Source organism: Bemisia tabaci, chromosome 1 (genome assembly GCF_918797505.1).
Source record: "Bemisia tabaci chromosome 1, PGI_BMITA_v3".
NCBI classification, from domain to species: Eukaryota; Metazoa; Arthropoda; class Insecta; order Hemiptera; family Aleyrodidae; genus Bemisia; species Bemisia tabaci.
This window is the reverse complement of record NC_092793.1, coordinates 71,400,761-71,689,118: the sequence shown is the minus strand read 5'-3', so window position 1 is coordinate 71,689,118 and position 288,358 is coordinate 71,400,761. Positions and strand designations below refer to the sequence as shown.

The 288,358-nt window shown below is 39.9% G+C and overlaps 2 protein-coding genes across 2 annotated transcripts; one reads left to right on the top strand and one right to left on the bottom strand.

Annotated features, from left to right (window-relative positions):
• Positions 1-166,672: 166,672 nt before the first annotated feature.
• On the top strand, positions 166,673-279,284 carry LOC109033099 (uncharacterized; the record flags this gene model as incomplete). Its single annotated transcript, XM_019045534.2, has 6 exons — positions 166,673-166,736; positions 206,105-206,316; positions 239,536-239,671; positions 265,757-265,890; positions 269,234-269,438; positions 276,917-279,284. Coding segments are annotated over 6 exons (840 nt in total), but the record flags the coding sequence as incomplete, so codon positions are not given.
• A 137-nt stretch (positions 279,285-279,421) lies between these two features.
• LOC109033096 (cytochrome P450 4V2-like) lies at positions 279,422-288,060 on the bottom strand. Its single transcript, XM_019045531.2, has 6 exons — positions 287,150-288,060; positions 286,499-286,724; positions 283,915-284,130; positions 282,826-283,353; positions 281,998-282,184; positions 279,422-281,373 (listed from the first exon to the last, which is right to left on the bottom strand). The coding sequence occupies exons 1-6, from the start codon at positions 287,407-287,409 to the stop codon at positions 281,039-281,041; spliced, it is 1,752 nt and encodes a 583-aa protein (XP_018901076.2). The 5' UTR covers positions 287,410-288,060; the 3' UTR covers positions 279,422-281,038.
• Positions 288,061-288,358: the final 298 nt, after the last annotated feature.

Sequence of the window (288,358 nt, the reverse complement as noted above, 5' to 3'; positions counted from 1 at the left end):
CATAGTGCCTCCCACGGGCCGACGTCCGACGATCGGGTGGACACCCGCTGGACGCTCCGTCGACTGCTCTACCGTGATGACAGCGCCTCCGTATCAGCTTCACTTTCAGGCTGAGGCCTTTAGCCTCGGTCTGAAAGTGAAGTTGAGTTGGAGGCTCTGTCGTCCGACCGAGCACTCGTCGGAGCGCCCGGCGCGCGGTCGTCCATCCGGTCGGCGGATGCGGTTACGGTCCGACGTCCGACGATCGGGTGGACACCCGCTGGACGCTCCGTCGACTGCTCTACCGTGATGACAGCGCCTCCGTATCAGCTTCACTTTCAGGCTGAGGCCTTTAGCCTCGGTCTGAAAGTGAAGTTGAGTTGGAGGCTCTGTCGTCCGACCGAGCACTCGTCGGAGCGCCCGGCGCGCGGTCGTCCATCCGGTCGGCGGATGCGGTCCGACGTCCGACGAGCGGGTGGACACCCGCTGGACGCTCCGTCGACTGCTCTACCGTGATGACAGCGCCTCCATATCGACTTCACTCTCAGGCTGAGGCCTTTAGCCTCGGTCCGAAAGTGAAGTTGAGTTGGAGGCTCTGTCGTCCGACCGAGCACTCGTCGGAGCGCCCGGCGCGCGGTCGTCCATCCGGTCGGCGGACGTCTTACCGTCTGGAGGCACTAGAGGAGCGATCTGCAGACACCGCCCCGGCCGCACGTCTGCCCCGGTGGATGGTAGCGGGCACCGTAGGGTGCCCTTTGTACCCTTGGTCAGTGACCTTGGGATTGGCTCCCGAGTTACAGCTGCGGTAAAAAACGAGTTTTTTTTACCGTGGCTCATTTGGTTGTGTTGTGTTGTGTTATGGTGTGGTGTAGTGTGATGCACGGAGAAAGAAACTTCGTGCGTGATACCCGAAGTTGAGGTCATATGGATCTCTGAAGTTTTCGGATCACGCATCCGAAAACCGATGCCGAAGGGTTCGAGTCACACATCTGAAGTAGTCCGGTACATACCGAAGTACTTCAGATGTCTGACCCGAACTTTGGCAGCTGGACCCCAAGTTTTCGGATGCGTGATCCGAAAACTTCAGAGATGTATATGACCTCAACTTCGGGTCCCACGCTCGAAATTGTTTTCTCCGTGTGTGGTGTGCTGTGCTATGTGAGGTAAGGTCAGGTTAGCTATGCGGGATTGATATGCTTAGGGCAGGCTAGGGCGGGCGGGGGTTAGGGGTATGGTGTGGGGGGTTTGAGTTGGGATTAAGGGATGGGTTAGAGGGGAAAGGGGGGGATTGGTGTGGGCACAGTTTATTTTAGAAGTTAGGTCTAGTTTTAATGTGTGATTGTGTGTTGGGTTGGGTATGGCCGCGGTAAACGAATCGTAGGTATGCTCTTCCTGACTCTCAGTCAGAAGTATGCTTTCTACTCCCACGACTAGAGCTGAGCCGTGAAATTTGAATGTCAATAACCTTAAAAAGTTGTTGAAATTCTAATTTCGCGCCACAGCTCTAGCGGCGGGAGCCGAAAGCCCACTTCTGACTGAGAGAGTCAGGAAGAGCATACCTACGTTTCATTTACCTCGGGGTTAGCCGAAGCGGGCTAGGCGTCAGTTGACTGACTTGGTAAGGCGGGCTTTATGAGTTTAGTTGCGGGCCAAGACTAGGAGGGGGGAGAGGGTTTCGGTTGGGACGAGGGGTTAGGTTAGGACTAGGGTTTGGGTTAAGGTGATTCCACCCAGGAAGCATACAGACATCGATCTGTCGAACAAACTTTGATGTAATAGGAGTCTTGCTTTTCACTGTAAGCAAAAAAAGTGCTGAAACAGTGTAGAGGTATACATCAGCAGTCCTTTGGTGAAAAATCTCTTCCCGGAACCCCTAAATTAAAGCCAAATGAGACTGACCGCGAAATATCGCATTTTATTGGTTAAAAAGAATGCGATATTTCGCGTTTAGTCTCATTTGGCAATTTAGGGGTTTTGGGAAGAGACTTTTCACCAACAGACTGCTCAAGTATGCTCCTACACTGTGTTAGCACTTTTTTTTGTCAAGAGTAAAAGGAAAACTCGTATTACAGCAACATTTGTTCGACAGATCGATGCTTGTTCATTTCCTGGGAGGAATCAACTTACGGGATAATTTGAGATTAGGAAGTTCAAGGTAGAAGTAGGACGAATGATGGTTTTATCCCTCGCATTACCTCACTCTTGATCTCAAGGTGATTTGATGGAGGTTATATTTTGTGTCAGAACGACATGCGATTTATCGTATGTCGTTCTGACACAAGATATGGCGTCCATCGAATCACCTTAATGAAGTCAGCTTAAATAATATAATATAGTTTAAAAATTAAAGTCTTCTTAAGAAAGTCGATAATAAATTTAATCAGCGTATTCTTCGGGAGTTTCTACATTTCGATATATCGCATCAATTCGTTCCATAATTTCAGCGACTTGTCATTTTTTTCGAATTTTAAGCTCGCACTTCTGTTGGCACGAGACTGAAGAATTCATGTACCAAATTTGACAAAGAAATTCAACGTAATGATGGCAGGGTTTCTTAGAGGAAAAATATCGCATTCGATACCGATCACGAAACTGCACTCGAATGCGATATTTTTCCTTTGAAAAAACCCTGCCTTTAATACGTTGAATTTCTTTGTCAAATTTGGAACATGGACTATTCAGTCACATGAACAACAGAAGTGCGACCTTAAAATTCGGAAAAAATCGATGCGATATATCGCATGTCGCTCTGACACAAAAATGGCGTCCATCGAATCACCTTAAATCGCAAATTGCTATCACATGCAAGAATTTAATTTAATTAATTATGTAATTCAAAAATAATTTTTTTTTAAATAGTTACAACACTTAAGCTAAGATAAGAAAAGAACATATTTTTAGTTAATGCAGCTCGCCACCTTTCTAGCCGTGTCGTCGAATTTCAGCCATAGCCGTGGGACTACAGCTACGCAACATGCTCTATTCTGCGAATGACCTCCTTGCCAGTTTCGCTTGATTGATGTGTCTGTGTTTTCACCGGCACAAATCTATCTGCACATCAAACTCACATTTTTTACGGAAAGGCAGGCCCATAATAATGAATGGAAATACATGCGAAGATAACATGCAGTAAGGCCAGACAACGCTATCACCCTGCTTCTCCGAAGATCGCAGATAAGGCGAAGAAAGTGTGGGGCTTGAATATTTGCACCCCTCCCCCCAAATCATATCCTCTTTACACTAGTCTTAGTAAAATCCTCATGTTATTTAATACTCATACTCGAAAAAAGGAGTAGAAGAAAAAGAATCAGAGGAAAAAAGGAGTCCAAAGGACCAATAAAAGAAGCACAAGAAGGAGCAGAAACAGCAGAAACAATAGCAGTTAAAGCAGCGATAGTAGTTAAAGCAGCAAGAGCAGTCGAAGCAGCAATAGCAGTCAAAGCAGCAATACCATTTAAAGCAGCAATAGCAGTTACAGCAGCTGTAAAATTCCCTTGATTTGGGAAATCAAGCCAATCAAAAATAAAAACAACGACAGTAATACTAGGAGAGGAAGAAGTTTTAGCAGTCAGTAGCAGACGAAGGAAAATCAGCAGCAGAATTTTTAAGAGTAGGAATATTTGTTCCTTAACACAACAATTATTTTTCTCTGCGTAACGACTAATTGTCAAGGAAACTGTCGTTTTTGTTGTGAGTTATGAATATCCAATTCTTCTTAGTTAGTAAACAAATCAGGGCTGCCAACTCTTGCGTAATTTAAGCATCGGTGAGTAAAATGGGTGTCATTTTAGTAGTGTGTGAGAATTCCCTTGAGCTGTGAATAAATCAAAGAGTGATGCTCCATCATAGTGTCCCGCGGTGTGATTAGCGATCGATGAAGTGATGATCGATCCTAAAATAATACATTTCTTGTGTGATTTGTGAGTAACGAGTGAGTAAAATGGAGAAATTGTGAGTGAAATGTGAGTAAAATTGAGGAACGGCGAGGAAAGAGTGAGTAAAATCAAGTGGGAGTAAAATCGAGAACAGAGATAACAAAGGTAGTAAAATCGAGACACAATGAGTAAAAAGAGTCGTGAAATCGGGACATAAGGAGTAAAAAGAGTTGTAAAATCGAGACATAATGAGTAAAATGAGTAGTGAAATCGAGACGCAATGAGTGAAAATAGAGTAAAACCAAGAAACGCGGTGAGCGATAAGTGAATTAGATCGAGAACATTGAATAGTGAGAAAAATGGAGAACGGTGAGTAGCAAGTGAGCAAAATTTATAACGGTGCGTAGCGGATGAGTGAGAAATTCGCAAAACGTGAGTGTAGGCAGCCCTGAAAAAGATGTAGATCTCAGGGTGAATAGTTCTTGATAAGTCGTTGAAAACCTGGGAAAGTCAGGGTAATTCGCCCAACATTGTAAATTCAGTGATTTTCGCTGCGGAACTTGGAAATTATTTTTTCCGGTCGAAATGTGTACAAATTGCTGTCCACTGAACTAACACACTCTGTGGACGAAGATCAACTTCCGCCTTTAAGTCCTTGAATTTTAGATTTAAGAAATTATGCCTCAGTGAAGGCATTTTTCATCGTGTCCCGATGAAACCGGGTTCCCTCTCAACTCTTTTTCTTCTTCCCCCGAAGAAAAAGTATAGCTTTTTGTAGTATTCCTTGAAATAATTGTCGAATTCTCAGTATTCGTTGACCCAGTAAATTTGAAGTCCAAACAACGGACTTGGCAGCCAATATTGTCGGTAGGTTTTCCCTTGTGTACTCACAGATTTTCGCCTCGTGATCAAACTCTCACGAGTTTGTTACTGAAGTAAAATCGTAAAACTCAACTCTATTATGTTCCCCAGCCGAACGATGAATTATAAGCGCTGACGCAACTAATTGCTTGCATACACGCTACTGGTTTAACGTTTTTAGTCAATTTATGTTTTATCAGGTATACAAAAACGAAGCATGCGTTAATTTTTTGAGACTTCTAAAGCAAATAAATCCATAAGAACCAAAATAATAATTGGAAATTATTGCACCAGCTTCTGGACTTCAATGTATTGGAGTTTGAAGAACATGCATTAAGTATGCCTGGTTTCTTCCCCTTTTTCGGTTTTTGATTATCCACAAGCAAATTATCCCTTTTTTGTATCAATTCTGGTTTCAAGACACGCCTTTTATTATCATTATCATCATTTTATTTTCATATCTTGTTTTTATGTCATGTATTATTGTAAACGCCTTATTTGAGCAGAATTGAAGTAAGTTTAAGCACACATGATTCATCTCCTGGTGAATCTGTAATTTTTTTAAACTATTTCTATCCTAACGACCTTTTCGTGGTCAATTATGTTAGTGCGCAGTGCGATTCCAGTGACTGTGTGGTGTCGTGAGTGCTTACAGCTTGGCGTCGGGCAATTGGATAACTCTCCTCTGGTACGTATCTAACAGTTCATCCTTTCTTGTCATTAAATTTATCCACTATCCCTCGGCAGTTAACAATTGTTGCAGGATACATGGGTCAGTTGCGCTGGACAGAATCGTATTTTGATGGTGTAAGCTCTTTTTTCATTAATCAAATGGACAAAGTGTGTCCAATCGCCAATTTTTTACGTTCAGTATTGACAGATCATAACATCATCCACCGCGGAAGTGCATACAGTCTTAAAAGTAACGCGGTGTATGACGTCATACATCGTATTTTACCATGGGCAATATCTCCGTTAATTAATAATGGACGTAGAGACATGATGTTTGAAAAGATCAACAATAAAAACACACTAAAATACAAAAAACCAATGGGTATACAAGGCTAGAAGACACATAAACAACCAGGACGTTTCGGGCCAATTACATGCCCATTCTCAACTGGAATAGAAGCTAAAAAATGTAAAAATTTAAACAAGAAAATGAGCATGCAACTGACCGAGGTCGGAATCAGTGCAAACTGAAAAACAGAGCAAAGATGGACAGAGGGGCACTATCAGCTCCTTGATAATAGGCCAACCTCTATACTATACCCACCAAAGAGTGTTTATAGAGGCTCTTCTCTACCACAGAAAAACTGATGATAGGATGCGCTCAATCCATCTATGTCAGCCCTAAAGTTGCATAGTTCACCTCTATTCTTGACGATGTTTATCATCTCCAACACACCTCTGGCAAAGTCCCGGGACTCGACAGCTAAAATTTTGGGCGAATCAAAATCAAAATGGTGCCCCAATTCATCCTCATGTTGGTGTAGAGCTGTCTTTTCCTGTCGGTTGTACATATGACCGTACAGCCGTTTCCTCGAGAGTTGGGAAGTTTGCCCAACGTAACTCAAATTACAATCTTTACAGTTGATTTTGTAAACAACACCAGCTTGTTGTTCAACAGGGCGGTTGGCTTTCAGCTGAGATGTTAAAAATTTGAGCTTGTTGTAGTAATTGGAGTGTACAACCCTAAAATTGAAACTCATGAGGATCGAGGCTAGATTTTCCGATAAAAGTGGGACGTACGGTAGAGAAATTATTTTTGACACATCAACATTTTTTTCTTTACTCAAAGTTGGATTTTGAGATGCAGTTAAGCTTTGTGTAAAACTAAGCGAAAAATGCTGTCAATGAGATGGAGAGGATAACAGTTTTGAACTAATAAACTTTTTCCAAAAATTTCCAAAACAATGAAAATGTGTCCTTCTTCAATTTGATCACTTTTTGTCAGGATTTTTTTAGTCATAACTTTATGTTGCTGATAAATTTCTTCGCATCAACTGTAAGAAAAGTTGAGACTTCTTTTCTTCTCCTCCTAATGTGTGTCTCTTCCCCATTTTCCAATCGAAATTTCAGGTGACGCGCGGTTGAGAGACAGCTGAAGTAGGTAGTCGTCATTTAAGGTCTCAAAATTCATTAGGTAATATCATGTAAATGTGACAATATTTTGGAGTACTTTCTTGCCCTAGGTACTTTTGCGCAATCCATTGACTTATCATACTTGGTGTGAGGATAATTTCACGAGAAATTTTTGAATAATTTTCCTAGTTCAAAAATTTCCAAGTTTTTCCTGAAGTTACTACTAAGTTAGCTTTTTCGAGGTACAAATGGACCGCGTTTAATAGAAAGGAACCAAGCCACATCAGCTATTGCCAATTTTAACTGGGAAATTTAATTTTTTACGAGAAAACGTTTGTGCGGATCCCTTTGAAAATGTTAAGGAATTTGCTTCGTACTATGGCGAAAATTCACTGAAATTTGCACGAAAATCCGCACAACTGTTTTCATGTTAAAAATTTAATTAGCCGATTAAATTTGGCAATAGCTGATGTGGCTTGGTTCCTTTCTGTTTAACGCGGTACAAATGTTGTTTTCCAAGAAAATAGGTTTCTTTCAAACGTTCGGGTGAAATTCTAAAATTAAGTTCGTTCGACATTTCCAGTGGCAAAAAGTGTTGCATGAAAACTATTTCAAATTCAATGTCTTCTCAACCGTTTCTGAAATCGTCCTTTGCCAGAAAATTTCAGGGAAGTACGAGTACATTTGCCAAATTCTGTGGCAATCCTGTTCTCAGAAACTAAGACGTAAGCATTTTGGTTGGTTTTCTTGTAGGTATTCCAAAAAACCTGAGTCGAATATTTTTGAGCATGGCAAACACTCTTTTCGTTATGCTGAAAGTTAGATTCCCGCCAGATTCGAATGGAAGGGTCAGCGGCATCGAAATGTTTTCGGTTGGTTTTACTAGGAATCCGAACGAATTGGCGACGACACGGCGGGCGAGACACCCCACCGGATGTCTGGCAGTCTGCTGGCGGTCTAGCAGGTAGATAAGGAACCCTTTTCTCGGGATTCGGAGCCCGAGCGAGCGATTTCAGCTCGTTTCATTCTGATTCTCTCACTCTGATTTTTCGACACTTCGGTTTTCCCCTTTGATATGCTACCGAATCGCTTCATTATCAATCCATTTCTTAGGTGCTCCCTCACCCTTTCTTCTCCAATTTTGTTTTCTCGGAATGAGTCGAGGAACTTCTCGCTTTACTCTGGTTTAGGCACGTTCTGTCTTCGCCCTCCGCTCCCGCCACCCCCCACTCCCCTCTCTTTCCAATCTTTCTGTTACGTACGAAATTCATGATCCTCAGGATCGGTGCAAGTCCCCTCCCCCTTCCCTCTTCCTCGCGTCAGCGGATGATAGACAGGTGGCTTCGAGTACAACAGCTCTCCGGCTGTATGGAAAAGGACTATCTACCCACCTATTGTGTGTCCTTGTTTTAATTATGAATTTTCGCGATGTCAAGAGGAAACTCTTCCATGCTGTACCTATTTGTTAGTAACTTTTATAGCTGTTCAGGGGCCGTCTATTGCTTAAATGCATAATTTAATGAAAAATGGTGTTGAAACAAATCGGTATTGTTTTAAGTACTATTAATCACTGGTAGATCAGAAATTATAACGGTTGTATTGAAAAAATAACCAGTTTTTAAAGTTATAAAGTTCAGAAAAAATTACATTTTTAAAAAAAAAAAAAAAAAACGTTAATACCTACGTCAACAAAAATCGAAATTTGGAAGGAAGAAAAACTTAGCATTTGGCTTGCGTTAGGCAGCGCTTGGACGGCCGATCGCTTTGGGGGGGGGGGGGGGGCTGTCTGGCTCAGAGTTTCTTAATTTTTGATGCGAGGATCGCATATAAAAGTATCTCATGCCGTTTCTGGTGACAGTGTCAAGAAATCGCAGTTCTAGCGTGCGGAGTCAAAAATTTTCATTGGTTTTCATTCAGCTAAATGTCAACGTTGCCCTTTAACACTATGATGCGGAACAACAGTCACCTTTAGATGCCGATAGTGTGATTGCAGGGATGCTGAATCCTCTAAGCTTTCACGTTTTCGAGATCCCACAGACTTTCCACATTCTTCTTTTTTGCTTTCCACAGAATTTCCTGCCAATTTCAAAAGCGGAGGGTCTTTTCCTTCTCGTTTGCCTTGATTTTAGCCTTTTGATTTTGATTAGGCCCTCAAAAATCGTCTCCTTTCTCCATATTTTTATGCTTCCCTATGGATTAAATCCAGGTCAGGGATTGTAGGGATATAGGTCGTTAATAAAACTGCATCTCAAAATCCAATTTTGAGTAAAGAAAAAAATGTTGATGTGTCAAAAATAATTTCTCTACCGTACGTCCCACTTTTATCGGAAAATCTAGCCTCGATCCTCATGAGTTTCAATTTTAGGGTTGTACACTCCAATTACAACAAGCTCAAATTTTTAACATCTCAGCTGAAAGCCAAACGCCCTGTTGAACAACAAGCTGGTGTTGTTTACAAAATCAACTGTAAAGATTGTAATTTGAGTTACGTTGGGCAAACTTCCCAACTCTCGAGGAAACGGCTGTACGGTCATATGTACAACCGACAGGAAAAGACAGCTCTACACCAACATGAGGATGAATTGGGGCACCATTTTGATTTTGATTCGCCCAAAATTTTAGCTGTCGAGTCCCGGGACTTTGCCAGAGGTGTGTTGGAGATGATAAACATCGTCAAGAATAGAGGTGAACTATGCAACTTTAGGGCTGACATAGATGGATTGAGCGCATCCTATTATCAGTTTTTCTGTGGTAGAGAAGAGCCTCTATAAACACTCTTTGGTGGGTATAGTATAGAGGTTGGCCTATTATCAAGGAGGTGATAGTGCCCCTCTGTCCATCTTTGCTCTGTTTTTCAGTTGGCACTGATTCCTACCTCGGTCAGTTGCATGCTCATTTTCTTGTTTAAATTTTTACATTTTTACTTTCTCGCTCCCTAGTTTAGCTGATGATAAACATCGTCAAGAATAGAGGTGAACTATGCAACTTTAGGGCTGACATAGATGGATTGAGCGCATCCTATCATTAGTTTTTCTGTGGTAGAGAAGAGCCTCTATAAACACTCCTTGGTGGGTATAGTATAGAGGTTGGCCTATTATCAAGGAGGTGATAGTGCCCCTCTGTCCATCTTTGCTCTGTTTTTCAGTTGGCACTGATTCCGACCTCGGTCAGTTGCATGCTCATTTTCTTGTTTAAATTTTTACATTTTTTAGCTTCTATTCCAGTTGAGAATGGGCATGTAATTGGCCCGAAACGTCCTGGTTGTTTATGTGTCTTCTAGCCTTGTATACCCATTGTTTTTTTTGTATTTTAGTGTGTTTTTATTGTTGTCTACATGCGGGCTATTGTGTCTCTCGCTATCTTATCACTTTGAAAAGATCTTACCGTGGTTTTTGCTTATGTAGGTATAAGCTTTAACGATCAATATGCGATTCTGTGACTATACTCCGCATGATACGATAGGCGCGGAGGGACGTCACTGATGAAACAAAAATGCATAAGCATTGTCACGACGGTCGTCGATAAAGTAAAGTTCAAGATGCAACAATTTCTTGCATGCCGACGGTCGGTTGAAAGCACAATTTTCCTTAAAATTATTGTCACTCCTCTTCTCGGACTCCGCAGTAGGTACATGATGTGGTATCACGCGAAAATGAAGGAAAATGTCAGCGCTCCACCTGTCACACATTACTAACATTTATTTTATGAATGTATGCACAATGCTCACAACGTTAAATTCTGGAATCAAGTGCGTAAATATTGGAATAGCAGCGTTTGTATGTGATGTGGTATCACACGGCTTTGAAGGAGAATCTTAGCTTTTCACCTGCCTCCAATAACTGAAGTTATGAATGTAGGTACACATAACGCTCACATCGTTAAATTCTGAAATCAAGTCAAGCGCGCAACTATTGGAATTGGAACCACGCCGTTGGTATGTCATGTGGTATCACGCCGCTTTGAAGGAAAATCTTGGCATTTCACCTGCATGTCTCAAATAAATAACTAACAAAGAACGAATGCAGGCAATATGCGCACTACCGTAAAGGGGCCACTAGATAATGTACAAAGTTGAGTAATCTGATACATGTTTGTTGACTAAAATTTAACGTAAAAAATAATGAAGGGTAATGCAAATGAAGCTGCAAAAAATGGCAGCATATCGGTTGTAAGAAATCTTCTTTTTTATTTTTAAACTGGAAACTAGATACGGCACTCGATGCGAGAAATAGATTGCGGAAAATTTCACATCTATCGCCGATTAAGGATGCACATCCACTAATAAAATTCACTTATGTATGAACGTCAGTAATTCGAGACAGGTGAAAATGTAAGATTTTCCTTCAAAGCGGCGTGATACCACATCACATGAGCACCATCGCCCCAGTTCGAATATTCACGCGCTTGATCTCAAAATTTAACGTTGTGAGCATTATGCATACATTTATTTACGTCACAAATGTGAGACAGGTGGAATACCAACATTTTCCTTCATTTTTGCGTGATACCACATCACGTACCTACTTTGGAGTCCGAAAAATTGCTCGCTCGATTTCCGCATTTAATGGTGCAATTATGATACATACATGAATGTCAGTAACTCGAGACAGGTAAAAAGCCAAGATTTTCCTGCAAAGCGGCGTGATACCATATATCATACCAACGGCGTAGTTCCAATAGTGCCAAATGGATCAGAATGAATGGAAATGAAATGAAATGAATGGAATGAATGAATGATGTGATGGAATGGTGTGGTGGTCCAATGGTACGTATCTAATAGTTCATACTGTCTTGTCATTAAATGTTATCCATTATTGCTCTGTAGTTGAAAATTGGTGCAGGACACATGGGTCAGTTGCGCCCGACAGAATCGTATTTTGATGGTGCATGTAAGCTAATTTATCAGCAAAATGGACAAGTGTGCCCAATCGCCAATTTTTTACTTTCAGTACCAACAGAAATATCGCCCATCAAATAACATAGCGTATAACATCATCCACCGTGCAACTGCATACAGTCTTATAAAACATTATAGAAGTTAAATAGATGGCGAGGAAAAAAAAACAGTAACCAGTCAAAGTTAATATAAATATCACTGCTTGATGAAATTAAGAGGAAAGAAACCATGATATGCAGCAACACGGCATCAGACGCCGTACACCTTTTTCCGATGGGCAATATCTCCGTTAATATGAACGTATTAATAATGTGTTCGAAAAGATCTGAACGTAGTTTACTTTTTGCTAAAAAGCTTAAACTATCAACATACGAATCTGTGACTAAGGCAACTGACTCATTTGTATCATACGGTAGGCGCGGAAAGGCGTTACTGATGAAACAAAAATGCATAATCAATGTTACGACGGTCGTCGATGAAGTAGGTAAAGTTTCAGATTTAATATCATCCAAACGATTATTTGCACGGAGATAGTCGGTGAAAAACCCGATTATCCCTAAAATTATCATCATTCGTAACTTTCATCCTCCGCGAACACTCCTCCCCTCCACTCGAACTGCGGAGTAAGTACGTGATGTGGTATCGTGCGAAAATGAAGGAAATTTTTGGCGTTCCATTTCTCACAATTTTCTGACTTTTTATAATTTAGGGGGAGGGGGGAGGTGAACGTATGCACAATGCCACTACAACGTTAAATTGGTCTGTTGCAAGCAAGAGATACAGCCAATTAAACGCACTTTTTAAGAGAAAATTCGCTCGAAAATCACCCTGGGCACATCAAAAAAGTCTGAAACCCACTTTTTAGCTCGTAATTTGCGTGGTTTGTAACACGTTTTTTCAAATTTATTGCGTATGCGGGCAGTTTTTCTTGGTGGCTGGCAGTCAGGTTTGCCCGAGGAGAGACCTCCTTGCGGAAGATTTTGATTGATTCAAAGCTTCTCTTTTGCAAAATAAAGAAGAAAAAAGTAAACAAACGCTTGAAAACAAAAAATAGAGAAAGTTAGTTCATCGTTTGTGTACTTTGAGTCGTTCTTTCTTATTTCTCTGCCTGTGCCAACTTGGTCGACGGCGACTGAGAAAAACTGTCCGCAGACGCGGGAAACTTGAAAAAGCGTGTTACAAACTACGTACACGCAGATTTCAGACTTTTTTGATGTGCCCAACTTGATTTTCGAGTGACTTTACTTTTACAACGAGTATTCAGTTGGCTGTATCTCTTGCGTGCAAGCGACCCATTCTGAAATTAAGCGCGGAATTACTGGTACAGCGGCGTTGGTATGTGATGTGGTATCACGCCGCTTTGAAGGAAACTCCTCCTTTCGGACTCCGCGGAGTAGGTACGTGATGTGGTATCACGCGGAAATGAGGGGAAATATTGGCGCTCCACTTGTGTTGTAAAAACACAGTGTTCATTCTGTTAAAGTTTTCATCATGGAGACCTCCAAATCCGTCCGAATAGGGTTGACATTTCAATTATTTTCTTGATGTGTTGAATGCGACGGTTCGAAAGTACCGCATGCCAAAAGTAAAAGATAAACGTAATTTTTTGGCAGAAATTGATGGATAAGCCCCGAAACCCGTTCGAACAGTTAAAATTTCAAAAAATTGCCGAGAGAGACCTCTCGGTAGTAGGAGGGCCCTCGCCCCCCTTCAAGCAAAATGACGCAGGTACGCATCTGAAATCTGGCATCAGTGCATGGTTTGATCATGTGGCAGTGAAGGTGCGAATCCTCTATGTGGAAATCCCGAATGTGGTATCACGCGGAAATGAGGGGAAATATTGGCGTTCCACTTGTGTTGTAAAAACACCGTGTTCATTCTGTTAAAGTTTTCATCATGGAGACCTCCAAATCCGTCCGAATAGGGTTGACATTTCAATTATTTTCTTGGTGTGTTGAATGCGACAGTTTGGAAGTACCGTATGCTAAAAGTAAAAAAATAAACCTAATTTCTCCGCATATATTCTGCGTCACGGAAGCCCCGAAACCTGTTCCAATAGATTTAAAACTTCAACAAATTTCCGAGAGAGACTTCCCGGTAGTAAGGGGGCCCTCGCCCCCACCCCGCTCCAAGCAAAATGACGCAGGTACGCATCTGAAACAGATTCGTATGTTGATAGTTTAAGCTTTTTAGCTAAAAGTAAACTACGTTCAGATCTTTTCGAACACATTATTAATACGTTCATATTAACGGAGATATTGCCCATCGGAAAAAGGTGTACGGCGTCTGATGCCGTGTTGCTGCATATCATGGTTTCTTTCCTCTTAATTTCATCAAGCAGTGATATTTATATTAACTTTGACTGGTTACTGTTTTTTTTTTCCTCGCCATCTATTTAGATTCTTTAATATTTTAAGACTGTGTGCGGTTCCACGGTGCAATGAGAAAAAAACCTTGTGCGTGGGACCCGAAGTTTAGGTCATATGGATCTCTGAAGTTTTCGGATTGAGCATCTGAACACTTTAGGTCTAGCTGTCGAGGTTCGGCTCACATATCTGAAACTTCAGTTCTTACATCTGAAGTACTTCAGATTTGAGAACCGAAGTTTTTCGGATGTGAGAACCAAAGTTTTTCGGATGTGAAAACCGAAGTACTTCAGATGTAAGAACTGAAGTTTCAGGTGTGTGATCCAAACCTCAGCAGCTGGACCTGAAAAGTTCAGATGCTCAATCTGAAAACTTCAGAGATCCATATCACCTAAACTTCGGCTCCCACGCACGAAGTTTTTTTCTCCGTGTGGCTGATGTTATACACCATGTTATTTGATGGGCGATATTTCTGTTAACACTAAAAATAAAAAAAATTGGCGATTGGGCACACTTGTCCATTATACTGATAAATGAGCTTACGCCATCAAAATACGATTCTATCTAGCGCAACTGGGCGTACTTCTGTCAAACGGAACTAAGCGCCAATTTGAGTTCTTTTTGAGGAAATTAGAATGCCGGATAGCGCATTCTGTCAAACGGAACTAAGCGCCATGGAAAAGCATTCGAGTGTAGTTTCGATATCAGTATGGAATGCGATATTCTTCCTCAAAAAAACCACGCCTTTATTGCGTTGAATTTCTTCGTCAAAGGTACATGAATTCTTTTGTTTCATAACAACTGGAGTGCGAAGCAAGTTCAATGTCGCGACTCTGAGCTCCCATTTCAACGCGCATCGCCGAGAATGGCAAGATGGCAACCGAAAATATCCGTTACCTCTGACATCTCTTTTTCACAAGCCACTTATCGTTGAAATCGATTCACTTTGAGCTTCCATTTTGATGCCATTTTGACGAGTGGAGACAGCGCTTATGAGTATGCGATCTCAAAATTCGAAAGAAATGACAAGTAGCCGAAATTATGGAATGAATCGATGCGATACATCGCACGTCGCTCTGACCAAAAAAATGGCGTCTGTCGAATCACCCTAAGATATTGCACCATATACCTCGAAGAGAGAGGAGGCAGCAAAAACTTAAATCCGGTTCTGTTTTTGCTGTTTTTGAAAAATACTGGAGGCACCAATTTTACAAGAATTTTTCTGGAGCAATATTGATCCTCATAAAACAAGTTCAATGTCGCGCACTTTGAGCTCCCATTTCAACGCGCATCGCCGAGAATGGCAAGATGGCAACCGAAAATATCCGTTACCTCTGCGATCTCTTTTCCACGAGGCGATTCCTCTCTCGCACGCAATCCCCGGTTCGTGTAGCCGTGCAATGATGACGGCTGCACCGACTGCAATCGCGGCAGAAGGGTTGCACAGTCGTGAAAGAAATCGCGGCGGCAAAGATGTTTTGGATGCCACCGGCCACCTTAGCTTGTGCGGCAAAGTTCAGTGGAAGCTCATAATAGGCAACTTTGAACTCGCTTTTCAAGGTTTGACGTAATTTTCAAGAATACCTGCGACGGATTATTACTGCGCAAGCGTTTTTAGTGTCTGTGTCACTTAACTCACTTCAATCGTTCTCTCCTCCATTTCATTGCAAAGCATAATAATAATTCTCGTTCCATCTTCTGTTTCAGGATTGATAGCTGCGAGCTTCTCATAAGGTACGTTATTTTGATTTTCTGGATTGACATAATTACTGATCCTCCACTAGTGCGCAATATTTTCTAATTCAAATTTTTAATGGAATAATTTCAGTAGGAAAAAATGAATTTTCCAATTGGACGTGTTTATGCCAAATGGAACTCTCTGCAAGTGGAAAAATGGGGTTTGCTCCTTAGTGGTCGGGCCATATAAATGAATGGGGATTTTAAAGCGCCAGTGACGTCAGTGGCAACGATGAGAGAAACGACGATCGGGGAGGCTGTCTTTAACTCATGAGCCCTGTCCACAAGACTCTTATGACATGCCCACGGCTCACGAGTTAGCGCTCATTTCCTTTTCATTCAATTGAAAATCCAGCTTCTCCATTTTCTCAAAAGGAACTGTATCCACTGACCATATTGTTTCTTATCCAGCTTCCACGAGCACACCCCATCTTTCCACTTGCACATAGTTCCTTTTAGGATAGATAAGTCCAATGATGGGTCAGTTCGTTGCGCTAGTCACGGAATAGTGTTTCGATGGTTTAAGCTTATGAAGTAGCATAATATTACCAGGAGGCTTTGCCTCCTGGTCGCTAAGCGGCCCAACCCCCAGAGGGCGCTTCGCGTTCTCTAGGCGCTTTGACAACAGAACGACAAAAAAATTGAAAAGATTTTAATACCCGACTCTCATTGGTCCAATCTCTCTCTCTGGCCGGGAACAATTGTACCAATAAGAATCGAATTTTAAAATCGGCATTTATCTCAAACTTCACGCCAAGACTGGAACGAATCGGAACAAACGGAACGGAGCGTTTCGTCGCTTTTGGATACTGTGTAGCAAAGTAGCATATCTCCGATTCACTTACCTCACCCTATCAACAGACCAAGATTCAAATTGTTCTGCTCCGTTTAATTTTCCTCCAAATTTGAAATTCCCGCCATTTTTGATTGGCCGGAATTTCAAATTTTGCCCCCCTTTCGAAGCACTTTGGTCTGCTCTTATCTAAAAAAAACCTGGGTCCGATTTCCAAAATTTGATTATAGGTGGCTCATCTATATAGGGACTGTCACCTGTCGATTGTCGCAAAAATCATGGAAATCGGCCCAGTAGAATGCTCGAACGAATTGTGACAAAAATTAAAAATTTACATTGTTTAAATGGAAGAATTCGCAACGTTACCTCGTAATGTAAAAAACCTGGGTCATATTTTCAAGATCTGATTAGAGCGGGCTCATGTAGGGACAATTGCCTGTCGATAGCCGCAAAAATCATGAAAATTGGTCCTGTGGAACTCTGGAACTATGCGTTACTATACAGGGTGTACCAAAAGTCCGTCCCACCCCTGCTAACTTTTAAACGAATTGAGCTAGGGTAATGAAACTTTGGGAATGTTCCTATCTCAATGGGGACCATCTTTTGGGGGGGGGGGGTCAAAATTTTGGTCCCCCCTCAGGGGGGGCGCGGGGGGCCCCCAACTTTTTTTTTTCAAATGGCAACCCCTATCTTGTGATACATCATTCGAAAGAGCATAAAAAATTAAGAATTTTGGCGCAAACCGAAGATCAATATCTTAATTTTTGACCGAGATATGATAGGTCAAAGGTCAAATTTGACCTATTTTCAAAAAATCATAACTCCGGTTCAAATTATCGTAAAGAAAAAAATAAAACGGGAAAATCTACCAAATTGTGTCCGCTTTTAAGTAAAAATTGCAGAAATCACTTCGCTGTAATTTTAAGGGGGGGCTCGGACCCCCAAATACGTCAATTCAAAGGTCATTCAATTTTTCCGCGAAAAAAGGCAATTTCCCCTAGATTTGCCTCCACATTATCTCAATAAGGTCAAAATTAGTCCAACATTACGTTGGCAAGTCCCCAAATTTCGGGAAAAGTTTAAAAAAAAAACGAAATTTAAGGTGATTAAATTTGACCGTTTAAATTTCGTTTTTTTTTAAACTTTTCCCGAAATTTGGGGACTTGCCAACGTAATGTTGAACTAATTTTGACCTTACTGAGATAATGTGGAGGCAAATCTAGGGGAAATTGCCTTTTTTCGCGGGAAAATTGAATGACCTTTGAATTGACGTATTTGGGGGTCCGAGCCCCCCCCTTAAAATTACAGCGAAGTGATTTCTGCAATTTTTACTTAAAAGCGGACACAATTTGGTAGATTTTCCCGTTTTATTTTTTTCTTTACGATAATTTGAACCGGAGTTATGATTTTTTGAAAATAGGTCAAATTTGACCTTTGACCTATCATAACTCGGTCAAAAATTAAGATATTGATCTGCGGTTTGCGCCAAAATTCTTAGTTTTTTATGCTCTTTCGAATGATGTATCACAAGATAGGGGTTGCCATTTGAAAAAAAAAAGTTGGGGGCCCCCCGCGCCCCCCTGAGGGGGGACCAAAATTTTGACCCCCCCAAAAGATGGTCCCCATTGAGATAGGAACATTCCCAAAGTTTCATTACCTTAGCTCAATTCGTTTAAAAGTTAGCAGCGGTGGGACGGACTTTTGGTACACCCTGTATATGCAATTTCAGCAGGTCTCAGAGCTTATACCATAGATTAGATCCTTTAAACGCCAAGTTTTTTTGTCCACTCCTAACGGAAATATCGCTTATCGATAAACAAGATGTATGACGTCATTTACCGCGGTAGTGCATACCATGGTGTCTTCCACCCTGGGTTCATCGGTGTTTTACGGCGAGCAACCGTTGAAAAATGTGTGTATCACAAATTGATGACTCTAAGGTGAGAGGACCATGGTGTGCACCACCGAACCGCCGCACAGTGGATCGAGTCGATCAGAGAGGTCGGACATGAAATTTTTAACTATAATTTTGCAAATTTTGATGTCTAATTCGTCGCATTTTAAATTTTAAGGGGTGCTTCTGGAAGAGTATTTCACGAGGAAACCAATGGAACCACTTTTAACACCTCAAATTTTTGGAGGAACGGAGTTATGAGCTTTTAAAGTTTTCAAATTTTGTCCGACCTCACCCGCATTGACTCGATCCACTGTGCGCCGCAATGGATGACGACAAACGCCGTGTTTTTCGATGAGCGGTATCTCCGTCAGTATTGGACGCAGAAGATTTGCGTTCGGACGAATTTAATTATTTTTACTAATCTTCAAGCTTAAATCATGAAACCAAGATTTTGTTACTAGCACAACTCCCAACAACTACAACTGACCAATTATCGTTTAGAATCTTCTCTCTTTATCATACACTGGAAAAAAAACACATTGGATCTAGAGTCCAGACTCTTGAAAAATCTACAAGAAAAAATACTCTTGATTCAATAAGATTAAAGCTTGAATCAAGAACCAAGCCTCTTAATTTGAGCGGATTTCCTTTTGATTTATGCTTTAATCTGCTTGAATCAAGAGTCCTTTTTCTTTTCAATGTTTTCAAGAGTCTGGACTGATCCAATGTGTTTTTTTACTCCAGTGTAACCACAACAGATTGTGCTCTTTAAGGTTTCTATTAATCAAATTCTCGAATATTAGTTGCGTATATTTGTCAACACCAAGACGATGACGCTCCCTGGTACTCAATAGGATACCTTGGCGTCATCATTCTCCATTCAATTGTGAATCTCTGCGGAACTCGGAATTGAGGAGCTTTGGTGGCTGGAAGATTAAGAGTCTGAGTGACTTGCGCTTCCGTGCATCAGATGGATTAGCTTCTGATTTTATTGAGATCGCATCCGTGTTAACGACACACGAAAAAAATTGTTTACAAATCAATTTTAGAAAATTCAGAGTAGTTCGGTTCATTTCAAATAATAACATCGTATTCTACTAGTTATTGATGCATCGAATCGAAAAGCTTCGAATCGTCCAGCCTCAAGTTCAATGTTCGTTTGGTAGGGAAAATTTGCTACGAATAAAAATACTTTAAGAATTAAACTTGGTCAATGGCGAATGAGAAAAACTGCCCGTAGACGCGGGAAACTTGAAATAGCGTGTTACAAACTACGTACACGCAGATTTCAGACTTTTTTGATGTGCCTAACTTGATTTTCGACTGAGTTTACTCTTACAAAGAGTTGGCTGTATCTCTTGCGTGCAAGCGACCCATTCTGAAATTAAGCGCAGAATTACTGGTACAGCGGCGTTAGTATGTGATGTGGTATCACGCCGCTTTGAAGGAAACTCCTCCTTTCGGACTCCGCGGAGTAGGTACGTGATGTGGTATCACGCGGAAATGAGGGGAAATATTGGCGTTCCACTTGTGTTGTAAAAACACCGTGTTCATTCTGTTGAAGTTTTTATCATGGAGACCTCAAAACCAGTTCGAATAGAGTTGAAAATTCAAATATTTTTAGATGTGTTGAATGCGACAGTTCAGAAGTACCGTATGCTAAAAGGAAAAAAATAAACGTAATTTTTCCGCATATATTCTGCGTCACGGAAGCCCCGAAACCCGTTCCAATAGATTTAAAACTTTAACAAATTTCCGAGAGAGACCTCCCGGTAGTAAGGGGGCCCTCGCCCCCTCCCCGCTTTAAGCAAAATGACGCAGGTACGCATCTGAAATCTGGCATCAGTGTGTGGTGTGATCATGTGGCAGTGAAGGTGCGAATCCTCACAACCCTCCGATCACCTCTATGGAAGGGGAGGCCTGAATCGAAATTCGCCACTTTTGATCGTCTACCATGCTATTCAACACTGAAACAGATTTTTTTTGGGTGGAACACCCAAAAAAAATCACATCTGATAGAGTAAAAATCTAATAGGAGATAGAATAACGTCCTTCTAATGGACGGAATTAACATCAAAATATTCGAGATTTCAGTCTATGTCCAACTTTTCCTAATGGCTCGTTCGATTAAGCGAGTTCTTCCTAATCGCGTTGGTCGTAAGATTCCCGCAAATTCGGCCAGAGGAAACATAGCACCATTTCAGGGCTATCGCCCAGTGAGCAGGCGGGTGTGTCCATTGGTCCGGATTTTTTAAGGGCGTTCCGGAAGTACTGAAGAAGTGAGGAAATTCCGCAAGAATAGGTCCGGAACTTTTCCCTTCATGCCACGTGTGTTTTTTATTAAAAACTTGGAAAGTATGCAATACCCTGCGCGTTGATTCTTAGAGTAGTATCTGCCTGCAAGATTTTAGACTGCACAGTTCCTCAAGCCATCACTGACCAAAAACTCCGGCCGTGGAAGCCGTGCTTACGGGCTATGTAGACATACCGTTCGCGTCCCGGGCTCAGAGACCGAAAGTTCCAGGGTTAGCACCAGGAGCTATTGAAGCTACGGCTCCAGCACCCGGAACTTTCGGTCTATGAGCCCAGAACGCGGACGGTATGTCCACATATCCCGCAAGTTTTTTCCAGTGTGCATTAACGAAGTTTTATGTGTCATTTTGGCGCAATTCGAGCAAGGCTTTCGTCAAATGGAGGTGCCAACTGAAAAAATACTGAATACTTTTTCAGGAGGTACTGGATTTCTTGGGAATGCACTGGAAGTACAGTAACTGCTTTTGACAAGCCTGTTTACTTAGACACCCTGGAAGTGAGCAACTATTTAAACTCCGGAGTAGGTATGCGGTATCAGCCGAAATTGAAGGAGAATCTTAGGCTTTCTCCGAGTTTAGATTACCGACGTCTATGATTATCATGCTCACGTCGATGTAAAAATCGCATTTTTTTCGCAACAATGATGTAGAAATTGTGTGTACTTAAATGTGATTTAGGAATCGCAAGAAATTCGCGGGGGAAATTTTTTTGAATGAATATATTGAGGATACTTTATGAAGTGGAGGGAGGAGCCTTGAATGATTGCGATGATCGGCGGCTGAGTAATTGAAGTAAGGGCGCCTCATAGCTTGTCCCTTTGACCTTGGTCGGAAGTCTGCTATAATCTCGATACATTTATTTTAACTATTTGATGACGAGATTGCATACCCGACCTAATGAAGGAACTTTTAGAGATTGTGGTGATATGCAGCTGATCTATATGTCAAATTGAAGTGCATCAAATTAAGTGTAACAAGGTGGAAAAATGGTGCTGGGTCCACACCATTACTCGGGGAAATCAAAGCCAAGGAGTTCCACAAATTATAATTAGAGTCAAAAGTAATTTTTTATAACTCTAATGAGTACCAGTAGGAAACTGAGTAAAATAAAATTATTTTCGAATCTAATCATAATTTTTGGATTTTCTTGGCTTTGATTTCCCCACGAAATGGTGTGGACCCAGCAACATTTCTCCACCTTGTTACGTACAGTTCGGGCCACTTCTTATTAGTGTTTTTTTCTTTCAAATTAAGTGCTGAGTGTATCATGCTAAGTTGAAAGGTAACACACAAGTCCAATTTTCAGGCGTTAGCTTCACTTCTTTAGAAGCTACAAAGATTTTGGTAACAACATTCGTAGATCCAGGAGCACGCAACTATGCGCAAATCGGCATAATCGTTCAGCACTAACGCTTTTTCGAACGTGTATATCGTCGCTCCTCTGACTTACCCCTCTCAATTTCCACATGAGTTCTGTTTGACGTATAAATCTATTCTATCCGGGCTCAAGGCCAATTGGACGTATTTATGCTAAAAGGAACAATGTTGCACGTAAACCCTATGCACATAGTTCTTTTTAGCATAAATACGTCCAATTGAGGTGCGCCCCCGCGGCAAAGGAGCGACGGTGCGTTTGGAGACTTAATCGCTGAGTAAGAAAAGTAGACAACTGCGTAAAAACATCGTTGGCAATATTTACAAGGCACAAATGGTATATAGCACTTCACTTCGGGCGAATCCCGGAATATCGACGGTGAAACTACCAAACCACGTATCTCGTTTGCGGTGTTTAAAAATCTACGCTCACATTTTATTTTTTTGAAGTAGACCAAATCAATATCATTCCTTGAAATTTTCACGGAATTTTCTCCGCACAAAGAGGAAAAATCACAGAAACTTTCAAGACTGGATGTTAAGTAGTTTTTCATTTAAAAAATAAAGTATGACAGGAAGTCTGCGACGTCGCAAACCGAGATACGTGGTTTGGTAGTTTCACCGTCGATATGTTATCGTATCAGGACAATACCTTCGTACTTTTAAGGGTCAATGACTTTTCAATCCATGCCTGTGGCGATCAGTCATAGGGTCAGAAGGTGAAAGCATTCAGTTGTAGAAAAGTTGTGGAGACTTGTAAAGTCGCAACTGGCCGTACGCGTTTTTCGACTTCAGCCATTAAAATATTATTTGTCATTCTATGTGTCGCCTCGAAAGTTAGGACAATGACTTACAATAGGACAGAGGAAATACGATAAAGTTAAAGAATTTCATTTCTAAATTTTCTCGACACAGTGGTGCCGTGTTAATGAAGAAGGTCGTCTATAAAGATTAATGTTGCGCCATGATACTTTGGTGCTCTCATTCCCCCAGGACAAGTATTTGTTTTCGAGAAAATGTAATGCAATCAACTTTCACGTTCAAAAAATATTTTTCCTTGAAATTTTCTGGTACGATTCTTCAAGTGCAAGGAAGGTCCCTGGAAATTTCACAGAAAAATATTCACAATTTTTCTAGAAAATTCACGTTTTATCAGCTGCAATTCGGAAAATTACACATTTAGATAAGTCCATTTACTGAGCACGGAAGAGTTGAGTCTCTATCATGCGCACTGATTCAGATCAGAGGTAAAGCACGGCTTTTCTACGTAGGATATACCGACGTGAAAACGTATTTTTTCAGGACGCATGTTTGGTCAGTAGGTCGGGAGATCAAACCTCATGAGGCTTTGTCTCCACGGGCCGTTTCACAGAATTTGTCTCAGGGAAAAATCTCTCTTGCGCAGTCGGGAAAAATAATGAATTTATGAATATTTTTTCCAGTACCAAGTATGGTCCTTGTACTGTACCCATAAGATCAACTGATAGAGGGAGAAGAAGTGAAAGTGGATTATCATTATTACAAGTGGACCTCTATCAGTTGATCTTATGGGTACAGTACAAGGGCCATACTTGGTACTGGAAAAATATTCATTAAAATATTCATTAATTCATTATTTTTCCCGACTGCGCAAGAGAGATTTTTCCCTGAGACAAATTCTGTGAAACGGCCCGTGGAGACAAAGCCTCATGAGGTTTGATCTCCCGACCTATTGACCAAACATGCGTCCTGAAAAAATACGTTTTCACGTCGGTATATCCTACGTAGAAAAGCCGTGCTTTACCTCTGATCTGAATCAGTGCGCATGATAGAGACTCAACTCTTCCGTGCTCAATAAATGGACTTATCTAAATGTGTAATTTTCCGAATTGCAGCTGATAAAACGTGAATTTTCTAGAAAAATTGTGAATATTTTTCTGTGGAATTTCCAGATTTTCAATTTTTTTTTTATTACGTTAAATTTCTTTCTTAAAATTGTTAAGTGAGTGCTTTAGTCTCCTGACAACAGATTTGCGATCACAAAATTGGAGAAAAATGACGAATAGCTGAAAAAATGGAACCAATGGATGCGAACCAATGGCAACCGAAAGTATCCGTTACCTCTGCGATCTCTTTTTCACGAGGCGATTCCTCTCTCGCAATCCATGGTTCGTGGTAGCCGTGCGATGATGACGGCTGCATCGACTGCAATCGCGGCAGAAGGGTTGCACAGTCGAGAAAGAAATCGCGGCAGAAGGGTTGCACAGTCGAGCAAGAAATCGCGGCGGCAAGGATGTTTAGGATGCCACCTTAGCTACCTTAGCTAGTTCGGCGAAGTTCAGTGGAAGCTCATAATAGGCAACTTTGAACTCGCTTTTCAAGGTTTGACGTAATTTTCAAGAATACCTGCGACGGATTATTACTGCGCAAGCGTTTTTAGTGTCTGTGTCACTTAACTCACTTCAATCGTTCTCCTCCTCCATTTCATTGCAAAGCATAATAATAATTCTCGTTCCATCTTCTGTTTCAGGATTGATAGCTGCGAGCTTCTCATAAGGTACGTTATTTTGATTTTCTGGATTGACACAATTACTGATCATTTACCAGTACGCAATATTTTCTAATTTAAATTTTTAATGGAATAATTTCAGTAGGAGAAAACGAAGTTCCCAATTGGACGAGTTTATGTTATATGGAACTCTGTGCAAGTGGAAACATGGGGAGTTCTCGTTAGTGGTCGGGCCATAAAAATGAATGGGGATTTTAAAGCGCCAGTGACGTCAGCGGCAACGATGAGAGAAACGATGATCGGGGAGGCGGTCTTTAACTCATGAGCCCTGTCCACAAGGCTCTTGTCACATGCCCACAGCTCACGAGTTAGCGCTCAGTTCCTTTTCATTCAACTGAAAATCCACCTGTTCCATTTTCTCAAAAGGAACTGTATCCACCTAACATATTGTTTCTTATCCAGCTTCCACGAGCACATGCACCCCATCTTTCCACTTGCACAAAGTTCCTTTTAGGATAGATACGTCCAATTATGGGTCAGTTCGTTGCGCTAGTCACGGAATCGTGTTTCGATGGTTTAAGCTTATGATGTAGCATAATATTACCAGGAGGCTATGCCCCCTGGTCGCTAAGCGGCCCAACCCCCAGAGAGCGCTTTGACAAAAGAACGACAAAAAAAAATGAAAAGATTTTAATACCCGACTCTCATTGGTCCAATCTCTCTCTCTGGCTGGGAACGATTGTACCAATAAGAATCGAATTTTAAAATCGGCATTTATCTCAAACTTCACGCCAAAACTGGAACGAATCGGAACAAACGGAACGGAGCGTTTCGTCGCTTTTGGATATTGTGTAGCAAAGGAGCATATCTCTGATTCACTTACCTTACCCTATTAACAGACCAAGATTCAAATTGTTCCGCTCCGTTTAATTTTCCTCTAAATTTGAAATTCCCGCCATTTTTCGGTGGCCGAAATTTCAAAATTTTGCCCCCCTTTCTGAACACTTTGGTCCCTACTCTTATTTAAAAAACCTGGGTCCTATTTCCAAAATATGTTTATAGCTGGCTCATCGAGGGACTGTCACTTGTCGATTGTCGCAAAAATCACGAAAATCGGCCCAGTAGAATGCTCGAACGAACTGTGACAAAAAATAAAAATTTACATTGTTTAAATGGAAGAATTCGCAACTTTACCTCGCAATGCAAGAAACCTGGGTCCTAATTTCAAGATCTGAATGGAGCGGGCTCATGTAGGGACAATTTCCTGTCGACAGCCGCAAAAATAATGAAAATTGGCCCCGTAGAACGAACTATGCGTTACCATTAAGCAATTTTAGGAAGTGTCGGAGCTTATACCATAGTAATAGATCCTTTTAAACGCCAACTTTTTTTGTCCTCTCTTAACGGAAATATCGCTTACGATAAACAAGATGTATGACGTCATTTACCGCGGTAGTGCATACCATGGTCTCTTCCGCCCTGGGTTCATCGGTGTTGAAAGGCGAGCAACTGTTGAAAAATGTGCGTATTGCAAATTGATGACTCTAAGGTGAGAGGACCATGGTGTGCACCACCGAACCGCCGCACGACTGTGCATAAACATAGCATAAACATAGCATAAACATAGATTTACTATAAATTTTGGGCTGACTAATCTTATTAAAAATTAAAATAAACATATTTTAAATTGATAAATCAAAAGTTCAAAATGATAATTCGTCACCCCACATGAAATATCCGATCTTACTTACTTCCTGTTTTTGCAAATTTAAATTAAATAATAGGACAATTAACGAGTAACTAAATATCCACTGATCGAGTCAATCAGAGAGGTCGGACATGAAATTTTTAACCATTACTGCAAATTTTGATGTTTAATTCGTCACATTTTAAATTTTAAGGGGTGCTTCTGGAAGAGTATTTCACGAGGAAACCAATGGAACAAATGTTCACTTTTAACACCTCAAAGTTTTGTAGGAACGGAGTTAGAAGCTTTTAAAGTTTTCAAATTTTGTCCGACCTCACCCGCATTGACTCGATCCACTGTGCGCCGCGATGGACGACAACAAACGCCGTGTTTTTCGATGAGCGATATCTCCGTTAGTGTTGGACGCAGAAGATTGGCGTTCCGACGAATTTAAGTATTTTTTCACTAATCTTCAAGCTTAAATCATGAAACCAAGATATTGTTACTAGCGCAACTGACCAATTATCGTTTAGAATCTTCTCTCTTTATCATAACCACAACAGATTATGCACTTTAAAGTAACTAATAATAAAATTCTCGAATAATAGTTACGTATTTTTGTCAACACCAAGACAGTTATACAAACAATCATATTTGTTGCTTTATGACGCCCCCTGGTACTGAATAGGATACCTTGCCGCCGTCATTCTCCTTTCAACCGTGAATTTCTGCGGAACTCGGAATTGAGAAGCTTTGATGGCTGAGGGATTAAGAGTCTGAGTGACTTGCGCTTCCGTGCGTCAGATGGATTAGCTTCTGGTTATATTGAGATCGCATCTGTGTTAACGACATACGAAAAAAAAATGTTTACAAATCAATTTTAGAAAATTCAGAGTAGTTCGGTTCATTTCAAATAATAACATCGTGTTCTCCTAGTATTTGATCACTGGAAAAAAAACACATTGTGTCTAGAGTCCTGACTCTTAAAAACATCGACAAGAAATAATACTCTTGATTCAATCAGATTTAAGCTTAAATCGAGAACCGAGCCTCTTAATTTGAGCGGATTTCCTTTTGATTTAAGCTTAAATCTGCTTGAATCAAGAGTCCTTTTCTTGTCAATGTTTTCAAGAGTCTGGACTCTAAATCCAATGTGTTTTTTTCCAGGGATGCATGAATAAAGGAAGAGTTTCGAATCGTCCAGCCTCAAGTTCAATGTTCGTTTGGTAGAGAAAATTTGCTAAGAATAAAAATACTTAAAGGTCGTTGGAGCTGTAGGGAACTCAAGAAAAGGTATGGGTCAAAAAATCAGGGTTAAAAACTTCTAAAAACCGCACCCCAAACGATCCTCTCTTTAAAAAGCACTCACGTAGAGGGAAAACATTAGCCGAGACTGGCGGCCTGTTGAAGCCCCAGGGACTGAGGACTGTACGTACACAACACAAGTTGGAGCGAGGGGGAGGGATGGACTTGCGGGTCATCTCAACATGAGTACAGGGTTCCAAATATGTAGGGTCGGATTGATGTGGTTCTTAACGGAATTCCGGTCAATTTTAGTGAAGGCAGTGAATGAATTCTCATACACTCCTTCCTTCTGCTCCTCTTCTGCTCTTTTACAAGCTTAACCGTGGTTTTACTGAAACATTCTAAATCTTTGGCAATTCCTCTTCACGTAGTTTAAACTCATCTTCTCTCCGGAAAGACAAAACTGACCTACTTCAGTCGGATGTGAGACCCCCTCCCCTCCCCCTAACTCATCACCGGTAAATCCCGTAGCTTTCGAAGGGTGAAATACGAGGGTCGTCCAGGAAGTAAGTTTACGTATTCAATACCTGCTAAATCCACACGGGGGAAAAAAAAAAACACATTGGATGTAGAGTCCAGACTCTTGAAAAAATTGACAAGAAAAAATACTCTTGATTCAGTCGGATTTTTGCTTGAATCAAAACGAAATCCGCTTAAATTAAGAGGCTTTGTTCTTGATTTAAGCTAGATTCTGATTGAATCAAGAGTACTTTTTCTTGTCGATGTTTTTAAGAGCCTGGACTCTAGATCCAATGTGTTTTTTTTCCAGTGCAGATAGATAGGGACAATCTGTAACAAGCGTTCAAAAATCGCAACTTTCAGCTTTCTGACGAGCTGTAGTAACAATTTAAAAGAAATTCAAAACACAATGCGAAATAAGCGAATTCTCTTAAAGTCACCTCCTCGCCGGCCGTGGGGGGGTCGTCACTTTCACGGAGAGTCATCAGCATCAATTTTATAGCTTGAAATTTATACCGAATATTTCTACTAACAGGAAAGAAAAATCAAGGAAGTGTCCAAGAAATTACGTGGAAAAACAAGAGGGGAAAAACAAGGCTACAAGGCTGAAATACACAATCCCGGCCACTACCACGTAGGGCTCAGGTTCTCATCGTTTTTTTTTAAATTTTTGTTGTATTTCCGACTGAAAATGACTAAGTTTTGAGTCGGATCTTCTCGATTTTCCTAAATTGTGTACTTTAGCCTTGTTTCCCGTTTTTCTTCCTTGTTTTTCCGCTGTAATCATTGTCTCAGGCCGCTCTTAAAAATTTGTATCCAAGAAATTACGTCGATTAGTTTCCGAACGACAAAATAAAGTATGACGGGAAGTTGAGAACGTAACAAACGGAGATACGCGGTCTCGTATACTTTAGCCATCGATATACTTGCTTTTTTTTATCGTATTTTATTAAGTATGTATCAGATACGTATTATACTAGCGTAAATTACTACGTAATATGTATCTGTATAAGGACACATAAATATGTGTCGATCGTCGTTAAATAAAATTAAATAACTAACTAACTATATATTTGTACCAAAATTCTGAAACTCTTCACCTCTCTTAATTTAAAAATCTAAATTTTCGTATATACCCCTATTTTCAAAATTCTCTGTAAAGACGTTAATAGCCTGTGACGCTGAATGTCTCAAAATATACTAACTATGTTAGTTTCTTAGTATATTTTAAGACGTTCAGCGTCACAGGCTATTAACGTCTTTATAGAGAAATTTGAAAATGGGAGTACATACGAAAATTTAGATTTTTAAATTAAGAGAGGTGAAGAGTTTCAGAATTTTTATATATTTACTGTCGTACGAATTTGAATCCGTACATTATTAACAAATTTTCTCGTATCAATGTATATTAGTGACCTTTCGCTATCATCATGCCCAATTTCCGAATATTGACTAACGATGTATAGGTATTATTTGCAATAGGGAAGGAGAGGTAGAATAATATATATATCAATCATTAGCAATAGAGAAGGAGAGGTAGAATAATATATTTATATTAATCATTAGCAATAGAGAAGAAGAGGTAGAATAATATATATATTAATCATTAGCAATAGAGAAGGAGAGGTAGAAAAAGTATGTATATGTATGAAGTTAACACCATCAGATCCACCATGAGTTTTCCCAGGTTCACTCTCCTTAAATAAGCGTATCAGAATCAGATTTACTGCGATTTAACACCAAGCTATGGAATTTGCCCCGTGAAATGAGTCCTCGCGGATGGCAATAAAAAACCGAATATTTTTTTCTACTCATTTAAAATTACTACCGGAGAAACCTTCCACTGTAAAAAAAAAAAAAAACCCGCTCGGATCTATAGTCCACACTCTTAATAACATTGACAAGAAAAAATACTCTTGGTTCTATCGGATTTTTCCTCGAATCGAAGAGTCAAGTTTCTTGATGTAAGCGGATTTCCTTTTGATTCAAGCAAAAATCCGATTAAATCAAGAGTATTTTTTCTTGTCAATGTTTTTAAGAAACTGGAATCTAGATCCAAGCGAACTTTCTTTCTGGTGTCTGTTCCGAAGCCTCGGTCCTTTTTCAAGGATCTCGCGGTACAAGCTGACTTAGATCACCCGAAAATTCGAGATCTGAAAGATAATGCGCCAATTTCTGGGCGCTAAATCGCTGTACAATGTTGGATGTTGGGGATGAAACGGGCCAGGGTAGGAGGGGATGCCATGCGCGATCATAGGGCCAGCGCTCGACTGAGGGCGCCCTCGTGCTATTCGGGGTTGGAACAGCCCCACGTGGTGACGTGGTTTCTGAGCTTTAACGTTTCCTTTTGCATTTTCGGCGAGATTTCGTCGCGATTTCCTTTCGCTGTACTAACGTGTGGATAAGTTGCTCGCGGAATGCCTGCTCAAATTTTTTTTCGTGGTTTATCATGTTTGTGCGATCTTAAAGTTTTCGTTGGCATTTCGGCTAGTATCTAGAGGACGACTGTTTTCTTTTAATAACGTTCTAAAAAATAAGTTAGCATCTATTTTGAAACCATGGACGGTTTTTCTCCTTTGTCGATAATTTCATTTTAATTTCTGAGTGGGACTTGAAGGTGTTGGGCCTTTTTAATCAACAAAGTTTGTCACAATTTTCGACACCATAATTTTTTTGAGGATGAATGAGAAATATTTTTTAGTTTCTTTCAGTAGTCTCTAAATAAATTATTTTAATGTTTGTGTCCTAAAAGTTTGGGGTAAAATTTCGTTGAAAGGCCAAAATACTGAAGCGCTGAAAATTGAGTTTTGGGGTTTTCTACGAGTTCCTCCTGATCTTATGAAAGGATCAAGGTCTGTGTACATTTTATCATGATAGGAAAATTAATTTTTTCCTGACGGGTTTTTCTTTCTGCAGAAGAAGTACCTTCTAAATAGTGTGTATCTATCATGAATCAAAAATAATTTTCATTGTTATATTTTTCTCGTTAAAAGCAAACCAATTTTTCAAATTGAAAGTAACTTGAAAAGAAATAAATAATCAAAGGAAGGAAGAAAGAAAGAAAGAAAGAAAGAAAGAAAGAAAAAAGAGAGAGAGAAAGAAGAAATAAAAAAATTAATGATTTTTCATTGTGCTTGATATCTCTCCTAATTATCGTAAAACTTTAAATTGGACGAAGTATTGTTCTAAGATTTTTAGAGTCAGCTTTATGTTGCCAATATTTTTTCGTTTCCTACTTGGCTTGTTTTTTTATTATTCATGGTTACAAAGTTGTTAGTCTTTGATTTAAATAAAGAATTTAATGCAACCCTCACTCTCTCTCGTTGCAGATGGAACTGAAAAATATTTCTCTTTTCTCCTCGGCCATACTCCTTGAAAAATTCATTTTTATCTTAAGTAGGTTTCCGTGTCCGTGTCAACAGAAATTATGACTCTTCTGAATCTTGACAGTTTAATCTTTGACCTTCTTATTTCTGCGCAGCCAATAGCTGTTAATGTTGCTAGTTATTCCACCGTTTGAATTTGAAAAGTAGTTAAAAATTAAGTATACTAATCGTGCATGAATGCTTCGCAGGTGAAATAATTTAGGAACTTTAACACAGACACCACAAAAATATCGTGGTACGAAAAGAAAATCGTTTCGCCATTTGAGTTTCAGATGCACTATTTGTGGGTAAAATCGAATAGACACCAATAAAAATAAATTACCACCTGACAGTGTTTTCTAGTAAATTAGTGAACTTTCTCTCTCCACCGGAATTTTGCATTCAATGCAACGATGCATTCAACTGTGCGTTTCGCATCTTCTCTCCTCTGCTGCTTATCTATTTTGCAAGGTGATGTACTATTTAATTTGATTTTCAACACATTATTCAATTTAAATTGGATCTCTTAGAATGTTTATTTCAATCGATGAATCCGAAAATTTCGGAGTCACGGAAGACAGACTGCAAGCATTATAGATACGCAACATCGTATAGGTATCGGAGTTTAAGTCAGTACGTATAGTAATCGCGTAAATCAGAAACTTTCAAAATATTTTTCCAGCTTTCCTTTTTTCTCTCGTCAACGAGTTGATGCCATCATTAAAATATCTTAGATTATATTTACCATGACCTGAGGTAAACAAAAATTGCAGCCTCTGTTAAAAAGCACCGGTTTGCTAGATTGCCCGGGAAGCAACGCACGAATGATCGAATGCTTTGGAAAAACTTACGAAGTAGCACATAAATTCATGTTGAGATCTCCGGAAGCGCTGAAATGCGTATGAACTCCGCAAAACTGGCTTTTGAAGATATACTGCAGATAGAATTAAGAGTTTTGAAAACAGATTTTAATCAAATTTATATTTTTTTATCTCACGTCATTCTCTTATTTCACCCACGAGCAAATATTTTATTTATTCCATTAACTATTACACTCGCTAAAGGTATGAAACGTCTTCCGTTAAAAAAAGATTTGCGGTTACGATGTATAGTCTGAATAGTAACTGACAAATTTTTTGCTAAGGACAGAGCGTTATCCGATAGGAATATGCGTTTGATTTAGGACGACCATTTGAAAGGTGGTGATAGGTAGTTAACACGAAATGAGGAAGTGTCATCTCCTTAAGGGGTTCTAGGATGATACAAGGCTGTAGCAATGTAGCGGTAAGGCGTTGCAGAGCTTTAGAAAGTGCCACCGCGAGAGTGGCTTATATGTTCGTAAGAGGGAACCGTCTTATTTTCACCATTTTTTCGTTACAGGAAAAAAAAGTTTGAAATCGATTTCGACAAATTTTGGAAGGACCTTCGGATAACAGTTAGGTCGCATTTAACAAAAGGAAGTAGCGCAATCACAGTATTGTAAAAATGTTGTCACTTCATACTTATGTAACCAATCTCCCAGAAAGGCAATTAGGCTTTGCTCCCACCAAAAAAATTTCAATTTTAAAGGAAATTAAGAGAGTAAATTTTAAGGTTTAAAGTTTTTTTAAAAAAAGGAGAAGACTTTGCACGATTTTGAAAACATTACCTAATCATGCTGGTTCGTTTTCCTTTTTGCGATCCAGTTGTTATTGGTTATAGTTATTCATTCCCTGAGATGGTTAGAAGCCCCCCCTCCCTCCTCCGTGCCTGATGTGAAAATAATGTGTAAATTCCTCACAAGCATTACCCATATTTTTCATGTTCTTATTTTTTCGCCTCTAAAACAAGAATTGCAGAGGCAAGTTAACAGATGTAAGTTCACCAAACACCGTGTGGCTCGGGGAAAAACCAATCGACTTTGGAGCATTCATCATACTAGTAGTAATATAAAATGCCAAAGCTGTCTACCACGAAATGTAGGACTTGCATTCTCTTTTTGGATTCCGATCTTGGCGCCTGCTGTAGTAAGGATTAGGAATAAATCGAACGTCGGTGATAACCCGTGCCAGAGAGGAGAGAAAAAAAGGAACAGAGGGACCAGGAAAGAGTCCGGAGAGAGAAAGAAAAGCAACAAAACAAGAATTGGATTTGGAAACCACATGATTAAAAATATCTTTATAAAATCATCAAAAATTGTAAGGCACGTAATATTTCTTCTTGGTAGTTCCCTCTCACTCTCATTTTTTCCCTCTTCCTCTTAGCCTATTCTCTTTTAACGACCCTCCGCCTTTGGTTTTCTTCCTTTCACGCCTTCTAAGGAGCGAATGACTCAATTACACCCGCCAACTTGGGAATGAAAAAATAGGCGTGAGACAGGTTTTCTCCTTGCCAAGATCTCCGCTCTCTCCTTTACATTACACATCACGAACAGTGGCAGCCGGGAAGGGTTGAACATTGACATTGAACCGCAATACTCGGGCTTGAGAGTGAGCGAGAACCTATGTATATGCATAAGGAAATTCCTCTTTCCCTCTTATTTTTATTCCCATTCCTTGTCGTAATACACTCGCTGCAAAGTTAGTTTCTTAGCTGTAGGGTGAAAAAACATCGCGAGGTTATCATAACACGCGCCTCGAGAGAATCACTCGAAAAGACCAACACAAATATGGTTGCTCCGTTGTCAACATGTGTGCGTTCACTCGTCCAATACCAACTCTCCATATACCTGCAGCCTGATTGTTGAAAATTGTCTGTCGGGACGACATAGATGACATAGGTTAAAAGGCGGAGCGTGATTGGTCGGTTATGTCTTATCGCTGCTTTGTAGTGCTTTTGTCAGGTGGAATGGACGACATACTGTCGGAAACTTAAGAGGTGCCGTTAGCTTGTCGTGAGTTCCACCTGACGTACCTAGACACGACAAAGCAGCGATAAGACATAGCCGACCAATGATGCTCCGCCTTTTTACCCATGTCCAGGCCCGCCACAAGGGGGGGGATACTGAGTCCTCGGTACCGGGGCCCCGGCCCTGGAGGGGCCCGTGACGCAGGTGACAAACCACTACGAATTCATTTGTAACCCTTGTCTCGCAAGGAAAAGTGAAAAAATTACCCTAAAAATTCCGCAAAAGGTGAATAAAGTTTCAAAAACACGCTAGGGCACTATACAATTTTTCTTACTTTTTTTAGAGATTTTCAAGATTTTGAGTATATGTAGAATGATATTTTTAGTAACTGTGTTTCATTTTCTTTCGTTGTCGGATGCTAAGAGGCTCCTTTCTGGGCATCCTCGACTTCAATGGCTTAACTCCCTTGCCATAGACGTACGAAAGGGGAGTCCAGGGGGGCCCAGCTCCCCATAGAATTGAAAATTATCATCTGCCCCCTCAAAAAATATTTTATAGATGTTTTGAATGCAAAAATTCGAAAGTTTTTGGTGCTGAAAGTAAACAAAAAGGCGTAATTATTCTGCAGAAATTGATGGAAAATCTCCATCATAAGAAGAGCTTCATGATGCGTCCAAATAGATTTAAAATTTCAAAAATTTCCCGGGGGAGGCCCCCCGGATCCCCCCCTGTGCTAGGGGCCCGGGCCAGAAAATTGGTACCAGGGTCCGAGATGGGATGTGGCGGGCCTGCCCATGTCATCTGTGTCCACCCGACAAACGCAAAATTTCAACTTTCAGGCTGCAGGTTATTTGAAAAACCTATTAATGTGTAAGTACGTCCTCCCGAGCCCCTCTTCACCCCTCTCCCATGTATGCGTAAGGCGGGTTGCATTCTTCCTCCCGTGTGTGGCTCCATTTTCACTGTTTTTTTCTCGATCGAATACGTGATTCAGCCGCATATATGGCTAATGCGGTCAATCATGACTAAGGATACGGTTTAAAAGTACTTAGCTTAACTTAGCGGTTAACTTAGGTTCTTAATGTTAAGAAAACACCTTTTTTACGTCATCTCCATAAGAGTCCATACGTTTTTGGAAAGATGGGACATAACCTAAAGGCTATAACCAGGAATGGGTAGAATCCGTTCTGATTTCATGCAGAAGTGGTAAATTAGGATCGACTTCTTTTTAGTGCTTACGTCACGACCAGGACTGACTGCTTCGACTAAAGTCCGTGTCAGACGATCAAACTAGAGGCTTCAAAGAGGTTCATCGATGCCTTTCCTGGCCCTCTCATTGGCCAGCGGTTTAAGTCGGGGCAATCGATGAGTCTCTTTGAAGCCTCTGGGCTCAAGCGTTACGATTCCGAACAACTAGATCCATCGTTCATGCTCTTGTCGTCCGTTTATAGAGAATGAAGTCCTAAAATTTGGTTTCTTCGGTTTTAAATAGGAAAGGAACCAAAAAATAATCAAATTAATGGCTTCGGGAGCGATCGAAGCCTAAGATCAGCCCAAAATTGTTTTTCAAAAGCCTTGTTTTCTTACTTTAATCTCCGGTGAAAACCATGTAAAGCATCTTTTTGTACTTGTTGCCTATTAGTATGTTATCATCTCAGAGGCGGAGAGCGATTTTAATGTATTTGTTTCCTCCTTCGTTGCTTTTCAAAGGTAGTTCATTTTCTTGAATTACTTGACTAGTGCCGGAGAGTTATGTTCAGGGCCAAGGAGGTGTTTTATCTATTTTTAGGATTTATTTAAATAATAGAAGCACCCGGTTGTATAGGTCTGTTGAAATTTTTTGAATGATCTGAGCCTTATACTTGAATCATGGGATCGAGGGTGATGATATTTTCAAAGTAAAAATCATTTCTTGCAAATTGCATGTAGGGCTCAATAGTGAAGGGATAGAGAACTACTCGGTTTTTTAAGTGCCTAGCGTTCAAAATTCCTTGGACTCCTCAATTAGTTTTACTATATTTTTCAGGAGGTTTCCTCGTCTTTCTACTATCAGTATTGCGTACATGAAATCCTACGGAATAGTAGCGAAACGTTATTGTGGAAAAGTGAGTTGACAGTCCGGTATGCTGTTATCCTCTACAAACTTCCGTCTTTTCGTCTTAATCATAGTGTTACTGATCACTATAGGCCGTTATTCCGTTCGTTTTAGCCGATAACGGACCCGCGAATCGCATCATTTGGCAAAGCTGCAACCCACGGAAAATAATAAATAATTAATAGGATACGATTTTTACATATACTCCCAAGTAAATTCGATGAGAGTATTCAGAAGAAGGTTCAGTGTGCAATTGCTGAAAATAAGTCAAGATATTAACTGCTGCATGAATAGTACGTACTCATTATCAATTTACTTATTCCTGTTTTTTTAATTATACTAAATGCTCAAACTGCATGCAACGCGGACGTGCAAATGCAATGGAAGTAACATTTTGTTCTTAGAAGCGGAAAAAATTGAAGGCGCTCGGGTTTTTTCAATGGCTAGGTCTGAATGCAACTATTCGTGTTCTCGGGATTTCCGTGTTGCATACACAAACAATTGAAGGCGCTCGGGCTTTTTCAATGGCTGGGTCTGGATGCAACTATTCGTGTTCTCGGGATTTCCGTGTTGCATACACAAAAAATTGAGGGCGCTCGGGCTTTTTCAATGGCTGGGTCTGGATGCAACTATTCGTGTTCTCGCAATGTCCGTGTTGCATACACATAACGTTGCAGGCGCTCTGGTTTTCTCGGGCACAACGTATTGCTGCGGTTGTTAGTTCTGAAGGGTTTTCTATCTTGTATTTACAATCGTGTTTACCATTAAATCCTCGGAGTTTGAACGAGCCGTTTTGCATCAGGGCAACGTTGCCAGATGGTGCAAATAGTGGCAATATTATCGGTAATAAATTGCGGTATGAATATCCGTGATGCCTTTGTGGAATTTTTCTGTGGAAAATTTGGCATGGAACTTGACTTCAGGCGGTTATACTCTTCTTCAAATAAAACGTTCAATTGCTCCTGGCGGTCTTTCACCCATGATCTCGGATCAGTTGATAGTGGCCTCAGATGAGATTTTCTACGTGTGTTGATATTGATGTTACCATTGCCACGGAGAAAATCATGCTTTGAAGTGCTTTACTTGTAAGAGAAGCACGCTAAATTTCTTGACTACCTATGTCTGGAATCCGTTTTTGAAGACATATCTTTAACCAGTAACCGAAATCGATATGGAAAATAGGCAATCGTTAGTGTGTGCTCCCCGAAAAATATAAATTTCCTTGTTCGAACGCGGCGACTTTTTACGGAGCGACTTTCATTCAAAGAGCCGGAAGGAAGTTGTTGAAACAGTGGGCCGGAATACGAAAATCAAAAGATGATAACGCGTTCCGCTTCGAGCGTAGACAAGAACACCCCCTCTCCCCGGAAACAATTCCGCAGTCTGCAGATCGTGCAAAATACTCGCCGAGCGCTTGATACCTTCATCTCGATAGCTTAATTTGAACAATGAATAGCTTTATTGTACTGTCTAAAAATCTCCGAGCATGTTTAAGAAAATAACACTTTTATATTTGCAAAAACGCAACAATCAGAGGTTTTTTTGTGGGGGGGGGGGGGGAGGGGCACTGGAATAAAAACCACATTGGATCTAGAGTCCAGACTCTTGAAAACATTGACAAGAAAAAATACTCTTGATTCAATCGGATTTTTGCTTGAAGCAAAAGGAAATCGCAAAATCCGTTTAAATTAAGAGGCTTGGTTCTTGATTTAAGCTAGATTCTGATTGAATCAAGAGTACTTTTTCTTGCCGATGTTTTTGAGAGTCTGGACTCTAGATCCAATGTGTTTTTTTTCCAGTGGGGAGGAGGGCTTCGAGGGAAACGTTACCTAAATATTTTGAGGATTTTGAACCAACGTCAGGATTACGTTAGAATTGGTGGGCGTCAAAAATCGCGTTACGTAATTTATGGACAGCCCCCACACAGTTGAAAATGTCCGTGCTTATTGTTACTTTACGTTACTTTTTTCTCGGTCAGATCAACCAAAAGGACTTGGTTAATCAACGCAATTTTTAAATCGACCGAAACCGTAGATTAGTCTGAGCAGTGGCGAAGCGTGGATGATCGATTATCGACAGATCTCCATTTGAAGCTACGGTAAAAAATCGATTATTAAGTTGTTCGTTCCGAACTCCCTGTCTATTGATCCTCTACTATAGGTTAGAGTACCTATATTAAGAGAGTATGGCCACTGGGTCCCATGGAGAGGCTTAGGACCAAAAATGGCGGTGCTTTGTTTTGGTTTTTGAGGATGGAGGGGGGTCATTGCCAACTTTTGACGGTTATCACCAACCGCACTTGCTGCCAATCTTACTACATCTAAGATCATTTTTCTCAAAAATTGCACACGATTAGCCTTAAAAATATGTAAAAAGTCGCAATAGTGCATTTGGGTAAAGTTCTCGTTACGATAAGCAAAGACAACTACATTTTGAATCATTTTGCATTACATTAACTTTATGGCGTCCGCCATTTTTGGGTCCTAAGGGCTCCATTCAGCCTAAGATGGCTGAGCCAATCAGAGGTGGTAACTCCAGTGGCCATACTCTCTTAATATAGGTACTCTACTATAGGTTTAAATGACATATCAATCGATATACCCCAAAGCATGCCACGGTACTGACTCGTGAGACTTCTGGGGATTAAGAAAGCGTCCCACTGAACTAATGTCCTCTCGGTTTCTTCGATACCACTCTGAGGTTGCGCCTCGCAAAGGGCTAGCACATTGAACTAGCGCGATGTTCGATCCTGGGGGCTGCAGTTGTCTAGTTTTTAACGAAGTTGCAAATTTTCAACCCGAAAATTTGATTAATATAACTAAGTAACTAACAAGTCGCTCTTATAGCGCGTCTGTGCGCTCTGCGACACCAAACCACCACTGATAGCGATCCTGCCAGAGCTCCTCCGGCAGATCGCATCTCCTCGTTTCCTGCCTTATTCCCTCAATCCACGATTTGACGGGGCGTCCTCCACGCTTTCTGCCAGAGGGGACCCAATCCAGAACCTTCCTAGGCAACCTATCATCAATTGGTATTCAATTTGGTTGATATAATCCAAAGAAAATCTAAGGAAATACATTAACCGCACTAGCTTAGGTTACTTTGTGACTATTAACACAAAATGCCGATTGATTTTTTTTACTGTGTAGTGATGTTCGTTTTTGACCCTGTTTTGTGCATCGCGACCATGATCAGGACATAGTAGGTATACATCTTGAGAAATTATACTACACCAGAGCGCATAATTTCGGAAGATTCTAATGAAAAATTCCGACAATGTTTTCAAAAAGGTTTCAAGTTCCGTAATTTATTTCGGGCTGAATTTAGCTCGCACGGTATTTAGAGCTCGCTTCCACCGAGTAAGTGTCGAATACCTGCGGTTGCCTCGCTCCGAACTCTCGGCTGAAGAATGTACGGGTTTCGTCACCACTTCCGCTCTCGCGCATCGTCGGATCTCCTCGGAACTTAAATTCAATTGATTATTATTGAATCAACTTTTTAATAGCTAGTTCAGCTCCAATGACGAGGTACAGTGGGGTCGTGCTCTCACACTCTTTTTTTCGCCTTTCTCTCATTTTCCCTCCTCATCCTACTTTCCTTGCTAACTTTCACCGTCGTTTTTTCAAAACTGCTTTCAACTCAAAGCGTTGCGCTTGTTGACACTTCTTCTGACAATTGCCACCAATCCTCTTTCACTGTCTCAGTATTATTTCATTTTCATCAAGCGCGCCATTTTTTGATTTCTCAAGTTTTATCTTCTCTTTATAGTTGATTCCATTAGCAGCTTTTAGATTTTTTCCCTCCAAGATACTTATCTGAAATTCCAATTTTTTTTTGTTTACTGGGCCCATGAATTCTCTACTGATTTCCATGATTTTTGCGGTTATCGGTAAGCGATAGTCACCAGATGAGCTCGCTGTGATCAAAATTTGAAAATATGACCAAGGTTTTTTTCTGTAAGAGTAGCGAGAGAGCTTAGGAAGGGGGTAAAATTTGAACTAAGCGGGAAATGTTGAATCTTGGTCTGTTAGTAGAGTAAGTGAATCGAAGGTATGCTCCTTTGCCAACGACTATCCAAAAGCGAAGAAACGCTATGTTCCATTTCGTTTCAGTCTTGGCGTGAAGTTTGAAATTAAATGACGATTTTTTCATTTGATTCTTATTGGTCCAATAATTGCTCCCGGCCAGAGGGAGGTTGGAAAAATGAGAGTCGGGGATGAAAATCTGTTTCATGTTTTTTGGTCGTTCTTTTGTCGAGGCGGGCCAAAGAGAACGCGAAGCGTCCTCTGGGGGTTGGGCCGTGTAGCGGCCAGGGGGCACAGCCCCCTAGTTTCCTAAACTCTTCCACCAATTTCCGCATCGCGTAATCCGCATTCTGCGTCCTCCTCGTCTTGAGCTATTACGAATTACGACCTGATCAGTAGCAAGTCTTAAAGTGCAAAAAGCTCGTCCATCAGGGAGTAGAATTTGTCCATCAGCTGTTCAGCCTCGTCTTGGTAAATTAGACTGGCGTCAATTTTAAGGCCATCTTCCACTGGCTCATAAACTACTCAATGATTTCGTGGCAACGTTTTATTATATTATTGTTAAGCATTTCATTCCTGAGTCAGAGCAAGACATAAAGAAAACAGTTAGATGAGTCAGAGTGGGTATTAGAAGCTGTTGCGCCTTCATTTTTTCGGCTATACTCAGCCCGCTCCCGGACGTTCGTATAGTTGCATATGCCATAGTGTGTGCATAGTCGCCTTCGCGAATCATCAAGTTCATAACTCATCACTCGTTCCAATACCGTTTTAATCAGTCCATGTACTTTAAAACTTACCATGTTTAGATAATCGTAAAAGGATTTGCCATGTTCAGATAATCGAAAAAGGAGTTTTATGCCCGAGAATTTTCATAGTTTTCAAGATTTTTTGGTTAAATTAAAAGTAAAAAGACATTGTCTCAGTGGTTTTCGTTCACATTTCACTATTTAAAATCAAATGCAAAATTAGTCATGCCCTCTCAGTTATATTACAATGAGAATAAATGACCAAACATATAAAGTCCTCCTTTGATTTGTCTCGGCTTATAATCAGTTTGTAATGTAATAGAGATAGTATCGGTTGCAGTCTAAACAAATCAAAAGAAATCATTGTCAGCGCCCATAACATTCAAATAAAACTTGCCACATCGTTTGTTATTTGAAACTCTATATGAATTGGAGCATCTCTCAAAATCATACGATGCATGTCCAAGAGCTCGCTCCAGAAACAAAATTCGAAGGAAGTGAACCATGAAGAACCGACGAGGCTCTCTTGAACTCTTTTACTGAAACAATCTCCCCCATGTTCGGTTTCAGAAAATATTTAACATGTATTTTTATCGATTTTTCTCAAATTCCTATTTACGCAATTAGGTCCTCTCATCTACATAGTTATTAACTCGGGCTCAGGTTTGACAACGTTGTTATAACGAAGTAAAGCTCAAATTATAAACGCTTTGATTCTGTTTCATCGTTTCACATCGCAGCAGCTCCCCAGGGTCTGCATCGACAAAATTCCTCAGATTTTTTAAGTGCTCTTCATGCATCAAAATAAAATAAAAAAAAAAACAAACAAATATTACGAATAAAGAGAGGGAGAAAATGAGGACGATAGAAATATTCTCTGAAAGCAGACCTCAGAATCCCATTCTCTATCTTCGCAACCAGCGAGAACGTTCGTTTCGATACGAGGTTCTTAATAGAGGAGAAATGGCCCTCAAATGTTTTCTTGATGAAAGATTACAACCAACTTGCATTTCCTCTCTTATTTCCGCTACTTTCCGTGTCATGTGCGCGTTCAATATTTTTATCCTGGAATAAGAACGAAGAAATTAGACTTTATCTTCCTATGGGTGATGTCACCTTAAGGATTCTCCATTATATCAAGTAATGTAAAATGTTTGTTTAAAAAAACTTACATTTCATTAATAAGCTTCGGTCAAAGTTAATTAATAAAATGTAAGTTTTTTTAAACAAACATTTTACATTATTTGTAGCACTTGGCTACACTCCACTCCCAATATATTCTGTGCTACTACTTTTTAGACATTGTGTATTACAATGTTCGCTGAACTTGATTATATCAAGAGAAATTTGTGTAATCGAGGGAAGTACAAAGGAACCTCATAGAAAAAGTGTAACTTTCTGAAAAAATGTCATCCAAATTTTTCCAGAACTTATTTCAGAGATTGACAAATGTGCAGTCCTTATCGTGCACGGCACGCATCGCGTCTTGAACTCTGTCACTATTTTGTCTGATTAACTTGGTCAAAAACTAGGATTACAGGGGCTACCATACCATTGTAGTATGAAAAACCCCACATGAACTTTCGGTTGTTGCCAAATTTTTCCCAAATAAGGATTCTTCAATAAGAAAGTTACGAGGGGTATTCGTAAAGTAAGTTAATATTTGTCATATCTTCTAAACGAATTAAGATAATTTTAATCTGTAAAAAGTTTGTGAATTGTCATACTCTCAGCTTCCTAAAAAGCTTCAGTTTTTTAAATTTGGTCTTTTGAGTGTCAAGTGACATCAGTATTCCCACACCCGTCTCTCACCACCGCGTGTCCAAAATTTACGCGCGTCTTTAGGGGTGCTTGATGAGTGTTACTCATTTATTTCTTAAAAGAAGCACGAATATTGATGCAAACAGAAACTGTGATGTTATGAAAAGGCCCAAAGCAGCATTCAAAAGAAAATACCTTGGCCTTTTGTCTCGTCAAGTGATGCTGCTTCATAACAATGCTAGGCCCCATACAGCTCATGTAAGCAATCAGTTGTTGACCTCCTTAAAATGAGACCTTTTCCACATCCTCCTTATTTTCAGGATCTCACCCCACGTGATTTATCACTTATTACCTGAGCTAGAGAAGAGTTTTGGCGAAAAAAGTTCCGTGGACGACGATGAGGTGAAAGAAGCTGTACTAAAGTGGTTGCAAAAACAGAATCGCCAGTTTTACGCTGATTGTACTAAAGTGGTTGCAAAAACAGAATCGCCAGTTTTACGCTGATGGAATAAAAAAGCTCTTGTCGTGGTATGTAAAATGTGTCCAACGAGATGGGGATTACGTGGAAAAGTAAAGCCAGATCTTCACAAACATGGAAATTTTAAATTTTAAACAAAAAATTCCAATTTGTCAATTTGCAGGATGAAGCCGCATGCTACCGTCCTGTGACCTCCCCAGCGCGCGTCAATTTTGGACACGCGGTGGTGAGAGACGGGCGTGGGAAAACTGATGTCACTCGGCACTCAAAAGACCAACTTTAAAAAAACTGAAATTTTTTAGAAAGCTGAGAGTATGACAATTCACAAACTTTTTACAGATTTAAATTATCTTTATTAGTTTAGAAGATATATGACAAATATTAACTTACTTTACGAATACCCCTCGTATGATTATTTTTCCTTGAAATTTTCAGATACTTCAGAATAAGTTACGAATGAAATTCTCTAGAAAATTGGAAGATTATCTTACGCAAGTTTTTCTGAAACTTCGTATTTTATCACAGGAAATTTGTCAACGTCCAAAGGCTCATACGGCATCCTACTTTAGCACGGCAGCTTTAAAGTTCCGATCAATCAGAGTTCTGACTTTTTCTGTAATACAAGGGGCTGCCCATACATTACGTTACGCTCAAAGGAGAAGGGGGTCGAAGGAAAGCGTTACGCCATTTTGTTTTTACGTGTTTCAAGGCTTGGAACCTCCAACTTAAAAGCACTACAAGGGGGGAGGGGGTAAAATGCCGTGCGTTACGCAATTTACGAACGCTTAAGGATTAACGTGGCAATTCTTTCTCGTTGCACTTTATTCTCATCGAAAGATAAAAATCATACTTTCACGCCTCGACATTGCATCGCCGCTCCGACGCTTTTTAGCTCCACGCGGGAACGAAACCGCTGGAGGCGGGTCTGGCTGAAAGCTTCAGAACGAAACTCTGAGCAAGTTGTAGCTTCCGAAACCGACTCGGAATTTTTCGAAACGTCGGTTGATCTAAATATGCATTTGTTCCTCGATCTCGCAGGTCGTGAGCCATTTCGATAATTAATGACGCTGCAAACTTCTTCGATGGCCAATCGGTCGGATTAGTTAATTTCGAGCGGAGGTGTCGGATCGCCGCGTAAATCGTTTTAAATAATGCCATAATTCCATTCTCGATGTTTCCAACTGTTTCGGGTACATTTTTTTACCATCGAAAAATGAATAATCATTCATCCTGTAAGGTTCAATACAAATTTTGGCATGCCACTGAGAATTCGAACTGACGAAATGAAGCAAAGTGGTGATCGGGTTTTCTCGAAATATAACATTACGTGTATGAGAAAAATGCAAAATTATGTTACAGCATATTTGCTGTGGACGGGGAAATTCGTCTCAAGACTAGACTTCGCACTCAATTATCGCCAGCGGGCTGATTGTTGAACTCGATAGACAAAGCGATAGACAAAGAAGACATCAGGTGTATGGAGCGATCCTAATTGTTGAAACTGGTGGTTCCTCTAGACCAAGGGATAAAATGTTGGACTGACAATCGAGTGTCCCGTGGTTTGCCTTTAGCTAGTCTATTAACTTCCTACTTTGTCCATTGCATCCACCTGCTTCCACCACCAGGTTCCCTCCATACCCAATTTGTCTTCTTTGTCTATAGCTTTGTCTATCAATTTCAATTACCCCTACCCCTAAAATAAAACCCCTAAATAGATAAACCCCTACTAAAAAGGGTTGAGCACTAAACAGCACAACACTTACGTCTGTTTTGAAATTTTTAATAGAACTCAGCGAATGCAGTGAACCCTATAATTAGTCCATCATTTTCCGTCACAGTCTGTAATAACCACCCGTTTCAACCAAGAGGATTTGTCTATTTGTCAAGTCCTCTTTGTCTATTGCTTGATCTATAAATTTCACCTGCCCGCTAGATGCATATTGCTGTAATTTGATTTATTTATAAATAACAGCAATCAAGCTACTTTTGTCGCAGCTTGCAACACTATCGAAGGGAATAGACTATAAAGAAAAAGTAAAGCACAAGATCATATTGTACGTACACTTAAACAATTTTTATTCGAAATGAATGGAATCGCAGATTACACAAGAAACGGAATTGAATTTCTTAGAGCAGTGTCACAACAGTGTTTGCGAACGTGCCGTGGATTTCAATGAACACTCAAATGCACTCTCTCGCTCTCATCAAACACCCTGCGGTCACTCCTTCTGAAGCTAAATCCTGAAACTTCGAGGAAAGTAGAATTTTTCCAACCTGGACTTTCAACCTGGACTGGGGCTTCACTTATAGAAACGAGACCACATGTACCCATTCCGAACCATCGAAGGCAAAAAAATCGTATCCTTTTCCGGTATGCCTTTGGTCACGTATAGTGACGGAAGAGACGTTTCTTGAACCTTATCTGAGTCATATCGAATTTCCGTTGTCTCGTTTTGCGCCGCTTTGGAAAAAAGTAAACTTCACCCGAAAATAGTTTTTATTCTTTTCTTTGGCCCAATAACTGATGAACATTTTGAATGAATTTGAATGAGTTTTGAATTTTGAATTTTGAATTTTGAATTTTTGCCCTCGAAATGATCAACACAAATTTTATCGAGCAAATCATACGAGACGTGATTCTATCATAATATTGTAAATTCTCCTACTTATATTCGTTCTTACGCGGATCTACTGTCACCGTTACGTGGCTTAAAGTGGCTTCAACTTAATGATCGACGCTGAAGAATGAATGTCGCGCCCACAAGTTCTAACAATAACGAAAAAATGACAGCATAACCGTAGTAAGAGCAGAAAAGACCACCAGGGGTAGGACCGCGTAGTATGGTCAGGACGCAGACCTTGGCATTGAAATCGGGTTGAAGTATTTTTTGTCAAGTCTATTAGTGGCAGAAGATTTTTCTTTTTTTTCTTTTGGTTCCGAACTAAATCTTCCACGAAAAATTCACAAGGTTAACCATTTCAAGTAGCTCAGATCTGAAAAACCTACATACGTGAGGATGAGGAATTATCACCGCACAAACTTTTTAACGGAAATTTAAGGCCATATTCATAGTCGTTCCTTAAAAAGCCCCTTTCCTCAGGAGGTCACATGATATGGGTAACATTGTGATTAAGGAGAATTGAAGGAGATCCTTCATATAATAATATCATAAAAAGGGAAATGTTGATATTATATTAAGGATCTCCCTAAAAAGGGAAATTTTAGAACAATTTTGAGAACAATTAAATGGTGAAACTCGGGAAATGGATTCTTAAGAGGGAGTTCAATGCTTTGACAACGCAAAAAGTACAAAATACAAAACAAAATTTCCATGATTTTGACGAACCTTAAGGAAGGTACCTACGATCTCACCTTTAAAACAAAGTTCGCAATATATTTTCTTATGTGTTTTGTACTATTTGTTACGGAAAATCATTGTAATTCCTTGTACGGATCCATTTCCCGAATTTCAATATTGAATTTTTTTCGAGGTTTGTGAAAATTGTCCATTTTATGATACTGTGCTAAAGATTACTTTTATCACAATCTAAATCACATGGAGCCGCCTGCGCCGTAGGAAAGGAGCTGTTTAAAGGACGACTGTATGGATACGACCCATAGTCTGATAGCACCAGAAAGCGAGTATCAGTTGGCATCGAATAAAGTCAAATGTTAATTTTAGCCAGTGGGCAAGGAAATAGGAGTAGAGGCGCTGTAGAACTACGGAAAGTCATTCAAGAATGCGGCTCAAACTTGAGAGCTAGGACGGAAGCGATGAAAATGCGGTTGCTAGCGCTCCAGGGCGAATCGATCTGTTGTTACAATCATGAACACGCATAATCGTATTATAATCGAGCGTAGTGATTGTAAACCGAACTTGTCGAAAGCTGGTGAGCTTTCGACAAACCAACCGCCGGCGGCCATGACGCCCCCTTGATCCTCTCTTTGCCACCCGACGCTATCCCTTCCTAATTGCTTGGAGAACAAACAGCTTGAGACCTAATTCCGTCTCACCGCGCGAGACAAATGTTTAATTCTCACCCGAAACCTTGAGATCTGCGGAACATCAAAGCAAGCTCAGCTCCTGTTCGCCGAAAGGAGCAGGGGCAACCGCCGTTTAATTCCGTCGGGAACGGTATAATGAGGTAAATAAGAGGTCCCCCGGGATAGGAAAGTAAATTAGGCTTCGTGGAAGACCCTCAAGAAGGGGGAATGAGAGATGATTTAGCGTAGATTGCATTTTGATTTGGGCCGCTTTCGGCAAAAACATTTTACCTCATGCCGAGTTGGTTTGATTTAAAAGAATATTATAAATTAAATAAAATACGACAAAATCAAGTGTAACGGCCCTAAAGGAGTAAAGAAATTAAACCGGAAATAAAACTCCGGCCATGTAGCCGCATTTATAGGCTGTGTGTACAGATATACCATCAGTGGCGTGGCGTGCTTTGCGATGTATAGATTAATCTGCCATGTAAACCTACGGAAAAGAATCGATCAATGGTGTGCCCGCGACGAACACCCTAATATCGATTTTTTATGATAGCTTCAAATGGAGAAATATCGATAATCGATCATTCACGCCTCGCCACTGTATACCATCCGCTCCCGGCTCACAATCAGTGGCCGAATGTCCCAGGTGTTGGGCTCGTTGCCCTGGCCTCTGAACCTTGAGTGGTCGAAGCTACCGCTTCAGCACCCGAAACCTCGGGTCTCCGAGTTCAGAACGGACGATATGTCTACATAACCCGTGACTTTTCTTCAGTTTAGATATGAACAAACTATGAAATCGAGAAGAGTGAACTCACTATCATTTGACGAAGAAATACCCAAAAACTCTTAAAATTGATATTTTGCGAAAATCTCAAAGTCAGAGAAATTGAGAACAACGCAGTTAAAGTTTACCAGCGGTGTCGTTGTCTTGAGAAACCATCTATTTTAAAAGTTCATGAAATTCGTATTGATGAAAATCAGCCCAAGAATCTAGTCTGGTATGGTCATGTCAACAGGAGGACGGAAGATGAGCTGCCAAAAAAGAGGCTTGATTAGGTTCCACCTGAGAGGAGACGAAGCGGGTGTCCAGGATAGCGACTGGGTTTTCTTTTATGGAATCAGGAAGTGCTGATTGGACGTATTTCTGCCGAACGAAACTATGTGCGCATTAAGACGTGAGCTCTGAGACCCATAAGAATATATGCATAACAGGGCTCACGTCATGATTCACACAGTTTACGTTTGGCAGAAATAGTCAAATTCCTAGAAGAGCTTTAAGAGGATCGGCGTTATGGCGGTTAGGTGTCGCAGAGCGCCAGACAGCGCTATGAAAGCGGCCCTGATGTATGTTTGTATGTATAATTAACATTCTTATGCATGTTTGAAATGACCCAGAGTGTTCTTGAAACTGTTATCAATGCGTATTGTTAATGATATACTTCCGTTTTTTTCGTGTAATGTGTCAGTTGTGCTCATTTCAGTTTTCATTTTGTTTCAGGTGAGTGCTGTTACATGGATGATAAGTTAGTCTGCCAAGTGCCAGTCGTAAGTGTGTCAACTGTGAAGTTTGTTAATCATTTATTTGGAAGATGTCAAGCAAAACAGTTTCATTTTTATCGTGGTGTTTCTTAATCAAATCTCCTATTCTATTTTATTAAAGGAAACCAATCAAAATTTTTGCTTAAAATATTGTGGAAATATAACCTTCATACTGGCAAAAAAAAAAAATCGCAACGATTTTTGAGGGGAATATTGGTTGGTTTCCTTCCAAAAAATCAAAATAGGTGCTGAAACTTTAAAACATTGCAGCGTAGGTGTTTAATTTTTTCTCCAAAGAACTTGAATTGTAAGCAACGTAATGACTTAAAAGCATGCAAATATGCTATTCAAATCGCACAAATTTTAAGGTGGTATCTTGTTTAAATGTCTGTTAAGAAAAATAATCGCACGAGGGAATAATCCAACGTGAAATGCAATTAAGCTACCTATCCGTCCGTTTGTAATACTTATGACCTTCAAAGGGAATCTCACTTTTCTCATGAATGGGAAAAGGAAGACAAACATGTATTTAAACAATTAGCAAATGGATTCGGACGAAATAATCAACGTTGCTTCATTTTCACTTACCCACGCATTTGACAAGTTAGGCTGTAGGGAACGTTCATAAGTTACGTATTGTTCTAGGGGAGACGATATGAGTCGGCGTTACACTGCGCGTATCATTGAAAATACCTCAAATTTTATCCAGCTATATATTAACAGTTACCCGCAATTTTTTTTTATTTTAAGGGGTCGGTCCGTGAAGCGTTACGTAATGAGGGGGGATCTGGGTTCGCGTCACAAAGCGTTACGAAGGGGGAAAGGGAGTTGAAAATGCCGAAGAAGTTCCTTAAGATATATGACTTTCATCTTCAACGTCATAATGGACCTATTTTTGTATTTTCATCTTCATTCAATTTTTTTTTTGCTGTAATCAGGATCATTGATCGTGTAAGATACTTGCATGCTTACAACGCCCCTTCGTACAGCACTTTACGTATACTATTCCCTATCTTTCTTTAAAGTTTGAGATAGGAAGAAAATCAAACCAGTTGAGAGATCTGTTGATAAGCTACATATAACTTTCTAGGAAAACTATCAACTTTGTTTTCAAATTCGAAGTCCGTCATGAATTATTCACATCACTGAAAGCAGTTTTAATAGATTTTCCGAGCCTGAAACTTCTCCTTTTCTCTTCCACTCTCCTCGTCCGATGCATTCTAATTTAAAACAGACTAGTGATCATTCTCAAATCCTATGGAATCTATTCCTTTTACCTCAACTCATCGCAGCCGTCCCTTTCTCCGATTCTTCAGCATTTTTCAATGCGCGCAGTAACAACCAACGCTCTGCCGTTGTAGCGAAGAGAGTAGTAAGGGTCAAAGAGCCTCCCTAAAAATGGCCCCTTTTCGGGAACCCGGGGATTTCATTCGTATGTGGCTTAAATGAAACCTTATGATGAGACAAGCCTCCAGTAAAAATTTTAGCTTGAGTATATGTCTTGTTTCCGAGATACAGCGTTGCAAAGTTGGCATATTTGAGCTTTAAAATTCTCATATTTTTATGGATTTTCTTCCAAAAACCAACTTCAAAAATGACTTTACAATACTTACACGAGGTGCACACGATAAATTATAATATGAAAAGTCTCCAGTAAGAATTTTGACTCATGCGTAAGCCTTGTTTTGGCAGTACAACGTTGCTAAGTTTACATTTTTCAGCTTTAAAAAGCTCATTTTTTAAAGTTTCTCATTCACAAACCGCTATTACTGAAGATCGAACTGTATTTTGGGGCATAGAATCAACAATTAGTGATACTCGTAGATGCATAGTTTAATTTATAAAAGGATACGATAATACAGTGTTGCAAAGTTTTCAACTTGTATCTGGGAAAATGTCTATTTTGTGTTATTTTATTGAAGACAAGATTGAACAATGTTGATAAGTGATATTGTGAAACAAAGAAATGTGGAGGACTTTTGTCAATCCTAGGTGAAAATTGGAATTAAAATGGCACTGTTGCCAATTTTATTTAAGTTTCTATTAACATTCCATTATAAAATAAGTTTAAAATAAGGATACTTCCAATAATTGTCTGATTTTAAAACGTAATCCAAGTGAATTTATGGCATACAATGAATGGCTCAGCATCAGTGTTGCTTTCAAAATCTAAAAAATTCTACCTTGCCTTGGTTGTCAATTTTACTTTTTTTTAGGCAGAATGCAAAAACGAACATAAACTATGGAAACGCTCCAGTTTTTTGAGTACAAATAAATCTTGATACAGACAATACATTCATTGTTCCTTAAAGAATAGAATATCTTCGACTTAAGAATTACAAATGATGAGAAAATTAAAAAAAAATAAAAATAAATAAATAAATCTATAGAAAAAGAAATTAAAAGAATAAAATACTTAAAATTATTAAAATATTGTTGCATGGATTTGTCAAAAATTATTATTTCGGCATAGCTACTAACTATTTTTTCATTAATAAGTTGTTAAAGTTCCATTTTTGTTGAGGGTTGTCCTCATAGTATTAAGACCTCTGTGTCACAGTGACAGCATTCCGAAGAGAATAGGACCAGGCTATTGTCATGTTTCATACTTGTATTTCAAAATGGATTTAAGCATTCACATTATGATCTCGGCACTGGATGTAAATTCTTGGTAGCATTCGCTGACCCCTCCATTCTGATAAAAAATACATCCATCTCCCAGTGAAATATATCTGGAAAAAAGTTGCATTTTCTCAATACGCAACGGTGCAGTGTCTTGGCAGTGCCAATCATAACAAGCTCATATATGTATAGAGCATGTTGAAAACATATCTTTGATCTAGATGCCTCAAAATAATTGAGATACTTGGTAAAAGTAAAAAATCGGCAACATGTTGAGGTACTTGCTATATATTTGAAGGCAAGACTATACTCACGTATCAATCGAAAAAAATATTTTCACGGATATTCATAAATAAATATAAAAAAATCACAAAAGTCTAAACAAATTACCAAAAAAAATTAAACAAAATAAAAAAAAGTAAAAAAATTAAATTAGAAGCATCTTTATTTTAAAATCATTTTATTATTTTTTGTTTGAAAAGAATTATGAATAAACTTGGCAGCAGTATTTTTTCCAAAACCAATCGTTACCTGGGACTGACATCAGCCCTTGATATTTTGCCTTGATACGAGTTAAGATACCCATTGAAGTCATGTTCAACAAGAAAAAATCATAATCCATACAGAGTTCAAAGTTTTAAGCATGGCAACGCTGTATCACCACCGGTCAAAGAATTCTTCTTCAAATACAAACATTCATCTACAGATGACATAAATGGTTGATTTCCTGCCTCAAATCGTGATTAAATTCTACAAAAGTAGCTTCTTAAACACAGAACTCAAAAATATAGACATTTTTAAAGCTCAAATATATAAACTTTGCAACCCTGTATCATTAAAACTATACTTGCATTTTGAGTTAAATTTTAACAAAAGCCTTAATCTATCATAAAATTGCATCTAAACCCCAAAAGCATATCTTTTAGCCGTCACTAAGTTCGTTTTTAAGTTAAGAAACTTGATAAAATGAACATTTTTTATAGGTTTTTATGTCAACTTTGCAACGTTGTTTTAACAGAATTAGTAGTATTAATGTTTCAATTGAAATATGCATTCGATAATAATACTAACATTTGATAAAATGTCACAAAATATCATAAAACATCCAATTGAATCGTTCTGAGAAAATAAGATACCTGAGAATATGAGAATTTTAAAGCTCAAATATGCCAACTTTGCAACGCTGTATCTCGGAAACTAGACGTATACTCAAGCTAAAATTTTTACTGGAGGCTTACCTCATCATAAGGTTTCATTTAAGCCACAAACGAAGGAAATCCCCGGGTTCCCGAAAAGGGGCCAAAAAAGGCCCTTTTTTAGGGAGGCTCTTTTCGAAATTGAGTTTATTCCTTCAAAATTCGTCTATTCTCTTTTAGATGAAATCTTTGAAATAGCTAGAACAGCAAAATTCATCTTATTTTCATGAAAACGAGACATTAGAGAAAGCCTTAAGTGCGCAAAAAATGACATAGTTTCAGGCAAGACAGCAGTAAGTGACAATTTTCCTCCAGACAGTCAATGAAATTTGCTTTCAAGTAAAGTGCCGCCCTCTTCTGCCAATTTCTTTTTTTTTTTTTAGATTTTTATTTTGTAAACTTCCAAAAGAATTATATACAAGCCAATTTCTAACATGAAAATGTGTTTGTTGTGTGTCCAAAACGTAACCACGAGAAAGTGCAGTAGATAGCACTTACAGCTGTCTTGCATAACAATAACCTAGCATGATAATGAAAAATACCCTTTTTGTGTAATTGAAATAAAATCAGTCGATTTTTAATAATCCAAACGATTTCTAGGAGTCTTTTGGACGATTAGTGATAATTTGAGAAAGAACGGAGGCTTAGTTTAAAAATACAACAACAAGAAAGTCATCCATTTTTGTGGAAGCACTTTTTCGGCTCGTGCGAAACTGTAGAAAGAAAGAAACCTCATCGACCCATAATTGGATTACATTTTGCAAAAAGGAATCTTTATCTCTGACTCTTCCACAAAAGCACCTTTTTGCATACTGAATCCAATGGCATGTACAGGGTGTCCCAGTATTAAGCACGGATATTGAAGGAGTCTATTCTCTAGGTCAAAATAAGGCGTTTTTGTGGTATACAGTTAATTCCAAAAACGCTTTCCCTGGGGGCCCCATTATCCCCCTATTATCCCCTATCAGTCTTTATTACTTCGAACGGTGAGTCATAGCGAAAAAACGCTAGACACATTTTCTCAATACTTTTCAACGTTAAATCTAGTGGTGCCGTCAAAAATCAATTCTTGTCGCTGGATAAATTAATTTTAGCCACTTCTAGGTTCGAAACCCCTTAAACCCCCCCCCCCCCCGACCCCACCCTTAAATTGTGTTTTCCCTTTTTTGGAGGTCAAAAATGAAAATAGAGCGCTAAAAACTACCCCCAGTTACCAATGTTTATTAATATTGGTTGATAAAAATTGTCATGGTGTTAAAAAGACGATTTTCCCCTCAACTTTGGTGGACCGCGGTCCCCGGGGAAAGCGTTTTTGGAAAAAATTTATACTACTGAAACGTCTTTTTTTTACCCAAAGAATCAACTTCTTCAATATTCGTACTTAATTCTGGGGCACCCTGAATGTTGTTTCTAAAATAGGCTAGCTATAGCGGTTCCTTATTCCAAAATGTGGTCCAGTCGATTCTTTCCTATTCATCTGTATCATGAATCAATTTTCATGTGAGGAGGAGAAGAAATTGGGGGGGGGGGGGGATAAATAGTCAAGTGTGGGATTGAGCGTTGAAAATGAGAGAGAGAGAGGGATGAAACCGCTGAGTCGTAAAACTTTAGTCTGGGCGCTGTGCAAAAAATAGGAGCCTTTATCTGAGACGGAGACGATAGAAAGCTTAGGATAGAGGGGAACGTATGAAAGATGTGTAACGGTGAAACTGTTGTCGGTGGTGAGTTAAAAAATAAGGTAACACATTAGTTTAGCTTTCTCCACTCGGAGCGACGAGAGGCCAAAAGCGGCAAAGCACATTGATAAAGTGGGAGAAGCGGATAACAAATCTCAGAATTCACGGGCGCTCATCATGAAATATCCTCGCAGAGTGTTTGTCGAACAGCGAAAATAAACCGGATCTCGAAGGAGTATGTGTTTTAAGAAAAATGAACGCAATTTTGAACGCTTTACAGGAGTATTTGTAGCGTGTGATGAGAGAAATCCCTCAATTTTTTTTTCTCCTTTTTTCTATTCACCGGCTTTCCCTTTCTTTTTCTCGTTTCCTTCTGAGCATTGACGAGATTAACTTTTTTTTCTCATCGTTGGTTTCTTTAATAACTTTACTCCTCTCGTTTAATTAAACTGAGAAAACAACCTCAAATTTTTAGCCAAATAATGAGATGAAGTAAGAACGGCAGACAGGAATGGGAAACGGCAATTTTGAAACATCCTCCCGGAAATCTACCTGAAGAGACCGGATGGTTTAATACGACCAACCGAAAGCATTCCTCCTTCCGTTGCGAGACCTTTGCTTGCTTTACCGGAAACAACTTTATTTCCAGGCTAGTAGAGGGAATGAAAAGCGCCGATTTGTCTCACTCTCACCTGGTTCCCTCACAAGGGTCCTCGATTTTTTTTGTTTAACCCCTAGTACCCCCCCCCCCCCCGCGCGCGCGCTTCGCACAAAAAGAAGGGAAAAACTCTTAGAGGCATCCCTTCCGCATTTCATTTAAAATTAGCACAGTGCTCCAGGAAAAGTTTTCAATTTTGTTTTCGCAAAATTCGGGGATATAGCTGTAGGCTAAATATTGAGACCATGATATTCTTTCTTTTGTTCGAGAGGATCTTTGAAGAAGGGTCGCAAATAGAAATCGACAACCTCAAGTAGGTGGCGAACCGACAAGCTGAAAATTGTACAAAAAAGGAATGCCATGGGCGCTGAAACTCCTGCACCTCCAGTTGAAGTAGCCACGTCTTCCTATTTGACAAAATGATCGTATTCTCGCCGGGATTTTACCAAGTCTCTTGAATTAATTTTGACCCATTTACCCACCAAAATAAAATGTATACGTGATACGCTCTCTGATTGTTTCATCAGTTTTTAGGCTATCATGGAGCTCCGAAGTTGGGCCAATGTAAAAAAACCCTACTTATAGAGGAATACGTATTTTCGGTTGAGAAATGAATGATAATCCCACTCGAAGGTTAATTTTTGGCATAAGTATCCATCAAAGTTGGAGTCCAAGCAATTCAGAAGTTGGATATTAAAAAATTTCCATCACATCCAAAATCACGTCTAGAACTTTGTAGAACTTTGTCGCCATTTTGTTTGTTTACATTAGGCCAAACTAGGAGCGGAGGGGCTGGGGTTAGTTTACATTAGGCCAACTTTGGGGCTCCATGATAGCCGACCAATCAGAGAGCGGCACACTTTTCCTGTAGTAAAATAATTGACACGGCAGTACTCCCCCGAATACAGGTACTCTAGTAAGAACTGTTATGCTCAGGCCTCAAGATTCCCGAGAAATGAAAGAGGCAGTTGCAAAATCTTAGCAACACCTTATGACGCTTATCAGGTTTTAAATACCTACTCTTCAACCGTCGCGAGCGATGGCAATAATGAGAGGCTTTCATCTCCGACTTTACAAGCTGTGTGTTCGGCGACGAGTCAACAGCTGGTACATGAACTTGAAAAACCTACTCTTTATTAACTTGTTCCGTTCTCAGCTTGCAAATGAGGAGATGGGAGTAAATAACAATCTAAGCGGCAGATCCTGATGAAACCTAGACTGCAGAGCGGCCCAGCTGTCCCTCAACTCACGAGTTCAAGGGATTCTGAGAGTAATTTACTTTCACCCCTCAAATATCTTCACAGTCATGAATTATTAATACTGTCCTTGGGTTCGACACTCCTGCAGAGACGAGACGCTGTCCCTTTCTTTTCCACTTTCGCCGCAGTTTCACGCGTTTGTGTGTGACAAGTTTTAATTACCTTGGCGAGGCTGCTTCTGTTAGATGTTCACTTCACTCCTTTTCTTGAGTAAGGTAGCTTGTTTTTCACGGGCGTATGTTAAATAAAAAGCAAACTTGTGGTTCCAATCGAAAAGGTAGGAAAATTATTGTCCAGTAGTAAAAAAGAACGAGGAAATTTGATCGTATTTAATGACTCTCTTTAAAATCCCGTACGGTAAATGGCGCGACATACCAATTCTAATTAGCCGTGCCCCAATTTTTCCCCGTCAGTAGGTGTCACATGATCATCTTCACGAATGGGAGTTTAAAATGCAGAAAGTTTTGTAAAGAGGGACGTGTCGTAAACTTTTGCTAGAGCACAAATAAGAGTTGTTACTCATAGATAGTGTCTCAAAAATCACGATGAGCGCATCGACAATCTCTGACATACACTCCTAATTTCAAAATCTGCGTGAGGTAGCGTTTTTTTAAGCTTCCCGCTTCAAAAAGGATTTTATGGCATTGGTGAACATTTCGTTAGAGGAGTCGTTCCATTCAATCCCTGCTCAACATGACAAATCGATACTTCTGAAAACCTTTTATACAGGGTGTTTACAAGTACGGAATTTTCGGGAAGTCTAGAAATAGTACTGATTTTTTAAGGGTGGTCCCGAAGCACTGAAAAAGTGCGGAAATTCCACAAGAAGGTCCGGAATTTTTTAAGTTTTTTTGTCATTTTTGTCGCAATTTGAGCGAGAAATTCAAATTTTTGAAATTTTTCGAATTTCGTCAAATGGAGGTACTGAAAAAGTACTGAATTTTTCTGTTAAGTAGGTACTGAAATTCCTTGGAATGTACTGAAAGAGTACTGTATAAGTACTGATTTTTGGCCAGCCTGTTTTAGTAGACATCCTGATGTTTAAGAACACCCCCCTCCACCCGATTTATGGGCCACGTGTGCCTCTGCCATTGCTATCCATGTGTTGCCTTTTTGCTGCGCACGTTAGAGTGAACATGTGAGCATGCCACAAAGCATTGACTCTCATCAAACTATCGTAACTAATGATAAAATGCTCATTCAGTGGATCGGAACGTGGTAAAATTGTGCGGCTTAAACGTGGCAACTTATACTGTAGATTATTATTTCCGCATTTCCAAGCCCCCGCGGAGCGCCATGGCAGTGCTGGATGTCAGGAAGCACTTAGAGAGACCATAATTAGGTTTAAAACGCCAGAGATCGCATCGGCAGTGGTGATGGCGACACTGGCGTGCCTTTTACCATTTCAGCTCTGAGCCCCGAGCCCCGACTAAAGCCATTCAGCGGCTAATAGTGGATTAATTAAGAGCTCTCGTTTGGCAATTATTCTGTCTTTACAAGCCTCCGACTTTTGGCCCCTGTACCCCTCTCCAGCCACGCTTAATTGTACGCGTGAATGGATCTTAGGTTGTTAATTTGGATATATACCGTGTTCTCCTCGTCGGTAGGGAGGGGAAAAGTCGTTAGAGGTGCATTCAAACATTTAGGACGCTCATTGAGTCCGCGCGTCTACATTAGCGAAAAATCTAGCCGGACAATGAACGTAAAGAGCTTAAGCATGAAGTCTGTCTGAAGTCAGCTCATATATCTTGAGAAGATTATTAATTATTTTGAGTGATCCATGTTTCTACAGGTGAAAGGTCTGGCCGTAATCAACGGCCGTAAAATCTTCCCAACTTGCAATCTGTATCTTTTTTCTCTCTACAAGAGCAGTCGGCTCTCTCGGCACCGCCTGACTGTCCTTGACATGGAAAACTGACGCGTGGCGTGCCTTGCGATGTATCGATTGATGTACCATTTAAGTATAAGGAAAAGGATCGATCATCAGAATGCTCGCAACGGGCACTTTAAAAATCGATTTTTAGCCATAGCTTCTAATAGGACAATATCCGTAGTCGATGATTTATTTGGCAAAGCAATTTACTGGAGTTAGGTTCCAACCTAAGAATACAACTATTTAAACTTTGGTGTGTTGCACAGTATCACTCACAATTGAAGGCGTTTTATATTGGCCCGACCGCGATCTACGGAGAGCGGAGTCTTGATGTGTTGTCCTCGCCGTTGGAAAAGGAGCCTCTTAGCATGAAAAATTCAGACTTTCAACTTTCGGTTTATATAAGGTCTAACTTTATTTTAACCCGAAACGTCATTTTAGGCGCTCCGTGACACTACAAATGAAAATCAATTAAACATTTTGCATTCGAAGTGTCTAAGCAGATATTACTCCCCAGTAAACACATCAAGACTCCGCTCTCCGTAGGTCGCGGTCGGGCCAATATAAAACGCCTTCAATTGTGGGTGATACTGTGCGACACACCTATGTTTAAATAGTTGTATTCTTAGGCTAGAACCTAACTCCAGTAAATTGCATTGCCAATTGGTAAATTTTGATTTCAGGAGGTTATCTTTTCTGGAAACTCGGCTTTCCAATCGAATGTTCAGAATTCGAAAATCCATGATGGCGGAAAATTCTTGCTAAATGTTAAAATGCTGCTCCTGTTCAATCGATTTTTGTGAAACTTGGTAAGACGGAGCATATTTCGACTGGAAACTTGAATTTTTCGTTAATTTTTCAAACTTTAAGAAACGATGATGGATGTGGCTTAAAATGCTGGATTGGCTTCTCCAAAAGTATCCAACCCATGCAATCGAGATGTACATTCATTTTCTGTTCATTCCCATGATCAATTTACGCTTAGCGGATATGAACCTGGATTTCTGTCCGCTCTTCAACACTTTCGTGTTGAAATTGCTAATTCTCTCTTACTCTCATTTTGTTCTCCGCCAAAGTCAACTTCCATGACAAAATCACTCGAGGAGTGTCGTTCAAATGAGGCTGAAAGAGAGTAAAAAATTTAAATGATCTTTAGAGGTGAAACTCTCTTAGCGAGACATTCTGCTGTTCCGTAATTATTATTTTTTTTTTTTTTTGCCGGTAGAATGCATCGATAATTTTTCAGCTCTTAGTAATAAAAAACTGCATAGAAATGAAGGAACGAACTGTTTTTTACAAGCCTAAAGTACACGGAGAAAAAAACCTCGTAAGTAAGACCCGAAGTTTAGGTCATATGGATCTCTGAAGTTTTCGGATTGAGCATCTGAACACTTTAGGTCTAGCTGTCGAGGTTCGGATCACACATCTGAAACTTCCGTTCTTACATCTGAAGTACTTCAGACGTGAGAACCGAAGTTTTCAGATGTGAGAACCGAAGTTTTCAGATGTGAGAACCGAAGTTTTCAGATGTGAGAACCGAAATTTTTCGGATGTGAAAACCGAAGTACTTCAGATATAAAAACTGAAGTTTCAGATGTGTGATCCAAACCTCAGCAGCTGGACCTAAAGTGTTCAGATGCTCAATCTGAAAACTTCAGAGATCCATATGACCTAAGCTTCGGGTCCCACGCTCGAAGTTTTTTTCTCTGTGTACTATTTGGTAAAGGTAAATATATTTGTGTGATATTTCAAATGTTAAGATCCAAAGGGTGTACGCCAACATGCAACTGATTTCATTAAAAAGTAGAACCTTGATCCGTCTAACTCTGTTGGAGTTTCTACCACCCGAAGAAGACGCCTAAACCCCGCAGTTCTTTCGGAAGTAGCCACGGTGTGTTTTTGAGTGACACATTGTTCGCTGTTCCAGTTTATAGATGTCAGTCTCGTAATCTAGGTTAGGGGACGGGAGGGGCAAGTCCGAGAGGCACCTTATTTGGAGAGCAATATCCCGAAAATGCGTTGCCATATTCTGCGAAAGGTGCCAAATTCTATATTCTGACGGCCGAAAAGGGAGCGCATTTTTGCACTGTCTGCCGGAGATTTTATCAGAGCGCGCGGGAGTATTTGCATTCGATCGGGTTACCCTGTATTTCTTCGCGCCGAGTCCTGTGTCAAGAATAATAAATACAGCGCAGATGTGGATGTGGACATTTTCTCGTATTTCATTCTTTGATCCATCCCTTTTTTTCGTGCGAATGAAACGGGGCCCCCTTTGTATTCTTGAAACGTGCCTCAGACTTTGGGAACCCGAGTCCTCATTCGTCCAACGACTTACCGGCAAAAACTCGGAAATTGAACGGATCTAAATCAAAAGAACCATATCCATCGTGACGTGGACTCTGTTACGCATATATTCTTATGGGTGTCAAGGCACAGGTCACTGTGAAGATAAGTAGTTCCCTTTGATTTAAATACGTCCAATTTTGAATCACCTACTGAGATGCGACCTTGTCCGTATACAGGAAATGGGAACTTCCTCATTGGACATTAATATTTTTATGACGTAGCCATGCGGAAAAGTATCCTCACTTATGGTAAATCCATGCAATAGTCTTACATCCATAAATTACTGTGCATGGGTATCCAATTTCCTTCATATTTTGGACACGTTTTTCTCTCGAAGTGCGATGCGCATTTAACCTCCAGAATACAGAAGTACCAAATGCAACTTCACTCGGATAATGATGCACTTCGATGGAAAACCTTGTGATATCATCAAACGTGTACAATTGCATTTATCTCTGCTGCAGGGATGTTAATTTTGGAACCAGGGGATTTCGTTCATACATCTTTATTTGTTATCAAATGTCCGCCTCTTTGTGTAACTTTGTTATCACGCAATAGCTTGAGAACGGGTCTCTAATTCTTGCCCAAATAAAGCCTATAAACCATCATTAACCGAAACAATACAAAGACATATTCCCGAGTTTATCTCAGGTCATTTAAACAAATCAGACAACGTGTTCCTTTAAAAATAAGCATCTAAACTCAGAAATATGTGATGCGACTATTCGTGCATGTAGGAGCGCGTGGAAGTATCATCCGTAAATGAAGGCACTCAATGGTTCGGCGCTCAAGACTAGCACTCAGATCAGAGCATTTTTTCGAGTGCTCTATTCAAGTAAAACAATATGGTGCGCTGCTAATTTTAAATTTTTAAACGTCACACACATGTCATTCGAAGGTTATTTAAAGTAAAAATTGAAGGAAATAAATGCGGATGAAATAATGTATACGTTTTAAAATCGATTGCGCGATAACTACAAATGGGATTCGTGCAGCATCGTGTAGGAACGTTGAAGTTAGATAATAAATAATGCGACTCGGTACAGCCATTTGTAATCGCAGTAATGACATAGCTTGTTAGGTAATGCGATATATTCTTTCCGTTTCCGTTGACTTGTCTAACGCAATTGGCCGTTTCCTTTATTGCTCGTTCAGAGTCAAGCACGAAGTCATGCTGCCTCTCCGATACAGAAAACTCATGCTTATGTAAACTTCCATCGGTGAGCCTGTTTTAAACTCACGACGAATTCGTACGCTTCGTATTTTGGCTCGAAAAAAGTAACGCAGCATTAGGAACTCATTGCAACGATTACCATCAACGGCTCATAGTTAAACCGCCTTTACTCTAATAAAAGGAGGTATTCAATATAGAAAGAGGCCATGATAGGGTGTTTTCAACGTAATTTTAGGGTTGGTTTTTAACGGGGTAAACTTTAGAGTTTGTCTGAGCTACCTACTCAGAACCGAATTTTTCCAACAAATTAATCCATCATGCAGATCGGCATTCGAAAGTAAATTGAGCTAGAGTCATTTTCCAAATTAGCTATTTTTATATGTATAAGTACTTTATTTTCAAAACACCTAGTGAACATGGTATTTTGACAAAGTTAACTTGTAGCAACTATCCAGATGTACAGAGGATATAAAACGAATGTTGCTCAGTAAAAATGTTACTACAATAAAGTTTTAGACTTAGCCGCCAGGGACCCGTAACAACATGTGTTACATTTTTACTCACTGGGGCCAAAAATTAACATAAACCTCAAACTGATAATGAATTATTCTTGGTTCAGGAAAAATATCACAAGTGAGGAGATAGTGTGATCAAAACCTAATAAGTTAGTGCAGATTACAGGAAAAAGCTGATGTTCGATGAAAACCTGAGAATTGGCTACTAAAATTTGGTTTTTTATGTGTGCGAAAGAACAGATTCATTGTTTTTCGTAATCTAGTAGCGTTGATTAAGTTACGACTAAAACTACACGAGCGGTCATGTGAAAGAAAGTAGAATTGTATAGTTTATATGTCGAGAAAGTTACATTGGTTTCCTTTTCACTCAATTACCTGTTCAGCCAGATTAAAGAGCGCTATAGAGTAAGGCGCGATTTGAATAATCGAGAATCTAAAGCACACACTAAAGCCATTGCTCAATTTTTACGTTTGCTCGGCAATGGCTCGGTCGTGTTACAGGCAGTGGCCAGAAAAATCTTTTGATAGTGATTCTAAACCCCGGTTGTCAAATTGTTCTTAAAAACTAGGTTCTCCCCATATTTTATCAACTCAAAGTATGCAGGCTTTTAACGAAATCTGACAACTTCAATAGAGTGTCTGAATGCCTTGATATGAAACAATGTGGCGGCGAAAATATTCAAGAGCAAAAAACGCCCCCTCTCAAAATCCAGCTGCTCGCATTAATCTCCAAACGTGCGTTTTTGTCGGGCGAGCAGAGGGGATTTTAAGCAGTGGCGTACAGTGGGATTAGAAATAAAGTCTGCGAGAATGAGGACTTATGAAAAGCTGAGAACAGCGGAGTGCGAAACAATAGGTACTGTTTCACGAGAGGTCGATACTAAAGGAGAGCCTAACTTGAAGAAGAGAAACACTGCAACACTTGGGACCAAAGCGAAGATTTAGGGTAAATAAGATTTTTCCAGTTTAATTAATGTGACGCCTCCTTGCAGCTTTTATTAATTTATTTTTCTTTAAAATACGTTACTTTTCGGCTCCGAAGGAACCGAGCAACTAATTTATAGAAACCTCCATAGGTAACCATTCAGTCCCTTGTAAGATTGGTTTATGCTTTATCTCTCGGCGGAACAATTATTTTACTTGGTGTAATACCCCCTAAGAAAAGTTAAGGATGTTCCAGAAAGTGAACCTCTGAAAATTTAAAAGACGATACTGTTTCCTACTTTCAGTCCTTTGCGTTTGAATCGTGTACCAAGAATGAGACTATATTTACACAGTAAATTAATGAGGTACATAAAAATCCTCGACGCCGACTTTGTGCATGACGTGATGCCCAGACAGTTAATATGGTATGTGCCAAGAAGGCTGGTGGGTGATTTCTCAAACAAATTTTGGATCGGGTACCACCTGGAGAAAGACGACAGGGACGTTCCACGAAGGAAAGGTGGCAGGGTATTGACGGAAAGTATTGTGTTGTCAGTCGCCCGATAACCTTTGAGAAGATAGGCGCAAATGACGCCTGGGTGTCGCAAAGCGTCTGAGTGCGTTGTAGGAGCGGCTCTCATGTACGTAAATAAAAATACCTCTTCTGTAAGAGACATCAAAGTTCTTCGATCAGTGATTAATTAATAAATTCATCAAATTTCTTTCGTTTCAACTAATGAATCCATTATTAAATTCCGATTAAGTGTATTATTTATCATTCTAAACCGATAAATGGAAAATTGTAATCTTTCGAGGCGGATCAAATTTCTAATACTCAGCACTAAACTTACCTCTGAATAAATTTCAGTTCAAAGCTGAAAAAGTTGATATTTTATGGAAAAACAGGATTTCATGAGAAAGTTTGGCAATAATCTTTCCAAATCTTCTAAAGTATGCTGAAAAATGTTGAAAATCCTTGATTTTTTATTCTCAGATTCAGCACGATAACACCTGGAAATCCTGGCGGGCATCCCAGGGCACAGGTTGTTATTTTAAAAACATATTGTCTCCAAGTATGCATATTAATCGCGAATAAATAATCCATTAATTGATTTATTTTGATTCGATTCGATTATCAATCGATTACTGAATTTTCAATGATTCAAAAATTCGATCAGTAATCGATTAAGCAACTAAGCGAAAACCCTTGAGAGACATCTCAGCACAGAAATGCACCCCAATACCCGGATTAACCGGAAGTTCCAGGGGATGATCGGGGGTCTGAGTTTTGTTCGAGCCGAATAAATATAATAAACGGCGCAATTTGGGCGAAAGGCTTCGCAGCGTTACTGCAAATTGGGAGTGAGGAAAGACAAAGAGGGAACTAGAGGGATCGTGGAAAAGAGAAGACGTTTGATCTGATGAGATTTCTTCACGCGCTGACTGGATCGGGGCCTGAGTTTCGGCAAGACGTAAGTTTCGGGTCAGAGCTAGGACAGGTGAGCAAACAGGAGAATATGTTGGGGCGACGAAAAAAGTACGAGGGAGGGGGGGGGAGGGAGAGAGAGAATACAAAAACAAATAAGGTGTGTTATCAATCTATAAATTTGAACCTAGTTACAGAATATCGGAGGACGGAGCGATGGGGTGCGTCGCGTCGTCGCTCTCTTCGTTTTCATACAACAATTTCTTATCCTCTCAATCTTAACTCGGATTCCACTCAGAGGGAAGGGAGAAAATTTTATGGTGAACTGTTCAGGATACGTGACTATTGCCCCCTCTTATTCTTGTAGAGTTCACACTGCAACGCTTCCCCCCTCCCCCCTCCCCTTGTCCCTCAAGTTGAGCCCCTCGTCCCAACTTTACACGCCTTGACATACTTGACTAGTCCCAACATTTATTTTGTAACAGCGTGTACCTCCGGTCGCTCGTTCCCTCCGATGCGTTTCTTTTCCAATTTTCCCGCCTCACTTTTTGGATCCCCCGCCCCCTCCCTGCTGCCCCCCGCACTCGAGATTGTGCTCTCTCATATCTATCGCTCCATACTTTTCAATCAAGTTGGTAGTCAACTTTTGACTGTTTCCAATCGCTCCGCCAGTTTTCGGACCTCCATAGCCCCGTCTTCGTTTTCCCACCCTCTCTCTCCCCCCCCCTCTCTCCCTCTCTTTCTTTGCCGCGAGTCTCAACTCTGCTCGTTTCACGTCGCGTGTGATAAAGATCTTAAATACAATCGCCAGATTAGCATCGTGGACGCATTGAGGCTTTGGGAATAGGACGTGAAGTTCGCTATCGAAACCCGACTGCAGGGGCCCTAGATTGAATGTTACACCATTCAAGATCGTATTCGATAGTAGTTCCATGTATTGTTTGGTTCAAAATAATAGAGCATAGCCTCAAACAAAAATTTTAGGATTTAATTCGGAAAACTGGAAATGAGAAAATTCCTAACAATTTCACTTTTCATTGCCATTTGATACTCGGAAGAATAAAAAATTCGATCACAAAAAACCCGTTACCTTAGATTTCTAGATTGACTTTTGAGGCCATGTCTACATATTGAACCAATCGATATCGATACAATCTCACCTCTTTGATTGATCGAACACGATCTATGACGTCACTCGAGCGCCATTTCAAGAACCCGCCCGTGTATAACATTTCCCATTTCCAGTCGCGTCGAGCGTACCCGACATTTGTGTGACCTCGCGCTGTGAAGGGATATGTTAAACGTGCTATTTATTAAAATCTCCCGCGACTCTGGCCCATTTTTCGCGTTTCCACCGGGATTTTCGACCCCGCGGCCTGCAACTTTTATTTCCGCTCGCGTTTTAAGCGTGCATTTTTTAACGACCCCCCCGTCCCCCGCCCGCGTGATTCATGTGCCCGGTCCTGGTTCACCTCCGTATCAATTTCCGTGTTCCCTGTCGTTTGCGTCCGATTCCCTGAAACGCTTTCCGAGCCCTTCCGAAATGTACCTCTGCACAATCCCATTTCTACAGTTTTAAGGCGCGTGGGACAAGTATTTATACAGTTTTCGTTTTCTCTTCTCCCGTCGCTCCGAAAATCCGTGATGAAGGGTGTATAGGCATCATATATTGATGAGGCTATCATGCTGCCAAGTGCTAACAAGCACGCACCTGACAACCCTGCTTGAAACGACCGTCAAGTATGGTGCCATGTTGACAACAATATGGTACCATATTGTTCAGATTGACAAGCAGTGATCGACTTGGCAATCAGAAGCGGATCCAGCAATTTGGCAACTCCGGATTTCCTCCATTTAAACCTATGCTAAATAATGGATTCTTGTCGGAGCACCTGGCCCCCTCCAAGAATCGATACGTTTCTATAGGTTTAAATGGAGAAAAGACAATGTTGGCAATTTGCTGGATCCGCCAATGGTTACAATGTGTTGTCACGGAGGGAAAAATTTTAAGTGTTATTCCCTAAAATCGTAGAACTACCCATTTTTGTCAGATGATATGGACATTTCCAATTAATTTTGGTAGCTACTGAGTTGGGGAAGTACCGCAATATTTGGGTTTATATTCTAATTCATTAGGGTGTAACACAATTGATTGGGGGTACCACCACAATTGATTTTGGGATACTACCACAATTAATTGGAAACGCCAATCATTCAACAACTCCCACTTTTTATTTCCGTGACTATACCAACGACTGCTCTCCAACGTGTTATTTTCTCTGCGGACTTGAGGACTTTCATTCGTGATTAAATTCAAGCTTTTGATATGTTTTGATTTGGTCAGCCGAAGTGTTGAGAAAAGTAACTATGTAAACGTTATTCAGTAAAAGGAAACACTTTATCTATGCACCTTACGCATTTCGACATTTTGCCATCATCAAAGGAATATTTCTATGAAATATCGAAACCTTTTGTTTTTTGTTCAAGCTTTTGTTTCGATGGCGTGTCACTGTACCTATATATTCCCCTCTAAGACATTAAATACCACTTCACCTAATGTGAATTTGTTTTTTACTATTTTTAATTTCAAATCCTTTTTCGCAAATACCGGTCACCAATCTGCCTCGTTTACTTTTTTTATTCATCAAGGTGGCGGCTTAAAGAAACTTAATAATAGCAGCATTTTCCACTGGTAAAAAATGGAACATTTGCAACGCTGTACCACTAAAACGAGCTTTGAACTCAACCTAGGACTTTCATTGGAGGTATTTCTCATCATAAATAGTTTCCTTTAGGCCACATTTGAAAAAAATCCCCGAGATCTCTCAAAAAGAGGCTCTAATAGGCCCTTTTTTTGACAGGTCCTTTTCTGGTCACCCTGATCGGAGGCATCGGTTGCACAAAAATAATAATTAGGTATGGCGCAGTAACGGGCCAAAAGCCCGTGAAGCTTTTTTTCTAGTGTACCTACAGTGGGGTTAGAGACGGATCGTACTCTGCCTTAGCTTGAGAAATCTGTTGAATTTTTCAGTGGAGGCGGTGTAAGTTATTGTTTGGTGCACTCGACAGCGCGAATACAGAATGATCACATTTATTAAGGAGGAAGAGGATTAAGAAACGAAAAATAATTCGCAAGGCTGCTGCGCGATGACACCTTTGTATTGTTTTCTGGCCTGGATTAAGAGAGACCGCGACTTGGTCATTGTGCCATTTCCGTCCCTATTCTTATTCCGCGAGAGATTTTGTCATTTATCTTCGCTAATTCTATTTCACACTGCAGAAGTGCAGTCACCGGACGCTGGTCACCGGGGTATAAACTTGGATATAATGGATTGCCCAGGGAGAGTGAAAAAATGCTCGTGAAATAGTGAGTGTCCGGCTTTAAAGGAACTTTCCGGCTTCGTAATTATTAGGAGCCAGTGTTGCCTCTTTTCGGGAGAATAAGGGTCAATTCTCATTCTTGCATGATAGAGGATCGGGGAACATTTCGCGAGGGCGGCAACTCTGTCCGAGGCTGTCGCATAATGCTGGCCTCGGCCTCGTCTTCCTGGTGTTGGGCACGGCCGGAATCAACCGGAAGCAGTGCCAGCTCTCGGCTTTTCATTTTATACAGTTTGAAATTTTTAGCGAGATTATGAATTGTAAGACGAGGAATAAGATGAATAAATGAAGTTGAACGACACTCCAAACTAAAGATTGAAATTCCAAGGTAATACAGGCTGTCTATAAGTCCAGAAATAGTACTGATTTTTTTAAAGAGCGGTCCGGAAGTACTCGAAGTGCGGAAATTCCGCAAGAGGGTCCGGAATTTTTTTTCATCTTTTTTCATTTTTGTCGCAATTTGAGCGAGAAATTCAAATTTTTGAAATTTTTCGAATTTCGTCAAATGGAGGTACTGAAAAAGTACTGAATTTCTCTGTTGAGGAGCTACTGAATTTCTTGGGAATGTGCTGAAAAAGGACTGATTTTGGCCAGCCTGTTTTAATAGATATTCTGGAGTAGGAATCCGCGTTTAGCATTTAATTTATTGACCGAGTAGGCATAAACAGATCCTAAACTATAGCATCCTCACAAATTGGCCCAGATGCACAGGGGAGCGCATGGGAGGCTTAGAATCTGAAACCATGTGTTTCATTTATTAACGAGGCAATCTACTCGTGGGCATTGGATCGGAGGAGAGACGTTCTTTATGCTGTACGTGTACATGGCTCAAGACCATTTTTTTAAATTTCTAAATTTCTTGATTATTGGAAGGAAACAGAAATGACTATAGACCGCGCTTAAAGTGCGCATCCTACAGAACTGAAAGTTCTGTACGGATGCAAAGGAACCGGAAAAATTGCTTTGAAACGAGTGAAAAAAAAGTTCCGCTTTGGACTATTGTTGGTTGTGTTCGCGGGCTAATTTAATGGAAGGGGTCTTGTTTTTCTTGTCCTAAAGGTTCAGTAAAGTGAGGCAACTCAACATTTTTAGGGCAACCCTTCTTTTGTGTTACATGCATCGTGGGGAAGGGTTTAACAAAGTGAAATAGACGCATTTGCGAGATTCCGGGCGGATCCAATAAAACCAGTTTGTTTAAATTAATAATCAAACGAATTTCTTCTAAAAGAAAAACTGTAAAAGCGGTCTAAATCACTCTGAGCATTGTCGTCGCCTCCATCAAGTAAAGAGAAACTGCATAAGCCTGAATGCTTTTAAGTTTTAATATTAATGATGTTTCATGAGAGGGGCAGCAAAAAAATCGAAGTAAACACGGCAAATTTAATGGGGCCCTCAGGCAGAGGTCATAGTTTTTCGCAGTTTAAAGGGACGTATTCGATGTCTGAAGCAAGGTGGTTTTATTTAGATCCAATAGAGCTTGATTTTTTACCTTTTCAAAGCGTAGCGATGTCGAACGTTGGACGGGAAACATTAAATTGAGCGGTATGATTTAGCCCCGTCAAAATCGAACATCATTTCATTTTTGCATTGACTTTCAGAACCGAACACGTGTCGAAAATAATGAGTGTAATTGGAAGCGCGGAAGTTCATCACGTCAAAGAGCGACCAAAAGTTGAGATCAAAAAGATATTTTTGAAAATATGCTGATCCATCCCAGCGGCCATGAATAATGCATAGGTATTTTAATTGCAGTTTCATTGTGTATAAAAAATGCAGCTTCGTCCATCCCTCCCTGTGGGTTTATAGCCCGTTGCGACAAGGCTTTGCAATTTTTTTTTCACCCATTCCCCGCTCATGGCCGCCATGCCTCGTAAAATGCTCATTTGATGAAATCAAAACTTACCAAGGTAACGCATTCTGGATTTCCAGCATGAATATAACTTGCCGATTGTTAATAAGAATTCGTGGAATAAAACCGGGCGAGTTTTGTGTAATTGAGAAATGGGGATTCAAATCATGAATGTATCTACATGAAGACTTTTTTTTTTATTGTGAGCAAGTTAGACATTCAAAACGTGTTGTGAAAAACACAGTATGTACATAAATACTTTATGTTCCTCAACTGAAATATAAGCCATAAAACTCTTAACATGTAGAATGAGAGGAAGAATTAGAAACTAGTTTTTGCTAATTCACGGAAAAAATAGTGTCAGGGGTTATCCCCTAAAATTGTGGTACGACCAGAAACTTTTGGATGATATGGACATCTCCAAATAATTGTGGTAATACCGGAACCCAAGTTGGAGTAGTACCGGTTTGTCATCGGAAATCCAAACACCCCGTGCTCTTTTTTGCCGTGTTTGAACCACAAAATATCGATTTATCGATTAATGCAAGCATGTCGTACTCCCGCTGAATCGGTCTTTTGATCGTCAGTTTCAAATGGTGGAGGCAGTTGAGAAAATAGCTTCAGGGATTTTAATGGCTGCCTTAAGTTGATGGTCCCGTAGTTTGGCTTGAACATCAGCGGGTTAAATCAGAGGATCGCGTGACGTGATTCGTCGTTACGTGATGTTTGAAGTGTAGACTGTAGATCAATCTTCACCAAAGACCGCGGCCTGTACTGTCGTGCTAAGGAAGAACGCCGTATGAGCCTTTAGACGTTGCCAAATTTCCTTTGATAAAAAACAAATGTTTAAGGAAAACTGTGAGTATAATTCCTTCAATTTTTCAAAGAATTTCATTCGCTATCAGATCTAAATTATCCAAGCATGTCAAGAGAAAATATTCATAAATATCCTTCAAATAGACTTTTAATTTGAGGAAATTTGGCAACTCTCGAATGTATCATACGGCGTTCTTCCTTAGCTCGGCAGTGTAAGAAGGAGGGGCGGAGTGGAGAGGGCGCGAAAGAAATACAAGCTGAAGAGACCAAGATGAAAAATGTCCCGAATCGGAAGTATAACAATATCGTTCGGAGTCTGGATCGGAAGCCAACAGTTTCGTTTTGCTCGTGGACCACTGGAAATGCTAGTGTGGCAACGTTGTCGGATTAAAATTAATTATGCGGGTGAAATATGAAACCGTAACCAGTGACTAAATCTACGAGGTTTTAAGGAAAGAAGTACCGACTGTGAAACTACCAGACCACGTATGCGGTGTTTAAAAATCTCCTCTCTCATTTCATTTTTTTCATGAGAGAACAAATAAATATCATTCCGTCAAATTTTCACTTAGTTTTCTTCGCATAGAGAGGAAAAATCATGGAAGTTTTCAAGAATTACAGTTGAGTAGTTTTCCATTCATAAAATAAAGTACGAGAGGCAGTCTGCAACGTCGCAAACCGAGATGCGTGGTCTGGTAGCTTCACCGTCGATACATTATTTTCTGCTCTGTTGAGACAATGTATCCAGAAGGTGTATGATTGTGACAAAGTTGTCCCTAGGATTCATAGGCGTTGCTGGAGATTTTTGTTATGGGGGTTTGTGTGTGTTGCGCGCACCGCACGGCCACGTGTTGTCATAACCTCACAACATTTTTGGGAGACCACATGCATTTGGAGAATGGGTAGCGGGACAATCCTAACTATGGTTAGGAAGTTTTTTTAAATTAATGAAGGTGTCTAATGAAGATGATAAACGTTTAAGCGAGAAAAATTAAGTAAATGTGACCGTCTACGGAAAAGGAACCCTTGTCCAAAGAGACAAGTTTTCTGGAGAGCTGCAAGCTGGATTTTGAGATTTTTCGACGGAAAACTCGTCTCCTCAAATGCCCTGAAGAATGAGTGGCGAATGTTACAGTTCATTTTTGTGCCAGTGGAGATCACGAAATGGCGTTACAATCTGACAGTTTCGGACTCGGAACAACAAATAATATTGAGGCACTGGATGCGAATAGGGCACTTCTCGATTGCAGTGTTTCAGAATCTCTGTTGCTAATTAATCCCTTGGAGAAGAATTTAATGGGTGATTTTTCCAGAATTCTCTTCTTATAAAATTGTAAAATCATGAGGAATATTCAGTAAAATTCTTAGTGAAATGGATGCATTCACTTTCCTTATAACGAATGAAATATTAGCGGAGGCTCTGAAACACTGCAACCGAGAAGTGCCCTGTTTGCATCCAGTGCCTCAATTTTAAGTATAGCTTCTTCTCAACAACACTTTTTAACTGTAAATTTAAACCAACATAACTCCAGTGGTGTCATTTGGGGGCTGGGGCACCTCTCCGCATTTAAGGAGGCCTAAAAAACGAGGAAAACTGATAAAGGGAGAGGAACGGGAGTGAGTGACGAAAAAAAAACTTCTACTCTCTGAAACCATGTATCTGCTATTGATATATTCTCATTTTATCAGGAATGTATGCATGTAATTTCTTTTGGATAAGCTCTCCCCAGTTGAATAATAGGCAAGCGAAAACAGCCTGGTTTCAAGTCAACGGGACTGTCGGTAAATACTGTAAACTTATTTCGACCAAGAATCCATGTCGAAACAGAAGTAGACTTCTTTACTTTAAACTCTTCAAATTAAGTCCCAGCTGATCTCTGTTAAACCACTCGTCCTCACGGTACCATTTAGCAGAGATTGTAAGCATTTTGTGGCACGTTGAAAAGTATTTTTTCAGGACGATTATTTTTCTAGCCCCTATCACCCTTTGATTTTCATAATTTCCGTATGATAAACTATCATGCCGAAATTATGAAAATCATAACGCGCTCGTCTCGGAAAGTATCCTTTTAGTTAAGCTTAACTAGAGGAAATGACGAACATTCATGTCATGAAAATGCCTAACCGCTTAATTGAAGGAACTCTTAATATTTGAAAAGCTTTGGAGCCTTAATTATTCTCAGTCATTCAGCCGTGCTAAGGAGGAATGCCGTATGAGCCCTCAGACGTTGCCAACTTTCCTTTGATAAAATGCAAATTTTCAGGGAAATCTATGAATACCTTTCCTCCAATTTTCCAGAGAATTTTACCCACAACTACATCTGAACTACTATCTGAAAATTTCAAGGGAAACATTAATAACTCTATTTAAAAATACACATTTTATCGGAGATAAATGACAAATCCTGCATGTTCATACGGTGTTTTTCCTCGAGCTAGGTTGTATTGATGTTGTTATTTCACGCTCTCTACTCGGACACTCAGTACTTTCTCTGTACTTGGATAGTTTATTGAAACGTCGATACGTGAAATCGGGTGGTCCTAGAGATTACACAGAGTGTCCTTGATGTTTCTTCACCTGGCTTCTCCGATTCATTTACTTGGGAAGTGTGGCAACGAGGTGAGACGCGGCTATTTTTCTAGCAGCCCTTCGATAAAAGTTTCTCTTGGACCGAGCGTGATTTGTTTTCTTTGGCTGTCAATTTGTTTATGCACAAACATCAGTTTGATTTGGTGCTTATCGAGCCGGATAGGCAGAACGGGCACGAATTTTGAATGGATCTGCGCGAGAGGAGGGGGCGGGGGGAGTCGGGCCCTCCAGCGGTGCCCGCGTCTCGGCGGACGGATCTGACTCAACCGCAGACCTCATACCTGCTTTCCGCCTTGCAAGCTTTCCACTTGGATGGGGAAAAAAATCCCTTCGAATGAGTTTTCCCTCACCTATTCGGGAAAAGGGAGGAAAAGGAATAAAATGCCTACGTGCGACGATAAAGAATCTGCCTTTGAATGGACGTTTAAGGCCGACGGATGATGAATTCGGTGGACTTGGATTCACATATCGTCGTTTCTCAAACGAATGAACGTAACTCCATTCCATTGTTGCATGATTGACTCAAATGATTCGATTTTTTACAAGAATATACACGTGGAATTTTCCGTCGAAAATTTTTCTGATCTTTGCATGAGATCAAAAGAATAATCAGTGAAATTTTCAGTTAGAAATGCCGTAGATTTCCTGGGTAAAAATGCATTTTGATAGGAGAAATTTGGCAACATTGAAATGCAGTTACGTTCTTTCGTGAGAGGAACTACGATATATCATTGACCGAAATTTGAAAAGAGGGACTTCATCAGTGTTAACTGAAAATTTAGTCTCCAGTAAGAATGAAGGAACCGAGTTTAAATTGGACGTATTCTTGCTCTTAGGAACTGTACAGTGTACACAAACGAATTACGCAAAAACAGACATATCCATGTGTAATTCGCGTGTTTCGTAGTTCCATTTGACTTAAGCATTTGTTTACTCTTAGTTCATTTTAGCATTAATACGTACAATTGCCGGGGATGTTTTGCTGTGATTTCGAAGAGCTGAAAGACCTCTAATTTGACAAAGTATGTGTTTAGGAATTGTAAAGGTCTCTCGTTGGATTGCTGTCATCTGTTCGGAAGTGAGTTTCTAGCAGACTGTAGTGATAGAGACGAAAAATTAGTCATTATCAAAGATGAGGCTTTCGACACACATCGTTAACTTCACAATGAGTGCAATGAATTTGTTTGTATCAAGAATAAACGATTGTTGTGAACCATTTATAATCTCTAATCGGCCAACAGTGTTTTCAACAAATCTTCTTTAGATAAGGCATATTAATACACATTTGGACTGCATTTTGCACTTTGGAACTATACATTCTAGCCCGGTTTAAAGACAACGTATGTGCCATTAGTTTCCCAATGCACATAAGTGTTTTTCCAAAAGAGCCAGAATTCATAGTTCCAAATTGCAAAATGCAGTCCATTTACCTAAAGGAAAAGGTTACCTATGGTATTACTAATTTCAAGTCACCTACGATTCGGTTTGTCCATTATTAAATGAAATCTACAGGCACATAAGTGCATTAGATCCATCCGTCCTCTTATTTGAGCTATTTTACGCTCTAAAAATGCTACACGTACAGAACAAACAACGGATGAAAGAGCACTTAAGCCAAAAAAAAAGCGCAATGGTTAAATAGAGGAAATGATGGTGAGGCTCAAGCTTACGACTCCTGTAATTTTGCGAACTACTCACCGCACAACATTGTTTACGCCACCCCTGTTTGAATATCCCTCTCCTTTCCCTTGCGGCTTATACGTGCACTTAATTAACATGGCATAAAATGTCACCAACAGTTCGTTCGGTGTTCACCACTGGGCTTTACATCAAGCTCAGGCTCCAACCCTGTTGCCCAAATAATTGCCAAGTTGTCATCGTAAATCGAAATTATCTCGAATTGAGATCAAAAGTTTACTGAGTAATAATATTTGTCAAGGTCATTATATTTGTTGCATGGTTAAGAATGTCCACTATTTTGTGACGCACTTGAAACAGATAGTTTAAGGAACGTCATCCGTCCAATGATCTTCCAATCAAATTTAACAAGTGAAAGTGCGCTTATTGTATGATCATAGAATGTTTGGAGGACCACGAGAGAAGAGAACACCTTGCTGATTACCTAATGAGGTGAGCGCCCAAGAGATGGTAAATTTTGGGGACCCCGCACTAAAAATCTAAGCAATATAATCGAGTGAAACAAAAATTAATTTCGGAGGTCACCCTTATTTCTTCCTTTCCTATCTTCTTGATGATTGATGAATGTCGGGCATAGAGAGTCGAGATGTATCGAACGTCGATGAAGTTAATCCATGAACAGGCCCTTTTTTGCGAATAGTGTGAACCAAACGGCATTTTTTAACATGGCATGGCGCACAGTGGATCGAGTCAATGGGAAAGATCGGACATGAAGTTTTTGACTAAAATTGCAAATCTTGATGTTTATTTTGAGGAATTTTAAAGTTTAAGGGGTGCTATTTGAAGTTAATTATACGAGAAACCCAATTTGACCACCTCCAAGACCTCCATGTTTTGTAATAATGTAGTTATGTGCGTTTAAAGTTTCCGAATTTGGTCCGACCTCTCCCATCGACTCGATCCACTGTGGCGGTTCATGGGAGAATCGCTGGCTGTGAGTGGATTTCGGGATTCACTGATCTATATGGGTAATTATTTCCACGAATTTTGGCAATTTATATTGATCAAAGTCATAACAAATTATGAAACAATTATAAAATACGAAACTCCCGGTTTTTTTAAATATAAATTCATACCTGTGTTTTCTGAGGCGAAGCCGGGAGCTTTGAACCCGCGACCGCGCATACGGCATCGCCAGTCGCCGCACACTAGTCTCAGGAGTCCTGGACAAAACAGCTTTTAAAAGTGACTTCATCGGTGCTCCAGGGCGATTTTTTGAAAATTAGGTCTGTCTCTAGATGGTTGTAGGCTCCTCTACTGGAGTAGAAGCCACTAAAATAACAAGAAGTAAGAAGAAAATTAGGTTAAGTTTTTTGAACCAGGTGTTCCACTCTTTGGCCCTGAGTCATCATTAGGCAAATCTGAGCGTTGACTTCCGAAAGTAACTTCTGCACTGCATAAGAAGGATAGCAGTGGAGGGCTTCTTGATGTCATAGTATCTGGTGCTATAGCATTGCCAATTCGATAGCGGCAAATTCCTGTTAGATCTTGCAACGTGACCCGCTCCGATTCAGAGTAATTGAAGCTCGCGGTGGGGGCGATTCGAGCATCAAGCAGCGCGCCCTGCCAAACGCGTCAATGCTCAGAGCTGCGGTGTGATGCCTTCCAACACGCGAGTATCCGCGTCCGGCAAAAATGTCTGGCGGGTTGCTTGCTGCGCCGTGGCCGTGATGCGCCGGGTCATTAGCACGGGTGCTAATTCACCCGCCGCCGCTCCGCACAGTGGATCGAGTCCATACGAGAGGCTGGACAAAATTTGGTAACTTTACAACTCCGGTAATACAAACTTTCAAGGTTCTTAAAGTGGCTCCATTGGTCTCCTCGTAAAATTTTCTTCTATAAGCTCTCCTTGAAATTTAAAATGTGACGAAATAAACATTCAAAATTGCACGCTTAGTAAAAAATTTCATGTTCGACCTCTCTAATTGACTCGATCCACTGTGCGCCGTCAGGCCGTCACACGAGTTTCGATTACAGTCGTCCTGCTGAAAATAAAACGATACACAACAATGCTTCTCCCAACCTGTAATTATTCGCCGACCCGAGAGACCCAACGACCAACTTCCCCGCCACGCTTCTAGCTAGCTCTTGATTTGTCAGCCCCTCCTCCCCCTCCACTATTAAGGCTTGATTTTTGCCCGTATGAAAGTTTCGCGCGCCTCACTCCAGTGGGGATTATTAGAGGCTAAAGAGCGCAAAATCTGACGTATTCTGGCTGAAGGGAGCTATGCTTAGACGAATCAAATTAAAAGAAAGTATGAAAAATTAACCCAATCAGAAGGAATTGCGCACAGAATAACCAAATCGAAAGAACTATGTGCAGATTAACCAAATCCAAGGGAGCTATGTGCATCTATGTAATCCATGTAAAGGAACTACGAATACTACGATATCAAACATCCGCCATTTTTAGGGATAACGCTTTTTAGAATTCACTACCTTTCAAGTGTTTCAGATTCCTGGCTTAATTTTTTATTAAGATATGGATAAAAAAACCGCATTATATCTAAAGACACCGAATGTCAGAATTCCTTGAAATAATAATGAGTATTGAGCTAAATAATTGGCTAAGGCTCATTAATCTCCTCAAGGATCGTGTATATGAGCACATTACAATAGTTATAAAAGTTATTAAGACCTATTGTGACCTATTGGGTCTCTGGGAGATGGCACCATTTTTAATTGTTTCCTTATTTTAATAGACTGATAATATAGTTCGCTCCTCATTTTTTTTTGGAAGGTATCAAATATTTATTATTTTTCGAAAAATAATTAAAAAAACTCAAAAGTAATGATAATCCGATGAATATCAATCGTTCTACCTATCTTACATTAGCTAGGTAGTTCATTTTATGCCTGAAAAAGTTCTCCGTATAAAAACAGCGGTTGTGGTATTTTAAAATCAGCTTGTTGACGTTTGCCTCAAATTTTAATTTCTAAAGTTCATTTTTTACAGGGGATTTCGTTCTATAATAAACTCCTCGACCGGATTCTTTTTGCAGCACGGACACCAAAACGCACAGCTTGAACACGATTTTCTCGCAACTTGAGAAGACGACGTCCGCTATCGTTACATATAAGGCTTTACATTCAACTATTTTTCGCGATGCCGTGGGTATTATATCGTCTCGGGCTAAAATTCTTTGAAGGTCAAAACAAAGTTAGAAAAATCACTGGAGTCATGTGGTGGAGCGAGAAGTTGGAGCGTAGCTAGCGAGGGAGAACAAACTCGATGAAAGCGGTCTGCGAGTGAGTGTCAACGTCTTCTTAACTGCTCGAGAGGAAGCGAACCAAGATGAAGGGTGAAGGGGTTGGAAGTAGGGGTTGGGGTGGGTGGGCTCGAATCGGGTCTCAAGCGCTGGCGACAACTTGAATAATGATCATAAAACTCGCCAAACCAAAAATAATCGATTTTTCCGTCTAATTGAGTCCCCAACAAGATTTAAAACACCGATCCTCATCGTTTTACGACGCTGCTGCCGGATTAACAAAGTTTTTCGTATTGCGTGTCCACACTTGGCCGCAGAACTTGCGTCGCGTAAATTTTGAGAATAAGTCAATTTATTTTTATTAACATTTTGTATTATAACAATTTGAATTTTCTCGGAATCATTATTTATTTTAACTGCTTTTCATGCACACGTTTTACACATAATAATAAGATTTATTATTATTCATTATGGTAAGATTTATACGCATATCAACATGTCACATGGTGTGTGCTTTGTTATTTTGAGGATAAACAGTAGTCTGATACACACAGTACAGTTCTGATATCGACAGCTACTACATATACAGGGTGATCCAAAAGTCCCTTCCACCCCCTCTAACTTTTTACCTAATTGAGGTAAAGATTTGAAACTTGGGGGATGTTCCTAGGTCAAAGGGAGCTACTTTTTGGCCCCCCTAAAATTTTCAGGGGGCCCCCCTTGGGGGGGCAACGGCCCCCAACTTTTAATTTTCAAATGGGAAGACCCCCTTTGTGATAGCTCGTTCAAAGAGCATAAAAAAAGAAAACTTTTCGCGCAAACCCGAAGTCAATATCTCAAACCGTTTCAAAATGGCGGCCGGTTAAAGTTCAAAATGGCCGAAAATTCACACCGGTTATTTGTCGATGGATTTGCGCGAAAATCGGTATGTAGGGGTATTTTGACACGAGAAAAACGAATTTGACGTTAGATTTTCAAAAAAACCGAAATTTCCAAAATGGCCGCCGGTTAAAGTTTAAAATGGCCGAAAATTGTCACCTCGGTTTTTTGCTGATGGATTTGCCTAAAACTTGGAATTTGAGAGTATTTTGGCATAAGATAAACAAATTTGAACTTAGATTTCTAAAAAAATCAATTTTTGGTCATTTTGAACTTTAACCGGCGGCCATTTTGGAAATTTCGGTTTTTTTGAAAATCTAACGTCAAATTCGTTTTTCTCGTGTCAAAATACCCCTACATACCGATTTTCGCGCAAATCCATCGACAAATAACCGGTGTGAATTTTCGGCCATTTTGAACTTTAACCGGCCGCCATTTTGAAACGGTTTGAGATATTGACTTCGGGTTTGCGCGAAAAGTTTTCTTTTTTTATGCTCTTTTGAACGAGCTATCACAAAGGGGGTCTTCCCATTTGAAAATTAAAAGTTGGGGGCCGTTGCCCCCCAAGGGGGCCCCCTGAAAATTTTAGGGGGGCCAAAAAGTAGCTCCCTTTGACCTAGGAACATCCCCCAAGTTTCAAATCTTTACCTCAATTAGGTAAAAAGTTAGAGGGGGTGGAAGGGACTTTTGGATCACCCTGTATGCACATAAACGTACAGTTGATTTTGCTTTTGTCCATTGAATCCGGTATGGTGCCGTTATTCTCCATCTCCATGCACAGATAAAAACATAATTTGAGCATAGTTATTCCTAGGAGCTATACTTTTTCATTCGACCAAAATTGAAAACCAAAGTTGATCAGCGAAGGGAAGATGCGAATATTTGTAGGACTTGTCCGATACGGTGAAAGCGGCTAGCGGCCGGCTTTGCAATGCGAACCACAAGGCGCGGCATACAACTTTTCGAACGTCAAGGAGCTCGTGGCGCATAACCGCTAATTTGAAGGCGCTGTGGCTTTCAGTCATCGAACTATTATCTTCATGATCCCGGTCTCTTCTCTGATTCTAAACTGAACCACGAGGAGGGCAACTGCAGACGTGTTTTGGGACTAATATAATTAGCCCCACTTTAAGCACAGGGCAGACACCTGGTTTCCTATGTCCAGGCTTGAAGAGGTCATTAGGACCGGACGCAACAGTTGGGTCCCTTAACCCAAGGAAAAATTGCCCCTTGCTTACAATGAAGTCAACACTCTCATTACTCAGTGTGCCCGAATTTCAGCGGTATGGTTTGGAAAATCCTATTTTCATCGAATTTTACCTACGTTCATTTTCTATGTACTTTGAGCTATTTTCGTTTTTTATCCCGTACATTATTTGAAAACGAAGACAGGTAAAATGTATCCCTCGGAACTCCAATTGTTCAATAAAGCCAAAAACAGCTCTAAGCTCAAATCGGTTTGTCTATTTTCGGTGTTGACGCTAAGAAATTTCTAATATTTTCTAATATATGGGCTTAAAATTTCAAGTCCTAGTTTTATTGTTGATAATTTTGCAGGCGTTTAAAATGAATAGTACTTAAAACTAGCTTGCAGCAACAGAAAATTTTAACGAAGATTCCTTCGAATTTTTTTGTTTTCCCTCTTACATTGCATCAAAAAATTGCTCCTAAAGGTTTAAATTGCTCCAAAAAATGCTACTAAATGATCCGTTGTGGAATTTTTGTGTGTGTTTTTTGCGCCAAACGATGCATACAGACTTTTCCAACCTTAGATATGTTCATCCCCTCCCTCCGGCGTATTCTCTCCGTCACAATTTTATGCACCATCGAGCTTTATTTTCAACCTCGTGAAGCTCTTAAAAATCTCAATGAAATCTACACGGATAAAAAAGTGTTATCCCCAAAATTGTTCTGCTACCCAAAGTTGGATGATATGGACATTTCATATTAGTTTCGGTAGCACCGCGACTCAAGTTGGGGTAGTACCGCAACATTTGGGTTAGTAACCTAATTTATCGGGATACTACCACAAATAATCGGGATATCACCACAATTAATTGAGAATGTCCATATCATCCAACAGTTGGGGCTTAGCCCCTACCTCTTTTTTCCCCGTGAAGGATGCACTAACTCATTACGTATACCTTTTATGATGCATCGGCAATCAGACCAGCGAGTCCATTAAAACATCGTTATCGATTATCGAATGATTCTGATGAATATAACTATACCTTAGCGATTTTATAGATGGAGCAAGATAATTTCGATAACGTTTCAACAATCCAGGTTCAGGGCGGGAAATGAGTGGAGTTGGGGTCAAATATCAGAGAGAACTCAACCCTGCCGGTCAACAGTCAAGTGTTCCTGACTTGCAGAGGGCTGGCTCATGGCTGCAAAGTAGTTGGGTCCGATCCTTTGAGTATTCCGTTGGGGAACAACTCGAGTGAAAACTGCTCGCCTTGCGTCTCCCTCCCGGACCAGTCCGCCGCTGTGCTTTACAAAAACCACCGATGTATATGTGGTTCCCGTTTGAGGTTACGTGCTTCTGAGCACCGCCGTTCCGCTTTTCCATCCCGATAACCAATCCACCTGTGCAACGGCCGTGGCACGGCACGGCGCGACGGAGCTGGAGCTGAGCTTGGAGCCTTGCCGTCCCGAGCCTCGGTTCCTTCGTTTTCAAATTCCTCGGGTCAAATTTCATTCATAGTAATTGATGGTTTGTTCGCCGCCCAGCAATGTGTATCTACAGCCCTTCAGGGCCCTAATAAAGTTAATACATTCGCCGCTTTTTTCCCCCTTTCCCTCTTCATTTCATGCCTGTTTCCGCTAAGTCGTTGCCAAGTCGGTTCCCTTTGATCTGTCAGCAGCACAGAGGTCGAAAGGAAAGGTCCTTTGTGCCAAAAAACTAACTTGGATATCCAGTTTCTATCGCACGGTTTCGAACTTAGCAGAATTGCCGAAAGTACTCAGAGTTTAGACAGTTAAAAGTTTGAAAAAAAAGAGGTCGATTTGAGGAAAATCTATTTAAAATTTTTAATATACGATTTTCGAGGCATAAAAAAGTTGGAATTAAAATGCAATTTTTCAGCCTCTTTTGAAACAATGATCAACCAAAAAAATTTAAAACTGACTTTTCCGTTCTACGTCAAAAACTATAAAATTCCAATTTTTTTCGATCCGATTCGAAAAAAATTTCCCTCATTGCGCTGAAAGCATTTTACCGAATACTACAATATTATTTTTTTTTGTGGCATTATTCGCATATTAACGCATAAGAACACTTCATCACTTCATCGTGTAAAAAACTTCTTGTGATATAGCATGTTATTTCTGCTTGATATTTCCTACATAAAATAATGGTATTGAAGCAACCAGAGAGTGGCATAAACAGCATTAAGGGTTTTTAATTCACTATTTTTTTCCTTTTTTTTGAATCGAAAATAAAAATTCAGCTTGTTCTGAGGATTCGGCACCTCGCAATGAGCTGAGCTCGAAATAATGAGGCCGCAATTCGAATGAAAACCTGCACACCTGTCACCAGATCCTTTCATGCCTTCATTTTTATCAAGGAAATCTTTACCTCTCGTTTTTTTAAGCTGGACGCGGTTTGCTTTTCGCGGAAGTTTATCATTCGAACCTTATAGTAGAAAAATGAATTTGCAGGTTTTTTCCATTGCACCGTTTCTAAATTTAAAAATATTTTCAAGAATTGTACCGCGCCCTCTGCTTTCATTAAATCCATTTCCTTTTTTTATTGAGAGAAAGTGTAAAATTTAGTCATCTGCCAGAGACCAACGAATCATTTAAAGTACATAATCGTATAAACAGTTTTAACCGTTGCGTTATCAGTAGATTTTTTAGCACACTATCACCTTTTAGAATGACAAAACAACTGAAAATGCTGTTTTGGGGATCTTATGGCTTTGATAAATGGACCATCAGGCAAAGTGCAAATTTAAGTCATCTGTTTCACGGGATCTAATCAAAGTTTCACGTGGAATGCGCTTAGCGCTACAGAAACTATTCGAACTGAGGTCTAACCAAAAATGTTAACGTTTTTTTATGCGAAAAACTCATACTTCTTGCTCTTGAAAGAAACAAAAATCTTTACGTATGCGAGTCAAATCGTCCCCTAAACGTTGCCATAATAGTCTCCGAGAAAAAAAAAATTAAAAAAAACGGGACCGCTCTCTGGAATGAATGTCTGATAAGAGACTTCGCGACTAGTTGCGAATTCGGCAGTTCCAGCAGTGAGGCAATGCAACAAGTATTCTACGTATATATCTAGCAAGTTTTTGACACTTGCGTTGCTAAATCCTCGTTTTCCAAATGCTCCTTTTTTATTTTCTTTTTTTTTTCTTTCCGACTCAATGTGTATTTGTGTTTCCTCTTGTTTCTAGTCATAGCCCACCAGGGTGCGCCCGACACTGTGGATTACAGAGTTTTTACAATAACTAATTTATACTTTTTCTGTTCTAGGTGAGTGTATCTGACAGACTGCAGCCTATGTTCCGTAAGTTGCACCATGATTCAATATTAATAAGGTGAAGTCGTATATCGACGGTGTGAGTCGGCAATCACATAACTCGTTTGCGGTGTCTGAAAATCTCCGCCTCTATGTTATTTTTTTAGAGGAGAACAAATTGACATGATTCCTTGAAGTTTTTGCAGAATTTTCTTCGCATAGAGAAGAAAAATCACCGGAGTTTTAAGTAGCCGTTGAGTAGTTTTCCGTTAAAAAAATAAAGTATGATAGGAAGTCTGCGACGTCGCAAATCGAGTTATGTGATTGTCGACTTACACCGTCGATATATTCCATAATGACGTTAATGTTTGCGTGGCTTTGAACCTAATTTTTTTTCCCTAGGTTTGGGGACTGTCTCCAATCACCGGTTTCGGAAACAAACAGCAACATTTCGCGAAAACTGTTTACGAATACTGACAGTTCTAAACATAATATTCATTGATGTCACCTGCAGATCGATGTAATACACTCAAACAACTCAAAGTATAGATCACTATTCTGCCGTGCTAAGGAAGAACGCCGTATGAACATTCGAGAGTTGTCAAATTTCCTCCGGAAAAATGATTGTTTTTGAGGAAAGTTGTGAACATTTGTCCTTTACATTTTCAGGAAATATGTGCAAAATCGCGAAAAATAAATTATCTGAAAACCCAGACGAGAAACGTCCATAAATCCATTAGGAAATTCGAGTTTTATCTACAAAAATTTTGCAACGCCTGAAGGTTCATACGCGTTCTTCCTTATCTTGGCAGTATTAAAGATCACGTTTCATTTGGCAACGAAACAAGAGAATAACATCAGCAAACCGGCAACCACCGTAATTTCCCTGCAAATACGTAGGTCGTCTAAAGTTGTCATTTGCCCGTTTCCGGTGACTGAAGAGCTTTTCCCAGATGTGAGAAATTCGAAAAAGAGTGTTACCTAGTACGTAAATTTTGCACGAAGTAGCGGATTTGAAACTTTTATAATGTGACCATTGAGATTTTTGTGCCATTTTACGCCCAATTCAATCGGTCGTATCCGCGGCCTAGATAACCCACTCTTATTAGATTGGCTCACGAGGGGAGGGATCTGCGAGGCGCCCTCGGGGGGGTTGGCCGCGCAGCGGTCAGGGGGCATAGCCCCCTAGTCTGTTAAAATGATGGCGTCACCAGGTGGCACACTTTCTCACTTTCAAAAATATGTTCCCAGAGTACCTATCCCATTTCAGAGAAAAATTATGAAAAATACTGTGACCTTAGCCTACGAAGCACTCTCATATGAAGCAATAAGATTTTTGTGTGCTCATTCTTCATTAGTCAAATTATTGGGTCTATTGCACGCAAAAGATATAACTGATTGATGATGTTAGTTGTATCTCCTTCAATGAGTGTTCAATTTATGGACTACTCGTATCCTCGTATTCAGCTCACTTATTGTCAGTAGTCTGCGGTCTCCCTTAAACGCCAAAATCAAATTTCAGACACCTTCGAAGTCTCCATTTGAAAGGGACATCGATTTGGAAAATTAAGAGCTACGTCGTACAGTGGATCGAGTCAATGGGACAGACGGACAAAATTTGGAAACTTTAAACACTTATAATTCCGTTCGCACACAACTTTGAGGTTTTAAAAGTGGTTCTATTGGTTTCCTCGTGAAATTTTCTTTTAGAGGCTCTCGTTAAACCTTGAAATTTGACGAATTAAACATCAAAATTTATGAAATATGTTATATATTTCACGTAAGTCTCCATTTTGAAAGGGACATAGATTTCAAAAATTAAGAGCTACGTCGCACAGTGAATCGAGTCAATGGGACAGACGGACAAAATTAAGAAACTTTAAACACTTATAACTCCGTTCATATACAACTTTGAGGTTTTAAAAGTGGTTCTATTTGTTTCCTCGTGAAATTTTCTGTTAGAGGCTCTCATTAAACCTTGAAATTTGACGAATTAAACATCAAAATTTATGAAATATGTTATATATTTCACGTAAGTCTCCATTTTGAAAGGGACATAGATTTCAAAAATTAAGAGCTACGTCGCACAGTGAATCGAGTCAATGGGACAGACGGACAAAATTAAGAAACTTTAAACACTTATAACTCCGCTCATATACAACTTTGAGGTTTTAAAAGTGGTTCTATTTGTTTCCTCGTGAAATTGTCTGTTAGAGGCTCTCATTAAACTTTGAAATTTGACGAATTAAACATCTAAATGTATGAAATATGTTATATATTTCATGTCCGACCTCTCTAATTGACTCGATCCACTGTGCGTTGCCATGAGGGATGAAGCCGAGACGAGACGGACGGCAACGCGGGTTCCGCGAGGGGAGTTTTTATGAGGTTGAGTCAAGCTGAGTCGCTGTCGAGTCGTCTGCGGGAAGATAATGAGTCACGATATGGACTGGAATTAGTGAGCAACGATTCGACGTGACAGAAATCTTGTCGCTAATCAACAGGTCCCCGACTTAAGTCGAGTTGATGAGCTCGTCGCAGGGAGCAGTCTCAGCGCCGCCGGTGCCGCACGGTGGATCGAGTCAATCAGGGAGGTCGGACACGATTTAAAAACCTTAAAAGCGTATATCTTCATTAATATGAAATTTTGATGTTTTGAAAGTAGTCTCATTGGTTTTCTCGTAAAATTTTCCATTAAAAACACCCCTTATAATCAAAATTGTGATGTGATACACGTAAAATTTTACAATTTTTGTCAAAAATTTCTTGTCTGACTTTTAAAAGCGTATATTTTCATTAATATGACATTTTGATGTTTTAAAAGTAGTTTCAAATGGTTTTCTTGAAAATTTTCCATAAAAATCGCCCCTTATAATCAAAATTGTGATGAGATACACGTAACATTTTACAATTTGTGTCAAAAATTTCTTTTCTGACCTTTAAAAGCGTATATCTTCATTAATATGAAATTTTGATGTTTTGAAAGTAGTCTCATTGGTTTGCTCGTAAAATTTTCCACTATAAGCATCCCTTATAATTAAAATTGTGATGAGATACACGTAACATTTTACAATTTGTGTCAAAAATTTCTTCTCTGGCCTTTAAAAGCATATATCTTCATTAATATGAAATTTTGATGTTTTGAAAGTAGTTTCATTGGTTTTCTTGTAAAATTTTCCATTAAACGCACCCCTTATAATCAAAATTGTGATGAGATATACGTAAAATTTTATAATTTTTGTCAAAAATTTCTTGTCTGACTTCTTCCATTGACTCGATCCACTGTGTGCCGTGTCAAGAGACGAGTCGTCCTGCGGAAAATGCCTTGCTTTTGGTGTGCGTGCTCTTTTCGGCGTCTTGCGTTTCCCGCTGATTTTGGTTTTTCCCGAGGAATCCGAGTGGCGCTCATCATTTACACATCTCGATATGATGATGTAAGCATCTACACCGATAACAAGGCTGTGTGAGCCACCGAGTTGCACGATAATCGAGCTTACATCCAGAAAGAGTGCATTCTGGTAGTGACGCAGCGCTTATTGAGAATCGCGAAAAGCCACGTGAGCGTAGTGGGTCTGTTGTGCTGCTGCTGGTGTGAGGAGAAAAATGTCACTTATTGAACGTGGCTGAAAAAAGACGATGAGGTGATTCGCAGGGTTGGGTGCACCGGCGCACAGTGGATTGAGTCAATAGGATAGGTCGGACAAAATTTGGAAACTTTAAGTGCTCATAACTCCGTTTATACAAAACTTTGAGGTTCTAAAAGTGGTTCAATCGGATTTCTCGAGAAATTATCTCTCAGAAACACACTTTACAAATTGAAATATGACGAACTAAACATCAAAATTTGCAGTTTTAGTCAAAAATTTTATGTCCGACCTCTCTAATTGACTCGATCCACTGTGTTGCGGCGCACAGTAGAAGGAGCTAATAGAAGAGGTCGGGCATTAGTTTTTATGCTAAAATTTCAAATTTGGACGTTTATTTCGTTGCAAATTCAATTTCAAGGTATGTCTTCGAAAGGAAATTCTACAAAAAACCCAATTAACGACGTTTGAACTTCTTTGTTTCATATTTTTGTAAGTATAAGCTTTCAAAGTTTCCAGTTTTAGTCCGACCTTTCCAATTGAGCCGGTCCGCTGTACGACGGCCTGGAAAACCGGAAAAGTTAGGAAATTTGTGACGGCCGGGAAAAGTCATGGAATACGTGGGAATAGTCAAGGAATTTCTGATAAATCTACTTATCACTAAAATATATCACTGATTTACCGACTATTCACCCATTTCTTAAAGGCTTGACATATTTTATCCAGTTACTAAATGCCTTTTTACATAATTTGATCTTTTAACAAGGAAATTTTAAGTTGAGCAAAAGTCAGCGCATTTTTTTAAAAAAGGTAGACATTTTGTTCAAAGGTCAGGGAAAGTCGGTGAATTAGAAAATTTCGCTGTCAGGGAACAGCAAAAATAGTTAGGGAATTTGAAGATGAAGAAATCATGGCAAATCTGGTACACATTTTTAGCGCCCCAGGCTTAGCTTTGCGAACATATTGACGCTGGAAAAAACTGGATTTGGAGAGTAAAAAGTAAATGAAAGACACGAAAATTGCATTTTAAACCCACAGATACGAGCGTTTTGGAATGAAGTCTCAAAAAAGTTCTTTTACGAAACTTGTGAAGTTTGGAGCTGATTTTAGAATCCCAAAGCTTAATATTGTCCTCAATCCTCTAATAGCTGATAGACGGTCAAATTTTGGGATTTTCACCTAATGATGCAGATGCTGACGTAAAATCAATAAGCAACGTAATAGTTATAAATTTTTCTCCTGACTCAATGAAAGTTACTGAAACGGCACAAAGTGATTCTGAAAATAAAGGGTTGATCGTGTGGTACTCAAGGAGATTGGACCATCGTGCGGGTGCTAGAGGAAACGAAGCGAATTAAATTAAATGCTAAATAATCGACTCCAGATGCCACATGCCACTTCTCACCACCGCAATTGGTGCATCTTTGTCGGTGATGTGCCAGCTGCAGCCATAGGCGCCGCGCGCCGCGCTGAAGGCAAGCTCCGAACTCCCTTTCGCATCGGTGTGATCTTCCTTACGGACGAAACTCAGAGCTTGAGCTCGATTAGATTTGCACCTCTAAACGCCAGTCATTCGGATAAAATAAAATTTTGCCCAGCTCTTTCTTTGAAAAAGTCTCAATGAGATATTTTGAATTGGTAAGTTGCAGGGAAGCGTTTAAGTTGGTTCAATGGACGCCATATTTTGTGTCAGAACGGCATGCGATATATCGCATCGATTGGTTCCATTTTTTTCAGCTACTCGTCATTTTTCTCGAATTTTGAGATCGCAATTCTGTCGTCAGGAGACTAAAGCACTCACTTGCCAATTTTAACAAAGAAATTCAACGTAATAAAGGCGTAGTTTTTTCAGAGAGAAAACATCGCATTCGATACTGATATCGAAACTGTACTCAAATGCGATATTTTCTCTCTGAAAAAACCACGCCTTTATTGCGTTGAATTTTTTTGTTAAAATTGGTAAGTGAGTGCTTTAGTCTCCTGACAACAGAATTGCGATCTCAAAATTTGAGAAAAATGACGAGTAGCTGAAAAAATGGAACCAATTGATGCGATATATCGCATGCCGTTCTGACACAAAATATGGCGTCCATCGAATCACCTTAAATTCGATTTATTCGTCAGGGAAAAATCCTAGAGGATGGGGGAAAAACGTGATGACTGTACCATGGTTTAGAGAGATTAATTCTTTATAATTTGGTCCAAAGAGTAACTGAAGAATTAAAAATCTGAAAACACCTCAATACTTGAAGAACTGAACATACTTGAGTCACATTATTTTTAATACGCAGAATTTTTCTCGACGACCGCTGCTAGGGCCGGATTAGCGCTCAGGGGCCTGCGGTGCTGGCGGGTATGAAGGTCCGCACATTGGAGGTTGTGTACTTCGTAAACTGAGTGCGATTCACGTTTCCAAGTAAACAAAGGGTCCCAGATGCTTTTACTCTGGAGCCCAGGGCCCCAATAGGCCCCATGACCCCTGAAATCCTAGTTCAGGTCCACTCCACTTCCGGACCACCGCCTTAAAAAATCAGTACTATTTCCGGATTTCCTAGAAATTCCGAACTTGTAGACACCGTGGACTTCCGATCATAAGCTGCCGGTGGGCTGATTGTTGAAATTGATAGACAAACCAAAAGATTCCATTTTTTTAGTATTTCTGACCGTTCAAAATTGGGAGCTCAGTAAACGAAACTCAAAACTGTCATATTGATACCTGAGCATAGATTTGCATTCTGCGAAAATTTTTGGGAAGAGCCCACCCAAAAATTTCAAACCAAACCGGAATTATAGTGTGTTGAATTTTCCAAGATAAAATTTTAATGCCGATTCTTTTTGTTTAAAAATTCCCAAACGGACTTGGAATAAGACCAGCATGTCGACTGAAATCCGCGAAAAGGCATGAAGATGGTCAGAAACGGTAAAAACCTCTTCTGAGTTTTTATCGGACGGTATCTTTGACACAAGTACTGCCCGTAAAAGAGGATACATCCACTGGCGAAAGGAAGAATGAGATAGAAATAGGTTTCTTGGGGTGCAAGTCAAACGACATCACTTTGTGAGGATCAAAGCCAGATTATCTCGCTCTCTAGAAATCCCTCCAACGATAGGCAAGATGCGAAAGGCCAAAGTAAACGTGGGTCAAACCGAATTCGCCGTTGAGTAAATTTGGTTTGGAGACTCGTGCTTAAGGGGGAGGGAGAGACAGAGAAAGAGCCGAGGAAGAGAAACAAAATTTATTTAAAAAGCAATTTAAACGTTTGCCCTCCGATGGGTAATGGATATTCATCTCTTTTCCGACCACTGCGTTTGCTTTACATCACATTTCACTTCCCCTAATTACTCTCCCTGATTTCTGGTCTCTCTCAAGATAATTTCATTTCCGCAAGTGCTTTTCCAGGAAGCCTCTTTTTTTTGTTTCACATCTTGAGTGCATCATCCAAGCATTGTTGCTCCTAGTACTTTTTAAGTGTGGAAATCGTATTTGAGCGTTTATAGACATCTGTGACGTAATCTTGGCAATCTCACACCTTACGGCGAAATTAATCCGAATGGCTAGCCATTTGAAACAAAAAATAATATTAGCTGCACACTTTGATACCGCAATAATTCTTATTTTCGACAGGTTGTTTACTACTATCCCCCGTGCCAATTGAAAAAATGTGTTATCCGATGCATGGATAAAGAGAAAATGTGTCGCAGTCAATGTAAGCTTCCATAATCAGTCGGGCAAAGAAAATAAAAATAAAATAAGTACCAACTGTAAAATATACTCTTTAGCAAAATAAACTCATAGATGCACAGGTCCTAACATCTTTTTTTCACAGAGAGTACTCATTCTAGGCTCATATCCACGCTCATTACACTAGAAAAAAGTTAATATACTGGAGTATATGATATTATTAAAAAGTGTGACTTATACTTACTAACTGCCACATTCATAATCCTTCGTACTGAGTTAGGAACGAGATCAAACTTCAAACACAGTTATTTTTACACCAAAGTGGCTCAAACTGCATAACAACCGGCAAGAATAAGTCATCGGTACCGCAAATTTTATTGATACGATTTTTTTTTTCTTTTTTTAAGCTTTAGACTATATATTTTGCAAATATTCAATATGTTTATTTTTAATTTTTGGAGCGTAAACGCAATTTGCAAGAATAAACACCAAAAACTTTGTAGGCGCCTCTGATAAAAGAACAAAGTTTTTACACAATGTGCAGTTCGTAAAAGATGAATCAGCGTCAACAATATTTTTATGTTACATTGTGGAACATGGAAATCCACTAATGGATTTTATCTCAGAATTGGATCAACGAACATAAAAATGTTCTCTCGCTTTGAAGTTTAGCTCCATGCATTTAGCACAAACCTTGTAGGTATCTTGCGTAGACTTTTGTATACAGAAATGCTGATATAATCTTGAAAAAATTTAGAGACTCAATCCATTGTCATATCATTTCTGGCACCTTATTTGTGCCACAAAGTTCCATCGTATACTTGCCTTGCCAGACTTCTTTGCTACACGCACTTTCTCCATGTGCAAGACCTACAGAGTTCACCCAGTTACACCTCTTATCATACCCACATAAATTGAAATTCTCAGGAAACAGAGGCGACAGTTTCTTGCAACCTGGGTTGCTGCGTTCACGGCGAGAGACCAAAATTTGTTTTTGAAAACTGAGTTACAATTTTTTAACGTTCGAGACAAATGAACGATTAGATGGTCATATATCGGCGGGGTGGAGTCATAGAATCATTCCCCATTCCAGAGGTCAACTAAGCGTTTGAAAAATAAAATGAATAAGATATCGAGGAATTACTGGGAAAGAGAGAGGCTTAGACTTGAAACTTTCAGAGGGCGTAATAGACGTTGAGAGAGTCAAGCCGGGTCGCTCTAGTTGGATGATTTAAAAACAAAGTTGTTTGTGGATTGAGGAGGAGCAGAGGGCAAAGAGCAAAGGGGAAGAGGTAATATGTTTTTCAAAGGGAATAAATTAAAGAGAGGAGGAAAAGAGGAATATGTAAAATACGTGAACGTCCGCACTCATATTCGTTGGTTTATCCGTCGGATCGCGTAGCGAAGCACTGTGCTTGCACAACCACAACCACGCGTTGGCAGTGAGACTGCAAAAAAGCGTATCTCGTTTATCATGTTTCGATATCTTCACTCAAATTTTATTTTTCAAAATAAGAACCAATAAATACTATTGCCTTGAATTTTCACAGGATATTCTTCACACAACGAAAAAAAAAAAAATTCAAGGAAAATTTCAAGAAATGAAGCTGAGTTTTTCCTACTTCAAAATAAATTATTGTGAGTATGGCGGGAAATCTGCTGCAACACGAACCGAGATACGTGTTTTTTCAGTTTCACCGTGGATATGAACCTAGGTGAGTGCAGAGTGAAAGTTAACGGAGCAGTCGAGCAATTTATGGAAAACAGCGATTGGGTGGATGGATCACTAGGGCAGTTTAGCTTTTCCGCCCAATTCGAGTGGTTTTCTCTTTTCCGCCCAGTTTCGGCGATTATCGTTTCCGCCCACTTTCATTTACAATCACTTGTTTTCCCGAGTATGCGGCAACGTCGCACAAAAATCAAGAAATGAAATAAAGTAATTAAATTAGGAAGAGAAGAGACCAATAAAATCACAAAATCACTCATCATTTGAAGATTATAATACCAACAGTACCGGTTCTGGATCGTCTGGGTCGCAGTTTTCTAATTCCGAGTCTTCACTCATCGTCAACTTTGAGGGTAGCTTCTTAAATTCGGCAATCTCGGCTAAAAATTGTATCGTCGTAATGTACTTATATTTGTAGTATGCATCTGTCGTGCAGAGAATCCATTCATCCTGCTCCACCTGGCGTGGCCTTTTTTTGAAAATTTCATTTTTTTAATCGAATTCATCTTTAATAAAATAATGCTTTGTGAAGTTTTCAGTTTTGATAGTATACCTTCTGAATATCTAGATGGCTGTGGTAAAAATCAAACTGTAGTTTTGAATTAAAACTTTCGACAGCGTTTGTGGTCGTAACGCAATCAAATGAAAATTCAGAAGCCCACAAGATAGGGGGGTAGCGTGCTGTAGGCTCAATGTAATACTTTTAATGTACTCGTGGAATTTAACGCAGGCGGGATTATGTGTGTATGTATGAGCCGCTTTTACGGCGCGCTAGGGCGCTCTGCGACGCCTATTTTCCACAGGAATCTGTCATGGTAGAGATCCTCCGGAAGGTGGCATCTCTCCATCTCTTCATGGATGCCCTCTACCCACCGTTTGGCTGGACGCCCTCTCCGTCGCCTACCTGGGGGGACCCACTCCAACACCTTCTTCGGCAACCTGGTATCAGCCATTCTCTGCACATGCCCATACCATACCAATTGCTTGGTCATGATATCGTGCACAATCGTCCCCTCAACGCCCATTATCTCTCGGACACGTTCATTCCTGACACGTTCTCTCCTCGAGATTCCAGCCGATCTTCGCCAGAAATCCATCTCGGTCGCCTTGAGCATTTCTTGGGTCCGCTTCTTCAACTGCCACACTTCACTGCCATAGGTGATAATAGGCTTGACAACCGAGTTATAAATCCTCTTCTTGTTGTCTTTGGAAATCCTTTGGTCCCAAAGGATCCCATTAAGCATGGCGATGGCTTTCCTTCCTAGAAGATTACGGTCCCGAATGGCCTGATCCAGCTTCCCATCCGAAGTCAGGTTCACCCCCAGGTACTTGTATTGTTCGCAACTTTCTATATGTTGACCATCCTCCAGGACTATGCTTTGCTGAGCACCTCCGACTGACATCTTTTTTGTCTTACGGACACTAACCTCGAGGCCCCATTTGCGGTACTCCTCCACCAACTTCCGGGTCATATACTCCGCGTCATCGTGATCTTGACTTATGACTACCTGGTCGTCAGCAAAGCATAGCGTGAACAGTGTTTCTTGGTCATTTAGAGGGACGCCCATGCCGGCACACTTTCTTTTCCATTCCTTCAGAACGTGCTCTAGATATATCTTAAACAGCGTCGGTGACAGACAACATCCCTGCTTAAGCCCCTTGGTGACAAAAAAACCGTCTGAAAGCCTTCCTTGGCACTTAATTCTAGCAAAAGCCCCCCGATAAAACTGCTTGACTGCCCCAATAAGTCCTTTACTAAAACCAGTTTCTTCTAGGACTTCCCAGAGTTTCACAAGAGGAATACTATCATAAGCCTTTTCAATATCCAAAAACACTAAATGAAGCTCCTGGCCAACAATTCTCTTCTTTTCGGTTAACTGGGTAACACAGAACAGATGATCAGCGGTAGACCGACCAGCCCTAAAACCTGCTTGCTCCTCCGCCTCGAACGGGGTCCACTCCTCTTCGATCTTCGCTTTCAACACTTTTCCATAAATTTTACTTATCGTTCCTGTCACCGCTAACCCTCTGTAGTTCCCACAGTCATCCTTCCTTCCTTTTTTATGCGACGCTGTTATCCAGGCCTCTTTCCATTCTTTCGGGATGTCATCACCGTCAATGCACTTCTGCAGCAAATCCCTGAGATGGTTAACCAACTTGCCAGTCCCACATTTAATTAACTCGGCTGGAATGTTTCCTGGCCCAGGAGCTCTTCCATTCATCAATTCCCTGATTGCTTTGACCACCTCCTCAACTCGAATTTCCATTGAGTGATCCTCGACTATATTTTCAGCATTCCCCGTTTGAAACTCTGGTCGTCCTTCCGTCAATAATTTATTAAAATGTTCGTCAAGCTGTGAGATTGTTATCGGAGATATAATGTCCCGTTTCATGTCCCTTCTTAGGCCTTTGATCAGCTTCCAGCTCTCAGCACTCTTCCTTCCCCCCAGGTATGTGTCAATCCTTGAGCAGTTGGTCTCCCAAGACTCGTTTTTCTTCCTGGTGATTAAAAGACGAACCCTCGCCTGGGCTTTCCTATACGCGCCGCGGGTGTCTGCAGTCCTAGAAGCCAGATAGTCATGGTACTTCCTACGCTTTTCTTCAATTACCTCCTCTACCTCTTTGTCCCACCAGTAGGGTTTCTGTACATCCTTGCTCTCATTACACATACCCAGGGCTTCCTTCGCAGCTGAATGTATGCAACTTTTGATGAACTGGTACAACTCTTCTGCAGTATCGAAAGTTTCTACTCCCAGTTTCTCATCCAGCCGCTTCCTGTAGAGCGCTTTCACGCTTTCATGCTGTAAGCTATCGATGTTGTAGTGCACTTGTTCGATCTTCGTTCCTTGTGGCTGGCACTTCTGATGTTGCAAGGTATTCCTCTGCAGCCCATACTTAACCGGAAATGCAATCTCCGCCTTGAGAAAATGGTGATCACTACCACAGGAGAACCCCCGGCAAACTCTTACTTGTTGAACCTTCATGGTACTCGTTTGCCTGGTGACCGCGTAGTCGATGATTGACTTCAGCCCCCGAGTTTGCTGAACCCACGTGTACTTATGGATATCTCGATGTTGGTAGAATCCGTTCAGTATTTTCAACTCGTTTTGTTCACACATATCAATGATGCGTGCACCGTTGTCATTCATCGCCTCTTCACCGAAAGGTCCAACAACTTTAGAACCATTCCTTCGTCCGGTTCTACCATTCAAATCTCCCATGATAATGACCTCCCTTGTCCTTCCAACCCTCAGAACCTCGTCGTTGAGTTGCTCAAAGAACTGATCCTTTAGATTGACGGGAGCATCATCATTCACACCATATACTCCTAACAGGGCCACCTTGTGACCATGCAGTGTAAGATGCATTCTGATGATCCGCTGGTCTACTGCTTCCCAAGTAGTTATAGACGGACGCAAACTTTTCCGGATAAGTATGGCGACTCCTTGCTGTGCGCGTTGATCTTTACTGACACCACTATAGAACAGATCATAACATCCTAAGTTTTCTGATCCTGTGCCTTTCTTTTTCGTTTCTGTTAACACGGCGACATCTACATTATACTTTTTTACCTCCGATACAACCTCTGTCAATTTATTAGAAATGCCCTGTACATTCCATGTCCCAAAAACCATTGTCCTTTTCCGTAGTTTGTGTCGCAAAATCCGTTTTTTTCCATTATCACCGAGGCTATCTTTATTAGGCTTTTTAACATTAAGTTTTTTCCGGGTATCGGGGAGTTAGCCCGATGCCCCAACCCCCAACCTGGAGGACCAGGGTTTGATTTTGGAGTACCGTCTCCTAGACAGGCTGCTTTCACCACAGCTATGAGCCCTGTCTGCCCCTCTGATGAGTGGTTCATACGCCATGAAGCCGGTGACCATCTCCACCCCCCTTTAAGGCAGGGGCTACCAGCTGGGGTCCGCAGGCTTGCTAAACCTGTGACAGTACTGAGTACAGTCCCCCATACGGGTCCCCCAGGCGGGATTATTCGGAGCAATTGATTTCAAGGTTGAAAATGCGGCGGGAACATCTTCGGGTCTTAAATACGACAAAGCAAACAAAAATCGAAGCCACTGTTTTATTTGTAGAAGGGTGAAGTTTTCATCTGATGAGTAGTAGTACGCGTAACGCAATGTGTGACACGGAGTAAGTTCCCAAAATACCTTTGCATCTGATCGTATCAAGAATGAAAGCAGACGATCTTAGATAGATCAGTGGGAAATCTTATCAGCGGCAGTGCTATTCCTCCTCATTGCGTGCCCGCACAGTTGCCAAATTGACCAACAAATCATGTCTGCGGAAATGAAGTGGGCGGAATTGATACTTTGAAAAGGGGCTGAAAAAGAGAAAGTGGGCGGAAAAGAAGTGCAGCCATCACTAGACAAGGAAATATTTATGCTAAAATTTAACTACAAACGTAGGGTTTGCATGCGCAGCATAATTCCTTTGAGCATAAAAGCGTCCATTTAGAGCATCGCAAGATCTATTTCTATCACATTTTCACAAAAAAAGTGTTGAACAGGTTTTGATAGTGCTAAACAATCTGATAAATGAGAAATTAGTATTGATATCTTACTCTATTACGTAAAATCATAAGGGTAACGCGTAGCGCATGATGCCTGAGGCACGAAGCGTTTTGAGATTTTGACCATGAGGCGGTCAAGGACCGTATCCCTAATTTTACATGAATATTAGTAAATTCAAACTTCCCGCTCGCGTAACAACAAAAAACAACGAAAGTCAAAGCAGCCATTGCAAACGAGTTGACGCGTTTAGCCAATAACTACATAAATAATCCTACTTACACGCGATTCAACTGCGGTCAAGACCGGTTTAGGCGGGGCACTGCAGCACCCCCGCACAGTGGATCGAGTCAATGGGATAGGTCTGACAGAATTTGGAAACTTTAAACGCTTATTAAAACTACGTTTATACAAAAAATTGAGGTTCTAAAAGTGGTTTCATTGGTTTCCTCATAATATTGTCTTTCAATAGCGCCCCATGTAATTTAAAATGAGACGAGATAAACATCAAAATTTGCAATTTTAGTCAACAATTTCTTGTCCGACCTCTCGAATTGACTCGATCCACTGTGCCCCGGCCCTTAAAAACCACGAATCCCGTGGAACGGGTTATTTCCATTATTTATTTCAATTCTTTTTTTTCTGCGAGTGGTCCGATCAAATTTTTTGGGGGCCCTTGAAAACTTGAGGATTTTGGAGCATTACTGAAAAAATGCGGAAATCCTGCAAGAAGGCTCGAATTTTTTTCATTTTTGTCGCAATTTGAGCGAGAAATTCAAATTTTTGAATTTTTTCGAATTTCGTCAATTGGAGGTACTGAAAAAGAACTGCATTTTTCTGTTCAGGAGGTACTGAATTTCGTGGGAATGTAACCATACTCCGATTATCATTTTCATTTTTTTCAATTCGATCTTTCATCGACAGGTATCTCGTATCAAGAGGCCCCTCACAAAATTTGTAACGCTGTAGGGGAAAGGAATCTGAGTCCAGAGTGTCTACAAGTCTGGAATTTCCGGAAAATCCGGAAGTAGGGCTGTTTTTTAAGGGTGGAAGCACTGAAAAAGTGCGGAAATTCCGCATGACATCCGGGTTTTTGTCATTTTTGTCGCAATTTGAGCGAGAAATTCAAATTTTTTAATTATTTCGAATTTCGTCTGGTACTGAAAAAGAACTGAATTTTTCTCTTCAGGAGGTACTGAATTTCGTGAGAATGTACTGAAAGAGCACTGTAAAAGTACTAATTTTCGGCCAGTACGTTTTAGGAGACACCCTGAAGTCTTTTTTTTTTGTGCTGAAAACAAGCCGTCAAACCATTACTAATCACATTTTGTTTACTTATCCATTTCACTCGGGATTTTTTGCGACGCCGCTAACTGCGGGAGCCAAGAAATACACCTGGAGTAATCCGATAAGTCGCACTACTTCATCAAAGATCTTTGACATGAGGGACGGGATTCGGGAGGGATCATTACACGGCGCATTTTTTGTTCACAAATAAGATTGCGGTCTCCGATAATCAAACAGACTCTTCTCCTTGGGTTGTTATGAATTCCGTTCAGCTCGCTGATTCCATTTCCGATGGAGTGCACGTTCCCGGCTCACGTCCGGGTCCGGGGCGCGTAACGCTGAGCCCGCCGCGGCCGCGCCGTTGCCCGTCGCCGCCCGCCCGCGTTAGGCGTTACTCCCGGGAGAAACACCCGCGGATTTCCAGCGCCGACCGTCGGCGACACGCTGGTTTTGGCGGCGGTGCGTCCTTCCACCAAGTGACTTTCTTCTGCTCTCAGCTCGGCCGACTCCACCGTAAGCCCTAATTAACGGGTCCTCACCGCACGCAACTAGAACTGAAACAAGGCGCCTCGTCGCACGGTAGATCGAGTCAACTAGAGAGGTCGGACATGAAATTTTTGACTTACACTGGTAAAGAAAACCTCTTGGTTCAAGAGTGCAGTTTCTTGTCGCCGGATTTAAGAGTCTGGACTCTTGTTTCAAGCGGATTTTGAATTGAATCAATGCAAAATCCACTTGAAACAAGAGTTCAAGACTCTTAAATCCGGCGACAAGAAACTGCACTCTTGAACCAAGAGGTTTTTTTTACCAGTGTAAACTGACAGTTTGGACGTTTATTTCATCACATTTTCAATTTCAAAGGGTGCACTGGGGGAAGAAAAAAAAAAAAAAAAATACATTGGATCTAGAGTCCAGACTCTTGAAAACACTGACAAGAAAAAATACTCTTGATTTAATCGGATTTTTGCTTGAATCAAAACGAAATACGCTTAAATTAAGAGGCTTGGTTCTTGATTTAAGCTAGATTCTGATTGAATCAAGAGTACTTTTTCTTGTCGATGTTTTTAAGAGTCTGGACTCTAGATTCAATGTGTTTTTTTTCCAGTGTGCTGACTGTAGAACATTTCACTAGAAAACAGTAGAACCACCTCTAGACCGTCAAAGTTGTGTTTAAACGGAGTTAGAAGCGTTTAAATTTGTCAAAATGTGTCCGACCTTGCCTATCGACTTGATCCACCGTGCGCCGTGACTGAAAACATCGAGAGATGAGCAATACTGCTCAAAGCTTTGTATAAATGGAGTTATAAACGTTTACATTTTCCAAAATGTGTCCGGCCTCGCCTATTGACTTGATCCATTGTGCGCCGTGACTGAAAACATCGAGAGCTATGGGTACTACTGCTGTATTGCCGGAGAGAATCAAGAACAACTTAATCAACCAAAAAACATGGAATAGTAACAAATTAATGCTAAGTAGGCAGTTTCAGAAAATAGAGGATCCCAAACAAAAAACAAAACAAAAATTAAATGGAACAAAATAGCCGAAAATACCTGAACGACGAACAGACTGATGTAGAAGGTAAAATAAATCAACTTCATTATTTAACGAATGAAGACAGTCTCATGAAATAAAGATTTCCCTTTTTTTGCGACGACGAGGAGATGCTTAAACAGTTACGACAATTATGAATATTCCTGAGTTGCACAATGCCAGTTTTCCCGCTATGTCAATAATTTTTTTAAAGGATAATCTTCCATTTAGCACAAATTCACGAAACTGTAAGACAGTATTCTCTTTAAAAATTTGCTGCAGTTTATGTAGCAAATATTCCTCCTGGCGCTAAGTATTTGTTGATTATTATAGAGTGCAGGATTATTATCTTTATCCCTTATACAAGTTTTCGAATGCGTCAAAAACAGTCAATAGGAAAGAGGCATTTTTCCAGCTTTTTGTCCTGCATAAAGTATAATTAAGATTGTAAATGAATAATTTTCGAGAAATTACAATGATATAAGTTAACATTTTGAAGATCCCTGCCAGTATGACTTCTCTCGTCTAGCGGTATTACAAGCCGTTAAATACTGACGAGATTTTTCATCAGATGAAAATATAACACCTATAAATATTACTTAACAGATCAGTGGCGTGGCGTGGATTGCGATGTATTGATCGTTATGCCATTTAAACCTATGGTAAAGAATAAATTATTAAGGCGTTCGCTGCGAACACACTGTTTATCGATCCTTTTCCATGGGTTTAAATGGCATAACAATCGATACATCGCGATTCACGCCACGCCACTGTTACAGACAAAGATCGGTATGTTAATCCTCTCGTATCGCCTTTCAGAGCAGCCCATTTTGTGGACTCCCTTATGTTTCCTATTTTTACAGTTTCTTTGAGAGTTTTCTTATTTGTTTTTCTGATCATGAAACAATGTATACCTATGATAAAAAAACAACATGAGGCAATGTACGTATGAATGTTCATTTGTGATCGTTACTGGGAAGAGAAAGGCCTCAGTGAACCTTATCTCAAAATTTGTTACTTGATACCAGAGCATTAAATAAATGTTCAACACACATATTTGGACAAGTAATTCTCGAAAGTTTCGAATCAAACCAGAGTTAAAGTGGCTCAAAGTTTACATTCAGAGAAACATGATTTCAAAAAAAGCCATCTAAAATTTCAACCTGCCACGTGCAGAGATTGTTGAAGTCTAGAAAGAAAAATACTTTTTAATAATTTGATAAAATTCGCCCACCTGTAACATATGCTTCTATGGACAACCTTTTTCCCGGTAGACGGACTTATTTAAAATATTAATTCTTATTCGCGTGGTTTTGTAAGGCAAATGGAGGTAATAAAGCTCAAAAGCGTGAAAACTGTCGGGACAAAAGCGGTGTCAGTAGAGCTCGAATAAAAAGAGATCTTTGAATAAGATGTCTGCACTGCATTCCTGGAAAATGGCCGGGGTACAATGTAAGTGGAATGGATGAATTAGCTTATAGTTTAAGCGCCAGAGAGAGGCGGCGACCCTCTCCCCCGGGATGCCCCGACTTTGTGCTCCCCCCCCCCCCCCCCACTCCCACCACCGCTTGGCAACGATATTAATTAACTCGTAATGCAGTTAAAAACTCGACTTTTTAATGAAAGTGTTTTAATTAAACCGGATTGGTTACTGGGCGCCTTTCGTTATAGACTTGCTTTAGAGCTACGATTTATTTGATGTTATCGGAAGCAGCGCTGCCACAATCTGAAGAACGGAGCAGATCGCGATTATTTTAGTACGAAACGTCGTAAGTACAAAGTTTTGTGCTGGCTGATGCCGTGACGCCGCGTGCCGTTAACGTTATTTTATATTTGCCTACCTGCCGCGTACGCAGCCATAATGCGTTCCGCTGTCCAATTTGCTCGCCTTCAAACGCTCCATTAGGCAATTTGAGCGGCTGAGGATTACTAAACGTGGCTCATCGGATCATCTCATTCATCCCTGTATTACCTATGCCTTTTCTTAGTGAGCCTTCTCGTCCCAAGATGCCCAAAGTTCATAATTTTTTTATCCCAATTTCCTTATGGCTTTTTTTTGTAAAAACGTGTTACTTAGTCGTTTAATCGCCGGTCTTTCGTAATGATATATCATTATATTTCGTGGAAACTTCAACTGGATGAAAAACACAATGATATTTCTTCAAAGTCATAACTCTGTTTTTTTTTTTTTTTTTTTTTTTTTTTTTCTTTCTTTTTTTTCTTCAATTTATGGAATACAGAGCCAATAAGTCGAACTTATTTGGAAATTTTCAACTTATAACTTTGGAAGCCGTTCTCTCAATAGTGAATTCCCCTCTTGCATCAATCCTCTCAATCCTTTCAATATTTGAACTTACCAGTCACAAATGGGCGCATTTATGCTAAAAGGAATTATAAGTATAGGGTTTGCATGTCACATAGTTCTTTTTAGCATAAATACGTCCAAATATGAAAAAGTGGTTTTTTGTTCTTAAAAGAAGAAGAAGATAAATAAAACCTTTCTCTTAAAACTCAAAGGTATTTATTACAGACAGGGAGATTACTAAAATGGATGGAACAGGAGCTGAGATAGTATTATAGGCCTTATTTGCCATTTTGGATTTTCAAAGTTTGAAAATATGCTTTAAAATTCGAGTTTCCCGTCTACAGATACCCCTTTATATACCAAGTTTCACTAAAATGGGTCGGACAGGAGTCGAGATTGCATGCATCAACCAAACCTGCAAAATAATAAAATTTCATGGAGAACTTGAAGAAAAACCATTTAATGAATTTTCTCGTAAAAAATAACATCTATAAAGTAATGCCGGAACATTGGAACAAATTTTATCTCTGCTGTAATTGAATATGCCATAGTTTTATTACTCTGATCGGTCACGAAGCTCGGGAATCGATCACAACAGAGTCAAGTTGGGTTAAGTTAGGTCACGCAACTAAACTAACTTAACGGTAAGGCGGGAAGTATCACTCGAATCGAAGGCGCTCCAATCCTGGACGTGTACACGATATTTCTGCAATTTCGATCAACTGACCTTTTTCAGTACACTACGATACAGTGTATCATTCTAGAGTCATCAATAAGGCTTTATTATTTTAATGTGAGAGACAAAAGCAAGCCGTGGAGCACATGCACATTCTTTTCCTTCAAATTTTCCATCACACTCACGCTCTTACCATTTTAGTTATATATCAACTAATCAGGTAGCTTTCTCTCTGCGACCGGAAAATACACTAGAGGCTTTGTATCAAGTGACGGAAGTGAATTATAATATCTCTCTGCATCCAGACTTCTTCAGTAACTCATAAGGGAGGCCTGTGTGACTTGAAGGTGAGATAAAAGAGTACACAATGTGAAGGAAGCTGGAGAAGAGGAGGAAGGGATAGGAAAGGGGAGGAGAGAGGTCGACGGATAGAAAGTTAATCAGTTTGATAAGTTCTTCAAAGCTGGGGAAGGGAGTAGGACCGGATGGTGGAATAAGAGTAAGAGTATTAGTGCGTGAGGAATGTTGTTATAAAGTGAATAATGCATCGTGAATTCAGTGAAAATGAGCCTTCATCCCACCGATATTTACCTCTTGGTTGTCGTCTGAGAACCTCGCATTCCGTCGCTTTGTTCTCCATCATGTTATGTCAAGGAGCAAGACGTTTATCCGCCCTTCATCTAACTCTTCTCTTCATCTTGGAGTTCTTTTCCGTCAAGTCAACTTTATGTGACAGTCATTATGAGAAATAGCTGAAAATTACTAGTTTTCTCTATGAAATTAATTTTCCAACGATATAATACCTGCTCGTGGAAAAATAAAGAAAGATACGGTCACCACTTCTCTTTCCATTTAAGTTGGTGTATGGTAGGTGTATTTTAAAGTCACTAACTTTCTATTGAGTTTTCTTATCTTTAGAGGAGAGATGTAGGATGATATTCGTAGGAAAAAGAAGCTTATCTATGCAAAATCAATAATGTTTTTCGAGAAACAAAAGAGGGTTCTGCCCCGGAATAAAATTGGTCGGCAGCATCATTTGGAGGAATGAATCCGAATCAATGAAAATTTCGTACCATTCTCTAAATTTAAATTAATACTTTTGAAATCTTAAAGAAAAAAATGGCATATTGTTTCCTCCTAGGATTGTCTCGAAGAAAGTGGGATCTTGACAAAATTTCCTTAATGGATCATGATTTCTACAGCAAATTTATTTCTTTTAGTTAATTACATGTCACAGGCAACTAACACTGATTGGTAAAAGGAGACTTGTAAATTGCCTAGGCAAATTGCAAATAGTGCTCGCAGGAACAATGCAGGTTCGTTGGAAAAATATTTCGAAACAATCATAAGGTCCAGTTACACGATCAAATTGAGCCATCAAATTGGGCCTCTCATTGGTCGCATTCTGAATGCGGCCAATGAGAGGCCCAATTTGATGGCTCAATTTGATCGTGTAACTGGACCTGTACCGGTTTGGAGGGCCCTCATTTTCTAGTGATACTATGCGCTTTGTCACGCTGTTTGTTTAGTTGCTTATTCAACCTTTACCCAACTGAGGAGACTGATATCATCACACGCACTCTCAAATGTAGCACACGCAGTTTTTCTGCACTCCAAGGGAATAGACGTTATTATTAAAATTTAAGGCGTGTAATCCATGCCCCCCCTTTTTTTTAAAAAAAAAAAAGTTAATCTTAATCCAATTCCCAACAATCGCTAATTCCCTGCGATTTTGTGCGCCAACAAAGTATTGAGTACAGTAAAACATGTTTTGAACAAATAAATTTATTTTAGTAGTCAATGTGCCACCCATGCGAAGGAAGACAATGGGCACACTTCTCTTCTCAGTAGAAAACAAAATAGTTCTCTCTGAACTAATTTGATCCTCTAGGTCGTATTTCGAGAACTGTGCTGGCCAATCTTCTTGTCAGTTTCAAGACTATGATTATCGACCTGTCATAAATTATGCTATTTTTTTCTCTGTTCCAGGTACGTTCCAGGCACAACCAAAAAAATATCTTCTCACGTCATTAGCAGTTTTGGTGAGAGTTGATACGTATATTTATAGCTTTTCTTTCTCCTAAAGTCTTAAAATTATAATAACTAACTAACTTGAATGATTTCTTTTTACATGTACATTTTTTATCGCACCATTGTTGTCTCAAAAATTTTTTTGAACCTTTTTGAACTGGATTATCCACAACTAGAAAACTCCTCGGCTGTACCTTGCTTTGACTATTAATGGGAAAAATGCTACTTGCTCCCCAAAGCTATCAAGCGTTATGTGTGTATGTTATTTATTTATTTATTTTTTGGCGGAGTTGCACGATTTGACAGTCTTTTTTGCATCGGAAAGTTCATTATTGTCAACTTATTTCATAAACTCCCTCTGCCTCCTATCTTCTCTACTTATCCGCAGCTTGTGCAGAGCGCGCCTCCAGAGGTCTGCAAGCTCCCTTTTCCACCCCCACAACCCCCCCCCCCCCCATTTCTATCTCGAGGAAACTCGGAACAAAGCGGCGTCGGATTTTCCCGCTCATACAAAATATTATTCTCTGAATAGGGGATAAACAAAAACTTCTCAGTAATAACTGAAATTACTTGAGCTATGGATTCGGAGTTGGAGGACTTTCCATGAGATCGATCGTATTAGTCGAAGTTTGAATCCCTGGTGGCGACGCAGCCAACGCAGAGTTGCTAATGCCGCTGAAAATCTTGCACGAATTAATTCTCATCGGAACCATGCCTAGCTTCTGATTAAGAGCTCCACTCGTTAATTTTGCAACCGTTCCATTTTGCATCAAGCGAGGATCGATGAAGGGTCAGAGGCTATTAATTGGGAAGGTAACTCTTGAAAAAGGATATTACGGGTGTAGCGTAACGTTAATGAATGAAACCAGCCTTATCTTAAATTTCTGTAACTTCTACTGGCATTTTTTAACGATGGAAGGTCTCTACTGTAGTAGATGATGTTTTTCCATTAATAAGAGAGAAGAGGAGGTAGAAGAATATATATAATAACCATTAGTAAGAGAGAAGAAGTGATAGAAGAATAAATATTAAATTCTTCAAGAAAACTATAGCTGACATTTTCTCTTACAATTTTCATTCGAATGCTAGGGTTATTTTGTGTTGAAATTCCTCTCTATGTATTATTTAATGTAATATACAGGGTTTTTCAAAAGTCACGCACCACTGGCCATTAGGAGGGTGGCCATTTGAAAATTTTGAGTTGCACCCCGCCCCCCTCCCCCTGAGGGTGTCAAAAACTGGGAAGTACCTAAACAAGTTTCGCTCTCATTATGAGGAAAAACGTCACAAACCACAAATCGATATCTTAATTAGAACTAAAGTTATGGCCAGTGGTGCATGACTTTTGAATAACCCTGTAGGTCCATATTATAGTTTTTGCTTTATAGCACTACCTTGCGCTCTACAACACCTAACCGTCACTGTTTGGCAACAAATTATATCTCACTAAGGAGATTTGATGGCCGGCTAAAAGTAATAATTATTATTTTTAAGTTTAGACTCTTCACTGTTAAGAAAAAGCCGTATTTATTGAAATTTAAAGGGGGGGGCGATTTTGGGTCTCAACGACACTTTATTTTTGAGCGAAATCGATATTTTTCGCGTCATGTATTATGCTCCTGTCTCGAGCTAGACCTTGAAATTGATATCAAGTCAGTGCAATTTCTAAATTCAGATGGAAGCATTTGGAAAGCATTTGGAAGCTTTGATCAAAAGGAAATCCGCTCAAATTAAGAGGCTTGGTTCTTGATTTAAGCTTAAATCTGATTGAATCAAGAGTATTTTTTCTTGTCGATGTTTTTAAGAGTCTGGACTCTAGATCCAATGTGTTTTTTTCCAGTGTAGAGAAGTAAGCCACAGAACTAAATTATGAAGGATTTAAAGGGGAGAGGGATAAAATTTCAGTTTGAATACTACCTCATGCACGGTACCCATGTGTTTATTCTTTTGAATTCGTTTTAAACGAAACCAATGTATAATAATGGGGAGAAGATTTAGCAGGCAGAAAAGTTTGATGGCTTAGAGAAAATGCTGGCAAAGGAGTCCGGGAAAAAGCAAGGAGGAAGAGTTCTCTAAATTTCGAGGAGATGAGGGCCTCTCGGGGGAGAGGGAGTCATTGCTGAAAGAAATGAGAATTTGCGTGCGACAACCATCGCCGCAAGCAAGACGTCTGATTTGATTTTACAGTTGGCTTATTTTTGCCAACGTTTATAGTGCGCGGCGGTTTGCTCCTTTGTTCAGCCACGTTTGCCTTTATTGCGCGTTTTTAAATCGTTTCAATGTAACGTCTTTAATTTTTAGTTTGCCTTAAGCGCCTTTAATATATGAAAAGTACAATTTTTTACGTCCAGGAGCTCACACTCACCGTCGACATACGATCCACAATCTACGAGGTTTACGTGTGTATCACTTTTCACTTGGAAAATCTACATAAAAAATGACCTCATTCTTTTGCTTACCAAAAGAAAATAGTCCGATAAGAAAAAATGCAGCTTCACTTATCTACGGAGTTTTTTGTCAAATCTCCTGATACTTCTTTTTGCGCGTGAGCAAACAGTCAACAGTGAGGTGCAGTCTCGAATTGGATTTTTGGTTGTTGAAAAATGAAATCTCTATAAAACGAAAACTACCGTAAGATGTCTCACAACTCAAACTTCTGAGGATGAGACCTAGAATGATCGTGAAAAGCACGCACGGAAAAATTAGTGTTCGGGGTCACCCCCTTAAATTGTTGTACTACCAAAATTTGTTGGATGATGCGGGCATTTCCAATTGGACTGCATTTTGCAATGTGGACCTATAAATTCTGGCTCTTCTGGAAAAACACTTATGTGCACAGGGAAACTAATGACACACACGTTGTTCTTAAACCGGGCTTGAATTTATTTTTCCAAATTGCAAAATGTAGTCCCATTAATTGTAGTAGTGCCGCAACATTTGGGTTAATAACCTAATTTATTCGGGTATTACTTAAATTAATTGAGGTATTCCCCCACAATTAATTGGAAATTCCCGTACCAACCAACAATCCCGTGCTCTTTTTTTCCGTGTTTTTTTTTTTAAATAAAAAAAATAATTTGCCAAATCAAGCGTTTTCCGAGCCGAACCTTCCGCGAACAGTGCAATCCGTGCCCCACAGTTTTGTCGGCCGTCGCCGTGTGGCGAGGAAGGATGCAAGATGATACTGATACTATCCGAGAACTTACGAAGTAGAAACGATAGGCCATCGGATCAGGGAGTAATTGCGAATGGCGCTATCAAAGAATGAGTGGTTGGTGGGAATGCTCAGTGTTACAAGGGCACAGGACCATTGGAATTATGAGGGGCGCCTCCTAAAACAGAAAATAACGTCCCTACCCGTTGTATTTATAAACTCCTCGGTTTTCGAGCCAGTTTCAGCTCCTTTCTCCCCCCCCCCCCCCCCCCCCGTTCACTTGGTCGCCCTATACGGGGAGCAAGGATCTCCTCTCTATTTAAACGTGAGCGCGCTAATGGCTGACACGGCACGCCATCACTTTACACTTTACCTACACTTTCCACATTACTCCCCGAGAGACAACGGATAGTTCCCCTTTTTTTAATTTGTCTGATGGATTTTGCGGGTCGTTTTTCAAGCGACAAAACCCATCTTGGTTTCGGTGTAAACTAGATGAGTATATACGCGCTTAGAGGTTTAGAAGTTTGCAAGACCTTTGAAAGTTGTTTCGATCCCTCTCCTTTCACGTAAACCCGGGAGGAAAAAAAAATTCAAATTTGCGCTCGGTGCAGCAAACGGTGGGTTCGCACTCGGTCGTTGCGCTCTCTGTGCATCTAAGTCCTTATTCGCTGTTTGGTTACTTGGAAAACGCGTCAAGTGCTAAGCTTGTGCACCTACAAGGAAATGGATCTAGTTTCGCAAAAAGGAACCAAGTCACATCAGCTATTGCCAATAACTGGACAATTTCATTTCTTACAAGAAAAGGTTTGTGAGGATTCCTTTTAGAATTTTAAGGAATTTGCTTCGCATTATGCAGAAAATTCATTGTTTGTGCAAAAATTCGCACAAAAATTGCCAAATTACATCTGGCAATAACAGACGTGGTAGTAGTACACGAAAAGAGACCCAAGAAACCGGAATTTCGTTGTAACTTGGCACTGGTTGAAAATTACCGGGTTTGCCGCTAGGGGGTGAAATGAAGGGAATGAAGAGTCCTAGGGCCAAACTGCAACTTCGTAGCACGTTTTTTTCGTTTTTGGTAAGCCTTCGCGTAAGCGGTGTTTGGCGAGTTCATCGTTTTTTTAAGATAGTTGATTTTCTCGAGTAATATTTAGCACTCGATTTTTTTTCTTACCCGGTGCGTTGAAAACACGGCTCTCTCTGTCAACCTTTAAAATGTTGTTGTTGAAGGATGCCTTTTGAAAAATTTAAGAGTAAATATGAATACCTCGCTCTATAAGTAATGTTCTATCGCCTGAAACGTCTTCCTGGCTCTAAAACAAAGCAAATATTGAAATAAATCCGCATTTACCTTGGTGAGAATCGTTGAAGACCTGTTAATCAGTTAACAGATATCCCTGGGTTGTCATACAAAAGTATTCAAAACATAGCTGTGAAAAATTGGACCTGAAATGCGTCGTCGCCGAATTTATCCCCGATATACTTACCGTTTTTGCCCTTGACGGCCGCGTGGAGCCCGGTCTACGTTAAACAATACATATAAATCAAAATTTAAAACGAAACCAAAAAAAACTTTTGCCCACGTTCCACTGAATCCATTGATGGAGAATGTTTCTTGCAAGATTCGCTCAAAGGCAGAATTAGCCACTTATTGCCCGAGAATATCATCTATCCTAAAAAACGACGAGCTCGCCAAACACCGCTCACGGGAACGCAAAGGCTGACCAAAACGAAAGAAAACGTGCTACAACGTTGCAATTTGGCTCAAAATTATTCATAGCTCCTATTTTACCTCTAACGGTAGCAACCGGGAAATTGTAAACCTATGCCGAGTTATTGCAAAATTCCGGGGTTTTCTTTGGTCCGCCCTTGTGTATGCTTAGTTAGAGGGGCTATCGGCATAAGGTTTGCGTGCAACGTAGAGTTCCTTTTAGCATAAAATGCTAGTCACAATTCCCTTTGCAAACCAGGCCGCTTCAAAGTCGAAGAAAATCTCAGATCTATTGGAGTAATCAGTAGTTTAAAGTGAGGCGACCTAACGAACTACTATAGATGTGAATCTTTTGATGATACTCCTCGGCCTCGTTTCGTCATCAAATCTGCTCTTCGTGTATTTCCCACCAATTCATCATCTTAAACAGGCGAAGAATGACTCATCAAACGCTCGGCGATGGAGATGGTTGAGCACATCAACGGATTGTCCAATACTATTTGTACTGGCAAGCCAAAGGAAAAAGAATGGAGATCTCGCAAATTGCTTGAAAGCCCTCTTTGAAATGTTTTGCTTGCACAGTACATTTTAATGTTTTTCATATTCCCTTTTGAACATCACTCCCAGCAATCCTCGCTGCGGACGAGGCGTTAAATCAAAAGCCGTGTCTTTATCATCTCAGGGATTGTCTTTGATTCTGAAACCACTTTCTTAGAGCCAAGAAATTTTGTGTATTGACTTCGAATTTCTGGCCCTGTTAATTGCGAACCCTCATTAGTTTGTCTAGTTGGAATCTGCCTTGCGATGTATCGATTGATCTACCATTTAAATATAAGGAAAAGGATCGATCATCAGAATGCTCGCAACGGGCACTTTAAAAATCGATTTTTAGCCATAGCTTTTAATAGGATAATATCCATAGTCGATGATTTATTTGGCAATGCAATTTACTGGAGTTAGGTTCCAACCTAAGAATACGACTATTTAAACTTTGGTGTGTTGCACAGTATCACTCACAATTGAAGGCGTTTTATATTGGCCCGACCGCGACCTACGGAGAGCGGAGTCTTGATGTGTTGTCCTCGCCATTGGAGAGGAGCCTCTTGGCATGAAAAATTCAGACTTTCAATTTTTGTTTGATATAAGGTCTAACTTTATTTTAACCCGAAACGTCATTTTAGGCGCTCCGTGACACTACAAATGAAAATCAATTAAACATTTTGCATTCGACGTGTTCAAAGCAAATATTACCCCCCAAGTAAACACATCAAGACTCCGCTCTCCGTAGGTCGCGGTCGGGCCAATATAAAACGCCTTCAATTGTGAGTGATACTGTGCAACACACCAAAGTTTAAATAGTTGTATTCTTAGGTTGGAACCTAACTCCAGTAAATTGCATTGCCAAATAAGGCCTGCGCACAACAAAAATTACGAAAATCAACTTCTTCTAAAGATATTTAATGATTCTTTATGCGTGAATTCAAACCACCCGCTTATGAAAACTCAATGCTCTGCGTGATTCACATCGTGCGCTAAACGTTATCATAACAGTCTGTGCGATATAAAAATCTGGCAACCTCAATTTTGACGCTTTGGTTCAGCTGTAGCAAATTGCTTATAGTTTGAACAACACATGGTGGGAAATGAACATTACTCGATTGAGAAGCTTGTTGAAATCGTTGTAGTGCGCGATTTGACTCACGTAGAGCTTTGAATTTCTTGTCAGCGGGCAGTTCAAATTCCTCGTAACCAATGCGAAATAAAAAGGGCAATATCTTCGTTTGGAGTTTGTTTCATTAGTTTTCGTTGCGCAAATCGTGTTCTTCGTGAAATTCTGGTTAAGAAACATGTAGCAGAATGCTTAAATCCGCACCCTGTCTAGTAGTCCATTTGTGAGGAAAAAGGGTATTTCGCGATATTGACGATTGAACGCACGAGGCCTATTTTTTGTGAGCGCACGGAGTAAGGAAAAATTGGACTACTTTTTTCAATTGGGTACTTAAATGTATCAACTTAATCATATGTATTTAGCTCAGTTTAGAAACCAAGTAAGTACCATTAGTTCATCCATGCAAATGAGTGTTTTTATAGATGAGCCAGATTGCAAAGGGTAGTCCTATTTAATGGTCACCTTTCGCCCTAAGTATCATAAGCGCCATTTGCGCCTGTACGCTATGTTTCCGGAAATCTCAATACTGCTTTACCCTTTCATTTAAAACTTTTGTATATGCTCTCATGAAAAATTCAGGGATTAATTTTAACAACAGAAGAAATAAAAGGCGAACTTTTCAAGTGATTATGCTCATTAGTTTTGGCGGAAAAATTGGACGAATTTGAGAAGTTTGGCAACGCAGTGCCTAAGTGGAAATGACGCGTGTTATACTTTGACCGAAAGGTGACGAAATGAAGAAATCGAGAGGCACAGCACTCGTGAGCGTCGTGGTAAGGTGATTTCTCCCAGGATGTAAACTAACATGGATATATCGAAAAAAATTTGCTGAATTACGATTTTTGCTTTTCAATCTTCGTAAAAAAAAACTGAAACAGTGTATGCATGCATACTTAAACAGTCTATTGGTGAAAAAGAAAGAAAGAAGGTTCCTCGTAAAGAAAGAGCTGAAACAATATAGAAACGTACTTTAGCAGTCAGCTACTGATGGAAAATCTCTTCCGGAAACCCTAAATTAAAGCAAAATGAAACAACGCAAAATTCCCAGTTTGATTACGATATATTGGCGCTTAGTCTCATGTAGATTTAATTTAGGGTTTTCGGAAGAGATTTTCCATCAGTAGACTGCTGAAGTATGCTTCTACACTGTTTCAGCTCTCTCTTTACGAGGAGTGAAAAGCATAACTCGTATTTTAGCAAAATTTGCTCGATATATTGATATTTGTTTATTTCCTGGGCGGGATTGCCACAATGAGTTCCCCTCTCCTTTAATAATAAGAAAACAATTCTTGCGATACACTGGAAAAAAAAAACACATTGGATCTAGAGTCCAAACTCGGAAAAACATTGACAAGAAAAAATACTCTTGATTCAATCGGATTTTTGCTTGAATCAAGAACCCAACTCTTAATTTGAGCGGATTTCCTTTTAATTTAAGCTTAAATCTGATTGAATCAAGAGTCATTTTTTCTTGTCAATGTTTTCAAGAGTCTGGACTCTAGATCCAATGTGGTTTTTTTTCCCGTGTATTATCCAGCCGAAAAATCCCGAGTTGTCAATCGCTTGAGTTGCACTGGAAAAAAACCCATTGGATCTAGAGTCCAGACTCTTAAAAACATCGACAAGAAAAAATACTCTTGATTCAATCGGATTTTTGCTTAAATCAAGAACCAAGACTCTTAATTTGAGCGGATTTCCTTTTGATTTAAGCTTAAATCTAATTGAATCAAGAGTCCATTTTCTTGTCAATGTTTTCAAGAGTCTGGACTCTAGATACTATGTGTTTTTTTCCAGTGTGTGTTAAATACGTGGCGAAAACATTTCCCGAAGTAACCGCGGAGACAAGTCTTAAAACGCGAGTCATCAATATTTCAGCGGTTCCTCCATTTTTATGTATCATAAATTCGGGCGCATTCGAGCACATGCCACCGACTTCTGAAGAGCCATCCAGAGATCGGCAAATATTTCCTGCTGCAGGTCGATTGTTGAATCGTTATCGAATGATTCTGATCGATAACTCCCTATCTTCAGAATGCTATATATCGATCAAGGTCATTCGATAACGATTCAACAATTGACCCGCTGATGAGCTCCGGCGAATGTGATTTCTCACGACGTAGTCCCTCCGACGTAAAGGCCTACCTCGATTTCCACGTGAGCCCTGCTGTTCGTATAAACCCATCCTTCCCGCGGCTCATTAGGAGAAAGAGATACGCCCTTACGTCAGAGGAGCGACGACAAGCTGACGCGGGGCAACAAAGTTATTTCACCGCTTGTGTTTATGCGTCACTTCGCATGTGAGCTCAGCTCAGGTATCCCATTTTATTTAACTTCGTCTCATTATTTCGCTTCGCTAAAAATACGATGCGTCTTAAGGCAACTATATCTCATTTTGTTCATCCACACGGTGCACTAGAAAAAGAACACATTGGATCTAGAGTCCAGACTCTTGAAAACATTGACAAGAAAAAATACTCTTGATTCAACCAGATTTTTGCTTTAATCAAAAGGAAATCCGCTCAAATTAAGAAGCTTGGTTCTTGATTTAAGCTTAAATCTGATTTGGTTCAAGAGTATTTTTTCTTGTCGATGTTTTTTAGAGTCTGGACTCTAGAATTCTAGATCCAATGTGTGTTTTTCCCAGTGTGTACAATTATTGCAATCGAAATTACATCCTTATTTTTGTCGTTTTTGTAATGAAACGATGGATATTTCGAGAACCACAAGATTTCTGTGGTATCCCAAAATAATTTAAATGGAGAATTTGCACACAAAATGCTATTGCTTCATCAGAGAGTGCTTAGTGAGCTGAATTCGCAGTATTTTTAATATTTTTTTTCCCGATTCGAGAAATTGGAGAAAAATAGATTTAAAAGTGAGAAAATATGCCGCCTCATGATGTCATCTGGCGGTATCTTTCATTTGAACACATGCATTTTAGCAGCTTAGGTTATTTTGTCATAATTCCTTCAATAATTGTCCTCTTTAGAAACCAAGGATATCGTCGTACTCGCAGTTTTCCTAGCAGTATCATTTTAAAGATGAAATTTACAAAATTTCAGACACCTGCAAATTCTCTATTCTGCCTGTCGATCATATGGTCCAAAATCTATGAACAGTTTTAAAATAGGAGCTCACAAAAAAATGCATAGAAATCAGCCAAAATGCGAGAAGTAAAAACAAGTAAAATTTAAAAAATAGCAAATAACATACACACAGTTAAAATGACTATTGATGGAATCCTTTATCAGAAATTGAGTCGATAGACTTCACTCGCACGATCTTTATTCAGTGGCGTGGTGTTCTTCGCAATGAACCGTTTGGTCTGCCATTACGCTATGGAAAGGGGATCGGTTATCAAGATGATTGGAACAAACTCCCAAATAGTCGATTCTTCACGATAGCTTCAAATGGGGAAAAATCTATGGTCGATTATTCACACCTCGACACTGGTAATATCGATGATGAAACTGGAAGAACACTGGGAAAAAAAAACACATTGGATCTAAAGTCCAGACTCTTAAAAACATCGACAAGAAAAAATACTCTTGATTTAATCGGATTTTTGCTTAAATCAAGAACCAAGCCTCTTAATTTGAGCGGATTTCCTTTTGATTTAAGCAAAAATCTGATTGAATCAAGATTATTTTTCTTGTCAATGTGTTTTTTTCCCCCATGAATACGTATCTCGGTCTGCGGCGTCTCAGACAACCCGTCATACTTTATTTTCAACGAGGGAAACTACTGAACGTCATTTTTTGAAAATTGTAGTGATTTTTCTTCTCTTTTTAAAGAATATTCTGTTAAAACTTCAAGCCATGATGTTAGTTCGGTCTCCTTTTGAAAAATGGAAAAGTTACGGAGATTTAGAAACACCGCAATCGAGATACGCATTTTTGCAGTTTCACCGTCGATATGTAAATTTGAGAAATAGGAGATGAGCGGTGACCTGATTCAACAAAAGTTATCAGCACGTTTGTTCATTCTTAATTGACCGTTAATTGAGAGACTCGGAAGCAAATAGCAAGGAGGAAGACAGTCGAATCTGACGAGTTTCACACAGGATGCAAGGGGCTTCCACCCCGACAACTGTGACTCTAAACATGTCCGGCTTTAAAAAATAAGGGAGAGAAAGTCTTCGAGAAAGTTCAGACAGGAATTTCCGGTCTTATTGGATTAAGTTCATCCGGAGGGATTTTTCAAATCGCAACGTTAATAAATTCAGCGCCGAGACAAGGAGACTTATGAAAGTTGAACGGAGGACAAAATCGGGAAACGAATTAGTAGATTAAAAATGAATACCTCCGGCCCGGTGGATATTTTAAGCTCGTTGAGTGTGCCTGCGTTGCCAAAGTTCATGAACTAATCGGGTTTACTTTATGGACTCACCCGGAGAACGAGGAGAATGGGCATCGTGGACTCAAGCCTTGAAGAGGAGAGTCGTATGAATGAGGTCCTAAGGGCGAACGGGGAAGTGGAATCTTAAAAACAAGCAAAGTTCGAGAGGGGCTAAAATTCCGCATCGGATCCACGGGTCTTTAAAACAACTACATTTCATCCCCTCCGCCCATCTCCCCCGTACCCCGCTCACCCCCGCTCGGCTTTTCTTTATTTTAATAATGTTGAAAAGCACACAGCGTCCTCCAGATCGGGAGTCGGGCGAAAAAATAATTTCAATAATTACTGCCGTCCTTCATAACTCACCCCTTTCAACTCGCTCAAAAGGGAGCGTCAATAGATTATCATTATCGCTAACCGTTCTCGCGAAAGATTTGCAACAAGCTCGTCTTGAAAGCTTGTCACTTCCGCTTCAATGCTAAGAAAGTATGATGTCAGTTTTCAGAGATGTCGAGTTCTTACCAAAAATTGAATAAAGTTTAGGGGTCATATTTGTAGCTCTTCCTTAATCGATTCATTTCTTGAGGGTGGCCCTGCATTCCCTGCAGGAATGTGTGGTTTACGATGTGATTAAATGATCAAAAAGGAGCCTTGAGGAGACAGTCAACGTAACATCGTCGAAAGGAGGATGTTTACGAGCATTGCATTAATTCAACTCGATAACTTCGGAATTCGATTATTCCAAGAGAGTGATCCAATTATTTTCGCATTCATGAAGGCGAAAGCACAGAAGGAAATAAACGGCAAAGTTTGATAATTTCAAAAAGGGTCCGTACCTACCTCTATTTTGCTAAAATTATAAAAGTATTTCTTTCATACTTTGATTGAAATTGTTCCCCCCCAATTCTGTCTACGGACATCATGTAAGTACAAGGACTTCACTTACTAGATTCTTCCGCTTCGATTTTGATGATTCCTCCTCCCATGTATGATCTGCAAATGTGTGCCTGCTAATAAAAATGCAGAAAATATATCGGGATGAAATAAGTATGAAAGAACAAAGTATTTGGAACATTTGTTCATTTTTCCTATTCTTTTGCTTTCGGAACGAGTTGATTATTTATTCCGCTACTCGATGAGACTCGTGATTTACATGGACAGTCAAGTAGCATCAGATGTGGAAGAAGGTAGATAGAGGAAGAAGAAGGCGGTAAATAAAATGCACCAATTTTTCTCGGCTAATAAGAAGAACAACATTATAAAAGTTCCGAGAATATTTGTCTGATCCAAATGACGTAAACAGCCCTTTGTTGTAATTTATACTCTTTTTTCAGCTTGAGAACACTCTCTAATGCGATTGAATCCTCGCCTCGCTCCGGTGCGAATCCAATTAAAAAATCGAAACAAATTAATTAAGAAAAATAAAGCCCTTTCAATTAATATCGAGCACCGTCGCGCCAAACGGATGCCGTAAATTTGATACGGGGACAAAAGAAACTTATCTCGGAGGAACCTCTTGAGAAAAATCGACTTTTAACCGAAAGCCCGGAGCGACGAATCCGTCTCCTCGGAGGAGCTCCGTGTTTTGCGTATTGCCGATCTGCAGCGTACACGGCGCGGCGAGGCGCGACAAAATTAAAAGTTAGCGCTCCTATTCATTGTGCGAGAGGACGCATAAATATTTAGTCGATCTGACGCTGATTAAATTAAAACGCAAGGGGTTCTAAAATAAAGTTAAGCTCTCGAAAAGCGTCTCATAATGCAGTGATATTACGACCCGAGGCGCGAGGGGGGGCGGCCTGAAAGGCGGGGCTCTTGTGCAGCCTCGCACCTGAAATCCATCCGAAAAGCTACACTGTTGCTCTACCCGGTGCCGCTTATTGTTGTTCCTTGTCGTACCCCCCCCCCCCCTCCCTCATACCTGGCGGAAGCCCCCGCACGTAAAATGTGTTCATCAGCCCACGAATTTCGCAACTCTGACTTGAGCTCCATTTTCTCTCACTTTCCGAGTTTTCAGCGTTAATTAACTCTCAACTATTTCTGGCATATTTTATCCCTCGACCTCAACACATTCTTACGTACACCTTCGGCTGAAACGCAATGTTTCGATATTCCTTACAAATATAAATATTCTTCCTCACTCACATTTTTTTTATTTTTATTTTTTTTTTTTTTAAATTTATTTATTTTAAGTATTTTATAGAAGAAAATGCAGTTGATATACATACTTTTCGAGTCTTTCTATACCCTTTATCTTAGTAATCCGCATGTAGATTTAAAGGTTTCAGGACATTGTGTCAACGATTTTTGGTCCGCGCACCTTCTTTGTCCAGTAGTTTTCGCCCACACGTAAAATAAGCAAAAGTGACTTGGTCCAAACGTTATATTTTAGTCGGTATGTAAAATCTTACTAACAATATGAAATTGAGAGAAAAGGAGGTGTTGTTATGGTTGCTCATTTTCTGAATGAAATGTTACTTTCTCCTTTGAATTCATCTTTTTAAATTTTCATTGGTGAATATATGGTTTTATTTTTATCCTTAACATATTTTTAAAACGTGACAAATATTTGTAAAACCTTTTACAAGCGATGGCATCGATATTAATCTCCATGAGCCGCAGTTGTGCCGAAAGAAACTGCAAAAATGAATAAAAGAGGAGGAAAAAACCAAGAAGCACGCAATCTTTACTTTTAACCCATTTGTACATCGATCTTTTAGAGTTGAATACGTCAAATTTTGAGCGTTTGGTTGCACGCACACCTCTCTGCATCACAGTAAAAGCAAAAAATGTAAAATACAAAATTAAAGTGCCTTAGAAATCATTTTTGACACGGAACCACGAATATTTAAAAAAAAAACACATTATGTTATTCCTCTCCTTTGTTAAATTGATACCTATTTTTTTCTTTCATCAATTTAAATGAAAATAATCAATGCAGAGTGTGCAAACATTTCAAAATCATCAGTTAAAAAACGCTGACTATGCGAGTATATCAGAGCCTAACAGAGCGGAGCTGCATGCTGCCAGCGTGAGAGGCTCACTGGCGCCTACAAACCTAAGTGGATACTTCACGCATTGCACAATGCTTGAAGTATCCACTTAGGTTTGTAGGCGCCAATGCACGTTTCGCGCTGACCGCCCTCCCATCGTGCGGCGGCGCCTGAAGCATCTATTTCACAACAGAGGTGTTGCACAGTATTATACGAAATTGAACGTATTAAGAATGACACGCATCCTTTAAAAGTACAGATCTTTCCTCGCAAAATATATCACGATACTTATCGTACACAGGAAAAATCTAAGAGCCTTTAGCTGAGGCAAATCAAGAGGTAGCTATAACAACGTGGGAATTTCTTGAAAGCTAATTAAGTCCTGTTGCACCAAAGAGGTGTATAGAGAGTTTTAGTGAATTTTGTCGAATGAAATTGACGCTCCCTCATTTTTACCAAAAATCTCAATTATATATTATACTCCGTTGGATTAAACAACCAAAAAAAAAAAAAAAAAGCAAACCTCCGTGCCGAAAAAACGCCTGGACGTAAATTACTGGAAAATACAGGTGCACGGACAAAAAATCATTGACGAAATGTCCTACAACCGATTTAAAACCCTCTCTTTTATAAACATAATTACAGCAAAAGAAATCTTTAAGACAAAAATGAAGAATACGAAGCTAGAATAGTGAAAAGTGAAGAAGGATCGCAGGATCTGATACCCGCAGGCTCGGCAAAATGACCTGTAAAGCTGCAAAAACGCGTAACTCTGTTTGCGCAACGCTACACACTATCATACTTTATTTTATGATCGGGAAAACGTCATCCTGAAAAAAATGCAGCCCTTATTTTGACTCTCCGTGTGAAGAATATTCTGTAAAAATCCCGAGCAATAGTTTTGGTTTGTTCTCCTACTGCAAAAGCGCATAACTCATTCGCGGTGTTTCGAAATCCTTTCTCTCTTTATATTTTATGGATATCATAAAATGTAAAGAGAGAAAGGATTTCGAAACACGGCGAATGAGTTATGCGCTTTTGCAGTTGAACCCTCAAAATGACGTTTGGGCGTCAGCGTAAAATATTAGAATTATACAATGATAGCCCTCGACAATGTTCGACATCTCGTAGATTTTAGTGGCGGCGGAGCGGAGGGATTAAAGCGTCACGCGGGACCTTGGAAACCGATTGTATTCGTGTAGCTTTTAGTGGCGGCAATATTTCACCTGCCAGAAAACGATAAATTATGAAACTGCAGCGCGGAAGACGCCCGAGCTCCTGCATAAACAAACCCTTTCATAAGTGATGCTTATTACGGAACTTTGCCACTCGGAGGCAACTGTTGCACACAGTTCCCGGAAGAGAAATGACAACGCTTAAGTGCGGCGTTAATAAGTTGGAAACGGCGAATTTAAAACGTCGGCCCTATTAATGGCGGCTCCAGAGTTGGTCCAACGGCAGCGCAGTGACGATAATGCATTATTGTTCCCGTTATAGTTAATACATAAATAGATACCTCAGGTTATAAAGTTAAAGGAAGCACCCGCAGGCAGGGCCCACCTCTCCGCTGGTGACGCACAGTGGATCAAGCTGATCTGAGAGGTCGGACTTGAAATTTTTGGCCGAAACTTCAAATTTTGATGTTCATCCCGTCACAATTTAAATTCTAAGGGGTGCATTTAGAATGAAATTTTACGAATAAACCAATGAAGCCACCTTTGGAACCTCAAAGTTTTGTACAAACGGAGTTATGAGCTTTTAAAGTTTCCAAATTTTGTCCAAACTTTTCTATCGACTCGATCCACTGTGTGGCGGGAGAGGTGGGAATGGGTGTCTGAAGAAGAGATAGCGAGGGCGAGGGAAGTTTTCGCGGAACAACCGCGAGTGCAGGAATGCAAATTCAGGACGATACCAAACTACTGTGGTGTTTATACGCACGTTTGAGTCCCCCTCCCCCTCTCATCCCCTCTTCCAGACACATTCACTCCTCCACAGACTGAAGTTTAAATTCTGCCAGGCTGAAGTTCGGGCCTCCCATTCTCTCTTACCGTTTCCTCGAGATGTGCGGTCCAACGGGAACAGAAAATCGTCGTGTCGAGACCGAGAGTACCTGCCTGCTTAATTATTTCTCTGCTCTTGTATCAAGTACAGGGGGTCTACTAGTTCGGAAGTAGTACTGATTTCTCAAGAGCGGTCCGGACGTATTGAAAAGTGCGGAAATTGCGCAAGAGGGTTTGGAATGTTTTCCTTCATACCACGTGTGTTTATTCATCAAGCATGGAAAGTATGCAATCCCCTGCGCGTTGATTCTTTGAGTAGCATTGGCCAGCAAGATCACGGTTGTGCAGTCAGTTAATCTTCAAGCCAAAAATGAAACTTTGTGGCTACGTCATTTTTGTCGCAATTCGAGCGAGAATTTCAAATTTTCGAAATTTTTCGAATTTTGTCCCATGGTACTGAGATAGTACCGAATTTTTCTGTTGAGGTGGTACTGAATTTCTCGGGAATGTTCCGAAAAAGTACTTTAAAAGTACTGAGTTTTGGCCAGCCTATTGTAGTAGACATCCTGAAGTAATTAAACATATCAGGGGCAAGGAGGAAAGAAATAAAGATTGACACTTAACATGGTCATTAGAATTACCAATGTTAAGAAGATGAGGAATAAAATGAGAACTGATTTCAAAATTATTAACCTGGTGACCGAGGAGGGAGTACAAATAATGCGACCGAAATGAGCTACTTTATCATGCCCTCCCAATTCCCATTCTTGAAATTCATCCTCATTATCACAGAACATTTGGAGGGACGTTTCGAGCTTCTCGTCCGGTCTTGAATCGATTGAATTTGGCGAAAAACTAGCTCAGAGCCCAAATACTGAACACGCGCACCTCGAGATACAGTGCGCATCAGTTCTTGAAAACGCACACCTCGGTGTTTCTACCGTATTCTCTCAAACTTCAAACAATTATTCAACATGAAGATAAAGTTTGAGAAAAACTTCTCATCCTAGCTAACCTCAAGAATTTCTTCCCTTCTACTGGGGACAATAATTTAGTGGAGGCAATTGGCAATCGCCGGCAATTTACAAGCCAGTGGTGAATAAATAAAGAAAATCTTAAAATTCAAAAATAAAAGAACAAGATTAGAGTACTGATCATGTTGCCTTTAATGTGAATAGACACTTCTACATCCTTAAACACATTGCAGAAATATGCACACTCAGAAGAGAGTGCAGTGAGCTCTGTGACACTGCTTGGGCTGAGATCGGACAGGCAACTAAACTAACATCGTGACAAAGCGTACAGTATCACAAAAAATGAAAGCGCTTCAAGCCAAGCTCATAATTTTGAAGACCTCGATCCCTAAAAATTACATCATGCCGATGCGCATTATTGCGATTTATTAAAACAACGTGTGAATCGCTTGCAAATTGCCGGCGATTGCTAATTGCCTACGACGTATAGATGGCTTTATTGCCCACCTAAAAAATCGTGTTTTCCGAGACGCGCACTTTTGCACTTTTCCCATCGATTTGTAACGTTGCTATGTAGAGGGAAGCGTTCCCTATTCACAGAGAAGGAGCTGTGGACAGTACACAGAGTGAGTCAATTTGGTTTCTCAAAGAGGCGTCCAGTTACAGGCATCCAGGAGAGCCTGGATATTGTGGGAGAATGCCGATGGGAATTATTAAGGCGAAGCCGGACGAAGGACAAGGCAGACGAACAAGCATCACAGGAGATCAAAGCCGATCCAGGCGCCTTGTAATATTAATGAGCGCGTCACCCTACACCAGTTACCAACCACCCACTTCAATCTCCCATCTTTGACCGAGACCGGCACTGATTTTCAAATCTCCAACACTTGCCATCAATACAATCAATCGGTGCTTATAGAAGAGGAGCTCCTGTTTTAAGTGATGTCGTGCATTTTTTGGATGCAAATATTGAGCAGTCGTGGACCACACTGGAAAAAAAACACATTGGATCTAGAGTCTAGGCTCTTGAAAACATTGACAAGAAAAATACTCTTGATTCAATCAGATAAAGCTTAAATCAAAAGGAAATCCGCTCAAATTAAGAGGCTTGGTTCTTGATTATAGCAAAAATCCGATTAAATCAAGAGTATTTTTTCTTGTCGATGTGTTTAAGAGTCTGAACTCTAGATCCAATGTGTTTTTTTTCCAGTGCATAGAGGAAAAAAAGGAGGTGTTGGCATCTTGAGGTTTGTTTACCCCGTGACGTAGGTCGGTGCAACCTGGCCAGCGAAATCCGGTTTTCGAAATATGAAAAACGGACCATAATTTCCCATTTTTTTGCTTGAATCAACTCAGGATATAATTTCAAGCGCTTTTTATGGAATGAATTTTTTTTATAAATTACACCATTTCCAAGAAAATCGACGATGAAAGTCGCGGTGCCGCGCCGTGGCACGTTGCGGCGCGGTGAGCAGCCGGCCAGCGCCTACAAACCTAAGGGATACTTCAAGCATTGCGCAATGCGTATCCCCGTAGGTTTGTAGGCGCTAGTGCGAGTTTTGCGCTGGCAGCACGCCGCATGCCGACCGACGTCATCAAAAAAATTCCAAGACGCCCGGAATGCAAACACCTTTTTTTCTCTATGGTCGTGGACGGAACTGTGGAGGTGGTGGGGGATACTTTCCAAAAATCTACTTGGTTTCTTCCTGAAAATGTGAAATATTTCGTCAAAAAAGTGCGTGGCATCTTTGAAATTGTATTTTAATGAAACTTTTTAGTCAGTATTACTGAAAATTTGACTGCATTTTGCAATTTGGACCTATAAATTCTAGCCCGGTTTAAAAACAACGCATGTGCCATTAGTTTTCCTATGCACATAAGTGTTTTTTCAGACGAGCCAGAATTTATAGGACCAAATTGCAAAATGCAGTCCAATTGTCCCCGGAGCTACTCTTAATAATTAAAATCAATTAATTACTTAAAATTAATGAATTCTTAGGAAACGATTTTTACAGATTTCCAAGTAAATTAGATAGGCAGATTCAGAAAAAGGTTAAGAGTATAATTGCCGATAAAGTCAAACCGCATGAATCGTCTCCACTTCATAGTGAATTGCACATATATTTGGACGTATTTCTGTCAAACGGAACTGTGCAGTATGACGTGAGCATTGTTAAGCATGTAAGCTTATGGGTCTCAGCAGGGCTCATGTATTAATGCACATAGTTCCGTTTGGTACAAATACGTCCATTTATTCTTATTTTCCTTATTTTTTTTCAAATTAATTAAAGACTCACCCCGCCCCATCTTCGTACAACGACAACGTATGAATGGAATGAGTGACACATTTTGTGATAACACAAGTGGAAAAAATTGAAGGCACTCTGGCTTTTTCAATGCCTGAGTCTCAATGCAACACTTCGTGCTCTCGGGTTGTTTGTGTTGCATACCAGAAAATGGCAGACGCTCTAGTTTTCGTGGGCTCAACTTATGGCTGCAGTTGCTAGTTCTCAAGGTTTTCCAAGTTGCATTTACTATGAGTTGTGTTTACTATGAAATTTTCGGAGCTCGAATGAGCCGCATTGCATCACAGCAGCGTCTTCGAATGGTGCGAAATTTTCTACTAAACACATTCCCATAAAGACATTGCGTATGTCAATCCCGCAAAGTACAAACGCTAACATTTCCGCAATTTGCAACATTTTACAGCACTGCTATGGTGCCACACAAGGCACACAACTCATCAGAATGTTGAGCATTTCATTGTAAACACAAGTATGTGCAACAAAGAAATCCCTCGAGAACTGACAACCGCAGAATTACGTTTCCTAAGAAAGCGCGAGCGCCTGCAAATTTTTGGATATGCAACAAAGACATCCCGAGAACACGAATAGTTGTATCCAGACTTAGGCATTGGAAGGCTTGCGATTATGAGCGTGTTTCGTCATCTGAGGAATGATAGTTGAAGCACTTGGGCGTTGATTTTTAAGCCATTCGTCGCGTGTATAGTTTTTTACAGGATTAGAATTTAATTCGTATGCAGTCTACTCGCAAATTGAATTTTTGTATAACACCTCGGTTGTTAAGCAGAAGCATCTAGTGTATTTGCTATGTCACTTAACTGTACAAGGCACACTTTTTTTGAGAATAACGAGATATTTCTGTTTACTTCTTTCGCTAATGTTATGAGTCTGTGATGCTGTCGAAATTTCGGTGTCGTGGGGATTCGGCCGGTGGGGGTTCGGCCGCACTTTTTTGATAACTCGAGATTTTATATTATACGCTTGGCAACACGGTAGAGTGATACACTTCTACTATCAGTGTCTATCAATTAGTACAAAGGCTCCTGTCAAGTGGGCAGTAGTCGCATCGTTTTAGCTTTGTTTTTTTTGTTTATTTAGTTTATTTTTTTCCTTTGTTCGACTTTTTTAGATTCAACCAAATTTTATTTTTTATTTTATATACCGTAAGTGACATAAAACCATGAGTGAAAAATTGTTTAACATCAGAGAAACATCAAAAGGAAAACCCCGCTTAATTCATGATGGATACGAATACAAAATGAGGGAGAAGAAAGAAGATACGTTAATTTGGAGGTGTTTAAATGACTACAACAGTGTGAAAAAATGTCTCGGAACTTTAACGACATCAAGTGATGTTATTGTACGAAATATAGTGAAACATTTTTCCCCACGCGACACATTCTATCAACGTGCCGTGTTGCCAAGCGTAATATAAATTCTCGAATTATAAAAAAAAGTGCGGCCGAACCCCCACCGGCCGAATCCCCACGCAACCGAAATTTCGCTGTTAAATGAATGCAATGCATTTGAGAACATCCAATGTATCGCGTAAAAGTTCAAAAACCTCATGATAATTTGACAGCTGTTTAGGTACCTATAAATGTAATGCAATTATACTTTGCAAGCATTTGACTTTGTGAAAAGTCGCAAGATAACTTTATACTTCGTATAAAATTAATCGGCATTTAGAAACCTGCCCATTCTCAAGAGTGAAAGTATATTATTCAGCCCAAAAATCCGTATTCCAGATTGAAATGTGGACTTGGTGCTCCAATGATGCTTTTAAGGTGTTTCGATGGACGCCATATTTTGTGTCAGAACGGCATGCGATATATCGCATCAATTGGTTCCATTTTTTCAGCTACTCGTCATTTTTCTCTAATTTTGAGATCGCAATTCTGTTGTCAGAAGACTAAAGCACTCACTTACCAACTTTTACAAACAAATCCAACGTAATAACGGCGTGGTTTTCTTAAAGAGAAAATATCGCATTCGAGTGCAATTTCTGTATCAGTATCTAAATGCTATGTTTTCTTTCTAAAAAGAACCACTCCCTTATTACGTTGAATTTGTTTGTAAAAATTGGTAAGTGAGTGCTTCAGTCTCCTGACAACAGAATTGCAATCTCAAAATTGGAGAAAAATGATTAGTAGCTGAAAAAGTAGAGCCAATCGATGCGATGTATAGCTTGTCGTTCTGACACAAAATATGGTGTCCATCGAACCGCACCTTAATCACAAACATTAAATCCATCCCTATAGGAATCCAACATTCTACGACTTAAGCAAAACGGTAAAAGGATGGGAACTGGGACTGAGGCAAGTTTGACCGCGTTAAACAGACAGGAACCAAGCCACATCAGCTATTGCCAAATTTCCCTGGGCCATCATGTTTTTTACAAGGGAGCGTTTGTGCGGATTCCTTTGAAAATTTTATGGAAATATGCTTTTTACGATGTAGAAAATTCACTGAAATCTCTACAAAAATCCGCACAACCGTTTTCATTTAAAGAATTAAATTTCTCGATTAAATTTGGCAAAAGCTGATGTGACTTGGTTCCCTTCTGCTTAACGCAGTCCAGTTTAAGTTCCTCAAGCGTGATTTTGCCCTTAATCTCATTTGAATGTCTGAGTGTAAGAGCATGCACACAAGAGTCGCATCGATTGCGATTCGTTTGTGGGAGCTCACCCCGAGACCGTTAGCGCCAACTTGTGTGAATCCAGGATCAGGGCAGCTTTGACGTGGAATGTTCTTGACCGGGATCAAATCCAAAACGGAAGGACCATCGCCAACCGCGGCCGCGGGAAGGGGCGTCTATTCAAATATGACGTGAAAAGAGAGAAAGGAGCAGAGGTGTGAAATGAGGGAAGGGGACGTCGCGTCTGGCGAAAGAAAAAGGGCAAAAAGAGGAAACCGAGACAGGAGCCAGTGGAAGCTCAGTCGCCTCAAAGCTCCCGTTTCATATAGGATTATTCATCCTTACTTTCATGCACAGCACATCTGAGTGAAGTTTTTTTTCCCGACGGCTGTCCGAAAAGAAGAAAAAATCCTTAAGCCGGGGTCCGGCTAGTCTGATTTGAAGGGGCGATGTGGAAACGGACGGTGGACGGGGTTGAAAATTCCTGAAAACACACACGGAGAGAGGCACCATCCGCGAGGCGGGAAGGAGTTGATAGATCCACTTGAGAGAGCCAAGCGGCTAAAACCACCATGTTTAATGACGCCGAACGGACAAAAATATGCTCACAAAAAAACCTGACTCTACTGACTCGGGTCTGCGGACGGATGAGGCGAAGGAGTTATTGATGATGTCTCAGTTTCGATCCCATTTTAATGTTTCGCCGCTGGGTTCCCGCTTCCACCTCTCCTGCGCTTTTGCTGCAGTTCAGTTCTCAAGAGCCCAAGTAGCACGGTGCAGAGAAAATTTCAAATAAAATTGCGATTCAATGTAGTAAAATTGCAATTTTTGCACCATGAAACTGCATAATATTTTGTAATCATTTGGTCAGTAGATATCGATTTTAAACAATCAACGAGATAGAGTCCATGTGTCAGGAAGATAGACAATTTGTAATTCAATGAAAATTGCAACTATTTTCAATTTTATTGCAATAATATTTAATAAGAAGTGTCATTTCACTCAGTGGATAGGCAAAATGCATAACAATTTGATACTGCAATTGCAATAATTTTACCATGTGATTGCTATTAATCGCAATCTTAGCTACTTTACGAAGCAGATTATTCGGAACTTTCCTAAACCTTATTCGATTTTAAAATACTTTTGGTTTTACGGAGAGATTCGAGAGTTATGATGCGGGGGACAAAGTCAAAACGATAATTTCAAAATTAAATTATTCATAACCGTGGTTCCTTCTCGATTCAGTCCACAAAAGTTAATTTTAAAGTTGAAAATTGAAAAGGCACAAATACATCCCTCTTATATATTTTTACATTTTTTTAAACGATAAACTGCACCAAATCATCGTTGAAAAACATCCTTAAGTTTCCTTCATTGTATGAAAATCCCTAGTTTCTCCTCTATTGTCTCCTGAATAAATTATCAGCGTACATTTTGAAGTGCTGAAACTGAAATAAATGTCTATATAGAAGAGACATCAAAAAGTGATAACTGATTCTGAGTTGCAGTAGTTTCCATGTAATATGTACTTCCAACCAGCCATAGTTGCCGATCGCTGTACTAAATTAACCAACTAACTAAAGTTTAGCTCTAAACTTAGTTGAAATCATACACTACATCATGTCCAGTGTTTTGTCGAGAGTAAGTTAGATCCTCCCAATCCGTCAATTATTTACCGCCGGTATCGCAGTATTAAAACAGTTTCATTCACTAACTTTTTCATTAGTGGCCCACTTTGCTCGACGTACGCGGATAAAAATTGATCCCGCGCATTAACGCAACCACAAAAACAAGCGCGTTAGAGCGAACATCCTTTTCTGAACAATGGTGTCTATTTGTGAGGAAATCATCTCCGAGCCCTCTGTCCACCGAAAACCCCCCGACGCGCGCGCCTCGATTCAATTTGGCGAGCCTGCATTATAATTAATTATTTACCGTAGTGTGTGCCACGGTCACTACTATGTAAGTTCTCAACACCCCCCCCCCCCCCCCACCATCCACGTTCCACCGCAGCCCCTTTCGGCCCTCACGCATGTTGCGTATTCCCGGATTTTGATTTATGGCGACACCCAATTTTTTACCCACACTTCTGTCGGACACAATGCCCACGATTGTCCGTCATAAAATGGCCGCAGTTATATAAAGCTTTTCAGAACAGAGGGAACCTCTCCGATTAAGTGAATACTTCAACATCAAGAGTACCATGCCTGGAGTCGTCACAACCGTCTTCACACTAGAATTCTCGTTATTTTCAGACGCTGCGGTTCCGCAATTTTTTTCTTAAAAAAATCAAAACTTTCGACGCGTCAGTGGTGGGTTGATGTTGCCCTTTTGTGCGAATAATTTAATATGCATGGTAGCTAGTTTTTTTAGAAAGAAAAAGAAGGTGCCAGAAAGCGAAATGGCGATTTTAGAAAGTGAAATTGAACTAGCGTAAAATATGTTTCCTAGATTAACGTTTTCATACGAATTGTGGACAGAAATCCACAGAAAATAGCGAGAACTCATTTTTTGAAAGAAGCAAATGTGTGTCAGGGGTAAAAGATAAGTTAGAACAATGCTCTCAACACATTTCTTTATTATATACCCTTTGATTAAAGAGCAAGTAGCCAAGTATACTCCTACACAGCGTGTGTATTTTATAGAATAAACTTACTATACTTCCTTGACTTTATAACTTTACTTTGTTCTTTTTAAATATTTTAATATTAAATTTTACCATTTATTTTTTTTACAGGTGAGTGATTTGAGACTTTTGGCTGCATAACCTGTGAGTTTACGTTAATTTTGTTCTGCATGTTTCTACTTCCTTTATTTTGCCTTTTTTATTCATGATTTTACCGTGTGCACGCATTTGACAACAGTAAGCATCTCTTAGGGGCTGTTGCAGCATTACATGATCCATTTGTGAGGAATAGAGTGGATCTGGTTGCACAGTGGGCATGTTTCTCGAGGATGGAAACATTGACACACAACAATCACACAACAAATTGTGTAGCTCAGAATTTTTTGCATTAATCTTTGAGATAATATCCTCGCATAAGGCTGAATTCGTGAATCAATTAGAGACCGGCACAGACGTAGCAAATCTCTCCCTATCCATCTAGATACTCTGGGCCAATTCGTCGCTTGGCTGACAAAGGGGCTTAACTATACATTGAGATGGGCCCGGGAAAGCATTGAGTTAAATGGACGTTAGATCTCATCACGAAATGTAGTCACGCCTTTATGTCAGGAGGGCGACGAATTTGCCTACAGCAATGATTGGCGCTATTGTTTATCGACGGCTTAAGCCGAAGAAAGTCTGCGTCTATTGCTGCATTTGAAAATTTCCGATTATATTATCTTTCTAAGAAAGGAGCCGTACATTTTTTTGTGTTTAATATCATCGAATAAATGAAAGGAACAGGAAATTCGGCGGGAATCATTTATTGATTTTCTACTTTAAAATGAAAAATTTTAGACGAAGTCTTGCGACGTCGCAACAAAGATGCGAATTTTTTGATTCTACATATCGATATGACTACCATGACGAATGAATACTTGATGAGTCTGCGAGAATGTGGAGAGCTTTTTCACTAAAAAGACTTGAATGAGGAACAATTTATACCAAATGTTCGGAAGCAGGTTCCCGTCGAATGCACGAGTTGCTTCAGTCGCTCGCTCAGCCAAGAGGAAGAGAGAGGTACGCGAAATGACTCTTGCACAATTATGGGTAAATATTTGTCCGTGAAACTTGCGTGGGTTTCAAATCCGTTTGTCTTGAAATCGATGGAGAACATGTTGACCTGCGGTACACTTTATACACTCACCCTTCGTCCATTTGAAGGCTAGTCTGCCAGAATTCCTTAATTCTCATTATTTTTAATCCGGAGGAAAAACGTCTGGGTTTCACTGAAAATCAGTGGCAAGGGGTTCGTGATCGATTATCGATAATCCCCCGTTTGAAGCTGTGGCAAAGAATCGATTATTAAGTTGCTCGGTGCACACACCCTGTCTATCGATCCTTTTCCATTGGTTTGAATGGCAGATCAATCGATGTATCGCAAATCATGCCACGCCACTGCTGATCACAGTGAGTCGAATTTTTTCTATAATGGGTCAATGGCACCCAGAGAAAGTGACGGATACCCTAGTCTGGATATAACAAAACTGCTTCCTGTAAGTGTTTCGAAATGAGTGAAACAATTCTTCTGCAAAGAGAGGAGTCTAGAGCTTCCAACTTTGAGTCGAGACGCATTTTTAACTTTTCTGCAGCTGCCCCAAAACTTTCATCTTGATCCTTGTCTCTTTCAGGGTACCCGATTCCTTAGTGAAAGCATGACCTTAGAGCCACTGAATTTCTTCGTTCCGCATTGCAGCATTGTTTTGTAATCGCGTAGGTGACATTGTTGGCAGTTAAAACATAAAATGTCAAAGATTAATTGGACGTATTTCTGTCAAACGGACAGAAGCGCCATAGGGTGAGGAAGGTAGAGGGGGGCTTGGATTGGCGGCGGAACCGGGCGTCGGGATCATTCCGTCCTATGATCTCAATGCTTTTCCATGGCGCTTAGTTCCGTTTGACAGAACGCGCTATCCGGCATTCTAGATTCATCAAAAGGAACTCAAATTGGCGCTTAGTTCCATTTGACAGAAATACGTCCAATTGAGACAACTTTTTATTATCATCATAGTTTTTGCCCTCTCTCAATATGAAATTAGCCATACCACCGCTGCATTTCCTGCAGCACCATAAGTAACTTAATCATTTCCACAAAAAAATCTTTAACACTTGTGAGTATTCCTCCAAGAATGTCTATAATGTCTACTTTATGACCTCCTCGTTTTCCTCCGACGCGAATAACCTTTCAACGCGAATCCTACCTTTTTCAAAACTTTCGGACCTTTTCCGTTTCCAATCCAGAAGAAACTTAAAAAAAAAAGAATGTCATGAATGTTGGAGCGTTTTTATCTACAATCATAATCACAATCTATATTATACAGCTACAAGCAAAATCTTGGAAGCACTATTTCTGACGAACTGCCGGACCGATGAGGATGATCTTTACATGTATGTCATCTGTAGTAGATGTAGTTGTGCAAAAAATTATGAAACCTCGAACTTTTAATGTTGTAGAGCTTTTAAAGCTCATGTCACTTAAGTCCAATGTTAATAGCGTGAGAGATATGTCGTTTCCGCTAGAAACGTCAAGGTGTGGGATTCTACCTGAGTAACTCGAATAAACAATAAAACCATGGAAAAGCTCGTGAAGGGCTCCTCATTCGAAGAGTTGAGGAACGGTGCATCGCTCAGGGTTCAAGGTTCAAGGTCCAAGGTTTAACTCAATTTTTCCGGCTTCGATTTGTGGCATTGGTCAATTTACTTGATTGCTGAATTTCTATTAATATTTACAGCAGATAAACAGCAGAAACTAAGTGAGAAGACAGGCGCCGCGTCGCGTCGGGACGGACCAAATATTATTAACTCTTAACGGTCGAAATTCGATTTTTTTTTTTTTAAATTAAGTATTTAAAAATAACATAGTAAATGGAAATGTCTCCCGTAAATGGACTGTGAAATTATGTACATCCAGCTATTCCTCATCATTTACAAATCTGAGTGTTGCGTCAAAAATTTTGAAATCGATGCAGCCCGAACACAAAATGGTACATTAAAATGGAAGAACATTTTTGCCTATACATATGTGTATAGGGCCCGCGAGGCGCCCTCCCGGGGGTTGGGCCGCGTAGCGGTCAGGGGGCAGGGCCCCCTAGTATCCTTATAATGCCGGAGCGCTTGAACGTTCTTACAGCGCTTTGAATTCAAGTATCAGATGTAAAATCCTCTGATGAAATCCATTTCTTGAACTGGGCACTTCTTTTTAAACTTTGGTTGTAGATAAACGCTCCTCGCTGAAAATCATCCGAATCATGAAAAAATTCTGAAATCCCACGCTCAACTCTTATCAAAGCTTCACCGTTGCTTACGTCAGTGAGTTAAACAGGACTTACGAGAGTCGGGTGGAATTTTAACAGACGGTCTTACGACTTCCGGTTTTTTCCCGTAAATCGCACTATCATAACGAGAGAGATTCTCCCTTCAAAAACTGATCCGGCATCGTAGAATTCCTCGGTTTCTTCAGATAAACGGCGCTGCTATCCCCCCCTCCCCCTCCCTCCCTCCCCCCGAGAACAGACTCACAAAGCACATACTCACCCCTCGGTCTCTCCCGCCCCCGTCGCGTTCCGCAAGAGAGCTTCCAACTTTTAATCATTTTTAAAGTAGAAGCCCCAGCGATAATTTTTCTGCAGTCTGAGTGCGGTATTCGGAAACTTCGGACCAAGATTTGCGCGGAGTTGAGCCAAAAACTGCAAAACAATCATGGAGAAATCACCGATGTTGCGAGATCGCATGGTCATTTCGCCCACCGCAGCCGTTGACAAAATTAGCCTGTCATTCTCAAATCCACAGCGTTGGACACCGTGGACCGACTATGACGCACAGTGGATCGAGTCAATTAGAGAGGTCGGACGTGAAATTTTTGACTGAAACCGCAAAGTAGGGTGTTTATTTCGTCACACTTCAAATTTCAAGGGGTGCTAATGGAAGACAATTTTACGAGGAAACCAATGAAACCACTTTTAGAACCTCGTTGTTTTGTAAAAATGGAGTTATAAGCGTTTAAAGTTTCCAAATCGTGTCCGACCTCTTCTATTGACTCGATTCACTATGTGACGGTTCCGAAGAGCGTATCTCGCAATCAGTTTGCGATGTTACAGGTTTCCTGCAAATTTTATTCTTCCACAGAAGGCCTGATCGTCTTTTTTGACTAAGTTTCGTATGCTGATCGATTTGTCTTCGTTCATACAACTATATACGCTTGCTGAGAATTTTTCGTAAACATTCCGGGCAGTATTCTCTGGCAAAAATGGAATTTGAGCGACATTTTCGAATTCGAAGTTCGTGGTTTGGTCTCTGGTAGTTTCACCGTCGAGATCAGGATGCGAAGGCCAACCAGACGTATCGAGAAATTGCCAAATAATTCGCCTCTGCGAACGTTTGCTCAGCAAACGCGACTTATCATCAGTTGATCTTTGATTATTGTAATAGATCGAAATTTTCCTCGGACGAAAAACTGGTCCAGTGCACGAGGAATTGTAGTCAAAGAAGCATTTTGATTAGAATACAATTACTGTGGGAAATTTTTGATCATTTCATCACAACGCACTCATTGCGCGTGAGTTATGTTGTGCATAATTATACGGCAATGAGCTTGTTCAGCAATTCGTAATTCTTGCATTTTTGGAAACTAGAGAGTGCACAGAGTTCACAGGAATTTTCCCCGATTTTTTTGAGCAATATTAACCCACGAAATACGAGTCCAAAAGTCCGTATTTTGGGCTCCCATTTAAACGCGCGCCGCTTGGCCCATCTCAAAATGGCGCCCATTTTCTCCGTCCGGCGGTGGCCACACTTTTGACCCGGCGTGCCGGCGAGGTACCTCTGCATGCCTCTGCCGTGTGTGGGTCGTATAAACAAACGAAGATTGATAACACAAATGATCCAAACAACTCGAAATCTCTTAATTTTAATTAATTTAAATCCATTTTCGACTTCAACCAAGCATTTGGCAATAATATTCATCGTATTTTACAACCAGGAGCCACGGCCTATCGGCTCATTTTAAGGTGCATTCTAAAAATCAGTCTTACAAGTCCAGTGTCCAAACCCAGACTTTCTTCTTTTACTTTTTTTGACCAATCTCTTTTCATTTTCGCCTCAAATCAAATGTTTTGCAGTTTCTTTGTCTTAAGTATGTGGTCCTGAATTCATTCAAGAGTTAGAAGTTCACCATTTATTTAGTATTATAGCCTTTTAACCTCTCAAGCTTTACCGATATGATCTCATGTAGTTCGAGGTTTCTTTGGCCCAAACCAAGTGATTACACATCTGATGTGTGTCTTATGGCTCTTCAAATTCGCAGTTTAGAACTAAATCAGAGACTACAGTTACTTAATCCAGTTCTGCTCTCTTGTTCAATGTTTGTCATAAGTGTTTGTTCGTGTCTGTTCTTTACAAGTGACCACTGTAGTGCATATACTTATACACAGTTATGCTATCGGTACAGGTATTATTTCTTGTTTTCTACAGTCAGGACTTTCTCTGAAGCGCAATAATTTACCAAAGAAATCACCTAGTTGCGTAAATAATTTGGTGTATAGATATTCTGTTAATGTCTCCTTGCGGTGATTCAAAGTTTCTGAGATCTATCACAAGTGGATTTTGCATTTAGACGGTCACTCTTGTCTGATAAAATTACTGCTATAGCAGCTTCAAATTTATACTTTGATCTCTGATTCATCACTAAATGACACTCATGCGGTGTCATTTATCTTTAATCAGTTCAAAGCTATTTCGACAATGAATCATCAAAGGTCCGATCGAAGAAGGAATTTTCTGGTGAGTGCTGCGGCTGAACCGACATCACAACTCTACTATCGAAAGCATCAACCAAGACATGATCATTCGTCTGGAAGTGGAAATATTTTGCAACTAATCAGCAGACCGATTATTGAAGGCTTAGAGCAACCTGACAAGACATCAAATTCGAATATATTTCATGGATATGATAGGGCTATGTCTTTTCATGTCGGGCTGACATAGTTTCAATAATCGGGCAGCTGGTAGTTTAACAGGTAAGATTTGTAAAGTCACTTAGGTATCACAAGTTACATTCGCATCTCTTGTGGTACAGTTTTTGTAAGTATGCTTACCTTTGTGGAGATTAATTGATAACAAAACGAGCATATCAATGTCATAGCCTAACTAGAAAACCACTAACGTAGATTTACAAAGTTTCAGACTTTCTGTTTCTCTTCGATTATAAAATCATGCAACGAAATGTTACAAATGTCATCCCCAGATAACCTTAACCATGTTCCTGACTTATTCTTATGGGAGGATGTAATTCTATGTCTTTTCAAAATCCTTCCATCCATCTGTACCTGAGAAATTCAGTAAACCAGCCGACTTTCGGACTTTTAACAAGAATCGTTGGCAACTTTACCATTGAAATGATTCTTAGGTGTTTTTGAACAAAGGGATTTTATTAAAATGTTTGTTGGACAGGTTTGATTCACCCTGAATTCTTAAATAGAGAGAAAAAAAAATATTTTCTTCACTCTAGGAAGACATGAAACTAACCAAGCTGTAGGTAAGTAAGTAGTTTTTGATTACTTCATTCCATGAAATATGATGAGCCTTGATTCTGCAGGAAACACAACATACTAGCAGGAATCCTCAAATACATTTTCTGTCTTGTACAATATCTGTTGATACTTAAGTATTTGATGATACCTATGAAGTACAAAATTTCTGAAAAAACCCTGGGAATACCAGCAGAGTCGTCTCCAAATTTTCTCTCAGGAACAAATCTAAAAATTGTGGAAGTTTCCTAAGAATGCTCTCAAGACAAATGTACGTATTATTCATAGATGAAGTGTAGCCTGCTACATATCATGTCATATTCCTCTTCAAATAAACATGCAGGTGAGTAGATTTTGAAATTTTGAGCGCACAATTTGCTCATGAAAGAAGCGAGCACTACCATGATTTCCACTTACCGTTACCACTTCCTGATAAATTTTTATAAGTTGATGCTTTTGAAAGTTGAGTTGTGATGTCGGTTCAGCCGCAGCACTCACCAGAAAATTCCTTCTTCGATCGGACCTTTGATGATTCATTGTCGAAATAGCTTTGAACTGATTAAAGATAAATGACACCGCATGAGTGTCATTTAGTGATGAATCAGAGATCAAAGTATAAATTTGAAGCTGCTATAGCAGTAATTTTATCAGACAAGAGTGATCGTCTAAATGCAAAATCCACTTGTGATAGATCTCAGAAACTTTGAATCACCGCAAGGAGACATTAACAGAATATCTATACACCAAATTATTTACGCAACTAGGTGAATTTCTTTGGTAAATTATTGCGCTTCAGAGAAAGTCCTGACTGTAGAAAACAAGAAATAATACCTGTACCGATAGCATAACTGTGTATAAGTATATGCACTACAGTGGTCACTTGTAAAGAACAGACACGAACAAACACTTATGACAAACATTGAACAAGAGAGCAGAACTGGATTAAGTAACTGTAGTCTCTGATTTAGTTCTAAACTGCGAATTTGAAGAGCCATAAGACACACATCAGATGTGTAATCACTTGGTTTGGGCCAAAGAAACCTCGAACTACATGAGATCATATCGGTAAAGCTTGAGAGGTTAAAAGGCTATAATACTAAATAAATGGTGAACTTCTAACTCTTGAATGAATTCAGGACCACATACTTAAGACAAAGAAACTGCAAAACATTTGATTTGAGGCGAAAATGAAAAGAGATTGGTCAAAAAAAGTAAAAGAAGAAAGTCTGGGTTTGGACACTGGACTTGTAAGACTGATTTTTAGAATGCACCTTAAAATGAGCCGATAGGCCGTGGCTCCTGGTTGTAAAATACGATGAATATTATTGCCAAATGCTTGGTTGAAGTCGAAAATGGATTTAAATTAATTAAAATTAAGAGATTTCGAGTTGTTTGGATCATTTGTGTTATCAATCTTCGTTTGTTTATACGACCCACACACGGCAGAGGCATGCAGAGGTACCTCGCCGGCACGCCGGGTCAAAAGTGTGGCCACCGCCGGACGGAGAAAATGGGCGCCATTTTGAGATGGGCCAAGCGGCGCGCGTTTAAATGGGAGCCCAAAATACGGACTTTTGGACTCGTATTTCGTGGGTTAATATTGCTCAAAAAAATCGGGGAAAATTCCTGTGAACTCTGTGCACTCTCTAGTTTCCAAAAATGCAAGAATTACGAATTGCTGAACAAGCTCATTGTGAAAATAAAAATTGAATCTATGAATGTATTCGATCCGTATGAAAGTTAGATATGTTTTTAGAGACATCCAGCAAAATAGGCTGTTAATTTCTTCCCAGAAAATATGATGATGGGTGGATAAACAAATCCTACGCAAACGCACCACGGTTATTCTATGAGTATACAATTTTGTATCACAGTATTTTCAGAGCCAACCACTCTAGGCGCAGAGTCTGTGACTTACATTACGTTCACAATAGCACATCATACTTTTGGACCTTCGGGAAAAAAGTGTGATTATTTTTTACTGCAAATCCACGCGCAGGATTTTTGAGCAATGTAATCAATATCAGGCACAATAACCATGTTTTAAAACTCTAACCGTCTAGCAGATTTAACGAACATTTTTCTCCCTTTCGGTTCACTTTGAAGTCCTCGTCGGAAATGATGCGCGCTTACATTTCACGGAACAAAACCGAGTGGAATTCACCTGCGTATCCATGATGAGCTTATCTGCGGGAAACTCCAGCGGCGACCAATCAGACTCTCGCACAGAGGCGGCCGGCACACAGAGGATCGAGTCAATAAAAGAGGTCGGACATGTAATTTTGGACTAAAACCGCAATTTTTGATATTTATTTCGTCACAGTTTAAATTTCAAGGGGTGCTACAGTAGTGAATTTTACGAGGAAACCAATGGAACCACTTTCAGAGCCTCAAAATTGTGTATGAACAGAGTTATGAGCGTTCAAAGTTTTCAAATTTTGTCCAACCTCTCCCATTGATTCGACCCACCGTGCGGCAGCGCGATCGGATCGGAGACATTGATTAATTCAGCACGGTCGCGGCTCATAAAAAAGTGTAACGCAGGGGAAAAGTTAAAAAAGCATGTCGGAATGACCGACGGGGCGCTAACGAGGCTGTATCGTTAGTGTTTCACGCGATTCGCATCAATGTGCACTCCGTTCCGTAACTCCGGATGAAATCATAAACTTTTAATGATGGACACCCATGCATGGCGATGCCGCAAAAAGCAACCCCCGCCGTCCACCACTCTCCATCCGTTCATTAAGGCATCGCTTCTATGGTTTCCGAGCGGAGTTGCGCGACCATACCCCGATTATCATTTTCATTTTTTTCAATTCGATCTTTCATCGACAGGTATCTCGTGTCAAGAGAGGCCCCTCACAAAATCTTTAGGGGAAAGGAATCTGAGTCCAGGGTGTCTACAAGTCCAGAATTTCCGGAAAATCCGGCAGTAGTACTGTTTTTTTGAAGGTGGTCCGGAAACACAGAAAAAGTGCGGAAGTTCCGCATGACATCCGGATTTTTGTCATTTTTGTTGCAATCTGAGCGAAAAATTCAAAAAATTGAAATTTGCCGAATTTTGTCAATTAGAGGTACTAAAAAAATACTGAATTTTGCCGCTGAGGAGGTACTGAATTTCTTGGGTATGGACTGAAAAAGCACTGTAAAAGTACTGATTTTTGGCCAGCCTATTTTACCTATTAGACACCCTGGAGTCTATGGGGACAGGAGAAATAGACGAGAGCCGTGCTCGCTCATGGTCGTGCCGAAAACAGTTTTTTCTTCTTCGGAGACTCCGTTTGGTTTACGTGATCACTGAAGGTGATTTTTTTTTCCGTAAACAATTTTGTCCGACCTCAAGTAAAATTCAGATGTACAACGTTGGAAATAAGTCGTTGAATGAGATTACAATGGTTTACCACTGAAAAATACAAAATGCCCAATTAAATTTTTGCGAGTTTGGTGAAATTTATGATAGGTTCGCATTTGCCTGAAAGTTTGTGAAATTCATAGTATTCTTTCCTCCGTATGTTTGGGCCTTTGTCAATCATTTCGTCGAGCAAATGGACGTATTTCTGTCAAACGGACCTAAGCGCCAATTTGAGTTCCTTTTGCGGAATTTAGAATGCGGGATAGCGCCTTCTGTCAAACGGACCTAAGCGCCAATTTGAGATCCTTTTGCGGAATTTAGAATGCGGGATAGCGCGTTCTGTCAAACGGACCTAAGCGCCATGGAAAAGCATTGCGAGTATAGGACGGAATAAGCCGGACGCCCGACTTCCGCCGCCAATCCAAGCCCCCCTCTACCTTCCTCCCCCGATGGCGCTTAGTTCCGTTTGATAGAAATACGTCCAAATCATTTGTGAAATCTTGAAAGGGCCCATTTTCATAGTTATACTGCTGACTTTTAACGGAGTTTAGCAATAATTGTTCCTTTTATGATGCATTTTGAGGTCCTCCTTACACGAGGTAAATCGAGGAGGTGTAAACCAAATGGACTGCATTTTGCAATTTGGAGCTATAAATTCTGGCACATCTGAAAAAACACGTATGTGCATAGGGAAACTAATGGCACATACGTTGTTTTTAAACCGGGCCGGAATTTATAGTTCCAAATTGCAAAATGCAGTCCAAATGAGACCCGTGAGACCTCCTAAGGAAGGGAGCTGTTTATAGAACGGCTATGAATACAACCTTGACCTAGTCCGGAGTTTTTTGCGTGGTAATACTTGTTTGAAAATTAGAGATGAAAAATGGACGTGAGTCGCTATTTTTATCCAAAATACGTCATAAAACGCTAATTTGAGTTGGAAGATTGTAGAAAGCGTAAGGTAATTTTTAGGATATTCATGTCGCAGGCAATTCGCAATCGCCGGCAATTTACAAGCTGGTGGTGGATAAATATAGGAAATCATAAAATTCAAAAATAAAAGAACGAGATTAGAGTGCTGATTATGTTGCCTGTAATGTGGATAGACACTTTTACATCCTGAAAAACATGGCAGGAATATGCACACTTAGAAGAGCGTGAAGAACTCTGTGACATTAGTTGGATTGAGATCGGACAGGCAATGAAACTAACATCGTGACAAAGCGTAGAGTATCACAAAAAATGAAGGCGCTTCAAGCCGAGCTCATACTTTTGAAGACCATAACCCTCAAAAATTGCATTATGCCGATGCGCATCATTGCGGTTTATTGAAACAACGTGTGAACCGCTTGCAAATTGCCGGCGATTGCTAATTTCCTGCGACATTCATATCTCCGTATCATGGGTACGTCACAGGGATGCTTATCATGCTTTAATCTTATTACCTCATCTTTTTCCTAGTGCCTCCAAAAGTACGGTGCTTTCCTGTTGGTTACATGCGTAGGGAAAAATCATCAATTTTTATCATGTCAAATGCAGCGATGACCGCTAGGGGCTTGAATCAAGTGATCAGATTATGATTTCAGTCTGTTTGAAATCCTGACTTAAACAGTCGTGACTTTAGAATGATGCCTTATGCAATTTTACGGTATTGTTCGGATAGCTTATAAAAGTTTTGTTTCTTAACCATGACGTTTTCAAGGGTGTTAGAGCTATAGTCGGTATTTCCAAGCTTGAACACATGAGAATTTTCTTTTGCCTTTTTTGGTACGTCTTCATACTCGAGACACGAGGCCCAAAAGTTTTACTCTACAAATGACATATTTATTAATATTTCATTTCAGATAACACGTGTTGTTGAGTGGATTTATTCTAAAAGACTGCTGAAAGATTGTGCTACACTTTTGAAAGACAGATTTCGAATGAATGAGGAGGAGAAAACTGTGCTGATAAAATCCGTGGTCTTTCAATTGAGGGAGCTCGGTTGTCAAATCTTAGTCGCGGATTCTCGGTTACTGTATCCATTTGAATCCCCGGTAAACTTGGACGGATTTTATCAAAAAGTGGCAATCTCTTTGTAACAGGAACTCCCTAAGTGAGAGAGGAACTTTTCAGCGTTCTTTTCAAGCGAGCTTCTTGTCACTCGCTGCTCCTTCTTAACTCATTTCTTGTTTATTTATATAATATTATGAAATGCTAAGGCCTCGCTCAGATTTACTGAATAGACCTGCTTCGTATCATTCTACCCTTTCAAAAACATGAACAGTGCTCCCGCAGAGGTGCCATTTTTTCCTCAAAGAAACTCTCCTGATTATCTTGTGCAGTCTCAATTCGTGCGTGTATAATTAGTCTATTTTTTTGGATGCGAAGTCTCTTTGCCATTTGCTATAGACATTGATCTGTATGACAACGCGTAGGAGCGTGGAGCGTAAACCTTCAAATGCGAAATGGGAGTTGGCCTTTTTAAAGCAGAAGGCGTGTTGCTTGAAAATTACATAGCTACCAAATCCAATTTTAATCTGCAGAAAAAAATTGAATTTAAACTAGGGATTTAAAAACTTACCATCCATTAACTACCAGAATATACATACAAAGTAAAAACGAGTGATAAATATTGTGCGCTCATTTCTAGAAAATTAACGCACTGTAAAAGCAAGTAAATGATCTCATTCTGATTTTCGTCCAAGGTCTGTGTAAGAATGTCGATTCTCCTTTGTACGGCAAGGCATGCAAAAGTATACTTACACGTTCAGCTTGTTAAGCTACATTTAGACCAAGTTCAACTTCAAAAAATTGAAATCCTTTCTTTTCAACTACCAAGTTTCTGCGATTTTTTCCTAAGGGATTTTTAAATATTCATATAGTATGGAGAAATCATTATCATGAACTATTGTAGCACTATGAGGCGCTTTTATGGAAAGTGCATTAACTATTTAAACGTTACTTCGGAACAAGAGACTTAGAATTCTATTCTACAATATTGAAGTTTTCATCAGTAAAAGAACATTGGGCTTGGGCTTGGGCTCGGGCTCTTATGGAGCTGAGACTGTTCTTGATACACTCATTGTAACTCCATTTGTGTTAAATTAATGAGGTTATCTTAATTGCAGAAAATGAAGGACGTAGGTGGAAAAATATCTTTAATACACATTTTCCCCTTTGAAAAGAACCCGCCAGGTTTAATATTACTCACGGTATAAATAATTTAAGAGAGTAAAAATCTAAAATTCGGCGAAGTAGGAAAAGGTAGTCGCGAAATGAACCCTTGATGATCTTATTTTCAATGAATTTGAATCGCTGGAGGTAGATTTTGAAATTAAAAGCGGACGAATAGCGCTCTGTCAGGGGGAACTTTGTCAGTACTTTCATCTTAGAGATCATTTTATTTTACTAAGAATTGCTTTTTCAAAGGACTAATTTTTTAAATTTTTTGTCAAACGAATTCTTCCACTCAAGTGTGTCATGATGACCTGTAAACGGACGACATTTTGTAATGAGGAACTACTGTTTCTGGCTTATCTATAAAATCACATATCTGTAAAGGGAAACTGGTGGCACAAATGTTTTTTAAATCAGTCAGAATCAGTAGATTCTTATTGACCCTTTTTTTCGTGGTTGGCGCGACTTAAATAAGAATAATTTACCAAAATTTCGCAACTTTGCAATAAAAATCCAGTAATTCTGGCCCGAACCCTCCAATCATTCTGCCAGTTTAAACGGTTATGTAACTGCATTAAGCTTATAACAATAGTATCAAGTATAGAATTATCCCATAAGCAGATCAGTAGCCGTCTCCATTTTTAAATTGGGTCTGCGCCTGGTGAAAGCGGGTAACAAATTACAGCTTAACCATTGATGATTTGATTATAATAAAAATGACGAGATTAAAAGAGGGTGAAATAAAGATTAGAGATCCAATAAAACAAATGACGTTTGTGAAAAGTTATTAGGCAACACTCCTCCAGGGCCGGGAGCTTTCGAAGGGAGAAAAAGAGAGGGAGAGAGGGAGGGGAAGGGCCGGAAAAGGAGGACGAAGACGGAGGAAATATTCCTATTTCCCGTTGCGTCTTAAAGGAGTCCATTAGCTGCTGATCCATAATAGAGCCTTCTAAACGCCTCATATAACTCGCTCCCCTCTCCCATGGTCGAGCCAGGCTCCCACGCTCCTACGAGCCTTCGCGACTGTGCCCTCGTCGACAGTCTCGTCGTCCTCGTCGTCATCGGCGTCTCCACAAAATAACAAAACCAAATCCGAGAAAAAGAGCTCTCTGCGTTGCCGCTTTCCCACCGCGGAAGAATAGCTCGGATGCATTTCAAACTGAGAAACACTAAGAAAAAGCCATGCACGGAAAAAAAAGTGTTAGGGGTTATCCCCTAAAATTGTGGTACTATCCCAATTTGTTCACTGGAAAAAACCACATTGGATCTAGAGTCCAGACTCTTAAAAACATCGACAAGAAAAAGTACTCTTGGTTCAATCAGAATCTAGCTGAAATCAAGAACCAAGCCTCTTAATTTAAGCGTATTTCGTTTTGATTCAAGCAAAAATCCGATTGAATCAAGAGTATTTTTTCTTGTCAATGTTTTCAAGACTATGGACTCCATATCCAATGTGTTTTTTTTTTTTTCCAGTGTTGGATGATATGGACAATTCTAATTAATTGTATACGTACCTCAACTCAAGTTTGGGTAGTACCGCAACATTTGGGTCAGTTACCTAATTTATCGGAGTACTACCATAATTAATTGGGGTACTACCATAATTAATTGGGGTACTACCATAATTAATTGGGGTACTACCATAATTAATTGGGGTACTACCATAATTTATTGGGGTACTACCATAATTAATAGGGGTACTACCATAATTAATTGGACACAATAAACTGGAAATGTCCATATCATCCAAAAACCTCGTGATTTTTTTCCGTGTGGCTTATAAATCAATGAATGGTTCATGTGGAACACCATTGAAAGTTGTATATGAACCAATGATTATCGGTCCGAGAACCATACTGTGGTAGCTCGTACCATAGTATGGTATACATACCATAACTAAGGTATGTATGTACCTGTATAAAGTTATGTGTTGCTCAACAAAAAGATGGCGGCGAGGGCCCTAACGTATTTCGAATAGATTAATCCGTGTTACCTTTATTTAATTCTTCTAATGTCAAAGCACGGGGGACGATAATTGGTTTTCTTTACAAGTTATTTTTTAGCGGTAGTGTAGTTTTCTCAAAATGTTGATAGTTAAAATTTTGGTGAGCGAGTTCTTTCATCTCAACCAACGAATCAAACGTCTAGAATGGCCGCCAGAAAGGGAACCTGTGGGTCTGACTTTTTTATAATTTACAGAGTTAATTTCCCTTATCATGAACTTAGACCAAATAATTTTAAAACCTAGAGCTTTGGCAACTACGGATGATAGTAACCAAATTATAATTTTTATTGAGTCGGACTCGGATTTTGCAATAAATAATTCTGAGCGTGAGACAACTTCGGGTTTACAGAGCGGCCAAACGAAATATTCTTTTTATCTCCGGCTGTGATTGAGTATGTTTTTCGAGTGTTCTCCGTTTTGTTTCTTGTATCTTCGCAGAATTGACCGCGTCTTTAAAAGGAAAACAGTTGAGTTTACGCGGTGCTGAATACATATAGAGTTCGCAGCTTCAAAATGTGTTGCCTAATTGAGTTGAGAGCTTTAAGAAACACAATTATTTATACATCTTTTTCATTAAATTTAATTTTTCTTTTAATCGATCGAAAGGAAAAATAAAAGAGAGAAAGGATTGGACCTCCCTCAATTTTTTGCCTAAATTACAGATGTCGTGAATCCTTTTTCTCGCAAATGTTCCGGTAAAATTAATGTCTTAATGGCATGAGATAAGCGCTATCACTCCTCCGACTTTTTTTTTTCTGGGGACCGTGTTTCGGTTAGTGTGACCTAGCTTTCAAATCAGACTGACAAGGTTTGGTTGCAGGAGCCGAAATACGGTTTCTAGAAAAAAAAGTACGACCACATGAATCAAATAGTGCGGCAGAAATACACGGAGAAAAAAACTTCATGCGTGGGACCTGAAGTTGAGGTCGTATGCATCTCTGAAGTTTTCGGATCACGTATCTAAAAACTTGAGGTCCAGCTGCCGAAGTTCGGGTCAGACATCTGAAGTACTTCGATATATATCGAAGGGTTCGGGTCACACATCTAAAGTACCCCGGTACATACCGAAGTGCCTCGATGTTTGACCTGAATTTCGGCAACTCGACCTCAAGTTTTCGGATGCGTGATCAGAAAACCTCGGAGATCCATATGACCTCAACTTCGGGTCCCACGCACGAAGTTTTTTTCTCCGTGTATAATCGACTTTTTCTTCCCGTGTATCCTGAAATTATTATGCGAAACAGATGGAGCCTCAAGGTCTAATTATTCAAAATTTAATATACCGACCTGGCATAGGAATTTAAAAACATCATTAAATATTCCCAAGCTGACGCAACGTATCAGTTGAACTTATTTTTCTCGTATTTGTATTTTGTCTACTAATACATGTCGCCAATTATTTGTCATTTTGAGTGTAATGTATTTCTCTGACCGATGCATTATTGTTTCTTGCGTCTGAGGAACGAGTCTTTAATGTTATGCAAGTTCATCTCTATTCCCCGCATGTCAAATGGAGCGCGTTAAGCAGAAAGTAACCAAGCCACATAAGATATTCCTCGCTTTAATTGAACGATTGAATTTTTAACATGAAAACGGTTGTGCGGATTATTGTGCAAATATCAGTGCATTTTTTGCATAGCACGATATCCTCATAGCAAATTACTTAACATTTTCAAAGGAATCCGCACAAATTTTCTCTTGTAAAAAATTGAATTGCCCTATTAAATTTGGAAATAGCTGATGTAACTTGGTTCCGTTCAGTGGCGTGGCGTGAATTGCGATTTATCGGAAAAGGATCGATAAACAGGGTTTTTGCAGCGAACACCGTAATAATCGATTCTTTACCAAAGGTTTAAATGGCAGAACAATCGATACATCGCAATTCACGCCACGCCGCTGGTTCCGTTCTGCTTTACGCGGTCCAAATATTGTCTTTTCAAACGGTGAGCTCTGCCTGGCAGGGACTCAACAGAAGAGGCAACCTCTCCTCTCGGCTTATACTCACGAGCAGAAATTTGAGTCGCGCAGGTATTCAACCACTAAATATTATGAGAAAAAGAGCTCATTTTTCTCGCGATTTGCGGAACTACCAAAGCCGTGAATTTGAGCCGGCCTTTTCGCTTGCCTCGCCCGGTCTGCCGCTCTTTTATTTATTCGCCGCGCTTCATTCATTTGCTTGTTTACATCTTTGTTTTCTCCCTCTTACCCCCTGCAGTCCTGCACTCCGACCTGTTTTTACGCCGACTCTCTTTTGAGCTCGTCTTTATCGCGCAACCCAGTGGCTTTTAGCTTCCACGACTCGACCTCTGTTCATTTATCGCGCCTTTGCGAGCTGAAAATTAGTGCAAACAAAAAAAAATCGGGATACGAAACTTTACGCAACGGTAATTGAAATGTGTGACGCAGTGGCATAAGAACTTCAGCTGTTTAAGTGCTTATTCTTTTTACAGCTGGATGTCAAATATAATTGGGTGGTGCGGCGTTGAAATGGAGCAACGCCGTTGCCACTTTTCTGCGTGGAATTTTTCAGAACAACCTACGCTTCAGTGCGGTGAGTGCATCAGAGGTGAGGTTATGTTTCATGACAGCCTAAAGGAGATTCGGAAAAGGAATTTCAACGTAAAATTGCTGAATACTTACGATGAAAAAGCATTGAACTGGTTTAAAATTGAATATCTATTCCAAGCTTTGCGTGGTAAGTCTGTGTAGTTTTTGACTTCCGACTTCCAAAAGTATGTTTTGACAATGATGCATGTCGTGACGAAATATGTCTTCATTTCCTACAAATTAGTCCTAGATTTTTGACATAACCCATGCGGTATCTCGCGAACCATTGCGACGGCGCCGGAAATTTGGGACTAATCACCTAACGCGAGTTTAAACTAGGAAGAGCTGTTTTTGTGCCCAGTCAAATTTCGCAAGAGCCACGAATTGCAACGCTCTTTTCCAAGAAGGATCCTGCTTTCATTTATCTGACTCAAGAAAGTTTTTCAATAAAGAAAGATTCATCAGGCGCAGGGGATACCATCCTAACTTTGGCTAAAAAGTCAAAATCTGCCGAGATTTTTGACATAACCCATTCAATATGTCGAAAACCATTGGGACGACAACGAAAATGTGGGACTAATCACCTTTCGCGATTTTAGACTAGGAAGAGCTGCTTTCGCGCCCGGGAAAATTTCGCAAGAGCCCCACTGGGCAATGCTGGAGTGTATTTCGTGATGCGAGGGATCGTTTTAGGAGATGGTCGGCGCTGCTGAAAAGTGTAAGCTCAGGCTCACTCTCGGAGGTTTGAATTGAGATTATTAGCGGCGCCGAGCCGCGCGCCGTTCGCGAAATAAATTCTCCTTTGTGCGTCTCATTATAAAGACAGTGCAAGAGCGGCGCGAAAAGCTTTGCAGAGAAGAAAAAGGTGATTATCTGGGCGTTTCCCTTTTTGTTTTCGGCGCGGAGCTAAGCCCCAGGCGTGAATCTGCAGCCCACTGAACTCATTAGAAGCTCGGCGCTTTAGTAGGAGTGTTTTTCGTTTGTTTAAACAATTATTTATTATTAATGCTGTGGATGTGACCTCGTTTCTTCATGCGTGTGCCTTTTTCATTCTTTTAACTTATTTTGAACTGGTATGCGCTCTGCGCTTTGTGATTTTGATCCCTTTAAAGTTCAAAGAGTGGTTTCGAAGAGCTTTAAATTTTAAAAATTCAAGCCATGAAGCATTGCTTTTTCAAAAAAGTTGACGAACGAAAATAATAAAACGCATCTAAAAAAAATCAATGGTAATGAAAGGCCGAGCAGGTACGGGTGTATCCCATAATTTTTGACTTCTTATGCTTTTGAAATTTCTATAGCTAGAAAACGTAAGGGGAAATTAATTGGCAAGTGATTTAAGACGGCATAGAAGTCAATTAGGCACCCATTTCTAACTATTCTATATCTATTTCCGCCTGACAGTAATTAACAAAATTTAAAACGTGAAAGTGAATATGATCAACTCGAATCTTTCGAGAGAATTTTGCCAAACAACCGCTGAGCAGACACGCACACTGTTCCCCGGGGAGCTTGGCTTAACTTTGCTGCATTGCATTTACATTTCAATTTTTACGTTTAAATTTACATTTCTATTTCCATTCCCATTCACATGTCGTCTGTTTATTTTGCTGAGGGTAACCTCAGATAACCTACCATTCGAGCTCTTTACATACCTATCCGTGGACTTTAAATAGTGTCCGCCTGCCGACATAGTTTTAGCTTATTTAGGAAATTATAGTTTTGCTAGCATGATAGTATCAGTTTCCCGCAATACGCTTTGAATCAATCAATGTATTATGGGAGAAAAGCTAGGAATCGATAATGCAAAGATCAAATAAAACTTAGTCCAGTGCTATGTGCAATTTCATTTGTTGAGTGAGTACAAGTTTATGACCCTTTTTTTGATCCTCCTCGCCAGATGATGAATTGATGACCAATCGGTTAAAATTATATCGTGCGTGGCCGTATCCAGCCAGCAACAGACAATCTTCCACCCGATCATAATATTCACTTTACTACCGACCTGTATCTATTTACTAGCCGTTCTGGGCGCGCTTCGCGCGCCCGTCACGCCTAGCCGGGGGCTACGCCCCCTGGACCCCCGGTCACTCGCTACGCGAGTGACATTCGGCTCGCTTCGCGAGCCGATTTTGTAATAGTTGCAAATTTTTTATCACTATATTTTGAAGATTTCATAGAAAACATTATGAAATTCTCACTCCACAATTAACTTGTAGAATAATAATGGCAGGGCAAGAAATAGACTATATCTTAAAATGGACGGTTCCCATTTAGTAAAAACAGCCACTACCACGTGAAGGTAAGGAACCATCGTTAGCCACTTTTTTTTTTTTTTTCTTTGATTTTCTGAAAAAAATTTACTGAAATTTTAGTTGCGTCCCCTAAAAGGAAACACGGAGAAAAAAATTTGTGCATGGAACCCGAAGCTGAGATCATATGGATCTCTGAAGTTTTCGGATCACGCATCCGAAAAGTTAAGGTCCATCTGCCGAAGTTCGGGTCAGACAATTGAAGTAGTTCGGTATATACCGAAGATTTCAGGTCACACATCTGAAGTACTCGGTGCATATCGAAGTGCTTCAGATTTCTGACTCAGAGATTTAGGAAAAACACAGTAGAGAACCAAGGAAATCACAGTAGAACAGAGAAAAAAATACAGTCGAATAAATAAAGAAAACTATTATCGAAGAAATTCTAATTATTAGAAAGTAATTAGCTGGCGTAATCAATGCGTAGCTGCATAGGAGCATGAGCGAGATTTATCATCAACTGACCGCTGGCCGCTAGGTACCTGGGTGGGCGAGCGACAATACGTAAGCGGTGGCATATGGTTCGATTGACAGAGGAGTGGGGAACGGTCAGACGTAGGGGAAAGGTTCAGGCTGAACCGTTCAGCACAGCGCAGCGTCAGTCACCGGGTGGGGAAGAGAGTCCGGGAGGGGACACTTCCCCTCGAGTGAAATAGAAAAAGGCAGAATCCTTCGAAGTTTATATTAATGATATATTAATGATGGTGCTATCCAACCGGCCCGATCTGCTTGATTTCTTTTCATGCAAAAATCTTTAAGTAAAGGACGTACAAATGTCAAAACGGCCGAACATCTGTCACCAGTGGAAGATGATAATAATTTGTCCAGAAGTGGCTTAGCCACCCATGAAAGTGAAAAAATAAATGGCTTATACCCTCAATTTTTATCTCTTTCTCTTTTCTGAGTCTTTTAACGTAGTCTTTTTCGTAAACGAAATGCTAGAAAATCATAGCTCTCCTTATTTTCGGTATTGGAATTGGTGTATTTCGCAATACTAATATGTGTAACTGAAACCTAAGTAATGTTGAGAATGAGGCAATAATTACGTTACTGCAAAAGTTATAAATGAAGTTGTTTTCCTGCTCATATTAGGATTTATAAAAGATCGAGTAATTTTGGAGCTCAGATTCCAATGGGAATTTTGTATCATTTTGTATTCTCTCTTTTTACTTCATCTCATTCTCAACATATGGTAAAAAGTTTTGTTCGCGAATGGCTGTATGCTTGTTTTCCAATCACCCAAAAATTATTGAAGGTAGTCAAGCACTTATATTTTCAGCCTTTTTCTCTTTTACTTTCCATCTGTACCACGAATGCCTATTTTAATTACTAAATTTCCAACCAAAACCTCACGTTCTATAAAGAGAGCAGCGCTAAATTTTCACCCTCCTTAATTGGATTTAAATTAATTTCTCTCATGTCAATGAAATCATGACAGAAAAAACAAAGCCGTCAACGTTAACTTTGGACGTGAAGATTAGATTTACTCTGCCTGTTTGAATACATTTTAATTATACACATCCGGCCTCGATGAGCAGTCATCAGAGAGCAGAATGTTCCCTCTTCCTTCAAAATTGTAGAGCAGTCTCACAAATTAAGGCACGTTCACATCGAGAAGAGAACAGGAACACGGTTAAAAAAGTATGCTCTGAATGAATCTCATTTATGTCGCTGATGCAAAGATCTCAAGTTGGTAGGAATATAGGTATACTCTCCACCGTCCTAAGGCATGGACTTGGAAGGATGATGCTCAAAATTGTATTGCTAAAACGGACACTTCAGATATTTTCTCTCTCCCCATTTTCCCAAACAACTTAAATCAAGCACAATTAATTGGTTTTTGCAGCGTGTCGTTCCCTCGAACTATTTTAATCATTAAGTTTGAGCACCATAGTCAGCATCTATATTAGTATTGGTTAAATTGTCTGAACTAATCAAAGACGCTGAAAATGTAAAATTAAAATCTTTAATGCATTTTCGGAATCGTATCCACACTGGAAAAAAAACACATTGTATCTAGAGTCCAGACTCTTAAAAACATCGAGAAGAAAAAGTACTCTTGATTCAATCAGAATCTAGCTTAAATCAAGAACCAAGCCTCTTAATTTAAGCGCTTCTCATTTTGATGTAAGCAAAACTCTGATTGAATCAAGAGTATTTTTTCTTGTCAATGTTTTCAAGAGTCTGGACTCTAGATCCAATGTGGTTTTTTCCAGTGTGATACCCGCAGACTCGGCAAAATGACCTGTTGTTTAGCGAATTTGTATTTTATTCCCTCGTCTTTCCGAGGTTGACCTCCGCAAAATTCATTGTGAGCCTTGATCAGGATAATTTTTCTGGTGAATTTTATTGATCGCCTTACCTCACAGTATCATGCAGACATTAAGCGTCATGCTTCAACATAATGCTCATAGATAACACCGCATGTTTCTCCGTGTGTACGTATATTTTATATATGTATAGTGTCACTCATTTTTCTATCTCGCGACATTTTTTACCGTGCCCCCGTCAAGTTGAATAACTGTTAGTGATCCGAGGAATATTTTTGAACGTGAGAATTCGCACATTTGAGAGAGCTCGCCTTCGCTACTCAGATCATGTAAACACGACTCAGCTTTCCCCATGAATCGAAAGGAAAGTTGCCGAACGGATCTTTTTTTCCAATCGCTGAGTGCACTCAGGATGCATCGTTTCCATGGCTGGAACTTTGAGCACACCTGAAAAATCTCTAAAAAAATCGTCAACATTTTTGGACACAGGAAAAAAAACACATTGGATCTGGAGTCCAGACTCTTGAAAACATTGACAAGAAAAAATACTCTTGATTCAATCGGATTTAAGCTTAAATCAAAAGGAAATCCGCTCAATTTAAGAGGCCTGGTTCTTAACTAAGCTTAAATCCGATTGAATCAAGAGTATTTTTTCTTGTCGATGTTTTTAAGAGTCTGGACTCTAGATCCAATGTGTTTTTTATTTTCCAGTGGACCTAAAAAATTAAAATAACCGAACAAGTATTTTCGTTGCCTTATTTTTTCCCTGTATTTTTACATTTCTATGGAATAAACAAATTCTAGCATACTTAATCTTTTTTTGATAGCCAATATGATGGCTGAATGTCATCAAGGAGAAAAAATAAATTTTTACGTCAAAGAGAATAAGTTTGTTTTTGAGGGTGGTCGATGGACCAACCAATTCGTCGTTTGGTGGGCTTCTTACGAAACCTAATCTCCATTTGACTGGTTTTTCAGTGACAACACTGGTAAAAAAACACATTGGATCCAGAGTCCAGACACTTGAAAACATTGACAAGAAATAATACTCTTTATTCAATCAGCTTAATTCAAAAGGAAATCCGCTCAAATTGAGAGGCTTGGTTCTTGATTTTAGCAAAAATCCGATTGAATGAAGACAATTTTTTCTTCTCGAGGTTTTAAGAGTCTGGACTCTAGATCCAACGTGTTTTTTTTCCAGTGTAAGGAAATTGAATCCGCCGCGAACGGAGTATTTTTTTTCACCCATCTTCTAACATTGTATCACTCTGCTTAATACAAAATTATTATATTTAAGTAGAACAATCTGGCAACATCACCAAGACTCCCCTAAACTCTACTTTAGAATCTTCAGAAGGAGGTAGTGCTGCAAATCGCGCCTCGGCTTTGACGCGCCCCTAACGCCCCCTCTCCCCCTCCCCTCCACCAACAACACTTACCCAAACCCCGTCTGGATTCCAGAGGCGGAAGGATTTATGACTCAATAATATTATTATACGTTTCCAGTTTCTTTACGGTCGCGATGAAGCGCGCCCCTTAAATCTGACTCAAGTTACGTTACATATGTGCGACAATTTTACACTTGAACCTGTTATTTTATTTCTGGATTTGATCCCCATCCTCTCTTCTGATTTCTGCCTTTTGTCAGTTTCCTCTCTTGAACGGAGGGTTTTCTTCTATCTAATTCAGCTTACAAAAAAACCGTCTCGATTTTATAACCCGCAATCGGTAGTCTCTCCTCTTTTGATTCCCACACAAACAATAATGGCGTTGCATAAAATTATACTAATTAATGATAATTAACGATCATAAGACAAATACTGAAACGCATGAATCAATATATTCCCAAAAGGTATATTGCATATTTTCGGAGTAGCTTTATAAATCCATCAAGATACTCTTCATAGCTCACAGTGTCTATAAGTCCGGAATTTTCGGAAAGTCCGGAAACAGTACTGATTTTTAACGGGCGATCCGGAAGTGCTGAAAAAGTGCGGAATTTTGCAAGAAGGTCTAGAATCTTTTCATTTTGTTTGTCATTTTTATCACAGTTTGAGCGGGAAATTCAACTTTGCCGAATTTGCCGGTACCGAAGAGGTACTGAATTTTTATGTTGAGGAGCTTCTGAATATCTTGGGAAAGTACCGTAAAAGTACTGATTTTCGGTCAGCCTGTTTTAGTAGACACCCTGTAAAAGCTTGTCTAGAAATGGCACTCATCTATTTTGGTCAGAAAAGCTTGCAGGTTTAATTTACGTTGTTTCAAAATGTAAACTTTTTTAAGCGCATTATTTTTAATATTATAACCCGCGACAAACTTTGAAATTGTTGAGGGTCACCCACTGCCATGTTTGGCGTCAATGGGAGCAAATGAACGAGAAAAAACGAGCCGCAGGCCGGCATCGTATCGCACTGTAAGAATCTTTTAATAAGAAAACTTTTAAAACTTAATGTTACGTGAACGAGATATACAAGGTAAACTGAGCCGCGGCGGAATGCGGCGGCATGACAATAGTGCTGAGCGCCAACGACTTTGCCTCTTTGCGCTGTAACTACGCCATGTCCCTACCTCGCTTCATATCTACATCTGAAAATTGTCCCCTTTTCTCAAGCTTGCTTCTTTGACTGCGTGCAATGGATCACTAGGCAAGGTTTGAATGCAAGCATTCTGATTTATACATATTTCCTCTCGCATCCAAAATGGATATGTAGAATACGTGGTAATTCACATCATCTTTGTTTACATCAGATGGGCGGGTCCCCATGTATCGAAAAAAATCGGTCATGTATCGAAAAAGTGACCCGGCGTGACATAGGAGTCTCGGAATTCGGGACCTGGAAAATGCTTTAAAGTGGCGCCACGTTCTCCATTTACATACTTACATTGAAGCCGCTTTCACAGCGCTCTTTGGCGCTCTGCGACTCCCAGCCGCCAAAGTCCCCTATCCTCCCAGAGCCCTTCAGGGAGTTGGCACTCCCTCCTTTCCTCTTAAACCCCCGTCGCCACCCTTCCACCGGGCGACCCCTTCGTCTCCTCCCAGGAGGAACCCAATTAATTGATCGGGTTCCATTTCTATCGCGACTCTATCTACTCTATGCCGTTAAAACGTAAAAACAAAATGGCGTAACGCACTCCTCGACCCCTCCTCCCCTTCTAGAGCGTTACGTACTTTAGGGGCGGCCCCTAGCTATGTAATTACTGATTATTTGTAAGTTTAAATTGGGGCTGCTTTGAATGTAAGGGAAACGACGGAAGGTGTCTACGCGGAAAATAGCGACGATGGGACGCGGCGCGGCGCCTCGCGACTTTGGCTGAAATTGGAGCGGGACGAAAGAGTTGTGAGACGTCTCGGTCTCGTCGCGGGGCGGCCCCGTCGTTGGGCGGTTAATGTGTGCACAGTCATCACGTTTGTCCCGTAGATCCCTGCCGCATTCGCACCCGCACTCGCTTCCCGCCCGAGCCCCGGCCCCGGCGCCGGCTCGGCTCGGCGTGTGTATGAATGGCTCCCATAATTTATATCCGGGAAAAGAAATTACAGAGATGAAGAAATGAATCATATTATTGAAATGAGAATTTTGAGTCAACTCTGCGCCTCTTCCCACCATTGATGCCGCATCTGCACCGAAAAAAAAAAAAAAAAAAAAAAAAAAAAAAAATTCCGGTCGTGGAAACCAGAGTTCGAAACTCACCTTTGAGTTTCAGGAGCCAACACTGGAAAAAAAAACACATTGGATCTAGAGTCCAGACTCTTAAAAATATGGACAAGAAAAAGTACTCTTGATTCAATCGGATTTTTGCTTGAATCAGGAACCAAGCCTCTTAATTTTAGCGGATTTCGTTTTGATTCAAGCAAAAATCTGATTGAATCAAGAGTATTTTTTCTTGTCAATGTTTTCAAGAGTCTGGACTCTGTATCAAATGTGTTTTTTTCCCCAGTGAAGTGGCCTATCAAGCTTGATTTTTAGGGGCCATTGAGGATTTTTGATGGGCCAAATTGACCTTTTGCCTTTATATCATGGCGCATTTAGTGAAAAGTTAGAATCCGGTGTCGTGCGTCGAAATTTCAAAAAATCAACAAACAGAAAAAATTAGGATTTTTTTTAAGGAAGGGGGGAATATTTATGGGCCACGTTGGCGCAGAGCCTTCATTTTTTAAGCGCCGTGACCGAATGCTTAGGCGCATTTTGCGCGTTGGCGCCTGTGAGTTTCGAACACCGGTGGAAACCGTACTTACGGGCTTTATGGACATACCATCCGCGTTCCGGGCCCAGAGGTTGAAAGTTGCGGGCATAGCATCCGGAGCAATTGGAGCCACGGCTCCAGCACCTGGAAATTTCGGCGTCTGAGCCCGGAACAGACGGTGTGTCTATGCAGCCCGTAAGTTTTTTTTTTTTTTTTCTTTTTCAGTACAGATTTTCTGCCCTGCTCACGAGGAGCACATCGCGTCTAAGCAAAGGGCTTTCAGGGCAAGTGAACATACAGTACCAGCACATGGAGAGAACGAACATATCGATAATTTTGTGGTTAGGTCATTGAGGTTTTAGGGCCCAAAAGAGGAGACAACCTATATGAATTCATATTATCCAGAGTGATTCACTACTACATTTGTTATGACCCATCGTTTGTAAAGCACGTATTTGACATCATTTTTACATACGTTCACATTTTTGAGGAAGAACGCTCATTCATGAACAGTCTTGACCATCTTGGTTTGAAATTGGAATCTGACAGTGACGTTTTTTGTGTTAGAAGGTTGGCTGCTCTTCTGAACCTCAAAAGCTCCATATTTTGGCATGTCCGTACTCTTCTTATATAGATACTCTAAGTGAGCCATTCGACAAGGTACGAATTTAAGCATTCTGTTGAACGTTTCTGCCTCAAAATTTGACGCACAACACGCTTCGCGAAAATTCGACTGAAATTAACTCCCAACCAAGACCGGCACACGTTTTTATCTTGCATAGGTCACGAGTAATTTGAATATCCCGCTCTCAAGAAAAATATAAGTACTTGACATAAATCACGCACTACGACACTACTAATGAGCGTAAAGTATACAACGTCGTGGGCGGGGCGGTTTAGCCATGGGTGTTTGGATGCCTCAGCACCCTAGAAATTCTGACGAATGGTCCAGAGGACCCCGGCAGGTTTCTTTTAGCGACCCCCAAAACTTAAAAACCCCACATAAAGGCGGACTTTCGGTTAGTTAGAGAGGGAGCACCCGAGTGTAAGGGGCCCCAAAAACGTATCAGCACCCCAGAATTTTCGAGCCAGACCGACATTCAGTGCCGAGGCGTGAATAGTAGATTATCGAATTTTCCCCATTCCAAGTTATGGTAAGTAATCAATTATGACGGTGTTCGTTGCGGACATCCTGTTAATCGATTCTTTTTCATAGGTTTAAATGGCAGATCAATCGATATATCGCTATGTTTTGGCCGGTCCTCGACCGATTGATGTGTTCCAATAAGAGCGAAACCGCCTTCGGTCTGTTAGCGGAATTCTGGACCCCAATAAAAAAAGTCAATCCATCTGCCTCGGCCGAACGCCCCCTCAACCTGTTTTTCGTAGGGAGACTGTGTGTGCAGTCTGGCAACGTTTCTCACGGGAAAGCGAAAGGAGAAGTGTGGAAAGCAGTCAACTAGTCCTGTGTGCGTGTGCTTTATTTCCTCGACCCATTTCCTCACCCGCGTTTACGACTTTTTAAATGGAAATGCACTCGAAAACGTAAGTATTATATTTTCGTGGGAAACGGCATTTTTACATGTGCATCTTTTAAAAGTATAGCTTTAAGATGAATGAACCTGTACTCTGTTCGTTGCTTGATGATAATTTAGCCATTAACATTCATTCACTCATTATTTGGCCTGTCAAATCAGGAACGAAGCCAAAGTTGCTAACTTCGACCTTGGTTCCTTTATTGTTTAAGTGACCGTGTGCGGTTGCCCTTAATCTGCGAGAAGAGATAAATTTTTTGTTGTCCATCCCGACAGACAACTGCACCAAGACTATAAAATACGACTGCCTCCAAGGAAACTCTTCGGAGGAACTATGCACTGACGAATGGCTTCGCTCGGACATTTCAGGAAACGTCCGAATTTGTTTAAAATTTAAGGGTGATGGCCGGAACGTGATGTAATATTCGAGCTACTGCCGGTGTCTCGAACACCTTTATCCGCAACGTACATGTTAGCGTGATAAAATGAACAGCCTAGCACATCGAACACTGTTTTATGAGGACAGCGAAGCAATGTAAGAAAAGCCGTATGGTTTCCCCTCCCTCTTTCTTATTTGTCCTTGCTCGAGCGAAGATGCAAGGCTAGCATGATGTAAGTGTCTTCTCGATACTGCAAGTCTTTCTTTCAAAAATAAAATGGATGATAAGATCGTGAACTTCCACCTAGAGACTGTAGTTATAAGCAACAATCAAAAGAAAACGGACAGATTTGACTTAACCAAAGCGTTTCTTAGTACACGCTCCTCAAAAATTACCTTGAACATTGAAATGAGGTTAACTCTTAATTTCTCCGCCTGTTAATCTCGCGGTGTATTAAGAAAAAGAGAGAAAGGAGGTGGATTTATAACTAACCAAGGCTCGTTCAAACACAGCCGGGTGTAAATGTTTCTAAGTGACTAAGTTTATTTTTTCACCCTTCGCTTTTACTTGTTAACACACAACAAAGGTTATAACTTATGATTTATTTATGTTTTCAACTTTTTAAATTAGCTGTAGGGTGTTGCTTCCTCAGAAGCGCTTACTTAATGAATATATTTACACTCTTTAATGATAACGCACACTCTTTTTTAGCTTTTACTCTATTTCCGCAAGATTTTTTCATCCGCTCATTTCCCCTCGGTGAGTGAGAAACATCAAGTTATTCCCATCTCCATACCCATGGTTTTTCCCCCTCTTTTTCAGTCTCCAAGCAAGCCTTGGTGTATTTGTTCGACTCGGATTGTTTTCATGTGAAAATAAGTAAAAATGCAAAACAAATGTTTAAAAAAGGAATTTATGGTTGATTTTACAAATCTATGAGTTGCGAAACACACACCGAGTGGCAAAATTTTAGTAAATTTACGTGGCTTGACCGCCTTTAAACTGAAAAAGTCAAAAATGTTGTTCTATATGTGGTTTTAAAATTGTATCGAGAGACTTGAAGCTACAAATAATTGTATGATGACTCTTTGCGGGTGGATCTTGTTGCATCGCACAATAGATTTTTTAAAATTAGAGCCAGATGTCTCCTGCAAATGACAATTTTCTATCATTTCTGCGCATTTTTTATGTACCGCTGAGCTGTTGACGGACTTGTCAGTATGTGATTTACGCTTAAAGTGATTTCAATCTTAGTACACATTTTTGAATGGTTTCCCAAAAACTCATCGTCCACCCCTTTTAATGTACTGATCTCTGCGAGTCAGAATGATTTGATTTGTTGCACATATTCCTCTTTTACTTCTCTACTTCCTTACCTTTATTGTTCAACGTTTTTTGAAAATAATGTGTGTATACTCCAACCCCCACACAAAAGGAAACGCTAATGATCTCACTTCAGAGCTCACACGAATTCCTATCGGCAGGGAAACGCTATCAGTTGTGACAAGAGGCGCGGTGTGCGTGTGACAAACTTGAGCAATTTTTTGTGCTTGGCAGCTGTATGCTGACCGATTAACAGACGTATTTATCTAGACTTGGGACTTGTCCTGTCACCGCAGCAAGTGTAAGAGGGGTGCGCTAATAAGAGGTAATATAAAGGGGTTGACGCGGCACAGGGTGGACAAATAGATATCATCAATAAAACTATTCTTTTTGAGGAGATACAGACCGCACTGCTACCCTGCTGCCGAACAGTGCACGGCATTCTCCGTAACGCGCTTTTAAGCATCAACTTCTTGACAAGTTTTTTAATTGTACTCATTAGTTGTTGAAGTTTTCTTTGCTCTAAATGATATTCAAACAGATGCCGAAGGATTGATGAGAACGGTAGCTGGTATAAGATTGCCTGTCTAATACATGCATACATGAATACATGCCTTCGAGTAAGATTTCCCGCAGTGATAATCCATCAGGCGGCTGGTAAATATTGCTGGAAATCTAGTGCTAGCAATCAGGTTGAGTTAGAAGAATACATGAGAAACGTTGAACAAAAAGGACGATAGCCCCCGCGCATGAGCCGAAAAACTCATTTTAAACAAAAAAAATTGACAAAATTTAGAGAATATTGGAAAGAAAATCCTGTTTGGAAAAAACCTCGCATTCGATACATTTATTTATGACATAATCGATGCTGTATACCGCGAGCCAGTTCGACCACGTCAGAAACCTCGACAAATCATCCTAAGGTGCCTGAAGTAAGAAAAAGGCTCTGGAAAAATGTGTGTCCGTCCGGCGTCCCTGATTTCTGTGTACAGCCTTATCTCAAAATCTATCTGTTCATTTTTTTATATGGAGGGGAGGGGGTCCGGAAAAATCCCCAGTCAATAATATTTTACCCTGCGACACCGAATGTACATTTCCTTAAAACTTCATTTTTGCACTTTCGACTCTCTTCTCTATCGCGGCAGCTCAACGCCCATACTCTCCGAACAGTGTTTGAAACTCACCTTGGAGTTTCAGGAGCCATTTGGCTCATCAAGATCCGTTTTTAGGGGATTTTTGGAGATTTTTTAGGGGCCAAATCGACTTTTTGCCTACGTATTACGGCGCATTTAGTGACAAGTTAGAGGCAAGATGTTTTAGTTACAGAACTAGTAGCTGTTACTTGGGGGAAATTTCGAAAAATCACCAAGCAGAAAAACCAGGATTTTTTTTTTTTTTTTTTTTTTGAGGGGGGAAGCAATTTTCAGTGGCCACGATGGCGCAGAGCCTTCAATTTTTAGGCGCCATGAGCGATTTCTTAGGCGCGTTGGCGCCTGTGAGTTTCGAACGCTGTCTCGGAATGAAGCTACGCTGCTCGGCAATAGACACAGATGTATATTTCCTCGGAGATTGAGGCAACTCCGCGGCGCAGAACGAGGGTTTCCGACTCGGAACGTCACCTCGCGAGTGGGTAATTCTGCCCAATCCGGATATCCGATTAACCACCGCGTTGGGTCACTGCGTTGAACCGGTGAGTGATTAATAGCACCGTCTTAACGGCACACTAGCACCAGCCACCGGTACCGGCTACGGCCCTGCTAACATCGTTGTCGCTTCTCGCATCATCAGAGGATCCCTCCCTGCCACGGCCTCAGGACAAGATTCGCCTTCCCCATTATTTCGCCTATGCTGGAAAATGCTTGTATCCTACTCTATACCCCTATTTTCATCCCCCTTTATCCACCCCTTCTTCATCTTTACCCCTCTGCTCTTCGACTTCTTTCCCTTTCTTCCCCCAGATGACGAGTGTCGCAATGAAAAGTTCCGACTGTTTTTGGCTATATTCAATTCACGGCTGTTTTGGTTCTATTCGTTGGCGACATTTGTAAGTGGGGAACACGAAATATGTGGTGTCTGGTTTGAAATTGTATCTAACATGCTCACTTGTCCAGCTGGCATCATTGCATTTCAAATTTCAATGGACGTGTGGTTGACCATCATGACGTAGCACTGACCTGCGATGATCACCGCAAATCAGTCAAACGCTCATGATTAATAGCACCAATTAAAACACGTTTGAGTGATAAATGTTGAGCCCCCTCTGGTCCTCTGCACTTCCTACCTCCCGTCTTCTCAGTGCAATCTATCGAATGAAAATAATGTTTTGAGACACAACTTTCCATTCGTTATAATATTTCTCCAAATGGTGATGAGAACCCTCCTTTAGCTGAAGACGCAATATGAATTAAATCACATGCAAGAGTAAACCTCTCGAGAAAATTGTCAATGGGGCTTTTTCAAATATTTGACTCGAAATTGGGTATTTCTGAGGTAAATTTTAGCGGGACTTGCATTTTAAAACTTAAGAAAAAGCTTCAACCGAAAATAAAGAAGCTCGCGGTTGTAGTAATGAAGTAAGAAGTTTTTCATCGAGCTTATCACGTCATGAATGAGGTGACGACCCATTGACTTTAAACACTGCAAATGTAACGTAACATAGTTGCCATACAATTCACATCGTGAACAAATAATATCATTTTTAAAAATAAAAAAACCTTCAAACAGCGACGATATTAGCATCTCGATGAGGATATCTTCTAATTGCAATTTCCCCCTGAAAGTTAATGAACGATACTTGGGTGGAAGGGTGTACTGCGGTCAATTCTTCATCTTTCGTCAGGGAATTGGCTGGTGAAATATTTATTTCCATTTGGTGTAGGGTCAGATTTTTTGCAACTCCGGAGGAAGTTTTCTCAGCTAACGTCCGATTACAGGAAAACGAGGAAATTGAGGAATTCGATAATTTTTCCACACGCATATTCCGCAAATGAATTAAAAACCGATTGTGCAACTGCCCCATGATGGAAATTTTAGACAGCAGATCGCAACTATGCTTTCAGGAACAATATAGGACGTAATTAAGCGGCAAGATTTCAGTGGTGGCACCGCTGAAGCCTCACTCCAATATCCTGCGCAAAGTGCAGCTCTCGAGTGCAGGCATGATTGCACATGTTCTTGAATTAAAGCTTGCATAATTTTTAACGAGAACCAAGCTAGCACAGTTTCCCAGAGTCTAATATCGTAACAGGGCACTGAATAATTCGGAAACGCCTCAAGAATGCAGGTAGGGTTGTGAGTCAACGAAGAAACGCGCCCTGCGGGCCTGGCAATGTAATTATGGGAGCGAAAGAGTAACAACACAGTTAATGCAGCGTTGTCAAATCGCATAGTTTTAATCGGGGTACGCTCGCCATTTTTTTTTTAATAATTCAATCTTATCGAATAATCCAGCTCATAAATTAAATTTAAGTGAATTTCTTGTAATTTTCGCATGAATTACGGGTAGAACTGTTTTCGAACGATTAGAGCTCTCCTTTCCTCGCAGTGCGCAAACTGAGACTGCCGTAACCATTAAATGTCCGAGCCTGGTCAAATTGACTTGAGGCTTCACTGAAAATTTTTTTCTTGAGTTGTTATTTTAACTTAAAGCGTTCTTTCTTGTCGGCAAAATTTGGTCCATTAAGGTAAATCCGTACTTGAAGTCAGTTTTTTTAGTTAAAGAAACGTTGTTCTTCTATCGTTTTTTCGACTTTAACTAGACGATAACAAAAATACGTTTTTTTAACTTTAAAAAACTGCCCTTAAGTGGAATCCACACGGATTTAACTCAAAAACTAAATTTCGTAAACAAAGAACGACGTTTTAAGTCAAAATAATATCTCAAGAAAATTTTTTTTCAGTGAATGCTGAGAAACGTGACCCACGAGTCGTAGGAGGCCGATAGATGAAAGCCTTAGATATAGCTCTAAAAATACATCGTAATGAAAGAATCAGACATCAAATTTTTTTTTAAAAAAAAAGAAAAAAATCGAGTGCTAACACAGCCAAAGATGGTCAACTTTTCTCCCTAATTTGAGCGAAAACTCTTTGTCAGCGTAGAGCGAAGCATTGAAAGTTCATGCCTTGCGCCGCGCCATAGCGCCTTCAATTTTGCAGGTATGCGACACGGACATCCATCAAACACGAATAGTTGTATCTCTGCGCCGTAGTGCACTGGCATCAACGCGCGCGGATCATTCTCATCGCTCTATTTTCGTATCGTGATTGTTTCCGTTTGTCTTGTCTCATTTGCGGTGACTCTTCAAGTCTTCAAGAGCTCCGTGAGCAGCACAGCCGAACTTAGGAGAGACGTAATCCGGCCTCTTTTTTTTTAGATTTTCTCCCGAAATCTGAGAGACAACTCATTTTCAGTGTAGAATGGAGCATTGATAGTTCACGCCTCGTGCCATCGTGCCCTCAATTTTGCAGCTGCAACACAGACATCTATGAAGGACGAATAGTTGTGACTCTGCCCCGTCATTAATCCGCGTTGAGGTGTCTCTAATACCTGAAATTTGAGAGATGTTAAGGTTAATTTTGTTAATTTTGTTAAAAATATGCTATAGTGTGTCCAAATCAATCATCATTTTGAAAAAAAAAAATTTTTGAAGATTTCCCAAGCACCCCATAGGGCGCACGTATAAAAATTGCCATTTTGGTGTTAGTATTTTTTTTTTCTATTTTCTTTTTCTTTTTTTTTGAACGATTACCCCAGAAAGCCCAAGTTGGGGCAATAACTGGGTCAAATCGACTACACTAATTACGTACGGCGGATAAGGAGTGATGTAGCGCCTCTGTGTCACAAAAAAGTGAACATTTAAAAAGAATAAGCATTTCTTATCCTCAAATAACACAGATAATACTTTAAAAACTATCAAAATCTATCTTCTCTATCACAGTCGATTTGACCCGGCCTTGGACTTTGCGTGTAAATAAAAGTCTTTTGCATCTAAGTGTTAAACCAATACTGCCGTGATAGCAGAGGGCGAGCAGGGCGAGCTGTAACTCTCAAATTTGCGATATCGAATTTCCCTCAAAATTTGTTTCATCTAATTTAGATGAAACCACTTATGCAGCTTGAACAACAAAATTCGCCTTATTCGTATGAAAACGAGACCTATGAGACAGCCGTAATTGAAGTTGTTCCAGACTTAACAGCCAAAAAGGGTATCGTTCCACAAGAGGCCAATTCCGAGTTGTTCAGGATCTTTACTTTCAAGTAAATTTGCTTTCTTTCCTGCCAATTTCCGAACTTAAAATTTATTTGTCATGTGCCTAAAACGGACGCATGCCAAAACAAGCAGGAGATAGCACATACGACTGTCTTGCCCATAACACTAACCTATCCAACTATTCAATGTATCAGATTTTGATGTAGGTAATATCGTGAGTTGCTTCAAACTTTGTATAATCGGCCCGCTGCTATTCTCTAAGCTACCAGCCATGATTCATGGCATAATTCAGTGCAACACTCGGCAACATGAAGGCACGCAGGAACGATAAATAAGTCGAGATAAAAACAGCGGATCCCGCCATGCTGCGTGTCACCGCCTTCACTCATGGCTCGGCGAAGAATGAAGCGCCAGCGCCGTGAACTGACTTGGCGGCAACCCGCTCTACACCACGTCAAGCCGCGCTCTCTCGTGGTTGCGGCGAGCGGGAGCTCTTTTCAAAGCCCCTTACTTAGCTGCCTTTCACGCAGTCTATTTTTATTAGCTTCGTACCCCTCACATCCATCCTTGCACTGTCACTTCTGCCCTATGTTGCCGGTGAAGCACTGGACCACCAGACTGGGATGAAGTGAATTATCGGAAGACATGCCCGTCGAAAAGTTACTAGGAATACGTCGAATGTGCTGAAAATGTTAAAAATTACCCAGTGTTCATCAATATTTAGTATATTCAAATTTTCCACAAAATCCCTAAATTGGCGTAAGTCAAATCCACAATTTGACCGCGTTAAGCAGCTAGAAACCAAGCCACATCAGCTTTTGTCAAATTTGATTGGATTGGACAGTTTCATTTTTTACATGAAAACGGTTGTGCGGATTTTTGCGCAAATTTTGTTGAATTTTCTGCATAGTACGAAGCAAATGTCTTCAAAAATTCAAAGGAATTAGCACCAGCGTTCTCTTGAATAAAAATGAAATTGCCGAGTTAAATTTATGGCGATTGCTGATGTGACTTAGTTCCTTACTGCTGAACACGTTCCAATTGGAGCCAAAATTCTCTGTTCTGCAAAAAATAAAACGTATCCGTAGGAGAGATTCCGTTCTCCTCCGAAACATACTAAATCGCATGTAACTCAAAGAAAAATACTGTGTCGTAAAAACAGATCGGCGCGGTTGAAAGCTCTATTTGTTTGGAATCGATTTTGATTTTTAGCCAAGCGCGTGGTTGGAACTGTCGATTATCGAAAATCCCCGTTTCTACTCACTTGTGGGTTTCATTTAAAATTTACGATTTGTTCATTTTAAGTGAAATTTTGACAGGAAAACAAGCATATCGGTGATTAAATCCTCACGTCGCAATCCTCCACGGATTTCTAGGAAATGGTGGAATGATGTCAACCAATGGCTCCATTAGCGCTCCGTGTTACTAATTGTGTAAGCAACACAAGCTTTGATACCTAATTCGAACGACTTCCTGTCGAAAATTGATGCTTTTCCTCGAGCACAGACCAACGCAACGGCCAAAAATTTATGGGAGTGCTTTATTTGTGAAATTTTAATTATCAGAGAGCAATGGGAGGGTGTAATGCAATTAGTAATGATCATTGTTTTTTTGCTAATGATGCAACATGAATAATGCGCCCTGCTCATTTTGTCACGTCTGGTCAAATAAACCTCCGACGAGTGTAATTCAGTTTGAAGCGTTGGGGCGTGAGGTTGATACTGGTGAGCCCAACTAGTTTCGTCCCTGTTTCCAGTTGACTCAGTAGTGGCAGCGAGAAGGCACTCCCCTCAACAAGGGAATGCTCTCTGATTCCATTTTACGCTAGCGTATTAGCTGAATGATATTAATTGAAATACAGCAAATCATATTTCTTGATCTGATATCTGCTTGATTATTTAGGATCGCCTTACAGTCATTCCTTAAACATATTTTTTCCTTCGGATGCCTCATTTGGTTAATTACATTGCTATGAAGGGAGATTTAAGGACACCTTCAAAATAACATCATAAAAATGACAAGTTTTGCCAATATTTAGTTAATACTTTTAATGATACTACTAATTTAGTACTAACTTAATTCTAATAATAATAAAACACACTAAAATACAAAAAAACAAATGGGTATACAAGGCTAGAGGAGACATAAAACAACCAGGACGTTTCGGGCCAATTACATGCCCATTCTCAACTGGAACAAAAGCTAAAAAATGTAAAAATTAAAACGAGAAAATGAGCATGCAACTGACCGAGGTAGGAATCCGTGCAAACTCCTCCAGTTGCACTGATTCTTACCTCGGTCAGTTGCATGCTCATTTTCTCGTTTTAATTTTTACATTTTTTAGCTTCTGTTCCAGTTGAGAATGGGCATGTAATTGGCCCGAAACGTCCTGGTTTGTTTTATGTCTCCTTAGCCTTGTATACCCATTTGTTTTTTGTATTTTAGTGTGTTTTTATTGTTGTCTGCATTCGGGCTATTGTTTCTGTCGCTCTCTTATCACTTACTTCCAATTTAGTGATATACTTACTGCCGAGGGTTTCTTTTAATAATTATTGTTTTTGTCGTGTTTCAGGTAAAATTTCTCGTTGGTCTTCAACTATGATTTTCTTGAAGAAATTGAAGCATCTCTGATCAATCAAGGTAAAATCAGCCGCAGCTATTTCCCTAGATCAATCGTATACCTCATAACAAAACGGCGAATTTATCCTAAAATAGTGTGTAATTGTAACGGCGGGGACCCTCAGCACTTCACTGAAAAAAAATTCTCGGCGTTTTTACCAAGGTCCGTTGGTACCTTTACCATCTCACTTTTTTACCAATAATTGGTAATTTTACCAAGACAAACCGGTAAGCTTACCTTAAAACCGGTATTTTTACTGTTTTTTCAGGTAAGAATACCACTTTTATTGGTAATCAATTCCCAGTAACTTCACCATTTTATCTCGGTAGTTCTACCACAGTCGATAAAAATATTGCCGTTTTTACCAAGGTCCAGTAAAATTACCAAGAAAGTTCAATAATTTTACCGAGATTTCTCGGTAAAATTACCAATTCCATAAATGGTAATTTTACCAAGAAAAAACTGGGATCAAATAGAAACCTGAATTCTTGGTAATTTTACCCTTTTCTTAGTAAATACACCGAGATTTTTTTTTCAGTATTCAACTTATCTATCAGATTAACGTCACGATTCGCTTTCACTGAGGGTTTGAATACACGCATAGCTCGAAGGTGCGCAAAAGCTTCAAAATACTTAAAAACTCGAGAAACAAGTAAAAATGGGTGTGCTTGTTTTTATTCTTCTAAGACCGGCTTCATTTTCAAGACGACTTTTGTGCTTAACCTGACGCCTTGAGCTGGCTCGGTGGTAGTCCTCTAGATTTTAAATGCAAGAAAAGTTTTGGAGTTCCATTCCTTAATGAGCAAAGAGAACAAAGGATGTGGTTATGGGGTGATGCTCACGGCACCGAACATGCCCGCGTGCGTCTAGAAAATGATTGCTGCTCAGACAAAATGAATTAAAACTCAACAAGAAAGGGTGCGAGACTGCGTATACGAAAAGACTCGCCGAAACAAACCTACAAGCAAAGCTTTTTACCACGATATCAATTTCGCCCGGTTTCCAAGTGCATATTTCTAAGAAACGAATGCAGACAGCGTCTCAATATGTTCACTTTTCTGTAAGACCTGAAGGGCAGAGAAAAAGGGTTAATCTCCAGTATGATCTCATTGGTACGTGCGAGTAACCTTTAAACATATAAAGCTCCTTGAAAATTGTGTGAGAGTGCACACCTGCACAAACCTACACCGAAGTTGAAATAGTTGTTTAGATAAAGATTAAAATTAACATTGTCGCATGATGCACTTATAGAATAACTGTCGTGCTAAAGAAAAACGTCGTATGAACATTTGAATTTTGCCCAATATCCTCTCAAAATCTATTTATTCTCGAGGAAAGTTACGAATATTTTTCTTTGAAATTTTCGAACACTCTGGATCAAATTACGAGCAAAATTCTCTGGAAAATCGGGAAAAAAATACTCAACATTTTTTCGAAAATTCCTCATTGGTGAGGGGAAATTTGGCTACATCTGAAAAGTCATACGGCGTTTTTTCTTAGTACGGCTGATAACCTCCCGTTGCATGACCCCATCTGTGAGTCAAGTTAATTTTCGAATTCGTACTATCGAGTAGCTAGACCATAAGTGCGTAGTTTGTCCTCAAGTTGTTTTATAATCCAACTTCTTCAAAACATCTTATTTTTCTCACCATTTATTATTTTAATTTTTAGAGCAAGAAAACGAGAAGAGAAATTAAGAATAGGCAATGGCCGAATTGAAATTGTTGAGCGTAAAGAAAAACGACGCACTGCAGAGAACAAATTAATTATTTTTGATATGTTCTGATGAAAGAAGAAAGAAAGAAAGAAAAAGGCCATTACGTCTCAAAAAATCGACGATTAATATCAACATTCAGAATCAATAAGTGCATCTTTTTTAATTTTATTTCCCTTTTAAAATCTAAGAAGTTATACTTTTATCTTGCGGGAAAGCTCAATTCTCATCGTGAAATAAAGTAAAAATAAGAAATTAGTCTCTGCCCTGGCAACTGATTTACCAGGGATTCCATGGTGGATTATCTAAGGGCAAAACCCTAAAAACGGCCGGATGGAGAAAGATGACACGCCTGTATGTGCGATGCCCAGCGCACTTAACCACGAGGGGTGTATGCCTGTACAAATAGTATAGTCATGACAGGTTTAATTGAAAAATTTTCACCGACGGCAATTTCGGAGCGATAGATCATTTTCTGATAAAAATAATACTGACCAATCCATTATGCCGCCAGACCATATATTTTCATTAACTCTTCCAGCTGGTATTATTTGACCGGAGGACCAAGTTTCCTGTCACCATCTTTGCCTCTTCCATTCCCAATCTCTCATCCTCTTTGACGCAAAACTGTGGGAAGACACTCTTTTCAGATCGTGTCTGAGTAAAATTGATTGAACCTACAAGCTCGGATGAAACTATCTTGCCGCTTAGTGTGAATGAGCGTTTTAGCTATTATCTGCAATTTATTCATCATTAAAAACGTGGCTGCAGATTTGTTTTAAGCGTAGATTTAGGGTATTGAAAGATTTTTATAAAAAAAAAAAAATCAAACGCCCGCGCCTTTAAATGCCAGAAATAAAATCGTCTGAAATCTAACTACGAAGTATATCGACGGTGAAACTACTAGAGCACGTATCTTGTTTGCGGTGTCCAAAAATCTCCGTCCTTTTTTTATTTATTTATTTATTTTTTTTTTGAAGAAGAAGAAGAAATCGAGATCATTTCTTGAAGTTTTCACAGAGTTTTCCTCGCTCCGAGAAAAAAAATCACGGAAGTTTTCAAGAATTGACAATAAATAATTTTCCATTTAAAAAAATCAAGTATGCCAGGAAGTCTACGGCGTCGCAAACCGAGGCACGTGGTCTGGTAGTTAAACCGTCAATATGAAAAACACTCTTCAGACAACAACGGTCTGTTCTTACTTTAAATGTTTGCATCTAGTTAGTTGAATCACACACTCTTTTTTGAAACTCTTTCATCCCATGTTTAAAATGTGATCACGGTCTAGTGTTAACCGTCTTACCGTGGAGTATTAACCGAGGGCAAAAAACTCATAAAGGGAAAAGATAAAACTTATAATTAGGTAACAACTCAAAGTTGAGGTATAAATATTTACGTGCAAGGTACACCAGATACAGTCATTACGTCAACATTAATGCAATTTGGAGGAGATTCGCGCTGAAACTTCTAATAGGTTGCGTTAACCGTAAGCGCTCTTAATCTCGTTAAACAGAAAGTCTCCTTTTCCAATCACCGTCGCTAAATGTAAAGTTGTCGCTGAGCAATAAGTTGAGGTCTCGTAACCATTGAAGTGATAACTTGCGTGCCTTTCGTAAATCAGGGATCCTGTAAGCAATCTCTGGCCTTGAGTGGCGGATAAGAACTTAAAGAGGCGCGGAGCTTGGGGATCAAAGTGAAACAAAATAAAACAACGATAGAAGACGAAGATCGCGAATGATAAAAGTTTTGAGGTCTTTTGTCCCCGAGCCTGCTCACACCGTAAGGCGTTAGTTTCGCCAACAGAAACAAGTAACAATGTGTATCATCATCATGTTCGCGGGCATTTATTAACTCGAATGTTTTACCCACCGTGGGTGAGCAAGAACTGTGATCCGGAACGGTGTGAATAGAATCGGAAAGTAAGTGGCGAGGTGAGCGAAAGGGTTTTTAGTGGCGGAAAATATTTTAACCGCAAAGCGGGACATAATTATCGAAGTTCTGACAGCCCACTGTAAACTTTCCTATTAATGAGATTGTTCCCTGAATGGCGCTCGTAACGGTGCTTGTCGATTGAGTCCTCCGCCAAAAGTAAATTAAAAACTGCGCGAGTATGAAGTCTGACTCTGAAAATAATGAAACTTAATCAGACGCCGTTGGACGAATTATGCGAGATCTTAAATTAACTTCCAATGTCTGCGAAACTTTTCAGTTTTTATCTAAATTTCCTTAAAAATTGTCGCGTGGTTGACGTGAATGTTCTTCTGATTCTTAGAGGACCTTTCGGATAGTGCGACGTACTTTCCGACAGAAATTACCGACTGTAAATGCACCACTAAAGAATTTCAGTGAACTTACGAGGGATGCAAAGCAAAGGGTTCATTTTTTTTTTTAGTTCAACCCTTGAAGTTTTTAAAGTGACATTGATTTGGACCTTCGTTTTTTCTCACTTTGAATACTTACGTTTGAGGAAATAGTTATCTATCATTCTAATCGCATACTTGCGAAAAAAGGATTTACAAAATATAACATAATTATTCATCGTTCGTAAATGCTCTGGCTCCCTAAATGTTCTTTCTTTTTCAAAATTATACCTCGAGGTATACCGGGCCGATTAAAATGTCTTCCTAACAATGAGACATTAAGAACCTCTAGGTTAGCCAGCTGTCTTCAAAATTTCAAATTTTGACTTTGATTTTCCATCGCCTTAAAACAGCCTTCTTCAAGCTTGCGGTGCCTGTCAGGGATTAGACCGTGTACACGGAGAAAAAAACCTCGTGCGTGGGACCCTAAGTTTAGGTCATATGGATTTCTGAAGTTTTCGGATTGAGCATCTGAACACTTTAGGTCTAGCTGTTGAAGTTCGGATCACACATCTGAAACTTCAGTTCTTACATCTGAAGTACTTCAGGTATGAGAATCGAAGTTTTTCGGATGTGAGAACCGAAGTTGTTCGGATGTGAAAACCGAAGTACTTCAGATGTAAGAACTGAAGTTTTAGATGTGTGATTCAAACCTCAGCAGCTGGACCTAAAGTGTTCAGATGCTCAATCCGAAAACTTTAGAGATCCATATGACCTAAACTTCGGGTCCCACGCACGAAGTTTTTTTCTCCGTGTAGCAGTTATGAGGGAACCTAAAGTTTTTCAAACAATGTACCGAAAGGAAAGCTTTAATTTGTTTAAGATCGATATTTGATGGATAAATCAAAGTCAACATTTTAAATGTTGAAGACCGCAGACTAGCCTTGAAATTATTACTCGTTCGCAATTAGAAAATCATGGTATATCAAGAGCCGGAATATCTTGAGTTATAATTCTAACAAGGAATGAAAATTTGGGGAGCCAGAGCATTTTCAAATGATGAGTAATTACCGACGATGTAACTGCAAAAATACGTATCCCGGTTGCGGTGTCCCGAAATCTCTGCTCCATTTTATTATTTATTTTTTTTAAAGCGGACTGAACCACCACCATGAGTTGACATTTTCACAGAATATCTTTTATAAAGAAGATAAATCACTGAAATTTTAAAAATTGCGGTATGTAGTTTTCCATGTGGAAAACAAAGTATGACATTACTGCCGTGCTAAGGAAAATCGTCATCGAAAGAACATTCGAGAGTCGCCAAATTTCCTTCAATAAAGTATGCATTTTTGACGGCATTCATGCACATTTTCCCTTGAAATTTTCTGATATTTTAGATCAAATTGCGTACAAAATTGTCTGAAAATTTTAGAGAAAAATATTCACAAATTTCTCAGTAACTTGGCAACGTCTGAAGGCTCATACGGCGTTTTTCCTTAGCACGGCAGAGTAAGACTGCAACGCCGCAAACCGAGGTACACATTTCTGCAGTTTCACCCCCGTTATGTTGAATTTTTGGAGCCTTTTTTTCGCAGGTGTGTAATTAGGTATTCCAGTTCATAACCTTTCGAACTGGTGGAAATTCGTTTGTGTCACGCAAAAAGCCTAAAACGGGAGCCAATCAGAAATGGATTCCACATGACGCTGCATTGGATATGAAGGGACTGCAGGAATGCCCAATCTGATAACGGCGGAAGGTGGGCGCCGGACGCATTATTTAGAATAATGAGATTCTCGTTTAGGAGGTGGTTAGAGGAGAGAGGGGAGGGGGCGAGGGGGTTAGCTTGATTCACGGCAACTCCAGCCAGAGAATTGCCGGTGGAGGGTCGAAGGCGGGAGGGAAGGAGGCCGGGACAGGGGTCCTCCTCCGCGAATCTTGAGAAAGGCTTAATTAATATCATTTTGGCTGTTATGGCTGCCCCGGAGCCGCGGGGCCGGGAGCCATTCTTGTCTTTGACCTCGAGTGGGTCACTCTAAACAAACGGCCTCCCTTCGAATAATTAGTAGCTAATGTCCGCTCTACGAGTACCTCGCAGGGATGAGCTACACGCGGCGCACAATGGACGAGTCAATGCGGGAGGTCGAACGCGATGTGGAGACTTTGAAAGCGCATATCTTCGTTAGTTAAAAAAGTGGTAAATAGAGAGAAATCCATCACAGAAGTTTGGTTAATGCGGAAAGAGAAACACAAGATAATCGTAGCCTTCGGTTGACTCGAAATTAAGAGAAAATGCCAGCTAGTTAGATTAAGCTAGTTTTCTGGAAGAAATTTAATGAAAAACGAGTGGCGAATACCAACGTCGCAATCGGAAGAATGCAGTGGCGTGGCGTGAATTACGATTTATCGATTGTTATGTCATTTAAATCCATGGTAAAAAATCGATTATTAAGGTGTTCGCATCGAACACCCTGTTTATCGATCCTTTTCCATTGGTTTAAATGGCCGATAAATAGATATATCGCAAAGCCCCCACGCCACTGGAGGAATGCATTTTTCCAGTATCTCTATTGTTTTCTGCGCTACATCCACAGCAAACAGCCAAAATCAACACAAAATTTGTAAGACAGTTTTTTGGAGTTTTGTAAATTTATGTTGGTTTGTGTTTCTTTTCCTATATTAACCAAAAGTAATACAAGAACACACATATTTTTAACGGTGGAGTTTTAAAGTAGATTCATTGATTTCCTCACCGAATTTAGTTTCGGCTTCATTCCATAAAATGCATAATGTTACGACTACGATATAGTCATTCCTTGCGATTTCAATAAAAATGTCAAGTCCGACCTATGTCTGAAAGGCTCACCCATTGTGCGACGGACCGGGCCGGGCCGCTGGTACGGCACCCGTTTTCGGAGTTAGTCCTTTTCCATGCGAAGGAACTCGACGCAATGCCAAGGTTGCAAAACTGACTCAAATCGTTCATATTTTTACAATAACTTAATTGTGCAATTTCTGTGCAGAATTTTGCTGGTTTTTATGAGCAACTAGAGGGAAAAAATCGTGGAATTTTTTCAGTTAAAAATTCCCCTAAAGTTAGTCCATCATTTTTCCCCTAGCCATGCAGCAACCACCCGTCTTAACCATCGAAATAGCTTTGTCTATCAATTTCAATAATCAGCTGCCTGAGCTCCGCATTCAGGCCCGTTGTCGTATGCACAACTACTTTTTTAACCTCCGAATTTCACTCGGAGAAAACGACTCAGCTCTAACAGTGTAAACCATTGTATTAATTTACTGTGACCAAAAAAAACCAAGAAAACAACTGCTATTCTCGTGGGTAAAAGAGTACGAAGAATTCGGAGCCAATAATAATTCAATTTCTGTAATTTCTCAAAAAATTATCATCAAGCGAAAACAAGAATTAAGAATTATTCTAACTTGTTTTGAAAGCATTCTACTGAAATTAAAGAATTTTAAGGTTACGTATCTTTCTCAGTGGAAGACCCTTTTATTTATTTAAGCGTGTTCGTTTATTTTGATCGTATACAGATTTCGAAATCAAAAGGTATGAAACGTAACGATTATTTAATCAAAGTAATGAATTAGTCCGCTCATCCAGGGTATTGAACTTTTCATTCGACCAGAAAAATATTTCACTCACTACACAAATATTCCATTTAAATTATATTTACATTATCCAGACGTATTCGTACGCAAGATTCATTCTTGGTGGACTGGAGCAACAATATGAATAGGTGTGATGTGCCCACTAGTTTTTCACGAACGCTGGACTTAATGCCAGGCTATGAGTTCGCGCGAATGAGAAAACGGGAGAACGAATGGCGAGTCATTAAAATGTGAGTTAAATTAAAGGAGAGGGGTGCGAAAAAGGGAGACGGAGAGGTGGCGGTGAGCTAATGGGCCCAATTCTAAAACGAGGCTGATAGCCATGAGTAACCGTGTGATATCACATCAACTGTTGCCAAGTAGATAGATTTCCCCACATCGTAAACTAAATCATTCTTTCATGATGAGCTATCATGATGAGTTGCCTTAATTACCGGTCGTCGGGAGTTTGACTTTTGCCGTGGCCGTTTTTCCAAAGTATTTCCTTTCTAATGCAGTGGCGTGGCGTGGTTTGCGATACATCGATTGATCGGCCATTTAAACCTACGAAAAAGTATCGATAAACAGGGTGTTCGCAGCGAACATCTTAATAATCGATTATTCACCACAGCTTCAAATGGGGAAATATCGATAGATCGCCAAGCACGCCACGCCACTGTTCTAACGTCGGTGGTTATGTCAAGGTGTCGATGTGACAAACGCCTTCAATTTTTGCACGCAAATCTGTGAACCACGAATTGTGGTATCAAGGCGCCGTTATGAGAAACGAAGAGAGTAATGCGATTGATATGGGACTTCTAAGGGTGCTAGGTGTATCGTGTATTAGGCGTCGTCATGAAAAACGCCTTCAATTTTTGTTATGCAACACGCACACGCTTGAAACACGTATAGCGGTATCAATGCCTCGTAATGAGAATAATTGATTAAAACGAGTGGTCACTGTAATTCATCATTTTACCCGCTTGAAAAATTCACGCTGGAGCATGTTAGTTGCACGAATGAATTGAAATATTTACGAGAGAGAAACTAATTGAGTTTAAGTGCGGATCTGCATTGGTCGTGATGTGGAATGATAGATGACAATTATTCCCTAACTATAACTCGAGATTTTCTCATCTCTCAATGTATATAAATTGAATCACTCCTCATAATGAATTAATCGTGAGGTAATTGAAGGTGGTGAATAGAATTTGGTAGATGAAAAACGTGAATTATATTTCAGATAAATATACTGCTTTGAATTCTAAAAAGTTCCAACAACTATTTCGGAGCCATAGCTGAGTTGGTTTTAAAGATGAATTTTTTCGCGAAAAGCTCTTCTAAACAAGGTCTTCTAAAATTCTTTAATATCTCGGTTTTTGGATAAAATGCAATGTTCCTCCTCATTTCAGCCTCATTCCCTCCCAGTAAAAAATTGTCTGTTTTATTTTGAGTATATTACCTTGACGTGTTTACTGCTCGTTTTTATAAGATCTTACAAATAACCAGTGTCAACAGAATGCAACACAGCGCTCCCCTAAAAGTTACACAGTAACTCCTTCAAGAATAACGTCATGAAGAATGACGCCACACTTAAATAGAGGAAACTTGCTTTGTTTGACGCAAGAAGCGTTTCTCGTGGCGATATATGAACCTTTTGAGTTGGTGTGATTCTCACAGATGAAATGCGCCTTGAATCCTTAAAAATAACGACATTCACAACCTCCACTGCCGCTTCCTTCCTTAATTCATACACAGATAAAAATTCCCATGTTCAGTGCTACGCTGTGTTACTTTTCTTTCTGTCGGATCAACGCAAAAGTACTCGATTGCTCAACACAATTTTGTGTTCAATCCATACAAACCACAGGTTACTCTGAAACATCTGGGCATGAAGAAAGTGTCCTGCGGACCTTGGTGTGCTACTCTTGTTCTCCTCCCCGTCACCATTGGCGGATCCAGCAAATTGGCAACATTGTCTTTCCTCCATTTAAACCTATACAAATGTATCGATTCTTGGAGGGGCCAGGTACTTTCTCAAGAATCGATTATTTAGCATAGGTTTAAATGGAGGAAATCCGATGTTGTAAAATCGCTGAATCCGCTTCTGTCCGTCACTCAGAGGTTGTGACTCACGAAAAACGCGATCCAGATTTGATCCTGAGGGCTGGCGCCTAATTTTAACGAGGTCACTGGTTTCAACACAAAGATTTGGTCGATTTGTTATGGAGAATACTAAAACTAAATTAATGAACCAACAGCTTATGTTACTTCGTGATTTACTTCCCAAATTAACACAGAAGTTTGGTTTCTTTTTCGTATTGTGTAGGGCTTCACTCGTTTTTTTTTTTTTTTTATTTATTTCACATTCCCTTCATGTTTATTAAACACTCGAACATTTTTCCATCGCATGGATCGCTGAAGAGAAACACATTGGATCTAGAGTCCAGACTCTTGAAAATATTGACAGGAAAAAATACTCTTGATTCAATCGGATTTTTGCTTGAACCTAAACGAAATCCGCTCAAATTAAGAGGCTTGGTTCTTGATTTAAGCTAGATTCTGATCGAATCAAGAGTACTTTTTCTTGTCGATGTTTTTAATAGTCTGGACTCTAGATCCACTGTGGTTTTTTTTCCAGTAATTAAAACGGAAGCAAAAAATAAAAAATCTTGCGCTAACTAATTCACCAAACTCCAGAATTTTGCGCACCGCACTATCCGCACTATGCGAAGGGCTCTAGGGGGAAGGGCAGGGGCGCCAAAAAAGGAGCAAGTTTTCGATTGAATTTAGAGGTGCGACAAACTCCGGGCGGGAAACACGAAACTTACTGTTTGCCGCATAATTGAGCTTTCGTCGAGTCCCTAAAATACAAGTTGCCGCGCGGCGTGGCGTGGCACGGCGCGGCGCGGCGCGGGAACAGAAGACGTTGCGCGTGGCGCGAACAAAGTGACAAGTTGGGGAAAATGAAGCAAATTTACCGCGTGACTGTCTTCCCCGAAGACCCCCTCGCACCGTGGCCCGTCACGGGTCCCGGGTCCGACCCGGAGAAAAGTCGGCTGAAAAGCTTTGTGAGTCGGAGGGGCGAGGGCGAGGGGCGCGCGCCGCGAGAAAAGCGTTGCCGGGTCACGCTCGGTGAGCAAGGGGCGCCTTCAACACCATCACAAATCAAATTTCTCACAGGATAAGAAGCAATTAAGTTCCCTCGCTTTTAATGAATCTTTACACGCCTCACGTCAGAGGGAATTCACGCCGCCTCCTCGCCTGGAAACAGGTGTTTCTGATCACGGAGATGACGGAAATTCACGCGGAACCACGCATTGCGAATGTTTAATGTCCCAGATGCTCATTTCTAGACTCAAATGTAGAGTACCTTTGTAGGGAGAGTATCGCCACGAGGATGCTGTTTTTGAACGGCTTCTTACAGATTTAGGGCCAAAGAATGGTGGACATCGCGAGCAAATGTAGATGAAATTAACAATTACGGAAAATTTTGGGCTTGGATGACAATAGGGGTTATTCTGGCTGGTGATTTAAGTGGTGTAGTAATGAATTTTGGCTTAATGTAATAAAGTTGATCTTCATTTTTATTTTATTAAAATTTTAAGTCAAGCAAATCAATACTTTTCAAAATTATAAATAAATTTAAGAATTTACATTTTAACAAAGAAGTTTTAAAAATTATGCTTCCATTTACAATTTAATTAATCCTTTTATCAGGCTTCTCATGTATTGAAGTTTGAAATGAAGTGCAGTTTTGCAATTTCGAGGTTCAAATGTTTACAGTTAAAAAATTATAAGGGAGCTTTATGGTGAAAATAAACTTCTGACTCACTTTTTGATGCTTAGAAATCGGAATTAGGGAGTGAATTTTTTACAGAACATGTTTAGAGACTAGTTTTATTTAAAATTATCAATTTCTCAATTCATTCAAAAACTTCACGTATGCATGTTGTCATCCATACCCCTCGAATGTGGTTTCATGTGCATGTATCACTGTGAACTTTACTCAAATTACTTACCGCGTCATGTTTACATACAGTTTTATACAGCTATCGGGAGGTATTTTCGAGCAAAGTCATCTTGGATATGATCCGGTTGGCAACGAGTGCAGCAGCTGATATCCACCATAGTTTGCAATAACCTTCTTCCCATTATTATCAAAAAATACATACATAGCCTGAAGCCTATACGTTAGTGGAAATACACTCCGAACTTCACAATTTGCGTAAGAAATATTAAGCGTTTTTTTAAGCTTCCCGCTGCAACAATGGAATTACGGCACAGGTGAACATTTTGTAAGAGATGTTGCTCTATCCAACCTTTGCGCACTAGAATGCCACACAATATTCAATACAGTCGGCGCAAACCCGTCAAAACGCGCAGACGTTGGCGAGACGGGATTTCATCAACTAGCGTGTTTATATTTACATTTTCCATGGTGCTCCCTCACGATTTGCGCGTGGAAGTGTCAGCCATGTTGAATATTGTGTAGCATCCTTCTGCGCAAGGGATGGATGGAACGACTGCTCTTGTGTTCACCTGTGCCGTAGTACCGTTTCTGAAGCGGGGAGCTCAAGAAAACGTAAAAATCTGATGCAGATTGTGGAGTCAGGAGTGCATTTCAGACTTATCTGATACGCTCATCGGGTTTTTGAGACATTTTATTTAAGAAACAACTCTTGTTTTCCCTCCTACAAAAGTTTGCACAAGGCCTAATGCGAATGTTCTACGATTAAAACGCACACCGCACCACGATGAACGCGCAATGCGTGCAGTATTCTCAAAGTCTTGTGGGCGCTCATATGCGGATACATGCAATGCGTGAAGTATCCTCGAAGTCTTGTAGGCGCTTATTTGCGTCCCGCGCCGACCGCATTATGTTCGCGCGATCAGTCAAACTCGCGGAGTTAGCGTTTTCAACTTGTTACAACCCAAAAGTTTTTGCACACACTATGGATAACTGCCGTTTTATCTGATTATCAACTTCTTTTTTCGTTAGCTGAAGTTTGCAACAGGCCCATTTTGAATGAAAAACAACTCTCTTCATCGTTGTAGCAAAAGTTTGAGACAGACCCATTTCCTGCGGATAGATCGGCAACCTCGGGTGGGGTATAGGGTGTCGGCGAGGTCCTTGGATGGGTTCGAGACTGGACGCCTCCCAGATTGGTAGTGGCGGCGGGAGGGGGCGGGTGGTCCTCAGGGGGGCGGGTAAAGTTGACGCCGCGGTGTCCTAGGATGCGGAGCTGTTGCCGGAGAAAATGGGCTAATGATACCCTTGATTGAAACCCACGACTAATGAGCCGTTACCCGGAGCAGACAAGTTTCCAACGAGTGCCACTCTCCAGCCTCCGCGCCACTCAATACCTCGCGCCCGGATAAAGCTAACAAAATTACCACCCGCCTCACCTAACCCAGTTCTCACCTCCTCGCCCTGTCCTCCGATATTCTTACCGAGCTTTAAAATAAGTTGAAACAGTTTCAAATCGAAAACATGCCACGTTTTTAACGACGCTCCTTCACCGGCAGAGTTGTCGCTCTGCTCCAAAACAAGCTCCTTGTGCGCATGGTAGTGTTCTAAATGGGTCTGTTTCACTGGAGAACGTACACACAGGGAGAATATTGTCATCCCCATCCTTTTACAACAGAAGATCGACGGTGTAACTCCAAAACCACGTATCTTGTTTGCTATGTTTAAAAATCTCCGCTCCTATTTTATTTCTTCATTTATTTATTTATTATTTTTTTTTTTTTTTTTTTTTTTGAGGAAAACAAATTTCATCATTTCTTGAGGTTTTTAGAGAATTCTCTTTGCGCAGAGAAGTTCAGAGAATTTCCGTTGATTACTTTTCCATCTGAAAAATGAAGTATGCCAGGAAGTCTGCAATATCGTCTACCGAGGTACGTGGTTTGGGATTTTCACCGTCGAGGTGTGTACTGCAGCTATCTGATTAGTTCGCGATTTTTAAGCTTTCAGGATATAGCCCTTTCGCTCCTAGTTTTGGACCGAGGTAAACAAGCTAGATGGTGACAGGACAGAGTTTTAGACGTGAAAAGGATTGATTATTTCCAAACCCTGAATTAAGTTCTGAACTAACTCTCATGGATATTTTTGCCTAATATTACATTTTTTGTGTGATTATCATTCATTTCTCGCCCTATAATGCGAATTTCTCCTCATTAAGTTTCTTTAAAATGGTCCGCAAGAATTCCATTGGAAGCCTAGAACTGAAAACCCAATTACAAAATAGCGTAGGAATGGCTATATTCTCCCCATAAGTATACTCTATGTTTCACATAAGAGACCAACCGAGCAGATTTTTATGGTTAAAATCGCTCTTGAATATCTACAACCCCTTTCATCAACACACCATTTGTTTGGTCTACTTTGCGGCTCTTTCAAATTTGCCGCGCTCGTGGACACTATCGTTTATTCGTTGACAGTCAAGTTTGCTCAGAGAGAGACGCAAGAAAACTTCATTAAAATAATAGTTACTGAGAACCGCATAAGAATAGTAAAAGAAAACCTTCAACTTCAATCTAGCTATATTTTCAACAGTTTCCGCCCAAATTTTTTTTTGGATTTTAGGGGGGTCCATCAAGCTTTACGTAAATATTATGGGGTCCGAGGTTGCGTTACGAAGCGAAGGGTCAGAAATGCCTGAAAAAATCGTCACGTAATATACGAACGCTTCCTTAACTGCAACACTTACATTCTTAACAGGTCGGTGAAAATCAAAAGAAATTCTAGAGCAAATAATAAAAAATTGAGAGGATGCGCTGGTCTCTGAGCGATAATTGCACTTAAAACAACCAGTGGCGTGGCGTGAATTGCTATATATCGATTGTTATGCCCTTTAAACCCATGATAAAGAATCGATTATTAAGGTGTTCGCTGCGAACACCCTGTTTATCGATCCTTTTCCATAGGTTTAAATGGCCGATCAGTCGATATATCGCAAAGCACGCCACGCCACTGAACAAAACATAACTTGGAACTGAAACTCGAATTGAGGGAAAGAATAAATGTGGCCGTTGATACTGCGTGCAAGAAAGCGGAGGATAGGAGTCGGGCACTGTCCCTGCAGAACCGTAAATTCAAGGCACGGACAAAGTAATGCGGAGGAGAACCGATATAGATTTGCCACGGTTGAAGGAGCTGAGCGAAATTGATTCAATTTATTTGCAGTAAGCAACATAAAACAACAGTTGTTCCGACATTTACAACAGTGTGCGTAGAAAAAAAAACGAGATGGTTCAACGAACTTGTCGACCGCTAGTGCGACAAAAGCTTAAATGCATGGCTCGCACACGAGTTATGTCCTCTGTTTTTCTCGCGGCAACTTTTTTTTGTGATTTTTCACCCAAGTGTATGAGAGCGGACTCCAGTGTGTACTGAAATATCTATTATTTTGTCATCATTGATTTTGGCTTGTTCGTCGCATTTTTTATGTATCTTTTTTTCTTCTTTTTTGCTTACTTCAGGATTCCTCTAATCCTTTCAAGTTTTTGCAGAGCAAAACAATTAGTTTCTCTTAGATTAATGTACATTATCGTAGATTTACAACTTCCCTAGTTTAGCCACATTTTCTCAGTATTTTCATGAAGAAATAGGTAGAAAGCGCACCAAAACACGCATAATTTACATGTTAGAATTTATTCTTGATACATAAGACTTGGATGCATTTTGGGATCACCTATCCCATCTTCAGCAAGATTTAAGAAACAAAAATACAACAATCAGGCTGGAATAAAGAAATATCACTATGCATCGTAACTAAAAACAGGTAACGTAGCATGCAAAAAACAACAAAAATGTAAGACTATCAAAGTAGGACAACACATTTCATAGATAAATTACGAAGCGTGTAAAGAGCGTTTAACAGAAGAGAGGTTAAACAGGTTGAAGAGTACTAATCAAAGGTCAGGCGACAAGAAAATCACTGTCGCTCAGAGTGCGTGTTTTGGTGTACTTTCTACTTATTTCTTCATTGACAATAGCACGCGAGATGCGTTTTCGCTAGTTACTTTGAATCACGGACAGTAGGTCTACGAAAAAAAGGTCTACTCAAAAAATTTCTACAATTTTTTGGTCTACAGTCAAAATGTCTACAGTTAAGAAGTTTACTTTTAGAATGCCTGAGAAAGTACGAGGGGGGACCCAAAAAAAACCGGAATTTCGCTGTAACTTGGCAACAATGGAAAATATTCGGGTTCCACCGCTAGGAGGTGTAACTAGGAGCTATGAAGAGTCACTCGGCCAAATTTCAACATCGTAGCACATTTTCTTTCCATTTTGGCGAGACTTGGCTTCAGGGGTGTTTGGCGACTTGGTAGTTTTTGAAGATGAGTCAATTTCAGTAACAACACTTAGAGCTCAAATTTTTCTCTCTTACTCGATAAAAATACGGTTTCCTCTGTTAACCTTTTAAAGTGCTGCTTCCAAAGGACAAGCCCTATCAAAAAGTTCAGTGTAATTACGGTTTTTCAGTTTCAAAACGGTCTGTATCGCCCGAAACCCCTGTATGGCTCTAAACCGCTATCGCCATCGGCTAGAACCGCTGAAAACATGAAATAAATCGCGTTTTTGTGAATGAACATGGTTAAATATCTTTTCGTCTACTAGCAGATATCACTCGGATGTAATACAGTAATATTCAGAACATTGCTGTGAAAAATTTTGGCATAAAACGCGTTGTTGTCGAATTGATCCCCTATTTTGCGCTCTAGCCGGTGACGACCGCTTGGCGTTCAGCCTACGTTCGAACAATAAATCACACTTTAAAACGAAGAAAAATATTTGTTCACTTATGTTATAGGTAAATCATGTTCTCTGCAACATTCACTTCAAAAATTGACAGAGTTTAGCCGCACACAGCCTATGAAAATCACCTATCTTAAAAAACTACGAAGTCGCCAAACACCCCTGAAGCCAAGTCTCGCCAAAATGGAGAGAAAATGTGCTACAATGTTGAAATTTGGCCTAGTGACTCTTCATAGCTCCTAGTTACACCTCCTAGCGGTGGAACCCGAATATTTTCCATTGTTGCCAAGTTACAGCGAAATTCCGGTTTTTTTTGGGTCCCCCCTCGTAAATGTCTACATATAACGCGTCTATTAAACGAAAATGAATACACGATGATTCTCCTCCATAGATACAACAGTCATTTCTCAAACATTTGTAACTCTCAATGGGGAAAAATCAGCAAGAGTGTACAAAATTCCCGCGTTTTCTCCGTAGTAGTTTTCATAGCAACGTAAATTTATTTCATGCAAGTGTGCGTGAATTTCAGCATTTGGTTCATAAAAAAAATTTCCAAAGCAATGAGATAAAATTATTTTGACGTGTTATGAATTCAAATTCTAAAGTAGTAACTGATGTGAGTTCACTCTACCTATATTCCATTCAGAAGTGAACTTTCTGAGTATCGACTTTTTTGTGAAGACATTATTGCTTGTAGACATTTTCGTAGTGGACTTTTTAGTTCTAGACATTTTAAATGTAGACCAAAAAATGTAGACTTCCTGATTGTGCACTGGAAAAAAAACACATTGGATCTGGAGTCCAGACTCCTAAAAACATCGACGAGAAAAAGTACTTTTGATTCAATCAGAATTTAGCTTAAATCAAGTGGCTCTTGATTTAAGCGGATTTCGTTTTGATTCACGCAAAAATCCGATTGAATCAAGAGTATTTTTTCTTGTCAATGTTTTCAAAAGTCTGGACTCCAGATCCAATGTGTTTTTTTTCCAGTGTGCACATTTTTGCTGTAGACCATCTGTCTGCATACCGTTACTTTCATGACTCGCATGGAAAGTTGATCGAAAACCGCAGGGTTAACTATTTTAAGAAATATTTCTGGACAGTCCTCTACTTTTGGATCCGCACTAATCTAATCGTAAGACTTTATTCGAGGTCTCTCGGGGTGTCTGTCTAGCGCCGGGCGCGAGATGGAAGACGTCGTTCTCGGAGACTCTAATTAACGTGCCAAAACTCGAGAACAATGAGGGGCCGGAGAAGTCATAACTAGTTGAAGTCCGATGTTGTTGTCGCCTGGCCTGGGTGGGGTGGAGACGCTAAAGGGCCACCTTTTCAGCATCGCTGACTTCAATTCGGGGGCGGGAAAAAGTTGACGATGCCCTCCGCGGAGCAACAGAAATTGAATCCGGAATCAATTCGTGCTCAAGGTTTAATTATCATCGGAACTCTCGGGTGGCGCTACAATTTATAGCGGAAAACAAATCGAAGGAAGAGGAAGGTATCAATGAGCGGGCACCAGTAAGCACTAGACGGATGCGGATCATCCGGGTGAAACTGTTCACCTGAATCCGCGTAGTTATATGAGCACTGTCGTTTCACGCATATCTGAGCACGGTTGTCGCCTGAAGTTTTAACTACCCACCGAACGTTTCAATTGCGTCGCGGAACTGTAGTGCGGCGTCATCTGCTCGTGTATCGAATTTAACAGGAAGGGAGTAACTACCATCCCGGAGATAAATGAGTTTTAAACAAACTCGAATGCTCATTACAGTCGCTGCGACGAATTTGAAGAATTCAACTCGCACGGATTGCAACCCGCAGTTTTAATGTCGCACTGTATGTTCGCAACAAACTTTCATTTTATTTTAAAAATGTGCCGAAACCTTGTTATATTAATTGATAGATACAAAATTGTTGATTTGTTTTAGCAATAGGCTTTATTGAAACTATGAAGTTTAAATAAGATAAAAGTCACGGAAAAAAAGTGTTAGAGGTTAGCCCTTTGGCACCATACTCGCAATTTGTTGGATAATGTGGGCATTAATTAATTGTGGTAGTACCGCAACTCAAGTTGGGGTAGTATCGCAATATTTTAGTTTGTAACCTAACTTAATAGGGTAATACCACAATTAATTGAAAATCTCCGTATCATCCAACAAATTGCGGGGTAGTACCACAATTTTAGGGTGTATCCCCTAACCTTTCTTTCCGCGTGCTCTTTTTTCCGTGGAGTTCTGAAGAAAATTATCTCAAAGAATCATATTTAATGCAGTGCTTCTAAATCTTCAATTAATTTGGACGCATGTAACACAGGTTCTCTCGAATTCCCAGTTTTTTATCATCAAATTTTGAGTTCGCGCCAAAGAATAAATTTATTTAATTTGTGGATGTTTTTTGTGCTTTAAATATTGCGGAATCATCCTTTCTAGGCGTAGGATCGTGGCATAATTGGACCGAGTTCATTTGAAAGGAACCAACCCACATCAAGTTGAAACTGAGAAAAAGGGGTTTGAAGTTTTATTCCTGCACAAGGCTCAATCTAGAAAATAAACCTTAACCCCTCGTTTAACACACTAATTTCTGTTTTTCGACTTTCAGTTTTTCGCGTGAGAAAATACGGCTAGTGTAACTCAAAATCATTCTTAACTCAATTTTTTCGAAAACGTGGGTTGGTTCCTTTCTGATAAATTCGGTCCAATTATCTCTTTTTGTCCCCCGACATTAAGGCACATTTTACTTGCGCCTTGGTAAAAAGTATTGACTTTTTAACGTAAATTATAAAGGGAAAATCACATTTCTTACCGTTTGCGTGAATCGTCAGTAATAGTATTTCGGTGAGCAGCGAGGAGCCGGAAGAATACGGAAATGTTCAACGACACCGGTCGGATGGATTAAAAGATCAAGTTGCAGGCTAAGAACCGCCGTGCTCGAGAAGAACCACCCATATTTACAGGGTCCCCATCGGGGTCATAGGCGGTTTTTCCTAGCGCAGCAGAGAACTGCGCGCCGAACACGGAAAAGCATTAGGAATGGCTAAACTAATTGCACCCGGAGTTGGAGCGAGTCCGAGGGATGAGGGAGGGGGGGGGGGGATCTGGCTCTGGCCGACGTCGGGAGGCGGCGAGGAGGAGGATTAAATAAATAATGAAATAAAAAGTTCGAAATTAAGAATCGTAACCTGACTTATTTGTTGCAGATTTCATTAAAAAAGTTGAGGAAAGCTTGCTCGAAGTTGATGTACACCCAGTCGCTCATGTCGAGAGGCTGGAGAGCGTGGGAGGGGGGAGGGTTCAAAGATTTTGAGTAAGAGAAAAGTTGTGTAATGAACTGATGCCTGGCCAGGGTAGTAAAAAAACCATGGCTCTAGCATTGGATTGAGGGATGAAGCGAACGCATGCGCTACGACTGTCTTCATTAGGTATCGTCCCATGTGTGTGCGTGGGCATTGTATAATGGATCTGTTTATTGACAATGGCCAAAAAGGACTGCGTGCAAAACGGGCAATTTGGGGCTCGGGGCGGATACCTTTGAGACTTGCCCTATTCATTCACCTAACAATGCCCCATCTTTTCCCAAAGTTCCAAGCCCCCCAAAAATTTTGGGGAGACGCGGCGGGAGGTCAAAGTTAAAAACCGGCAAAATTTTCGCGAATTTATTACTCGAAAACCAAGAAGTTTTCGAAAACGCGGTTTAAACGAGCGTGTTCAGCGTGACAAGAGCTTTCAGAAAATGTATAACATCATAGGGTTTTGTCAACTTCAGCTCGAGTTATCGCCTCCGAAGCGCCGGAACGCTCAAAAAGACCCCTTATTTTTTCACGTTTGGGCCGATTAAAAAAAAAGCCATTTTTTTATTTTGATGAAAAACTGATATGTTGTTCCTGACTCTCCGTCGCCCCTCTGGCTCTTTACCGCATGCTGGGGAAATGTTTTGGTCGCGAGTTATAAGAGCGGAAAGCAGCGAAGGTCGGTAAAATCGGCTATTTTAAACTGCGCGCGCGGCATCGATCGGAGGGAAAACGTCCCCTCCCACTCAGTTCGGCGAATCACACTCCTCTGCCGACCTCGCATTGTTGCCGCATGTCTCCTGATCCGTCGCCGCGCGCAGTTTAAAACTAGGGGGCTACGCCCCCTGGCCGCTACGCGGCCCAACCCCCTGAAGGCGCTCCGCGCCATCAATGGGCCGCTTCGCGGCCCTATTTTTACCCTCCTATCGGTGTTAGTTTTATTTTTCCCCTAAAAAATTACGAAATGAGGTATACTTTACTTTTAGAATGAAATAATTTTTGGTTTTGATGAATAAAGAAACAATTTTTTTTTTTTTGAAGTCTAAAGGACGCGTTTTGGAATGACTACTTGATGAAATATTGCAGTAAAACAACGAACATTGATAATCAGGTAATAATTAAGAATTTCGGGTAACGGGGATCGAACCCACACCATATTTTAAGTGGACGCTTCCGACGTCTTTGACGACTCGGCTACCGCTCATCTTGAGGAAGTAGGGGCGAATCTTGAGTAGATAAGTGTAGAGCTGATGCGCAGGCTACCCAGCTACTGCGCAACCTCCTCGACCACTGCGCATCCTCCCGCGCATAGCGGTAGCAGTCTCGGAGCATTCTGAAAATTCACTCACTTTTATAACGTGATTGTAAAAAAATCTGGGTCCTATTTCCAAAATCTGAATAAAGCGGGCTCATCTAGGGCCAATTACCCGTCGATTACCGCAAAAAACTTGGAAATCGGCCCGGTAGAACGCTCAAACGAACTATGACAAAAAATATAAATTTACATTGTTTAAATGGGAGAATTCGCAACTTTACCACTTAATATAAAAAAACCTAGGCCATATTTTGAAAATCTGAAAAGAGTTGGCTTATCTAGAGACAATTGCCCGTCGATAGCCGCAAGAATCATAAAAATCGGCTTTGTAGAACGCTGGAACTAAGCGTTACCAGTTTCGCAGAATTAGGAGGCTTGAGAGCTTATAGTATAGATAGCCGATTTTCCCGACCTTCGCTGCTTTCCGCTCTTATAACTCGCGACCAAAACATTTCCTCAGCATGCGGTAAAGAGCCAGAGGGGCTACAGAGAGTCGGGAACAACATATCAGTTTTTCATCAAAGTAAAAAAATGGCTTTTTTTTAAATCGGCCCATACGTGAAAAAATAAGGGGTCTTTTTTGAGCGTTCCGGCGCTTCGGAGGCGATAACTCGAGCTGAAGTTGACAAAACCCTATGATGTTATACATTTTCTGAAAGCTCTCGTCACGCTGAACAAGCTCGTTTAAACCGCGTTTTCGAAAACTTCTTGGTTTTTGAGTAATAAATTCGCGAAAATTTTGCCGGTTTTTAACTTTGACCTCCCGCCGCGTCTCCCCAAAATTTTTGGGGGGCTTGGAACTTTGGGAAAAGATGGGGCATTGTTAGGTGAATGAATAGGGCAAGTCTCAAAGGTATCCGCCCCGAGCCCCAAATGGCCCGTTTTGCATGTAGTCCTTTATAAGTTTTTTTAAAAATGTACTCATAGGTAAGAGAAATTAGAGCCGTGCTCATATAGTCGTTCCTGAAACAGCTCCTTTTCTTAGGAGGTCCCATATGGTTTACATTCTGATTAAGGGAGGTTCAAGGAAATGCTCAAAATAGCATAAAAAAGGGACAATTTTTGATAATCTTAGGTGGATCGCGTTAAAAAAAAAGAACCAGCTGACCACATCAGCTATTGCCAAATTTAACTGAGTAATTTACTTTATTACGAGAGAAACGCTTGTGCGGTTTTATGAAAATTTTAAAGAATTTGCTCATAGTACTATGCAGAAAAATTAACTGAAATTTTCGAGAATATCAGCGCAACCGTTACCATGTAAAATATTAAATTGTCCGATTATTTTTGATAATAGCTGATGTGGCTTGGTTCCTTTCTGCTTAACATGGGCCAAGTAAGATTCACCAGCGTAACTTCGGACGTAGATCCGTGTTGAAGTCAGTAATCGGCCACTGCAAAAAGAACAAAATACACGGGAAAAAATGTTATGATTTTGAGGAACTTTAAGGTAGGTCCGAACCTACCTTGAATTTTTTGCTTTAAGTTTTTTAAATTTTTTGCAGCTCTTCCGCCCGCGGATTTAGTTTTTGGTTTTTGCGTATTTTTGAGCTGATTAACTTGTTAGTCATTCTTACCGCAAAATGGAGTCTAAATGGACCGCGTTAAACAGAAGGGAACCAAGCCACATCAGCTATTGCCAAAATTAACTATGGTCGATTTAATTTTTATACAAGAGAAAGTTTATGCGGATTCCTTGAGAAAGTTTATGCGGATTCCTTTAAAAAGTTTAAAGAATTTGCTTCGCACTTTGCAGAAACTTAACTGAAATTCGCACTAAAGCCTGCACAACCAATTTTATGTAAAAAATTAAATCGCCCAATTAAAGGTAATAGCTGATGTTGCTTGGTTCCTTCCTGCCTAACGCGGTCCAAATATGAACTAGCCTTGCAACATGGCGCCGAGGCGCTGCTCCACATGATGAATAAAGTATTAACTGCCACGGCTGCAAATTGAAGAAATGCGGTGAGACTGAGACCTTGCTCCGGACATAATTAACACAAGCGTCGAGTCAAGTCGACTCGGAGAGCCGAGACGGAATTGCAAGAACAAAGCCCTCCGCAGAGCCGCGGAAATTTAGATCGGTTGAGTCGGGGTTGGGCTCTGCTTATCACGATGCAGTTAACGCCCGGATAGCCGTATCGTCATGCCCCGTGCGCGGCGCGGCGCCGGAGACATAATGAAAATGTTTCAATTAGCCGCTCGTTTGATCAAATTAAAGTTTTCGTGCCTGGACCCCCGGCCCCCGGCACACTCGTATGAGATCCGAAGCAGCTCTTCTCTCCGATTTCCCTTTATTTTTGCCGATAAATCAAATCAGATAGAATTGAGCCTCTGCAAAGGCTCGAAGAGTGGGTGTGTTGAAAGTTCACTCGCTACCTTGAATGTTGCCGAAAGCTCTCATTAAAGTGACATTTTTGAAGATGAATAATCCTCGCAACTAACTCCTCGTTAAAATATGTATGGGTTTCCATTCTTTCGACGTGTCACTTCACAAAAATGACCTTCAAAAAAATCACCTAAAAGAAAATTGTTCAGTCCCCATTCGTCCAAGTGTTCTTTTCGGAAGTCCTTTTCACTTAAAAATGAATTCACCCTAAAAATATCTTCATCTCCCTGGTAAAAATTGGCGATAAGAGCTGCGTTTCAAAATACCATAGGAATTCTTATAGCCGGCTAAAGAAGGCTACAGAAAATCATATAGCTGGCTGTAGAATGCGGAGAAAATCATACGGCCGGGCTATACGAAGCGATAAAAAATTATGCAGCCGGGCTATAGTTCCTATCGCCGGGCTTTACACTTTATCGCCTGGCTGTTGCTTTTTCGCCATCGATTATAAAAGGCTATAAGAAATTGTGTAGAAATTCGTGTGCTTTGGAAATCATTAAGTTTGATACGGAACCACCTTAATATTTACAAAACACACATTATATTTTCCTTTAATACATATTTTTTTTCATCAATTAAAATGAGAATAATCCATACAGGATGTGCAAACATTTCAAAATCATGAGTTGAATAACGCTGACTCCGCCAGATTAAATATTAGAGCCTAACACAAAGCGGAGCGGCGACGCACTGGCGCCTACAAACCTAACAGGGATACTTCACGCATTGCGCAACGCGTGAAGTATCCCTGTTAGGTTTGTAGGCGCCAATGCGCGTTTCGCGCTGGCTGCCCGCCTGCCGCGCCGCAGCGTGCCACGGCGCTTGAAGCAACTATTTCACACCAGAGGTATTGCACAGTATCATACGAAACTGAAGGCGCTCTAATATATTAGGAATGGCAGGCATCCATCAAAAGTACGGAGCTTTCCTCGCAAAATAAATCAAGATACACGGCCCAAAAAGAGAGCAGTAGTCCAAAAACTCACTAAGTCCTAGCATCCGTAATTAGTAACGTTTAGCATACACTTTATCGCCTGGCTGTTGCTTAATCGCCATCGGCTATAAAAGGCTATAAGAAATTGTGTAGCCGGCTACAGAAGCTATTGGAAATCTTACAGCCGGCTGTAGGTCTATGGTATTTGGAACACAGATTCTACTGCCAATTTTGGTCTATGGTATTTGGAACACAGATTCTATTGCCAATTTTTACCAGGACCCTCTCACATGTGGGCTAATTATTGACACTGACAGACGAAGCAATAGACAAAGAAGACAAAGATATATTGTGCGATCCCATCGTAGTAGAAGGTAGTCACAATGGACCAAGGAGGTAAATAATAGACTAACTAACGGCAACTCACGAGAGACTCCATAGTTAGTCAATCATTTCTCCCCTTAGTCTAGCACAACAACTCGTTGCAACCAATACCATTTCCCATTTTTCTTCTTTCTCTGTCGTTATGTTTATTAATTTCAATCATCAGCCTACAGGGAAATATTTTCCACTCAATTAACTTGAAAAAGACGTGGAGGTATTTTTATAAGTTTTTTCAGGAACTTTGTAGCTCCACAATTAAAAATTTTAGGTCAGTTGTTCTCAGCCAGTTCACAGTTTTTTATATTTTCTTTGTAATTTTTTTATTTTTTATTTTTTTTAGATGAATGTAAAGTGGTGAATTTTTATAGAATTTTACACGAGATAAAACGTATATGGTGAACGTGTATTTTCAGTCGAATACGATATGAAGATGTCAGTAGAATTTTTTTCTGCAAAAATTTTTAGGAGAAACGTCATGAGACCTATTGATTGCACTCGATGTGAAAATAGCTGATGAATTTTCAGTTGCCACGTCGGACCGGCGAGAATCTCTCAAAGACCCATTCATGACAACAGATGGAACCACAGTGGAGGGACTGGCAGAGATTAGTTCGAAATCCATTCATCTGCGTGTTAGTCTTTCAATTAGTCAGTTTGTAAGCAATTAATAAGCCATCTATCGGAGATCGCATACCGCGCGAATCTCGAATCAAACAGAAGCTCCCTTGACAACATGCCAACCCCCTTCATTCCCTGTCCCTGTTTCCTGCCCTGACCGCGCGTGGCCAGCTCTCGGAAGTCCGGAATATTCTGAGTTCCAATTCACGAACGTGATGAGCTCATGTGCCGCGCTTATGCCTTACAACGTTGTGGTTTCCATGCGAGCGTGTTACCGAGTTTCAGTATTATTCTCTAGGAAATCAAACAGCATTGTCCAATGGAACTTTTTCAGGCTTAAGTTTTGCGATTTAAGTACTTATTTATTGTAAATTTTCACGAAAACCTTTCAGCTAAACAAAAAAAACTCTCAACAGATAAAGTGTGGCATTGCCCCTAGGCTCAATTTTTCTCCTTCCCTCGACAGCTCATAAACATTTCTTACTGTTGTTTTTTTCTTTGTTTTTTTTTTTAAAAAAAAAATGTGTTACATATTTATTTTAATGTTACACATTTAAAAGGTCTAAATACTTACTCGTTGGTAAGCTTTTCTGTTTTAAACGCTGGTGGGGTCAGTGACAAAATACATGTCTCTGAAATATGAGGTGGTAATATTAATGAAACTGCTGCTCTCTGTAAAAAATTAAATATTGTTTACATAAATTTGAAACATTTGGTAGTTTGGCAGATACAGAGTGCACTCACACTAGATGCAAAATATGAATGCGTGAAGCAGTACGGCGTGGGTCGCAGTCGTTGGGTCGCATGCAGTAACGAAAGAGTGGTTTAATCGCGTTTTGAGAGATGCAACTATTCGGCCTCTGCGGACGCGTTGAGAGGTATCACGTCGAAATGAAGGCGCTTCTCATGCGTTGAGCTCATCGTCACAAATTGCTCGTCATTTTGAAGCTTACGCGTTCAGACGCATGATTCCAGAATGAAGTCCGATACAGCTGACATGAGAGCGCACACTAATAATAACATATTCTTAACCAATATCTTTATGTTCATAGACAACAGCTTATACAAGGGGAAAGCTTAAATAAGTAGAAAGAATTTAATCATCAAAGATCATGTAAAATGGATACACTGGAACAAAAACATTTGGAGAGAAGCATTTGTGCAAAAAAATTATGAAACCAGCACACAAAGATTGCCCAACACTTATTTCATTTTCAAATTGTTCAATTTATAATTTTTTTCGGTATGGGGTGAAGGTCTTGGAAAAAAGCCAGCGAGTAAAAACCCTCGTGATGAAAATCATTAAGAATGAAATCAAAGTCCCCAATGCTTCTCACGTAAATTGAGTTGAGAAACGCTAATATAATGACTTTTGAAATTTAAACGCATTCATATTATTAAAACCATACACACAAAACAATTTTTTTAGTAAAAAAAGAAGAATGTGCGTCAGATCAAAATTATGTATTTATCCATACGTTCAAGGGAAATGCAAAAAATTAAATAGCTCTTCATATTTAGTGGATCAGTTGTTTTGTCGATTTTTATTTAAATTTTTTCCTGCTGGTTTATTGGCTTATATTCCCTCAGGATCTACAGCCATTGATAGACTTTATTTATTTTCCGCAGACATCAAGGGAATTTGGCACATCCATACTTCAGACTTTTTAAATTTCCAGCACTGTAAAAAAAATACATTGGATCTAGAGTCCAGACTCTTAAAAACATCGACAAGAAAAAATACTCTTGATTCAATCGGATTTTTGCTTAAATCAAGAACCAAGCCTCTTAATTTGAGCGGAATTCCTTTTGATTTAAGCAAAAATCTGATTGAATCAAGAGTATTTTTTCTTATCAATGTTTTCAAGAGTCTGGACTCTAGATCCAATGTGTTTTTCTTTTTCCGATGAGGGATTAAGACCCTGTAGAATCTGTTAATTATTTTTTATTTGTTTTAAAAGCAGACTTTGCGTAGTGCAAAAAATCAACATTTCTCCCAGTGTATTACAACTGAACGCTAAGCTCGTGCACTCACCCCTAAGACCTAACTACAAACTTTCATTCCGGATTTTCTAACTTCAAGATCGTGCCTGCATTGTTGGGAACATTTAAAGAAACTTACGTGTACCCGATGGAAGTGAAAAACTCACGGAGAAGGAGCGGGTCTGACCAGGCAGGGACAAGCATAGTCGTGAATCGAAGCGATCAAAGTAGCAAAGCAGTGCGCGAAGACGGCGAAGGATTCTGAGGGCCCGGAGCCGGATTGAAGGAATGCTCCTGTGACGGCGTGGAAAAAGTTCGGACCAGGGAATAAAAAGTTTGATTTTGCATTGTTTTGCTTTCCAGTCTATTTGCCTCGCGAGCCGGAGCTCAACAATGGCAGTGGCGTTAGCGATACATCGATTGATGTGCCGTTTAAACCCATGGAAAATGATCGATAAACAGGGTGTTCGCAGCGATCACTGCAATAATCGATCCTCTACCATAACTTGGAATGGGGGAATATCGATAGTCGAGCATTCACGCCTCGCCACTGAACAATGGGTCGCGACGAGTGACCGAGGTCTTGGAAACTTAAACACTAGCCATGTTCATTTAATAAAGTGTTCCATGTTTGCACCAACTCTATGATAAGGGAGCCAAACTTCCGATTCCAGAAGTTGGACGCTGGCTCCGACTCCGAAGTCCCGGTCCACGGTGCCGAGTTCCGAGTCTCGGGGGTGGGGGAGGGGGTGGTATTCTTGGGACCCGGGACCTCTCTATTGTTCAAACATCGATTTTCAATCATCGTGGGAATTTATCTTTTCTCCGGCGAGAGGCCACGGATGGACGCGGCACTTTATCGAGTGTATACGATCACGATTGGAGAGCTGAGATACGGGTCATTGTCTCGTCCAGACGCGCTTGATTGTGTCTGATAGATTGTCATATTCAAATTTAAGTTTCAATCAAATGAGAAAAGATCATTGAAACTAAGCAAAAAGACAAAGAGTACCTGATTCGTCGAAATGCATTGGGCTCAAAATTAATTTGGTATATAAATTTGGTCAAAAAACGAAAGTTTCAAAGATTAATATTGGTTAAATAACGACAAATTTAGAAATCTAAAATTTTTCATAAAGTAAAAGAAATGCAGGTCAAAGTGATGATGGCATTAGCCCCATGAGGTAAATCGTGAAAATCACTACTTTCTGTCGGTGCCAAGATTCAAAGAGCTCCTTCCGGCCTCCCCTTCCACAAGAGAAAGGAGCGTGATTATATTTAGGAAAAAGAATAACAGTTGAACTAACTTCGTTATAAGCTGGTTCGCTGTGAAAAAAGAGCATGGAACGTGACAAGTTATAATGTGCGCAAAACTAGATTGAAAATCCAATGATGATTAGAATACATTTTTTTAAGGAACATCAGGGTGCAAATGATAGCTCATACGGTTGGTAGTCATGTGTATTCATTCAGTTGAAACGAAAATTCTTTGAGGAAGAGTTTACACTTATTCCTATCTAGGTCAGTCGCACGCTCATTTTCTTGCTTTAATTTCTCAATGGTTGTCTTTGTTTCCAGTTGAGAACAGGCATGCAATATGACCCAAACTGCCCCTATTACTGTGTTCTTGCCATATTTTAGTTTCGTCCATGTTTTGGGAGTTTTTTTAATTCATTTTTTAAATTATAATTCAATGTACAATTATATCAAAAAGGATTTAATGAATAGGTATTCCAATTCCTTCGTTGTTAGGGTATGGCATGTTTTAGAAGTGTAATATAAAAGCGCGCTGAAATCAGGAATCTGACCCAGTGATTTCATGACGAACAAAACTTATTCGTCGATAATCGAGGCAGCTCATTACTTATTAATAATGCGGGCTTTACGGTTTGTTTTAGGATAATTGCCTCACCGCTACCTCGGCGCTGCACCGCGTTGTATCGGCCTGGAAACCTCAGCGGCTCAAAGCACCAGAGGCGGGCGGCGGGGCGCTTTGTCGAAAAACCGAGGACCTGAATTCAATTAAAGTCAAATGACAACTGTGCTAATATTCCGGCGAATGATCACGGAGGAAGCCGGGGTGCCAGTAAAATAGTGCGGCAATATTTCAGCGGAATAACTCTGCATAATTGGTGGCAGGGCCGGAGCTATTGGATCGTTTCCGGCTCGGCGGGTTGCGGCCGCGATCTGCGTCAGGCGCTGCTTGCGGTCGTGCTCCTCGACAGCCGTTGTTCCGCGGGTGCGTCACCAGTCGCCCTTATTCTTCATGTCACCTCCGCCCTGCCTCTGCCACGAACCAACCACGGTCGAGGCATCTTCGCCGTGACGTCACTCCGCACCATACCGGATACCATCATTCGAGTGACGAGTCGATTTACAAGTATAATCCAGGCTAGGTGGACCGTGAAACATCGCGCCTCGCGGACGGGCACAGATGGGTGCATCCGGAGACAAAATTGTGCCGGATAACCACCCAGAAACACCTTTGCTGTATGCTGCGCTAGTGGGAAATTCATCATGGCGCGTCCCCAAAGTGTCATGACCCCTCGGTCGCGTCCCGAGCTTGTCCAAACGAGGAAATCAGTAACATAATTCGTCGCCCTCGGCCGAAGAAGAATCATAAGCGCCCATGGGCCTCGAGGCAGGGTATGATTTGGACTACATTTTGCAATTGGAACTTTAAATTCTAGCCAGGTTCAAAAACAACGAATGTGCATTAGTTTCCTTTGCACATGAGTGTTTTTCCAGAAGAGCCAGAATTTATAGTTCCAAATTGCAAAATGCAGTCCACTTAAAGCTCAACGCCGCGCTTCTTCTCTACATAATTCGACGAGGAAAAGGATCTTACAACGGGAAGTCTAAAAATCAACTCCTGAACAAGATATGCGTGTTTTACAAACTGATTGCGGTAGACGCACTCAACGACAGAATTTTGGAGTTTTTTTGCCAACGTGCGTTGAAAAATTCAGCATAAAGCTGCGCGAAACGCGTGTTTTCCGAAACGCGTCTGCAGTTGCCTTCCTGAATGGACGTAACTAGTGTTGCTCCAAACAGCATATCTCTTATAGAGGGAAATTTGTGCTCGAATGAGCTTTTCCCTCTGTATTGAGATTTTCAGCTTTATGCTGAATTTTTTAACGCACGTTGGCAAAAAAAAACTCCAACATTCTATATGGGTGTTTTCTATTAACATTGGTCAATGACGAAAATTCAAAAGACGCTAATCTGAATTCAGTTGATCTGTGTTAAGCGCCTAGCCCACGCACAAACTAGGGGCTGCAAAGAGGCTCATCGATGGAACTGTTGACTGTTGTGTTGGAAGGTGAACGATATGTTCACGACACATCACAGATCAGATCTTGAAATTTTCAAAGAATTTCGTGCAGAAATGGCTGAGAAATTGGAGAATTAGTGACAGTTTGAGAGCTGCAGTTTAAACGTGGGCTTGCCGCTTTAAAAGGCTTTTGGACGACTCGATTTCCGTACCTCTCATTCTGTGACTTGTTGTCTATGAAAAACTTTGCAAGGGAAGTTTTTATCTGATTCAGACCTTGTCTAGGGGATAATTGAGCGTCAATCTATGTTAGACGAAAGTTAATCTAGACTGTCATGGACACAGCAGAAACTTAAAAAGAATACATGCTCAGAATCGCTCGTTTCGTCTGGTTTAGATTATTAGGAGAAAAATTCGCCAAGTTAAACGTACATTTGACGCTTATGACGTCCTCTTGATGGACATCATGGCGCTTGCGATAACCATGTTTTTTCCGTGTGTTGAATAAAAAAAAGCAACTTCATTTACAGTTTGCGACAAACCAAACTGACACTCACTAAAAATTTCGATCTACAAGTTGGTAAAATACATTTGACTCTTGGGGTAAAAATTCTAGTAGGACCTTCATATAGCCCATATGCAGAATCCCACAATTCTCAGAGACTTAATTTGGAAATTAAGTCATTGCCCAGGTACAACTTCAGCTTAACATGAGACTGTAGTGGGAAATTTGTCCACGTGAGGACGCTGCGCCATGACTATGATTGTATTAACGCGAACACAGCATTAGATGTCATGTTCCAGAGAAGGAGTTTTTCATCAAGTTTTTAAAGGACACTCACAACCGTGTTTCCTAGGCATTTCCAGAAATCTTACAGTTTGATATCAAGACGTGATTCTACATTTCGTCGCTCTTCTGACGTAAGGGCGTATCTCAATCTCCACGTGTGAGCCCTGATTCACCTATAAATCCATGCTTTCTGGGGCTCATGCAGAAATCTAGATACGCTCTTACGTCAGAGGAGCGACGAGATCCAGGAGAGGAAGCTCGCAAAAATCGGTCGCAGAGGAGAACAACGCAACGTTGTAATGCATTTGCTGTGTTCTCGCTACGGACGGCGCTATTCAGATTCAAGAGAAATTCCCCTCGCCTCGAGGTGAAATAATGTCCTTGAATATGGGTTAAATTTTTATCTCGTGTGAAAACTAAATTATTGTGGAGGCTTATACTCATTCGTGGATCATGCGGAGCAAAGTTTAATATCGGTTGAATAATAGTAAGAATGACAGTGTAAGCCAAACTCCCGAAACAACGACCGTCCAATTTACTTCCTGATTCTAAACCTTTTCCAACTTCCAAAATGATGAATGGTCTCGGTGTGTACGTTTTTATTTTCGTTTTCTGCTCTGAAACTTTCATGTCGAAATGTAGAGGCATGAATTGACAATTTAACCACAGCTGCAAAAGACACAAGCTCTAAATGAAGAAAAGTCGAATCTAAAAACGCCTTCAATAATGCAGTTATGCAAAAGCATGCTTTGGAGCACGAATAGTTGTATTCGGCATAACGTTTCATATTTGAATCGGTGAGATCGAAAACACACCAACTCGGTAACGCGAAAATGCTCAATGTTCATCAAAGACAGTCAATTTTTATGAAGTTCTTTGAAGTTAGCGCATCTGTTCCAACTTGGACCTTTGAAATGCCCTTAAGTGCTTGTATTTCGGCACCGAAAATGTTTTTCTGAGACTAATTTCTCCATCTAATGTGCAGTTTTGTGTGTGTCTTGATTACTTGAATTTTTTCGAGTTGGTGTGTTTTCGTTTTCACTGGTTCATTTGGCGCGTCGTCTTTCTTTCGTCCTGAAAAGACATAAGATTCGCCACAAAAAATCATTTACTGCTCAGCAGGCTGAATATCGAAATTGATAGACAAAGCTATAGACAAAGGAGACAGATAAAAAATATAGCGATTCTATTGGTGGAAGCGGGTGGTTGTAGTGGACAAAAGAAGTAAGTAATAGACTAACTAACGGCAACCCACGAGGGGCCCTATAGTACATCGTTCTTCCCTTAGTTTACAACAACTCGTTTTAATCAATAGGATCGCTCCATTTCCCTTTTGTCTTCTTTGTCTATCGCTTTGTATATAAATTTCAATTATCAGGTCGAGTGGTTACGTCAGATTATTATCAAGAAATGACGCTTCACTTAGCAACAAAGCAGTCAGTTCTTTTTAATTGGATTTGCTCTTGAAGTCCCATATGTAAATGTACACGCATGTTATTTTTTTAAAAAAAAAAAAAAACAAAAATGATCATCTGCTTTCCCAAAGTCCTCTACGGGAATCTTGATCTTTGTTCATGAGCAATGGACCACTAGACAAGGTACAAAATTAAGTATTCTGATATATGTTTCTTAAGCAAAATTTCACGTAGAACACAATTCGCGCAACGGAAATTACTGAAATTAACTTCTAACTAATATATTTAATGTTTCTTGACGCGTGAATTCAAACCTTCCGCTCATGAAAACCCAATGGTCTGCGCGAGTCAAATCGCACACTAAACTTTACCGTGACAGTCTCTGCAATACGAAAATATAGTAGCCTCAATCATGACGCTTTGGCTCAGCTATAGCAAATTGTTTACACTTTGAACAGTAAGTGTTGGGAAAGGAACAGTGCTCGATCGAAGAAGACTGCCGAAACCGTTGTAAGGCGCAATTTGACTCACGTGAGTGTTTTGTGACCGGACACTTCAAATTTACTGTAACCAATGTAAAATTAAAACGTTAATATCTTAGTTAGGAGTTGATTTCAGTTATCTTTGATGCAAGAATCGTGTTTTTCATGAAATTTTGGTTTGGAAACATGTATCAGAGTGCTTAAATTCGTACCTTGTCTTGTGGTCCATTTGCATTGACACGAAATACACCGCGGAGTGATTGTGTGGGCATCGGACCATCCACGAGGAGGAGGAGCTGGACTTGGCCAAAAAACAAATGGCAACTCTCGAGGAGTCTCGGCTTTAAATCTGCATCATTTCAAGGAAGATTCTGCGCCATGTCCTCATTCGGCTTCGAATGCATTCTCGGGGATCGACTACCGTAACTCAGTGTCAACGAGCTAAAATATTCCAAACGCTGTAATTTCGTTTTTATACACGCGAAACGTCCCCGTATGTTCCTCGAGACTCGAGAATTTGGCTCCGATTCAGGATTCTCTCTCCCCTGTTTGTCCGCCCCTCGCCCCCCCCCTCTTTAACCGTGTCCACTTTCCCGCCTCTTCCACCTTGATTTATCTTAAAATGCGATCTTGATAAACGCAAACTATTAGCGGTATTGGGGAGTCGATTTGAGGACCCCACAGAGGATATGTTCTATGATATTAGTTGCAAATTGCCAGATTTCACAGGATTACTGATTATTTATGAGAAATATTTGATGATTCCAGTGTTCAGTGGCGTATTTAGGGGGGGGGCAGGGAGGTCCGGGACCCCCCCCCCCCCTCCAAGCACACAAAAATGAGACAAAAAAATAACATAAATCATGGGAAAGGAAGAAAAATCGGGTGGAGAGAGAACACGACGATATTTTTGTCTAGATTATTTAATTGTTAGGTCAGGTACTTTTGGCACAAAAATAATTTGATCAAAATTTTTGAATTTAAGGAATTGAAGAATCTACCTATCTCGTTTTTTCTTCAGGAAGTTAGTGGATTTTTTCCATCTCATACCTAAAAGAAAACATTCCATTTGGTCTTGTACAAACTGTATTCCATTTTTTTAAAGGTCTTTTAGGGGAAAATAGTGGAAAATATCTTCTTACATTTTTCATGACTGAAATTGTTGAAAAGTGGGGTTTTACGGAGTTAAAATAATGAAAATTTTCCGGGGAAGGCCCTTCGTTGGGAGGTTTTTGTCTCCTCCTCCTCCCCTCCTCCTCCCCTCCCCCCCCACCGAACCTCATCCTACATACGCCACTGAGTGTAATAATGGCAACAGAGCTTGTTGGACAATCTGAGCGGAGGGACGACCGTCCTTCCAAAAAACTTTTTTCCTGGGTCCAGTCTCTGCTTACTTTTTAATTCCACATCCCCTACGCTTTTTCTGTCGGATTATTGCATGAATACTTAATCGTATACCCGGTTGGTGATTTAGGCAACTTTTCACTTGATCCTAGAATAACACTCCTGCCGGAAAGATTAAAGAGGCACGAATAAGAATTTCCAACCCCGTAAGGCAGGAACAATGCGACACAAAATTTAAGAGTGGAAATCCGTGCTTCGTGATTCATTTAGGGGCATTCCTTTGTTGCTTTCGAGTGCGATTATAGATATATGCGATTATGCGATATTTTGAGTCACGCATACTAGCGGAAAGCCTTTGCTGGGGTCACAATAATTATCCCTTTCATAAATGATGGAGTAACCGGGGTAACAGACTGAATTTGCTTCGATCAAAAAATAAAACGAACCTGTTTTACTACTATTTCTCGATCGAATCTATGTCGATTGCTTCACGTTTATCAGTTTCATTCGACTCTTCTCGATCTCTTATTATTTTTATTTCTCCTTTAATTTCTTTCTGCTTCTTTTTTTTCATCTTTTCTTACCCGCACGGGAAATGTGAAAAAAAAAAGTTTGTGGACGCGGAGAGGAGAAGCGCCAAGAGAAGCACTTACGTTACTGACCGTTTTTTGGTTCAACTTATACGCTATTGAAAACAGAATCGAACCGTTCTTTCATACGACATCTAAAGGCACACCATTCAAAAATCTGAATAAATTGACGCGATCGCAACAAAATTTATCGTGTCCACCACAAATTCGCCAACAGAGACCGACTCTTATTTGGAGGATAGTACCACTATTCGACCACGTAAGGACTTGTGTTGCCTGCATAAGAAATTGAAGGTGAACTGTAATGGCGCCAAAGTATTCTCTTCTGATTTGATAAGAGGCTATTCTTCTGGTGCGTTGTGACCTAAAATTTTGATTCAATGGGCTCGAAAGTGTTAGAAAGCGTTAAGCATCGAAAACTGAATAGCTGTGTTTTTAACTAAAATGGGCTTTTGCTGTAATCGATATTTGAATTGATCCGTAGGCAAATTTTGCTTAAAGCCATCACTAACGGGCAGAATTTCTTGAAAAGAAACCAAGTGACACTTGCCAAATTTCAAATGACAATTTATTTTTTGACGGGAAGGCCTTGTCTACACGAACAACGGTTCGCGCAACTTTGCCGGGAAAAATTCGGAACTTTGAGCTGCGCATCGTCTTTCACCGTTTTTTCTGTCCGCAGACGGTAACTTATTCTACCAAAGTTCCGGGAACAATTCGCTCGTGGACAAAGCCTAATAGTTGTATCTATTCGTTTTAGAGTTTCAAGGGCAATCATGGCAAAAATAAATACTCTAACGATCGGCATTTGATTCTTCCTTCGTACACAATAAAATCATCCTGTATGAACAGGAAGCATCTGATATCCTTGTGTCCTTTCACGAGGAACAACGCCCAAGTGATGATTCATGAAGCTTTGATATTTTTATCTGTTGGGAATGTGAAATATGCTAGTCTGTAATAACAAGTTTTTCGGAAAGAAAAGTTAGAAAATTATGACGGAGCACCGCCTGGAGGAATTGGAAAATAAATTTAGGGAGTTTTGCACGGCTACGACCCGAAATCACGACTCATGCAAGCTGCACATGTTTTACGTGCTCGCGAGCGCAACGGCGCGGCGCGGGCGGGCGGGCGGCGGCGGGATTCGGCAAGGGCAAAAGGCACCGCACACACCTAATCTCAGTGTCCTGCTCCACGCTTCGCGAGAGCCGTAACTTTAAAATCAGGATCGTTAAATGAACCAGCAAGCTCTGTCTCATGTTTTTGTGACAAATAAAAAAGTGAAACTGCGTCATAAGTTGTGAAAACTTGGTCCGCGGAGTCTCCGACGAAATGCTTCAAGACCCGGAAACAAATAATTTCCAAAGTTTTTAATGAGACCTGCTGTTGCCAGCCATGGCCGCGCCCCCACTCTCCTCTCCCGAAAAAGCATCAAACCGGTCACCGCCCGGCAATCGTGTTGACATCTCGCGGTACAAGTTTACATGCAAGGAAATTCATTCGATTTGAGCATAAAAAATAGAGCGGTAGCGACATAAAACAAACTGTCCACGAGGTCTTAAATTCGCGGAAAAGAGCAACGAAAATAGGATGTAAGAGGCGAAAAAAAAAACGAGGAGCTACGATGACAATGCAACAACAATCGCAGCGACGAAAAAAGGAGGAAGAAAGGAACTCCGCTTTTTCTCCCATAAATTAAATAACGCATATAACTTGAGACGGTGAGTTTCTTAAACGTGCAGGGTTCATTCAGGGCCACGAAGCGAGCTTAGATGCACAGGAATCACGTCCCATAAAACAATAGCATATTTTCCCCGTAAGTTTTATAAGCAGGAACATTACGATGAAATTAAGAGGAATTATTTATATTTATTGCCGGGGGGAACATGCTCCCTTTCTTTGCGCCGTGGACCGGCCCGCGCCCGCGATGCGGTGGAGCAGTCAAAGCACGAATTTATGGGAAATCAATTCCATTCAGCCAACGAAACTTGGATTACAACTTCGTGTAAAATCCGCGTTCAACTTCCGCGAATCTCTTTACGTAAGTGTCTCGGAAGTCGTTTCATGTAAGACCAAGCTTTTCGCGGTTAATTGAGCCTTTAACGCTCCCCATTATACAATGAATTCGATAATACCTGCTTTGGTTCAGCTGTTTATCTCGCGGCTCCCATTCACTGAAAAAAAAGTATGGTAGTGTCTACTATAAGTCTACTTGAGTTTTTACACAGTGATGTTATTTAGTGAAAATAACCAGAATGATAGTAGTATTCACCAGAACTCTTCTGATACTTACTATAATATGGTAAATGTTAACATAGAGCCCGGTGTTTATTATGAATGCTTGAATGAATTTTTGAATGCTTTGGAAATCATTTAACACGGAACGACTATTATACTTACAAAAAACACATTATATTTTCCAGTAGTACATATTTCTTTTTCATCACTTTAAAAGGGAATAATCAATGCAGAGAGTGCAAACATTTCAAAATCATGAGTTGAAAAACGCTGACTCCGCGAGTTTAAATATTAGAGCCTAACACAGAGCGGAGCGGCGTGTTAGCAGCGCAGAACGCGCACTGGCTCCTACAAACCTAACGGGATACTTCACGCATTGCGCAACGCGTGAAGTATCCCGTTAGGTTTGTAGGCGCCTATGCGCGTATCACGTTGGTTGCCTGCCGCGCCGCAACGCTTTAAGCAACTATTTCGCGTCAGAGGCGTTGCACAGAATCCTACAAGATTGAAGGCGCACGAAATAACTAGTTAAAGAGGACTTTCAATTTTGACTGCATCTGTTACTGAAAAATGTTTAATTTGGCATTGGAGCGTTTCCTAGGCTCCCACTTTGGTTTTCATCTTATCATATCCGCACAGTGTACACATGAACATATGTTTTTATCTGCTCCTAGAGTCTGTTCTCTTTCATGACTTGATTCATGAATGAAATGTTTTTAAGAATGAAGGAACTCTTCACCTCTAAAATATAAATTTTCGTATTTACTCCCATTTTCAAAATTCTCTATGAAGACGTTAATAGCCTGTGACGTTGAACGTCTTAAAATATACTAACTAACGAACTAGTAGTGGTATGCATTTATTTTTGAGGCGGTTCCTGTCATTTAAATGAGAAGAAAAAAAATGTGGACATAACATGTCCACAATTTGGACAATTTTGGACGTATTCATGGTTGGACATTAAATCATGTGGACTTAACGTTTAGTGGACATGAATAGCGGTGGAAATTTATTTAATGGACGAAAGGTAGGCGGACATAAAGTCCTGGAAGCGATATGAACCGAAGTCAGCAAGATTTTCGGGAACTTTTCCTCTATAGCGTACACGTATGACAGCAGGACTTCATTTTGCAGTAAGGTACTACAATTTCGGAATCATCTGTAAAAGTACATATCTGCACAGGGAAAACTAATGGCGCATTCGTTATTCCCCAGAATGACCCAGAAATAGTAGTTCCTCACAGCAAAATGTAGTCCTGTAAGCTGTCGGCAGTAATTTTGGAATTTCTCATCGGACTTACGCTGTCATGCAAAAATAATGATGTTCGCATACTCTCTCAAGTGCTTATCTTATTATTCTATCATGACACTGCTCGGACCAATGATAGGGTAGAGGCGACCACTTAGGAGATGGACTCTTCGTCGTGAGTAGACATTGACTGCGGGCTAATTATTGAAATTGATAGGCAAAGTGACAGACAAAGAAGACAAAAGGGAAGATGGAGCGATCCTGTTGATGGAAACGGGCGACGGGCGGTCATAGTGGACAAAGGAGGCAATTAATTGACTAACTGACGACAATCCACGAAAAACATTTAAGTCAGTCTATAATTTTTCCCCTCGGTCGTCTGCCACCCTTTTCAACCAATTGAATTGCTTTATTTTAGCTTTGCCTTCTTTGTCGATCGCTTTGTCTATCAATTTCAATTATCAGCCACAATTTTTAAATTTCAATTATCTTCGTCGCACTCAAGCTGAAATTTCGTCGGTTTCGTAGTCAACGATGGACCAGCTTTATGGGTTTAAATTTCAGTAAGAAGATATAATTTATTTTTTTTTAAAACGAAAAAATGCAGTTTGCTTGTTGGTGAATTTAAATTTTCGTTTTACCAACAAATAATTTACTTTAAGTACTTATATGTATCGAAATTTGACGAGATGGAATTCGGTTTTTGTTTCAGGTTGTGGGTGTCTTCGTGATGTGAATCTGCAAATAAACCCCTCCATCGTACAAAGAGGCCACGAGGCGACTCTCTTCTGCCAGTACGAGTTAGAGGATGGGGCGCCCCTCTATTCGGTCAAATGGTACCGTGGGAGGCACGAGTTCTATAGGTACTCCCCAACTGAGAAGCCGTCCACCAAGATATTCCCTTACGAGGGTATTAATGTAGATGTAAGTACCGATATTTTTTGCATGAAAATTTCAGAAAACTATCTTATACAAAAAATGAAGTGGGAAAAAGGAACACGTTAGTGTCGTTTGTAGCTGTTTTCTCTCTGAGAACGACCTGGAACTCGAATAGGCATTCGAATTTATGGATAGTGAAATACACATTCCTGAGTAAAAATTGTACATATTGGGATATACATAAGATATCAATGAAAATACAGAAAAAATTTACGCTCACTATTTGTAGACATGTATTAGACAAGTTTCTTGTCCGTATGAAACAGAATGTTTGCCCAAAATTAAAAAAAAAAAAAAAAAAAAAAAAAACTTAAATAAGGAACTTTTATGTTTGATTGAATTTAATTTTAGTGTTACACAGACGGTGTTGAACACACTAACGTTTAGGAAAAACATGAAAGAATACCTGAGCGATGATGGATTTTGAATATTTTGTACTTAAAATTAAAATCGATGCATTTTTCAAAGAGCAAAAAATACAACACTGGAAAGAAAAACACATTGGATCTAGAGTCCAGACTCTTAAAAATATCGACAAGAAAAAATACTCTTGATTCAATCAGATTTAAGCTTAAATCAAGAACCAAGCCTCTTAATTTGAGCGGATTTCCCTCTGATTTAAGCTTAGATCTGATTGAATCAAGAGTCTTTTTTCTTGTCAATGTTTTCAAGAGTCTGGACTCTTGATCCAATGTGTTTTTTTTCCAGTGAAAGTAAAAAATCAAGCTTTCCTGATTCTGTTGAAAGGTCACAATTAGCGTGAGAATCAAATAACTGCCATGAAAGAGATTTCAATTGGTCAAAAATCTGAGCTTCGGCCGCAACGTTAAAAGTCCGGGGTGCCCTAATTCTTTTTAGGAAGCTTTTGCGATCAAAAGCTGTGCGTGTGAAACTCATCGAGGAGCTTTTATTCTACACGATCGTCACCGTGGAGGAGGGGGCACGCGGGGTGGGTGCTGGTTGTTGCCACGATGATTTGATTATGGGCCCGTGGTCATTTTGGTAATGGACGGCCTTCTTTTTTCCCGTCCTTCTTGACCGATACGTGACGCGCTGAAAGCTTTCCACTTTTGCACTTCGCGCCCCGCACCATCCCTTATCGCGACACTGCGGTTTTTCGCTCACTGTGAGCTCCAAATGGTGTCAGCTTCAGGCGTTGTCACAAAGAGACTGCACTAAAAATTACGCCTTGCACGTTTCCCGATTAGTCTTCCTAACGCACCAATAGCATTAACCCGTGCTTATCTCTCCCTTCAGGAGTTTATTCATATCTAAATAAAACTTTATCTGAAGTTAAAGCTCTTTTTATCGGGATGCATTTTGGATTTTTGATTTTAGATTTTACCTTTGTTTTTCCCGGTCACTTGGTTGTAGATTTTAGTTAGCGATAGCTACACTGGAAGAAAAAAAAACACATCGGATCAAGAGTCCAGACTCATGAAAACATCGACAAGAAAAAATACTCTTGATTCAATCGGATTTTTGCTTTAATCAAGAACCAAGCCTTTTAATGTGCGCGGATTTCCTTATGATTTAAGCAAGAATCTGATTGAATCAAGAGTATTTTTTCTTGTCAATGCTTTCAAGAGTCTGGACTGTAGATCCAATGTTTTTTTTGTTTTTTTTTCCTGTGTATTTCGATCAGCCGAGCATCCCCAGGCTACGTGGTAAACACTACTTTAGTAGAACTGGCTAGAACTTTATTCATTATTTTCATACTTTTTCGACAATATTTTGCTAAAATTAATTTTTTTCCGCACAGAATTTTCAACATGTTTAATGAGGATTGCTGGAATTTTAAGTGACACTGCTTACTATTCTTTTCAATCTCCTGCCACGGGATGCAGTTCCAATCCTCCCTCCTCAATAACGTTATTAACCGCACTATGCTATGACGCGCTTATTGGAATCTAAAATAGTAATGAATGTGATAACGAACCAATCCGAAACGAACATTGTTCCTTATATTGCGTGATTTTGCGTAGAAAACTTGAATAATCAATGGTAATGTGCGGAAAAAATCGTACTTTCTTCGTGTTCAGTTTCGTAGACTCCAGGTGCAAAATTTTGATGGATTCAGAGCAGCGCGACACGCCGCTTTAAAGCTAAATAAATCATTGACACATTTAAATTAGCCGTGAATTTCATTTCTACTTCAGACACTTTTCGTAATCTTGATAATCTAAGCTTTTCTTCACGGCGGCTGTAATATTGAACGTTTTGTAATTTTGAAAAACGAAAACTTTAGGAATTTATCAGAGAGGTGATTTATGGCGTTTGAGCTCGGACCTCTCCCTTCACGTCCCGCACATCCTCCCAGTTTATTTCCCCTAGAATATAAATATAAACTGAGGAACAGTTTATCGCTTTCTTTCTCCGTTTTTTTGGACTCCACCTTCCTTGGATCTCGGAAATGCCCGGTTTCACTTTTATCTCATTCCTTTGTCCTCCAAATAGTTCGTATTTTTTCAACGGGTATTTTTAATTTCAGAGAATTATTTCCGGTCATTTGCAATTTGAGGTCTCTCTGAAATAACCCTTTTGATATCTCTTCGTTATGTTCCTGCTTAAGCGGTTAAATGAATGTCAGTTCCTAATGACGAGTATTTGGATTAACTGAGGCTCGAACTATCAAAAATTCACCATATGACGAGTGTACCTGATGAATCTTCAGCATTGATACGAGGGTCATCCAAAAAGTAAGTTCACCCCTTTCATATTTCCGAAACTAAAAGGGATAAATCAAATCGGTAAATAAGAACTTCTTACTTATATCCTCAGCTCTCCATAGGTTTCAAGATTTTTAAATTTAGACCACTGGTTGCCGAGATATTCGATTTTTACGTGAACAACTCCCGGCCAGTTCCGTCCACCAAACGACGCGCTGATATGAGATGCACCGCGCGCTGTCGCGTCGCTTTTGTCTTCTGGGACTCTCAAGGGGTACTTCTCGTCCATTATTTGGAGAAAGGGTGTACAATCAATGTACCACGGTATTGTGGAATATTGAATTCGTTGCGATTGGCAATAAAAAACAAGCGACCGGGTCTCTTGTCTCGTGGTCCCCTATTCCTTCACGATAATGCCAGACCTCTCACGGCGAAATAGACCCAAAATTTTTTGGACAAATTTGCATGGGAGGTGTCACCTCATCCTCCATACTCTCCAGATCTTGCCCCGAGTGACTATCATCTTTTTCCGCAATTCAAGAAGCACCTAGGTGTCCAGCACTTCGAGAACGATCAGCAGGTGATGGAAGCAGGCTGGTTCAAGAGCCAACCAAAAGTGTTCTTTGAGAACGGCATTAAGAAGCTTCAGAAACGCTATAAAAAATGCATCAATAAGAACGGAAATTAAGTCGAAATATTAGGTAAGATCGTTTTAAAGCTAATCTTAAAATATTTGAGTTGGTTATTCCTATGTAGATGTGTGGGGAACACAGTCATTTCAGGTGGCGTGACGGGAATCGCAGCGCGTCGTTTGGTGGACGGAACTGGTCGGGAGTTGTTCACGTAAAAATCGAATATCTCGGCAACCAGAGGTCCAAATTTAAAAATCTTGGTACCTATGGAGAGCTGAGGATATAAGTAAGAAGTACTTATTTACCGATTTGATTTATCTCTCTTACTTTCGGAGATATGAAAGGGGTGAACTTACTTTTTGGATGACCCTCGTATATTAGCATTGGAAAAAAAACACATTGGATTTAGAGTCCAGACTCTTGAAAACATAGACAAGAAAAAATACTCTTGATTCAATCAGATTTAAGCTTAAATCAAAAGGAAATCCGCTCAAATTTAGAGGCTTGGTTCTTGATTTAAGCAAAAATCCGATTGAATCAAGGGTATTTTTTCTTGTCGATGTTTTTAAGAGTCTATACTCTAGATCCATTGTGTTTTTTTTTTTTTCCAGTGTTGGCGATTAGAATTTACTTCGTAAAAAATTGTAGCGGAGACGCACTCCATAGACTGCCACAAGCCAGAAGCGCGCCTCTGCTACAAAATGGACGTATTTTTGCTAAAAAAAACCAGAGACGGGTTGGAGAGAGGGATTATGTTCGTTAGTTGAGGGACGTGGCAAATGAATGGGAACTATAAAGCGCCAGTGACGTCAGCGGCGACGACTGCACTCGACGAGCTCAACGATGTCGCATCAACTCATGAGCTCTATGTCCACAGCACTCCTACATACCCACGGCTCATGAGTGCCGCATATCCCTATTACGCTATTCTAATGAACGTGATTGAGACGTAATTAACGTCTAAGTATGTGAAAGATATAAGTAAGTTTACTAATTTTCAAAAGGTGCAAAAAATACAAGCATAAATTAATTTACGTAAATAAGTGTATTTAAAGAAAATAGAAATTAATTAAATAATCTCGATAAACGAAGAAAATTAAGATAGAATAGGATACCACATTTTGTGCTTAGAGCTTTGCACAGGTCCTTATTTTACTGGAAATTGTGCGCCGAGTCTGAGTGGACAGTGTCCAACAATGTGGAAATAAAACAGCTCACAGTAACTAGAGTCCTCTAAAATGGGAGTTAACTGTTCCCGGGATGGAGGGAAAAAGCGAGACAAAATTATTTCCCCGTTTCCGAGTATAGTGTCACTAAAAATCATTTAACAGCGACATAATGATACACACTTCCTAGATTGGAGTGTAGACCCGGACATAAGTTGAACAACTTTACAGCGAACAACTGCTATGAACCGGGGCAATTATGTGCAGTGCGGGGTGCAAATGAGATTGACGGAAAAAACGGGTCAAAAATGTTGGCATTGGCCCAGCTCGAAGTTTTACAAGTGCGAAAACGTTTAAATAATGCTAATTACTGCCCGAGGAAATCTTGTACCAGGCTCACTAAATGGCGCTATGCGACTCGCCGCACGCCATCGCACAGTGAGAACTGTTTTCTCTACAAAGGACAGACTCAGAGAGTCGGATAACCCGTATATTCTCATTAAAGTTGTAAATTTGTTAATGTTTACTCAAATGTAAAACAGATGAAAATTGTTTATTATTCATGATGAAATTTTCACCAATCTCTTTATATTACACAGAATATTTTTTGAACTTTATTCACCAAGACAACATCCTTCACAAACAGAGATTTTAAAATGTCGCAACCGAAGTACCTGCAAATTTCTTTTTTTTTTTTTTTTTTTTTTTTTTTTTTAATGTTTAAAACCATTTGAAACCTTAAAATGTGTTTCTAGTTAAAAGAAATTAAATTGGACAAGAAAATATTTTTTAAATGGAGCTTCTGATCAGTTTTCCTTTTAACCAATTGATCCACATCGATCAAAATAATCATAATTCCGCACACCGTATGCTAAAATTATCGAGACCATACTACCGTTAAGAAAAAACGTCGTATGAACGTTTGACAGTTGCCGAATTTCCTCCAACAAAATGTTTTTTTCAAATGGAAGTTTACGTATATTTTTTTATGAAATTTTCAGGAACTTTAGATGAAATTGCGAAAAAAAATTACTGAATAATTATCGGAAGAAATATATTCCTACGTTTTCCCAGGAATCCGTGTTTTATCAAAAGAAATTTAGAAACGCCTGAAGGTTCATACGGCGTTTTTCTTTAGCACGGCAGCATATAATTCCGTTGATATTTTAACCGATCGTTGACCTCTGAGTCATCGTCCCCTCTGTCGATATACCTTGGCCCAAAAGGGTCCAACAATTTGATATGAACTAAAACACGAGTAACATTCTGTCATCGTAACATGATCATGCATGACCCCTACTAAGACCCATTTGGAATTTTGCATACATTCGTACACCGCGTATCCGTCGGGGGAACAACAAAATAATGAAGTTGCGGACAGACGACGCGCCTTTGGCCAACGAACTGATATGATTGGCGATCCTGTCGCCGGGGGGAGGGGGGGGGGGTGTAAAAAAAGTTTACACATTATTTAAATTGAGGCCATCTCGCATGGCGACCTCCCGTGGGAGAACACCAGAAATCTGTGAAGGGAGCTGCCCGAATTCTCGAAAAATCGACGTTTCTCCCTCGGCGAGGGCCAGAATTCGGTTCTCGTTTCAAAAAGTCCGGCATCGTGGTCGCCGAGTTGTTGTCGTTGCTGAAAAGTTATTTCGTTCCACAACGCTTGAACCCCGGTCCCGTTCCGCTCTGTAGTACGTTGTTTCTCGATCATGAATATTCTTCATTAGCACTTTTTTTAAATGTCATTTTTAGCCCTCCCCCCTCTCCGTAAATTTAATTTAATTGAACATTTGTTCACGGCGTTCAATTTCAATTTGAGCCAGCCTGGAACTCGGCTATAGTCGATCCCGTATCAATTTACATCCTACTGCCTCATTTTTATTGTTATTGCAAGGGTGCTCAACGAATTTTGATTCTTGTATCGGTTTGTTTAATCCTCTCCGTCGTCGAACTGCCATTGATTTTCAATTTTTAAAATTGTTAACCCTGGGATGACCAAGCTGGGTCAAATTGACTCTAGGCTTGCTTACAACGCGTGTGTCAGTGCGCATACCCGCTTTGAATATAGGTCTACAAATACATCCTAAAAAAGATTCAGGCATCAAATTAAAAAAGAATAAGTAAAAATATCGAATGTCAACACAACCAAAGATGGGAAAGACGTATTCGGGCCTCGTTTTATAACTTTTCTCCCGAATCTGAGCGACACCTGCATTGCCAGCATGGAGCGGAGCATATCGACGGTGTAAGTCGGCAATATCACATAACTCGGTTTGCGACGTCGCAGACTTCGTGTCATACTTTATTTTTTCAACGGAAAACTACTCAACGGCCATTCTTTAAAGCTGCCGTGATTTTTCTTCCGGTGCCAAGAAAATTCTACGAAAACTTCAAGGAATGATGTCAATTTGTTCTCCTTTAAAAAAATAACACGGAGGCGGAGATTTTCAGACAACGCAAACGAGTTATGTGATTGCCGACTTACACCGTCGATATAGAGTTCACGCCTCGCTTCATCGCGCCTTCAATTTTGCAGATGCAACATGGACATCCACCAAGCACGAATAGTTGTATCTACCTCCTTCAGTCACAATTTGAACCACAAGGGAATTTCTAAGCTTCCTTAGGAGCGGCTATGAATACGGCCCGAAGGATAGAGATAAAAGCTGCAGGTCATCCGAACTCCTTTCCAAGTGCTGTTACGTATCGAGAGAGACATCGCAATGAGGCAACCACGGCGGCAAAACTACAATTTTTCAATCGCACCATCCGAGTGCGGGCTAAGGCCGACGTTCGGCGCGAAGTTGTCAGTTCTGAGGAAAACCCTCGAATTTTCCCAAAATTTCACACCGAAAGGCCGAGCTTTCCGCGACGCTGTTGCATCGGCGGTTCGACGTTCGAGCCCGGGTGCAGACGCAGAGCAGAGAGCAATTTCTCTTTGTAATTGCTTGGCAGTTGAGACACGACCCGTCGTCCCGTCGACCCGAACGTATTGCCGTGATAGCGAAGAAAGCCGTAAGTGCATTTCCGTACGAGCCATGGTTAGCACATGCTCTTACGTGTTTCGAGGTTCATCCCAGACTGCACTTACGATTCGTCCCCTTATCACGGCAGCGAAGTCGCGCAGTCCTCCGTCGCGAGACAATCAACTGCTGCTCAAATCTGACGCAGCTACTATTGCGTCACGAAAAACAAACGACCATTGTCTTGCCGGAGCTGTCCTTATTTATTTATTTTATTTATTTATCATTTACTCGAAGACTTTTCCGTGCCTGTATTCTTGTTAATTTGTCAGGGCGAGCGGAAGGCTCCGGGACCTTTGTTAGTCGGCGTTAAAAACGCTGGCCCGTTAATGCCATTCTCTCCACCGTGTTGAGCACGTTCGAGTCAATTATGTTTTTTTCAAAACCACCTCACTCGTTTTGTACGGCATTCTCGAGAACGAAGTAACATCCTCGTGCCTAAAGGCTCTAAATAAATAATCATTCATCAGAACGGTATTTTTTCATGCGTTTACAACGATTCAGAGTATTTCTTTTGTTGTGTTTTGTAGTTATTCATTTAGTCTTTGATTAAATGGTAACCAGCAAAGAGCTTTAATTTTATAATTTGTTTTAGTTTATTACGTTATTTACGTCGCAGAGATGACGAATTTATCCTGTTAAAAATTGGCTCTACAATAGTATTTTGAATAAAGGCCTACTCTCAGGCATAACAAGGCATTTGGAACATAACTACAATAGGATTTCTCAATGTCCCTATAGTACCAGCTCTAGCTTTAGGCAATAAAAGAAATCCACAGCGGGACTGCACTGCCGCGCTGAGGAAAAACGTCGTATGAGCCCTGAGACGTTGCCATATTTCTTTAAATAGAAAAATAATTTACTGGGGGGGATACTTTTCTTCAAAATTTTCAGACAATTTTGTACACAATTCTTTCTAAAATATTTGAAAATTGTATGAAGATGTATGCATTTTTTCCTATAAATTACATGTTTATCCGGGTAAATTTGGCAACTCTCAAATGTTCTTAGGGCGTTCCTCCTTACCACGGCAGTACAGTTCGCATTTTGCTTTGAACGCAGACTGATTGTTGAAATTGATAGACAAAGCTATAAACAAAGTAGACTTAGGGAAAATGAAGCGACCCTATTAGTAAAGACAGGTGGTTGTGATAAACTGAGGTGGAAAAACGGTGAACTAACAATATATGGTATATCGGAGGTTGTCATTAGTTATAGTTCATTACGTACCTCCATATTCCATTGCAACCGATCGCCTCCACCAGTTAAATCGCTCCATTCCCTACTTGTCCTCCCTGACTTGCTGCGGTCAAGTTTTAGTGTGGATGTTGTCGGAAGTGCTTGTAAAATGTGGCAACTGTGTTACCGCAACGATCTGAAATATCAGATTTGGCATTCCACTACGATATCTTGGCTGAAAGACGCGACATCGTCTGAGCTCCCGATCTCGTTTCAGCCGCCGCAACAGCAGTGCCACTGTACCCGGCTTCCACGGGACACAAAGGCTGAGCTGGCTGTGAGTTTGCTCAACCGTATTGTTCGGAAAAAAGCTAAATGGGCAGGACTCCCTCTTGAAACCCTCTTGAATAACAGGGTTGGACGTGTCTGTCATATTTATCGAGTCTATGGTAAAAATGACACAACCAGAACTATCGTAGCTAAAAATAGGTGGCCTGTATAAATGGGAAATCATGAACCCGGAGTACGAATACTGCCGTTCAAATTACATTGAATCTTCAGACGAGGAGACTTAGTTTTCACTGATATGTTTCATAGTGGATATTTATACCGAAATATAATCTCTAAACGATTTTAATCAAGCCACTTATTTTTAAATAGCAACTGAAGAATCTCAAGCGAAAAAAATAGAAAGTATTTGATAGAACTTCACAAGAAAACTCAAAACATTAATATTCATCGAGCTGAACTCTCGGCTGCACAGTAGATTTTAGTAGAAATGTCTCTCATATGCATTCAGAAATCGTCAATGATGGTATATTTCTGTTCTCTGAGAGCATAATGGGAATGGAATACCAGACAAGGTCTGAACTAGAAAAATAAGTAGGTTCAAGTTTTCTCTTCAAAATTTTACGCAAAAAACGATTCAAACGACGGGAAATCTGGAAATCGACTCCTGAACGAGTTATTAGTGAGTAATTGTAGCAGTTATCACATGGAAGTCAGATTACACAAGTAACAACATTTATATTTTTCCAATTTTAACAATGTTAACTGTGAACACTTATCCCACGGTGTGATTGGTTTTCCCGTGAAATTTTAAAGAGAAAGCAAGATGATCAGTGCTGAAATTCATATCTTGTCCAGATGCCCCTTGTGAAACAGTCGAAATTTTGTAATGTTGAGTCTTTTCCATGTACATTTTTATTCAGTTAGTTCAGACAAACTGATAATTGGCTGAGCTCCGCGATCCTAATCGACACCCTGAATCTGCGCGTGACGCGCAACATTCAAGGCACCATACTGAACAACGAAGACCGATGACTTTCACATTCAGCCACTCATATTCAGCGTGTGATCCCGGCATTAGGCCCACAATAAAATCGACGAAGCTATATATCGCCTGGGTAATGGGCCTATTGCAAACTTTTGGTAGAGCAAAAATAAGAGTTGTTACTCATAAATAATGTCTCAAAAATCACGATGAGCGCATCGGCAAACTTTGAAATGCACTCCTAACTTCACAATCTGCGTAAGAAATTTGCGTTTTTTTAAGCCTCCCGCTTCAAAAAAGATACTACAGCACAGGTGAACATTTCGTTAGAGGAGTCGTTCCATTCAATCCCTGCTGAACATGGCCGACGTTTTCGCGCGCAAGTTGAGGAGAGCACGAGGTAAATCAAGGCGGATATCTATCGACGCGAGAAAAATGTGAATGTGAAACACGCCGATTGTTATCATGTGGTTAGAATTATCGTCCCGTCATATGTAAATAGGCGAATTGGCGTCGGGTATGTTGAATATTGCGTGATATCCTTGTGAGCAGGGGTTGGATGGAATGACTCCTCTAATGAAATGTTCACCTATGCCGTGGTGTCGTTTTTGAAGCCGCGGGAAGCTCGAAAAAACGCAAATTTCTTACTTAAACTGTGAAGTAAGGAGTGCATTTGGACGTATTTCTACCAAACAGACCTATGTGGAGGTGAGAAATATGGGGTGTGCTCTAGAAAGCTGCATAAGAAGCAATGTAAAAGTGGGCGTGATTCCTTTTGAAGAATTGGAAAAGCAGGATTTTATCAAACAGGGGACATTCTATCAAACAGACCTATGTGCCAACTGAATGCGGAACTCATGAGCCACGGGCATGGCAAGAGAGCCTTGTGGACAGGGCTCATGAGTTAAAGACGCGGATCCGCGGCTCGGAGTCTCCATCGTCGCCGCTGACGTCACTGGCGCTTTATTATTCTCATTCACTATTTCGGCCAGAGAACTAACTAGCACACCCCATATTTCTCACCTCCACATAGGTCTGTTTGGTAGAAATACGTTCATTTCAGACTTTGCCGATGCGCTCATTGTGATTTTTGAGACATTTTCTATGAATAACAACTCTTATTTGGACTGAGTTAAGCAGAAAGGAACCAGCCCACATTTTGGAAAAAATTGAGTTATGAGTGGTTTAGAACTCAACCACTGCTCTACTATCTATCGCCGAAAATTCAAAGTTTTCGTTGGAGCAAATTTTGCAGAAATTGAACTTGAAGCTTATCTTTTACATTGAGTCTTATGCAGGAGCCAATCTTTAAACCTCTTTTTCTCGGTTCGATCCCGATGTGGCTTGGTTCCTTTCTGTTTAACTCCGTCCATTTTTGCTCCGTAGCAAAAGTTTGCAACAGGCCCATTCCAAGATCCTCCCTTGGAAAAGTTAGGAATTCCTCGCAATCTGGCGGGCGCGAAAATGGCGAATGATTTATTGGCCCTCCTCGCGTGCGAATTAACGGTGTGAAAGACAAGTTCTCGTAAAAATCCGCATCCGGCGGAGCAATAAAAGTATAGCAGTTAGGAGGGAGCTCGCAAAAAAGAGAGAACAAGACGCTTCCGAGACGAGCTGCCAAGGAAGAGAATCCGCGCCGGCTCCGGCTCCAGTGCGGGAGAATAAAGCCGAGAAGGAGAGGAGGAGCCAGGTCGACGAGTACTATCATCGTAACTCGGTGTACTACATTAAAAAGTTACACAACCTCATCCCACCTCCCTTAAAAGTCCTGTCAGCGGGAGAGCTGTGCATTTACAGTTAAGCTTCACCCTGGTTGAGTTTCATGTATAAAAGATCGCGGCACCGGAGTATCTCAATTTCTCCGGCCGCTCCTCATCTCGCCGTGATTTTCGCCCAGATGCATCTTAGGTGCTTAGGTCCCGTACGATGTGCACGCAGTTATGATAGTGACGTCATAATTGGAATGCCCAGAGACGATATGAGACGGTGAACGGTGGACGTTTGTTTGCGGGGTGTCTACTAGTCCGGAATTTCCGGAAAATCCGTAAGTGGTCCCCGGTGAAAATTGACGATAAGAGCTGCATTTCAAAATACCATAGGAATTCTTATAGCCGGCTAAAGAAGGCTACAGAAAATCATATAGCTTGCTGTAGAATGCGGAGAAAATCGTACGGCCGGGCTATACGAAGCGATAAAAAATTATACAGCCGGGCTATAGTTCCTATCGCCGGGCTTTACATTTTATCGCCTGGCTGTTGCTTTTTCGCCATCGATTATAAAAGGCTATAAAAAATTGTATAGAAATTCGTGTGCTTTGGAAATCATTAAGTTTGATACGGAACCACCTTAATATTTACAAAACCCACATTATATTTTCCTTTAATACATATTTTTTTCATCAATTAAAATGAGAATAGTCCATACAGGATGTGCAAACAGTCATGAGTTGAATAACGCTGACTCCGCCAGATTAAATATTGGAGCCTAACACAAAGCGGAGCGGCGACACACTGGCGCCTACAAACCTAACAGGGATACTTCACGCAGTGCGCAACGCGTGAAGTATCCCAGTTAGGTTTGTAGGCGCCAGTGCTCGTTTCGCGCTGGCTACCCGCCTGCCGCGCCGCAGCCTGCAGCGTGCCACCGGGCCACGGCGCTTGAAGCAACTATTTCACATCAGAGGTATTGCACAGTATCATACGAAACTGAAGGCACTCTAATACTCTATGGCTCTTTTCGTATAAATTGCCTCGATTTTGCGGAGAGCTCGTGATTATTTTTACAGCGGTTTTGCAAATGAACGCGATTTTGCCGGCCTTTTCCCATTTGTCGCACAAGGCTTTGTGGCCCTGCTAAAAGTTCGGCTGTGTTTATAAATGGACTACATTTCGCAATTTATTAGAACTACAATTATTGGCTCATCTGTAATAACGCTTATTTGTGGAGGGAAACTAATGATACATAGGTTGCTTCTAGACTGAGCCAGAAATAGAAGCTCCCAATTGCAAGGTGTAGGCCAAAGAGCGTTCAATGTATTTGGAGTTTCATTGGCCTATTTCTCTTTCTTTTTTTTTCTTTTTTCTTTTTAAATCTTGAGTAGACTAAGTCTGTTGTTTTAAAGAGAATTGGTACCTACTTTCCATCTCTTAAAGATTCCGCGCAGTAAGCTACACAAGGCAACAGCCGGTCCACCGGCACGGAGATGAAAATTTATAGCAAGTAATCCTGGAGTTGGGTTAAAAGCTTTCTCAATTTCTTCGAAATGATTTCGGAACGGATAGCAAAAATAACCTACAATAAACGGGCTCGACACGAGGTTGAGGCCTCCGTTGGAGTCACCTCTTGCGCTACTCACGCTTTAATGCAAAAGGAGCTCGACGAGCGTCTGATCGAGTGGTTTTTAATCAAACGTCTTGCCTCCGCTAAGCCCACTCGCAGGAGTCGCGGTCTTTGAAGGGCCTGTCAAATCTCCGAGATTCTGGGAAGGGAACAACGAGAGGATTTCAGGGTATTCGCCGGGGGCAAACGTTTGCTTGGAAGCCACAAAGAACAGGTGTCGCGTCGCGGCCACACCGATAGCTACTACCTTACATTATCGAATCATCGACTATCGATATTTCCCCATTTAAAACGGTAGTGAAGAATCGATCATTAAGGTGCACCCTCATAATCGATCCTTTTCATAGGTTTAAACGGCATATCAATCGATTAATCGGAGAGTGCACCCGAGGAAACGGGCCAAATTCAAGTTGACACGACGACGACCGCTTTTGACTATAGCCCCTGTTCCTTGTCGGAGCCCTCTCGTCGTTCCTTGTGGCCTCAAGTATTCACCTCCATTCAGTGAGTTCCACGGCATCGCCGTTGCCACGTCAAAAGTCGTCCGGGCTCAAATCACAAGACCGCCCCCCCCCCCCCAACTTTTAATCGTCTCCCAGACGAAAATCCCTAGCTACAGTTTTTGAAGTGTTATCTAAGTTATAATTTTAGTTTTGAAAGAAGCGATAAAGCACAAAAACAGCCCGAATATACGTTGTTACGTGATAATAGCTAGAGTCAGATCGCCACTCAATTTTTTATTTACTTTTTTGTGTATTTTGCAGCTAAAATTGAGCTAGTAACAGCTCGAAACGTCCTGTCTCTAAGTGTTTTTAATATTTTAGCCTTATTTACCCATGTTTTAATTCCCTTCTTATTTATTTTGAAAGAAGTTAGTTACGGTTCAAAAAATACTTTTTCTTCTAAAATTTTCACCTTTCTGGTTACATACTGACGCTTCCTGACCCCCCCCCCCCCCTCATTAGCTTCGCCACATGTAACTTCTCCGGAAGAGGTTGTCGGGTCAATTTGATCCGGTTTGAGGTTTACAAGAGTAGTCGTCTAAAAAATACCCCCACGCGACACATCTCTCACGAAAATCCCAAGTTTTTGACGTGTGCATTTCAGGGCTTTTGACTCACCTTTAATATCTTTTTACTCTATCTCTCAAATATCAAAAGTATGAGACGTGTTGATGACGGCGGCGTAGAGATACAATTATTCGTATTTTGTGGATGTCCGTGTTGCATCTGCAAAATTGAAGGAGCTAGGTGCGAGGCGTGAATCTGTAGTGCTCTGCCAGTTATGCTGCCAATGAGGTGTAGCTCAGATTTGGGACAATTTTTTCGCCCCTACTTTCAACTTGTACACTCTGAGACTTTGACGAAGTATGAGGTCAACTCTTTCCGTGTGAAATATTTTCCTTCGGACATTGAATTTTCGGTAGAAAAAAATAAGCCTCTAGACGAACTCAAAGCTGTATTCTCAACTTAATTATTTTTGTAAAATTTTTATTTGTTTCCCTAATGTCAAACGCCGTCCAATTTAGCCTCTCAGCATCGAATCTGAGTCAAATATGAAATTTAATCCTTAAACGCTTCGAAGGAAGAGAGAGGAAAGAATTCCAAACTTGTAAACATTTAAAATTATTCAGCACTATCGAAGGGGTGTCAGATATCATTCCACTTCACGCCCACGATGAATTTATTTCCTGCCATCAATCACTGTTTGTCCTTTTATGTCCTGATGGGAATGTCAATAAGCTTTCTCCCTAGGATTTTGGTTACCTCGGATATATTCTCGGTTAATTCCACCAAAGCAATCATCAGTTAATTTTCTTGTTAAATCAACCGAAATTTTTGGTTTCTCTCAGACACCTAAGGATTTAGAGAGTGCCCTGCTGCCCTGATATACTATCGGTTTCTTCTGTAGCATGCATCGATTACGACTTGTGAGTGACCATAGCTAATTAAATTGTCAACCATAAAATCCGGGTTTCATCGGAGATGCCCATACCTAGTTTTTACGTGTTTAGAATATTTAAACCAAAATATTCAGTCGATTTTAGCGAAATAGTGAATCAATTCAACCGGAAGAAAAACTGACCAACATAATTCACAGAGAGTTGCACTGGTAAAAAAAACCTCTTGGTTCAAGAGTGCAGTTTCTTGTCGCCGGATTTAAGAGTCTTGAACTCTTGTTTCAAGCGGATTTTGCATTGATTCAATTCACGTTTGAATTGAATCAATGCAAAATCCGATAGAAACAAGAGTTCAAGACTCTTAAATCCGGCGACAAGAAACTGCACTCTTAAGTCAATGCACCGCGGCATTGGTCCAAGAGGTTTTTTTTTACCAGTGATGGTGTCAATTTGTGCTCTGCCTCCCGTATCTACACTAAATTTTAGTTCCTCTTTCTTACTGCACGGCCTTTGACACATGGATATTTTTTAAAAGATCTCATCGTAGATAAGACCGTTTGCTTAAAGTCACCCATTTTTTACATTTAAAAACTTGTTACACCAAGCAAAATTTTAGATGTAACTCAGAATGTATTCTTCCCGTGGTGAAACATCCCTGGTCGTGATGGAATCGTTTGATCTCATCGTGCGTTCTATTTGCGACGTAGAACATTTTCCTTGTTGTGTCGGTTTATCTTTAGAGTGTATACAATAAAATCTCCATATTGATGGCACGCTTTGGCAGATTGGCTTTGAGCGGAAGCTGACGGGATTAATAACCTCGAGTGTTCTCACCAGTTGATTTGCTTCACAAATCAAGTCTGGAAAATGTAGCGTCCGCTGTTTTTGAGTCTGCGTCAAACTCGGATTAATTTGTTGGTTGAAGCAAGCCATCCGTTGTCAATACTCTGGCCCTTGGGCTTCGGGCTCGGAAATGCGATCAAATTTACCGGCAGAAGGAAAGGCTCGACGTAATTCACAACTTTGCAAAAGTTCAATTGATTTTCAGATTTTTTTCAATCTCTCACCGATGAAAAAATAAGAAAGCAAACACAGGATGATGTGTCTAAATTAAGGCGATCGTTGCCGAATCGAAACTTTAACCCTGAGGCTGAGAGTTTGGATCGAAAAGCCCTCAAATTTTAATCACTATATTTTTGCAAAAATGCGGATGAGTCTGTTGAAAACTTTTACTGGAGTAAATAGAAGCAATATTTTCATTAGAAACATGATTAGTTTGCGTTGGAAACTTGTTTAGTTTGGAGCGACTCGCTTCAACGGCTAAGACATATCGATGGCCAAAGTGCGGAACCAATCAATGTCCGCGTTACAGACTTCTTGTCATGCTTTATGTTTATTTTTTACTGGCAAACTAGTCAACGTAATTTTTTGGAAACTTCCTCGATTTTTCTCCTATCCAGGAATTAAATGAAAGGAATTAAACGGAATTAAACACACAATCCTGTGTTAACTAACAGCTATTTCTGTATCTGGAGTAGAAACTTTCGTCGTGTGGTTTGAAACATCGGTACCCTGGTAAAAACCTTGGTACCAGGAGAAGCAACCAGTCCATTATTAGAAGAGATACATATCTCCCCTAAACCTCTACTCAGTACGAAGCAGAGAAATGTTGTCTCTCCTGAGAAACTAGTTTGTGCTCAGGAAAGGATAAATTCCTCTCCTAAGCATCAACTAGCTGCTCGGGAGAGAAAACATTTCTCTCGAAAACATCTACTTAATGCAGGGGAGAGAAATGTTTTCTCTCCCGAGCAACTAGTTGGTACTTGGGAGAGGAATGTATCCTTTCCTTAGCTTAAACTAATTTCTCGGGAGAGAAAACATTTCTCTCCTCTGCATTGAGTAGCTGTTTTCGAGAGAATTTTTTTTCTCCCCGGAGACGAAAGTAGCCTTTCCGGAGATGAAAGTTTCCTTTCGGAGATGAAAGTTTCCTTTCCAAAGATGAACGTTTCCTCTCCGGAGACGAAACTTTACTCTGTGGAGAAGAAACCCTTTTCTCACAGAACGATATATTACAAAGTCTTCTTTTTACTTTGGCAAAAACCTGCAGCAGATCCTCCCGCTGCCGTCACATATGCGGTGTAACGATGAAACGGCGCCTGGATGCAACTAAACCTGCTCTACGACCGCCTATGTTGCATATGCAATTAATTGAAGGCGCGCGAGTATGCCTTACGCTCGCATAAGGACGATGTGCACCGTCCACCATCTCACACCACTGACGGGTATCCTAATTATAAACTCAGTTTCGCGTGGAGTTGTGAAACTGGGGTGCTCATCTGCTTTAATTTATGTCTTTGCCGTGGTATACTTTTTGAAGCTAGAAGCTTAAAATGCGCAAATTTCTGACTCAGATTGTGAGGTTAGCAGTGAATTTTAGACTTTACCGATGAGCTTATCGTAATTTTGAGCCACTTTCTATGTTTATAAAGTGATTAATTTTTTCGCTCACGCAAATGTTTGATACAGACCCATTCAAATGTCATTTCATAAAATAACGCATCATTAAAGAGGAATGTTTACACTTGTTTAGAGTAATAAAATTGAGGATCTTCTTAGAGAGAGAGAGAGTCGGTATTGGGCTGTGTTCTAGACCATTGATAAAAAAAACCTTGAGTCATTTTTGGAAAACTCCTGATTTTAGTGGCAAAGCTTTGTAAATATCTAAATGGCAGTAATTAATAAAGGATACTGCAGTATGCATGAGTTGAGCATTTTCTCCATAAGATAAATCTAAGTAAGTCATATAGGAACTGTTACAGTTCGGCCATTCTGTCACGCTGCTTCAAGGTCTGTATCTTCAAGAAGCGATGATCATCGTATTCTATGAATTTATGAAAGAAACTGCTCCTAAAATTACAGCAGCACCAATGATGAGAAATATGACATCTGACATCAGGATTTAACTGAAAATTGGGATAACGGATATCGCTCATTGGCTCAGTGTATGAGAGAGAGATATCATAGCACTTTTTCTATGTGCTCATGAATGGACATACGTTTTCCAAAATTTCATTGAACTTTTGAGGAAATATTCAAACATTTGACAGCATATTACTCAGGACTCATACCGCGACACGATATAGATCAGCTTCTTACATTTTTAGGTTACGATAAGTATTGTTTTTCAAAGACAATGACTGTGTATTCCATTCCGTGGCTGGTTAAATATAAATTGTCTTTCATCTCACACTTGACCCATATTCTATAGAAAATTAAGCGTTGAAAGAAACAGCGATCTTCCCAGGAATTACGTCTATTTTGGGTTGGCAATAAAGAGAGAACTCCGTATTCCCGTTTGGACCGACATCAAGTGAAGCACACCCGCAAAGCAACCCACGTATATCCACTGCTATTGGTGCTCACTCTCGTATCATAAGAGATTCTCATAAACGATGTATAAATATTCATGGAAATATTTCGGCGACGGCGATAGTTCAGCGTTGGCCGAGCGGATAGGCGCCCCAACGTTGCCATGGCGACGGCGCACGAGCCAGGAAATAATTATATTCTCGGGGAATACGTAGGTGAAGTGAGGCAAATCTTAATTGGTCGCAACAGTGCCCGCTCATCAATATCCGGCCGGCGGGATATTTTCTTAACTGGTTTTACATGAGCCAAATGAAATAACTCTCTATATGATCGCACCACAAGAGCTGCCATATCTACACGAAGGTGTGTCACAATTGTCTTCAGACGCATGTTTGCTTAAAACAAGCTCTCGCGTTTATACCAAAAACTCTCATATACCGAAAGGCACTCGTATACACGCCCACTGGCCTTCAGCGCGCTATGAGAAGCGCCGTTCGAGTTCTCTACTTGAAGAATAAATCCTCAGCCCTTTGTCACGATCAATGTTAGTGATTTCTTGTTGTCCGTGCATGTAAAGATGCGTACACGACTTTCACTCACAATAACGTATCTAAGAAGTGATCTCATGTCGTAGTAACTGCGCTCCCCCAATGCCATCTAGAGGAGCGCTGTGATCATCCTTCTTGCCTTCACTCGCCTTTTCTTCTCTCTGTTCTTGAGCTAATCCTCCGCAATCTCTAATACTACTCGTCTCATACTGAGTTTCTGTGTCACTGCTCTCTTAGGAAGCGTAATATACAGAGTTGACCCTGAGATTACACATGACGAGTAAGATACTGTATGTTAACCTAAACCACCATTTTGTGTGGAAATCAATATTGATAAGAGATCGAATTGCGCTGTCTTCGCAACCTCACACATCCGCGCTCTCCTAGTATACGTACTCCTCCTCTCTCTATCTAACAATACTTGTCAAATGTGCTTCTTTGCTTACCCGCGTATGCCACTCATAATGTTTTGCCGAAAATTTAACTGTGAAAAACTTTATCTCTTTTTGTCATATATATGATCTAAACGTCATCGGATAGCACCAATACTCCTGTAAAGACACGACACTCTCTACTTTTCTCTGTTGCACGTCTTCCCACGACGCGATTATGCTTGTGAGTTCCTGTTTCTGTCTTTTCCCCCACTATCACGCTACGACATGTAATAGTGATATATCAATGAGTGATAACTCTGCTTGTAGAGACATCTCAGCACATTCGCAACCACGCGTCCAATCTATATTGCGTGTATACAACTTGCATATCTGCTGTAATCTCGCCTCTTTGTTTGAGTCACCTTTATGCGTGTGCATCTGTCCTCTTTGTAGTGTCTAACTATTTTGCCATTACGGCTTGAAGTCACTGACATATAATGAAAATCAAGTAAATTAATTATCGAGAGAAAACATAGAGTTTATCCCTATATAAACAGTAATTAGACTGTTTGTCTCTCACACTATTACATTGTTAGTCTTATGTAGCAGCCACACTGTCTAAAACTTCTACAATCTACGCTCTTCACTCTCGTTGTCCAACCTATATTGTTGCGATGATTGAGTTGTCATGCTCTTTACTGTGTATCCACTCCAAAATGTGACTCTCCGGTATCAATCGCTCGTGAGGATTCAGACGCTGATTTGCTCTATATGTGTGGAGCGATATATATTATAGCACACTTTCTTCTGACCCCTATGTTTCACTCCTCGTCCTGCTTCCGCTCTTTTATATAAGAAAGTAAGACGATCATATCCAATATCATATACAACGAGCAGTCCAGTCTTGGAGAGACTACAATTAATATATACCACAGTTATCTGGCATGGCGTATTAAACGTGTACCAGAGTCGCGTCTGACTGACGATCTCCTCGAGCCTTCCCTGATACACTCCCCGCCCTCACTATTTCCTATTCTCAGAGAACCCCGTTTCACCAGCGTAGATATAAGAACTCCCTAGACATCCTCACATATCATATATCATATGTCTCAATATAAATCCACTATCTTTCCTTATTGTAATAGATGCAGATGAAGAGCGCCACTCACAAATGCCGCTCAGACTCCACACCATTGACTCAAGTCATCTAATGTCAGTGTCTACCTTCATTCATACTCCTGATTAACTCGACCATCTACACACCTCCCGCCTCGTTCTCGTCTTGCCCCCTGTCTCTAATACTATTTTTCCTACAACGCACATATTCCACTCTGCGCCCAGACATCCCTGTTCCCCTCTACTGAGTAGTGAAATGTCGCATCTACAAACACTTTTCACCCTCATAAATATAACATATAAATATGAGAGACTCTAAATAAACAAACACCGCAACTGTAGTGCCCACTCCAAGTTCACTAAATAACACATATGTCTGTACCTATCATAAGAGAATCTCTCCCTCTGTCATTACCACTCGTCCTCTGCGACTCATCTAGTGACCTGCAATACTACAGATACACCACAGTGAAATACACATGTATCCCTCTTTTAACCACCATCCTCTCCACTTGCCCTCCGTCCCAAAACCAACTTTGTGGTCCTCATGATACCGATTGATAGCCAAGAACACTCTAATGTCAGAAACCAAGTACTCGTGTGTTCATGTATTTTCCGACAACCATCCCGCATGTCCATGTCCGTATTGACCACAACTCATCGCATCTCTCGCATTGTCCATATCCACACTAGACCTCATACCCCGTGACTTGTATCTTCACTATTCTGATCCCCATATATACGATAGATTGTTCAACCACCCCTGTGTGTGAACTGTTCCTCATAGATTCTGTGACTAATGTGCCAGTCCTCTATGTGACACTAGTGTCCTTCTCCCCACAACTATGGATATACATACAACCCCAACAGCCCCCCTCTTACTGAATACCAATACTGTATTACACGTTATGTAATCACTCTCTCACTACTATAATACCGTTGTTTCTCCCCCCACCTCTCCCCCCCGCACTACAATGTATGCTGTCAAACTCTGACTCTCGTAGAGTCATATCAAACCGATTGTGACCCCGCTGCAACTATTATCCTCCCTCTCACCTGTATAAGAACCATTTCTCCACCACTTCTAAAAATGTTGTCTCTCTGATGATAATGTACCCGACCAGTCCCATTCCCTCGCCATAACCACCACATACTCTCCATATCTACAGTCACCATCGCGCGCCGTGCCACACGTGAATACATAAATTATTCCAAATGAGAATGAACAAAAACAGAAATCTAAACCCATGATCACTATGTCATACGAACACCGCATGATCTTAGAGAGAGAATATACTATCAGTGTTCCACTACCTTCCGCACCCCCCTTCACATAACCCACACGACCAATATCTCGAAATGGCTTTGTCTGATCAAGTGCCCAGAGTCTATGTGTTGAACACCCTCTCCTGATAGACCAACACTAACAGTGCCTACTACGTGCAAATCATTCGCCATCTAGCTCACTTCCATCTCCCCATCACACATTACTGTTCCGATCCACCCACTTATGCGAAAACCCATGCCTCTCATAAAAACCTCAAGTTAGACTCACCCTGCCACTCTCTTTAAGAATGACTACCGTCCACCTGCTATGACTTTAACCACATCACCCTCGAAAAAGATGAGAGTATAAAATTCTACTCCCATGATCACTCATAACTTGCTTGAATTACGTTCTCTGCACCCACGATCTAGTAAGAAAATCACTCACACTCCAGTTCTAGAAACATACACTGTTTTTCACACAACTCAGACTAGCTAAGTGCAATCGTTTTCCAAAGCTTACGTTCACGCACAGTAGATATTGAAGGTGTTGTCTGCTTTGTGTTATACCCATAGTGCTACACCTCTCACACCACTCTGTAACTAAAATCAAATGTCCCTTCATAAGTGAACTAAGAACCACCCATGCCCTCACTAGTGAACGATAAAATCTTCTAACCTTCATAGTGCTACACTCCTCAACACATACAACATTATCATATAACTGTATATTATCCTTCCCCTAATATCAAGTCACGCATCCTGTTCTGATCGATCTTCTCTCACCATACAGACCTCTCACCTGTAATTACTCGCGACGAATCTCCCTGTCCCTTAGTATCTGAACTCCCAGAATCTGTCGCGTACCTAACGACGTGAATCTAATTGAATCATTAAAATATGAAATGTAGTCCTACCCTACACCTCAACCCATATTCAGATAATACCAATAAAAACTCATTGAATATAGCTGTGTGCTCTCTTAAACAGATACTCCCATGCTCAGATACCAAAGTATTACATCCTTCTGTCTTGTTTGAGATATACACACCTCATAGCAATGTTGTATCTCCCAGTCTTACACCTCTTGTATGTGTGACCACAAGCCTCTTAATGTTACATTCTCTAGGTGTATTGCATCTACATTAGTAACTCTATAATGCATCGGTTGTATCTTGACACTAGTAGAGGTCGGTCTTATCATCCGCCTCTATCTCATCATGATCGTAGTTTTAGACACTGTGTCTCGCATGCTCTACCATACTCTCGAGATCCGCCAACATGTTCTGTTAAACATATCTTTATGACTGTAAGTATACGATAGGCCCCTGATAGTATAGCACGTAATGTACTCAGAGATATGTTGAAGTAAGCAAAAGTCTCAATTCTCGAGTGTGAATAGAAGTATACCTCAGATATAGTCCTAAATAGAGGATATATAATGTATACCCACTGTTGTGTGTGACAATAAAGTGTGTTGTGATAAATCGCTCAAATATAGAGAAAAGTTCCTAAGACACGCTCCAAAATGATGACTCTGATCTCTCCCATAACCGTCTCCTGTATGTTTGACGCCCTACTACATATCTAGATCCCGGCTGTGTCTCCCACATTGTCACACATATTCATATCCACGCAACGCGAATGAAGTGAATCTCACTAAGCTCCAAACTGTGTCACTGATACGTAGTAACAACTCGAGTAATTCCTAAACTAGTAACAATATAGCCCATAACATACTAACGCTGCAGCACTCCTTTCTCCCCCCTCTGTTCTGCACAGAAATAATGTAGCGCGCCCCAATTTCTAGTACTCTAGACTGTCAATCTTATCTCTCCAATACTAATTGAGTCCATCTCCTTCTGTGACAACCGTATCTATAAAAATCTGACGTTAACGAACTCCCATAACGACCTCATCACTCTCCTTGTGACCACATTCCTCTCTATCTCAGCACTCAACTCACTCCCATACTCTCATATATGACCGCGCTCACCCACTCCACCGTGAAGACACCAATCAGTATCCACAGATATTGTCTATAAGCTGATAATGTGTCCTAACTACCACTATCGATAGCTGCAAACACATCACAGCTTGTAGTGCTGTGTCTCCCAGTACTATACCCAGTGTTTACCTCTCCACTATTCTTGTTTCCGACTGACTGTGGCCTATATCATATAATAATTATATTGAGTCTGTTGTAGTTTCACTCCTATTATAACCCTCCAAGTCAATCATATATGAGTGATTATTACCTAAACCCCTAAATCATGTATTTTACACTAGTCCACACAATCGATAAGCTCTCACACTCTCTATGCACACTGGCATCACCGCGCATCAAACCTTTTGTCGCCGTGTGCCCCCGCTACACCCTATATAGCATCACTCAGCCTAGGCAACCTTTCGCTCACCTATCATGCTACATCTCAACTCCTTCGCCTCTCCTTCTGTTGTATTTTTTGTATTGATCTCTTGCACACCCCCAACTGTAATAGCCCCTGTGTCCTAATCCTTGTCCTATTTTCGGAAAGTGACGTTTGTGTCGCATATATATAATATTCCCTCTATAAAGATATAATATACAGAGTGTGCATGTTCTACATGTAGTGAAGCTCCCGCAAGTGATTCTCCATGCCTGCGCTATAAACAGTTTCCTGCTACCTAACGTAGTAAAGTGATCATAGTAGTCTTCCGCCAAGCTACCCTCTTCAGTAGTCGTATTGACTCTATGCCCCCATCTGATAGAAGTGTGCTAAACCCTTAGAGTACTCTATACCTCCTGAGAGATATTAAGATTCAGTGTGTGATAGAACTTGTTGTCAATAGTTGTGTGCCCATCTGAAAAGTAGATGCCTCCTCTCACGCATTCCATCCGTCCCCTTGCTCTCTCGATAGTAGTGACATGTGCGCTTCGTGACTTGTCGATAGGTGAGATTATAGCTGTGCCTGCGCTCCAGTCTACCACCCTGTGATTGTATCGTCCACACACAAGATAGTGACTATGTTTGCATCCCAGTGGCTGGTCCTCGTGTCAAGTGATCTAGTGTCGCACACACGCTTTACTAGAGTCTCACGCCTCCCTCTGATCCGAAGTCAACCATACACTTTGATTAGTCTGATAGTCATATAAAAGCAATATATCTTGATGGCGCTCTTGAGGAATCAGCATAATGTCGCACGACTCTCATTCTCCATGTGACCTCTAAATAGATAAATTGTTGCACCCCCCCCACTCAGAAGAAGTCTCTCTCAATTGAAGTATTGTTCGTCATCTACCATAGATCAGATATATGTATAGCTCCTGTAGAGTCTATCCCGAGTTATCTCTCTGATCGCTAGTTTAAGATGACTCCCATGACTGATAGATACCTCATATAATTGTTTGTGATAAGTCATCTCATAAAGAGAAGCTGACCCACATAGATTATACATCCTAGTCCGATCTGCTCATTCAGAGCTATCTCATCATCCGAACAGATCCCTATATAACTGAAATTACATAAAAGAATAGAGACGCCCTCTACCATCCTATCCAATGATATATACTCTACACGCTACAAGTGCTACGCTTGTCTATCACCTCTACATAAAGTCTCACACGAATTGAGAGCTCCTTGTGTGTCATGATACTCTTCTTCATTAAGATAAAGAAGCTACCCCTCTCTATCCAGATAACGGTTTGAATCAAATTCTCCTTATGATCTAAGATCTATATATGAGATATAGTGCGCCTCTCGATATCGTAGATGTTGTACATCAACATAGTACATAGTCGCTATAATGAACTAGAATATTGTGTCTACCATATGATCCCTGTTGTATGTAGTAGCTCGGGAAAAAAGTACTCAATTCGTCCCCGCAAGATGATTGCGTACTGAGTGCTGATCCACTCACTACATCGTAGATACAGTAGCGTATCCCACTCGCAGCGCATAGTCTCGCGTAGATAAATTAAGTAGAGCTGTGAATTCTGTGTCTTTGTGAGTTGGAGAGTGATCAGTCTGTGCGTAGTCTATTCCGATCTTGTAATGTGACGAGTCCCAATAGGCACATACTCGCACATATAACCTCCGACTGTAAGAGGCTCGCGAATGACATCGTATTCAACGTTATGACCAATTGCGTATTCTCATGTTCGCATGGACTTAGAAGTTTGAATAAGCTTAAAGGCAGTGTTACTTTAAAGAGAAAGAAAAAGGCTTGAATTGACGGGAGCAATATGGAAACCCGAACGACTTCCCTTGGGTTAAATTTTATCTTCTGAATCTTTCAAAAGCGTTGCAAACTGACTTTTACCTCAATGTCTAGGAAATAAGTAAAGAATAATAATGCAAAAATGAAAGGATGGAAACTGAGAAAATCGAATGGCTTAAACAAGGAGTCAGAGGTCTTAAATCAATTAATCTCACTGCATCGAATTCGTATTCTAGCAGCGATTCGGAGTGGCGACAGCTCTCATCTCATCGCACCGGCTTGGCTCTTTCTGGAGGGAGAAAAATTATATTAAAAAGAAAAATCTGCCAAAAGAGCCGCGCAATCCTTTCAGGTGCTGGAACGACGTTCTCTTTTGATCTTTTTCACTGCGTCACTGATTTTTTCTTCCATCCTCCCTCATTTAAATGATAGTAACCGCCTCAAACACTCGAAGAATGCGAAAAAGAGAATTAAACCTCAAGACGCAAAGTTACCTCCTGAAGGATTCATGTTATTGAGAGGAATTTAAAATATCCTCTCTTGCATGCAATTATTCGTAGTTTCAGTTTCAGCCCAAGGTTATTATGCGCTGTGACAGAGATGTGTCACAGCTAGGATCAAATGTCCCTCTTTATATTTACTAATAGTGAAAAAATTTTAAAACACGAAATACTTTGTCATGATATTCAATCAGTTCACATTCCGTCAAAGTGCGAAAAGTATGGTCTTTACTTTCAATTGCAGGCTCATCTCGACATGGAACATTTTTCAAAAATACTATTTAGATCCAACAAGGATCTGTCAGTGCGGTAGTTCCATATTAATGGAGAGGTTTTTCAAATTTAGTCTTTGGCCCTCGACAACTCATTTAATTTCCTTAATTTCCCCTGCCAATGGTGTCGAACGCCAGCAGCTCCTAAAATTATTGCAAAATTTGGAAGTCCGTCGGCTAATCTAATAACAGTAGTCTCTCACTATAACAACTATTGTTATAAATTAAATATATGCATTTTCCCCCAACGTGATGAGCGTGGCAACGGAGCTACTATCCCTTTAGCGAGCGGTAGTCGCCCTGATTTATGGATCACAAAGCAGGTTCATACCTAGAAAGCTGCCTTCTGAGAGCGTAAACAATGACTGCTGCCGTTGTATAAGAGTTTACAGCGGCTGAAAAATCAGTACAGTTTCACAAGAAGTGCGGGCAGGGTGTTCACAGCTTGTAAATAAACTGAAAAAAACTATTTTCCATCCTTTCAAATTACAGTAAACACTTAAGAATGTGTAAAACTCAGTGTATGTAACAAGTTGAAAAACGCTGACTCCGCGAGTTCAACTGATCGCGCCGAACACAGTGCGGTCGGCGAGCAACGCATATTAGCGCCTACTAGACTGTAGGAATACCTCACGCATTACGCGTAAACCACGGTGCGCGCTGAGCGGATGTTAGCGCCTACAAGACTGGCTGAATACTTCATGCATTGCGCGTTCTCGAATTGTATTTGAATGGCCGTTTTGAAATGAGGCACAAGTCCACCTCTTTTTCTACATTGACTTATTGACTCATTTTCGCTCTCCAGAGGCAAGAACTTGTGCTACTTAAATATTTTATACTAATCGTCCGTAAATGAGGATTATAAACGTCATAAGATATCAGAAAGTGGTGTCGGAAATCGTAAATGGTGTTCTCTAACGTTTAACCGCTTTCGATTAACTGATCTACGGTATTGAGCAATGAATGTTGCGAGGAAAGAAATTATGTTTTTTGAAAACCACCATTGATTCTTTAAAAAGTGATTTAAGGAGGTAAAAATTGCATAACTCATTATTTTAAAAAAAAATAAAACTCAGGCGGTCAGTATGAATTTTGAGGTCGATTTCACTTCATCGATCGATTTACACTCAACAATGTATTTGATGATCATTATAATAAAAATTGCGCAGTTTTTTTGTATTTTTGTGCACTTTTTCAAATGGCTATCCAATTGTTATAATTTACTCTCGGTCTTTGAGAAAAGCCAAGAAGATTAATGAATGCAACTTTGGGGATATTTATGGTGCTACAAACGGATCCTCACTCTAAAGTGTCCCCGAAAGAGAAGTTTTTATAGAAGTTCCTCGAAAGGAAACCAGAGTTCCCTTCCCTACAAGTCTGAATCGGACAAGCACCAAAAAGGGTTGTTCTAAACCTCAATGCACTTCCCAAGGCTGTCAAGACCCCTAACAAAAGGATATCCTGACTCTAATTTCGTGTAATGAATCCAGCAAAAGCACGCTTAGTGCACGTAAAGATAATTCATTCATGCCGGAACTTCAGATCAATATCCCTAGCCGCTGGTCCTTCAAAAGGGATGCAGAATCCAGAAAAGGGTGGTTTTAATTCCTCTCGGCTGATTTATAACTTGTCCCTTTTATTCCCTCCCCAACTGGAGCTCCGCGAGGAACCTTTTTATTTTGTTATTAAATGTCTTTGTGTTTCCTAACGTCCATGAATTTCCTGTCTTGACGTAGCACCATATACCTTGTTTTGGTCCTCTACCTCTTACTCTATTTTGCTGCTCCTCTCTCCTGTTCAGCCATCCTACTTTTATTTTTTTCTTTGCCTAGTTTTTTACATCGCGAGTTGAGACTTACATGTGTTGTTATTTAATGCCTTGAAGATCTCTCCTTCCGTTAATTCTATGGCAACATATGGAGGTATGTGAGCTTCAAATTGATTCGCAATAAAGTTGAATTTTTCTCCCGGAGAAAATTAAAATGAGTATTATTCCGTTGCAGTTGAGAAGGTTTACTCTACCGTTCTCTTCTGTATTTGGTCATCAGAATCGAGTCGAATTTTGTTGAAGGAAGATGTTTTCATATTTTACTTAAGAATCACTTTTAGTTGGTAAAAAAAATGCCTTTTTTCAAATACGCCTTTTTCGAATAATCGTTCAATGATTGACACGATTTGGCAGTGATATTTGGTGCAAGGTTTCTCTAAACAGGTGTAGTCTGCTACCATGTTTGACGAGATGACCTGGTTGGCAAAGAGAATTGAGATCTGACGATATGTCATTTTTTCACGGTCGTAGCTTGGTACCAAATCACGTTGTTTCGTGCCATAGCTGGATGAAAGAAGTGCAATTGAAACAAAGTAAAATTTGGTTTCGGCATGCTGGCGCTTTTGTTTTCGAAGTGTTGCACAAATGCACGGCCCACTCTTTTTATCGTGAAACCACCCTCAGAACGATTCTTGCTCACCAATTATCTGTATCCTTACTCCGCCCGAATGCCTTTTAGTCACTACCGAATCGGGGCAGAATAGTCGATTAATACGGCCTATATCCGAAATGGTTTGTCAACGTATAGAATCTAAGTGGACGCTCGTTGTCTACTTTCTACACCCATTATAATGAATAAACGAATGCATGCTCTGCAGAGAAAAAGTTTGTCCCGGAAACTTAAACTGAAAACACGCAGAATCATTCGAAGATGCCTATTGTACATCCAAATTCTTTCCTTAACGGACATCTCATTACGGAGAGCTAGAGCTCTTAATCGGCAATTTTTAAGGAGTTTTGACGGCTGAAATTAGACGAGCAAAATATGTGACTATATATATAGCAGCTACACTAAAATAAAAGACTGGCCAATGAAAGAATTCTGAAGCTTGAAGAACAGAACTTCAACGGAACTAAACTTTGGAACTTAGGCTCCCATCCAATCATCGTCGTTAGTACTTTCCCCAAGGCCGCCCGCTTATCAGCGAGTTCGCCTTCAGGAGCGCCATCACATTGAAGGATATTTCACGGAAAGGGAAAAACTCACTCAAAACTGCTCTTTTCCGAACCTCGAAAACTGCCCTCTGTTTTTTATGACTAAACAGAACAAATATTGACCGGCATTAAACTGTTGACTTCTTACAATAAAATACAATAGCCACCGGCGAGGTCCATCCGTGACGGGAACTTAGTAGCCAACTGGATCTCTCACGAAATATAACTTTTCTGTTCAAACCCCTCGCTCCTACATCTTCTTCCTTGTTTATAACCCTCAAAATTCTCATCAAAGGGTCAGGGTTCTAAATGAATTACATTTTGTAGTAAGAATCTATTTTTTTTGGTTCATCTATGAAAGCCTCTGATTTGCATGAGGGACACCTCGGAGTGGGAGAGGAGGAGGAAAAAGAAGTAGAAAGAAGGAAAAGAAGAGAAAGAGAACAGAAAAGACGATGAAAGGGAAAGGGAGAGAAAGAATAAAGGCAGAAGAGAATAAAAATGGAAAGAAAAAAGAGGAAGAAAAATATGAAAATGAAGATGAAAGAGGGGAAGAAGAGCAATAAAGACTGAAGGAATGAGGAAAAAATACGGAAGAAGAAAACGAAGAAAAAGTATTGAGATGGTGAAACTCCACGACCGTGTATTTCGATTTGCAACGTTGCCGGTTTCATATCATACTTATGCTTTCAAACTTTTTGATATTTCTTCTTTGTGCGAAGAAAATCCTGTGAAAACTTCACGGAAAGGTGTTGATTTGTTCACTTTCAAAAAATTAAAATGGGCGCGGAGATTTTAAAACACCGCAAACGAGATACGTGGTTTGGAAGTTTCACCGTCGATTGGTTTGCGTACCAACATTAATAGTGCACACTACCCTAAATGAAAAAAATAGCCTCCAGTATTAGTTCCCAGTTGCAAAATGTAGCCCAATTTTGACTGAGTACCTATCCTAATAAATTGTCTTCAACTCTATAGAAGCCAGGAATATTTTATCAATGAAATTTCTTAGAAGTGTCTGCACGTTGACGAACTTAAAACAAATTATTACTTTAAATTCTTTCCCTCGGCTGATGAGGGAATACTCACAAGCGCCAAAATACTCTCAGCCGTCTGCGTGAGGGGAATATAATTATTTCGTATCCTCTGAAATTCTAGAAAGTCTTTACCCTCGTTTTGTGCGATTAGTATGTAAAATAAGTGTGGGTTGGGGTAGCACAATGAAGAGGATTACTGTATATACGGATCCTCGACACTGGAATCGTGTGCAACAAGTGAGACGGCGACAGATTAGACATTGATTTTCTACCTTTTTATTTGCGTTTCGTAGCAGATCATTTAGCTCGCTGAGTTGGGTATTTGATTTAGCACATCTCTCGTCTTCTCCTCGGCCTCCTTTTATTCACACCCTTCCCCTAAAAGTTTTAACTTCAGTGCGCTCTCACGGAGCAAAGAAGATTTATTTTTATGTCCACTCTTCGTTTGATGAAAATTTTCGGCGACAACGGCGAAGTCAACTTTTTTTTCTTTTTCTTTTAAACTGATTTTTCCCGCCTTGAGAAGAAGAGTTTCCAGATTCACATTTATGATTAAAAATGATCAGATACTTTTTTCCCCTCGAAAAGTATTTCTTTTACTGTGGCGACATCAAACCCATTAAAAAAGGCGCAGTTTAAGTAAACAATATTCAACAATATCTATTTATTTTTGCTCTATAGTCAACTGTTCAGGCAGAATCGCTACAGATTTTGAGTATTTTTAAGGAGAGTGTTAAAATTTGAGGTGTTCAAATTGATGTCGTATTTTCTTTTATCACTGTTATCTGTCATTAAGTGTCCAGTAAGTCCAACATTTCGTCGTTTCGTTGAAATAAGGCCACTCTTTCAATAAAGCATAGTACTTTTTCTTTTCTTTTCCATCGAAACACGACGGAATGTATCAAACTTGGGAGGTTGTACTGTTCAATGCTGATTTCATTGCCTCCCAACAATTTAGTTCCAACTTGAGAAGAATGTGAACGGAAAAGTCCGGCATGGAGGTCGCAATCCAAGCGTCACTCATTTTTGTACTGAAAGCTCGGCTGAGAGCGCGGGCGACGACGCCAAAAAGGAGGCATTGATAGGTAAAGGCTTGGACTTCAGTCGTCGCAAATACGCCAGCTCAAGAAGTAAAATCTCGGTCTTGAAAGCCTTGTGAAGAGGAAGTGAATTCGGAATTGATTTATTTAATTGCAATTTCTGTCTTCGGGTTTCGCGTTAGTTAAATCCATTAGAAGCGAGTCGTCTGTCAGGGCCCCTCCCTCTCCTTTACTTGTTTCATCCCGTTTGATTTCCGGTTTTTCTCAAATTCGTCCCTTTTCTACTTAATGCTATCAACGGCTTTCTTTTAATTTGAGACACGTTCTCTTTCTCTCCTACTTTTGTCTCTGACGTTTTAAACGCTGTCGTGGAAATGCGCTTTAATTCTAAGAGGAGAAAACTCGTTTTCATTCGGAGTGCGACATTCAATTCTAAAGTAAATCGTTAGGAAGGATTAGAAAATTGTGTAATCATTGCATATCCACAGAATAACTTCAACGACAAAATTCCAATCATTGTACCTATTAATCTTTTTTTATTGTCTTAATGCGAATTCAATTGCAGCGGTGTGAATGACCAAAGTTGCTAAGGCACTTCTATATAAAATAAATGCATTCTACTATTATTACTGCATCATCATCGATGTGATCTCTGGTAGAAAGTAGAGTCCCTTTATATTCAGAGGAGTGGCGTGGCGTGAAGGATCGATTATCGATATTTCTCCATTTGAAGCTGTAGTAAAGAATCGATTATCAATATGTTCGTTGCAAGCACTTTCATAATCGATCCTTTTTCATAGATTTAAATGGTAGATCAATCGATATATCGCAAAGCCACTGATTGAGAGTTAAGACAATGTGAATCCATTTCTGATTGGTTCCCGTATTTCAGGCCTCCATAGTGTCACAGACGGGAATAAAGATTACATTTTCATCAGTTGTAAAGATTGGAATGGACCGAGGAATTACGGGTTCAACCAGGAACAAACGAAATGAGAGGAGGAACGGAGAAAGGGATTTGAGAATGAGCCGATCAAAGATTACGAAAAACGTTCAATTTCTGTAATCTTTATTCCCGTTTGTGACTCCATGAGGGGGTGTTATCATAACTCTCAGTATAAAGGGGCTCTAGTAGAAAGGAGTGGGTCACACTAAATGAGATCGATAATTTTGATTCTAGAAATTTCCGATGTTGCAGAAGAAATTGGTCGATTTTATAACGCTGATGAACAATAAGAAAAAATGCTGTGTTAGAAAGATTTTACCATCATAAAATGCTGGTTAAAGTATCAATGTTGTCATTTCTCTGTTGCAGAAAGAATCATCAAATGCCAGCGTTGTAGTCTTGCAATACGTAGGATTCAGCCTTTCCGGGAATCTGTCCTGCGAAGTGACCGCTGATGCTCCTTCTTTTGCTACAGCAGTTGTTTCTAGGCAAATTCTAGTCGTTGGTAAGTTTTGCGAGTCTTCTTATACTTTTGAAAGTATAATTACTACAATGGACCACTAGACAAGGTACGAATTTCAGCGTTCTGATACATGCTACTCAACCAAAATTTCACGTAGAACACGATGCGCACAACGAAAATGACCAAAATCAACTTTTGACGAAGATATTTAATGATTCTTGATGCGTGAATTCAAACCACCCGCTCATGAAAACTCAATGCTCTACATGATTCACACCGCTCGCAAACGTTATCATGAACATCTCTGCGATGAAAACATCTGGCAACCTCAAACTTGACACTGCTTTGGCTCAGCAGTAGCAAATTACTTATAGTTTGAAAAACATATGGTGGGAAATGAACATTGCTCGATTGAGAAGATTGCTGAAACCGTTGTAGTGCGCGATTTGACAGAGCCTTGAGCTTTGAGCTTTGGTAGAGCTTTGAGTTTCTTGAGAGCGGGCAGCTCAAATTCCTCGTAACCAATGTGAAATAAAAACGTTAATATCTTCGTTAGGAGTTGGTTTCCGTAATTTTCGTTGTGTGAATCGTTTTCCACGTGAAATTCTGGTTAAGAAGCATGTATCAGATCGCTTAAATTCGTACCTTGTCTAGTGGTCCATTGAAAGAAAAATTATTGAATTAAAAGAAGATACAAATATGTACTTTCACGCCGATTTCAAAGATAAAAATTCGACTGAAATTTTATTAGAATAGCATAATGCTGAAAATTAACCCATTTCCGGAACGAAGTCCCTCATTTATAGGATCGCCAGAGACTTGCAATAATGCTGTCCACTGAGTATCAGGTTTTGTTTTATCCACAAAAAAGGCACTTACGGTCCAAATCAAATCCAAACCCGGACAACTGTTTACATGTAATAATATACGATAGTAACTGCATAGTGTGTACTTCTTAAGACTACCACGACGACGAGAACGGAGGGCTAGGATAATTTGAGCGCCTTCAATTTAGTCGTATGCAACACGGACGTCCATTGAGTACGAATAGTTGTATTCGGAGTATGAATAGTTGTATGCATCTGTATTTGAAGGCGCTCGTTATTGTTACACCTACCTGCCTAACTGTGGGCGGGGGTTTCTCTCTTGCAGTTTCGGGACAATGTGAAATGGACCACGTTAAGCAGAAAGAAAACAAGCCACATCAGCTATTTATAAAAACTGGGTAATTCAATTTTTTGAAGAAAATGTTTGTGCGGATTCCTATGAAAATTTTGAGTATTTTGTTTCGTATTATGCAGGAAATTCACTATTTGCACAATAATCCATACGACCATTTACATGTAAAAAATGAAATTGCCTAATTCAGTTTGGTAATAGTTAATGTGGCTTGGTTCCACTCTGCTTAACGCAGTCTAATTACATCCATCCACCCTCCCATTGGGTGCTCTCCATGCGCTCTGAAAAATGGACATTGGACCGATTCAAGATGTTTCTGTTCTGTATGGATTTCAGTGACTTCACAATGCGTGACACTCTCCCATAGCTTCCCTCAAAAATGAATATTTTATCGGAGAAATTTGGCAACGTCAAAATCTTATGTTAGTGCGGCTGTGTAAACTTGGTTGGTTCTATCAATCTGGGTTTTGTACCGTAAAAAAAAAATAAACAAAAAAAACATGATTGAAGTGCACCAATAATCGTCACGAAAGAAGGGTCTATATTCAACGACACATGTTCCAGTAGTGTTTCATGGATGGCAGGATAACTTCCCGATAAAATGTTTTATATTCATGATTGTTTGATAGCTTTAACACAATATTACACCTTTCTCCTCATTTTTCTCCTCTCTCTCCTCCTTCATTTTCCTTACCTTCTTTTCTTCTCTCTTTTTTTCTGCTCCTCTCTCTCTACTACTTTATCTTTCTCTTCCTCCTCTTCTCCAACAGATTAAATCTCGATCAATTGATAAATTATTTCTACGCAAAATCAATGGCAAATCTTTGGACGCTCGTCACTGCAAAACTTCTAAAATTATATCTGAGAAAGGAGCATTTTAGCCCCAAAATCAAAATCGTATTGATGAAAAAGCTAAGATGCTCTAATTCATGTGTTCTGATATTTTATTTGTTAATCATCTGTGTTTTTTCTAGGCATATAATTATTTGTCTCCCGAAATATATTATAGAAATCAATAAGATGAATGAATAAGTTATAGAAATCGTGAGAATGGTCAAAAACTATAAGTCAAAGATGTATTGGACTACATTTTTCAATTTGGAACTATAAATTCTAGCCTGGTTTAAAAATGACATATGTGACATTAGTTTCCCTATGCACATAAGTGTTTTTTCAGATGATCCAGAATTTATAGCTCCAAATTGCAAAATGCAGTCCTATTCATCTGAAGAAGGTGCTACCAGGGGTCATGAAACATCAAATAGACTGAAGTATCGACCCCTGTGTATTACTACCAAAACTAGCACCAATTTTGTCGGCGTTTAGCCGAGGGTGAAACCCTCGTTTCCACCGTCCACCACGAGGAGGAACCGACATCAGACGGCACGCTTCCACCGTCCAACTTACAACTCCCATGGCATACGTTAATTTGAAATTCAAAATTTTGAAGAAATTTTGAAGAAATTTTGAAAAAATGGAGAAGAAATTTTGAAAAATGGAGAAGAAATTTAAAAGACAAAGGCATGGGGCTCATGCCTTTGTTGTTAGTGAGATTTAATAAGGATAACCTTATTTTTAATTTTTTTTTTTTTAAAATTTAATAATTATTAAAGATCTCATGCCATGAAGAGTTGGGTTGGCGTTCTGGGCGCACCCTCACTCACAACAGTGAACAATTCGCCAATGACCGAATGCAGGGAACTCCTCTACCACCGTGCGATCCAGCAGTGAGACAACAAACTCGTAGCTGGATACTCTCTACAGAGATAGAGATTGCTGAAACTTTGTCCGGCTTGTTCGGCCCAGGTCAAACAGAATACCCTGAGCCACGAGACCCCGGGACTCTCGTGAAGTATTCGGCTCGTCCTGCATCAAAACCTACTTCAATCTGCAACATCGCCCCAACCACCAGCCCGTTTGAGAGGCGTCCGACCCTCCGGTTCCGACTTTGCCTGGTCTAAAGTGTCCCGGGGGGGATGACGGCTTTAGACTTAATGCGCAAGCATCGGCAGATACCGGAGGTTGACCAGAACAGGATCGCCAGGCTTCGATCGGTCACCCCTGCAATTGGTCACTGGCGAATCGCGCAAAGTCGGTCACAGATCGGGATTTTCAGACCACTGTGTACCGGTTGATCCTTGCACCTCGCGGTTCAAGGATATGGCCTAACTACTATCAGTGGTCCTCTGAAGATCATCGTTCCCCTCATGTTCCTAAGGTTCCGCTTGATCTCTTCCGTAAACCAGGGATATGGGCTAACAACCAAGGTAATAACGTACCAAGGTTCCGCTTGATCCAAGGCTGCAATGGATATGGCCTAACATCCAAGGTGTAAACAGCCCTGCTGCGCGCGAAGCAGGGCACCGAGGAAGTGGTTGATCCATGCCCGAGCGTATTAGGGATATGGGCTAACAACCAAGGTAATAACGTACCAAGGATGCGCTTGATCCTAAATTGCTCGTTACGATGTGTGAAGAGATATGGGCTAACAACCAGAGGCGAGGGAGGGTGCAGAATCACAACAGTTTGCCGGCGTTTGGCACGGGTCAGAGACCCGCCCCAGGTCCACCACGAGGAGGCTCCGGCACCAGACCCTTTTCTCTCTCTTCTCACGTTTCCTCTCGAATTTCTTCTCACTTTTCTTCTCGCTTTTCCTCTCGAATTTCTTCTCACTTTTCTTCTCGCTTTTCCTCTTGCTTTCCTTCTCGCTTTCCTTCTCGCTTTTCCCCTCGATTTTCTTCTCACGTTTCTTCTCGCTTTTCCTCGCTTTCCTTCTCGCTTTCCTTCTCGCTTTCCTTCTCGCTTTCCTTCTCAATTTCCTTTTCGCTTTCCTTCTCAATTTCCTTCTCGCTTTCCCTCTCACTGTTTTACTGTGTGCTTTCACTATTTTATTCTCTTTTATGTTCTCTCTATTCTTCTCTTCTTCTTCTCCCATGTCTCTCCTTTTCTCTCCTCTCTTCTCTCTTTTCTTCCTGTTCTTTCTCTTATCTTCTTCCTCCTATTTCTATTCTTCTCCCTCTCCTCAAACTTTGATTTTACCCTATACGAAGAGGTACTTTCACGAATGAGCCGTAAATGGTAGTTTTTTTTATCGTAGAATATAGTCTATTTGATCCCCAGGGAATCTAGTAGCCAGTAATAGACTTCTGACAGTGCTTCAGAAGACAAACGCATACTCCGTCACCGAGACAGAGAATTGACGAAGGAAGTGATTCGGTCACTTCATTCGAAGTTAGGAAAAGTCTCAAAATGGTGAGCAGTAGAAAAATGTTGAACATCTTATTTATAATCAAGAATCTCATTCCTAGACAAAAGTCCTGAGGACAGAAGAACTCGCGATCCCAGTGGCGTGGCGTGAATTGCGATGTATCGATTGTTATGCCATTTAAATCCATGGTAAAAAATCGATTATTAAGGTGTTCGCTACGAACACCCTGTTTATCGATCCTTTTCCATAGGTTTAAATGGCCGATAAACCGATATATCGCAAAGCACGCCACGCCACTGCACGAGCCGTCCATTTTTCATCATTTATTCCGGTAGAAATATCGTTGAATCAATAAAAAACTCAATGAAACACATCTACACCGAAACACACTCGTTCATCATATGTATGAACTGATATTAATCAAAATTAATCATTTATTGTCTCAAACTGTGCTTTTTGCTAAGTCCTGACGACGGCTGAGGCCGAAAAGCTTCGACTATTAAGTTCCTGAATTTCAAGTTAACGTGAGCTAACAGTTTATTTTAACCCATAGCACTGGCTACCCAACAAACCAAAAATTACACAAAAACTACTACTATAATGTTGTAAATTAACACTTTCAATACAAATTATCATTGAAAGAGCAAAATTGACCAAGACAGATTCTAAATATTAGTCGTAAAACAGTAACCTCAGGCGGAATTTTTTTCGTTTTGCAAAACAACCTCTAGTATAGCAATAATGAAAGTTTTGGTGGTTCACTTGCCTCGGCACAGTAAAACTAAACTTAAGAGAGCTCATCGTTTTCCCGCGTGAAAGAACGTAACTTCATTTCAATGTTGCCAAATGTCCCCTCGCAAATTGCATATTAAGTAGGAGGATCTTGAACTTTCCTAACTGGAAATTTCATTGATAATTTTCCCCGAGATTTCATGCAAAATTAAAATAAAAATTACACAGGCACATTTTCATTAATTTGTTTTACAAAGTTGTGCCTGAAAATTGCACAGGCATAACTTTGTAAAATAAATTAATTGTTTGAGTCAATTTGGTGACCTTGGAATGGAGTTACATTCCTTCGTACGGGAGACAAGTTTTACATTTAAACGTCTGGTCAGTTCTACTTATATGTGACAGACGAGGGTTAAATGGACTACATTTTGCAATTAGGAACTAAAATTTCTGGCTCATCCTTAAAAACACTTTCGTGCATCGGGAAACTAATGGCTCATAAGTTATTTCTAAACTGAGTCAGAAATTATAGTTCCCAATTGCAAAATGTGGTCCAAATGAGTCTGGAGGCTATTGGAGCGGAGGAAAACTTATTATTCATGTGGAAGCTACCTTTCATAACAATATGCCGGGCCCCTTTTACCAGTGACCAGATCTGTAAGAAGAGACCTATCTTTCTGAGGACAAAATTCCTTTACTCAGGAAATTTGATCCTAAATCTCAAAAACTGTCGTGAAGCTTGAAGACAAAAATTCCTAGGTTGTAGAAAAATGTTGTTCATGTGTTCGCAAAAAGTTAAGAACAATTTTCTCCCGGAGGAGAGGCTCTTTTTACACAGATCCACACACAAATGGACTGCATTTTGCAATTGAGCACTAAAATTTGTGTCTCAAGTTTAGAAACAACGTAAGTACTCATAGTATCATATGCACATAAGTGTTTTTATAGATGAGCCAGAAATTGTAGCTCCGAATTGCAAAATTTAGTTCAAATTAAGTAACGTTGACTCAGACCGCTCTCGGCGCTCTCTGCTCAATCTTCACCAGATTGAAGGCAAGAAGGAAGTAAAGCAGTCGATAACCTAACAAGGTTTAACAGTTAATTTCCACCACGACGCACTTTTAGACCCCGGCTCGTCAAAAATTCTTCCAAAGACACGAGGCACTCTGGAAATTCATGAATAATCATCCAAAATTGTTACATATTGTTACTTTGCTCTATGATGACCCATGTCTCCAGTAAAAATCTTAGCTTGAGGATACGTCTGGTTTTAGAAATACAGCGTTGACAAGTTTCCATATTTAAGCTTTAAAGATTATCGTATTATCAAGTATCTTACTTTCTGTAAACAACTGTCATTGGATGTTTCATGATATTTTGAGACATTTTATCAACAGTCAGTGTACATTTTTCTAAAAAAATACGTTAATAATAAATAATTTTTCTACGTTAATGCTGTTAATTCTGTTGATACAACGTTGCAAACTTGACATCACAGACCCATAAAAATGCTCATTTTGTTCCGTTTTTGAATTAAAAAACGAACTTATTGACCACCTAAAGGTATGATAATGTGGTTTAGCTGAAATTCTATGATAAGATTAGTCTTGTGTAAAAGTTTTACCGCGAGTGTAAGTATAGATTTAACGATACAGCGTTGCCAAATTTATGTATATAAGCTTTAAAAATGTTTTTAATTTTAAGTTCAGTGTTTGTTTGTTTTTTGTTTTTTTTGGTTTTTTTTTGGTTTTTTTTTTTATGAAATAAACCATTAACGTTATCTGCAGATGTAAGATTGATTTGTAGTGATACAGCGTTGCCAAGCTTACAATTTTGAACTCAACGAAATATGATTTTTTTTTAAAATTTTTTTTTCCAGTTTAAGATAAAATCAATGGGTATCATCCCTCATATCAATCCAAAATATCAAGGTCTGATGTCTGTTCCAAGTGACAATTGGTTTTTGCAATAATACTTTCGCCAAGTTTATTCACAATTCTCTCCAAGCAATAAATAATAGAAGATTTTAAAATAAAGATGCTTCCAGTAGGTAGTTATTTGATTTTGCTTATTTTTTTATTTACATTGACATTTTTTTCTTTCATTTTTATATGACTTTCTACCGTACATTATTTTTCATTTTTTTTTATTTTTGTATTTTTTATAGTTTTTTATCTTCTTCCTTCAAAATATTTTATTCATGTGATGCTTCAGTATCAGTCCTGTCTTGCCTTCAAATCTATAGAAAACGCCTCAACATGATGCCAATTTTAAACTTTCACCCTCCAAAAGTCATATTTAAATAATTTTAAAATTCTCTCTTAAGGAGGCGTCTGGGTTTTTTATACATTAACGCAACAGTGATTTAAATATTCTATTTAGGTTTTAAATTATATTTTATTGTTTTGTTGGTGTATTTATTATTTTTCGTTCATTTAATTTACTTTGCATTTTTTTTTCTTTTTTTTTTCTTTAATATTTTCAAAATCTTCCATTCTTACGTTCAACATACTCAGTTTTTTAAGGCATAATGAATGTATCGTCTGTATCAAGATTTATTTCTACTTAAAAAAACCCAAACGCCTCCATATTCTATGTTAGTTTCTTCATTACACCTAAAAAAGGTTGAATTTGCAACTAAGTCTAGGCAGAATATTTCAGATCTTGAAAGCAACGCTGATGCTGAATCATCCATTGTATTCCAAAAATCCTCTGGAATTACATTTTAAAGTAAAATAACTATTGGAAGTATCCTTATTTTTAACTAATTTTATACAATCGAATGTTAAAAGAAAAGCAGATAAAATTTGCAACGATGTTATTTTAATGCAATTGTCACCCAGGATCAACATAAAGCCTCCACATTTCGCTTCACACTATTAACCATTGACACATATTGTATCTTGTCTCCAATACAATAACAAGAAAAAGTAGACATTTTCATAGATGAAAGATGTAAACTTTGCAACGCTGTATTGCCCAAAATTATCGTATACTGATTAAATCTATGCTATACGTCTAAACTTTGCAACGCTGCATTGCCTAAAATTATCGTATACTGATATAAATTTTACTATGAGTCTGCGAGTATCTCTAATTGTATATTTTATGTCTCAAATACTGCTACAATATACAAAACTATAAAAAATGGGTATTTTTAAAGGACAAGAATGTAATTTTTGCAACGTTGTACTGCTATTAACGGCTCATCCACAATTTGAAACTTTTACTACGGATTTTCTTATAATTTTTCAGTTACGCGTCATGTTTAAAACTTACATTACTTGTTACTGACATTACTTTGAAATTGGCTTTTGGAAGAAATTCTTCAAAAATATGAAGATTTTTAAGACTCAAACATGCAAACTTTGCAACGCTGTAGCTCCAAAACCAATGGCGTGGCGTGAATTGCGATGTATCGATTGTCATGCCATTTAAACCTATGAAAAAGGATCGATAGACAGGGTGTTCGCAGCGAACACCTTAATAATCGATTCTTTACCAAAGCTTTAAATGGCATGAGAATCGATACATCGCAATCCACGCCACGCCACTGTCCAAAACCAAACGTATCCTCAAGCTAAAATTTTTACCGGAGGCTTGTCTCATCATAAGGTTTCATTTCGGTCACGTACGAATGAATTCCCCGGGTTTCAAAAAAGGTCGCTCCTGTGACATTAGGACGTATCCCACTTTTCACATGAACCGCAGAAAGCATGGATTTGAATGTGACCCAGGGCTCACGAGGAAATTGAGATTCGCCCTTTCGTCAGAGGAGCGACGAAACGGGGCCACTCATTGGGAGGCTTTTTAATCTATTTTCCTCCCTCAATTGGACTGCATTTTGCAATTTGGAACCATAAATTCTGGCCCGGTTTAAAAAAAACGCATGTGCCATTAGTATTCCTATGCACATAAGTGTTTTTTTCAGATGAGCCAGAATTTATAGTTCCAAATTGCAAAATGCAGTCCAATTCGTCGTTACCTCCCACGAAAGAACATAACTACATTTGGATTACATTTTGCAATAAGGAACCACTATTTCTGACTCTTCCATAAAACCACCGTTCTGCACAGGGAAACCAATGGCATATACGTTGTTTCTAAAATGAGCCAGAAATAGTGGTTCCTTTTTGCAAAATGTGGTCCATCTCATTGTTGCCAGATTTCGCCTCGTAAATTTGAATTTGTAAAGGAAAATGTCCTCTGACGTAAGGGCGTATCTAAATTTTTGCATGAGCCTTAGAAAGCATAGAGTTATACGGAGCACAGGGGTCACGTAGAAATCAAGTTACGCCCTTACGTCAGAGGAGCGACGAAATGTAATTAAGTTGATTCTATCTAAAATCGCCCGAATGATGACAGCGGTGATGATCAGCGTTGAGGAAGAATGAGGGGCTTGTAGAACTAAGCGCTTAAGTGCAGTTTTTGCTACCTCGAGAAATATGTGTTTGAAGTTTTGAGATTTACATGGATCCTTATGGCGGAAAGAAAGTTCAAACTGACTTTTTGAAGCTTAAAAATTGGAATTTGAGAGGGAATTTTTCACAAATTATGCACTAAGACTAGTTTTACTTGAAATCATTAAAATCTTAACTTTTTCCAAAACTGCACTTATGCACCTTGTCCTCCAAGCCCCTCAAATATTTTAGCAGCCCATTTCAAAAACTGAAATTATTGACAGTAACCGATTCATCAGAAGTTGAGGTGATTCGATGAACGCCATATTTTGTGCCAGAACGACATGCGAAATATCGCGTCGATTAGTTTCATTTTTTCAGCTACTCGTCATTTTTTCGAATTTTGAGATCTCAATTCTGTTGTCAGGAGACTAAAGAATTCACCTACCAAATTTTGACAAACAATTTCATCGTAATGAAGTCGTGGGTTTTTTTTATGAGACAAAATATCCCATTCGAATGCAGTATTTTTCCTCTATTTTCCTCACGCCTTTAATACTTTGAATTTGTTCATCAAAATTGGTAAGTGAATTATTTAGTCTCCTGACAATAGAATTGCGATCTCAAAATTCGAGAAAAATGACGAGTCGCCGGAAAAATGGAACTAATCGATGCTATATATCGCTTGCCGTTCTGTCACAAAATATGGCGTTCATCGAATCACCTTAATTTTCGAAATAGGAGGAGGCTTGAGAGATCTTACCGTGAAGGAGCGATGATCTGCAAGGTCAGGAACAGCTCTGATGCGGAGGGTGAGGATTTCCATCCTCGTTCATCCCCTTCTCGAATGTTGGCTGCAAAGAAAAAAATTAAACCCTTTTAGAGATAAATTCAACGTAACGCATTGTTGCACATTGTCTAGTATATGGAACAGCTTAACAAATAAATTGAAATAATGTTGAAAAATAATGGAATAAAACTGTTTTTTTTTACCACGAAATTACAATATTCTCACATAATGTATTCAATAATAATCAATTTTCAACGATTAAACATTTTCATATCGACGACTTAAGGAGATTTGATGGATGCCATATTTAATGTCAGAAAGGCATGCGATATATCGCATCCATTGGTTCCATTTTTTCAGCTACTCGTCATCCCTCTCCAATTTTGAGATCGCAATTCTGTTGTCAGGAGACTAAAGCACTCGCTTACCAATTTTAACAAAGAAATTCAACGTAATAAAGGCGTGGTTTTTTTAGAGAGAAAATATCGCATTCAAGTGCAGTTTCGATATCAGTATCGAATGCGATGTTTTCGCTCTAAAAAAACCACGCCTTTATTACGTTGAATTTCTTTGTTAAAATTGGTAAGCGAGTGCTTTAGTCTCCTGACAACAGAATCGCGATCTCAAAATTGGAGAAAAATGACGAGTAGCTGAAAAAATGGAACCAATTGATGCGATATATCGCATGCCGTTCTGACACAAAGTATCGCGTCCATCGAATCACCTTAAGTGTAGAAACACGCGTTTCCGTCTGCTACTCAACAGATTTTCTGTCATACTTCATTTTTTCTCGGGGGAACTGGTCTACCTAATTTCTTTAAAACTTCCGTGATTTTTTTTCAATGTTTGCAGAATACTTTGTATAAATTTCAAGCTATGAAGTTTGCTTGTTTCTCTTCGAAAAAATAAAATAAAGGTGGAAATTTTATGACACCACAATAGAAATGCATGATTTTCCACTTTGGCCATCGATTTATGAAGAAGTTAGGTACTTCGCAAATGCAAAAAATTGCAACACATTTCAATACGCTGAATACCTCGATAACTCCACTGTTTGTGAAAAAAATCTCGAGAAAATCAAAAGATTATCGCCCACAGGGATTCTCAAATTATATATCGATGGCCGAAGTGCGAAACCACCTATCTCCGTCTGCGACGTCCCGGACCTCCTGTTGCACTTTATTCTTTCTTAGTAAAACTAGTCAACTCATTCTTGAAAACTACCTCGATTTTTCCTCTCTTTTAGCAAAATATTCACGGGAAAAAAAACACATTGGATCTAGAGTCCAGACTCTTAAAAAAACATCAACAAGAAAAAGTACTCTTGATTCAATCAGAATCTAACTTAAATTAAAAACCAAGCTCCTTAATTTAAGCGGATTTCGTTTTGATTCAAGCAAAAATCCGATTGAATCAAGAGTATTTTTTCTTGTCAATGTTTTCAAGAGTCTGGACTCTAGATCCAGTGTGTTTTTTTTCAGTGTTCTGTAAAGATATCAAGCCAAACAGTCGACTTAATTTTCCTCGAAAAATAAAATGATAGCATAAAGTTTACTGGAAATACGTGGTTTCACACTTAAGTCACCGATATTAAATGCAACCACACTTCTCTCGTAAAAAAAAGAAGAAAAAAAAAACATTTTGTTGATGACATCAAGCGACTTACCGAATCAACGCTGAGGAATACACGTGAGCAAATTGACTTCCGAAACGATATCCTCAAATCAAATTTCACAGAAATATCACTGAAAAGACACTACCGAAAATTCGCACGATGACAACCGACACGAGTGACAAATACTACTTCCACTTATTGTAAAACACGGCAAACTATCGCACTGGACGGAAAAAGTAGAGGCTTGCAGACTAAAACTTTCGGCGGATAGAAAAGTTGCGAAAAGTAAGGTTGTTCAACTATTCACTGCACCTTCTATATTCACGAAATAATTCACAGAGAAAAATTTTAATAATAAAGTACCGAACACGAAACTATACGAACACGAACTATACCGAACACGAAACTACACTGATGGTAATGCACTTAAATAACACGACTATCACACGCGGTCCCGAGATGAATATATTTCCGATAAAATATACTTCCGATTTGATTATCCTCTACGCTCAAGCTCAACCCCTACGGCTGCGCGACTTCGACTGACCAAAGTTCCAGAAGTTCCGAGCCCTCGAGGTCTCCAAAGTTTTCCTTGTTGTTCTCGAAAACAAAAGAGTGGCTTCGATTTCCAAAATATCCCTACTTTTCGGGTTTCCCAGGTGAAAGGTCAGTGCAAGCTCACAAAAGAAAATGTCTTCATTGAACTGAAAACTAATTGGATGTATTTCTATCAAACGGAACTATGTGCGTTAAGACATTAGCCCTTAGACCCATACGAATATGTCCATAACAGGGCTCACGTCATAATGCACGTAGTTCCGTTTGATAGAAATACGTCCAATTATTACAAGAATTAATGAGGGTACCTGGATTTCCCGGATTAATTCATCTCTCACTTTTCACAACTTTCCTTTTTTTGCTGAAAAGTAGTGCGGGTTCGTCCATGAATTACAGAACCCATTTTTCCCGACCTTTGACCTCTCCTTCTCCCTTTGTCCTAGATGTCACTTACCTTCACACCCCCCCCCCCCCCCGAAAAATTTTTTCATTACAAGCGTGCCTCCCTCTTTTGCGTAGGTGTGGGTCGTCACGAACCCTTGCCACGGGTGCATCACATATGAATTCAAGTGTTTAAATGACTCAAAAACAACATAAATCACATAGGAAAAATCTAGAATCCACTCCTTCAAGGCATTTCTTGATTGTAATCGGCTCGGCTTGAATTCTGCCGTGCTAAGGAAGAACGCTGCACGAAAATTCGAGAGTTGCCAAGTTTCCCTTGATAAAGCATGTATTTTTTACGACATTTATGCTTATTTTTCCTTTAAAATTTCAGATATTTACATTAAATTGCGTGCAAAATCGTCTGAAAATTTCGGGGGAAAATATTCACAATTTTCCCGGTAAATGGTTCAGTTGCGTTGGTCACAAAATCGTGGTTTTATGCTTGAATTCTTGTGGGTCAGCTAAAAATAATAAGATCCGTCCAAACAGCAACTTTCTACGTTCAATATTAACAGAGATATCGCCCTTTGAAGACAGGTTTTTGATGTCATCCATCGCGGTGGTGACACCCTTGGTTTTTTCACCTTGCTTTCATCCAAGTATCACGCTGAGTAACCAGTGCATCACTGACTGATAAAAGCGAGGTGGAAGAAACCAAGGGTGTCACCACCGTGGTGGATGACGTCAAAATCCGGCTTTTTAAAAGGCGATATCTCGGCTAATATTGAACGTAGAGAGTTTGGATGGTATTATTTTTAGTAGAGTCCCTTTATACCCAGAGTTAAGACAACTCACTTTTGGTTGGGCTGAAAGTGGCCTAAAAAAAAATCCAATTCAGATTGGTTCTCGCTCATGGAGGCCGAAACGAGTGCACCAAGATGGCGGTACCTCGAATGTGAAAAAGAATAATGAAAATATTACCTAATTGGGTTTATCAAGAGTAAATTTTTATTTCCATCGGTCCAAAATGAAAATAGATTAAGAAATTATTCACAAACCAATCTCATTTTCTTTTTAATTGATCAATTTGTTGATGTTGTTGTTTTTGTGTGACAGACATCCCAGGATTCCTGATCCTCATCCCTTAATATCGTTCGTTTGGGTGCACTCGTTTCGGCCTCCATGGCCAGCCAAGGCCGGCTGCCAGTCAGCTGATAATCGAGTTGTCTTAACTCTGGGTATAAAGGGACTCTAATTTTTAGCTGATCTACAAGAATCAAGCATCGAAACACGATTCTGTGACCATCGCAACTCTGCCGTGCTTAGGAAGAACGCCGTATGAACATTCAGGCGTTGCCAAATTTCTTACGGCAAATCACCAGTTTTCTGGAAAATTTGTAAAGATTTTCCTTCCGATTTTTCCGATAATTTTGTTCTCAACTCCACCTGCGGTTCCTGAAAATTTCAAGGAGATAGATTCATACCTTTCTTCAAAAATAACTATTTTCTGAGAGGAAATTTGACAACTCTCGAATGTTCATACGGCGTTTTTCCTTATTACGGCAGAACTGACCCAATCCGGTTTTTATCAGAAGAAACTTGGCAGCGTCTGAAGGCTCTTACGACGTTCTCCCTTAGCACGACAGAATTAGACACTAGGACTTGGATTCAATGTCCTATTGTCATGTTGCCTGGATTGTGCTTTGTGAAATCCTCTCGGACCCGAGCATCCGATGCGTCTCAATCAAGATGATCAGGATGCATTTCCCCGAAAGGGCAATTGCGCCGACACGAATCCTCGAATGCACGATGCCATGACCGCCTCGATGAAGAGATGCTTTCACCTATAGCCATTCATCTCATCCTCATCTCGTACGCAGCATCCTGGGCTCCCGCCTTGCCAGATCGTCATAGACGTCGACCGTCATTTCGTCGCTCCTTTGACGTATGGGCGTATAACAATTTCCGCATGAGTCTTGGAAGCATGGATTTGTATGGAAAATAAAGCTCACGTGGAAATTGAGATGTGTCTTTTCGTCGGAGGAGCGACGATTTGATGCGTGATAATGTCTTGATTCGTCGATCCTTTGATGGAGGGACGTAAGCTCGTTTCAAGGTTGGAAAATTGATCAAGGAATTCGATTTTTTATAGAAATATGACCGGCAATGGCCTGATCATTGCAATTGATCGACAAAGTTAAAGATAAAGAAGACTAAGAAAAAATATAGCGATCCTATTGATTGAAACGGCCGATTATTGAAGACTGCGGTCCGCTGTCTAAGACAGGGAAAAAGTAGGATTCGCCAGGGAATGACAAAATGAACGTATTTCTACCAAACGGAACTATGTGCATTAAGACATGAGTCCTGAGACCCATAAGTGTATGCGCATTACAGGGCTCACGGCATAAATTCAGGGTTCCCAGCTATCTGGAAAACCTGGAAAAGTCAGGGGAAAAAAATGGCCTGGAAAACATGGAAAAGTCAGGGAATTTGCTCCAAAAGTCTGGAATTTTTTCAAGTACTGAGAAAAAAAATTTAATAAGTAAACAAATAAAAATAAAAGAATTAAAATTGAAATTGCAATTCCTTCGTTGTATTTTGAATTTTCCGCCAACTCATCCTCTTTATCGGCATTCGGAACGAATCGGAACTACTCGGGAGTGTTCGGTGGCTCCCCGTGCAGGTCAGCCATAATGATGGGGGCATCTTGTGCGACTGGTTGCGTCTAATGAAATAAGAGATCGCAGGAGCTAGCTACTCCTCTTCGACAGAGGCGTAGGAAGGGGGGGGCCTGGCCCCCCCTAGAATTTGAAATAGTATCATCTGCCCCCCTCAGAAATTCTGGATGTTGCAAAAAGACCTTCTTCAACGGTAAGTCTCTGTCGCCGTGGCCCGTGAGAGGATGCCTAAAAATAGAAAAACCTGTTGAATGCAACAATTTCAAAGTATTTTAACCTTAAAATGTAAAAAACTGGGTGATTTTTAGGCAGAAATTGAAGGAAGATTAGCGCCACAAGTGCCTCGAGATGCGCTCAAGTAGAGTTAAAATTTCAAAAATTTTCCGGAACCTTAAAATGCATAAAACTGGGTGATTTTTAGGCAGAAATTGAAGGAAGATTAGCGCCACAAGTGCCTCGAGATGCGCTCAAGTAGAGTTAAAATTTCAAAAATTGTCCAGGGGAGGCCCCCCGAAGTCCCCCCTGAGCTGGGGGGTATTCCATACCCTCCAGACCCCCTGGTGGTGGGAGGCCAGGCCCCCCTAGCAAAATGACCTAGCTACGCCTATGCTCTTCGATCGGGTAACCCTCAATCTTCAATGTAAAAGTTTCAAGTACACTCACTAGGATATCTTGCGCTTAGCTGAGAACTATGTCTGCATGCTAAGGTAGAGGTTATTTTTTTTGTAACTCTGCCTTTTTTCCGTGGACAATACGCTCATTTAAAAAAATATATATGCATTTCTCAGTTTTTTTAAGAATAGTTCTTAATAGTCTGCAGAACGAAGACTGCAGGTTGGATTATTTTTTAAAAGAATCTGTTCAGTGCTCTTTTCCTTAGCATAGCAGCAATACCATGATGGGATTTATTTTTCAAATCCAATACTACTATGAGTAAATGAAACAAATTGAAAAATCATTTGCTTTCACCAATGCATGTATCGTTTAAGAAGGCGTTTATATTTCGCCAATTTTTTTTTCCAACACATTTTAAGTTTTTTTGTGATTTCATTCGTGTTATGATACTATCCTAGCCTGGTTCTTATAAAAAAAAAAGCTGAACCAGATCAAAAATTGATGAAAATAGAGGAGTTTTTACAAAAACCGAAAAATGCGCGCGCTGTCTCTTTTAGGGCAAATTATTTGAGTTTTTTCCACGGAAAAAGGCCTGGATATATTTTCATTTTGGCCTGGAAAACCTGGAAAAGTCAGGGATTTTTTTTCCAAAATTAGCTGGGAACCCTGATATTTTTCATACCGAAACTGAAGAAAATCAAAATAATTACACAACCAAAAATGATGCATTATAAAAGATAGTTGCAATGTCTGGCTCTTCAGTCAATCTAATAGCACCAGTCATACCGGGAAAAAGTTATGTGAAACTTTTCTGGGGAAGCGCTTTCTTTTCTGTTGGACCCCTTTACTCGCTTGTTCTCCGCCCGCTCTCTCCTTAAACCCACTCGAATACCAAAACCGAGGAAATTCGAGCATGTGCACAACCCAAAAACCTATCAACATGAATCATTGCGGTATCAATCTGGATGAAAAAACGCATAAATCCACTCGGTGGGAGGAGAAAAAGTTTCATTGCGATGAGTATCGCTGCTGTCAAATTTCTGCTAAATTTCAGAGACCTCGCGGTTATCACATGCACTAAATATCAATATCGTTCCGCCGAAAGATGTTCACCTTGTTCGTTCTCAACAATTCAAATTTTACGAGAGTGAAATTGGACTCGGATCATAGTATCATATAATCGCTCACAAATAGTTTTAAAACAATTGAATTTCGCATATTTTGAGTCTCCGTAGTTCATTTCTAAGCATTGAACCGGTAAAATTCAAGTTCGCCACTCTTCTTCTTACTTTCTCTCCAAGATTTCAACACCAAATGACGTTACTGTATGCGACTCTAAAGTATGCGTTCTAATTTCATCGAAGTTGATGTGATCGTGTGCGACAAAATGATACAATTCTATGGAACCTTTGAATCTGCTCGTTTTAAAATTCTCCTATAGATATAATTCAAAACTTAAAAGACTGAATTCTTTCTTTTTTCCTTTGTCTCGTCGTTACAGGCTGTGTGAATTGGAACTAAAGTGTTTTCCTTGCAAATTATTTGAGTATTCATAGTCCCTGGACCCTGATAATCACAAAATTGCAAGATAAACACTGAAGATTGCTACATCAGACGGAGTCAGTTTATGAATTTGAATATTTAATTGATATTGGTGGTTAAAAGCAACAAAAGTGCAACATCACCGTCCTGTTTCCAAAATTACTTCTTTATTTTTCATATAGACAATAACATTTTTTTTATTTAAACCCGAAATTTTTGGAAATTATCTCCTGACATGCAACAAAATTCTGAGGAAGTTTTAACACAAAATATCAAGAAGTATCTGTTTAAATAAATGAAATACGAACGTAGGCATGCACGCGATGTCGTAACTGTAAGTATGTAAGTACTTCTCGATTCCACCCATCAGTGTGGCCTATCAAAATCCGCGATGAAAAATTTTGAAAATTCCGATTTCGATCTACTTACTTTCAGCGTAAGTATATCTTAAACATACCAGAGTGAATTGAACATTTGAAAGACAGATGAGTGTATATTTAACCATTGATCGATTGAAAGGGAGGAGGGAGGCAGATCAAGAGGAGTGAGAGGGAGAGAGAAACTCTGAAATATTTCAATTTATATTTGCGAACATTTGTACAAGAGAAACCCATAAATGAGACTATGACACATGTCAAGAGCCCCTCCCCCCTCCCTACCCTATACAATCAGTAAGCTCAATACTATAACAACAGGGTGTCCCAAAATTCCGGAAATGGTACTGATTTTTTAAGGGCGGTCTGGAAGTACTGTAAAAGTGCGGGAATTCCGCAAAAAGACCCGGAATTTTTTTCATTTTTTGTCATTTTTGTTGCAATTTGAGCGAGAAATTGAAATTTTTCCAATTTTGTCAATTGGAGGTACTGAGAAAGTACTAAATTTTTCTGTTGAGGAGGTACTGAATTTCTTGGGAATGTACTGAAAAATAACTGATGAAGTGCTGATTTCTGGTCAGTCTGTTTTCGTAGACACCCTGAACAAGTATGTTCATTTTTGTGTTCATCCTTGTTCTTCTATAAAAAATAAAAAATAAAAAAACCTGGCAATGTTCGGAGTGATATTTTCATGTGCGTCTCCTTGCAGCACCGCTCCACCACCGTCGCTTCGGCAAGGTGAATATTAATAGTGCTCAGATCTCGACACTAAACAAAGTAACTCGTCTCGGGGGGGATCAAGGGGGGCGGGGGCGTGCCCAGGGACGGCCTTTACTCCCTCCGCTCGATTCAAATTTACCGTTATGACACGACGCATAAATATGTTGCTCCACTGTCTTTTTTCAGATTCGCATTTGATCCCCTTTGTTTTAGTGCCGTCCTGTTTTCGCGCTTCTGTTTAGTTTGTCCCGACGCGCGTTGTTCAATAAACGTTAATGCACCCGAGCGATAGAATCGAAGCAATATTTCCCCGACTTCGCCTCCATCGTATTTTGCCTCCGATCGCGGAGCGGAGAGCGGGAAAAGAACGGCACTTGACATGCAACAAAAATGTCGCGCCAGTATATTTTACGTTTAATGTTTATCGCTCGAGATTCTCGCCGGACTGGACCAAACACTTCTTAACTGCGCCGTGAATCAGCCCTCAGTAGAGAACATCGACTCTCGCGCAGTTAAATCTAATTTGAGTTGATTGTGCTGGATGGACCTGTTATTGATACAATAACACGAGACAATTTTCGCGAGTGGATTTGGTCAAACTTTCTAACTTACTGCCAACTTCTGTTACAACAAAACTAAATTCTCTCCGGGCGACGGTGAGCCTGCAGGGTGTATACAAGTCCGGAATTTCCGGAAAGTCCGGAAATAGTACTGATTTTTTAAGGGCGGTCCGGATAAGTACTGAAAAAGTGCGGAAATTCCACAGAAATTCCGGAATTTTTTTCATTTTTTGTCATTTTTGTCGCAATTTGAGTGAAAAATTGACGTTTTTCGAATTTCGTCAATTGGAGGTACTGAGAAAGTACTGCATTTTTCTGTTGAGGAGATCCTGCATTTCTTGGGAATGTACTGAAAAAGTACTGAAGAAGTATTGATTTCTGGTCAGTCTGTTTTCGTAGACACCTTGGCCTGCTACATTTGGTTTTCATCCTGGCAACAATGACGACCACATCCAAAGTTCTCAACCCACGTCGAAAGGCTGGTCGAAAAGTGGACGGATGCAAACGTTGGCCAACATTCATCAATGAACTTTTAGTGCTTGACTTCAGCAGAGCGTTTTTCTCCTTTAATTTGCAACCCTGCCGCTCTAGGTGAAAAATTCGATTAAATCCACTCGCGGAAATTCGCCTACGGTTTTATAAGAAGGAAATAATCCTAGTAACTATAAGTCAGCCTGACATTTGGCCTCCTCTGTCTCATAAAGCGGTCGAACATCGAATCGATAGTTTCTGACTGCATACTGGTCAGAGAGACATCGGTTTGATGCCAAAACGATGCTGGACTGGCCGACATAATACTGATTTGCACTACTTAGCTGCTTGATGCCAGTCTTGCGAAGCGAACATTTTCCGCTTCGTTCGATTGAGCACAGGGGAAAATTTCATGAGCCGCCGCCCGCGGTGCACTATGGTTCAAAACTCAAGAATAGGAAGAAGTAAGTCAGATAATGACTTACGAAAGTTTCACGTAACGTGAAAGTGAAGTGTCACGTGAAGTGATCACGTAAGTTTCGTTTCTTTTGTTTTTTGAGTCGCTAACTTCAAATTTGATGTCAAATTTCCAAGATTTTAACAATCTAACCTATTCATGTGGGCAAGTTTATGGCACGCGGCGACGCGGCGCGACGTACTGCCAGCTCGGAACGCGCACTGACGCCTACAAACCCAACGGGATACTTCAAGCATTGCGCAATGCTTGAAGTAGCCCTTTAGGTTTGTAGGCGTCAGTGCGCGTTTTTCGCTGGCAAGCTGTTTAAGTTTGAAGTAAATGACGATATTTTTCGTACGATTCTTATTGGTCCAATCGCTCCCGGTCATAGAGAGATAGTACGAATGAGGGTTGAGTATGAAAATCTTTTCTTTTTTTTCTTTGGTCGTTCTTTTGTCGAAGCGGGTCTAAGAGAAAGCGAAGCGCCCTCCCCCTCTAGGAGTTGGGCCGCGTAGCGGCCATGGGGTATGGCCTCTAGTTCTGTATAGATTTCAAGCGATACAGAGTTGGCTTATTGCTCCCCGGAATTATTGAATAGGAGCAGAAATTTTGAAATATGCGATGATGATACTCCGACGGTGAAACCAATATACCAAGTATGTCGGACTAACTTACTTGATCTGTCTTCTCCATGCGAAAAAACTCCGGTTTATTGTGTTCCGAGAAAATATTTCTCTCAGAATGAAAAGTTTATGCTACGGAGAGAATTATTTTCTCTTCGGAGAAAGTAGTTAGTGTCCGGAGAAAAATTTTCTCTTCGAAACGAGAAGTTTATGCTAGGGAGAGAATGATTTTCTCTCTAGCGAAAATATTTCCTCTTCGGAACGAGAATTTAGCTGGGAGAGAATTTTTTTTAATTAATTAGTGTTCCGGACAAAAGTATTTTCTCTTCGGAACGATAAGTTATTGGTGGGAAGAGAAATATTTTTCTCCGGAACACTAACTTCTCTGGAGACAAAATAATTCCCTCCTAGCAATAACTTTTCGTTCCGAAGAGAAAATATTGGAGGAGTGCTTGTTTGCATAAACACTCTCCAAAAGAACCTGGAATGTCACTAACAGAGATACGCGTATTCGTAATTTTCCTATCGATTGATTCTACTTAAATCGGCCATAGGTTCTGGCAGAGACGCACCAATTAAGTCGGAGTAGAATAGTAAATCCAAGATCGACTTCCAAAACGCAAGAATCAGTAAGCCGTGTTAACATTTGAAACGCTGCTCTCGCGGTTTTTCCGACCATAACCTGCATCAAAGGCTCGACGTTTTTAATCCGGCCTCTGAAGAACTTAACTCGGACGGCAAAAGCTGAGCTTTCATCATACTTGACTGAGACTTTGAGGACAGGCGGAACGGAAAAAGTCTGTGTGTCTGCTAGAAGCCAGAGAAAAATTTCTTGTGTATAAACTGTGACTGGTACTTCTAGGAAAAGCAGGGACGGCTCAAAATAAATAAAGGGTTGCAGAGGAGGAATTTATGAAGTTTGCGCTATTTATATCCCACTCTAGTCGTCCTCTCCGTCTTTGATATTATTCGTTTTCACATTCATTTACTCGACCATTTTATGTATCGTTTTTCCGTTTGCCTGCTTCTGATTGACGAATTAATTGCAGGAAAAAAATAGCGTATTTCTTTCGAAAAATTCACTAAAAAACAAAAGATACCTATACACAAGATGACCTTTTCATACTTTCACTTCTTTCATATGGGCTGAGAAAACTAATACAAGCCGCGTATGCGGTACTTAACAGGCAAAGTTGTTTACTTTTTTTTTTTTTTTTTTTTTTAATACAAATTGATATTTTTCAAAAACCGATTAAACTGAGTCACCTAAAGATGGGCGACCCGCCCGAAATGGCCATCGTGGTATAAGTAAGTCAAAGTAAGTCAGTTTAATCGGGTTTTGAAAAAATTTCAATTTGTATATAAAAAAAAAAGTGGTCATAGTGCCGATAAAAGTCTCAGAAAAATTGTGCATTATGTTACAACACAGTGAAAGTTGTTTACCTCCATTTTTATTCTTTTTTCATTTTGATAATACTTCCTCTCCGTCTTCTTCCTTTTCTCGATTTTTTTTTTATTACGGAAATACATCCTCTGTCCTCTGAAGGGAGAAATTAAGGAACTCCGATTAAAAAAAGTACGCTGGGACTCATATGGACCGCATAACTTAACAGGCAGTAGGACTTTTCGGCTGGAGAAACCAAATTTTGGTTCAATTACCTTATTCTGAGATGGAAATCAGGAATCTTTGGCGAATTATAGCGCAGCGACTGACAACTTTGGCAACCTGACTCAAAGTTTGGTTTCTCTGACCGAAAATTACGATGGACCAGAAGAACCTAGGTTCGGCTCGTAAAAAGAGAGACTTTTTTTTCGTCTAGATCGCCTATCCACAAGGTAAATCAAAACGATTCGTCTTCATTCTCAAGAACCAATCACAATTTATAATGTGAGGACGAAACCAAACACGTTCTCAACCGTCGGCATACGAAAATGATAACATTCATATCAGAGCTAGATTTTGAAAAAAAGCGAGAATCATTCACAAGAGACAAGTGTCATATTACATAGGCTGTCCAAAAAGTACCGAGACTGGTTCCATAACTCAAAAACCAAGATAGCTAGAGGCTTGATCTTGGTCTCATTTGAAAGATCAACTCAATATCTATCGATTGAGACCAAGATCAAAACTTTCGGTCAAGTATTTCAAAAGTTACGACACTGTTTGTAAAAAAAATATCTGGACCCCCTACCGTTTTTAATGACTATTTTCTCTTGCCGAGAACACTCTCTAAATTATTAATGATCAGTGCACGGTTCTTTTGCACCTAATCATGGCAAAACCTAATTGATTTGGAAACACTGTCAAGCCGTCGTCGTCCGACTACGAGTATAAGGGTTCAAAGTCCACGGGGAAAGAATCAACCGTCGGTCAGCCACCCCTAAAAAACCCGGGAAATTTTCGGCAGTTGTTGACAGTTCACAGTGCGTGCGTGGTCTACGCTGCAGATAGTGAGTGATTTTGTTTCTGTGGTCGAAATTTTTGATACCACTGCTTTATCTCTTTCCATGATGGTATCAACAATTTCGAACACAGAAACAAAATCACTCACTATCTGCAGCGTAGACCACGCACGCACTGTGAACTGTCAACAACTGCCGAAAATTTCCCGGGTTTTTTAGGGGTGGCTGACCGACGGTTGATTCTTTCCCCGTGGACTTTGAACCCTTATACTCGTAGTCGGACGACGACGGCTTGACTGTGTTTCCAAATCAATTAGGTTTTGCCATGATTAGTTGCAACAGAACCGTACACTGATCATTAATAATTTAGAGAGTGTTCTCGACAAGAGAAAATAGTCATTAAAAACGGTAGGGGGTCCAGATATTTTTTTTACAAACAGTGTCGTAACTTTTGAAATACTTGACCGAAAGTTTTGATCTTGGTCTCAATCGATAGATATTGAGTTGATCTTTCAAATGAGACCAAGATCAAGCCTCTAGCTATCTTGGTTTTTGAGTTATGGAACCAGTCTCGGTACTTTTTGGACAGCCTATGTATAATAGCCAGAGACGCAATACAGGCGTGGCATCCCTATCCTACGTTTCTTGGGATGGTGCGGAGGGCATTACTTTGAACGGGAGAAAAAACTTACTTAGCCTGGGTTTTTTTTTACGATATGACTTTCGTTATTTCAGATATGAACTGCGATGGGGAACTGCGAATCGTTTACATGTGTACGCCGAGCATTATACTTTTATTGCTGAAAACCCTAGAGATCGCTTTTTGATCCCGCTTTCATAATTCATGCACCTTTTTATCACTCCAAAAGCTCCGATGAGAATATTTGCCGTCTCATCCGTGCGTGCATTCGTGCGCGACAGCCTGCTGCACACCTATTCAATTAGTTTTTCCGCTTTGTGATTCTCTTTTATTAGTCCCAATTTAATTTATGTATGAAATCATAATCTCTGCGCCCCCTCGTTCCTCTTTTTCGATCGCTAACTTTTGTCAGTTAAAAGCGTTAAAAAAATAATAAGTTAAAAGGCATTGACTCGCATTTCACCGACCCAGAGCTCAGTGAGACTCTCTATACGTACTACGTCTCAAGCGGGCAAAAAACCCCAGTTGAGTGATTTTACTGAAGCGACCTTCCCATCGCAAAAGGTGAAAGTTAAAGGGGTTTTACTACATCGCAACTTTTCAAAGTTCAATTTGGTAACTAATTGTTTTAATTTTAGACGGGCATTGTTTCACGTCGACAATTTCAGACAATTTTTGTTAAATGATTAGGATATTTTACATAAAAAATTTTAACCTTTTAGTCTATGATTTTTCATACAGGGTGTCCCAGGCCACCCGTAACCAGACTGTTTCCTCGGTTCTCCCGGGTTGGATGAAGTAAGGAGCCTTTGGGACGAATAGGGAATCAACCGCAAGGAATCTGAATTTGACCATCCTGAGGTCCTCACCCCAGACCCCCATGGGAGCTTAAAAAGGGGGGCTCTCTCTTTGAAAATCGGGTCTACTTTCGTAATTTTCAAATTATTATTCAAGATCAGAAAGTACGGACAATTTTTATTTATTTCTTTACGGAAAATTCCTATATTGGTCTACATGATTGGGAGGACGCAGACCGCTTTGCGCCCTCTAAGGCCCCTAGCCGCAAAAATCATGAAAATCGCCCCCTTAGAATGGTAAAACAAACTGTGAAAGAAACCGGAAATTCAGGGGGTGAGAGAGTTGATAGTAATGGTATAATACACATGAGTGTATGGACCAGTCTCTATGGAGATCAAAAAAAGATCATTCAACACCTTCACTCACTAATAACCTTTAATTACTAGGTGTGTTTTTCTATCGGTGACTATAATGGCAGATTAATTAATTAGTCTAAATGACTTCTTACAACACAGAGATCGTCTTAACGGCGCAACGCAACGCGACGCCGCACATGTGTGGTGTGTTTTTTGGCGTGGGAGAAATTCTCGCTGACGCATCTGCGCGAAGGACGTGTCAAAGACTAAATCTCTTTGCGTGAAAGTTTTTGTTAGCTTTGGGTCGAGATTAAAAGCTGGATAACACTAGAGGGTGGGGGCTCAGAGAAATAGTTGGTACCTGTTATTGCATCATCCGGCCATAAAATAACCCGAAACTTGCACCGAACTTAAAGCTGTTGCTTACACAGTAAGTGCACACTTCGTGACTTCATCAAAGTTGTTTCATTGAGTATCATTTGAACTTGGCGCGCGTACCAGCAGAAGTGAAAACTGCCCCAGACATTGGGATCTAAGTTGCAGATCATAAAAACTGTACTAATCCTACACGCAATAAAGTGCAAGTATGCCCTAGAACTCTCTTACTCGTACATCAATGACGCTAATAAACCCTCGAAGTTAAGATTTCCTTCCAACTGGTAATTTTTAACCATCGCCATTTTTTTGTACGGAACTTACACTTCTGTTGGTTTCACCCAACAACCAGCATACCTTTTTACCATTCCCCCTCTTCAAAGCTTTACTTAGCGCATAACTTTTCGAGTAACTTTGAGAGTATACTTTTTTAACGTGCGTTTACCATAAGTGTAATTACTATGTACCATACTTAGTAATCTCTCATGCAAGAATTTATTCTTATTTTTTTTTGGGGGGGGGGGGGGTGAGGTTATATCTCCACAGGGACATACAGAAGGCCAACGTCGAAATTGTTCTCCATTCTCAGTAAATAATAGATGCGCCACGGCAGTTTTGTAATATGTCAATTGATTTGTTTCAGAATTACCTGAAGAAGATCCAGTCATACGGACGGAGCATAATAGATATTTTCCAGGAGATTACCTGATAGCAAATTGTACCTGTCCACCGTCAAAACCAGGTGCCTCAATGGCATTTTATTTGAACAATAGATCGGTAAGATAATACAATCAGCTAAGCTATATCCGAAAGTCGTGTATTTGAGGTTTAAAGTAAGCGTATTTTAATATTTTATTCTAATCAAAAATTAGAAGAATAAAAAGAATTGAAGACTAAAAAAGAAGAAGTAAATAGGCTCAATGCATTAAGAAAAGTAAGATAAAAAACTTGCACTGCACTGAACTTAGTTAGGAATTCTCTCTCACGTTGAGAAATCCCGATTTTTCCAAAAAATGCAATACCAAAACTTTTTAATAAAAAACATCAAATAAATAGGAGACACTATGAAATATAGGCACTCGGTAGCTCAAGGAACGAGCGATCCTTTAAAACTAAAATACTTGGGCCTCTGAAGGTTGAAGACTGATGATTCATACATGGTGAAAATCTCTTTAATTCGAGATTTTTAATATAGTTCAATGGTGGTTAATGGTGATAAGCTTGTTTTAATTACCGTGTGCCGCCGGTTGTATCGAAAGAACACATATTGTGATCAGAACTTCAAGAATATTGCATATCGGAATTGTTGTAACAAATGGTTGATCACGATAGTAGATATCGCTTGAATTTCTCTCGATTCTTTTTCTCTCTTCACTATAGTTTGAATGAGGAATTTTCTCTCTTGCAAGCTTTTGAGTTTTGTCATATTCTCTTTCATTGAGCTTGAATTTTTAAAATAAACCGCACGAGTGCTTCGTAAGTAAGCTCATCCATCCAAATTGCTCATACATGTCTGCTCGGCCTTTGGCCTGCCACGGAAAGAGCGAAACCTAGTTCTTGAGCACCGAGCAATTTGAGCTGCGGACGGCTCAGCAATGGCTCTGCGTTTCAATACGTCATCAATCACTTGGCGATGACTAGTGTCTGAGCGGATCCAACAAATCCTGAGGTTTCCTTGGCGCAAATTTGAATTGATCTCAGAGGGGGATGAGGAGTTTGTCGATGGAAAAGCTTTAGACGCAGGCGACGTTGCCAGAATTGTCGATGGGGAGCTTTCAAAATAACATCACGTCCGAATAGAAATTGGGGATATGAAGAATTGGGTTTTCAGGATTATTGATTGTTTCAATCACGGCTCAACTCAACATGTGTAAAAAGGGAACTAATTCAAGCTAGTCACGTAACCCCGCGTTAATATTCCAATGTCTTTTAAAGCTCATCTGATAATGATCCTAAGCGTTTTGAACAAAAATTGGTTCCTTAATTAAATGATTTTAAAAAATTCATGAAGAATAATACTCATGATAAATTTCATCCAAAACACTTCCTTTCCCATTTTTGCAAGAAAAAAAGAGAGAAAAAGAGAGATAACAACCGTAATTAAATGTAATTCAGTTCAGTTCAGTCGCATAAAAATAAGCGATGCCATTTCAAAACTCAAGTTTTTGTTGAAGGAATGAACCTTAGTGACAATGAGCCTTCAAAATCGATTTTCATACTCTTAAAAGTTTAAAATTATTTTCAGGGTACTTTTTTTGGAGGGGGGGGGGTTGTTTTCAGGAAAATTTAAGTCTGGTGAAATATATATGTACGTGAAAATTTTCCTTCATAAATTTACCAAGTTTTACCAAGAGCTTTGCTACATTACGTTTATGATAATTTTCTGTCATAGAATTAAAAACTGTTTTCTTATTTTTTACACTAAATGAAACATCCTTACAACAAGCAACAAGTCAATTTGTTATTTTTTTAATGAATACTTAGACCAAGAGAAATTGGTAATAAATTGAGACTGAGTCCTCCTTGACTTAGAAACGAAGCCTTTGGCTGGTTAACTCCTGTATGAGCTTTGAACATATTCTTCAAAAACGTTCAAAACGTAATAATTACAGTGAATCTTTTAAAAGTTCTTCAAAACTTTCTTGAATATTACGTCTCTTAAATTTTACCATTATCAAAGCCCTGAATGATCTCCTAAAACAAACATTTTAACAGTTTTTGAAGTTACTAGGTATCTCAACTCAATTTTGCAGAGATGATGAAAGCGCTAAGCGCATTTGCAATAAAATTTAGTAAAAGTGAAATGTAAAATGTTCTCGCATTTGTATTGCATCATTATAACACGCAGGCGCAGGCAATCAGTACAAAACATGTAGGGAGAGAGCTTATTTGTTTTAAGTTTAGGTTTAAGTGCACTTAGTTATTACAAAATCATGAAGACAAACATACTATCTTAACATGTTGTTTACGTTGCCAGATCTCATAAGCATATTTATTCTTACCACAAAAAAAGAGTTTTGATCCTGCAAGGGTGGCAACAATGATCGAACATCGGAAATAACAAACTATCTCTCGAGATAGGTTGATGCATGTGGGATCTCTCCGTGCACCTTCTTTCCGCTCTCACTCCGCTGTGCAAATTGTTTCGATGGCAGCCAGTCATCTTTCACTCAATTTACATGTAAGAGAACAAATATGTCGATCAAAACAGTATATGCGTTTTGTAAGCTCGAACCCTCGAGAAGCGGAGCCAAGATATGAAATTTATCTTCCAACGACCGGGTCTCGGGAACTTTGAGGCAGTTCACGTGCTCAAAACAAAAACACGCGTGCTTAGAAATAAAAAACAAAATAAGAATTTAGACCTCGATGAGTAAAGGCATATTTGAATGGAATAAGTAGGGGTGCATTTTAGAGGCGGATCCAGCAAATTTGCAACACCGGATTCGCTCCGTTTAAACCTATGTTGAATAATCGATTCTTGTCAGAGTATATGGCCCCTCCAAGAATCGATACATTTTCATAGGTTTGAATTGAGAAAAACAGCGTTGCCAATTTGCTGGATCCGTCAATGGTACTACATTTAAGGAGTCGGACTTTTCGGGGATACCATTTTCTTAAAAGAACGGAAGGTGCAATGAGGGAAGGAACGGTAATTTTACCTCGAGAGTGTGAGCCGTAAAATGCAGCAGCTATTTTATAGGCCAAACGTAGCATTCGACATTCGTAGGAAAAAAGGGTGTTTGATTGAAAAATATATTGATATTGTTAAAATTATCTCATGAACCTTTTTTGGTAGCACACGACAGCGAACAACTTATCTTTGGACTTCTTCAGCGGGCCGATTGTTAAAGCAAATGAATTTAATCGATAAATAGTATCGCAGAGAAAGGAGCTTATCGATCAAGGTCGTTCGATAACGATTCCACAATCAACCCGCAGGCTCATTTTGAGATTCGATGGGTGCTATGGATCAATGCTGATGAAATCAAAACGCTGACGTCTTTGTTGCGTCCGTCCGTTTTGAAGGAGCTTTATCCGCAAATTAGTATTGACCGCTTACAGTTAGTTTCAGCTGAATTTTGGTCGTTAAGTCCTTGCATTCGGTATTTTTTTCCAGATTCTTCAAGAGGAAAGCGAGCCTATTTCCGATGAAGGAGACGAGCTAGTCGAAAATATAATTAATCTTTCGATGCAACTAGATCCTAGTCACTTTTACAAAGGGACGTTTACGCTGAAGTGCAGTGCTGTAGTCACACCTTTATACCAAAAAACAGTAGAAATTCGATTGTCAAACAATCCGTATCAACCAGTTCCTGAGAGAGGTAAGTCTGTCCGCAAGACGTGTCTTCTTCCTACATTTTTCTCAAGGTTCATATGATCAGTTCTTTTTTAACGTTTCGTGATATCAGTGGTTTTTGCGGTTCCTTCTTTTTTCTCAGTTTTCCCTATTTTCCCCGTTTCGGTGATCGGACAACATGTTATGTGAGAAAATTCCTTTTCTCAATACTTTTATTTTAAAATTTGAGTGCACCTTCACAAGTTTCTCAGAGAGACGCATGAATTGACCATATCTGGAACACACTATTCGACCACTGAAGAAGGTGGTGAGGAGGGTATTTTTCTGCTCATAAACTTAGGACTGCGATGCCGTAGGCTCAACTATAACTTATTCGCAAAAGCATTTGGTCGTACTTTGACGACGTTTTTACCCTCTTTTTTCGTGAGGTACCCGTAAGACAATCTTTCATCCCCTCATTTTTGAAGTATGTAAGATTGACTTGCCCCATTCACAAATTTTCAGATAAGAACGAAGAGTGCCTTAAGGGCAGCTGAGGGGACTTATGTGTTTTTATCGTAAACTGCTCTCTCCTTTTAATTGGAATGGTCATGTGAAACTACAGGCTTGCCCTCCTCCCCTCTCTAAAAGGCTCACATACCTAAGCGGCTACCTACATCATTTTAATTACTTATTTAATACATTTTTACACAACATTGTAAGATAGTAAAACGGTCAATACTCGATACTGCCTTATAATGTTAAAAGAAGTACACATATAAAAATTGAAAATTATAAGCAATCTTTAATCATTTTTAGAGATATTTTGAAATTGGATCATTTTCATAGTCCTCTGCAGCTTAACCATTGAATCTTAAGCTTTACTTTGTAGATAAAATTGTCCATCAATTCGGTTAAATAAGAAAGTATTCAGCCAAAAATCTTCAAGAGGCCAAAACGCCCAAAGGGACAAGAAAACATTTGAAGCTCCTCCCGAACTAGAAGGAAATAGGTTGATTTAAAAAGGTTTGAACTTAGTGGTAAGAAAGAAAAAGAAACGGTAGTGAGGGAGAGGGTTGAGAGAAAAAGAGAGGAGAGAGCGAATCTCATGATATTGTGCGGTATCATGCTAGGAAAGTTGTTATTTAACTGAGCCGACAGGGAATAGAGAGAGGCGAGGAGAAAACTATAGCCACGTTATTAAATCCCACAGCTTATTAAAATGTGCTCTCTCATGAATAGGTACATTAGACCTCATACGCCACCTAGCTTCAGCTTTTAAATAATAAAAATTAGTTTGTAAATCATGCCGTTGCTCGTTTCTCCTTCCCGCCCACCACAATTTTCCTTCTTCTCATCATTGTTTTTCACCTTGTTTTCACATAAGGTGCGGTCGTGTGCTTGATAATGAATTCTCAAGAAAAAATCTCTTTGTAGGTGCACCTAATTTATCGCAACAACTGCTCCTTCCTGCGATGGGCTTCGCTGTTTCGAGAATCGAATTTAACACCCTTGCATGCGAACGCGGTGATGGCCGAGTTGCGCCGTGATTGGAATCGGGTCATAAAACACTGATATTATTCTCGCTATCACAAATTCATGCATTTGTTGGAAATGCGAGCATCATCTATTAAAGTACCCAACACACACAAGTATTGAAAAATCACCCTTTGAAGAATTTATGAGGGAGGTCTCGTCAGCCTCTCCGCGAACGCGAGTTTGCGTACGTTTTGGGTTCGCTGTCAGTGGCGTGCGGCGTGCTTTGCGATATATCGATAGATCTGCCATTCAAACCTATGGAAAAGGATCGATAGACAAGGACACCTTAATAATCGATTCTTAACCATAGCTTCAAATGGAGAAATATCGATACTCGATCATTCACGCCACACCACTGTTCGCTCTTTGTGGGTGATGTAGTATTTTGCTAGCCCCCCAAGAAACTCTCAAATTCGTGGTGAGAATGATACACCGAGAAAGCACAGCGTTGACAAATTTTGAACAAATATGTAGATATGAAATTAAATATACCCTCCTCGACAGTATGAAGTATTAAATTTGGACAGCAAGAATTAAAAAGAAACCTAATGGACGAATGAATAAATCCGATTTTTTTCAAATTAAGCAAAATTTTTGTGAAATTTACAAGAAACAAGCACCGAAAAAAGTCGTATTGGTGTTCAATGGAAAGTAGACTGCAAAATGGATTGCTTTGAGCAGAAAGGAACCGAGCCACATCAGCTATTGCCAGATTGAATTGGGCAGATTCATCTTGTACATTGTAAGGGCTGCGCGAATTTTTGTGTACAAATGTACAAATTTCAGTGAATTTTTTGTAAAAGTGCGAAGCTAATTCCTTTAAATTTTCAAGGGAATCAGCGCAAACGTTTTCTTGTAAAATATTCAATTGCCAAGTTAAATTTAACGATAGCTGATGTCGCTTGGTTTCGCTAAACGCGGTCCAATTAATATGCTGCGTTGAAAGCTAAAAATTGATGCGAAATTCCATCGAGCAAGTAAAGTCATAAGAACTCAAAAAAATGAAAGGCGGCGCTTTTACATGAGATACGGCAATAAGAGTTTTCTGATCCGTGTATTTTAATCGTTCCTTTAAAAACTTTTTCCTTTTTGAAAATTACACATTTCGTAACATTTTTTTCAATATTCAATGCTATTAGGGTAATTAACGCATGGTCTATCAGCCGAAATTGATGCTCTGCTCTGGAGACCTGGTCCTGGGACCAGGATTCAAGTTTGACATTATAGGAGACTGCAGGAAGTGCAGAAGAATATTTTCATCGGAAATAATACACCAAAAATTGAGTTAGCGGAAACATATTCATGACCGAAGTCAAATAATTTGATTCATGGTTCCCAAAACAATGATTATTTCAGCCTTTCAGTATCAATTTCAGTTAATTTTTGCCGGTATGTGATTTACAGACTTATAAACCTCCTTTCTCAGAAGCATATAATGTGGGTTTTGGGTCGCCTCTCCTCGGTTGAAATCGATCATGTCATTGGGTTTTCAATTACTCTCCCTATCATTGAATTCTCCGGAATTCTGTTAGGCGGAATGCAACACATTTACATGAAGATTCACACTTAGTTCCACCCCATAATCAAGTTAAAAAATTCTTAAAACACTAGCAAAAGTGCAAAAACATACTTGTCCATTGGAATGTTTCAAATTTCTTAATTAGTATAATTATTCATTATGTAGTAAAACTAGAATAGTCTCTTGTCTGTCATAAACGAATCTTAAAAGGGCGCATGAACACCATCTCTTAAAAATGCAAGACAACAGTATGCGTCACTTAATCTCTTAGTGCACAATCACGCATATTTATTACCCTTTTCTTCACGAGCACTATACACTCAATGCAAACTAAAAATCGATGTAAATGTATCGAAGAATAAAATTGTAGAATGTAATAAAATTGTCCGAATTCGTTCTAAAAAGTCTGTGAGGAAGACGCGACGTTGCGCGGGACTGAAAAAGGTTGTTTATGGAGTGTAAGGAGAATTTTTTTGCAACGGGTCATTTTATGAATGATGGCAAATCAAAAGAAACAACGATCGTCCGCATGACGTCATTTAAAGTTGCATTGATGTTGTTATTCACTAATCCCACTCGACATTATCAACGGACATCTTAACGTTATGACGTTGTATTAAGCAACAATGATATAACTCTGATGACGAGCAACAAGTGGTTGACGCGGGGGGGGGGGGGGGGGGGTAGAGGGGGTATTGGGCAAAGATAGGGGTGGGGAAAAGATGGAGAGAAAAAGCGCACATAGAAGGAAATTAACATTTCCTCATAATAGAATGAAGGATAGAAATTATTATAATTAAAAAGTTCCTCGCTTCAGAAATTTGATACGGTTTGCGGTTGAAGTTATGGTAAACCCCGTGGGTTTATTTACTCGACACATTTTTCGATGAAAGTGGGGTGGGGATAAGGGAGAGCGCGGACTGTGGAGGAAAAGTCCTAACACATAAAAGCTTTCAGACGAGCCTAATCCGTTATTTGAGTCAGAAGTTGAGGTTAAAAAAGTCATTCATTACGGAGAAAAGTCATGGAGCTGAAAGAGTGGCTTGAGAGCGACGTTTAATTTAAAGGCAGCGACGCACAAGGAACGAGACGTTGCGAGAGGTCGGACTCGACGTATTTGGAAAAACTGCGAAATTCGGTGTTAATTCCGTCAAGACATTTAATTTTAAGGGGGGCTATTTTAAGAAAATTTTATGACAAAACTATCGAATGCATCACGTTTTATTATCAACGAAGATGAAGCTTTTCAAGTTTCTGTATATTGTCCGATTTTTTTCATCGACGCGCTCTGCTGTACGACGCAACTCTAGCTGACGGACTTTGACTCAGGCATTGAACTTAACGTCTCGAAAAACCTGTGATGGATTTTCTCCTGAACTGTGCAGAAAGCAGGCTCTACATCAGCTCACTCACTAGAAGAAAACATCGTCGAAGACGCCCTAGTAGATCGTACTTTTTTTTCGGTGCCAGTCCAAGTATAAATTTTTGTGATAATAGAAAAAATGCGAAATCAATTTTTCTGACACTTTGGCCAAAACATTGGTCGTTATTTATTATTTTACTATGAAGGTGCGTAGGGGGTACACGGACTTTATGTCCACTTGTTTAACGTCCACAGACTTTTCGTCCACAATTTTTACGTCCACAGTTCTGAAGCCCACACTATTGATAAGTCCATTTTTTAAACGTCCACTAAGTTAATTCCACAAATGTAAAGTCCACTAAAATCAAATTGAAGCGTCATATTTTAGTCCGTGTGTAAAATTATATTGAGAATATCGAAATGAGAAAATTAAGAGAGAAAATGAGGTGTTGTTATCGTAACTCATATTTTAAATGAAATGTTGATTTCTTCTTTTGATTCATCTTTTCAAATTGTCTTTGGTAAATACTTGGTTTCATTTTTATCCTTGAAATTTCCGATATAAAATACGCCTTAAATGTACATTCTTTTTTTTTCATGAAATTGATTACTTCATTTTAAAAACATTTACATTTTTAAAACGTGGTAAATATTTGTAAAACCTTTTCCAAGCAATGGCATCGATATGAATATCAATGAGCCGTAGTTGTGATGAAAGAAACTATACAAAAATTAATACAAGAGGAAAAAAACTAAGAAGCACGCAATTTTTTGTGTTTGACTCATGGTACATCGACCTCCTTGAGTCAAATACGTCCAATTTTGAGCGTTTGGTTGCGCTTACACCACGCCTGCAGCACAGTAAAAGCCCAAAACATAAAAGAATAAATTTGAATGCTTTGGAAATCATTAAATTTGACACGGAACCACTACCATATTTACAAAAAACACATTATATTTTCCAGTAGTACAAATTTCTTTTTCATCAGTTTAAAAGGGAATAATCAATGCAGAGAGTGCAAACATTTCAAAATCATGAGTTGAAAAACGCTGACTCCGCGAGTTCAAATATTAGAGCCTAACACAGAGCGGAGCGGCGTGTTAGCAGCGCAGAACGCGCACTGGCTCCTACAAACCTAACGGGATACTTCACGCATTGCGCAACGCGTGAAGTATCCCGTTAGGTTTGTAGGCGCCTATGCGCGTGTCACGCTGGTTGCCTGCCGCGCCGCAACGCTTTAATTAACTATTTCGCGTCAGAGGCGTTGCACAGTATCCTACAAGATTGAAGGCGCACGAAATAACTAGTTAAAGAGGACTTTCAATTTTGATTGCATCTGTTACTGAAACATGTTTAATTTGGCATTGGAGTGTTTCCTAGGCTCCCGCTTTGGTTTTCATCTCATCATATCCGTACAGTGTCCTCATGAACATATGTTTTTATCTGCTCTTAGAGTGTGCTCTCTTTCATGACTTGATTCATGAATGAAATGTTTTTAAGAATGAAGGTAGTAGTAGTATGCATTTATTTTTGAGGTGGTTCCTGTCATTTAAATGAGAAGAAAAAAATGTGGACCTAACATGTCCACAATTTGGACAATTTTGGACATATTCATGGTTGGACATTAAATCATGTGGTCTTAATAAAGACTGGTTTTAACGTTTAGTGGACATAAATAGCGGTGGACATTTATTTAATGGACTAAAGGTAGGTGGACATAAAGTCCTGGAAGCGCGTGGGGGAGGGGGTTAAAGTTTTGTCTGTAGGAATTTTTGGCAGATATTTTGATGTATGTATATTTGCTCATTGGATTGCATTTTGCAAAAAGGAACCAAAAGCATTCCAATGTTGCTGGGGTTGTGCATGTCACATTCTTTGGGGGAAAATACTGAAATCATGTAAAACATTTTTACAAAGGTAATTCTCTTCTTGAATTCGTAGTCTATTGAGAGTAAAGATAAAACTTGTTTAGATGATCAATTTACGTTTGCGAGTTAAAAAAAAGTTGCATTATCCTAGCAACATTGTAATATGCTCTTGGTTCCTTTTTGCAAAATGCAAACCAATTAAAAGTTCATTTTTCCCTTCTAATGCTAATTTTTAAAAATTTTGGCCTTAATTTGTAGCATAGTGTGGACATGGCTTTAATCTACCATCCTTCACTCCAAGTAGATCATCCTCTAATGTTCGCCTGTGTGCAATCATTACCACTAATGTTTTTTTGCTCTAGGATTAATCGTTTTGACCTGAATCCTGCCTGTCTTTTTTTTAAATGATAATGTTCGGTGAAAATAGTCAATGGCTTCATTTATTTTTCTTTAATAAATCCGGGCAGTGGCTGAATTCGAGTAGTTAAATGCTCGAACTCATGTGTGTCGTGTCGCGTCGGCTGTTCACGTTCGCTTCATAAGTCGCCGTATATTTTGCGGATGGCAACCCGCCTTACGAGTGATTCCACCATCTGAACTCGTTTTGACCTTCTTAAGTATATATTGCCTATAAAGTTTTAGTTCCGTCACTTTACGTTTATCACTTTTTTTTCGTATTTCACCATTCCCCAAAACACATTTGGACGTATTTATGCTAAATGAAACTATGTGGAAGTGGAAAGATGGGATGTGCTCGTTAGTGATCGGGCCATAAGAATGAATGGGAAATATAAAGCGCCAGTGACGTCAGCGTCGACGAAGCCGCCCGCCTTGATCACCCCCGTGCGCATTAACTCATGAGCCCTGTGCACAAGGCGCTCGTCACATGTCCACGGCTCACGGGTTAGCGCCCAATTTCTTTTGATTTAATGTAAAATCCCGCTTTTCCATTTTCTCAAAAGGAGCTATATCCACTTTTACATTGTTTCTTAAGCAGTTTGCACGAGCACACCCCATCTTTCCACTTGCACATAGTTCCTTTTAGCATAAATACGTCCATTTGTTTCTTTGCGGGGAAGCCATTTGTTTTGTTCTTGATGTCAAGAGTTTTTTGTGTCTCGCACTTTAAAGCTTCTGAGCATTTAGCTATACTCTGCATCCTCATAAAAAGTGCAGAACTCGCAACACGTTTAAAAAGTTGTCATTGTATTTACTTTTATATTTCTTGTTGCAGTTATGCGATCAGGATGCTCGCACATGTCGAGTCCTCTAGCAATGCCCTACCTTAGCCTATTAACTGTATGCCTGGCCGCATGGAGGTAGCTCGTATCCAAAGCCTGTATGGAGGTACCACACCACAATGTGATCTTACCATCCATCGAATCGTGATGAGCTACTTTTTTCAAATTTTGTGATAATGACTCTAGCTTTTATATATGTGTACGATCACTCACGGGGAAAAGGAACTTCGTGCCCGAAGGCAAATCGTTCAAGAGCAAAATGTTTTCGGACAATTAGCATTTGCACCAACTGATTGCGGTAGACGCACTTGTACGACAGTATGTTGGAGTTTTTTTAGCCAACGTGCATTAAAAATTCAGCATAAATTAAGCATAATTAATTTAAATTAGCATTTGGGTTTTTGACAAAAAATTCTGTTTAGCGTTTGGGAAAATGAATGGTGAAAATTAAGTAATGTGTTGGTAACTATAGGGCGTAACTTCACATTCAATCCGATAATTTGGAGCCCCAAACATTACCAATCAAATCTTCAAGCCGACCTCTCTTAACGGCAATGTCGTTTTCAAGTTTTAAACCATCATAACTGTAGTTGGTTTAACAACTCAGTTTGATTCGTCAAAATGTTCGAATTTTTCCATATAGACTGTTACCAAAAGGTAACTCAATTTTTATTTGTTATTTATCCGCAATCAGATCCCTTACCCCGTGGAGGTCACAATCCATGAGATGTAAATATTGTACCATACAGATTAATAACTCTAACTAATTGTTAAAAGCCATAGCACAGAAAAAGCACAGCGGCGCCCTAATTAGTGAAGCTTATGTGCTTTTTTTTATCCTCTCTCGTATAGAATATGCGTAACAGACGCTGAAAAAGTCCTCCCACTAGTTGGCAGACTTCACGCCAATTTTGTACCAGTGCTCTTTCGATAATTTTAATTCCAAAGGAGTCCAGTGATTTAATCTTTTAATCCCAGAGGAAGTTAGTATACAGGGTGATCCAAAAGTCCCTTCCACCCCCTCTAACTTTTTACCTAATTGAGGTAAAGATTTGAAACTTGGGGGATATTCCTAGGTCAAAGGGAGCTACTTTTTGGCCCCCCTAAAATTTTCAGGGGGCCCCCCTTGGGGGGGCAACGGCCCCCAACTTTTAATTTTCAAATGGGAAGACCCCCTTTGTGATAGCTCGTTCGAAAAAGCATAAAAAAAGAAAACTTTTCGCGCAAACCCGAAGTCAATATCTCAAACCGTTTCAAAATGGCGGCCGGTTAAAGTTCAAAATGGCCGAAAATTCACACTGGTTATTTGTCGATGGATTTGCGCGAAAATCGGTATGTAGGGGTATTTTGACACGAGAAAAACGAATTTGACGTTAGATTTTCAAAAAAACCGAAATTTCCAAAATGGCCGCCGGTTAAAGTTCAAAATGAAAAAAAAATTGATTTTTTAGAAATCTAAGTTCAAAGTTTATCTTATGCCAAAATACTCTCAAATTCCAAGTTTTAGGCAAATCCATCAGCAAAAAACCGAGGTGACAATTTTCGGCCATTTTAAACTTTAACCGGCGGCCATTTTGGAAATTTCGGTTTTTTTGAAAATCTAACGTCAAATTCGTTTTTCTCGTGTCAAAATACCCCTACATACCGATTTTCGCGCAAATCCATCGACAAATAACCGGTGTGAATTTTCGGCCATTTTGAACTTTAACCGGCCGCCATTTTGAAACGGTTTGAGATATTGACTTCGGGTTTGCGCGAAAAGTTTTCTTTTTTTATGCTCTTTCAAACGAGCTATCACAAAGGGGGTCTTCCCATTTGAAAATTAAAAGTTGGGGGCCGTTGCCCCCCCCAAGGGGGGCCCCCCTGAAAATTTTAGGGGGGCCAAAAAGTAGCTCCCTTTGACCTAGGAATATCCCCAAGTTTCAAATCTTTACCTCAATTAGGTAAAAAGTTAGAGGGGGTGGAAGGGACTTTTGGATCACCCTGTATTCAGCGATGCTGGTGCATTTAAATCACTCGTTGAAGAGACTAATATATTTTGAACGGAAATAATCACTTTCGATTTCCAGTCAAATGCTCGTTACTATTAATTTAAATATTTTTCATGTGAAATAAGAATCACCGGATGGTATGCCATGAGACAATCAGCAAAATCAAGTCTTACATCTCTCCTTCCAGGCGTCCATATAGCGCAGTAAAATAAGCTGTCTCTATTATTTCAAGTCTCAGCGAAGAGGAGAGAATGTTTTATTGTTAACATATTTTATTTATCTGTTCTTGTTTGAATATATTTTCGAAAAACCTCTCTGAATGTGTTGGTTTTAAAATGAATAATATATATTCTTTGCTCAGTTTTGACAATCGTTTATCTTTTATCAAATCTTCTTGCGGCGAACGTGCGAATGGTTACTATCTGGTTGCTTCATTTTCCCTGCAAATCAGCAGTATTTAATCTGTATTCCTAGAATATTGTCAGATGTTTTTGATGACAATACTATCACGAAAATAATTTAAAGAGCTCTCCGGTAGTATTTTTAACAATCATTTCTAAAGGCTTTCATTTCAATATTCTAAAAATCACTTCGGAAAACCAGTTTGGAAAGCAGAGTGGTTCCTAAAGTCTTGATAGGTAAGTCCTTTGCAAGCGTCGGATTTGGACAAAGAAATCATGAATAAATCTTAGAAATTCACTTTTTGGAGTAGCAATTTGAGCCCGGCCAACTGAGAGAACCCAATATGAATTTGTTAAGGTGTGTTCCGCGCCCACTGTCGACGTGAATTCCGTCAATTTACATCCGAATTTCAATGAACTCGATCAGTGAGCGATGTCAGCATATTACTCCTTTTAAGTGATCTAGGACTTATTTTCAACGAAGAGGTTTGACCACTCGTCAAAATGAATAATTCTATTATGACTGGTTTGTAAATGATTAAAGTCTGGTTTAGCTTTAAATCTGATTTAATTAAAGTAAATGTATTGCTTAATCGAGTCCTACACTAGAAAAGACTTGCTTTGCAGAGCAGGTTGAAACCCGAAAAGGCAGTGAAACTGACATCAATATTTTATTGGGAAACTTATATTTTCCAGCTCGCACAAGCCCTTTATCTTTTCACCGTCCAACCCATTTTTTAGATATCTTGGTACACATGTCTCTTTCTTTCTTTCCTTCTTTCTTCTTCTCATCCACTACTTCCCACTATCGATGAAATACAACTACCACAATAATATATTTAGAGGTGAACTGAAATTGATTTATTTGAGAAACACGTCAATAATTTTTAATACATGTATTACATTTTGAAGTAAAATGATACTTTACGTGGAGCCATTACTGAAAATATTAACTTATGCTAAAGGACATGTGATGGAGATCTTTTTGTAGAGCTCAGGGAGAAAAATCTTCAAACATCCCGAAGCCGTCATAGGCCCCTAAATAATTTATGAGACAAGTTTAAAAATAGATAATTTTTGCAAATTTTTTTAGGAGTTTCACACAGCGAGTCATTGCTTGGAATGCCCTTGCAATTTGCTTTAAAACCTTACAAAAAAATTACAATGCAATATTCTTTACATTCACGTAGAGCTCATTGATTTACAAATAAATTATCATAGAAGGAATAGAACATCTCTGGTACCACAGCATGTAAAAAAGTATGAGCATAGCCCAAGAATTTCATGTACAAGATTGGGAAATAAAGAGGTAACAAAAATTCAGGAGAGTGAAATGGAATTTTTACGCCTCGTAAAATAAATACTACTATATACATATTTCTTTTTAGTCTGTTCGACTGTTTTTCACGACAATTTTTTTATGAATTTTTCTTTTTGTGCCACGAGAGATGTAACAATTTTAAGTACCTAAAGTCAACAACTCCTTGTTTTTCAACAGGACCACGACGAGAGTTGCCACTTTAGCAGTCAAGACCATTATTTCTTAACAGGTGATTTCAAGACAGGAGGTTTCAATATCTTTTCTTTTCACAAGAAGTATGTCCAAAAATTTTGCGGCAATTCTCTAGGAAGAGAGAAAAATCTAGTAGCGTCAAATTCCCCTAGTTTTTTCCTGCCTTATCGAGGGTTTTGTAAAAGAACTGCGGGCTCTTAGGTTATGCTTTCAAGTTTTATCCCTTCGTTCTAGCCGAACCCATAACCCAGATTTGGGTCGCAAAACCGTGTAAAATTCTAAATCAACTGAGTCCATGGAGGGCATCCGTTCGCTAGGAAAAAATTTATAATCCCGAACTAAAGTAGAAATTACAGTCTTCATTTGGAGCATGGCATACTTCAACCCCAAGCAGTTCCTCATTCCAGCTGAAAACGGAATGAAACTATACGGATGTCGCTTATTACTATTTTCGGGTAGAAATCGTTCTGGTATGAATTTCTCCGGGTCCTCGTAGTATTTTGGATCCCTGTGAAGACCGAACACGAAATATCCAACGGCACATCCTGGAACAACATTAAATACACTTTTAAATCGATGACTCTGAAAATGTAGACAGTGAGGCTAATATTTCTCCCTTTTCAATAAAGCACTGCCCGATTAATGTTTCGATCTTGTTAAACGAGTAGTCCAACTAACGACCGAAAATCGGCTCTCAAGCACGTTACCTCAAGAGAAGTCGTGTTATTTAAAGAACCCTCTACCCACAGAGGGCCACATATTAATATATTTTAATTTTGATAATGATCAATTTGAAATCTGGGCAAACTAGGCTAAAAGAACGACAAAAATTGAGAAGTTTCGCCTATTAGCCTATCAGGGCTATATGCCTTTTCATCGATTGAAAATGCCAGAAATTTCTGGCAAAACGTCTTGCGTTTTTCTGTCTTTCTTTCAGCCTTTTTTTTCAGATTTCAAATTGGACTACATTTTGCAATTTGGAACTATAAATTCTTGCCCAGTTTAAAAACCAACGTTTGTGCCATTAGTTTCCCTATTTACATAAGCATTTTTCCAGAAGAGCCAGAATTTATAGTTCTAAATTTCAAAATGCAGTCCAATTGATCAATATAATATCGAGCTGTGTATTCATTTTTTACTATATTAGGATATAATGATAGTGCATTAACCTTTTGGAACCGTTGTTTTGTCAGACAAGATAGTGTCTTTTTCTGCTTGTCGCACTATCACAGGCAGAGAAGGGTAAAGTCTCATGGTCTCTTTTATCACGCATTCCGTATATGTCATCCGCTGGAGATCTTCATACGTCGGGGGTCTAGAATCGTCACCAAAAATATCCTCCATCTCGGCATACAGCTGAAAACATAAATTTACATTTAATAATTAATAACTTGGTTAAAAGGCATATCCTAATAAATAGTATAATAATAATATAATAGAATACATCGGTGAAACTGGAGGAACGCATATCTCATTCTTTGCGATATTCAAAAGGCAAAATTCTCCGCTCCCATTTTCTTGTATCAAGGGAGAAAGAAATGACGCAATTACTCGGGATTTTCGCTGAATATTATTTAGACACAGATGAAATCTGGGAGGTTTAAAAGAAATGACGTTAAGCATGGGCAGAAACCAGAAGCTTTTTGTGGCGGGCAGAATGACACCTCATCAAGAGAGAAGTTCTAGGGGGTACCCAAACACGCCCCACCGAATAGTATATCCGTGAAACTTTCCCAGCTTTAAAGGAGGGTACGGGGAACTGCCTGGTTTCGAGGGGGGGGGGGGGAGGTCAACCCCGAAAATTTCGAAAAATTTAGTTATCTCAGGAGCAATTTTGAATCGTTCTCACCGAAAAATTGATCAAATTACCATTTCAAAGGTGAAATATATATCACGCACTTATGTAGCCAAATTTTACTGTTTTTTCCGGAGAAACTGAGCAGAAAATTCAATCGATAATTAAATTAAAACAATCCGCCTCACAAATAAATTCTCACCTTCTCTTGGACTTCTTGGTGAAGAGCTAACAAAAACAAGGCGAAACTATTTTCTCCTGCTGTCGTTTCTTGACCGCCAATCAGAATTGTGATCACCTCGTCCCTGATTTGACGATTCATTTGTATCAGCTCAGAGATTCTCCGTTCGTTGATGCCATCCTCCATGCTGAAGCTCAACGTCTTCGAGGCACAACCATTGTCGTCCTCATTATTCCGTAAACACTCGATCATTTTTCGCATGTAATCTTCATCGATGTTTCCGTAAACGTAATCTAACAGCATATCGAGGAATACTTTCGATTCCCGGGGCTTGATGTAATCGTCATCATTACATGAGCTTGTCTCCGTTACATTACGTTCTTTGCTATCCTCGGATCTAGCGAATTTGGCCCGCAACCTCTCTAGTATGACTTGGTCCGCAAAACTTTGTACATCGTGCATTGCCTTATCATGAACGAGTTTCAGTGGTGATAAATTGTAAATCTGCTTGTTCAAATACCACGGCTTAAACATTCGCTCGCACCAAACCTGTAAAAAAATCAAAATTAATTTGAAATTTCTAGAGCGAATATATGATACATGGAATTTTAATTTAAAAGATGAACGATAAACTTTCAGTAGCGCTGAATTCCTTCCTCCGTGTAAATTAATTTAAAGATAATATATGTCTTGATTAAGCACAAGCATGGAATCTCTTGATCAAGCATCAAATTTTTTGTTTAAATTATCTGTATCATTAGTATGAATTACAAAGAATTAATGGTTTTTCACACGCGAAAAACTTTAACTTCTGTGGTAGAGGTAACCGAGAATCAGTGGCGCGGCGTGCTTTGCAGTGTATCGATTAATCTACCATTTAAACCTATGGAAAAGGGTCGATCAATAGAGCGTCCGAAGCGAACACCTTAATAATCGAGTATTTACCGTAGTTTCAAATGGGAAAATATCGATAATCGATCATTCACGCCTATACACTGCCTAGAATAAGCAATTTTGAAGACTTCATACATTTTTCTATCAGTGAAAGATTAGGTTTCCTTTGAATAATAGCTCAGGGGAAATAAAATTTTTGTGTTTTTAACAACTTACATTTATGACAGTGTCATAACCACGAACGAAAACATGATCGCTGCTTTCTTGGGCATTTCCATTGAGGCCCATTGCATTCAGCATTATCATATCCAAAGTGCACAGTCCTATTGGCTTACTCACTTCAACTTCGCCATTGCGCTCCTTTCTTCTCATCAGGTGACCTCCCAGCGATTTTGTCTCATTGTAAAAAATTGGAATAAATGTTTTCAAGATCTACAAAAAATTAATACAACACTCGAATAAATTCCTCTAATTAGGCTCACACATCGATATCGATAAAACGTTGCTGATACTAAAATAGTAAAAAAAAAAAATTTAAAAAAATGAAATAGTGCATAGAACAAGATGCAATTTCAGCGATCAGACCAGGAGATCAAGTGACTTGTTGAATAAATAAAATGAAAGAGAGGGAGAGGGAGAGAGAAAGAAAATACGTTACCTTTAAGGCACACTAACAACGAGTGAAAGAAATAAAGGGGAAAGATAAAAGTTGAGTTTGTCGTAAACCATCTCAGAGAGACATCAGAATTATTCAGTGTTAGTAAGTGATCACTTACTAGAGCAAATCAAGAACAAGACTCCCCTTCAAAACGAGGAATTTGCAAGAAGTCGTGCGTGAAAAGGAGAGATAGAGCCTCAGGAGCTTAATTGCATTGTAACATTTCAAATTTTCACCATTTCTCTCTCTCTCTCTCTCTCCCCTCTCTCCCCTCCCCCTCTCTCTCTCTCTCCCTCTCCCCCTTTTAACAAATGAATGTTTTACATCGAAAATTTTAAGGCTTTTTTTCAACTTCCAAAGGACAGTGGTAAGATGATTCGCGAAAAAATTTGCAACCGTGCCAGTGTGAAGGACAGGCTCGGACTGGCCATACGGCAAATCTGCCATTTGGCAGATTGCTGATGGCGGGCAAAAAACGCGCCTCTCTGACAGATAGTAAAATAAGAAGAGAAAAAAAATTACGACCGAGAATATATGTGGAAAATTTCTTAAATGAACGGGAGAAGAAAGAGTTAGGGGTACAGAAAGGTGCTTTTACGCATGATAAAGGCGAACAGAGGTCCAGGAACTATACTTTCTGAAGCGTTAACACTCTTCTGTGAAATTTTCACCTTTTTGTTGACGTACAGGCGCTTTATCATCTCCACCCTTCATTCGCTACGTGTAACTCCCCCAGAAGCGATGATCCGTTTGATTGTGCCTTTATACACCTCTTGAGAGACCTTTAAACGTATCTCTTCCTTTCCAAAATGACTATCGATTCGGACATACCATAGCATATCTCGGTCAAACTTAACCTTAATTTATCGCAAAATTCAAAAATGAGAGACATCTAAATTTTAAATGCCATACAACGATTCACGCAAGGAGGATGTCCTCATTGCACATGAAACATGTAAGTCGCGATGGTATGAGTCGTGAACTCGCAATGCTCTGCTCTATGCTACTAGTTTGAAGCACCATTACGAATAAGACAAACGGAAACAAACACAATATGGAAACAGAAGGAGGAAAAGGATGCGCGTTTACGACGGCGCAGAGATACAACTATTCGTACTTGATGGACGTCCGTGCTGCATCAGAAAAATTGAAGGCGCGATGACGCAAAGCGTGAACTCTGCTCAATGCTCTGCTATATGCTGTTAATGAGGTGCCGCTCAGATTCTGGAGAAAAGTTAAAAAAGAGGCCCGAATACAATTCTCTCCCACCCTCGGCTATGTTACTCACGTAGTGCTTGAAGCACCATTTCGAATACGACCAACGAAAACAAACACAATATGGAAATAGAGGGAGGGATGCGCTTTTACAACGGCGCAGAGATACAACTATTCGTACTTGATGGACGTCCGTGCTGCATCAGAAAAATTGAAGGCGCGATGACGCAAAGCGTGAACTCTCAATGCTCTTATATAATTATGCTGTCAATGAGGTGTAGCTTAGATTCAGGGAAAAAGTTAAAGACGAGGCCCAAATACGTATATGTCTTCGGCTGTGTTAATACTCGATTCGCTCTTCTTCTTTCTGGTTCTTGTCTGATTATTTTTCCGGATGGATTTTCAGACCCACGTCTTAGCAGTCCGTCGGTTACTTCAATATACGTTCAATTTTTCAATTTTTACTCTGTGCGATTAATAAACTTTGAACCTGGAAATAGCGTAAACTTGTGCTGTTTTGCCGAAATTTTCTGAATTCCTCTCCACGTAGAGGTTACCCTACCTCGAGATATCACAGCACGCCCCTTTAACCAGCCAAGGGTCTACGCCCTCAGATGCGAACCAGTCCGATCCTGGTAAAGGAAATACATTTTCAATGAAAACTTTGCAAAGTTGCAATGCAATAGCGTCGCCTCTGCTTTCACCTTTACAATTCTAGATCAGCTCAGTTATTGTAAAAAGCTTGCATTATTTGATGAAGGATTCTCAGGGGGTTCTCAGGGGGACAGAGATACCAAGTCAATATTTTTGGATACTATGTTGAGGGGTGGAAAATACCGAGCGAGTAATCAGTTCGATGATCATTTTTTTGTTTCAACAGCGGGCGCAGATTATCGATTTAATAATTGCAGTTATAAACCTTCTTACCTGAAAATGGAAAGCAGGAGTGATGAGTTTCCTATTTTTTTTCCATAAGGTCATATTATCGATGGTAAAAAGACCGTGACCCATTATACCCTCTTGTGGAATGGCGTAACTATTGCTTTTAACTCTGAAATGTGGGCTCCCGAGAGTTAAACCAATATCATCCGGATTCGTAATAATAAGGCAAACCTTATTTAAAGCCCAGACCTTGAAATTGGCACCGCGCATCCTACAAAAAAAAATTGAACGCATTAAAATTCAAATTTAGTGAAACATGAGTTAGTTAGATCTGATAATCTGAATTTCCAAAATTTTCTCTTTCAGCCCCTTATATTGTCTTTTGCTCGTTTAGCTGTCCGTCTCTTTTTTTTTATTTAAAGAAACATTTTAAGGAACACGTTAAAGTAAATAAAGTAAACACGTTAAAGTAAATAAAGGAGGTGGAAAATCCTGTCGAATAATGTGATGCTTTGTGGTTATGGTTGGTTTCGGACTCTGTTTACCAAATAGACAAAGATTAACAGTTTTTTGGCTCTCTACAAATGTAGGAATTTTAGAGATGCGTATGGCGTCACGCTTTGACCATCGGTATTAGCCTCATGCCATATGGCTAATTACCCCATATCTTAATGGAGACCGTGAAAAATTACTTACTCTTCATATAGTCTGGATACATTTGCGATAATTTTTCCTGGTCCGCCCATTATTACCCTCGCATGGCCTAAAATGGGCAGAGTGTATCGTACTGGTTCTCTGACCGAGATTAGATGCTTCATGAGAGGCCATCTTTTCCATCGTAGCAGGAGCTCGAGGGTAACAAAGCTCAACAAAATCCATGTAAAACCAAAGAAAACTGTCTGCAGCATGTGAAATTGAACTTTTGAAAGCCTAAACTTCGGCAGGTCCTGATTCATGAGGAGGAAAAGCAAACAAATAAATGTAAGTAGTTTTAGTAACTAGTGTTGTAGGCAAATCGACTGGAATACTATCAACATTCACACAGTAGGAGCTAGTAACAAAAATTTTGCGCTAATATAAGGAGGAGAGGGCAAACTCATAGTAACACACATTTTTGCGAATTCCGTTTAGCCACTTTTTCCTTTGGTGGAATTGATGAAATTTTTTGGTCAAATCAACTAAATCTTTTGGTTGAAAAAACGTAAACACGGACGGCCAGGGTCGAACATAGACGTCGCAATCGACAATTTAGTGTGTTAATCACACGAAAGGCACTTTTTTAAACGCAGACGATTTTCCTGATTTTTGGTGTATTTAACCAAAATTCGATTTACCAAAATTTGGTCGATTTCACCAAAAATGTTACATCCACTAAATCGATTTGGTCAGCTAAAACTAATTTGAACTGTACATGTGCAACTGTTCTCTCGCGCGATTGACTCTCATCAAAAAGTTTTGAATCTGACTCAAAATTTTTACGATAAAGTGAAACGGAAATTCTCGAACACAATAATGAAGATATGTGGTTTCGCATTTTGGCTATCGATGTGTGAAAGAAAAATCCGAGAAAGCACAGTGACAGACGGATCTGAATGATCAATACTCCTGCCGTGATGAGGAAGAACATCGTATGTTCTTCCTCATATTGTCATATTTGTCATATTTCTCTGGATAAAGCATACATTCTCGAGAAAAGTTAAGCGTATTTTTCCTTAAAACTTTCAGTTATTTTAGATTGAATTGGGAACGAAATTTTGAGAAAAAAATATTCACATTATTGTCCTAATAAAGTCGGTTCTTATCAAAGGAAACTTGGCAACGTCTAAAGGCACATACGGCGTTCTTCCTTAGCACAACAGACTTAGACGCCATTATTTCTGGCTCATCGAATTTCGTTCGAGAGAA

Bases quoted from the DNA above. Each gene is read 5' to 3' on its own strand.
- LOC109033096 (XM_019045531.2), bottom strand. From the start codon at position 287,409: ATGAATCAGGACCTGCCGAAGTTTAGGCTTTCAAAAGTTCAATTTCAC. The intron at 284,131-286,498 runs GTAAGAAGGTTT...AATTTTTTGTAG, and splicing joins CTCCTGCTTTCCATTTTCAG to ATCTTGAAAACATTTATTCC. The intron at 282,185-282,825 runs GTGAGAATTTAT...TTATGTTTTCAG, and splicing joins ACCAAGAAGTCCAAGAGAAG to CTGTATGCCGAGATGGAGGA.